The 263855-nt window shown below is 44.5% G+C and overlaps 6 protein-coding genes and 1 long non-coding RNA gene across 10 annotated transcripts; 3 read left to right on the top strand and 4 right to left on the bottom strand.

The window, feature by feature from the left end:
* Positions 1–2000: 2000 nt before the first annotated feature.
* On the bottom strand, positions 2001–13496 carry LOC306823793 (ubiquitin-conjugating enzyme E2 E1-like). 2 transcript variants are annotated; one of them, XM_079343636.1, is made up of 6 exons: positions 13363–13496; positions 10966–11149; positions 9214–9264; positions 5983–6115; positions 3445–3592; positions 2001–2280 (listed from the first exon to the last, which is right to left on the bottom strand). In XM_079343636.1, the coding sequence occupies exons 2-6, from the start codon at positions 11118–11120 to the stop codon at positions 2183–2185; spliced, it is 585 nt and encodes a 194-aa protein (XP_079199762.1). In that variant the 5' UTR covers positions 11121–11149; positions 13363–13496; the 3' UTR covers positions 2001–2182. The 2 variants fall into 2 exon arrangements, with proteins under 2 accessions (XP_079199762.1, XP_079199763.1); XM_079343637.1 differs by lacking the exon at positions 13363–13496 and adding an exon at positions 12855–12936.
* LOC306823797 lies at positions 9210–9918 on the top strand. The gene is made up of 2 exons (XR_013779056.1): positions 9210–9506; positions 9838–9918. It is a non-coding gene; the product is annotated as an uncharacterized lncRNA (long non-coding RNA).
* Positions 13497–16109: 2613 nt separating the features above from the next.
* Positions 16110–39734, bottom strand: ube2e2 (ubiquitin-conjugating enzyme E2E 2). Its single transcript, XM_079343635.1, has 6 exons — positions 39549–39734; positions 37667–37850; positions 35757–35807; positions 21467–21599; positions 18552–18699; positions 16110–17543 (listed from the first exon to the last, which is right to left on the bottom strand). The coding sequence occupies exons 2-6, from the start codon at positions 37840–37842 to the stop codon at positions 17446–17448; spliced, it is 606 nt and encodes a 201-aa protein (XP_079199761.1). The 5' UTR covers positions 37843–37850; positions 39549–39734; the 3' UTR covers positions 16110–17445.
* Positions 39735–124669: 84935 nt separating this feature from the next.
* Positions 124670–200726, top strand: znf385d (zinc finger protein 385D). Of its 2 annotated transcripts, XM_079344206.1 has the most exons (8): positions 124670–124921; positions 134406–134548; positions 162752–162859; positions 171830–171998; positions 187032–187409; positions 189474–189655; positions 193502–193603; positions 199401–200726. In XM_079344206.1, the coding sequence occupies exons 1-8, from the start codon at positions 124900–124902 to the stop codon at positions 199647–199649; spliced, it is 1353 nt and encodes a 450-aa protein (XP_079200332.1). In that variant the 5' UTR covers positions 124670–124899; the 3' UTR covers positions 199650–200726. The 2 variants fall into 2 exon arrangements, with proteins under 2 accessions (XP_079200332.1, XP_079200333.1); XM_079344207.1 differs by lacking the exons at positions 124670–124921; positions 134406–134548 and adding an exon at positions 161965–162027.
* A 19147-nt stretch (positions 200727–219873) lies between these two features.
* Positions 219874–228371, bottom strand: rab5ab (RAB5A, member RAS oncogene family, b). 2 transcript variants are annotated; one of them, XM_079344211.1, is made up of 6 exons: positions 228167–228371; positions 225354–225580; positions 223324–223475; positions 222502–222624; positions 222177–222270; positions 219874–221776 (listed from the first exon to the last, which is right to left on the bottom strand). In XM_079344211.1, the coding sequence occupies exons 2-6, from the start codon at positions 225517–225519 to the stop codon at positions 221661–221663; spliced, it is 651 nt and encodes a 216-aa protein (XP_079200337.1). In that variant the 5' UTR covers positions 225520–225580; positions 228167–228371; the 3' UTR covers positions 219874–221660. The 2 variants fall into 2 exon arrangements, with proteins under 2 accessions (XP_079200337.1, XP_079200338.1); XM_079344212.1 differs by having other exon boundaries at positions 228171–228371.
* A 209-nt stretch (positions 228372–228580) lies between these two features.
* On the top strand, positions 228581–249058 carry efhb (EF-hand domain family, member B; the record flags this gene model as incomplete). The annotated part of the gene is made up of 15 exons (XM_079343995.1): positions 228581–228586; positions 228865–228957; positions 229189–229248; positions 229695–229838; positions 230073–230250; positions 230382–230471; positions 230600–230729; positions 230815–230895; positions 230976–231043; positions 231134–231288; positions 231387–231594; positions 232066–232293; positions 232914–233095; positions 233206–233301; positions 248738–249058. The coding sequence occupies 15 exons, from the start codon at positions 228581–228583 to the stop codon at positions 249041–249043; spliced, it is 2025 nt and encodes a 674-aa protein (XP_079200121.1). The 3' UTR covers positions 249044–249058.
* On the bottom strand, positions 234863–241097 carry LOC306824181 (m-AAA protease-interacting protein 1, mitochondrial). The gene is made up of 5 exons (XM_079344210.1): positions 240582–241097; positions 239990–240061; positions 238989–239115; positions 238372–238516; positions 234863–235183 (listed from the first exon to the last, which is right to left on the bottom strand). The coding sequence occupies exons 1-5, from the start codon at positions 240966–240968 to the stop codon at positions 235099–235101; spliced, it is 816 nt and encodes a 271-aa protein (XP_079200336.1). The 5' UTR covers positions 240969–241097; the 3' UTR covers positions 234863–235098.
* Positions 249059–263855: the final 14797 nt, after the last annotated feature.

Below are 263855 nucleotides of genomic sequence, written 5' to 3'. Positions count from 1 at the left end.
ATAACAATCACTCAAGTTTACGACTGTGCCGAATTATCAAACAGGATCTTAGATTGATTCAGAGTTTATGTTTGCTAAAGTATGCATGAAAAACTCCTCGTTAAAGTTTCAGTCAGTTTGTTCAAAGACAGCAGGAAGATTTACATCAGTTTAGACGGTTAATGTTGTGCGTGTTCAGGACAGGCTCACTGAAGAGATGAGACATTCTGCTTTTCCACAGGGGATGCCAAGATTGTTGCAAAAGGAAAATAAATTCCTCGCAGCTGCTTTGTTATTCTCTCCGAGATGTCAGCAGATGCATTTGGAGCAGCGTGACAAACAGAGGATTCTCTGAGCGACGAGACGTAAAAAACCAAATTTATCTCTTTGTGAGAATGAAGGAGATCCTACGGGTGAAAGAACTGTCAGTGTTTGATTTGTGCTGTACTGTGTGGTAAAACTGAAGCACTGTCTGTAAATTAATGAATAACCTTTTCTAAAATGGAAAAAGCACATCAGACATCATTTTGTTTCCTCTGCAAGAATTGAAAAGCTTGACATCACACGCTTATGGAACCGCCCACTTTGCTGCACGCTAAAGAGAAGTTATCGGGATCAGCTGCCGCCACTTTCCGTGTTTGAAACTTTTATTTAGTTTGAAATGAAGACAGTTGTACAAATTAATGCTCTCTTTGTCCCTAAAATCATGTTATTGTCCTTTTTAACCATTTTAAATAAGTCTTAGATCTCCCTAAAACGTGTGTGAAGTGTGTTGTTGTAAATCCACTCTGATCCTGTATTTGATCATGTCTATAAACCCCTCTATTTCAGCCCTGCTCAGAACAGGCTGTTTCTGTGTCTGTAGCTTTAAATATGTAAATGAGCTGTGTCTGATCACGCCCCCTCTCTGGAAGGGCTCGGGTGTACTCGCTGCTTTCTGGCTCCATGTCCTATTGTTTACGGTGAGAAGGCAGACTCAGAGGGCAGAACAAACACCTAGCTGTGGGAGTGTCACCCACCTGGGGGAGGGGCTACTGCCCTTTGTGATGTCATGAAGGGAACATCTCCAAACGGCCTGTTTGAGCACACATTTTCTGTAAAGTGGAGCAGGCAGAAGACGGAGAGGATGGACGTTTCTCATCAAAAAGAACAGGTGTTAAGATATTCTGATGTCTTCATCAGTGGAAACTAATAAAATGTTTGTTTTTAAGCAATGTCCCGTTTTTATTTCGTGGGGATACAAATAAAGGTGTGGGAACCAAGACGAGGAGAGGAGCCCGGGTTGTACTTCTACACAACTTAAACTGAGTAGGAAGAAAACCCAGAGGAGATTGTGGATTAACTCTTAAACCTGGTCGCTGTCCCTGTGAAGGAACTAAAGGATCAAACTTCACCTCATCCTGACCTCCAACACGTTGACTTGATATTTAGAAATATTTCTTCCCTTACCTCAGATCACTGACCCAGAACCGTGAGAGCTGACAACGATCCTTTATCCTAACGTTAACTAGCTAATTATAGGAGCTAATTAGCCCTCAGCAATGCTCTCTTGCCCTTTTCTTCCCCAACAGCGTCATTATTGACCCAGACGCATCGCAATCACAAAAAGCTGTCTGCACTTTTGTCAACTTTCATCCTGCAGCAGTGTAAGGGGGATTAAATTATCTCAGAAAAGAAGTTGTGGCGAGGACTTGGCAGTTTTTACTGACTGAAGTTGTGTCCTGTGAGCTGAATGGAAAACTCGCAGTTCATCTTCATATCTGAAGTTGTCAGGTGACGTGAACATCCTTCGTTTTGACGTGATATCAATAAAAAAACCGGTGCTGAAGCTCCACTTTTTAAGCTCTTTTTGGCGTCCAATCCACCGCGCCGGTACCCGTCACAGGAGGCGCTTCGTAGTCCTCTCTCAGTGGCTGATCGAAGACATCATTCGGTTACTGCTGCGGATCATTTGTTCAGTCGGGTTTCGTTGCATCCATCATTCATTCAACAACGTGAAAATAAACCAGAGGCGGAGCCGACTCTCTTCCATTGTGTTCCTTTATTACCATATTTGCAGAGATAACTTAATCAGGAAGCAAAAAATATACCAGACAATAAAGTACTAAAAATCTGAGATACAAATAACCCCCTGACACAAACCACCCTGAGCCCCCCCAACCCCCCCCCCCTCCTCCTCCTCCTGTGATCGTCCTCCGTGGATTTATGTGGCGTATCTCTTCGTCCACTGTTTGGCTGTTCGGTCATGTTCCGCTCTGTTAGTCGTGTACTGGGTGGCGATGCTTCCCACCAGAGGATCGGCTGAGGGGGGGGGGAACAGTTTCAGTTTCATTTATTCACAGTACGACCAGCTGATGAGTTTAAAAGCATTCAGAGATTCATGGCACACACAAGTTTTTGCAGGTTTGTAGCGACCCCGAGTCTCTTCACTGAAGCAGTGAGCTGCTTAAATGATTCCTGTGAACTTAAGTTAGTCGAGCTCATTTGACGTCTTCTTTTAGACTCGTCTGAATTTTAATTTCCGTTTAATCGCCTTGAAATGATTGGTTAGGGACATCCCTCGTCTTAAAAATGGGACTTGAGCTTAATCAGAAAGTTGACTCACAAACTTTTAGTCAGCTACAGATCGACGTGTCACCCGAAAAACTCCCCGTCTGCTTTCACTCTTCGAAGCGGAGTACGTTTGCACCGAAGAACGTTTTACCCACATGACGCTGGTTTTCCTGTCAGAGTGGCAGCACCCGCTAAATTTACCAGCAGTTCCATTTAAAGTTTCAGGTTTGTGTTGTTTCGTTAAACCACAGCGGAGCTGCTCAGCCAGGTTTAAAAGTCGCACAAAGGTCGGCTCTGAAAGCGCGCGTCAACCTTTTTAGTCTCGTCTCGTTTGTTTCCTGACTCGTCTCTAAAAAGTGACAAGACAGTAAAAAGTAGGTGAAGCTGCGCGGCGGCGGCGGCGTCCTCCGGCTTCTCTGCATTTATTTATCTTTTATTTACTGTCTCTCATTAAAGTAAGCTTCTTACGCTTTAAACAAATGTCAATACATTTTTGATTTTTATTGATTTATTCGACAGTAACTTCCTGTTAAAACAGCTCACGATGTCGGCATCTAAATCCGTCTGATTCTTTGTTTTCCATCCGAGCGTGCTACCTGCCCCCAAGCGACGCAGCGTAGCACTCGGGCAGTCATTTTTACCCCGACGCCCCGTTTCTGTTTTCCTTCATAATGCACAGTAAAAAAAATAAACGAATAAATCGCATAAAGTGCGTCCGAAACGTCAGACTTTTTGCGGTAGATTTTGAAGTCTCATGGTTTTTCATATTTTGAGATCAGATGTCTCGACTGTTGCGGCTCACGTTAAGTGTAATGAGCTCGTCGGCCTCCGCCTGCTGCTGAGAACGAGTGAAGCACGTTCCACATTTAGGATCAAATGTAGTCCCGGCCCTGACTCGAGTCTAGATCTTACCCGGGTTGCAGTCTGTGAGCAGGGAGCAGATGGACAGCAGCACCTTGGAGATGGTGAGGGCGGGGCTCCAGTTGTCCTTCAGGATGTCCAGACAGATCACGCCCTGACTGTTGATGTTGCAGTGATAGATCCTCGTACGAAACGTGACCTGCAGACACACAAACACAACAGATACCGGTCAACATTGTTTTTACTCGGTCTTGTTCTCAGACTTGTTGGACTCCAGATTATAAATCAAAGACCGGTCAGACCACCACTGAAAGTCTTTGTAGTCATTTTTATGATTGTGCAACCTTCCCGATGTCACAGTCGAAGTGAGTGACACACTGTCACTCATGTGATGTTTATGGTCGTGTCTCGGTCCTGTCCTGTCTTGGTCTTGTCTCGGAGCACTCTGGTCTTGGGTATGTCTGGGTCTCGGTTAATGTGGTTTTGACTACGACACGTCCACAAAGGGACTTTCAATCCTCCCTTCATAACAAAACACTTTAAATAGTTCTGCTGCCGAGACGCAAACAACCGAGCAGTCAGTTCATCTATAGACGCCACGAGGTGAATGTATTTCACTGAGGCTTTAGATAAACTGTGCCTCCCCGTATCACCTGACGTCTCTGCAGCCTCACCACTTTGTGGGACTTTTATCACCTCCATGGAAAAGAAGTTGAACTCCTGCATTTTGGATTTTTACCTTTCCTGTGATGCACTTTTGAATATCGAGATAAATTGTGCAGGAAAAAAAACAAACCTCATGGACATTGAAGATTTTTTTTTTCCAAGAGTGAGAGGCAGCAGGTAGCAGAGTTTCAGACACAGCTGTCTCTGCTTGGCCCCCGGCACCCCGAGAGATACAGAATTATTACATTTAAAAAGGTTAAAAAGGTTTCATTTAATTAAAGAGATAATAAACAAATGTTTTTTAAACTCGTGAAGTTTGGAGCTCGACATCACACAGAAACACTGAACCTCTCTGACATTAAGACCAGCAGTCACGGCTTTACCAAACACTGTAGAGTGATCAGCGTGAGATGGAGGCCCTCTTGTGGTTGAAATGAGGTACTGCTGCACGAAGGGATTTAAAACGGTTCCACTATAACCTTTAAAAGATGAGTCATCGTGAGTGTTTGCGGCTCACCACCTTTTTTTCAGGCTCGTGAAAAAGAACTTTGATTTCACAAACATCAGATTAATTACTTTCCAATCACGTCACAGTTTCTCTACATTGTTGCTCGTAAACATGAATAAACTTCTCACCTGTGCGCCGACGTGAGTGGCCGCACATTCAGTACTTGAATTTCCCTCGGGATCAATAAAGTATCTATCTATCTATCTATCTATCTCTATCTATCATTTCACAACACGTTTAGACTTTTTCCTGTTTCTTATCGTGGACAGAGGACGAGAGGCTGGGAGGACGTCTCTTGTTTTGACCGCGGCCCTCAGCGGCCTGTTAAGACATTCCTCACACTCTGACAGGGACGAGTGTCTTTGGTTGACCTTTGAACTTCCTGCTTTACCCCGTTAACCACATTTCCACTGACGAGAGACGAGAGAGCAAACAAGCTTCTGCTCCTGTTTGAGATGTGTGTTAGTTTAAGAGCGATCCTTCTGCACGGTGCAGCGGACGTTAACCCTTCGAGAGCTCAGGTTTCCCGATCCAGCTCGTTGAAAAGAGAATATCTCGTACACTACTCCGGCTCGGCGTCACAAATTCATTATTGTTCCAGTCTATCTTTGAACAAAGCAAAGTTCAGACGGACTGAAAAGTAGTTTGCAGAATTTTTTTCTCGTCAATGTGACTTGTCGTTTTGTTCTCGGTTGTTGCTCTGGTGAATGTTTCCAGTCTGTGGAGTTTTTATGGTTTCTTATCGGCTGCTGTGGGGTCAAACGTGGAGCCGAGTTCTGGCATTGTGTTATTTCTTAGAGGGGAACTACATGATTCAAAATCTTTAAAAAAAAACAAAAATAAATAATAATAATAATGAAGACACTACTCCTGTTTTGTAGTTCACATAAGTTAAGGAATGTAAATGTAAACAGGCAGAGGGAGAGTTTTCCAGAATATCCTGTTTTACGGAGGTTCAGGTTGGGCAGTACGTCAGTGTGTCAGTACGTACGGTGACTCCATGGGAACTATTTGGGGCACGCTGCGTCGCAGAGCAGGATTCTCACGTGCTGTTGTGAGCTGAGCTGCTTTGCATAGCAGAGGAGGAGACGGAAACACAGAGGGGGGGGGGGGGGGGGGGGGCATCCTGACTGAAACCTTAAAACCTCCAAGACTGCAAGACCTGGTGCTCAGGGACACCGATGGTTTAGACAGAGGACACAAATAGGACTAATCACATTTTAGTCCTTGTTTAGTTTAGTACACACTCGCAGTGATCCCATCGTTCCTTCTTCCTTCAGTGAGGGTGGAGCTAAAGTCGTTTCTCCTTCATTCACTGCTTTAATCAAAAGCAGTTTTCGACAAATGTACACCGAAAACTATCTCCGTCACTTTTCCCTTTTAGAAAACAAACAAACATGACCATACATCAGTACCTTGGGGGGTTTGAAGGGGTAGTCTGGCGTGAAGGCGATGTCCAGGAAGAAGACTCCTCCCTCGTACACGGAGCCCGGGGGTCCCAGGATGGTCGACCTCCACTCATAGATGTTGTCTCCTTTTGGGCCAGCACTGCAGACGGACACACGGAGCTCACATCAGCCAATTCAACACAAACATCATCTTCCCACTTATCCACCGGAGGGTCGTCGTCGTGACGGCACATTTTTAAAAGGTCCAAGTAAAAACGGACTTTGTGGATACCTGGTGTGAAACCACAGAAACACCTGCACACCGTCTCAATCACAGAAAATCATTTCTAATGACTCCGTACTGAAAAGATGCCAATATATTTATGACATGTAGAGGAAGTGCTTTCTCTCTCTCTTGCTGCAGCTCTTTCCAAACGCAGGTCACCATGTGGTGGACACTGTAGCTTCAGTGTTTAGCCAGCTCTGTAGATATCTTAAGCTTCACACGGAATAAACCAATCAACAGCGGCATCGAGGAAGAACGTCAACATGTCAGTGTAGATTATAAACAGCTGGATCGACATCAATGCGGCCTGTTCGACGACGAGGGGGAAACGTCTTCATTGCTGCTCTGCATGTAAAACCTGGCAGTTGATCAGAACGATACTACAAGTCTATAGCTCAGTCTGCAGGGACTGGTGATGGGAACCAGGAAGGTCCCCGGTTCCAGTCCCAGTGCGGACCAAATCTGGAAAATGTTCTTGTAGCTGAAGAGGCCTCCTCTGACATCTATCCATCAGAGTGCGTGTGTGTGTGTGTGTGTGTGTGTGTGTGTGTGTGTGTGTGTGTGTGTGTAGGGTGAATCACTCTTCTAATGTCAGTCTGGTCCTTCTTCTTTAATCCCGTCAAGTTGGACTCCGTCTTTGATTGTCGTTCTTTGTTCTTAATTTGTCTCGAGTTTGTTGTGCTCTTGTTTGTTTAGGAGGACGTGAATATCCTGATAGAATACATTCCTATAAAATATTCCTATTTTCCCTTTTGAGTGTGAAGCCGAGGACGTTTTATTTTCCCTCGTGCATCCTTCGGTTCAGAGCGAATCCCCAGCGACGTGTCCGTGCGTCAGGATCTGTAATCTGTATTGATTTTCCCCTCAGAGCTGAGCAGCCTTCATTCCTCGTACACGCAGAACATGTGGTCTTGAAGCCCTCGGGGTCATGAATACGAGACATAATAGTATTGATCTGAAACTCTTCGGGGGGGGGGGGGGGCAGCAGATGTGCTCTGCTCGGCTTTTTGATCGGCGTTAACTCGGGCGTTTGGCAGAGTTTCAGCTCCGACAGAGAGAAGACGATCGATCCAGAGCGAGCTGTTTGGGATAATTAACGAGCTGTAAAAAACATCTGACGGATTAAATACCTCCCATCGCTTCACAAGATTTGATTTCACAGTTTGATTTTTTTTATGATTTCAACAAATTCCTTCAAAACGTGCAGCCTCAAAACACCAAGAGACACCAGATCAGTCAATTAGGATAAAAATACAGAATTGATTTGTCAGTTCGTTATCTTTAAACGCAGTGATGAGGAAATGTCGTTTTTCAAGGTTTATATTTGATCTCTTTTAAACTCGACGGTGGACTGAGGAACAAATCAGGGAGGAAGAGAGAGAGAGAGGAGCCGGAGGTCATCCACTCTCTTTATCCTCTGCACACTAACCACTAGGCCACTGGCGTCCGCCATTTTAGGAAATTAATTTAAAGATGAAGACTCGAACCCCGTGGTTCCAGATTTATTCGATGAAGAAGACTTGAGCGGTTCGGACCTCAAAACGTGACGGACGCAGGGAAGCGAACAAACGGACCAGCGCGTCACACACACACACTCGACACGATGATAAACCAGAGAGCGTCAAGCTCGAGTGCATCAACATCTGTGGAATAATAAAAAGACACGATGACGCAGTGAGAGGAGGTCCGTTCAGCACGGCTCTAAATCCATCACGCAGCGGGCAGGTGTCACACTTCCCTGTCGCTCCATTAAGAAGAACATGTAAAGAGCCCGTTTCTAAAACCTGCCGCTTGTTCTTCACTGTCATCCATCTCGAACGTTAAAGTTTAAGCTGGTAATATAACCCACACACACACACACACACACACACACCTCCGGCAGCAGCAGAGGCCGACAGCGGGCGGTGAGGGCGGCAGAGCTTAGCGACATACACATCTGCCGACACCGGAGGAAAGCCGGTTTTATTCTTTCTCCCTTTAATAGTTTCTCCTCACGTCGCTGCACTTCTCTTTGTCCCGTAAAAACATGAAATGACTCATTATTATTATTATTATTGGAGACCAGCGACTTCTATTTTTGCTGCTGCGGTTTTCTGGTGAAGTTACGTTATTAAGGACAACAGCGTTGTGCGGTGGAGTAAAACACGTGTGCGTGACACACGCCTGCCTGCAGCCAACAAACAGCTCGCTCTCTGTACACAGATTGACAGACAGGCTGCAGGTAAAGAGAAGCTGATGTTTTATACATGAGGCAGAGACTGGAGAGAAATGTCAGCAGCAACAACACAAACGTGAAGCTGATTTTTTTTTGTTTGGGGGTTTCTTTGAGTAAGCAGCAAACATCCAGACGATGTTGATTTTCGGGCCGGTCTGTGGCCTGAGGTCGCTCCTTTGATCTACACAGTCACTCCACTGTTTTTTTCTTCTCTCGCTGCCGGGGTCAAAGATCAGGCTCAGCTGCAGCACGGCGGCCTGCGGCGGGGGAGAGATTCAGATAGTCGCCTCGGGACACCGCAGGAGGGAGGGAGGGAGGGAGGGAGGACGCCCCGCTAAGACGGGAGCACGGACCCAAACCGTCCAGTTTCTAAAGATAAATCTTGCAAATCCAAACGTTAGAGCGAACAGAGCTGCAGAAGAGCCACCAGACTCGCGTCCTCACGGTGAATACAACACAAAGCATCGACGCAGTTTTTATCTCTCAATGAACATTTCCTTTGAAATTTAAACACACGTCTTGAGATCCTTTAAAGGCCGACTTGGAGCACCGAGCTCGCTGAGAAAAAGACCATGAAGCGATCTTAATGTTGAAATAAAACGTTTTAATGACGTTTCTGTTTCCCTTCGTCTTGATGCTTTTGCCGTCTTTTGTGAATCACTTTGAATCCTCTGAACAGATTCCCCCCGGTTCGATAAGTGTCCGGAGAGACAGCTGTTGGACAGCGGACTGACAGGCAGAAGAGAAAGAAACGTACCTGCAGTTTGGTGGAGGGTCCAGTGTGATATCAGCCAGCTCTTTCTGAATCCTGCAAATAAAAAGGAAAAAAAAAAAAAAAGAGAATCAGGCAACATGTTGACAAAGACGTCTCAGTGAGCGGCAGATTCAAAAACTGACGGGGTGACTGTTTGTATGTGTCAGATCTGAACCAGGACAGCGTTCACTCTTTAGTCCTGATTCATCTCAGGATATTTTGTCCCTTCAGGCTCCCCGTAGATGGTCGTCCTCAGTGTCTCCCTGTAGTCTCAGGAAGGACGATTTACAGTCCGGGTGTGTTTAACACACGAGGAATTTAACTTCAGTAGACTCTGCTCTCTCTGTCAACATTAAATATAAACGGGTAATTAAATACGAACATGTAAAAGACTAAATAAGATAATAGGTCACGATCATGTTATTCAGTCTCTTATATATTAGTCTTTCATTACTTGTTTATATTTTTAGTCGACTTTTACAAACTGTCAGACAGCTCAGCTGACGAGTCAAAAGTCACGTCCACCCGATGACATCACACTTTGACCTTTGACCTCTGTTTCAATCAATCAATCTTTATTTGTATAGGGTGAATTCATAACAGGTGTTATCTCTTTACACTTTACAGAAAGCAGGCAGAGGACCTCACCCTGTCTGTTCACGTTACACACAACTTACTTATTGCAGCTTAATCCGTCAGAGCGAGACACTTCATGATCTACCAGAAGGTCCTTACTTTATTTATACATCTGTGAAATCATCTTTTTCTATTTTAGTAACTTCTTGTGTTGAATAGTTTGTCAAAACGCTTCGAAAAAAGAAGAAAAGCCTTCATGCCACATGTTGCCCACATTCGTGTATTTCTGTGTAACTGCAGCTTCTTCTCTGAATCAGCAGCTGAGCACCGTCTGCGTCAAACCACAAAAAAACAAAAACAAAACACGGGCAGCTCAAAACAGCGAATTAAAAAGCTCTACTGTATCTGCCTCGGGGTCGAAGGCTTTAATGAATGAATGGCTGCACCCGTCTGCTGACTTTGATCAGAAATGTGACTCCTGTTCTTTGACAAACGATTGAAGCTGGGTTTTTTTTTATTCAACTTAATTAAGACTAAGAGAGTGAAACGCTGCGTTTATGTCTTCAGGGGAGAAAGAGGAAGCTCGGGGAGGAGCTCGTGACTGTTTATGAGTTCCTCTTTGAAAACACAGCAGAGTGTCAGAGCGTGGGAGCGCCCTGTTCCCCCCCTGGACTGATGGTTTGTTCTGCTGGGGGGGGGGGGGGGTACAGGAGCTCGGACAGGTAGGAAGGCGGAGCCGTGGAGACGCAGGAGGATAGGGAGCCAGTGGAGGTCATGAAGGACGGAGCGGATGTGTGTCAGCGGCGGCGTGTTGCAGCAGTTACGTACCGTTGAAGGTCTGAACCTCAGGGCACACTCACACTGCGCCCGGTTAATCTGATCGTCTCCGCCCCACACTCTCTTGAACACGAATCATGCAGGTGGCGGTTATACGTCACGTCGTAGAACCGTACCGTGCTGCGCCGACGCCAGCCACGGCCAGGAACGTATACCGCAGCGGTACGAGGCGCTTACACAAGATAAACAAACTGGACTTTAGGGGTCAAACGAGCTGAGGGTCACCTCGGATGAGTCACGGTTTTCCTGATTTCCTGCCCACTGTACGATGTGAATAAAGACCAAGGTTGGTGTGAAATAACTGTCAGATGTATTCTTGAGTATATCAGTTTTTAGTTTCACCTTTTGGCGCTGGTAGAAAGCAGCTTGGAGGTCTTGCTCATGCTGACTTTGCTCTCCCGTTTCTTCTTGAAAAGTGAGTCCCTCTGTCTGGCTTGGCTGGCGGAAGGCGGCGATGAGGAAGAGCTGGTGCTGGCACGCGAATCTTCATCCGACATACCGGTTTGGATTAGAGAAGAGCCGGGACCTGAGGTGCAAAAAAAAAAGAAAAAAGAAAAAAAGAAAAAGTCACACCACAGCTGAGAGGCTGTTTGGGGAATTATTCCTAACAAGACGCAGAGACCTCCAAAGCTTTCATAACACATAAAGAGCTTTTCACTATTCATAAACAATCATTTACATGTTTTCACAAGCAGCCACTGCTGACCTGACACCACAACATGCAAACATGCTGACAAGCGTCTGACTTGGAAATTACACCTGAATTATTCTTCTCACAAACTCATCAGAACATCGTCATTCGAAAACCTATTAAAGAGTAAAAGAAGAAAACTTAGCTTCGATATTAAAAATACATTACAGAGTGTCAGGTTTAAGGTATTTATAAATAAATGATGAGATAAGAGACTTTATTGTAAAATTACAGTCTTACGTATGAGCTATCAGTTCATAATTTTGGGACAACTTGCCTGAACTATGCGGATGCCAGCCGTGTGTATATTGTTATTCTGAAGAGGAATGTGATATGTCGTTTATGTTGACGTCATGATTTTCATTTACACGTCGAGCAGCTGGTAATAAAAGCGTCTGTGTGACATTTGGCTCATGTGGATTTGACTTTACCGACTTAGTTTATTAATTCTATATGGGAAAAAAAACCATTAGGATATAATTTGCGGTCCATATCGCCCAGCCTTATCAATACAACTGTTCTCCCTCATAACCGAGTTTCCCCAATATGCATCAAGCAGCGGAGGTGCACCGCTGCAGAAATACGACCTCCAGCTTATCGCCTTAGAAACTAACGTTATTCATCTGTGCTACGAACTCAAATGTGACCATCGTTTTGAAATAAATTATCAATTTTCTTTCTGTTATATTTCAGATTCCTTCCCATCTTTTGCCATTACCCACGAGACGGGTTATGACATTATTTTTTAACATATATTAGACTTTATTAATCCTCGAGCAGGAAATTGTACTTCACACTCTGTTAATGTAGAGACATGCTTCTCACACACACACACACAGGACATGCATAATGGAGAGATGTCAGAGAGTGGCGGCTGCCCCCTGAGCTGGTGGGGGTTCGGTGCCTTGCTCAAGGGTACCTCGGCAGTGCTCGAGTGGTATTCTGGCAACTCTCCAGCTACCAGACCAACTCCCATATTTTGGTCTGCATCGGGACCCTCCGGTTCCCAACCCAACTCTGTACGGACAAGTCCTTACGGACTGAGCTGTTGCCACCGCTTTGTTGTCCAACAAATTTTAAAATCATTTTAAAGAAAATATTTTGAAGTTTAACACAACATAAACATTATTCGACTTCACCTCCGCTGCAACAACTCCAAACTCAGGGAAACAGTAACCTATTCTTTTTCACAATTGTCAATAAAGTCTTACATTGTGATATTGTTTTAGGTTTTTGCTGTTTTACTTGCGCAACTCATGGTGAAGTATTCACCTGATCTCGCGCGAGCGCAGGAAAACTCGCAATTTCTTGCGCTACGTTTTTTTTTTCTGCGCTAACGTTTACGTGACGGTTGACGCACTGAATTTAGCGCACGAGCTAGCCGTGGTTCACGCTGATACGTCACGATGTTAACCGTTCACCAACTGTCAACTCAAGCTAACACTCTTACATCGCAAATAAATGATAATAAAATGTTGAAAATAATGTTTTTAATCGCGGCGGTGACCTCAGTCCTTTAAGTACGTAATGTTAGAGCTACCTGCGACCACCACCAACGACCACCAACCCGTCTCCTGGCAACGATCACCCAGGCCCAAAGACTTGAGGGATCAGACTAATTCTTGGAGCGGCGTGGGGTGAAGCTGCTTGCTAAGCATCCTTTATAAGTGAACCCCCCAAAAAGCCGGTCACCGTAAATAACAGATCAAACACGCGTCGTCCTGGTCGTTGTGCTCAACCTTACGGCTGTATAGATCAGAAACAGAGCGTTTAAATACGTATTTTTGAAACGCTAAAGGTGACATCGATTCGTTTTAAAAGACAAGCAGTCACTAACCACTCCCATCCAGCACATAGCCGGAGCCCATTTTTTGTGCGACCGAACCGCGACCGTGTTGTTTGTTTGTCTTTTCTGCGCGTGGACCGACAAACCCGACCTTTAACTTCACGAGGACACACACACCGGGAGCTGACCTACACGTACACCCACAGCACTCGGTGAAATACCGGCGTTAAGTCCCCTTATTAAGCTCAGTAATTAAACTCACCCAGTCTATTGTGTCTGGAGCTCCGCCACAGTCTTGGCTGGCTGCTGCCTGTCGCCCTCTGCGGAACGGAAGTAGCCTAACGCGGCTGCAGTGGGCTGTGCGGCACCGGTCCTCCTCTGGAAACACGACAGCCTCCCTCTAATCACTTTAACACAACTAATCGACTAAATGTGCTTTTATTCACTCAACGTCGTACTGTATGACATAATGTTGAACTTTAAGTCATGACATTTTCCTAAAGTGTTTTATCTGATAATTAACTTGACTTGACTCTTGAATTTCCCTCAGGATCAATAAAGTATCTATCTATCTATCTATCTATCTATCTATCTATCTATCTATCTATCTATCTATCTATCTATCTATCTATAAATCTATCTATCTGTCTATCTGTCTGTCTGTCTATCTATAAATCTATATATCTATAAATCTATCTATCTATCTATCTATCTATCTATCTATCTATCTATCTATCTATCTATCTATCTATCTATAAATCTATCTCTGTCTATCTGTCTGTCTGTCTGTCTATCTATAAATCTATCTATCTATCTATCTATCTATCTATCTATCTATCTATCTATCTATCTATCTGACTAAATTCTATTTAAAAATCTATACTTGGTTTAACAACGTAGATGAACAGATAAATAAACATAAAGGCCTACAATTTAAATGACTAATTACACCTGTAAACACCTGTTCACTAGACCTCTGTATAAACCTGTGCACTCACACAACTTTATTTATTGCATCATAACTTGGACTAAAGGCAATGACAAAGAAAAGACAGATTTATGCATTTATTAAAAGTAAAGTTAACGTGAAGAAACTTCAAACTTGCACGTAAGTTAGCGAGTCAATCATTTATTTACCTGTGCTACATGATCCGGACAGTTTTTGAGGTGAAGTTCTACATTTGACAAACAACCATAAAACTACAATAATATACAAAGTGCTGATGAAAATCTTCCCACAAATGCTCTCAAAAGAGGAGAATTTATGGAGTGTGACGTACTGTTTACTTTACACAGGAGGTTATTACTCTAATGCTTACTGCGGCAATGACTAAACCACTGCATCACTCACCACGGAAACCGAAGAAAAAAAACTCAAATGAATCACATCTGTGTTCACATCCACGAATATTATGACTGTTACTATCAAAGGTTGTAGCCAGTGGAAGAAATTAATTGCATGCAGCATATTTTCAGAGTTTAAAAGGGCCGAGTGTGGATGTTGTTGGTGTTATTTAAAGGACATCCGTCGTGTGTAATTATGATCGAGCTGGTGCAGTGACTAATAAATGACACATTTAGAGATTTGTAGGTGGAGAGAGTACCTTGCTGCAAGTCACTGAGCTGTGAAGTACACCCTGTACCTTCACCTGGTGGCGGATGTGTGAGTGTTTGAAAGGTTAATTGGGTAATCTTGTCACATTGTCAACACTGCTGTTTTAATATTTTAACAGTAACATGTATTGACCTTTGACCACTTTCAAATCCTACTTTAAACATGAAAAAATTCAGTGGCTGAGTGAGTCATACATTAAGACCAGGTCTGTCAAATAATTAAGAGCTTTTAATCGAAAGTAATCCAAGCGGCAACCTCAGAAAAATAAAGCCCAATGTGGAAGTGCAAAATCCTGCAGTTCGTCGAGTGTCCACTTGAGGCTGCGTCCATCAACACCAGAAGTCACGCACACGAGAGGCAAAAAAGATGTTATATAATAAATTAACATAATTACCGCCTGGTTCCAAAAAAGGCTGTAAAGTGGTTTAAATCCCGCCTCAGCTCTCAGCCTGTCTTTAAGTCGACTCAAAGTTAGGCTGAGTCAGCATTTCCGGCATAACGGCATCGGGCCGAAGCAGAAGCTTATAAGTGCCCACCCCCGAAATCTCCCCGAATTTTGAAATAAAGTAAGGCCCTTCTGGTAGGTTGAAGGTTAATTCAGGTTTGGAGGGGTCGACTTCTGTTTCTCAGGATGTAACGACCATCTTTTTTTTTTATCTATGCACAACAGCAACCAATTAAAACGTACATTATAACAGCTTTGTGCTATTCTTTTTTTCTACCCGGGTCCAAACTGGAAGGTGAAATCTGTAAAAATAGAAAAGAGAGAGCGAGAGCAGAGGGGTCTGATTGAAGAGCCGACTCGGTGCTCTCCTTAAAAGCTTTTTGCTGTATGACTAATTTATGAAGCCAAACTGGCACACTGCTAAAACATGCTGTGTGCATTGATTTGAGTTGGAATCAGTGTAGCAACCGGAGCTGTTTTTTTTAAAGCAGCTCCATTCTCTCTGTTCTGAAGACTTTTTGACGTCACATCACCAAAGATCACCTGAATTCTCAAACCTGAATTCTTCTTCGAGGATTTATGAAGCGCTGAAAATCCTCGATTCTCTCAAAAGAACGAATGAAAACGCGTTTCCAGAGCGCGGATTCAGACAAAACTGACTGGAAGCTGTTTGAAACAGAACAGTTCTTGAGATATGTGCGAGTACCGTGGTGATGTTAGAAGGTTTCCTGGGACATTTAAGTGCGAGTTTTCACGAAACGTTTGATTTTTAAAATGAAACGTAGAATGAGCAGTGAGAAGAAAATATTCAGACCTTTTTTTAAAGCTCAATCACTCAAACTATTTTTTTTCACAGTTACTTTTCAGGTGTAAATAATCTTCGTATTTATTTGTCTTCAGTGTTTTTTAGTATCTCCTTCTTCCTCTTCTCATCAGAGTGGCAGTAGCTCCGTCTGTGGGGACTTGGGTCCCCTTCAAGTCCCGGCGCAGACCAAGTCTGGGAATTTGTCTTAGCAGCTGAAGAGGTGCCAGTTCACTTCCCGAGCACTGCTGAGGTGCCCTTGTGCAAGGCTGAACTCCACAACAGAAATCTCAAAGTGAGCCGCTGCCTCACTGCGCGCCGTCCTCTTGGATCCCACACTCGTTAAATTTAAATTCTCTACTTTAAACAGTCGGGTCAGCAGGACGCCTCACACGCTCTCTACTCAGCGTTTGAGTGGCGCCCCTCAGGACGCCGACCACGCTGCAGGACTCGGAGCAGAAGAGCAACCTTTGTTCCCAGGGCTGTGCAGCTCCTCGACTCCTCCTGCACGCCTCCTTTAAGAGGCGTTCGTCACAGCAGGAGACTCATGACGTGAACTGGATTTGAATTGAGCTGAAATAAGCGAGTGAGACATCAGAGCTGGAGTGATGACACAGGATCTCTGAATGGGTGTAAATATTTGTGTGCATGTTGGGAATATTTGTGAGAGTGCAGTCAGACACAAAAATCCCAGACAGAGCCAAGCGTCTTTTTTTTTTTTTTTTTTTTTTCTCACAAGCCGACCACAGTGTGTTTTTATTGGGTGCTTCAGTAATACAAGTGCACAACAAACCACTCTGCAATTGCAGAGGTGGCGGGTAGCCAGTAAATATACAAGTCCTGCCTCTTTCACGGGCAGACCTATACTTTTGTGGTCTGCCTCAAAAGCCTTTGAAAAAATACATACAGTACAAACAAAATCAGAGGAGGTGAAAAAAGCATGAAGGATCCATTGACGCAAAACCTTCCCGTTACATGCAGATAACATGTCGATGACAAATACAAAATACAAAATAAAAATAAACAAAAGAGCAAAAATAAAACTAAAGCAAATCATCTGCATGTTTGTTCCAGGTGCTGCTAAGAAAATGAAGAGTACATAGTGTGAAGCCAGAGGACGATGCGGATGATCGTTATAATATTCTGTGTTTCTTTCTCCAATACAATACTTCCAACATTCAGATATTGGAAAATAAAAATCCCAATCTACTCTTTGTATAAAAAAGAAGCTTTCAAGTCAACAAGGAACAAAGGACTTTTTTTTTTTTTTTTTTTAAGTTTAAGTTTTTGTTTTTTTTTACACAGAAAACGTAGATCAAATGTAGGAGAGAGGGAGGAGGAGGAGGAAGAGGAGGAGGGCGGGTTTACCGTTGCACTTAGTGAGTGTGCTTTGACAGACTAATAAGGGTGAGAGCGAGAGGTAGAGAGAGGTGCAGTGAGGGAGGGGGAGGGGGGGCGGGGCGAGGGGGGAGGGGGGAGGAGTCTATGTAGCGTATCTCTTCGTCCATTGTTTGGCTATTCTGTCATGCTCTGTTCTGTTGGTCAGGTACTGTGTGGCGATGCTTCCCACCAGAGGGTCGGCTGAAAGACAAACAAAGACAGGAGGGAAATCACTCAAACTGTGCAAAGCAGAGAGTCGTGGAAAGATGGCGTCTGTCCCGCCGTGATGACGTAAACATTTGTGTACGGGAAGAAGCGTAATTTAGGGAAACCTTCATCACCGCGGGAGCGCCAAAACGTTCCAGACTGTCGGACACTCTCATGATACTTATAAATCATTTCGTGTCCCCGGCTGATTACAGGGAAGCCTGGTTCTCATTGGGCGGGAGGCGAGGTTACACCCTGGACAGTTCGTCAGCCAATCACAGGGCTGACGTGTAGAGACAGACAACCAGCCAGCCGCACTTTTAAGAGTCAGCAGGCAACCTAAGGAGCTTATGTTTGGACTGTGGGAGGAAGAAGTCGGAGAACCCGGGGAGAACTGTCGGACGAGGAACCTCCTCCTCGCCTGTGAGCCTCGAGCAGAGGCTGCAACCACCACAGTGATGGTTACATCATCTTCACACGTTGACCCCTGACCTGAGTCCTCCTGCACTCGTTCCTCTTTGTCTCGCTGAACTGTGCTGTAAAAGAACGAGCAAAGATCCCGTCTTGTTTTTTCTTCCCGTCGCCTCGTACGTGATAAATAGATTTCTCACAGAACAGCCGCGGCTGATCTCGTCTACAAGCAGCTCCGTTGCTCCTCTCCGCTGTGAAAATGTGGTTTTTATTATTTACAGCTTCTGACCTCCGACTGTGCCAAAGATGTGTCAGCGTTAGGCGGCCTTGGGAAACAGTGGAGGTTTGAGTTGTTCATAAATACACCGTAAATAGACGATCATTTGGACTGCGTGTCGGCTTAATATTCGATCTTTAGTAGAAAAAAAACAAAACAATCCCAGAATGTAAAGAAGATCGAGAGCCGGTGAAGAATGACGACATAAAGAGCACTTCCTGCCTCTCCAGCCCCGACGCACCTCACACATGAGCCTCGCACCGCCGACTGTCCAACAAGGGTGAAATAGTGAGACGCTCAGGCGCACGTCTTACCCGGGTTGCAGTCTGTGAGCAGGGAGCAGATGGACAGCAGCACCTTGGAGATGGTGAGGGCGGGGCTCCAGTTGTCCTTCAGGATGTCCAGACAGATCACGCCCTGACTGTTGATGTTGCAGTGATAGATCCTCGTACGAAACGTGACCTGCAGACACACAAACACGGAAAAATCAGAATCGGTTTTCACCCCCTTCTCCAACATTTTAAATCGTTGAGAGAGCGTTTCCGCCCGGAGGAAAAAGCGCAGCATCTTTTGCTCCGAGCGCTCAAGTTGAAAATCTTTCATCTTCTCAGTAAAAACACTGTTAATGTCACCGCCGCTCTTTTCCCAAACGTATAACCTTCCCCGTAGTTTTGACGCCTTCGCATCACGTCTCGTACCCACATCCTCTTCGCTCCGTGTCTGACCGGGGGAATAAACAATCTCAAATATAAAAACATGTAGCGGAGCAGTGACTGTTGTCATAGAGACGGGACGGACGTGCAGCGTCATGCAAACGCAGGTCTGGAAAGGAGACGCCGCACGCTGCGCTTGTTCTCCAGGCGGCCACCTTCTGCTGCGAACGCTCTCGACTTATGGGGACAATTGCAAAAAGAAAAAAGAAAAAAAAGAAGCCGCTAATGCTCAGAAAAAAAACGCTCTGAGGACACGGGTCCAAAACCTCTCCATGGCAGGTTCCAATATGAATCATGATGTAAATAAAAAGTGATTTTGTGATAAGTGATAAGAGGGGAAACATGGAGGACAGTAAAAAGCTGTTTCCTCTTTGATTCACATTAAAGCTCTCCTTCCTGCTCACTGACGATCCACGGCACATCTCAAAGTACCAGGCGCCATTTAATTATGATCCCAGTTTGTTGGTTTGACTCCATCTAGTCACCATGCTCAGTTTATTGATGTGCATCCGTCTGGCCAGCAGGGGGCAGTATAGTGTAGAAACAAACAAACAACAAACAATCCCAGCTTGGTTCACATTGTGACTTTCGGAGTCCAGGAAACAAGCGACCCTCTGGCACAGCATCATTTTTGAAGAATGGTTACCATGGCAACAGAAGATGTTTGTTTTTTTTTAAAGTGGGAGGCAGGCGAACATGAGCTGCCCCCCCCTTACAGAGAGTAACTGAGTCTTTAAATGTGATAATAGGACCCTATGATGGAGGGGGGGGTTCCAGATCGTTTCCTAATAGCGATATAAAATGCCTCGAGTGCTTTGCTCAGACATCGATGTCTCATTTCCAGACCCGCATGTCCGTGTCTCCTGCCTCCTCCTCTGACTGGAGGGCAGCAGGAGTTCTTCTCACTCGTTTGGGACGCTTTTAAAACGTGTTTTTTTTTTTTTTTAAACCCGCTCGCCCGACTGAGACTGTACTGCGTGGACGTGGAACTAACACACAAACGATTCGGTTTGGGCGTGATCGACTCAAGCGTCTCAAACCGGCCTTGGCGTTCTGAGCATGCTCCACAGTTCCTCCGCCGAGCTTTGAACCGGAAGTGGAACAGCCGTTGGCGTCTGCCTTCCGTTGTCATTATCTGTGAAATCGTTCCACGGCGTCCTCGTGTTTCTGGTCTCTATGAGAGTGAAGTTCTTGTTCTGTTGGTGTATCACGGTGTAAACGTGACCCAGAACACGTAACCCTGACGTACACGAAAACCTCTGGGCTCTGAAGCACCTTGAACACGCACACGCCCGGCGTGTCCCTGTCGCTGCGCTCCGTCTCTGCTTGGCAGTGAGCTTGACATCTGTTTGGAGCAGCGGGGCAAAAACACTGGTGTCATTGTCAGGACCAATCAGCAACATCTGGCCCTCCTGACCCCGAGCCCTCAGAGGAAAACTCTAATGAGCCTTGGCATCCCCCCCCCCCCCAAAAAAAAATCAGACAGGGCAGGATGTTATAAATAACCTCCCCTCCCCCGCAGACACACAGATAGAAACACATCCACCTGCTGAACTTGTCCACTCATGTTGCTCCTTCAGAGTCTTGAAAGCCAGTCAGGTTCTGGGTCCAAAAATCCCGAGCCTGAGGTCTGAGCTGCACTGAAGCGTTACGATGGAGGGAGGGGGTTTGTGGCAGCTTCACGCCGAAGGGTTTTGTGTGTGTGTGTGTAGGGGAAGGGGGGGGGGGGGGGGGGGGGCTCCAGCTCCAGAAGGCCGGGGCCTGTGGATTTGTTTGAGTCTGCTGTCAAACACAGAGCCGGTGGTTACGCGGCACAAAGAGTGAGGACGAGAAGGGGAGAAGAGGGCGAGCGAGAGAAAGAGAGAGAGAGAGAGGGAGAAAATGAAGGCCAAGTGAAAGGGTAACGGGGTGCATAGCAAACTGAAGGGGAGAGTGTGTGTGTGTGTGTGTGTTCAATGATTAAATCCAGTCGACGTGCTGCGAGTCGTCTGCAGACGAGGATTCTTCAGACGCGGCGATCTGAGAGGCTCAAAACTCAACGACTGCTCACAAACTAAAAGGAGGAAAAGTGACAAAAACCGAGAAGTCGAAAAAAAGCTGGACTCGTACCGCAAAAAGACGTCTCCACACGACGTGCCCTGCCAGCTCGCCATCAGCTCCCTCGAGCTGGTTGCTGAATTGTTCTGGAGGAAAACTCCTGGAAACATTTCCTCCAGGGCAACAAAAATAACTGAATTCATCACGACGGGCTCTTTTCTCGGGTTACTTGGCGCCGAGAGGAAACGAGTACAGCTTCTCGATTCCACTGGAGAGCCCGGCCGCAGCAGGAGCTCCACAGAGTCAGACATTGTTCATGAGGCTGAGAGCTGAGGGGAACACACTGTTCTGAGAGGTTTTGGTTCTGACGGACCGCAGAGAGCAGAAAAACGGACTCTCCTTTTTGTCTTCCCAACGATCCCTCTGCAGAACAATCACGCAGGTGAATCATCGTGTGCGTTGTGAAGTTAGCTGCTGACCTTGGGGGGTTTGAAGGGGTAGTCTGGCGTGAAGGCGATGTCCAGGAAGAAGACTCCTCCCTCGTACACGGAGCCCGGCGGGCCCAGGATGGTCGACCTCCACTCGTAGATGTTGTCTCCTTTGGGGCCGGCGCTGGAAGAGACAAAAGACGTGTTAATATGTTAGTCGGCGCGGCGCGGCTCGATGGACCGGCTGCTGATCAGAGCACGCGGTCGGACGGCGTCGGACGCTTCAGGAGGATTTAGATTTAAAAGATGCTGGCGCCAAAAAAACGCTCGGTGGAGACGTCTTAAGCTAACGCTGCATCGACACGGATCACTCAACTCGTCTCCATTCTTTTTATTTGATCTTATTGAGAGAGTTTAATTACACTGAGGAGCCTTTAAATAAACACACACACACACACACACACACACGAGGAGAGTCAGCGTCCTCTTCTTCTTCTGGTTTCCACAAAGCTCGCCGCTGCGGGCGCTCCACAGTCGCTCCGGCTGTCAATCAAAGAGGAACCGCAGAGGAAAGGATTTTTAGCGACAGATCAACGTCTGAGTGTTTACGCCGAGTGGAGGTCACATCTGCTGTGTACGCTCTGTAATTAATGCCATTTCCATATTAAGCCCCTCCCCCCTCTCCATCCCCCCCTCTCTGCTGGACCTGAGCCAGGAGGAGGCCGGGACAATGTCCAGATCACAAAGAGCGGGACAATGAACAATCCCTCCGACTTCATGTAATCACTGTCGCCTGATGAGAACTTCAGCGTGTGTGTGTGTGTGTGTGTGTGTGTGTGTGTGTGTTTGTTTTCACTCCGTGCCACGGCTCACTTTTCACACCGACACGCGAGACACGGCGTCCTCCTGACGTCCACCTCGCCTCGACCCGTCCGTTTGGAGCAGCAGGCGGCTCGAAGCTCGCCCTTGAAAACAGATCCCTCTCCAGAAAACGTTCTCCTCCCTCCGTCGGTGACCACGCATGCAAATTTCTTGCTAATCTACTTTCCCCTCTTTTCCCTCCGCCCCCTCGCTTAAGCCGGCTTTAATTAGCTAATTATGATGACTTCTTCTCGGGGGAGTTACTTCAAAATGCTGCGGTCGATAAGGACCCCCCCGCCGATCTGGACTCGTCTTGTTTCAGACACAAAAGAAAATCTTCCGATTCTTTGAGGAAGTGCGGACGTGAAACGAGAATGAAAAGAGAATCATCACAGCACGGGATTATTGAATTTATTTGTCTTTTTTTTTTAAAATCTGATACTTAGCTGGAAGTGATAACCTCCACACACACACACACACACACACACACACACACACACACACACACACGCGCAGAGCGGAGGAGGCTGCAGCTCAAATCCAGATGTGACTCATTTTCTCAGAGGTTTTTTTTTTGTTTGTTTTTTTAACCAAAGATTATCTGTAATGGTTTCGTTGATTGTTGTGGGGACGAGAGGTGAAAATGCTCCGTGATCAAACGTCACCACCTGAAGTCCTCGAAGCAAACGCTGTCCAACAGGAAGCAATCTCAGAACACAGAGCAGGAAGTGACCTGCACACACAAGAGATGTGTTGTCACGTGATCGCCAGCAGTGTCGAGTAAGAAAGGAAACGACGGTCACGTTCAGCTCTACGTCTTCTCCTCTCTCCTCCCACGGCACTTCCTGTTTCTCATCAGCTGTGTTTTCTTACAGCTCTTCTTAAGGATCCGCCACTCATCACGAGCGCTCTTTAACTCTTTCATGACCAAATGAAAAGGGCAGAAAGGAGACACAGGAGCAACACGGGCCTACACGCTAACCACGAGGCCGCTCATTCAACCTAATCGTTTACTCCAGAACACGAGATGTGAAGTGACGCTTCATATTTGTAATATTAACCATTCTGAAGAAGCTACAGTGTGTGGAGTGACTCACGCTGCTGCCTTCGTTGTTGAGAGCGGGGGCGACACGCAGCAAACGGGACGAGGTTCGATTCGATCACGCGGCCTCCGTGACGAGGACGACAGCCTCCACACACGCTTTCATCCATTAACATCTCACACGGGAATGAACGCGCTCGAGTAAATCAACGCGTCTGCACGGCTGTTGCCTGGAGGCTGACAGAACAGCACGACATGCAGACTCTCAATATGAGAGCAAACAGTGCAGGACCTGAGAGAAACACACTGACGAGATAACTCACTCCAAACTGGGTTTCAAATAAAACAAAACAAAACAACCCCACACACACACACACACGGCCCGTTTTGGACGCCCCTGGGTTTGCCAGATATGAGAGCAGTTATCAGGTGAACAGGTGTTGCAGCGATGGAAGTGGGCAGTGGAACTGCTTCAGATAGAAGTGATTGTACCCGAGCTAAAAAGCCTCTGCATGTTTCTAATAAGCTCCAACAGCAGAAAGCTGCTCAAACTAGGATCAATGTTGGAGATGAAACATGGAGAGAGGTTAGAACGCAGAAAGCTTTACAGACCCATGCAGAGCTGGCTAAACACTGAAGCTACAGTGTCCACCACATGCAGAGCTGGCTAAACACTGAAGCTACAGTGTCCACCACATGCAGAGCTGGCTAAACACTGAAGCTACAGTGTCCACCACATGCTGACCTGTGTGAGAGGAGGGGGCGGGGCCAAACAGCTCTCTCCACTGTTTTAACTTGAGACTGCAGTACCCATTGTAAACACTAGGAGTCAGACGTGCGTAGTGCTCCGTTATAAAAATATGAATCTCTTGGAAGAGATGCAAATTTCTTCACAATTCCGGTGAAGCCAGCGGGACGCTCACACTCATCCTGCACACACACACACACACACACACACACACACACACACACACACACACACACACACACACACACACACACACACACACACACACACACACACACACACACACACACACACACACACACACACACACACACACACGTAAGCTGCTTTGTCTGCAAACGCCAAGACATGCTGACACCTAATTGGTCAACACAGCTCGGCCTACAAATGTGCTTACTAATACATCTGTGAGTGTTTTATGTCTGTGTCAGGCAGTGAACCTCCAGGTGTGAAGAGATGACAAAGTGGATTTTTCTCTTTTTTTGCCTTCTTTACTAAATGAAACCTCTCGGAGTGCTTTGAAGGAAGGCGAGGAAAGAAAGTGTTAAACTCCGTTCCTGTATCAGGATGTACGACTCTGTCTCCGAGTAAATGATCTGAAACAGTCAGGCAGACGGCCTGCTTTGATTGGACGTCTGTGGTGTTTTAATCCCAGTCCTGTTTGGTTTCTTAATCAGTCGATGAACACCTCTGATTGGTTCACTGAACGAAGCTTTTAAACACAGCTGATGACTCAACTTGTGTGACCGCTCTTCAAATATGACTTCCCACATTTCCTGCTCTTAAGAAAACCACACAGGCAGCTCACACACACACACACACACACACACTCTTTCATTACGCTCTGCGCTCACGGAGCTTCCCTGACGCCGTGCCCAAACACGCGGCCAGCTCCTCCTTTTTCCCCCAATCACCTTCCAAACAGAAGCAGATCCTCGCTCCGTGTGAGGCTGATGAGTCCGCCGCTGTGACAATAACTCAGACGGAGACGGAGGCGAGCGTGGCGTGGCAGAGGTCCTCGCTCGGCAGAGGGATTGCTGCAGGCGATCCGACACACACACACACACACACACACACACAGGCTGTGGATAAAGGCTATGTCAATAGCTTGAATGAGCGTGCCACCGCTGGCGGTTGCTCGGATACCTCGTCCCCCCCCGTCCCCCCCCGCCGTCACAGCGTTCATGTTGGGGCTTTGTTGCAGCTGCTGGAGCCGACGGCTCTTTCAGCATCTGACAGTCTCTCACATGGTCGTTAGCGTCGGGAGGAGCGAGCGGCGCCTCCGTCACAAGGAGCTCCAGTTTACCTCTGTGATACTTGAAGCTGCTTCAGATGGTTTAATTCAATTTAATGACTAGTAATACTGAAGCCGTTACACGCACTTCCTCACGACCTCAAATCTTTATCGATGCCGCGGGAGACACGTGGACGATACGTCTTCAACAGAACCTCGCAAATCTCAATCAAAGATTTATTTATTTTTAAATCGCTGAGAAAACAAACAAATCAGGTTTGTTTACTCCGAAGTCACGTTTGACCACGAGAGACTCTGCGAGATTTCCAGATGTGAGTCTGATGTGCCGCTTCGGTGGTCACGTGTGTGAGCTCTCGTGGTTACTCTCTGAAGTGGGGGAAGCGAGGCGAACGAGGCGACGCTCAGGACTCACGTGACGATCGGATCCGATCCAGCAGGCTTTAATTAACGCTCCGAGTTTAACGGCTTCTCACAGGATGATGACATCCTCGCTGCACCATCATTATCGGCTAATCAAGGCGTGTATTTTACACCTTTCAATCCTGCCCCCCCCCCCCCCCCCCCCGCACGCTCCGTGCTGGCGTGCACGCCGCGCTGCAGACGGCTGAGAGCGAGCGTGGTTCCATCTCACCCCCGCGCCTCCTGCTCCTCTCGTCTGCTGTGATAATCACATCTGTGTAAGACGCACTACATCTGCAGTGCAGCGTCAGCCAAACGGCCAAACTCACTGACTATTTGGGTCATTTGTTTTTTTAAGGCTCTGGGATGCATTAGGGCGCGGGTGTCCGTGAGAGTCTCGCCGCTGCCCCGTCCTCGGAGATTACGCTCATGTGGGAACTGGGTCTGACAGCTGGGGCCGCTTCCCTCCAACACAACACAGGACTCACACCGTGTTCACGCCGCTCGCCGTCCTCCCACCCTTCCTTACAGCTCACGCTCTGATCTCGTTGAGCACGACGAGCGAGGCGAAATCAGCAGCTCGCATCGTGGCGAGGGAGTCACGTCAGGTGTTTGTTTACTCGATCTGGATCGTCCCGCTTTTCATACAGCAGCAAAAAAAAAAACAAACAAACAAACTGGGAAACAGAAAGTCCAAGAGATTCAAAGGTTTCACTTCTTTCGCTTTTCAGACGTCAGATGTTTTTAAATCACGTCCCAAAAAAATCATTGTGTCAGAAAACTGAACTTCAGGAAACGATGTGAACGTAACATCAAATGTTTGCCGTCATCGTTTTCACACAACCTCACCATCTACAAAGCTTGAACACACACACACACACACACACACACACACACACACACACGGACACGCTCCTCCACACACAGCGACTCCGGGTCTTAATCACACACAGCACTTATCATTTCCATATATATTGAACGACCTTTCCGATGACACACTGTCCATCTAATCATCCACATTGCTTTCTTTCATAAACCGGGCCGATGTGCAGATCTCTGCCAGCGCCGCCCGATAACCTTTATCTCTCAGCGGGAGAGCTCGGCTAATCTCGCCGCACAAATCAGCGACCCGGAGCCGCAGAGACGGCGAGGACTCTCACAGGTGAGGACGACGAGAGCGACGTGGGAATGATGATTCACAGGAGGAGCAGCCGCGTGTTTGGAAACGTCCATCCGTACTTTATCGTCACGAGAACGTTTCAAATGAATCCCTCCGCTAACAGAGAGAGAGAATACTTGTTGGGTTTCCACCAAAACATGATGAAGCTGGTCGGTTTAAGGAAAAGGTCCCTGGAGGAGTCTTCTGTAACCGGCCGGACAAACATCTGGAGAGCTTTGAGGAAAAGGTCAACGTACGCTTGTGACAAGCAGCTCTCCAATCTGAATCAAACTAGCAAGCCTGCGTTCACAGACTCCCACGGAGGGGAAGAGAACAGAGCACGTTCTTAAAAACATAAATCAACCATCACAAACACGCAGATGTGAAACAGTGACAGCATGTGAGAGCAGCCACACGTCTGTTCACAGGTAGATCGCTGTCTGAGCGCAGCGCTGCACCGGGGGGGCTGATAAATAAAACAGGAAAGTAAAACCAGTAATTGAATTTCAATCGGTGTGTTTTGGAGCTCGTGAATACCGCCGTGCACAAATAAAACTATTATCTGCATTATTCTCCATTCCAGCTCATTCCCCTCAGGGCTCGCTCGCTCTCTCTCTCTCTCTCTCTCTAAGATCTTCTTTTCTATCCGTGTGGCTGCTGTGGTTATCAGAAGAGGAACTTTAATGAAGCAATCTTCATTCCCCTCCCTGACCGTGAAAAGAGACCAATTACTGCGCAGCTCGGCGGCCCGGGCGACACCTCCTTCCTCTCTCTCATTGTCTTTATTGTCTCAGATGACATGGTTTGTTTTTTTAATCAAGCCTTTTATTGTTCGTCTGCACAATGACTGCGGCAATTACTGACCGGACGGTTTATCCGGAAAAACAAGGGGAAATGGTTTGAGTAGGTGGCTGTACGCTTTCCAAGTCGAAGGGAAAAACATGATTCTGTTCTCACAGGAGGGTCGAGCTCGCTCGCACGCCGGGCCGAATCAATGCAGGCAGCAGCGGACGGTATTGAACGGAGAGAGAGAGAGAGAGAGAGAGAGAGGATATTTGAACAGAGAGTCTTGAAAAAGTGGCCTTTGATACGGGGAGTTTGTCCTCGCCTGGGTCATGTTAACAAAGCTGTAAATAAAGCAGAAAGCAGGACGTCTCTTTGTCCCCCTCCTTTCATTAAGAGGCCTCCGAGGAGGACACACGGAGCGAGCATATTCCTCCTCCTTCGATCTGAGCAGCTATCCAAACACCCGGCGTCTCATGCACTGCAAATGTTTGCCCCCCCCCTCCCCCTCCCCCCAGGCCAAAATAATGAATAATGCACAGCGTATAGCATTAGCATAATACTCAAGCTTTGAGTAAAAAGGAAGCTGCAGAAACATGATGAGTCATAGAAATAGTGCACGCAGGGTGAAGGATGACACAGCAGCACAATCGTCCAGAAGGTAAAAACACTTGAAGAGCACATGTTGGGATATTAATCTGAGCGGATAATCTCCTCTGACGTCACGCTCGCAGACGGGAGGTCCGGCGCTGTGTTCCCAGGTCGACAGCGAGACGAGCATCAGAGGTTATTTTACAGCTCGCTCCTCCACGAGACAGACGAGACGGCTTAAAGCCCTTAAATTTGGGGATGAAATTAGTGCGCACACCTCATGTACGGACGCCAATGTCTTCCAAGCGGACGGCCCGAGTTCGAATCCGACCTGTGGCTCCTTTCCTGCATGTCTGTCCCCACTCTCTCTCTCTCTCTCTCTCTCTCTCTCTCTCTCTCTCTCTCAATTTCCAACTCTGCCAACTGAACTTTCTGGAAATAAAAGAAAGCTTTAAAAAAACAAACAAAAACAAAAAAAACTTCAAAATAAAAGACTCAGCCTCTAACTGCCAGTTGCTGTTTCAGTGTGTCTTTACATAGTGACCACCGGGTGTGCATGTGTCGCTGTGACCTGTGGTGTGAAACACATTTACCTCGTAGCTCAGGAAGCATTTCACAATAAAAGCACCTAAACTCTCTGCAGTGCAGGAGGCGGTGTAACATTGTTTACTCCAGGCCACCAGGGGTCAGGCTGGGCTGCGGCTCAGGACGAGTCACTGCAGGTGATATGCTAACCGACCGCGTAAGAGCAAGAAGTGGACAATAACAAATTACTCTGATGTTGAAGGTTACGATATTTAATGTCCACATTTAAAATTCACGCCGTTAATGAACGAGTTAAAGACGTGCGCCCAGCTCCGCCTCCTCTTCACTCGAGAGGCTGATAATCACGTGAAGGACTCTCTGCATTATTAATATGAAAACATCAATAAGACACCAGAACAGCGTTTCAGCGCTCCACTGCGAGTGTGACATCACACTGGACCGGCTCCCGTGTGAATAACCACGAATCGATGGAGACGCCACTTTAAATTCAGCGAGAACACAAAAGTTCAGAGTGTGTGTGTGTGTGTGTGTGTGTGTGTGTAGTCGAGGGGTAATTATAAACATTTGCTTTCCTTGAATAAAACAAGTTAAGAGTTTGTGCTGACATGCGATTTGCTCCGCTGGCCGGGGATTCACAGGAACGCCGCTTCAGGAAAAAGAAACTGGATCAAAAACAGATTCGCCTCAAAGACAAAAAAAACAAAAAAAACTGCAGCCTTCTGCAATTTATGAACAGAATTAGTCAAGACTGCTGTGTTGATTTTTTTTTTTTTGTATTTCACAGCCCTGCACTGAAACTCTATTCAGCCGTAATTAGAGGCCGTCTCTTCCGCCTGCCTGCTCCGTCCCTCAAAGCACCGTGGGCAGCCCGTTGGCCCCGTGGCGGAGGGGAATGGACTTATTACTGAAAGGTCAGTGATCAGGATGAGCCGCGCTGCCAGATCGGCTGCGCGGCCTGATACTGCGATGGCCTATTCCTCCTGACACCATATAAGCCCTCCAGGTCGGCAGGTTGGAGGAACGTGACGAGCTTTTAAGCTGCAGGTTGAACAGAGAGAGAGAGAGAGAGAGAGAGAGAGAGAGAGAGCATTCATCCGAGACGTTATTCATTTTACTACTTACAACGGCCGTTAAAGAGCGTTAACATTTGGTCCCACCGAGACGGAGAATATTTCATGGAGACACTTAAAAGTCTTCTTGGCAGGAGGAGGAGTTTTTTGTGTGTGATCCCAGGCGGAGGAGTAATGAGATCTCGGAGCGTTTGTTTACATCAGCGGAACTTTTTATTTGTTCGCTCGCCAAAAAAGATTCCTGTGTTTGCTCCCCCCCCCCCCCCCGTCAGCCTCAGAGTACCGTTCGGTCACTCTCAGTGGGATAAAACGTGCCCGTGACAAAGCTGTTCATAACGCTGGCGGAGACCAACGTTCGCCAGAAGAACTCGCAAACGAGGACGGTGAGAATTCAACGACAGACGTGAATCAAAGCGAAGCCGTGTTTGCTGTCAGACAAGCGCCGCAGTGGAAAACATTACAGATGAATTAAGAGAGAGGGGGGGGGGGGGGGGGGGGGGCATATGCTACCGCCGCTCTATAGGTGCACATTCGTTTCATCTCCACTCTGAAAGGTCGATGAGGGGCGGCGTGGTTTGCGACGGGGGAGACGGTGACTTTCAGCAGATGTTTTCTAAAGTGGCGAACGTGGGTGACCACGTCGGCTTCAGTCCATCCGTGTGACGTCACGTCCTTCGTGTTCAGGTAGCGCCGCTGCTTTCCCAGCCGGCACGTTTCCTCCAGGGGTTGTGGCGCTTTTTTTTTTTTTAATTCACCGGGACTCACAAAGAATCGTTTCCTGTTAAAGTCGGCGTCGATCATCTTCCTCCTGATCCACTTAAAACTTTTTCTGGCAGCTCAAAAGCAAAAAAAACCTAAATGAGCGAACTGTGTTCTTCTGTCTGAAACGTAGAACGAGCAGCGACTGTCAGTTTAGGTTTGCAGCACGCCGCTCCCCCACATCAGTGTGTGTGTGTGTGTGTGTGTGTGTGTGTGTCTCACACTCTGAGTGTGCTGATATTGGCATTGTAGTAACACACACACCGTCAGCGTGCGCTCGCTGGCGTGTTCATCGTCGGCTGAAAAGAAAATAATTAGAGCAAATTTTCCCCGTTAGCTTCCAGCAGCCTCCCATCAAGCTTAAAGGTCGACTTCGCCCCGTCCTCTTCATTAGTCTCTGACCCCGCCTTCGTCTACGCTAACGTCTCTGTTGTAGCACAAACATCTCCAGGAACAACATTTTTTTTTTCATGATTCATTTTTGCGGGATGAAGGCAGCGACGCTTCATTTAGAAGTCAATGGACGAGAGACAGAAAAGGTCACGAGCACGCCTCCGTCAGACCCAGATGGGGGGTCTTTAACTCATCCATATTCATGACGGCGGTGATGATGGAACGAGACTTTGATCAGGGTCAAACGCAGCCGTCGCGTGAACACGCTCGCACGCTGCAGAGACCGTGCGCACCATCGCTCTGTGATGTTGCCGTGCAGAATATGGTGATCAACCGGGGCAGACAGGAGGTCTTCCTGCAGCTCATGAACCCCCCCCCCTCCCCCGCCCCCCCTCTTCCCGTCTCTGCCCCTCCGCCCCCTCATAAATATTGATAACCCTCCCCTGCTGGGCTTAATGGTAACGCTGTGAAAAATGATGCTGGGTGTGCCGCTCGCACATAATCCCCCCGGGGGGGCGCCGCACAAAACTAATATGCAGCTTTCACAGGCTTGAAGATGATCCCGTCAGCGAGAGGACAGAATTAGAGGTCTGAACCTCCAATAAAGAGCGTCCTGGTTTCCCCCCGGAGAGACTCGATGCCGATGGAGATGCACGTCCACGCCGGCGAGCGTGCGATGCAGTGAACAGCTGTGGTTTGAAAACGACCTGTTTCCCTGCAGCTCGCATGATGTCATCGGGGAGGGACGGCTCTGGTTTGGGCTTCGTGGAGGCGTTACATCACAGCGGGAGAATGCAGCGAGTATCTCGGCTTCACTGAAACGGCGAGTGGTGATTCGAGGCGGTCAGACGGCGTTTATAATCGAGAGGTGAAGCACGCGACGAGGGAGGAGTCGAGCGAGGTCGGTTAGCATGCAAGCAGCTCCGATCACTCAGAAAGCACGAGACGCAGAGCGCCATGTCACGGTCGCAGTTCGACCAATGAATGAACGATCGATTTTATTTATTTCAAACTGAAATCAAATCGACACGTTGAGTTTTAAAGGAGGAAACGTTTTTTTTCTGAAACATTAGAAAATAAATAACTTGCATTTCTCGCACAGTTTTTACATTTGCCTTGTTTTTGTTCGGTGTCGTCGTCCTGAAAAAAAAAAAAAAAAAAGCAGCGGCGTAGTGACGGGAAGTTTGGCTCTTTTTTAATTGGCTCTCCCAAACGACTCTTCATTTAGGATCTTTTTTTTTAGCCTCATTTTTTTCGCTTAACTTCACAAAAATGAGCGTCGACTCTTTGCGTGTTGAAATGGTCGCCTTGGCTGGCCAATCAGAACAAAGCTCTGCCAGGAGCAGAGCACGGGGCTAAACCAATCCAGAGCTCTCAGAAGATGACGTCACGTGTTCCTCCAAACGCAGCGTGAGCACGCGACCTCCCCGCCCTGTGATTGATCAACGCTTTAAAAACGGATGAATCTGAATCCTGATTGGTTTGACTCTGGCGTGCTATGACTCCACTGGAGCGGCGAGGAGAGAGGTCACACGAGACAGCGCGGCGGCGTGACGATGCGTCACACAGACGCATCATCACGAGAGAGGAAATCACAGAAGCTGCCTTACGTGCCTTTACACACGACACACGTGGAAGACGCAGCGACAGAGTCCCGACCGGCGCTTCACGCCGTTTCGTCCTCACGCCAGCTCGCCCTGACTTAGTAACGATAAGATACGACTCACGACACCGGGCTCACCGGACGATTCCCTCGCCAGTTATTTCACATAAATTGCGACTGAAGGAATCCTTCTCATGAAAACGCCGACGCACCTTCGTGATCTCTTCGGCTCTTACACTCGTTTGTGATTCATTTTGTCGGAGCGGCGGTTTGAATCCGTCACGTTTCACCTTCACGTCCCCGTCCGGACTTCACGCAGACGCTGCAGGGAGGAGAACGTCCACTCTGTGAAAGGACGACTTCATGCATCAAATGTGAGTCCGAGGTTTCAGCCTGGTGGAAAATGTGACACGAGGAAATACTCGGCATATTTATTGAGTGGTGCAGCCTCGATGTCGGGCTTAAAGAGCGAGGCGTTTCCACCGCACACGTAATCCACAAACTGTCAGCCAACAGGTTTGTTTCCCAACGGCAGAGTGAAATCCCTCCAGTGATACGAAACACTGAAGTCGCTGTATTCCTGTCACTTTGCTCTTCCAGAGAATCTAATCCCACACACGTCTCGCTCGGAGATGATCGCGACTGTTTGTTCAAACTTGAAGCTCCGACACGGCGCTCCTGTACGATCTGCCTCCTCACACACACACACACACACTCCACACAATAATTGCCACGTCAAATCCTCTCTCCGGCTTCAACGTGTTCCTGTTTCGTTTGATGCACGACAACCGCCGAGGTGACGAGCGAGCTGTCACGGCGCCGAGAGTGAGATAAGAGCTCGGAGGGCCGATTTAAATACTCGCGATGGAGCGGTGACACGGCGAGGAAAAGTGTGATAGTTTTTGAGGAAATTGATTTTTTTTTTTCTTTTAAACAACTTAAAGCGTTAATATAACAGGCTGCCTGTCACAGAGAGCGAGCAAACGCTAGGCGACGGCGTTTTGTAACAACAGTCAAGAGACATTAAACGCAGCTGAGCGGCCTCAGATTGAAACGGGAAGAAAAGGAGCGAGCGTTTCATTAGACTGATCAAACGGACACCTCCCGACACCGAGGGCTCAACACGACCCGGGACTTAAAGACGGACTCTGTCTCTTTGCACACAGAGAGAGAGAGAGAGAGAGAGAGAGAGAGAGAGAGAGAGAGACAGAGAGAGGGAGAGAGGGAGAGAGAGAGAGAGACAGAGAGAGAGAGAGAGAGAGAGAGAGAGAGAGAGAGAGGGAGAGAGGGAGAGAGACAGAGAGAGAGAGAGAGAGAGAGAGAGAGAGAGAGAGAGGGAGAGAGGGAGAGAGAGGGAGAGAGGGAGAGAGACAGAGAGAGAGAGAGAGAGAGAGAGAGAGAGAGAGAGAGGGAGAGAGGGAGAGAGGGAGAGAGGGAGAGAGAGGGAGAGAGGGAGAGAGAGAGAGAGACAGAGAGAGAGTAGGTGATACGAAGGAGACTGCAGATTTTAACTACATGATGAGGACAGCAAATTCTCCCTGAGCAGGACAAAGTGGGCGAGGGAGTCCGAGGGGCTCCTCAGCAGAGAAACAGATGAGGAGACGTACATCAAGCACGCACCCCCCCGCGCCGGCCCGCCCGCCCGCCCGCCGCCGGCCCTGCGTTTGTTGAATGTAGAGAAGTGTAACACGACTCTGTCTGCCTCCTGAAGCGTGCCGACAGTCTGTGACTCCATTTGTCGCGGCGGGGGGGGGCTAACCTGGCCGGGGAGCGTGCGGCGTACAAATGACGACAGCAGCGTCATTAGTCGTGTGCCCTTCAGTCGAGGCGGGAACGTTAAAGGCTGCTGTGACGGTTGGCGCGACAGATTCGGCGTCGCACGCGTCCGACCTCTCGCCCCTCGCCTCGCTATCAAACAGGAGGCTAATCTTTGGCCGCATCACAGGAAACACCTTATTAGATAGCGGTATCGTTTCCCGTGTACAGAAAGAGAACACACACACACACACACACACACACACACACACACACACACACACAGAAAAAAAAGGATTATCTTGAAGACGCTTAATTGTTTCCCAGGCAACTATTCCCCGCTAAGACGTCGACTGTGAAATTTCCGCGAGCGATTATTTTACTTTCAAATGACTCGTGTCCTCCAGCTAAATCCTGCATGAGAGCCAACCTAGTTTTTTTTTTGTCGGGGGTGGGGTTAGAGGAGGGGAGGGGGCGAGGGGGGGTTGAGATAGATTAGAGTCCTCGAGGAAAACAACGTCTCTTTCTCGCCTCCAGGACAATAACAGAAAAACGGCGAATGAAAAGGTTAGCTCAATGTTTATGGTTAATGACGCCGGGCGTCTGATGAGGCCCAGCAGGGGGGATTAATTCGAGCAATAAACAAACGCGTCTGGGGCGTAGTAAACCCAAATCACCAGATGACTCACACAAAGTTGTGTTTTTCCTGAATCATTTAAAAGCAGGTTCACGTGAACGCTCACAAACGATGAGCAGCTCCCACAACTGTTCCAACAATCGCCTTTTTTTTCCCTCCGTCTTAATTTGCAGCCGAGAGCCGAATCAGACAGAAGCAATCGAGCTGCGATCAACCACAAACATTACCAGTGTCACTTTATTTCAGTGGCTCCTCCTCAAGGCATCCCGCTCGCTCTTTATGTCAGGAGAGGCGGCGTGCCACACACCAGCGACCGTATCTCTTCCTCAAAGGACCGCGAGCCGCCGCAGCCCCACACAATAACCATTGTCTGCGGCGAATCCCAGCGGAGCGAGGAGGAGGGGGGGAGGAGGAGGGGGGCACATGAGAATTGAAACAGGTTTTAAAGTCACACCGCCGCTCGTTTCCAAACATCTCAGAGCAACAATAAAACTGTGACGTGAGGTGTCGCCGCCTCAGAACACACACACACACACACACACACACACACACACACACAGCAGAGACAAAAAAAAAAGGGAGCGCCTTTCCTTTAACAGGCGTGAGGAGCCTTGAAAGAACACACCGCTCCGCCGTCAGCATCCATTACGGCGTTCTGTGCGGACGGGATGGCGAGTCAGCGAGGGGAGCACTTCCTTTCTTTTTCTTTTTTTTTGTTTGAAAAGATGACGTCTTCTTACCTGCAGTTGGGAGGAGGGTCTAGTGTGATTTCTGCCAGCTCCTTCTGAATCCTGCGAGAGAACAAGAAAGAGAAAGAGAGAGAGAGAGAGAGAGAGAGAGAGAGAGAGAGGATTTAGTTTGATTTGATTGGTCGATGAGAGGGTGAAAAGTTGAAGACCTGCGGAGCGTTGCTGCCTCTGATCCGTCTGTCGAACACGCTTCAACACAGAACTTAACCCCTGACACTTCTGCCCGTGCTCTGACCTTTGACCTCGCCTGGAGTGACACCAGAACATCTGACATCTTACTACAAAAAAAAACCCTGTTTCTTCTTCACCGCTGTGGGGGGAAACTTTTTTTAAAAAAGGCGACCACAAGAAAAGAAGGCGGCGCACATTGAGTCCGAGCTGAAGTGAAACATGTCGAACATTAAAGCACATCTGGAGGAAGTGAGCGTCACGTCGTCCCATTTAAAGCTCCTGCTCTGTTTATTATTCTCTGATGTGGAAGAAGCTGCAGACGCCGACTGAAGCGCTCCGGAGGAAGCGTCTTCGTCGTACATTCAGAGTGACGTCACGACGGCGTCGCTCCACACACACACACACACACACACACACACACACACACACTCACATAAACACACACACTCGCTCTGAATCCTTCCCCTTCATGAACGTCATCAGCCAACTGCACCGACGTGAAACCACGTGGCGTCTCTCCTGAAAACGCCGGCGCTAACTGCGTTACTTTCCGTTACTTGGGGCGAGAAATCGATGTTTGAATTTCTCCCCGGAGACAAAGTTTTTTTTTTTTTTTTTTAATTGAATCGGATAAGAAGAAGACATCTACGACACCATGTCCACGGCCGTGGATCCGTTTATGCCACGTTCAAATAAACTTTAAACGTCTGTGTTTGTGACACGCTCCACCACCTGAGCGCTGCCGAGGAGCCTTCAGCGTGATGTCATGGCGTGTTTGAAACGCCCTCTGGTGGACACGAGAGAGAAGGAGGATAAGAAGTCGGTGTTTTAGTCGTGACACGCGGTCACACTCGAGGATTAAACCACGTTATGACCCTCGGTCTCCGCGTGCGTTAAGATGTAGCAGGCAGCGCGAGCTAGCATCACGTTCACGCTGAGCGGACTTTTATTTAGCGTGATCGATTAGCGCTCAGTGAATCAGTGCCGGGAAAAACAACAGAGCGCCTCGAAAGCTAACACACATTTACTTTAAGAAGGAGTACTCTTCTTACTCTTCAGTCAATCGTCTCCGCTGCCTTGAGAAAACTGAGACGCCACCTGAGGCGTGAGAATAATCACGCGGCGTGAGGATCGTTCAGAAAAAATGTGCAAAAAAACGATGACTCAGTCTGCGAAGGGCGCCCGAGTGCGAACGCTGCTGCTAAACTCGGGTTAATACAAACACACCACTTCAGACAGCAGCGAGTCAATCCACTGTGTGTGTGTGTGTGTGTGTGTGTGTGTGTGTGTGTGTGTGTGTGTGAGACCACTGAAGGCCGTTGTAGTTTAAAGAGAAGAATAGACGCACTAAAGGGAGACGATCACAGCGTTAGTGGCTGTTATAAAAAAGATCCAGTGGCCTGAGCCAACCCTTCGCTCAGGCGGTTGCATAATTCTGTCAGCGCCTGTCTTTTTTTTTTTTTTTTTTAGGGTGTGTGTGTGTGTGTGTGTGTGTGTGTGTGTGTGTCTGGGGTTAGGGCTAAGACTGGTGGAGGAAAGTGGCGGTGGTTTAAGAGAGACAGTGCTGCAGAGTATGAGGCGACACGCTGTGCAGAGTTCCCTCCTCTTCGTGGCGTTAAGAGTCACGGATGTTTGAAATGACGGTGCCGGTGGGACTGTGTGTGTGTGTGTGTGTGTGTGTGTGTGTGTGTGTGTGTGTGTGTGTGTGTGTTGGGTCGGGGTGATCTTACCTCTTGGCACTAGTTGAGAGTTTAGCAGCAGTTTTACTCGAGATCTTGGTCTCCTTCTTTTTGGGCTGTGCTTGCTCGCGCTCCTGCTCGGGCGGTACCGACTCCCTTTGTTCGATATCCGAGCTCCCCCCGCTGGTGCTCGGGCTGTCGTCCGGTCTCTGCACTTCGCTGGACATCGTGGGCCCTGGAGACACGACGAGTAACGTGAGCACGTTTTTTCCCCCACTCTGGAAGGAAATTTGTCCGTCTCTGGAGATTTAACGTCCGATCGCTTTGGACGCACGCGTCGGGGGATGACGGTGACGCCGCAGAGAGACGGTTTCGTTCCTTCGATGTACAGCGAGACATCGATGAGAGTGAAAACAGAGCATGGATGTGCTGCAGATTCTACACGTGTTACAGCGGATACAACGAGCCGTTCACCTGATGATCGATGACGGCTTCACATGACAGCAGATTTGTTTGAAGACTTCATATGGAGACGATTAATACGAGAAGATTAGAAGAGTAATAATCAACCTTTTCTCGTTTGTTTTATTTTGAAATCGTTTTGTGCTGCTTGCTTAAAGTGCTATAAAACTACATTATTGTTGACATAAGTAATTAACCTGTAATGAAACATATTGTTTGTTGAGGTGATAATGATATGTACAGAAGACGACCAGGGCCAGACTTGAAATAAATATTGAAGGAACTTTTTTTTGTGCACTTCGAGAAAAAACTCAAAATGTCGAGAAAAAAAAGTGTAAATACAGTTTTATGAATGAAATCAAAATTTCACAAACTTGTATCTAAATTTGAACTTTTTTTCTCAACATTTTTAGCTTAATTTAGGAAATCGCATTTGAACTTCATTCCCGACATTTGCGTTCACATTTAGCCTGGAAATCAGGATTCCACTTCTTCTTCTTCTTGACATTTTCAACTTAATTCTCGAAATCATTTCACAACTTTTGGCGTCAACATTTCAACTTTATTCTGAAAGTGCACGTTATCGTCCTCCATAAATGAACTTATAGATAATAACTCTTGATAGCCATGCAGGTCGGTTCTGTTGGTGACGGGTCCGAATGAAGAACCGAGTCTTGAAAACGAGCACTGACCCGTTTTTGCTTTATAATAATTTACATTCACAGATGACAAAAACAGTTTCACAGTTATGATTTTGGAACCGTCCCCAACTTTCAAAGATGGAAATGCCAACAAATGGGTACCGCACCAAACCAACCCAGACCACTTGGTGGAAATGGGGCTTTTTGTACCGTGCCATACCGAACCGAACCGTTCGGACGTTTTTGTGTAATCAAAAAATGAACTCATTGATTGGTGAGAGCCTTTAAGGCAACATCTGTGGGGTTAAGCAAAAAAAAAATACACAACACAATAGGGGTCGGATTGGGGGACTGAAAGCGAGTCGTCCTGCGAAAGCGTTCATCAGGAGCTGGATTAGGTTTTTACGGGGAGGGGGGCGGGGGGCGTGAGATTAACGTTTAGGGGTAAAGAAGAAGAAATAAAGACTAAAGTAGGCCTCGCGTCTTTTAAAGTCCATGAAAATACGCAGAGGAGAAGAAGGCGTTTCTGCCCGGACACGTCCAACATGAGGCGCAGTCGGCACAGGGGGGGGGGGGCTGATGGAGGACTGGAGGGGAGGGAGGGAATGTGCGGATCCGGATCCTCGCCGAGTGTCCACATTGTACGATTGAAGAGCAGTGACCCTGCCTCGGCACAAAGGGAGGCTCGTCCCACACATCCACCCCCCCCCCCCTTTTCTCCCTCCTCCTCCTCCTCCTCCTTCTCCTCCACAAAACGACACTTTTCTCGGGACATTTACGCACTTTTCGCTGATCCACGACGCGCAGGTGAATGCGCGTGTCGATCTTACCTGGCGGCTGGCCGTCGATGCTGCAAATTTGGCGTCGTAATCCCAAGGTACCGAAAAAAGTGTATATCCTCCTCACACGGCCGTCAGCTCGCTCCCGTGTCCTCGCTATTTAACTGGAGGCAGCAGCAGCAGAAAAGCGATTACAGAAAAACTGAGGCAGCCCCGGACCGCCTCCACGCGCGCTCCCGGTCAGCGAGCACTGCTCGTGCACGCGAGCTGCAATGGGGTAGAGAAGTGGCCAGTGCACGTTGTGGTCTTCAGCCACCTTAACTACCCCAAATCCTGAAAATGAAAGACAGTAGCCTACTGTGGGTACACCCATGTAAACGGGCCCTGACTATAACCTGGAGTGGACTCATCACTCACAGAGAGAACTACATGTAGATGTGCTCTCAGCATGCAGGTGCCATTCTAGATGTTGGGGCCCCTCAAACCAGCATTCATTATTATTTTTCCACTCACATACATATAATTCCTCTTCATCCTCCTTCAGTAGCCTTCATTGACAAACGCTATGTACACAGCACTAGTGTATGAGACAACGAGTGAGGGCATAGAGAAGGGGTACTCAATTAGCGGACTCCGGTCCGTATCAGGACCCAAACGTAATGAAATACGGACAGAGACAAATATCAATATCCCGATTTTGTTTCCAATCACTTATCTGTCCCGTGCCAAATTCAAATGTCATATCAGCTGTTGTTTAATGTCACTATGGCAACTCATTGTGGTCGTGGCTGGGTTTTTTTTCAGCCTACAGGAAGTTAGTTTTATGTTGGATATTTGATTGACGTCCCGGGTAACCGAGCATCGAACCTCCAACATAAAACTGATGAACCGTGGTCACACAGGTCACACAGGTCACACAGGTCATCATTAGCTACAGCAACGCAGTCACATGTGTGAACGGTACCTGTTCTTTAGAAAAGCAAAAAGCGAGAGGTGGAATCTGAAAATTGTGAATTGAAGACGGAGTGGACTGATAAATCTGCATTTTGCTGCACGATGTGTTTAATCTGTCTAAAGTGGAAACATAAAACGTCATTATGAAACAAAAAAGCAGAATTACACACAAAACTACCACCAAAAACAAAACTGACACCAGTGTCTATGCAATTCTAATTTTGGAATTACGCGTCACTGTTTCGGACCCTGGACAGATTAGAAATTTGGTGAGTGGACCTTTTGAGTTTCTAATTGAGTACCCCAGGCATAGAGAGTAATTACTATCAGCTGGGGCTCCCTGAGGGAGGTTTTCTAATGTCATTACAAAATGTAAACATTATGAGGAACTGCTGTGGTTTAAAGTTTGTCTGCTGGTCCAGGGGGAGTTTGCTGCAGAACCTCCGCCACGCAGCATGATGTCCTCAGAACTTGGCCTCGTTGTTTGTAGTCAAAGAAGTCCTGAAGCATTCAGTGAAATTTAATACAATTGATTATCCTGTGTTTTAAAGCTAACGGGACTTTTATTTTTAATTATACTGTAGGATTAGAGATTGATAAGTTAATTGAGGACTCTAATGAGTTTGGAAATTGGAAGATACAGGAAGGATAGGGACGATTGTTGTTAACATGGTAAAGTAGCTGTCAGTGAGCCACTTCTGTTAGTGCTGCTGTACAGCTAGCAGGCAGCTGCTAGCTTGCTGGAGTTGGTGTATTGTAGTTTCATTAGTGGGCCTAACTAAAGAGGAAGTGGTTATAGTACAGTACTGCAGCCCTTATTGCTCTTTGTTGATGGATACTGTCTGTGGTGACTTTGGTTCTGACCATGATTGAGGCTATTTCTCTGTTTGTTTAATGTAGGGTCCCTCCTGCTGGGCTAAACGCCACCAGAAGCGCCTGCCCGCTGCAGGATTACCGTTATAGTTTAGTATAGTCGAATAGTTTATATATGTTTACATGTTCAGCTTTTGGGGTCTCAGATTCTACTTTGATGAGTTGAGACTTGAGTTTTTGACAATTTGAGAGGCATGTGTGAATGTTAGCTGAGAATGACTAGCGACAAGTTCCTTCATTCCTTCAAACACACATTTTCCATTTTCCATAAAAAATGTATTATTCATTGTTACTAGTGATGTTACGAGACGTGCCGAGGCTTTGAAGCGTGTGTCGAGTAATGGAGGGGGCGGTTCTGCGAAGCGCGTATCGAGGCTTGCTTCATTTAGGGGAGGAGCAGAAAATGATGACGTCTGAAGCCTCGCTGCCCGGCTGTACCACGTGACTGCTTCGGGAAGTGGTTCAGATTTTGCCGCGGAGGCTGGAAAACCCTCTGGAGGACTGGGAGAGGCAAAAATTACTGTACCCAACTTTATACGATCTTGCTCTTGCGTTTTTGTGCACACCGATAATGTGATAATTTATGTAGAGAAATTATTTGGTCATACATTTTTTTGTAATTCATAGTAAATCTCAAGAGCCATTACAGACACAAAAATTCAATGCATCACACATTATGTGGTTAAGATCATAGGTTAAGATACAGCTGCCTGTAATTATAAACCTGGCCAGTAGGTGGTTTCGTGTGCACATGAAGCTTCGTGAGATGAACCCTTTCTCGAACCAATTGGCTGAAGTGGTTCAATGCCTCGTGAGGCTTCATCTCACCATCACTAATTGTTACACATCAAATATATCTTGTTAGTCACCTGTTGCTCCACAGACTTGAGTGCATTCTGCTTTCTCAACAAGGAAGTGTGAAACCGAGCTGAACCAAGCTTTGGGTTTATATGGGGGGGTCAAGTGGAAGGTGCCATGTTTGGTAGAAATGGGTAAAAATGTTATTTAAATGCAGTTAAAGTATTTTATTAACTAGAATATATATTTTGACATGCTTTAGCTTTGTTGCAGATAGTTTGTGTTGTTTGTAGAACAGGTAATACTCACCTGAGAGTTAACTGACCCCCCCCCCCTCTCTTCCCTTTTGGTAGGTTCCAGCTCCTATATAACAGGAAGCTTCAGAGACTCTTCAGGCAGTTGGACTTTGGAGCTGAAGTGGAACAGAGGTGAGTTTAACAACTTGTCAAAGAGTGTACAGAGCTGAAGGGCCCAGACTGGTTGATTGTTCGGAGCTCAGTCTCTTCGTTTGTTTGACACTTTTTGCTTAATTTATTTATTTTTTGCAAATATTATTTTCATTTTTACAAAGGAGGGCCTTCAGACTCGGTGAATACCCAGGAAAGGCCAGCCAACAGAAGTGTAAGAGGACTATAATATAAGTGAAAGTACTGTTACTTTAAAACAAATGTACTTAAACACAAGTAAAAGTACCAGTTTAAAAATATACTCATGTAAAAAAACAAAAGTTGCTCAACTTTAAATATAGATTTTAAACCAGCAGTATGTTTTAATGATGGATAATTTAATAATCAAGGCTTACTGTATAATGTAAAAATAATTGCCTTTTTTATGATGGGAAAAGTTAAACTATTTAAGAAAACACTCGCAGGGTATTTAAGCATAACAATGTAAAGAGTATTTTAAATGTATTTATTTGTATTATTCTGAGGCTGTTTAGTCTCAAAGGCTGTTGAAGCTAGTAACTCGAAAACTCGTGTGTTGGCGTGGGCGTGGTCGGACCGGTGGATCTGACAGTCCTGCTGGGCGTGCCGCAGGTGCCGGCTGTCGAGATCTGCCGGCTCACCGAGCAGATAAAATCACAGAAGGCACAAAGTAAGATTTGTTGTTTTTCATGGGACGTGTTAAAAGCAATTTTAAAACGCAAGTGAGATGTATTTAAATCTTCATTTGTGTAAATATTTTCAAAGCTATTTTTCAACCTTTAAAAACAATCTTTTGAATTCAGCGTTTTGTCGACTGTTTCACTCTCACAACCTTTCAAGAGGTAAGTTTAGACTTACAGACATTTTATTGTGTTTGTTTCTTTTAAAGAGTTTAGATGTTATGCCCAGTTGGAAAAGTGTGTTCACAAGCACAAGTGAATACACACTTTTCCAACTGGGCATGATATCTAAACTCTTAAAAAGAAACGGGTAAAATAAAATTAATATCTGTTTAGGTTTTTTAAATTTAAATAAGCAGAAACTATCTTAAACATTTTTGTTTGAAAGTTACATAAATATTTGCCACAAAATCAAGAACGCGTCTATATTGAATAACTTTTATCTGATATATTAAGTGACAACAGAATCATTTATTACAGTGCAGAGAAAAAAGTCAATGCATGAATTAAACACTTTGTTGAATGATTCTCCTCGTTGAAACAACACCGTGCTGGTAGAAACACTCTGATGGGATATTTAAAGTAAATCTTGCACGCTGTGAAACCCTGTAAACTCTCTTTGTTCATCCGTTCCGGCCGAGCAACCCGCAAAGTAATAAAGTCTCTTAACACCAGTTCTTATTCACCATTTGTCATGCACTCGTGAGGTAGACGCTTTCTCAGCCCACACGTTCATCTCTATCGTCTGCAAATGTTCACCTCATAAAGACAGAACAAAACTGGGAATGGATCCAGTTTTGCACACTTTTTTTTTTGGCTCTCCCTTAATGGCCTCGAAACATCTGAACAGCGACGTGCACATTATTACACTCTTCACAAAATCTGTCCTGCTGCCTAATGGTGATTCAAACGGACCTTGACACGTCACGTTACCTGTGAATTACCACTATTACTATCTTTGTATCCAACACAGTGACCGCTCTGGAGAATTACCTTCAAAGCATTCATGAGCAAATAGTCTGAAGAAGATCTGTGCAGGAATCTGTCTGATTCTTCGAGTAAAATTCAGCCATGGGTTTATTTCATTTCAGAGAGCTTGACTCATTATATCGGACTATATTGGTGTATAAATTGACAATTGGTATCAGTTAATTTGATTGAGATGAGCACCGATGTTTCTACATGTATTCACCAGTCATTTAGCATTTGATTGGATTACATCAGCAGGAATATGGACGACAACAAGCATCGTCACTCTGCAGCTGGCCTGTTCAACTTTATTGTTCAGGGGGGAGTTACATTTTCTGAAACCTAATATAAGGAACCGGGGGGGGCCAGACAAGCAAGCCCACCACAGCAGTACAGTGCAGCACATGAGCAAAGATGTTCTATTAAACGGGAGCGCTCTGCTGTTTTTATACAATCGTTCAAAATATGTTTTGTATGTTTTGTTTTTGGGTTGAAACGCAGGAAAAGATCAGAAAATAAAAGTCATGTTACAGAAAACAGCAGTTATAATGAGAGTTGTGGGCTCTGCTGTATCAACAACTTCACTCGGGGTCAGTTTATACTAAAACAGAGTGTTTTGTTGTCTGTGATGGTCGAGGTCGTTTCACAATTTTGCTGCATCTCAACAAATGTGAATATCGTGGAAAAGTTTCATTACAGCTCATGACATTCAGGATTTGAAATATTAGAACATTACAACAATCCATCCATCCATCCATTTTCTGCCTCTTATCTGGGGCCGGGTCGCGGGGGCAGCAGTCTAAGCAGAGACACCCAGACTTCCCTCACCCCAGACACCTCCTCCAGCTCTTCCGGTGGGACCCCGAGGCGTTCCCAAGCCAGCCGAGAGACATAGTCTCTCCAGTGTGTCCTGTGTCGACTCCGAGGCCTCCTCCCGGAGGGACATGCCCGGAACACCTCCCTAGGGAGGCGTCCAGGGGGCATCCGGACCAGATGCCCGAACCACCTCACCTGACTCCTCTGGATGTGGAGGAGTAACGGCTCTACTCCGAGCTCCTCCCTGGTGACCGAGCTCCTCGCCCTATCTCTAAGGGTGCGCCCAGCCACCCTACGGAGGAAGCCCATTTCGGCCGCTTGTATCCGAGATCCGAGATTGTCATAGGTGACAACAATCAAACAGCAGTTAAATAAAAGTCTCTTTTTGCATGAATCACTGCGTGGATGTGGCGTGGCGTGGCGTGGCGTGGATGCGATCAGCCCGTGGCTCTGTGCTCAGGTGTGTTACAGAAGCCCAGGTTGCTTTGATAGCTTCCTTCAGCTCGTCTCTATTGTTGGGTCGTCCTCTTTACACCGCTCCATGACTTCTCTACAGCGAGTTAGCTGACCAATCAGGCACAGTAATACCACAGCCAGCGAGCCAGTTACTGGTAATTTTGCCTCTGTGGGCTGTTGCCAAGTCCTGCTGGAAAAGGAAAGCAGCATCTTCATTAAGCTCCTCAGCAGACGGCCGACGTGACGTGCTCTGAAACTTCCGAGTGGACGCCGGCTGCATCGACTCTGGACTTGATTTAAAAAAAAAAAAAAAAGATGTAACACAACTTTGACTCTCTCTGTGCTGGGATTTCCCCCCCCCCCCCATGTAGCTGGATTAATAAAATCATTTAACCAATTAAAAACGAGCCTGTCTCTTAGTCACATTTTGTATGCAGTGACTGCAGCCTGGTGCAGCAGATTGCCTGAGGCAGATCCGCCCCCCCCCCCTTCAGGGACATTATCTTGTCTTAATAATCCGCTTTTTCCACTTTGAAATTCATCAGCGTTTGATGAAAATGTTTGCAGTCTTGAAGATTTCCAACTATCTGCTCTCGTCTATGAATATTTGATTATAAGTCTGCGATCGCTCCCTCTGTGTGTAACAGGATCCAGTGATCGCAAACGTTAGCACTGTCACACTTTTTTAAAAATGGGGATCATCAAGGTTCTTTCTTTATTTTGTCAATTTGTCAAATATGCTCCATGTTAAACATACAGCACAGATGAAATTGCAATCCCCCCCAACCCCCAGTGCAAACCTGCAGTGCATAAAAAGAGCACTAAGAAAACTAGCAATAAAAAACGATACTATAAAACAAATAACTTAACTAAAGACATTTTGGACAACAAATAACGAACGACAGACAATCGACAGACAAGGGCACTTGTCATCAGAAAAGGTCGACTTTAATGACCATGTGATCTGTAACTGAGGAAACTAATCAGACTTTATTGGGATGTTTTGGGCGCAGGAGGTCCGGCGTTGATTTATTAACTTGAAACCAAAGCGGCCATCGTTTTTGCATTTATAGAAACTCTGCAGCTTAATTAACACTTTTGAAATGAAGTCTGAACAATCTGAAAATATGCTCCTGTTCTTTATTTATACAAACAGCAAACATGGTGGTGTTGTATATCTGTGGTGTCGGATTCGTCTTTGATCCAATCGTCTGCTGCAGAAATGACCCCGATTCTTCACAGCAGGCGTCATTAAAGTGTCATCCGATTTAATCGAGTGCTTTTATTTCGGCTTCCGCAGCGGTGTGATTTACACGTCTTTGTTTTCGTGTCACATGTGAGGAGTCCTCCGTGGAGGGTCGACAAGCTGTGGCTTCACTTTACCGGGCGTCATTATGTTAAATACAAGCAGCTCAAACAGGATAAGTGCTACCACATGACTGCCGCTTCCGTTTACTCGAGGCCTCGCCTGTGTGCTGAGGCGCCGATATGTAAATGCCTTCAGACTTTTTAAAAGACGAACAGACTAATGAATAAATCACAGCGATTTTTTTATAGAGATCGTGAAATTCCAATCCGATTCAATCCAACTTTATTTGTTCAGCATTTTAAAACAACCACAGCTGACCAAAGTGCTGTAGAGTAAAATAAAACACACAGCCGCTCACATGAGATGGAAAAACTACATTTGAAATGCAATATAGATTAAAAGGCATAAAACATGAAACGCGTTCATCAGAGAGTAGGAACGACACGAGCGCGGATCGAGAGGAGGAAACGGCGTCCGTGCACGTTTATCACTCAGTTTCTGAATTAAACGGCGAACAGTCCGTGTCGCTCCCTCGTGCACGTCTGAGTGCTGAGGCCTTGATCGTCTGGATTTAACAACCACACAGTGAAAAGGGAGCGTTACTCTGAGTCCTGCCTTTTCAAGAGTCAGCCGGCTGAGATCTGAACGCCTGAGGCGACCAGAACTAGGAGAAATAACACGTTCAATAACCGACCCAAATCCATCTTACACTCACTCGTTTCTGCGTGAAATGTGGTTAATGACAGCTTTTCTTTTTTTAGGGGGGGGGAGACGCTAGACGCTTCCTGAGATTATTATGATCCGATATGGCAGTTTGACCTCCCCGTGGGTTTGATTGTTTAAGGATCAATAAAACACATACAGGCTCAGATTGCAGTGTGCTATTCTTGTCTTGTTTACACAGAGATTAACAAGAGCGAGGATGTTTATTTAAACCGGGGAAATCTAACAGCGCGTGATGTTTTACATGCGTGTCATACAGGTTCTTTTTAACACGCCATCTCCAGCTATGAGCTGCATGAAATAAAATACTTCTTCCACTAAAGGGCTGAACGATGTTGTAAGTCTGTTTTCCTCTCTGCATATTTATTACAATCAGGCCCCGTGTGCACCTGACCTGCTCGGGGCCCCCGGGTCAGTCGGTCACATGACGAAGTTTAGCCTGGCGTGTAAAGTTTGCACCTGGCTAAGTCGGCGCTCACTCTCTTGTGCTGCTTAGTTTTGCAGATTCCGCTTGTATTGCGTGATGACCTTTGTTCTTTGACCTTCAGCATCCACTTTTTATATTTATACCGTACAGTTAATATGAACGTTATTCTTTTAACATATGACGGACGCTGGTGGAGGGCTTCCACTTGAAAATCTTTCGACTCATCAGTAGGGCGCTGTTGATGTCATCGGCGATCTCTTCAACCAGCCAATCACAATGTTTAAATGCATTTGAATGTGGTCTGTATCTCCTTTTGGATCTGGTGTGGCAGCAGGGCCGCCATTTTTATTTCGCCCGTCATCCAGACAAAGTAGGAGGGCAAGCATCGTCCCTTTAATGATCTTCAATAAAAACCAAGGAAGCAGTGCCGGTCACACAGACGCTGTTGTCATAGCGACAAGACGAATGTGCGAATCGGAGGGTAGCTGATGGCGAGCTTGTGAAATGTGCATCGCTTTTCATTCGCAGTCATGTTTTCTTGCAAAAGCTCGTGTTGCATTGACGATAAAACCTGATTTCAGTACTTTGTGGAAAATAAGAATTAGAACTATGTGGGTGCTACTCCAAATAAATGTAAAGTCTTGCAGACTCTTAGAGGAGGAGATTAAAGGAGAGCGGAGAAATGATCGAGCGTGGATGATGAGAGAAGTGAAAAAGAAGCAACACAAACCGCCTCTTGAGTTGAGTTTTTAAATCCTTGAATCTCCTCCGCAACTTTGGAGGAGTTTGGATTCGCCGCTCTGTCTCCACTTCAGCTCTCTGAAGGAGTCGCTTGGAAAACGGCTTCACGTCGAGATCTTACAAAGCGTGCAGAGAGTTCGGAAAACTTTAAACTTTAAACTGACTTTTCACCGCAGAGCTCGTCTTCGCTCACCACGAGCTTCACTCCCCCGGCGTGTAGATTTATTTCATCAGGTGAAATGATCAATCTAATAATCTGTTAAACCTGTAATGGACACACGGTGATTGATTGACTTCACAGTGTCCAGCTCTGTTGCTTCCTGTCGACATGTAGAATCAGACATCGGTAAGAGGAGTCTCTCTGATTGGCTGTTCGGAGGTTTCATTTATCTCTAATCTTTTATCCTTCAGCCCGCCGCTGTCGTATCCATGCTTTCAATGTCTTCTTTTCTTTTTCCACTAAAAGACCAAGAGCTGACAACGGCCGAGTCATTTTCAACTTTTTATTAGACATTAATCTCGATTAGAAAAAGTTATAATAAGAGCGGTTTGAAAATGGGCTTCTCGACTACTGCCGCCTGCTGGCTCGGAGAGGTATTTCCTCTCGTGCGTCCTGAGGCAACGCCACAGTGCGCCTTCGTCGCCTCTACTTCTTTGTTGTCTGTTTGTTGTGTCACCTTAAGCACGCCACTATTTACGTATTAGCTTGTTGTGTCAGAAATAAGCAGAGGCTGATGGGTATATTGTTCGCTTTAAGGTATTCTACACTGCACACACACACATACAGTAGTGGACATGTTTGTTTGATGAAAGGTCAGAGGATTAAAGTCATTACACCTCGCCCCCCCTCCGCCCCCCCGTGGTGACCATAAATGTCAGGTCCAAATGCCACAGAAATCCATCCGACGTCGTGTTGACGTATTTCCACAAAAGCCAAAATAAAAGCCTCAAAGGGTTCAGAGGATTAATGAAGCGACGGGTTTATCATCTGACGTTTTGATATATTTAACTGAACAAGTTAAAACTTCATATTGTCACTAAATCGTTCAGATTCATCCTCAGGGGAACATGAACATTTGTTCAACATTTCATAGCGATGCATCTGACAGTCTTTTACATGTTGAAGCTTGTAATGCTCACTTTCAGTAAATGGATTTTCCCTTTGTGCTTGAATACCGAGACAAGGACAGAAGTCTAATTAAATGGCCTGATGCGTCCATAGTCACCTTATTTCTACCGAGCTGCACGCACTGCATGATAAATGTTTTTACGCCGCAGGTCACGCCGCTGCAAATTCCTGCTGTGTGAAGAGACCATGAGGGTTCAGCTAATCCCATTCATATCCGCTGGGAAGCAGGAACGACTCGCGGGTTAAACGTCTTGTCCAGGACGCGTGGACGCGGATCTGGGGATCGAACCCTCGACCCTTCTGTTTGAGAGACGAGAGATCGACTCGACCAAACGATCCACAGCCTTTAAATCAGCGCTACGTGTAGTGGAGACGAAGATGCCGGGAGAACATGGCGAAGTTTGATGACGTGCACAGAGATCACACCGGTCGAGCTCATGAGGTCCACGGGTTGTGCGGCGGTGCAACGAGGATTCAAACCACGCCGACCTCCGTGCATATTTTCCAGAATATTTCCAGCTGCGTTCGCACATCAGCTCGACCCGACTTCACGCAGACGTTTTGACTCTGAGAGGGTGGCAGGAAAAACTCGGGGTAAAGTGTTGCACGTTTTGTGCAGGTGTGAAAACCTCCTCATTCATGATCAGATACTTCAAACCTCATAATTCATTATCAGATACTTCAAACCTCACCTCTGCTCGCACTAAGATGTTTATTGTCTCTGAATCATCACACGACCCGGTTATTCATGTTTTCCTGGATGGATGTCTCGCGCTAAGTGGCCTGTGTGTTATTTCTGAGTGCTGCCTGTTTCCTGTTTGCAAACGCTGCTCTCTGTCTGTGTGGGCCGCGTATTGAGTGTTCTTTGTGTCTGTGGAGGTGTTTCAAGGATTTCTCCTCCGTCAGATCAAAATAAATCAATTGAAATGTTCTTAAAAAAAAAAAAAAAAAAAAAGACGCTTCTGCTGCCTCTCCTGCCGTCTTTGAAGCTCACGCTGGTTGGCAGGTTTGGTGCACAGTGTCGGCTCAGATCGGGGCCGAGTGCGTAACATGCCACCTCCATTCTAATGAAGGTCTTTAGGATTACCCTCCACAGTCATTAGATCAGCATAATAAAGGGACTCTGGCCAGAGTAAGAGGAGGAGGAGGAGGAGGAGGAGGAGGAGTGGGGTTGGGGTACTCGGTGTGATAGACAGCGACCTTAAAGGCCTGCACGTGAATGGGGCGACGCTTCAGTGGATCCACTTCCTCAGTGTGTCGCTGGCAGGCCCCAAGGTCACGTCTGCTCGCTGCTGAGGAGGCTTTTGTGATGGAAATCCTGTGGGTAAAGTTTAACCCCTAGAACAATCTAAAACCTGGCCCTCCATGTTCGCTTCTCGCACCCCCCCTCGAGGGGTCTCCCCCCCCCCCCCCCCCCCCCCTTCGCTCCGATCCAGAAGCAATGTGCTGTGAGTCCTGCAGCAGATCCTTGTTGCCAGAGCTGCCTGCAGATTGGATGGATAAGTGTTAAGCATGCTTGAGTGGGGTGACATTGTGTTAGATTTGACACAGATGTTGCAGGGGGGGTACAACGGAGAGAATGAAATCCATCTGTGATAACGTGTGCACGAGCAGTCGAGGACACGGAGCATAACGCAGGAAATCATCCATAAAACCTGAAGAGAGGTCAGCTGGTGAAAATCACGTGGACTTGATGTTGGAGACATTTTGGGAAGCACCCAGCTCTTAATTCAGCTGGCGCAGGAATATCACCACTCTCTAAATCATCTCTGAGGGGAGCAGGTTTTTTTTTTTATGCCTGTAGGAAGCGAATAAAGCATTTGTATAGGTTTTATACATCATCACTGTTCATATAAAAGTAAATCTGTTCCACGTCACTTTGGCGGACGTTTGTGTTTTTCATGCCAATAGAGTGATTCATGCGCTCTGCTGTTCTGCTGATTCACCCCGAGCTCGTTGCTTCTCCGCACGTTTGTGAGACGAGTGAGTGTTGAAGCGCGGCCTGTGAGAAATGTTTACTGTGTAATGGACCGTTTGAAACGCCACGACGGGATCTGCTCTCGTCGGAGGCGTCCGAGAACAAGACTGATACGCCGTTTTCACACGATGAGCAAACGTGCAGAGTTTCAGTGTGACAGTGAAACAGGATATTCTGTAACAGTGGGAGTATTGGGGGGGGGACTTATAATAGTCCAGTGGGAGGGACTCTAAAATCCACATACACTGAAAGATCCTCAAATCTTCGTTTTGTTGGCGTTCTTGAATTTCCCTCGGGATCAATAAAGAATCCATCGATCTATCTTTGGGACAAAAATTGACAAGGAAAAAGTTTTCAGTTTTCAGTTTTCAGGAAGGCGATGAAGCATTTTTGTGTAATTTTTTTTTGGGAAATATTTAGTTTTATTTGGAGATGATGACGTTAATTTGTCCAACAACCTTCTAAAAATTGTTTTATTTGACCCAGTTTTAAAAAAAACAAACATCAGATTAATCCAGATTTTTTTTTTTTAGATTAACGTAATGACAATAAAAAATAAATTAAAAAAAATTGTAGCATAAACATGCGGGCCCAGGCATTGATCACAAAACTAAAATTACTTCGAGCCTCTGCAGCGTTTCATTTCATGAGATATTTTCACCCTGATCAGTGGACGGATTGGTGTCGAGTAAAGTTAGTTACTTCCCATTAAAGCAGAAACTGCTTTAAATAAAGTTGATCTGCGTACTAAATGTGTTGAAACGTTTTGACCTCTTCATGAACTCCACTTTTGTTCTTAAAGATTCGTTTCTCAGACTGTGTGTGGAACATTTTTCAGTGTTGAGAATGAAGATTTGTTGCTGTTACGTGACGTGTGTGTGTGTGTGTGTGTGTGTGTGTGTGTGTGTGTCACTTCCCTGTTTTGAACACAAGGTGGTGCTGTGAGACCTTTGCTATCGTCACACTTTCCCCTCTCGTGTCTCTGATCTCTCTGTACAGATTTCCACCGTGTTGGAGCTGCTGTCATCTTAATGTCACGCCGAGGCAGGGAAGAAGTGTGTGTGTGTGCGTGTGTGTGTGTGTGTGCATGGTTTCCTGTGGCTCTTGTTTCCCCTCTCCTGCTCGGGGATGGCAGCACTGGGAGACATTGATTTGGACTGCCGGCCTGTGACGAGACAAACCAGCGCACGCCAAGGTCACTCAAAGCCATCATCCTTCTATTCAAGGAACGCCGGGCTCAGCGGCGGCACGGCGAGGGACGAGCTGCGTAAAATCTTCCCTTATAGACCCTTCAGCTTGGAAAAATGAACTCCTACCCCAGAATGGTTTGATGCTCAATGATCCTTTCAGGCTTCAAATTGTTTTACCAGGTGTAATCGCCCTGCTGAAATGTCACAGAGAGGCATTCGCTCTTAAAGGGCTTTTATAGCTTTTCTTTGATGGTATTGAAGCCTTAAAATCGGCTATCAGCTCGTATGAAAGTGGATTTCAGCTCGGCGAGAAGAGAGGTTCCACTTCTCTGATGATGGCCGAAGCAAGAAGCATAAAAGGGTCTAATGGAGAAAAAGAATCTAATTTCCTCTTGCGTTCAAAAATCCACTCTTGTCTTAACTTTCACACCGTCGTCACTGCCTGTTTCACTTAATATCCTCGACTCTGACGCTTCTTGGCCCCCGAGGTGGACTCGAGTGGTGATTATTCCCTTCAGACTGAAACATTCAAATCATCCAAAACTGGAGCCGTTCGTGTTTTTCCAGTGAAACAGACCTCGGCGCACGGGGAGCTCTTTACGTCCGCCTTGTTCTATTTCAGGGTCAATCATGTGAAACTCGCATTTCAAGTGGGAGCTGGACGTGTTCCAGGTTCGCTCTGAGTCAGAGCTGAAGATAATAGCGCAGTTTAAAGAATGAGCAAACGCTGCCTTTATTGGTATTAAGGGGGTTTGTGTTGCCATTAGCCTTATTTAAACATATGTTCTTTAACTTTGCCTCTTTTCCCCGCAGCTCACTTAGCAGAATAAATGATGCGCTTTCTTTCTTTCTTCACCTTAATGCATCCACGCCGAAGGTTTTATGGAGTGTGCATGCTGTTTTTACCAAAAAGGCCAGCTCATTTTTATGCAACGCTGGATTAAAACTGCGAGTCTCCCAGCGCGAGGGGAAGTCAGAGGGGGGGGGACGGCATGGGGTCACAGTGAAAGCAGAGACGTGGTCAAAGCTGTTTAACAAATCTCTCAGGGTCGCCTGAGCCTGCACTGGTCTCGTGCATTCAGTCCGCGGTCTAGGGGAACCAAGTCTCAACATTATGAGAGACCCCCACTCCGAAAAAAGAGCCAGTAGTTTAATCTTCATCTGTGAGTAAAAGGTCACGATAACTACACATGATAATGACAGAAGTGCGATAGCTGTCACGTGATGTAAACGTCGCCGCTCCCTCCAGCGTTTGTCGTGTGCGCTTCCTTCTGCACGTTGATGCAGTGGTTCTTACTTTCTCCTCACAGCACGAAGGCTCGTCCTCGTTGGAGTCCTCCGTCCTCCCCGGACACGAGACGTCCTGAGAGGACTTTGCATGTTCATGTTCTTCCGTTGTTTTTGCGTGCAGGTCGCCCGGTTCACTCCTGTAGCACAAAGACGTCGTCGTCGCTCGCCTGGTTATTTTTGCGACTAGGTGTGCGTGTGAGTGCGACTGGTCCCTGTATGTCAGCCCTGTGAGCATGGCGACTGGTCCAAGTTGTACCTGTATGACCCAATGACAGATGGGGGATCACAGCTCGCTCAATAACGAATGGAACGAGCTGCGTTTAAACATGCAGGCCGTCAAAAATGTTGTCAACTTCCAGGAGTTTAGTTCATCAAAAACACATGAACTCGTGTCACTTTATTATATCCAGACTTACAGATGAGTCAAAGTTGAAAATCTTCCTCCAGAAAGAATGTTTTCATACGAGTGCTTTTTTTACGTATTTGTGCAGATTTCCGGCGCTGTCATCGAAGGATCGGGCTTTAAGTTCCATCTGATTTTATCATCATATAGTCTCGACTCTTTCTGCCTCCAGCTGTCATTAAACTGCTTCCTTGACACACTCCACTTCTCGGCGGCATGTTTTCCTCACAGTCGGTCCCAAAATGTGACTCAACTCAACGTCCTGTCCGCTCAGCTGCGCAGGAATCCCACTTCAGGTCACATCCATTATCCAGAGAGAGAGAGAGAGAGAGAGTGAGGGAGAGAGAGAGAGGTCTCCTCTTTCGCCGCCAAAAAACACACCCGTGTCTCAGCTTGAAATGATGGAAAACTCTCTGCTGCTTTTTATTTTCTACGGTGTGATTAGCTCCCTTTATTAACGATCAAACAACGATGGATGGATGCATATGTTACTCTGACCCCTAGTGTTCAAACAAGGGTACTGCAGTCCAAATTCTGAACATTAGAGAGCTTTTTTTGGGAAAATATTACGGGGGCCGTTTGCGTTCACACGTAAAGCTCAGACTCGAAAACTTGAGGATTCTTTCTCACGAGTTCTTAAGAGACTTTAGACAGTTCAAGGTTTTTTATTGTAAGTTGCCCTGAAGTGCCATTTCTGATACAGCGTGATTCTTTCCCTTACGCTTACACGCTTTTTTAAAAATAAAATTCAGCCTTGAGAGGTTTTTCCAACAGCGACTCTTCAGTGGAGTCACCGCAGCGCTGCGGTCGAGTATTACAAATGAAGAAGTGTAGAACTCTTTATTTTCCTGGAGGCCAACTTTGAGTGAATGTGTGTGTTTTTGTTTTTCTTCTTCCCCCTTCAGGACGCAGGGCGTGCACAGCAGCGCTCCAATCAATCAGCTTCTATTCAAACACAATCAGCCGTGTTGTGCCGGGATCCACAATAAGCTCCTCTCCAATTACCCACACAATCACATCTGATTGCTCGTTATGTGTGCGTTGGTCAGCTTCCAGAAGGTTCCTGAGCTCGATGGCTGCGTGGGAGCCTGATTTCAACTCCGTGACGCATTCAAAAATCTACATTCAGTTCATCTCACTTTTTACAGGTTATTTTTGACCTTTTCTTCATTTACTCGCGTTGTTGTCACTTTAAAAGTTTCGCCCTGTTGGTGTTTTTAAAGGCCAATAATAAAAGCTCAAACTGAGACTGTAATTGAGACTGAGAGCGAAACAGCGTTGTTGCTATTTCCAGATATTTATTGATACTGCACACAAACACGTTGGGTTTGAAACCACTTTACATCCAGACTCAAACTCCAGGCATCCTCCCCGTCTCTCTCTCTCTCTCTCTCTCTCTCTCTCGCTCTCTCTCTTGCTCGCTCAGTAAAATATTAATAAACTGTTTTGTTTGTGGATCCTTTTCAAAGCAAATACACCGCAGCTTTTATCGTTTGCATCATCCTCAGAGTCTAAATAAGCGGGAGAAAGTATTTATGAAATGCTCTCAGTGTAGGTTGTTTTTCTGCTCGGCTGGAGGAGATTAATGGTTTGTTTGCATTCCCCGCATGCTCTTCATCTCCGCGCTGTCCCAAAACTACACACTCCTGTATACATACGGGACGTATAATGGAAGAGAAATGTGGCGGGAGGGTGAGTGATCATCCTCCAGAGGGTGTTGCTGTGCAGATAGGGGAGAGTGAAAGAGGGAAAAGTCAGGTCACAGCGAGGAAGTTTATGTTTCATTTTACCGTTTGTTTTTCTCTCTGTGTGTTTCGCTTCTGACCTCTGGACAGCAGCGTAAAGTTATCGTGGCTGAACCAAACTGTGACGGGGAATTAAGTGGTTTATTGCTGGAGATGCTTGTTGGATGGTTGAGAAGTTTCTGGAATCTCCCTCAGCATCCGGCTGTCCCCACGTTAAAGTTCACGTCACCCTCTTTTTCAGCAAGTTTAAATACATCTCAGAGCTTGTGTGAAGTGTGTTGTTGTAAATCGTGGTCAGACACAGCTCATTTACATATTTAAAGGTACAGACACAAACAGCCTGTTCTATGCAGGGCTGAAATAGAGGGGTTTATAGACATGATCAAATACAGGATCAGAGTGGATTTATGACCTTTGGAGAGAGATGATCAAATGTTAACGACATGTAGATCTGTGGTGCTCGAACAAATGATGGGACTTCACATTTTTGCAGTAACAACTTAATTTTTTTCTGTGTTTAAATCCTGCTCAGGCTCCTCTGTAGATTCTTCCAGCTTCATCGAGCTCTTTAAACATCTTTATTTTATTTCTGTAGCCAGGCAAGATGTTTGAAAGCAGGAAAAGTTTGTTTACTGAGAGCCGCTGGGTTTCTCACATTAATCCCTGAAGGGACAGATCAGCCTTTTGAAGTCCAGACTACAAGATGGTAATCCCCTTCTGATCTCAAACATAGTTGGTATCAGTTGTTAAAAGGAGGCTGTGAAGGAGTGAAAAACAGGTCTCGCTGAAGCCTGTTAATTATTTGACTTATCTGTGTAATAAAACGACTGATCGTCTGAATCGATGTGTTTGAAAGAACGAAAGGTTTCCTTCCTGCGATCTGAAATTCATCAGTCGACATTTCAAAAGGAAAAAATTATTTCATCATCAAAACATAATTTAATCTGAGGCCAACGATGAAAAGATTTCATTTATTATCTGCTTCATATTCAGGCACAAAGATTCTGTTTTGAACGCTGATAAAACAAAACAATTGTGTGATATAACTTGGCCTAAAACAATTTTGTGATAAAATCAGGTGCAATCAAAGCTTCTCAGTGTCGCCGCCGCCGCCACGCAGATTTCCCTCTTACCAAATTAAAACCATGTTATTCGCAGACTGAGCGGCGTTTCTTTGGAGTTCACAGTAAAAACCAAAAAAAAAAAAACAGGTTTGGATCAGGACGTCGGATTTAGTCGAGTTATCGGCATCAGGAGAAGCCGCCTGTTCGGCCATTAATACAAATCAAATGAAGGAAATTTAGAGTTCATTACATTGTAAGTTAAAGAGGAGATGCTGCAAATCACATTATACTGCGTCCAATAAGAGGAGGAAGCCGGAGCGCATGCATGCTCAGGGAGAACAAACTCCACACAGGGAGGCTCCTGACAGATGGGGATTCAAACCAGGAACCTCCTCCCTGTGCTAACCTCTGCACCACCGTATAGAGCCGAGTGAAGGTCACATCTTCACCTCAGGAGACCCCGCTCTGCCCCACTGTGAGGTGCATGTTTCAGGAGGATCCTCCTGACTCTGATGAAGGCCACAAGCCTCGATCTGACTCGTTCCAATCAAGTCAATAAAGTTGATCTTCTTGCTCGAGCTTTTTGGCCTCTTGGGGGGGGGGGGGGAACCCTCCAGAAGTTTTAATGAGAGCAAATGTCTCTGTTTCCCTCCCACGTTTTTATTTTTTTTAATTTTTTAACAAGGCCTACAGCTGGACTTGTTTTGAACTTCGAGCTCTCCAGGAGGGATTTTCTTTGACTTTAAAAATCAAAAACGGTTTAAACAAGAAAAACGCTCTTTTCATATCCTGCATGGACTCTTATTTCCTCCTTCCCCCATCAGATTAACCAATCAGAATCCCCCACATCAACCACTAATTGGATTTATCTTTAATTACATTCTTTATGTTCTTCCTATTCCATCAGAATCTCTCTTTTCCTAAATCTGGCTGACCTCCAGCAGGGATTTGCTGATTATAATCGAAACCCACTTTTTATGCTCTTTTCGTATTCTGCATTTTCTTCTTATATTTACTGATCAGGATCTCTGTTTTTACTCCCCCATGTTTTTAACCAATCCTTCGGCTGCATTTCATCTTTATTAATTTGTTCCCTCGTAAGGGATTTACTGATTTTTAAATCGAAAAAAAACCGACTGGTTGTTCTTTCCTTATTTTACACTGACTCAGTTTTCTTCGTATACATCACTCACACTTTCTCCTCGAGGCCTGCACGTCTTAGAATCGAGATCTAAAGCTGTACTCCTTGTTTTTAAAATGTTCTCCTGCTGCTCGGGGTTTTTTGCTGAGTTGTCATGGACGACACGTTGGATGTTATTTGTGAAGTGAAATCCATTCAAACATGACTCATGACAGGAGCAGAAGATGTTTGCTCTATTTCAGCCACATGTATTTTTAATGATGTTGACTTTTGCCGGGTGGAAGAAAAACAAACAAGGACACTGTGAGGACAGGCTGCAGTGCTGCACTCGTCCTGCAGGTGGCAGCACTCGCATATTAGAAACTCACACTAACGCATGCTGAAATGAGCACACAGATGTGCACAAATAAGAATAATCAAATCCTCATCTTGCAAATGAGATTTTTTTCCAGGTTTGGTTTATTTCCAGAGTTTTATAAACAGACCTTTCAATCAGCTCTTTTCCTTTAAATTTGCTCCCACCAGACTTCTGCTCCGTCACCGCTTCAGCTCATGTCTCTCTGTGCCCTCGTGTCAAAACAAGCGTCACCGCAAGAAAACAAACCATCAGCAGATCTGTGTGGAAATAACACAGCAGAGAGAGAGAGGGAGAGAAAAAAAAAATCCATTTCAATCAAAAAAAAAAAAACCGCTGGACGTTTCTCTCCCTGTTGAGAGCAATTCCAATAATGTCTTTTGAGATTTGAAGTGCTGAGGGGAGCAACTTCAACCCCCCCGACTGCTGCTGTTCTCACCAACTCCAGCTGTGTTTTTCCCTCTCTCTTTGTCTGCTGAAGAAAACAGTACAATTTGCTGACTTCTCCCTTTGGGTTTAAAAAAAACCTGACAAATAAAATTAGCCTCTCCATGAACCTTTTTATCCGCATCTTGGCCTTTTTTCTTTTTTTTAAAAATGACAAATTCATTGGCTGGAATAAATTCCAAAAGAAAAGAAAAAGCAAATCACGTCTAGAAATTTCATCGAGTTAACAAGGATGCCGTTATCATTGCTTTGAGGCATTTTACCGACACGACGGAGGGAAATTTAAGGGCACATAATCTGATATAATTGGTAGAAACCTTACAGCACAGAACACGCTTCTCCTTCATGACTCTGCTCCGGGAAGCCGGCGACGTTTCATCAACCTTAACTCACTCGGCCAGGGCTTCTGCTGAGCGTGCAAGTTGTCCTCCAGCTTCACATTCATGCGATTGCACACGTTCTCAGCTGGAAGCGGCCCAGATCCACCTCTGGAGCAGCTGGCTGTTATCTAGCTCTCTCCACAGCAAGAAACAAAAAAAAAAAAAAGATCAGTTGTCAGCTTAGAGCTGTTGAGGATCCTTTTAGAAAGCCAAAAGGCCACATACAGTACATCCCCTGTTAGAGGGGGGCTTTTATTGGGCTGTCTTGGAAGAAAAAGGCTGTCTCATAAAATGATTTTATATGGCTTGAAAGTTCTCCGGACAAAGAGAAGAGGTTGAAGATTTGGCTAAAAGCTTAAAAGGAAGCCTCCCGCGGAGAGGAGGAAAGCGCCCTCGACTGCCGTGCAAAAAACATGAATCATCACCCAAACACACGACCTGGCATTAAGACTTCATTTCTAATCATCTGTGACCTGCTGCTGCACAGGAACGTGCATTCATAAGCTTTATTAAGGACATGCTTTGCTTCTCATGTAGAGGTAGTTAAAAACTTCTCCCAGTAGGCGTAAGCAGAACGCATGGATTAAGAGAGAGAGAGAGTAAATCTTACTGTGGGGGCTTCTGATTGAGCCGGCTCGGTCTAAGCGAGTCTGGTTATGTTGGATTGACTTTGTAGATCACAGGATTAGGACTCTTTTTTCTTTGTCTTGTTTGAGGCTCTCCTGTGATATTCTGTTAAAGCGGCTCACAGCGAGTTTGTCCTGTAAGAGTGCGATCACAGAGATTTCACACAGCAATGATGCTCCCTGTAAACTCCTGCTTCTGTTTGGGTGTCAGTGTCAGATCGCTGCAGTGAGGCCACACAGACGTCCCCGCGGTGCACGCGGCTCCTTATCGCCAGTCGTGCCACAGTAATGTGTGACTGTTGTCAGTTACGCGTTTATTTGCAAGGCTTTGTAATCCCCAGGGGAAGATAAGTAGCAGAGGCGTTGAGGTGGAGCGTTTTGTCACAGCGATGCAGAGATCTTCAAGCCCACGCTGCAGCTGAAGCAACTCACACAAACACACACACACACACACACACTCAGGGGCATACACATGCTTGCATACATATTTAAAAGCACTCTTACATAATTTACACACGAGTGCTGTCGCAGGGGAAAACTTGTCTCCAAAATATTTTAAAGAACCCTCGCCTTGGTTTTTTCTTTTTTTTTTTTCTTTGACATGATTAGTGCGGCAAACATGTTTGAAGCTAAAGAGGATAAAAATCTGTGAAAGTGTGTGAACAGTTTGAAGTGAAACTCAAGTGAAGCACAAATTAAAGTCTGGCTCACACTTAAAGATTATTAATATCTTCACAGATGTTGAAAATCTGAGAGACCGCACACAGAAGGACAAACAATCCACCCGCCCTTTTATTAAATATGCGCTCCGGATGCTCTCCTGACCTGGCAGTTCACACATGCACCTCATGCATTCACTCTATGCACCGTGCAGCAGTCACAGCATAAATACGTTACTCCCCCTCTTCTTCACTCCAGGTGAATTCTCTGGATAAATATCCTCACATCGGCTCAGTCAGACTTGCTGCGGAAAAAAGACGAGGAGTCTGGGAGGAGAAACTCCGGGTGAAGTCCGAGTAAAAAAAATTCAGCTGTTTGCGTTCACACATGCAGCTCCTATCAGGAGTTTTCTGCAAGTGTGAAAGCCTGATAACAGTTTTGTTTCTATGTTGTTTCTTCAGTCAGCTCGCCTCCCAGTTGGCTATTGCCTCGTCTGTCTTTGGGGTTTCCCCGCCAACAAAGCAGGGGAATGGGTCGTAGATGTTAAACATGTTCAATATAAAATATGAAATATGCAGAGCGTTAAAAGTCCTCCGACATCAGTTTAATGAATTCTGTTTGTTTGTGAGGTTTGTTTCTTTGATAGTCTGAAGCGAATATTAATCAACATTTGCACTCTTTTTATTCGTCCCTCCAGCTGAAATTGCGGCACAAAGCAGGAGTAGAATTGTAAAACACATTAATCTGCCTCAGACGACGCTCTCCACTGTGAATAATTAACGCTCCAGGCTTTACGTGTCTCGCCGCTCCGTCCTTGGAGCCTTGACTCGGGGCATTGACAGTCCAGGTTGCTGGCAGGCGGGGCGTACGCACGCCGCTGTACATCAAATCTGGAGAACAGCTTTACATTCAGAGAGTGTCGAGTGGACCGAGTGGACCCAACGTTTCTTCAGCAACAGGAATAAATAATCTCACAAACAGACCCTGCAGGGACTGTAAATAACTGGTGAAGTGATGCAGAGAGGAAAGTAATGAATGTGTGAACAGGCAGTAAATGAGTAATCATGTTCTGATAACAGTACATTTTATTCTTAACTTGAAAAGATACTGATTCTAAATGATCTTTGATTCCGCTGAACACAGTTTGTATTTTGAGGTTAACTTAAATGTACATGACATCGTCCTCGCAGCATTTTAAAGGTGTCATATTCTCCTCCTTATAAACCAGTTTGCATCCAGCTCAGAGCTCCTCTTCAACATGTGTGTGAAGTGTGTTGTTGTAAATCCACTCTGATCCTGTATTTGATCATGTCTATAAACCTCAGAACAGCCTGTTTCTGTGTCTGTAGCTTTAAATATGTAAATGAGCTGTGTCTGACCACGCCCCCTCTCTGGAAGGGCTCGGGTGTACTCGCTGCTTTCTGGCTCCATGTCCTATTGTTTACGGTGAGAAGGCAGACTCAGAGGGCAGAACAAACACCTAGCTGTGGGAGTGTCACCCACCTAGGGGGAGGGGCTACTGCCCTTTGTGATGTCATGAAGGGAACATCTCCAAACGGCCTGTTTGAGCTCACATTTTCTGAAAAGGGGAGCAGGCAGAAGACGGAGAGGATGGACTTTTCTCATCACTGGGGGGTTTGTAGACAGACTAGAGTACATTAGAGGAACATGTTGAAGGATTTTGCATCATATTTGACTTTTAAGTATTGCACAGACACCGTCATTGACTATATATAAACATTACTCTTCTCATTTAAAATCAATCCATTGTCTAGGCAAACAGTTTGGCCTTCTTTGTACATTTTTCTTCCCTACATTACACCCCAGTGATACTTTTTTTTCTTCAGTGAAATGGAGCTGTATTTTAGAGAGAAGCTGAACATCAGTGTTTGAAGCATTAATGTCTCTGCAGAGACATTTAGCTCCTCGCTGCTTTAATGTCTCCGTCGCACTAATTGAAGTGCTCTTTTCACGAACTTGCACTGCACCCATTGGAGCAACTATTTATGAGAGTACACTAAATGTGCAGCGACAGAGATATGATGTACATGCAGAACTACTTTAATTCCATTCAGATAGTCTTATACAGCCGACAAAGACATTCACTTGAGGTGTCAAGTATCCTCTCCCCTTAGGTCAAGAGTCTGCAGGAACACGAGGAACGCCACATCTTAGAGCCTTACACAGCACAGCCGGCTGATATAATCCTGCAGACGAAGACACGCTGCTCTTCTGCTTCTCATTTCTCACATTTTCCTCTGAGCAGCCAGAGGAATACAATGAATCCTAATCCTTTGCTGTGTCGCCAACAGCTAGAACCGTCACATTTTGACAACTGAAGGGAGATAATCAGCAGCATTGATTGCTTGTAAGAGTGGCTGTGGAGGATTTGAGTGGAATTAAAACATGCTGTTGCACATCACAGATTCAACAGGCCCCCCCCCCCCCCCCCCCCCGTCACTCACACGTCTAATTTTGTTTATCCGATGTTTTTCCTGCTGTGAGGTCAGCTAATCGTCTTTAGACATGGACTTAACTTCGTCTGGATTGTATTGAAGGAAAGAGATGCTTAAGCTGTGTGGATGTTTGAGGAAAAAAAAACTCATTCAAGCATAAATGGTCCATCCCTTTCAAGATGGTATGACCTCAAAACTGTTTTCACTAGAGACTGAAAAATGAAAATGATTTTGCAGGGTATTAAAAAACCACACTTCAACAATGGTTTTTGTACCTTCTGTCTTTACCACCATTGTCGCTTTCAAAACCTCTACGCCATGAGTTGCACCTCTTCAACAACCATTGGCTGGCAGGATGTTTGTGTAGATATAAAATCGATAAAAGACGACAGACATTGAGGTTTGGAGGTGAAAAACTCTGCTCAAGACCACAGGGAGTCAACGATGGGAAATTCTTAATGTAGACATTGTGGAACCTCTTCCTCCGGGATTTGCTGCCAATATTTATCAACTTGTCTTTGTAGATTATAGTTCAAGCTGGTCTGGAGCTGTTTCATCTACATCGGACCACCGATGAATCAGTTTCACTGGTGAGGAATGTTTACCAGATGGGATGTGCCGGATGTATTTCCTTCTGATCAAAGACCTCGGTTTGTTTCATATCTATGTTTGGAGACACCAACAAAAAGTGGAATCTGAAATAAAGACAAACAATCCCTTACCAAGTACAGATGACAACAAGTCAATCTGAATCTCAAGGCCATGATTTCCACTTTGGAGAATCTTCATAAAACATAGGACAAATAGTTAACAGAGACGTTGACACTTCACCCCCAACGTAGCTTTGCACTAATCAAATGGGCGGGAACCAATGTGAGCTGGAAACTCGAGCGCTGAGTTGAGCTCAAAGCTTATCACACCGGATGATACTGAATGGACGTAAAACAGTAGACGCATGCCAACATTGCCCCACGCTGGAAAGGCCCACACGTATGTTGAAATGAGTCAGTTGAACTATGAAGTTTGTTCGGAGTTAGTTGCATGTTACTGTCGCCCGACTCGAGCAGTCCGACCGACGACTGTCACCAACAAGTCCTTCATATCTTTGAAACAGAATCTTACGATCAGGAATTTTCCAGATTTTAAACCCGGATTGTGTTTTGGTTTTATACGAATACAATCAACCCTTCATGACTGATGCTTCAATCCCATTGGGTTTCTAGACAATAACACAAATCCACCATCCTAGATAGATAGATAGATAGATAGATAGATAGATAGATAGATAGATACTTTATTGATCCCGAGGGAAATTCAAGTATCCTACAGTAAGTCTGTTAGTTTTGAACCCATAATTGGAGAGATTCATAATGGTTCTGGTTGTAGTTGGCTGGAGTTCTGACAAAGCTGTGACTCTGGGAAAGTCGGATCACTTCACAAACATTCCTGTTTGAGAGACATTAATTATATCAAAAATAAAAGAGTTGGTGATCACACTAACTCTTTGGATTGCCATGAATTTGAATAGTTTTGTTTTTTTTACAATGTAAGCATCATTACGTGGCAGCTGAGTGGTTAGCTGGGGTAACGTTGAGTCCGTGTGGTTTAAAAACAATTCATTTCCTAAATCAAAGCAAAGAAAACATCGAGTTCAGGAAATACCAGAGCTGCCTCTGATTATTGTTGCACCAACACAAGGCCATGCAAGATGAGGAATTAGTATTAAAAAAAGACAAAAACAGAAAATACAACTGGAACGGACAGTGACTATTTTACCTAAACAGATGTTCATTTGCACTAACACCAGTTTTAGGCCTCGTTTCATTGAGCCCAGTATGGATCATAACGTCCATCTCCTTCAGCGTCGAAAACAAACTGGCAGCGTGTTTGAAAAGAGCGTAGTCGTGCTAGTGTGGCACGCTAACTGTGAAAACTCGATGATTGACTGGACTGCTTGGCGCTGACAGATTGCGGCAAAGTCTCAGCCCCGATCCGAACAGAGCCGCACATCTGCACTTCCTGTCAGCAGGAGATATCTGCTGGAATTCTGGGTAAGAGACAGACAGCCCGGTTGTCATGCCATTAATCTGTCACCTCACTATTGTTCCACCTCCATTTAAATAGCAGCACACCTGCAGGTCGATTATCGCCTGCAAGCCTCTGACAAAAGGATTATTTCACAGACGAGTAGCAACGATGATCATCAAGGCTCCGAGCTGTTAGCAGGAGCTTCTTCCAATTATTAAAACAACAACATTTACTGCTCGGGGGGTTTGTTTGGAAAAGGAAACGTTTGTCATTTCTTGCTTTGTTCAAATGATGTTTGTTAGTCTGCAACATCAAATTATTCCCCCGCTCTGCATACACAAGTCTTCCACTCTTCCAGGAAGGCTTTGAGGGAGCAGCGCTCTATCAATATTCATCTGAGCTGGAGATCTGGCCTTTGTTTCTCCCTTCTGGAGGACAAGGTCGTGTGTTGCTTTTGTAAGGAGACGTATTCACAACCAATGTAAAGGTAAGATACACGACAACACAAGGTACTTAATTGACTCCCACTGGGGGAAAATGGGTCATGTTAGAAGCAAAATAAAAGCGAGCAAAAGAAAAAATGAATGAAAAGGCAGTTGAGGGTATAAATATTTATTAGGCTCTGAGATGCATTATGAAAGTTTCCCTTATAAAAGAAGCCTCATGATGATGGAGTCTGACGGACTGCAGTGCAAACATTTGCATAAAATTAAACAGCAAAGACGACGTTGTGAGGAAGAGAAATTCACTCTGACTATTTTCATTACAAATCTGAGCTTTTTTTCTCTTTCATAAACTTGTTTACTGTCTGATCTCTGAAGTCGTCCTGTTACAGACTGAAGACGATCAAAGAAACCTCTTCGTATTAAAACAGACTCAGACGCCTGCTGCAGTATCTATCTATCTATCTATCTATCTATCTATCTATCCATCCATCTATCCATCTATCCATCCATCCATCCATCCCATGCTTAAGATTTCTTTACGTATTAATGTTCAAATCCAGTTAATCCAATTAAAATCCAATGTCAACATTGTCTAATTTATTGCTTTCCACATAATCTGGAGCCCAAAATAAAATCTCTCTTCACATTCAGATTATGCACAGTGCGTTTGACCATTTGCCAATCCTGCAATATTAAAGGCGCGATTGGTAATTTTGTGAAAACTAGCATGATTTTGACCTTAGCAGTCAAGGTCAAAACAGGCGTAATCATCCCCAGAAAGACAAAGCAACATGTTGTTTGAACATTTTTTGTCTTTATTCCCGCGTGATCTTGTGATCCCACGTGATCTTAGACTTCAGCGTCAACTTTTTTTTTTTTTTCAAATTTCCTTCAGAGATCATGAAAAATACTGCTGGAGAGAGCGAGGCAGGATTCATTTTACATGAGAATGAGAGATGGACGCTTGACTTTGTGCATCTCGAAGAAGGATTACCTGCCAGTTTATTATTACCTCATCGAATTCCCATTTAAGACAAAGTTTGCTTTCGCCGTCACGTGCAGAAGAAAGAAAATCTGATCCAGCCAGGAATTAGCAGGTCAGACTTTGAGAAACCGCAGAAATCTTATCAGCCAAAGAAACTGTAATCGTTTAATATTTAAGGACTCGTATGGCCTCCAGTTTAACGCTGTTATATCACACCAGGAACCATATCCTATTTCCTTAAAGAAGAATGTGAAAATGTAAAAGACAGATGTTGGGGCCATAAACGGATGATCTGTTCACCTTAATGAATCAGGACTCGATCCAGTCCAACACTTTGGCAGCTGTCAGCGCTGAAGAATGTTTAATCAAACGATATATCAAGACCTTCCAATCGAAAAGCAAATCTTGGAAACGGAGAGAGGCTGGACAAGCCCGTCTGTGAAAACGCGCTGATATCATCGGGGATCGCTGGCTGAACTGATACGGAAACATCTCTCTGTCTGTTTCTGTTTCTACTCAACCTGTCTAATCCACCTTTACATCAGCAGCTTCCAAGAAAATGAACCTTTTCTCTTCCATCTTTTGATGTCAGGTACAAATTTTATTTAAGCTTCTGTCTCTGTTTCTTCTCTGGTGGATTTCTGCCGCCATGATTGTCGGATGTTTGGTGCAGAGTTGAGAAAACAAAAGATCGATTACTCATAAAATATTTAAAAATGGGATAGGAGTAGATGGGATAATATGCAGTAAAGTGTTCCTCACGTTCCTGTTGTCCACACTTCCCCGCCGCCGAGGTCGGAGCAGGCCGTGCATTGTGGAGACGACAGTGCGATGGCGGCGGCTGTGCGTCAGGTGGGAGCATAGTGCCGGATCACTTCACTGAAGGTTGGGGGAGCTCCGTCTACTCAAGAGCCCCGGCTTCTGCTGTCGGTAACAACACCTGGACTTCTAATCAGTGACACAGAAGAAGAAAGGGAGGGATTCATAGCAGCAGGCCGTCGACACCAACCGTCCAAAAGAAACCGACAAGATGTGCGAGATCCTGACAGATAATGATCAGTCTTAAAGTTGACTTTTAGCAGCTAACATCATCAGCACATCCTGCTGTTTTCCTGTTTTTAATTTAGCTTTGTTCATCTATTTATGTTCCATTTCTGACTGTTTTTGAAGCACCTTGTAACCAAGTGTTTTAAAGGGATACTTCACCCATTTACATGAAGCTGTGTATCATTAGAAACATGGTAGTAGTGTTGAATGGTTGTGAGTCCAGCCCTCATTTTGCCCTGAGACGAGAAAAATGTGTTTTTCTTTGCCTGGAAGTTTTCTTCATGTGATGCAATATGACGCTTTTTGCATCACATGAAGAAAACTTCATGTGAGCGACTTGCTTACATACGGGGTCTCGAGGGTCTGGAGTCGATCCCAGCAGAGCACGTCAATCACAGGGTTTACATATGGAGACATCCAGCCGCACTGTGCAGCTAGCAACAAACCTAATGTCTACATGGATTTATTTAATGCATACATCCTGCACTGCTGCTTTACTCCAGTTGAACAACTGGAAATAGCAACATGACTTCACACAACACCTCGAATGCCAAATCCAGTGTCGAGCGAGCAGCTGGTTGGCGGCGTGAACCTCCGGGTGTGAGGTGGCGAACTGAACAGCGTGACGATTGCCTGTTCCATCCCATGTGTGGTGTGAGATAGCGTGTCAGGATGTTCTTCTTCTCTCTTTGATTGTCGAAACTTTTCTAACTTCCTTTGAACGCTGATTCATCGGAGAGCTTTGTGCACAACTGTAAACACGGCGACGTGACGGAGGGATTATTTTTAATTTTATTTAACTCAGGCGGTAAACAGGAAGATTACACCAAATCAATCTCACCTGTGGGTACGGCTTCACCATCTGCACACAAACACATGAAACATCAGATGGTTAAAAGTTGGCAAGATTGAATCCAAATAGGAAGAGTGCAGAGTGAGTGCATTGTGTGAGTGTTTTTAACAAGCATGTGAATCTTCATTATAATAATCATAAGTAGCCTAATCTATGTTTAAAGCACCTTTAAAAAACACGGGTCATAAAGTGCTCTGACAGACGGATCGGAGTTATCAAAGTCAGAGAAATATGTAATTTAATAGTTGTAGCGGGACGTGTCTTGTAGGCGGCCGCCATGATAGACGTGATGTTATAAGCATAAGCTAATGATCGTTGCATGTGCTGCTAAATTATACTCGGATACATCGTCTCCTGTTCGTATTGATTCGACACAGAGTTTGTTCGTTTTTACTCCCATGATGCACGGCGAGCCTCCACGTCATCTTTTGTTATTGTTTTGAGTGAGAGTGCCCCCCCCCCCCCCCACCGTGGGATTTTACACACTGTGCATTTGAAATAAATATTTAATGGGTGTGAGATTGTGGCGCTTTTACACCGCAGGTCACATCTGAGACATTTCCACGTCCATACTGTGATTATTCTTTGAGTTATATCGAGGAATTTGGCGTTGCGTATCTCTGTGTGCGTTCATGAATATTCATATTACTGGCTGAACACTGAGGGGCTTTTTACCCACTGTTGTTATGTTTCAGCATGGTTGGGTCTCTGGATCAAAACATTTCTCCTGTGCAGTGGTTTCCCATGTTAGAATTAAAACCATAACACTGACTCATGACTCAAAAATTCCCCATCGGTGCGGGTGAGGAAAGTTAACCCAGCGTTGCATCAGTGTTGAATGTTTACGACTTTCTGCAACACTCGAGGTTTTTATTGGCTCGACCTAAAAATTAAAACAAAGGTGATTAACAGTCGGTTTAAGTGTTACTAATAAAGTCTGAATTCACTGGCGAACATGTCTTCAGCTGGGACCACGTGGTGAAAAGTCCCACTGTTCAGGCTCATGTTTATGTCGGAGCCCAGAAACAGACTGAGATGTAATTGGAAGGTTTGAAAGGAGATTTATTGCAGGTCAAAGTTGAGTCAAATCTGACGAACACGACAACTGAGGAGATGTAATCATCTGGCCGTGTGTTGAGCAGAAACCAGGGTTCTTATACTGGATCAGAACCCTCCATAAAGACAGGAAGCTCATGGTGCATCTATGTTGTAGCCTGATCAAGAACTCGGGAAAGGACGACGTCTTTAGGTCATATTCGTTTTGTTAATTCACGTCTTGCACATCAACTTTTTGCTGCAATAAAACTCATAACAGAGACTTTAGACTTTGGCTTTATTTACCATCTTAACTGTTTTTGCACCAAGACAAATTCCTTGTTTGTGTAAATGTACTTTAGCAATAATAAAAAAAAAAGATTCTGATTCTGACGTCATGCACGATTTTCCGAACGATCAGCTGAGCTAACTGAAGCCGGAAGAACAACTTCCCAACTTGTAAACTGGGACCGTCTGAGGAGCACCTGAATGCATCATTATACACGGAAAACAGGGAAGGGTGAGGAAACAAGGAAGCACAGAAGTTAGAAGGAGATCGCTGACGGCAGAAAAAAAAAAGAAATCTTAATTTATAATTTTTCTTTAAAGTTTGATCCCCCCGTACTGTATATAAAACTATTTCTCCCCATTACAGTAAAAGTGGGCTTCACTGTGGTCTGTTATATGTTTTCTCTGCTGACTGCAGAGTGACCACAACCCACATCCACCGCAGGGAGTGAGGCGGACGAATGCTGAAGGCTTGCAGGTTTATTTTCATTCATAAAAACTCTGAATACAGACGGAAACATTTTGTTTCTGAAGCTGTCAGACGCTAAAGTGAAGTTAGCCACAGCGCGATAGATTTCACCCGCACGACATGCACGACCTGAAACACGACTCGTGAGGATTTGAACCACACAGAAACAGGTTCACCTGTCAGGTCTGCAGAAGTCCAACCCTTGACGTTATACTTTATTGAACTCTGTCCCCAAAGGGACATTTGTCTGCAGCCTGAAACAAATACACATTTTCATGACGTGACTTTGACGTAATCCCCGTTAATTACAAGTCGATGACAAGAAGAAGCTCTGAGACTTATATTCTACCGCTGAACTGAGACTTAATGAGCGGGCGCCACTCCGAGATGTTAAAAGTGCCGAGAGCTGAAGGCGTTTACGTCTCCATCATACACCTACAATTTTAATAAGTTTGTTTTCAGCCAGACTCAGAATCCAAACGTGTGCTAACTGACGCTATGAATGCTGCTACGCTCATTGCTACAACTACAATAACAAACCCGCTTCATCACGAGGTGGCTCCGCCCACAACCGCAAAATGCAACGCATACAGTGAACAATAGGAAGGACGGTCGGCGTCTCACTCCCCTCCCTTCTGGAAATTTACAATTTTAACCCCTCGACCCTCCGCTCCAAATGCAGCCAAAACAGCGTCCGTATTCCTCCACTGCCGGTTGATGCACTTTCACTACAAAACCGAGGAACCTTTTGCAAGCATGAGTTTGTCATCGGACCAGTCAGAGACAGAATCTGTTTGATGTGCTGTGTATGTGTTGTTCTCAAAGAAACGTTCTCAACTTAATTTCGCATCGACTTGAAAGCAGAAACATGTAAAAAAAAAAAAAAGTTTTAATACTTGGAAACAGATTCAGGCGTCAAGGGGTTAACACCCGCCACGCCCCCCACGAAGCACCCCAGCATTGTGTGCGTCACTCAGACTCTTCAGCCTCCTGCCAGCTGGGAGACATTACCGGAGCCTTCGGTCAGAAAGCTCGACTCTCTCAACCTCTGCTCCCTGTAAGTCTGGACTTTAAACCTCCAGCACCCGTCATGGATCAGCGTTCACTTCCTCCCTCTCTCTCTCTCTCTCTCTCTCTCTCTCTCTCTCTCTCTCTCTCTCTCTCATCAGTACGTTTAAAGCAGTAAAGTTGACTTCGATGAAAATCCAAGGTCAAGCAGGTGAAGCTGAACCTGAACTCTGATTGTATTTAAAAGGTGCTGCCTGTAAGGAGCCCCATGTGAAGAGGTCGTGGTCCCCGGCGGCGGCGGCGGCGGCGGCGGCGGCGGCTGAGGGCGTCAGCGTTTCCAGTCGCTCTTTAGCTGTCCTGTCTATTGAAGGCAAACGTTTCAGACTGCGGTGCTTTTATGCAAAGTTCGTCTTGCAGACATGATTTTCAACACTTGGACGTTTTCCTTCCTGATAAGTGGACATTAGATTTCCAATCTGTTCTCCATTTGTCCGATCATTACTCGGGTGTTTTGCAGATTATTAAAATGCTGCTGCAGTGTTGTGTAGCTCGACTTTCACCTCTGTGACACGTCAGCAGGCCTTTTCTCCCTCCTTTGACCGCTCGCCGAGTGTTTACCGAGGCAATAGCGTTTAAGTGCTTTACTCAAGGACAGCTGCATCGTGCTCTTCAGGCGAACGCATTAATGCAACAACGATCTAACTGCCAAAATAACCAGCCCGCTCCCTCACTACAGAGCTCAGCTAATGCACTGTGTCTCTTCCTTCTGCACGCTGATTGAAGCCGTAATGGGGCTTTTGTTACAGGTCCAAACTTTTATCTGGATGTACCTTCAGTCTTCAGCTGTTTTATTGACGTAATGTACACGGAGCTTTATTTCTGGCGCATTACGTCCCCTATAAATATTCCTTTTGATAATAAGTACCTGGAGTCAGTCTTTACTGCATCTTCTTAGACTGCACGGCGCCGTTTTGAGAGAGGCAGCTTCCGTCTTCTCCAAATGATTTTTAAACAGAACGAGTTGGCTGCACAATCTTAGGAGTCAAAAGTTGTGACAGAAACGGATCAATAGGAAATGAACGAGCTTGACTGATAGAAGACCATCTCCTGCAGCATCACTTTTTCTTCCCGTTTTGTGGTTTAACCTTTTCACCAAGGTCACGTCCGTCTTAACAGAGCAGTATGTAACTCGGACCCCCTAGTGTTCAAAATGAGTACTGCAGTCTAAACTCTAATCATCACAGAGAGTTGTCTCCCCCCTCCTCTCATACAGGTCAGCATGTGGTGGGCACTGTAGCTTCAGTGTTTAGCCAGCTCTGCATGTGGTGGACACTGTAGCTTCAGTGTTTAGCCAGCTCTGCATGTGGTGGACACTGTAGCTTCAGTGTTTAGCCAGCTCTGCATGTGGTGACACTGTAGCTTCAGTGTTTAGCCAGCTCTGCATGTGGTGGACACTGTAGCTTCAGTGTTTAGCCAGCTCTGCATGTGGTGACACTGTAGCTTCAGTGTTTAGCCAGCTCTGCATGGGTCTGTAAAGCTTTCTGCGTTCTAACCTCTCTCCATGTTTCAAAAGCATCTCCAACATTGATCCTAGTTTGAGCAGCTTTCTGCTGCTGGAGCTTATTAGAAACATGCAGAGGCTTTTTAGCTCGGGTACAATCACTTCTATCTGAAGCAGTTCCACTGCCCGCTTCCATCGCTGCAACACCTGTTCACCTGATAACTGCTCTCATATCTGGCAAACCCAGGGGCGTCCAAAACGGCCTTCAAAGCCCCGCCTACCTTCTCTGGTCCAATCAAATCCAGAGCATTCCAGGAGCAGAATCTAAAGTTAGAAGGAGGACATACTGGCTGCTGCATTGTTGTCAGAGAAGCTTCAACACAGCAGGTTTCCTTCATGATCACAGAGGAAGAGAGCGTCATCATCACACAGACTGCACCTTTAATATTTCTGCAAATCTGGAAAGGACAATAGTTTTTAATATTAAGGGCTGTGGCTGATCTGACTGACAGGCGGGCGCGGTGTCGTTGTTGGTCAGGAATCTTAGCCTGATGTGCTGTTTGACTGAGAGTAAACTTGAGCCAGCATTTTAATCATAGGCGGGCTTCTGAAGCCCCCTTTCAGTAACCAATGTTTTTATTTACAGTCTGGTGACAGATCACATTTCTTTGACTCTCTCTGGAAAGTAGGACATCCTGTCGACAACCCAACGTGCTGCTTATTCAGCAGCTTTTAAGCCCAGATTTTGTTTTCTGCAAACTATGGTCAGCGTCTTTTTGGACCACGATTCAAACACACACACACACACACACACACACACACACTCTAATATGCTTATTTCTGTATTTTTCTGATAAATCTGTAAAACTGTGACAGATGTGAAAGCACCCACAGTTTCTCATTGTGATCCTCTTGGAAAATTGACGAAAGAAAACATCTCCAACCGTAGCTGACTTCATACGGAGCCGACGCCAACAAGGTGTGAATGAGCGGCTTTGTTATCGGCGGTGGTTCACACTCTCACACCGCTGCTGGTTTATCTCCCCTGCCAGGTGGTTAATGGAAATTAATTGCGTTCACTTTGCATCCCCGGAGTAAAATAGCCTCTGATTAAAGAGCTCAGATGAAACCTGGCAGAGCTGTGGGCAGCGACGACCCGGCAGGGGAACGTCTGCTTTAAGAGCGTCGGCTTGGTGGCTGTATTGCCAATATAAAGACTTCCAGTAAGAGGTCCATCTTCCTCCTCGCTCAGCTAGACAGCCGGTATAATTAGATATTGATAGAAGGGCAGTAATTAATGATGAGACTGCCAGCAACATTATCTGCAGCGCAATTTCATCCCCGCTTCCCTGCGCTGATTGGACCCGGTGGGTCACGGAGACGCAGCGCCCATCATCCGTCAAGTCGTCTGACCTGAATGTGTTGCAGCCGGACGACGACGAGGCCGTGATGGAAAGCAACAAAATGTCCTTCCACATTCTCCGGGATCAATAGTTTGAAGATAGCGGCGAGCTGGCAGGCCTTCGCAGGATGCGTCATCAGAAACGTAACGACTCGCCGAAACCTGTAAGGGGGTTACAGGTGAAGGTGAGCGTCTCTTTCATGGAGGTTCGAACACGCAAAAATGTTTTTATGCAGAGATTATTCGTCGGCCGTGCAGAGACAAGCTGATGCACTTTCATCGACTCCTCTGGTTTTCTCGTGTTTTTGTTTTTACAACTACTCGATCCCTCTCTATAAAATCGTGCAGTCACGGAGACGTTTTAGAGGCTTTCGTGAGTTTTTTTTTTTTTTTTTTTACAAGCTGCTAAAAGCAACCGAGAGACGTAATTGCACTCCAAAAGACTCTTTCATTTGGGTTGGAACAGGAGCGATGAATTATTCGGTGTGTCTGGACTGTGTTTATCTATTTATCTGCTGCAGGAGTCATAGAAGAAGAAGAAGAAGAAGAAGAAGGGAGGATGATGAAACAGAGACAGGGAAGAAGAAGAAGGTGCATGTGTTCATGTTGGTCTGAATGAGTCGTGTGAAACGCAGGAAGGTGAATCAGTGTGTCCTCTGCTTGCAGGGGTGTGTGTGTGTGTGTGTGTGTGTGGCAGGTGTGTGTGTGAGAGAGAGAGTGACTGATGGCTGTGAGTCTGAGCAGGGTTATGTGTGTGCAGCGGTGCGTGTAATGAACGCCATCGACTCCCCCCCCCCCCCCCCCCCCCCCCCCCCCCCGTTCCCCCAGCCTGCCACACTGCTTCCTGTACATGACCACTCCCATCAGCACCAACCAGCTCCCATTAACTCCTCACACACACACACACACACACACACACACACAGAGGGCCACTGCGTACAGTAATCCCGCTCACATTTTGAAACAATCACGTTTAAGCTTGGTTTCCCCGCTCGCCGAGTTTGAACCCACAGTCGCCTGGAGGCCGCTCACAGAGACGTATAATAATGATAAAGTGCATTTTAAGCACCGATCAGACGATCCAAGGACAGAAGGAGGGAAGGTAATGCGGGGAGGGGGGGGGGGACATTTCTGGAAGAGAAGTCTTTCCCAAAATGTTGGATTCATATCACGCGTCGAAATCTGAGATGCTTTTAGCTGCAGATAAAAGAGCGCAGAGAGGAGAGGGCTGCCCTGATCTGCTGCTTTTTTCAGTGACAGGAGAAGAAGTGAAATCAGTGGATGACATAGAAGAAAGCTCTCTCTCTCTCTCTCTCTCTCTCTGTCTTTTTTTTCATAGTCTTTTCCTTCTAGCTGCCTTCATGTCTTATTATTCTGATGGAACAGTAAATACAAGCAGCCTCTCGTCAGCCTCCTTTGAGACATCAGGAGTCTCTGACAGCCACAATCAAGAGTGTAATTTCCAGTGGGGACGGGGGAGGAGGCAGGTCTAATAAGAGGCTTCAGTTCAGTCTGACTTATTCTAACAAATTGGTTCTTCTTTTCTGTGCTCTTGTTGCAAAATGTCTCATTTCTTAAAACACTTTCCACTGCCTCAGAGTCGATGAAAGATGTATTTATAATATTATTGCAGGAGTAAAAAACTCTGTTCCCTCCCACTTCAGCTTTTGAGTGACATATTAGGACAACGTTGAGAAAATTGACCTTTGACCTGCGCAGGGAGCTGCAGATGATTTCATTAAACAATGCAGACAGATGTAACAGATGTTCTTATAAATATTTTATATGTATATATATATTTTTTTGTCTACCTGGATCATCTGAATAATTAAGTCAGTGCCTCTCATGCGACTCCTCGACAGACGTGTTGGTGAAATGTCAACACGTTTCCACCCCATTAGCTCATTCTGCTGCGCGTGAGCTCTTCTGAAGAGCAGCAGCAGCGCCGCGAGGCTACGAGGTGGAGCGCAGGCGGCGTTCTCCGTGCCAAACCGACGGTCGCAGCATGACATCAGAATAAATCAGACTTTTTAAAGCACCATGAGTTTGAAAAAGAAGGTCGAAAAATGCAAAACTTGTAAGTGTGGAAACTTTGCGTAAAAGTTCAGGACTGAACAGAAGCATGATACACTCTCCGACACCTGGAGGTTAAAATGGGTACTGCAGGCTAAATTCAAAACATCACAGAGAGCGGTCTCCGCCCCCCTTCCTCTGCAGAGTGGATGCTCACGCATGTTCTCCCTGTGCATGCGTGGGTTCTCCAGCTTCCTACCACAGTCCAAAGACATTAGGTTAATTGGTGACTCTTAATAAATTGCCCGTAGGTGTGAATGTGAGTGTGGCTGCTTGCCTGTCTCTACATGTCAGCCCTTTTGATTGACTGGCGCCCGAGGACAGCTGGGATTGACTCAAACCCTCGCCTGACCCGGCACGAGAAAAAGCAGCGTAGATGATTTTATAGATAATTTGAATTGCCCCCCCCCCCCCCCCCCCCCCCCCCCCCCCCGGGGGACAAATTACGTTTTTTTGACTTAAATTGAATGGATCAGAATCGGAAAAAACGAAAGGCCAAACACAGAGTAACATGGAATTTAATGACATTATGTGGAGATAGAAAAAAAAAACACAACGAAAGCAGAGCGGTAAAAATCCTTCATGCTTCGTCGTTCTCAGGAAATCTTTATTTTTGTGTAAATGAGACGATGAACTGTGAACGTTTTTTTGGCGGATAACTTGTCAAAACGAGCTCTTCATCTTAAAGAGATCAGTTTGTTTACGTGTTTGAAAAATAGATTTGAGCTGCTGTGAGACTTTCTCACAGAAGTGATCAGTGTCAGAGAGAAACGTGAAATGCTCTCTACAGAGGAAGGACGTATTCGGGATAATGTAGATTAAACTATTTTATTGGAAAGGTCAGATGCGGAAAGAGTCGACCGCCATTTATATTTCCTTTCACCTTTATTGCTTTGACATTAAACAGTTATTTTAATGTGAGAAGAAAATCTTTGTTATTAGATTCAGTTTGACTTACCTTAAAACGCTGCGTGATTAATCTTCGATCCGATCTTGTTCATACAAACCTGTGATTTCATTTCTTAATGTTGTTGAATTATTGCTGACGCACTCGATAAATAAAAACACATCCACATGTAAACATGTACATTTTTTGGTAATTTCCAGAAACATTACATACGGCCGCCCGTCTGCACCTCAGTAAGGTTGAGAAGCATGTGATCCTCACTCAGCCAATCAGAAGAGATCACCCTACATCACTGATCCTGCTATTGTGGCATTTGAACCAAATATGGTAACTTTGTGCATGTTTATTTTTCTAAATGAAATGAAATGATATATATTTATTTTTTTACAGAAATAAAGTTCTGTTATGTGATTTTTTAAATTTCAAAGTATTTCAATGAGTTCCCAATAAAGGGTTAAAGTTCGTCAGCCCTCAGGGACCCCTTTCTGGTCTGGGCCCCCTTCTGGTCTGGGCCCCCTTTCTGGTCTGGGGCCCCAAGCAGTTGCTCGTCTGCCAGGCAAATAAAAGCTTACGGTTTCAGGGTTCAAACAAATAAAATGCCTCCCCAAAAAACAAGCGAGGAAAAGGAAAAAACCTGTTTCAAGGGCAACAAAGCAAAACACATAATCGTTTATTTATTTGTTTATTCATTTTGAACATGTAACATGAGACAAAGATGAGAATTAAGAAAAAGAAAGAAAGAAAATCAGTTTTAATTACAAACAGTGGAAAGTATCATTCAGAAAAAATATAATAAAATAAATAATAAGCTATTATGAGTTACATGTTTGCAAAGGAGTGGGAACTTATTGAATACCAACAACTCTCCATCTATTCAGCTAGCTTGTGTTACATTTCTAAACTATGACTATGTCATATAATATGAAAATCTATTTTTTATAGTTTATATATTTATTTTTTAACAAGTTATAATAAATAAATTAATATATAAATGACCTACAGAATCAGAATTACACGTCTATAATGTGTTATTGTGAAATCAAATCCATAAAGAAAACAAAGAAAAGAATTTAAAAATGTGATTCACAATATTCTTCCTCTTCTGGTTTTTTGTTTTAATGACTAAATAAAGGGACATATGGAGGAAGTTTAAGCAACTGATTGGGCACATGGACAGCCAATTAAAAACTCCTGCTTTGCTAACTTTCTGTTAGCCTTTTTTTTTGCAGAAGAATTTTCTCCCCACAGACTCCACAGTCTCTCTCCTCCTCCTCTAACTAAGTCCCTCGGCCTCTTTGCTCCTTTCGTTCTGCCAGTGTTGGCAGCGTTAAGAGACTGAAATCTACCATAAAAAAAAAAAAAGAAAAAGGGGGGACATTAATATTTTATCGTTGTGGAACTGTAGCAAAAATAAGTCGTAATGCCTTTAATTCTGGCGTCTAACAGTGAAAACACAGCTCACTCTGCATTCTTCAGACGTTCCAGGAAAACCTCTCGCCTGATTCCCGGCGGTTCTGGACGTGGTCTACCAAAGTCTCGTGTCTCGTGAAGACCTGTCCGTGACCAACATTAACCAGTCCAGTTCAACACGACCAGGCATATGGATCCCATATGGGTCATTTTGCTGTAACGAGAGGCCGCGTGTGATGGAAATCCTCCCTCCTCTCTGTCTCGTTGACCCGCCGTAACAAAACATGAGGCCAAACCGCCAGTAATGCTCTGACTATGGGTCAGCTCTAATTGTTCAGGTTGAGCAAATCTGGCTTTGTGTTTCAAGCTTTGGACCAAAATGAAGAGAAAAAGGTCCAAGATTGATTTATATCCACCATGAGAGTAAAACCTTGAGCTGAATGGCGGCTGGATTTTCTGTTCTCCCTTTTGGGATGTTTTGTTCTCTGAATTTAAAGAGGTCGATTTTTTTTTTTTTTTTTAAAGACGTAAAACATGTGCAAACAAGGTCGACACAGTTAACCAGAAATTAAACCCTGTTAACAGTTTAGAGGTTAACGATCTCAATCACTGGATGCACTGGTGGCCTGGTGTCAGGAGGCTGTGTTCCTCCCTCGGGTTGGAATCTGACTCAGATACTTTCCTGCACGTCATTCCCCCCCCCCCCCTCTCTCTCTCTCTCTCTCTCTCTCTCTCTCTCTCTCTCTCTCTCTATGATTGCTGACTCTATCCATCCATCTCTTAATTAAGGCACAAAATCTCTCAAAATAAACCTGACCGCCCCCCCTGTCTCCCCCAAATTAGCAATTACCACTACCATTTGAAGGTCTACTGTGATCTCCCCTTCATCGTGTTTTAACTAAAATAGTGCCGCTGCAAATCCAAACAAATCACATCCCACAGTTGGTGCACACACTGTGCTAATTCATGCACCCCTCATTTGAACTATCTGGACTTTCCTTTCACTGTTCCCAGGCTTCGACGGCCAATGAGAGTCCGTCTCCCCTTTACACGACGGCCATCACACGTGATGCAGATTTCGGAGCAAATGAGGTCAGATAGCTGGAGTTGGTGAATTCAAGTAATGAAAATGATGGTAATGTATATGACAGATTTTAAGTATATGTTCCCATCTTTTCCTCAGCTCTGAACATGTGTGGCTGTTGAGATTTCATTTTCCCCCGTCAGTGGTGAGTTATTGCGTGCCAGCTTCAGCCTGCAGCTCGACTCGACTTTCATAGCCTCCACTTGTTTTCAAAACGCTGCCAGGAGGGCCAAAGGTCTCTCCCATTCATCAGGAGATGCATGCCATCTAACAAAGTGCTGCATGTGGAGGAAAAATGTGCAAGCTAGGCAAATCAGGAGCGGAGAAAGAAGGAGGGAGGCGCTCGAGCTGCAAACATGCCATGTGATCTACAATCAGTGGTGCTGTCAGAAATCTGATGATCAAAACAGATAGGATGCTGGGTGCTTTCCAAGCAGCAGCCTCGGAGACATTCATCTGTGCATATGTGAGGGTGAGGGAGGGGGGAAGGGGGGGGGGGGGCACGTTCCCCCATAGGAGGGCACATCTGCCTCCATTAGTTTTTACCTCCATCATTCAGATTTTCTTTCTCACTTTCATGTTTCACGTTCAGATCCGGAGTCTACAAACGAGCTCCAGAACAACGTCGTTGTGTATTTTCCTATGAGGAGGAGGAGCAGGGGGGGGGGGGGAAGACGACGCATCTTTGTTTTGATGTTTGATTCTGATCATGAAATCCCCGAGCACGGCTTCCCAGGAAACATTCAGCGCTGACAAATGAAAGCGCCTCGTCTCTTTTACATCACTCTGAGAGTTGTGTGTGTTTAACTGAAGGACACTTTTAAACAAACACAAACGTGGCACTGCAGGTGGTAAATCGGAGACGAGCTATTCTGGGCGCCAACGCTCCCAAAAGTCCAGGGTCCGATTCATCTTTTTAAATGATGTAATGGGAGGCAGTGCTGGAACACTCTGACTGCTCGGATCCTCCGAACATCTGGTTACTGCAGACGGTTACACGGGGAGAGACGGGCGCTCAAACTGCCAGTGTGTGCTTTGGCAAGAAACAACCGACCACAAAGCTTAAAAGTTGCCTTACATTAAACTCTTAACAGCGAAGAGAATACCAAATGAGCTTTACTCCTCGACTCACGGTCAGTTCGGGATGAGTTTAAAATCGTGTCACAGTGTTTTGTTGCAGACTGGCAACCAAGGTCGAGGCTCCCGGCTCGTTGTTAATCTCGACTCGTCCAAAACAGCAGCGTGGTGTGTCGCCAAAAAGCTTCAAGCTGCGACGCTTTTGGATGTTTACCTCGAGGGTGATAAAGTGTCAGATCTCAAGGGGGAGGGGCCACGTTTGACTCTCCGACCACCTGACATGTTTTTTCTGTCTGATCGGGTAAAAATGATCTCAAAGAAAAAAACCTGCAGCAGCCGCTCCGTTTGTTACTGATCACATGGTTAGATAGATAGATACTTTATTGATCCCGAGGCAAATTCAAGGTTGGTAAGAATTCTAATCAGCATTAAAAAAAAACCCTCCTAAATATCATCATAATTAATGTGGTTAAAATGTATAGACGTGGGAGAAACAGGCTCTCAAAGTGAGCCGACTGATTTGTTCAAAAAAAAAAAAAAAAAGGGACTTTGTGTTCATCATGTTTATTCAAAATAATGTCTCATCACTGTTTACCGCCCGTGTCCCTTCAGTGGAGCGGTTTGTACTCAGACGCAGGAAATTAAATCAGAGAGGATGGTACACAGCTAATCAAGTATAAAGCTTTCTTCCATTTGGACCGTAAGGCTCTCCGCTCCCGCAAAAGGTCACCTCCGATGTGTCCTTCTGTGAGCAGAGGGGGAAAAAACACACAAATACCTTTTCCTTAAAATGCTCATCTCATCGGATTTCTTTTTTTTAATGTTCCACGGTTTGGAGATATCTTCCCATAATGGAGAGAGACATCAACGTCTCCTCATCGAGGGGAAGAACTCAAACACAACGCCACCTACTGGTAAGAGACTGTAAGCGTTGATGCTGATAAACGATGTGCTCTAATTTCTCCTTGTGTCCAAAAACACACGGCCACCATTTTTGTTTTTTTACCGGCTCTGTTGGGCGTCTCTTTCCTCGCCTGACTTTCTGTCCAGCTTGAAGCGCGTCCCGTGATGTTCCCCCGTCGCACATAGACCCCGCAGTGTGTTTGAAACAGAGCAGAACGTAGCGGTGCTTGCTGGCACGCTCCGCGGCGCTCACAGTGGAAACACGATCATCGAGCAGAGAGTGGCAGAGAACAGCGGCACAGTGTGTGGCACTGACGCACACGAGCACGCCGCGGCGAGCAGTTTACGCCAGCTTTGACTTTTCTTTTTTAGTTCATGACGCAAAGTCTGGATAGATTTATTTAATCTGTGAAAACGACATCATCAAACAAGCGTGCGGTCAGTCACATGGCGGTGCAGCGGTTAGTGTCGAGGCTGAGTGTGCAGTGAGGGTTCAAATCCAGCATGTGGCTCCTTCCTGCCTCTCTCTCTCTCTCTCTCTCTCTCTCTCTCTCTCTCTCTCTCGCTCGCCACTGATTTCTGACTCTAACCTCAACAGTAATGTTTCTCCGTGTGTTTAATAATCAGTGCGTCTTAACAGGATAATTTAGACAGTTTCAACTCGAGTTGTATCTTCAGTGGAGATTTTTTCCGCCTGATGGAAACTAGAAGGAAACCCCCGGACGAGCCTGAGGCGCCACATCAGTTCGCCTTAAGTAAGAAAAAAAAGCGTCCAGTAACCGTCAAGGTAATATTTTGTTTTCACAGGAGGGAAAGAGATACTAAGAGTCGAGCTAAAATAAAACCATGTGCTCTTCTTTCGGTGTTTTACTTTCCACAGCTTTTCCACTTCACCCGGATTGTTGCCATTATTGTCAATTAGCTCAACATATGTCTCAGGGACGATGACGAACCGTGGCGCGTTATGTAATCTGTAAGAAGAACAGATCATTGTCGGAGGTTAGTCATGATGCTGGAGATGGAATCGCCTGCCTCTGTCTGACTCGAGGCATCGCCGGTATCAGAGAGCTGAATCTTCTGCGTCTGATGGAGACTTGCTTCAGCTTCTGGGAAAAAATCTGCAAGTCTTTGTTTTTTTTTTTTTTTTTGTGTGCTCATAAATGCTCTGAATTAAATTATCATGCCATGAGTCATGTCACCCATCGGGGCGAGTTACTGCTGCCTTGATTGCTATTCTTCCTTTGCGCAAGAGAGTCAGGATTTATTTACCAACGCTGAAGTTTAATTATATGTGTTTATGTTTGAATGTATCTGTTATTTAATCTGCTCAGACGGAGAAATGAAGACAAGTTTCCATGGCAGATTAGCTGGAAAAATATGTTTGCAGACAATGAAAGTTTTTGTCTGGATAATTTATATTTTTTTACTCTTGATTGTGCGTACGCGTACATCTGTCCCTGCAGCGTAATGATTTGTTTACGTGTGTCGGTGCTCGTGGTGGGCTGACAGCCGGTGGAGTACGCTCGTCTGTCGTGACACGCAGGCGCCGCTCTTTTCTTGTCAACAGTCGTTCAGAGAGGGGAAAAAAAACAGGAGTGAGCGCTCTCTCGGCTCATCACCTCGAGGAATGGTTCTGATTTATTTTTTTTCGGTTAAAAATCTTAATTTCACCTTTCAGAGGTGCCGAGGAAGTCTGATTCATCTGAAGCTGAAGAGGCCACCTCCGTCCACATCTGACCTCTGCAGGCCTGATAAACACAAGCGAATCACACGGTGCAAATGTTCATTACATAACATACCAACAGTGAAAACAATTCACAGCTGGAGCGAGGTGTTTATCAGTCAGTCAGCGTGTCGGCTGTTGCGTGAGTTTGTGTGTTTCATGTTTTACGGTGTGAAACTTTACTAACAAAGTAAACTACTGAACAAAAGTAGCGAGGAAAATGTTTACTCCCCGGTCCTCAAAGCAAACGCTGGACTAAATGTTTAGAATTGAACAAAGATTTATTACAAACAACAGAAGTGAAATAATGAACACGTCCGCTTTATCAAACTGAACAAACTCCTACTGCTTCAGAAATCAGAAAACTCAGAAATATCGAGGCTACAGTTCCCACGCAGGCAGCCCCGGGTTCACGTCTGGCCTGTGGCTCCTTCCCCGCATGTCGTTCCTCACTCTCTCTCCATGATTTTCCCGCTCCTGTCCACTGTCCTTCCTCTCTAATAACGGCACAAAATGCCAAAAATAAATCTTAAAAATAAAAGAAATCAGAAAACTCACAAAATCTAAAAACAGGGTTTCAGCAACAGTTTACAAAATCCAACGTTTGGAGACGAAGGACAATAAAGAATCTCTGCTGCTGTCAGTTTGGAAAAAGGCCAATCTGATTTAGAAAGCCAGGATGTGGACTGTGGACCAATTACGAAAGAGTCTTCCCTCCAGCCAATCACAGAGCTCAATCTGTGGATCTGTATCGAAGGTCAACACAGAAGTCTCAAGCACAGACCCCCCCCCCCCCCCCCCCCCCCCCCCAACCAAAATGAAATAGCAACCAAATGAAAAGACAGTTTTTGTAAATGCTGCAGTAGTAATTATGGAACCCAAAGAAAAGTAACTGCAGGATTTTTTGCTCCAATATTATATTTTTAATTATAATGACTGTCATATGTCACATTTATTTTAAGATATGCATCTTGGGAAGAAAACAGCGTCTTCAAATCACTGGTTAATTATCTCATTACTCCACCAGTGACTGTGTAATGTCTATTTTGAGCTTCGTTGCCAGGAGAAGTTCGGTCCAAGTTCTGTCCACGTTTTTAGCTTGTGCCTACTTTTTAATGTGTCTGTATAATACTGGAAAATGTTCTGCTGAAGGCTGACGGCAGTAGAGAAAAACAAGTGATCATGTGACGTGATAATTATTGTTTTCAGCGAGTTCTTTGAACAGCTCGCGTGTATCCGTAGCTGTCATGTAGTCGTGTATTTGTACAGTAATTGATGGATGCGACATTGAAGTGAAGAGTCCAAATCGGTCTTATCACATCTGCGTGAACATTCATTGAGCAGTGACGGTTGCCAAGTAACACACCTCCATCCGGTCTTACGCTGAGAATGTAATACAGAATATATGTTAAGTAGAGAAACGTTTTATATACAGCAATAGAGTTGTTTGCTCCATGTCCTATTGTTTATGGTGAGAAGGCAGAACAAACCAGGGGGAGGGGCTACTGCCCTTTGTGATGTCATAAAGGGAAACTGGCCTGTTTGAGGACACTTTTTCTTTTAAAAAGTGGAGCAGACAGAAGACGGAGAGGACGGCCTTTTCTCATCATGGGGGGGTTTGTAGACAGACTGGGGACACATGTTAGAGTTAGAGGAACATGTTGAAGTGTGTTTTGCAATATGTGACCTTTCAAACGTACAATCATCTGGTGCACTCGACTCGAATGTGCTTTTCATGTCACACACTGAAGGTTTTCAAGAGATCTTCTATTCCTTCATCTTGAAATATGAAAGCTGTGAGTACATCAAAACAATAATCTAAATAAGACTCCAAAGCTTCTGTTCTCCTGAGTTTTATCCCTGTGATTGATTGCTGTTTTGTAATACGTCATTGTTTAGGTGGATTTGACCGTTCTTGTCCTGCAAGTCCATTTGTAAGACATCTTGGACCTACAGCTCATCACATGGGTAAAACGTTGTCAATTCATGCTTTCAATTGCGAGGTTGGTCAAGTTGCACAATGTCGATGCCCGTATGTTGAAGCCCTGCCATCTCCCATTGACTCAGCCATTGCTCAAGCTTCAGATAAGGATCAGCGGGCAGGATTAAGTGCAGATAAAGATGGAGAACGACATTATTCAACCGTGTGAATAATTGAAGAGCCAGCAGTCAATTTCCGTAAAAAAAAAAAAAAAAAGACTGTAGCGGTGACTATCCTTTTCGGTGTCGACGGTGTGGGTCTCCACCCCAGACACAGACATCTGCCTGGTTCAGTGTTCGTGCTGGGTGAAAGAGGACAGGAGGGGCGTCCATCATCCATGCAGAAAGGACAGGGGAACCTTTAAGTCAGCAGGATCCATTGTTCAATGAAGGTCAGCGGGAAGGTGAAAATGAAATAGGGCGACACCAGGGAGAGTGATAATAGCAAATCACTGTGGAGGTTTCTGATTCGCTGCCATATACTTCATCATACTCTCCCAATGAGCACTCCACTTCTGCTTCAGACAAGGTGACACTGTTCAAACCTGGCAGGGAATAGACTCTGAAAGCTCATGTAAAGGTTACAGAAGTGGAAACCGAACAACTTAACCTGCAGCAGGATGAACATGATTTGTAGCAGTTGGTGGCGTTGATGGAAAATGCACCAATCCATCCATCCACATTATTATCCAATTATCCATCCATCCATCCTAATGTCAATCCATCTATCCATCCATTAATCATCCATCCATCCTAATATCAATCAGTCTTAATATCTGCCCATCCATCCACATTATTATCAATTTATCAATCCATCTATCTTAATGTCATCCATCCATCCAACCAACCTAATATCAATCCATCTATCCATCCATCCAAATATAAAATCCATCTATTAATCCATCCATTAATCATCCAACCAACCTAATATCAATCAGTCTTAATATCTGCCCATCCATATCAATCCATCCATCTATCCATCCCTACAAATGTCCTTTTGTCCACCCATCCCTCCTTCTCAATATCATCCATCCATCCTAATATAAAATCCCTCTATTAATCATCCATCCATCCTAGTTTCAATCAGTCTTAATATCTACCCATCCATCCATCCACATTAATATCCATTTATCCATCCATCTATCTTAATGTCATCCATCCATCCATCCAAATATCTATCCATCCCTACAAATGTCCTTTTGTCCACCCATCCCTCCTTCTCAATATCATCCATCCATCCTAATATAAAATCCCTCTATTAATCATCCATCCATCCTAGTATCAATCAGTCTTAATATCTACCCATCCATCCATCCACATTAATATCCATTTATCCATCCATCTATCTTAATGTCATCCATCCATCCATCCAAATATCTATCCATCCCTACAAATGTCCTTTTGTCCACCCATCCCTCATTCTCAATATCATCCATCCATCCTAATATAAAATCCATCTATTAATCATCCATCCACCCAAATATCCAAAAGTCTTAATATCCATCCAAATGTCCATTGATCCAATTTACACAAGGAAAACCTCATGGTGACTTTCCAACAAGCTAAAACCAAGGTTGTCAACATCGTTGCTACTTTTTGATATCACGTGTATTAAAATACGACAATATTCATTATTTTTACCTTCTATAGACCCAAAGTTATGAAGTAACCCCCCCCCCCCCCAAAAAAAAAGTATTTTTTACACACAGCTGACAAAGAGAGCGAGGGAAAGAGAGCAGCGGTGGTCAATTGACATTGAGATTAAGTCAAGCGAGCCAGCGCCACTAATGATAACAAAGTGGTGTAATGGACGAAGCTGTGAAGAAGTTCAAACACAGACGGGCAGAAGTTGTGCTCTGATCAGCCCTCCGTCACAGCCGCTACACCGCGTACTGTTTTATCCACAGGTCGGCAAATACAGACGCTTCGTGAAGTCCTTTGAGCATCTCATGACGGTTCTCGTGTTGGGTTGGTGTCTGTTGCTAACAGATAGAGAGCTGGGGAGAGAGACAGCAGTGTCACCCGGTGACTGGTCCCTACAGTATGTTTTCTTTAAGTCCCAAGCTGTGGACTGCTGACAGCGTCGCAACACTGCACAAACGCTGACGCCCATAAAATGTCCCAGTTGAGAGAAGAAGGAAAACACAGAGAGAGAGAGAGCAGAATCACTGCGTCGACGTCTTCTGGATTTTAAAGGATAATTCAGTTTATATTACTTTGATAAAAATCACATTTATTTTTCTTTCACTGCTGCCAATAGTTTGTGTAATTCTGGTATTTTTTCAGTCACGGTTTCTTTTGTGCAAGCTGTAAAATCTTTGGTTGCCATAGTGTCCAAATGGATCATCATATCGCAGGTCTCAACTCTAAGATCATGACATCCCTAAAGCCTGACTACAGGACAATCGGTCTGATTCCATCTTCACTGTCCAATGCTATCTTTCTTAGCTCGATGTTCCACCTGCAGAGAAAGATGAACACAGATTTACACAATTATTAAAAGATAAATCACGAAGAAAACACGGTGACGATGCTTGTTGTAATCCCTGTAGAGCACTTTGCTAGTGACGGAAAAGAGACCTGTAAATGCAATACAATAAAACTTAAATGAAATGCTGTTGGACTGGTAAAAACATCTTGTGATAAAATTAGCCGATACTGTTGTCACTGGATGTCATCATTAAGAACAGATGAGAATTAGCTTGTCAGCTAAATCTGGTCCGAAGCTTCTCTAATGTCCCTGATTCAAACAAACGTTTGAATTAAAATAATGACTTCTTGAATTTATAATAATAATAATAATAATAATAATAATAATAATAATACATTTTATTTGTAAGCGCTTTTACAGGAGCTCAAATTCACTTTACATGTAAAAATCAAAGTGTACAGTTAAAAACAGCAAAAAAACAGTAAAAGACAGAAAAACAGAAAGAAAAGAAGGGAAATAAGAAGTTATGTATTAAAAGCTAGTTTAAAAAGGTGAGTTTTGGGGTCGCCGGTGGCGCAGCGGCAGTGCGCGCGACCCCATGTATTGAGGCTCAGTCCTCACGCGCGGGCGGCCCGGGTTCGCGTCCGGCCTGTGGCCCATTTCCCGCATGTCTCTCCCCACTCTCTCTCCCTGATTTCCGACTCTATCCACTGTCCTCCCTCTATCATTAAAGGCAAAAAGGCCCAAAAACAAATCTTTAAAAAAAGGTGAGTTTTGAGGATGGTCTTAAAAGTTGGGAGGTGTGTGCAGGAACGAATGGGTTTGGGGAGTGAGTTCCAGAGGGAGGGGGCAGCGATGGAGAAGGCTCTGTCTCCCCAGGTTCGGTGCTTGGTCCGTGTAGGGAGAGGATGTTTCCTTCAGATGAGCGGAGGTCACGGGAGGGGGTGTGATGGTGAAGCAGGTCAGGTGAGGTAAGGTGGGGCCAGGTTATTTAGTGCTTTGTGTGTGAGGAGGATGATTTTGAACTGTATGCGGTGAGTGATGGGGAGCCAGTGCAGGTCACGGAGGACGGTGGTGATGTGGTCTCTGGAGCGGGTGTGGGTGAGCAGTTCTGGATGTATTGCAGTTTATTGAGGTAAACCATGGAGGATGCTGTTGCAGTAATCTAGTCTGGATGTGATGAATGCATGGATGATTATATCATTAGTCAAAGCCTATTTCTGGACCTGCTTGTGACACACTGTATGTGCAGTCATATATTGCATACAAACACAGTAATGACTCAGGGACAGCTAGTTGCGATAAGGGTTGAAGTGCTAAGAAGTTTAAGGGTTGGATTTCTTGCAGTCGGACTCTTTGGACACTTTTCAAATCCTGCTTACTCTCGCTGCTTTTTCTCCCAAGTTGCTTAGCACAGCTCTAAAGTGAAGTATCATTAGAAGTATAGAGCAGAAGAGAGAATCTGAGGTGAATACAGACTGGATGACAGCCGAGCTGATGTCAGCGGAGTCAGCCCAACAAAATGATGTGAACAATGCTGCTAAGTAATGTTGGAGACATGTTTTGCACATCTAAGCGCCCGTAATTAAATGTGTTGCACAAGTTTGGCACAAATTGCTTCATTCTGAGGGCAAACATGTTTTCCTGGCGAAAGTGTTAAGCACATTAACAGCAGATGGGCGGAGTGGGGATGACTTATAGAGGGCTACGAAAAGCTCGTAAAGTTATTGTGCTGGCAAGGGGCACGTTGAGTTTTAGCAAATAAAATATGGTTAGAGTTTGGTTTGGCTGAGGGGAATTTAAAAGATGTGTGAATAATTGTTGGACTGATTGTGGTCTCCTGTCTGCAGTCAGCTCTTCACTGTTATTTTACAGGAAAATTATTGATAATGTTTGTGTAAGCTGGAGTAAATATTTGGCACTTCACATCCCCTCCCTCCGCTCGGCTAATCATCACGGCTTTGTGCATCTTTTATAATGATTTGGAAGAAGCCCCTCAGAGGGTTTTTTTTTATTATTGGATTTGAGAAGTGTTCTGCGGGCTGCTCGGGAATTGTGTGGCGGCTGACATTTGTTTTTGTGCTGTGGTGCGTTCAGTTCTGTGGGAAACCCTGACCCTGACGATCAGCAGCCTTTCACTGGCAGAGCAGCCTCGATTCATGTGATCACAACGTTACTGCGAGACTTCGGCCAACACTTACACTGATACTCCACTAAGGGTCCAGTCTTTGAGTCTTAGACATAAATCCCCTGTAGGCTGGAGAAGAGGCTGTAATAATGTGGAGCACAGTGCTTGTGTTCAGCTTCACTCATATTAAATCCAAACTCTTTTAAAAAGTAGAAAACAGCAATTAAAGCTTCTGAGAGCCCGCCTTCAACATGACCTACACATCTTACTGTCTGTGTGCTCAGCAGCCGGAGGCCGCATGTGTTGTTGTTTGCTCAGGACAGAAATAGGACTTATGTTTACTTGATTTATTACTTCAGTATTCCCCAAACCTAAAGCCATAATCTCAAGAAGTTGAGTTGGTGGAGTGGATAGTGCATGCGTCCCAAAGTGTGGAGGCTGCAGTCCTCAACGCCGGCGGCCCCGGGTACGAATCCGGCCTGTGGGTCCCTTCCTGCATGTCGATCCCCACTCTGATTTCCACCTCTGTCCACGTTCCTAACCCTCCGATAAAGAAAGAAAAATAAATCTTTAAAACAAACAAAAACGACACACATGCATTGAAGAGGGGAAGACGGTCCAATATTGAAAACTCCTGATCTTTCCAGGACAAGCTTTAATATAATATAAGTAAAATATGTATGTAATTTAATAAAACACACATTTTTCTGGAGTTCTTCCTGCCAGACCCCTCAAGTATTTTTTTCCGCAGCGAGTCCAAATGAGCTGATGTGAAACCCACACGAATTTCATTTTCTGCGCGTCAGTTTGCTCTTCTCCGCTCTTCTGTTGACATAATTGTGATTGTGTACACGTTGCATTAACATACAGAAAGATGTGACTTCCTGTGTTCCTGCAGCCGGCCTCAAGCGGACACTAAACGAACTGCAGCATTTTGCACTTCTGCATCTGCTTTGTTTTTTGAGACTGTCGGTTGCTGCTTTAGGCTCCGCCTCCTCCCTCTGATAGCGACTTCCCATAGTGAGGATGACTCGGCACCGTCCCGGCTTTTTTGCTCTTTTTGGTCCCTCGTGTTTCATTCGCTTCATTATTTTACCTTTGGTTATTTCTGCAGCAGATATTCAAAGACAAATAAAGCTTGGCGTTAAAACCGTCTATCTGTTTGACGTCGTCTATGTTGCAGGCCGTAACACCGCCATCTTGTCTCGTGTCTCCTGTGATCTGCACCACAGCCTGTTAACCACAGTCCATGAATCACTGTCACGTCATAGTTTCTGTCAGAACTCAAAAATACTTCCTCGTCTCCGATGCAACTTTTGAAAGTGTCACCAAATACACACAATGCACAAAGCGTCTGGATGCACCACGGATTCGTCTGCATATGTGCCAATCAATCAGTGTGCCGTTGTCAATACTGTTCACTAGCCCATCAGTCACAGATGAGAGTCTTAGGCGTTAGCGCTTGCGGCTCTTTGTGACACAACCTGTCAGCGTGATGACAGCGAGCCGTCAGTCTGAAGAGAGCAGCGCGAGGAAACTTTCCTCTCTCTGTAATCAGGAAGTGAAAGTGCAACATTCAGGTCGTCCATTAGGACAAGGTGAGCTCTCGAGGTGAAGTCAGTTTTATAATCATTGTTCCGATTCTGATGAAAACGCAGTTAGTGGTCACATAAGAGCGTTAATGAGTGCACGGAGAGCACACAGGCGTTCCAGACCAACATCTTTTAAACGTTTTATTTTTTCTACATTTTTTCATAGTTAAAAATCACTACCGGCACACCTTTAAATCTTTCCTTTTTCCGCTCCGGAAAGCAAAGATGACAGAGTGAAAGTGATAGTCTGTCAGTGTGATGGCAGTTTTTCGTCTTAATATCAACGCTGTTTGTCATCGGGGCGTAATCACAGGATCGATACTCGACTGGAAAAATAACAGTGTGGCGAGCTGAAAAGAGTAGGAAGCAGCTTTGTTACGTGCAGGACAATCGCACCTGTCGATCATCAGTCGTGATCAACGCCATCGTCACGCTCACATTCAGTCTGACTGTCAGGAAGACGGGGTGACAGATTCAGCGGTTTTTGTTGCAGCTCACATCTTGGAAAATTCCCCTTAAATTTCCAGGAGTCAAAGTGTTTGTCAACATTGAAGGAGCGCCTGTAGCGGTTATGTCTTGCGCCCCATGTACAGATTCTATAAACTCATCACAGCGGTTGTGGGTTTGAATCTCACCTCGGACCTTTGCTGCATTTCCTCCTCCGCTCTCTCCTCTCCGCATTTTCAGTCTCTCTTCAGCTGTCTAATAAAGGCAAACAAATCCTCACTGCATCTCTGTTGATAACGATCTATATTCACCCGGGTCATATGAACCCGTATTATAACTTAATATCCGTGTTTGCTTGCTGTTCTGTGACAGTCGGCTGTGCTTGCCATTTTTCTAATAAGCTCCAGCAGCAGAAAGCTGCTCAGACTAGGATCAATGTTGGAGATGCTTTTGAAACATGGAGAGAGGTTAGAACGCAGAAAGCTTTACAGACCCATGCAGAGCTGGCTAAACACTGAAGCTACAGTGTCCACCACATGCAAAGCTGGCTAAACACTGAAGCTACAGTGTCTCTACATGCAGAGCTGGCTAAACACTGAAGCTACAGTGTCTCTACATGCAGAGCTGGCTAAACACTGAAGCTACAGTGTCTCTACATGCAGAGCTGGCTAAACACTGAAGCTACAGTGTCCACCACATGCAGAGCTGGCTAAACACTGAAGCTACAGTGTCTCTACATGCAGAGCTGGCTAAACACTGAAGCTACAGTGTCCACCACATGCTGACCTGTGTGAGAGGAGGGGCGGAGCCAGCTCTCTGTGATGATTAGAGTTTAGACTGCAGTACTCATTTTAAACACTGGGGTTACATATTGCTCCTGTAATATTCCACATCTGCGTGTTGTTTTGCAACAGTCAGTCGGCTCTGCTTGGTCAAACAAATATCTGATCCTAATCTGATAACATTATTTTCACAACCTGTATTTTAGCGTTTAACCCGTTCACAGGTTAAGATCATCTGGACAAAGTTCAGTTCAGCTGAAAATTGCTTCATAAACTATTTATTGTGACCTCATCTTCATCAACCGACAGCCCGAAGCAATGAAATTAAGTATGCTGCAATGCTTGTCGTACGTCTCCTGCCTCTCTTTTCTTCTGCTCTGAAACAAAACCTTGTAAGAGACTTGGACACGACGAGACGCCGCGTGCCGTGCAGAGACCTAAAGTCCTCGTTTGCACACACACACACAGGCTCTCTTCCCAGGCAAAACACACCATTTGTGCTAATGCTTTGTTGCTCCTGGAGTACTTTGAGCTCTGTTTGTTTCTTGATTAATACCTCCTTCCTGATTAAAAACCTTGTTTGTTCTTCGTAAGAAGACGAGATAAGTGAGCAGAGAATTCATGCAACAATCTATCGGATTTTCCAACATCCCATCAGCTCAATCCAAAATAATAATTAGCTTCATATTTTTGGATGAAGGGGGTTTAAGAGCCCTTGTGTTTTCAATCAAGACCAATTATTTTAATAGGAAATGACATCACTGGAGGTCCAAGGTGGGCCTGTAAAGCTCCCCTGCCCACTGGCACGCACACACAGCCGCCACTCCACCTCCCTCAAACTGAAACGAAGTGTGTTTCCTTACGAGCCTGTACCAACAAAGGCCAAAAAAAAATATTATTCTGGGACTTGTGCGCGCGCACACGCAGCTGGATGGCAACGAGGGAGAAAAAAAAAGAAAACAAAAGAGCAGAATTCCCCAGAAAGAAGTCTGTTATTAATTACAAAGGAGGGAGGGGGGGGGGGGGACGCGGATGGCTTGAATCGCCTGAGCTTTGGAAAGCAGAGGGATCAAAGAAGAAATGAAGGATGACAAATAACCTGCGGGGCGATTCTGCTGGAATTCAAGTAGTGAGATGATACGAGTCCAGGGAGAAAAAGGAGGAAAACACACACATCTATATAACGTGCACTGGAAGGATAAATACACAGATAGATCTGTAAAGCAAGACTGCCTCGAGAGATGTGGCTTAAAGAAACGCATCTGATTTTAAAGTGGAGTTTCAATAAGCATCCACAAACAACCCAGTCCATTGTAAAGTCAGGGATCTACCCACTGACTTACTTCCTCGTCGATTAAATGGACATTTAAATTCTGGCTGCAGTCGACTTAAGGGGAGAAAAACCTTCAGGGCCTGGATTGCTCCCATAGCTCCACCACCGGAGTCAGTCAGTCAGTCAGTCAGTAATGTTGTTTAAAGGTACAGAGGGTGTCGTGTCACACATGAGCTGAACTCTTCAGAGTCACAGCCTGAGGAAATACACGAGTGGAGGAGTTTGAATCGTTGGGTGCGAGGAGTCAGCAGCAAGCAGAAACCACCGCCGATGCAGTTCCTCAAGTGTCCACTAAGGCCTTGTCCTTTAATATTTACAGTCTGTGGTCTGCAGTGGTTGTGTTTCCTGACCCTGGGCTTGTTTAAGTTCTGATTGACCCACATTATTTTTCTTCTTTAGGCTTGTTTGTTGCAGTCTGTGTCTCTCCTGACAGTAATATGTGGAGGTGCAGAGAAAACAAACTCCTGCACTCCTGAAAACGTCTGGACAGTTTCAGTGTAGGACTGCTTCTGAAAACCTCCTGATCCAGTTCCCTTATGCACCTCACAGGTGGAGACTATCCCGACAGGAAAGGTCACCTGAGGTCAGACATGACGTAAAAAAAAAGCGATGCAGCAGTTAAATGACGTGCTCCGACACACAGATAGTCCACACACCTTCTCCCACTGGCTGCAGGTGAATTCTCCTGATTGCATCCTGCTGTGTTCTCACATCAGCTGCTCTCTGCAGAAGAAACACAAAAAATACGGCTGTTTGCGTACTCACATTCAGCTTCACCTGCAAATATCAGGAGTTTTCTGCGGTGTAGAAATCTCCAATCCTGAAGTTCATCCCCTGCTGTTCCTTTGTCCTTCGTGTTTACATGGGAGAAGGTGGGAGGTCCACCTGCAGGTGAAGGTGTCGACAGTCGACGAGCTGTTGAGAGCGGTGAGCGGAAAACAAACCTGAGTTTCCAGCAGATTTAAGACTCATTTATCTCCAGTTTATTTCTTCTGAGTCTTATTATCTCAATAGTTTTATCTGCACCATGACATTTAAAATCATTTCATTGAAAGTGACAATAAATGGATGTTAGTGTTACAGCATCCATTGTAAGTAATAGCTCACAAGTCTCTCACAGCTATTTGCCTCTGAATTTTAATGGCGTCGCTGACAAAGGACAAGCGGGGCAGTCTATTTTTCAGTTTGAGTCTCTGTTATTATTCGCCCCGGTTCAATGTGTCACTAGTGTGCTGTCAATGGAGCTGTCAGTTTGACAGGCGCGGGGCTTTGCTGAATGGAGAGCTGGTTACAGACACAGGAAGCTGTCAACCACAGTCACAGCCTTCAGTTCTGAGCATGTGAGCTCCTCACGCTGGCTTCGGGGGGAAGAATCCCGGCTCTGGACTCAGCATGATGCTCAACCACCATTTATACTCTTTCAACCACAAGGACAAGTGTCTTTTATTATTCGTCTTTTAAGAGGTTTTTACTTCAAAAATTCTCATTCAAAGGGGAAAAATAAAAAAATCAAACCACACATTTAGAAGTCCAAAGGAAAAACTGACATGAATGTAAGAAGAAACAGTCCCCCTCCTCGCTGCTCTGGCTTTTTATGTAACATTTCGTTTCACTGATACATCAGATATCTTTAAGTTTGAACAAAGCTCTTCATTTACAGACGGTTGTTCAGAAACGAAAAAGAATAGATCTGGGTTTAATCAAAGAGAACTGCCAGCGCTTTGACAAGCAGTGGAAATCTCTCCTCTCTGCTTCCCTTCACTCATCACGGCATCATTTAGACTACAAACGTCTCAGATTTGATTTGATTTCTCGCTGCTTTTAAAGCCGTTTTGGAAGAGATTCTGAAATGACTGACTTATGAAGATCAGACAGTTCATTTGTCTCGCTGAGCTGCCTCAGTGGGGCCCGAAGCGGAGGCCCCCCCCCCAAACCCCGTCCGCCCCGGCTCACTAGACACGCACGATGTCATTTTAACTTTACATCCTTTACTTGTGAAAAAATGAATTCTGATTCAGCTCGTTCAAGGCAGGACGAGTGTTGGCGAAAAACATGTCGCTGGGGAATCAATGTTTTTATATTTTTCTTTATATTTTAAATTTTTATTCTTATACATTGGTAATTGTTTCTCATATTAAGCACTTAATATTTTAGCCTTGTCTTTTTTTCTTTCGCACCAACACACCAAGACTTAAAAAAAACGATTCTGATTCTGACTGACAGGCGAAACGGTATCAATGCAAAATGTCAGAACGGGCAGGAAGGAACGGCGCAGTGTGTGTGTGTGTGTGTGTGTGTGTGTGTGTGTGATGTGCTATCATCATCACCACCTTTCCATATTTCTCTTCATGCGACATAATGCAGACTTCAGTCTCCGCAACAAAAAAATTAAACATCCACACGATTCAAATTCCAACGTTTCAAACTCTAAAACTGTCGTGATTTTAAGACGGGTCGGCCTTTCTGCTTTGAAGAGGCCGACATGGTGTAAACATTTTGTCACACCATGTCAGATATCATGCATTTGGATCAAAGCGTCCTCGTGTGCAGACGATTCAGAAACAGAACAAACGTAGATCTGGGCTGAATCGAAGAGAACCGCCAGCGCCTTGACAAGAAGTGGAAATCTCTCCTCCTGTTTCTCTTCAATCATCAAATTGTCTTTTTTAAAAAGTTGAAACGTCACACATCAGATTTCAGCCTCCTCTCTACCTGCTCACGTTGCCTAAAACACTCCATGTAAGAGATCGGAGATGATTGAGTTATGAGGATCAAACGGTGTGTTTGTCTTGCTGAGTGACTTCTCGTGTCTGCCGAGGTTAAGAGGTTGGAATCTCTAATTTTACAGGAATGTTAAACTGGAGTTATGCTGCTTTCACGAGGGCTGACAGGAAATTAAATTCAGCTGTCACTTTTTTCCCCCCCCCTCCGTCTTGGATGTCACAGGGTTTGTAGTGGAGACACAAGTGTCTAATAATAATGTTAGAACAACAAGCGTGTGCAGCTCCAACCATGGCTCTGTTGTATACAAACCTTCAGCATCCTCCTGAGATGAATTTGGAATTAATTTGAAGTCTCAACACAGATGGAATAATATAAACACTGAATTCTTCATGAGCTTGTCTGGGTGTGATAATCGCACGAATTGGACTTTCACTTTCCCTGTTTATTGTGTGTTTAGCAGCTGACGGCTAATTCAAGGAAATGAAAACAAAATAATCAAGCTACTTAAACAATCTGGCAAGAAGTAAAGGTCCATGTAATAAAAGTTGTGTTGACAACGAGGACTGCCCCGTAAATGGACGAGCCCGGATGTCTGCAGGCTCATCTGCAGCAGCCATCATGCTGGAAATCCTGTCTCAGCCTAACTTTTTTCTTTTTTTTTTTTAAGATTAATTTCGGGCATTTTCTGTGTCAGGTACGCGTCTAATTATGGATAATATGTTGAGAGTCCATAAAATCAATACAGACGTGTTCCTCACCATGCAGTGTAAACATGTAAACATGGCTTTTTTTAATGCGTTCTGTACGTGACTTCTGGTGTTCCTGGAGTCAGCCTGAAGCGGACACTCGACAAACTGCACGATTTTGCATTGGCTTCTTTTTTTCTTTTTTTCAACCCCGACAGTCAATCATGACTCAACACTTTTTTTCTTGGTCAAACATCTGCACATTTGTAACTTAGCTGTGTCAATGTAATTTGTAGGTGTTTATATTACATTAAAAATATTTTTGCTGGGATGCTTTTGACACAAACAGCTGAAACAGGATGTTAAAGAGGGGGCGGCCATTTGATTCTTTTTAGCAGCTGTTTATTTTTTCTGCAAGAAAAATTATGCTTGATTATTCACAAGGGCCAAGATTATCCACAGAGCTCGACCAGACTCAACAACAGAAAAAAAGAAGGCGAGTAATTAAGTGAGTGGACCGCAGCTTTGCTTACAGCTGCTAATGGAAAGCTCTGAAATAACGTAAATGTTTACATAAAAAACTGTTAGGACTGCCGTTTGTTCATGAGCTTAGAGCTACTTTTGAAACTGACAAATCACATACCAAAAAATGCCGCTTCTCTATACGCAGCCATACTATGATCAGCTAAGTACAGGTCAACTTAAAAGCAATTCTAAGAGGGTAAACCACAGAAACAACCCCTGTAATGTGAAAAGGCAGCTGTTATCATTTCTAAAGCATTCATCCCTTTGGTTGAGTGCTCTCCTGTTCTTTCTGTAAAATCACAGATGTCTCTGTCAGCCTACAATGAAAGTGGTGAAAACCCCCATTCCAGTAATGTTTCTCTGAAGTCGGTGGACTGAGCCCCAGTTACATAAACACCAGTGAACATTGGGCTAACATTCAACAGGTGGAAGGTAACAGGAGTCCAAAGGGAGGTGGGGGGGGGGGGGGGGGGGGGTCATGTTCCCTCGTTTTGTTCTCCCAGCCAGCGTTTGGAAACACAAACTCAACAGGTTAGTTTTGGAAGCCACTTTCTGTCCTCTGGTTGGTTAAAAAACCAACATGGACTCTAAAACTTGAAGAATGGGACTCCTCAATCACGCTCACTCTGCCACATACAGTAATCCTGCAGAAGTGAAAACCATCTGTTTGTTTGTGCATGGAGTACATTTATGATCTTTTGCTGCTGCTTTCACTATGTCAGCTTTAAACCCTCCATAACTGCGGGCCACCTGCGGTTGTGTTACTATAACCATTCAGCAAACCAGAAACATCGGCGACCAATTAAAAGACATAAACAACATCAACAAACCACGGCTGGGATGATGCATGACGAGAGAATTAATGAGTGGATTAAGAGACTTTGCATGGTGATAAATGTGCTGAAGTCCTATAACAAGCTCAGTAAGCCATTTAATGCGTCTAATTGGGGAAAAATAGATGTTAGCATGCAAATACATAGCAGTGGTAAAGGAGACGAAACCTCAAGGGATGGCCCGGTCTGTTTTTTATTCAAATGGAAAATCTCAACAACTACTTGTTTATTTAGCTTCCTGTTTGGGAAAGACGTTTGTAGGGCCCACAGGATGAGTCTCTTTACCTTTGTTTATCCCCTGATCTGTTGATTATCAGACTAACCCAATAAAACATCAGGAACTATTGACAGAAATTCACTGTCCCCAGAATATGAACCCGAGCTCTGATGATTCCCTTTATGTGTCTTCTAGCACCAGAAGGACATGTGGTATAAAAGCTGGTTACATTCTTCTTTATGATACCCATCAGCTGCAGATCAGTCTTCTCAAACAATGGCACCAGTTTATATCAGTCTTTGGTACAGACTGAAATATATCGGATACATTTCTGTTTAATTTGGTGCAAGCTCTTCTCTGTGCTCCGAAGATGCTTATATGGACTTAAATGAGCTTGTATAGCTCTTTTACAGGTCACACCTCCACATTCACACACTGATGGTAGAGGCTGCAGCGTAGTGAAACCATCAGAAGTAACTCATCCCATTGGTGCACATTCAGCCGCTGCCAATGAAGAAGAGGGAGCAATTTGAGGTCAAGAGTCTTGCCCAAGGACACATCAGACATGTTGCTGCAGGAGCTGGGGATCGAACCCTCGACCTTCCGGTTAAGACACGACGACTCTACCAAATGGCTCACCAATGTTAAACGAATACAGTTAATATTGGTGAGCCACATTAAATTTATATAACAAAACCAGCAGGTCAAAGTCTTTATAAACAGGCGTCTATGACTTGGTGGAGGGAGCAGCAAAGAGTAGGCAGACTGGAGCAGCCTGAATAGGCGATGTGATTAGCCAATAGGATGCTTTGAAGCAAATCAGCTGGTCATCAGCTGATGAGGACTTCGTCGTTGCAGGTTTTCAGGTACGTCCATTATATATACAGTCTGTGCAGTTCATCTGGCCCTATCAATAGACTATTAATGAATAATCATTCACGGTTCCCAGAGGATAGATCATATAGATCACAGCATGAGGTTGACCTTTTTGGTTTTGGGTCAAATTTGACTAGAAATATTTGCGTTGTTGCTCTGATATTTGGTGAACACATTCATGCTTCAACTTCAACGAGCCCTTAGTGTTTATCTGGCACCATTATCCTTCTTTAAATTGGTGCAATGTTGTAGCACGAATAGCTAGCATGCCAAGTTTTAAAAGTACTAGGGCCGTCATTAGCCTTTAGCTCAGACAGCGTGTACGGCTTTGCTCTCTTGAGTCACTTATGTCCTGTTACCTGACAACACAATGAGCTGTTTGTTTTTCAGTTTGATAAAAGGAGGCAGTTGTTTAAATAGATTTTTATAAGGTGTTCCCGGGGGATTTTAACGCATAACATCAAATCGTGCAACAGGAAAGGAATGAGTAAATTGCACAAGATTGTGCCCATAAATACAGTATAATGTCTCCCTGCAGACCATTGATTTGAAATCGCAGCTTTCTTGCTCAATGCCTTTTGTGTTGTTGTAGAACAGAAAAGTGAAGTGCATGAAGGAGTGGGCCTTCATGCACTTGGATCATCGTGGCTGCAGAGGTTTAGAGCAGTTGTTCGGAGAGTGTTTGGATTTATGGTCACATCGCGGCTCAGGACCAAAGAAACGTCGTCATACTGATGTCATCAAAACAAAACAGCTACCGTGACGGCCCCAGCGTGCACTGTGTCATGGGTTCAAGTGCTGAGGGGAAAACCAGCCCCTGCTCCCCCCCATCCCAAATCCCAAATCCCACAGCATAAATAATAAAAAAAAAAAAACATGTGCACTAACTGCTCTTCATTTCACAACACATTTTCCTTTCACTTCAATCCCTTGGGAATAGTCGCGAGGGCACAACTCAATAAAAAAAAAAAAAAAAGATGCCCGATATAATTCATTTGTTTTAATTCGATTCACACCCTTCAGTCATTCTTAAGGGGAGCCATCTGGTCCCAAAGTCATTCTTCTTCACTTCCCCTCTCTCCTGTTCCTTCTGTGTAACTGAAGCGATGAACAAAAGGCGTACCATCTCTCCCCGCCTTCTACTCGCTCAATCCTCTGACACAAAATATTGCAGGGAAAAAAGAGAGAGAAAAAAGCTCGGGGTTAAAGCGCGCTCATCAGTCGTGCTGGAGGTTAACAGACCAGATGTTTCAAGACAGCGCTGTTATGAAGCACTTGACTTATGTCCAATAAATTCAGGCCGCCAAAAACCTGCAGTGAGACTCTTTTTTTATTTTTTTTTAGTGTTTTGTTGTCAGTGAGTACACGGTCTGAGAGAATTAGCCAACCTGAGCCAAATTGTTTCCATCTCCAGAAACACAGGGTCTCTCAGGGCTCCACTGTATCTCAGGAAAATGTAATTCTAGAGGTCTTGTAATGGATTGGGCTGTCTGTTTTTTCTCCTCTGGTCTCTTCTATAACTATCCACCATAGTGGGTGAAACTGTGCCGTTGCGCTGCAAAGATGCAGACAAATGAGCCAGTTGTTGCCTCCTTTTGTCCCTCTTAAAAATCTGGGCCAGACGGGCAGCACACTCTGGTGCTCTGACGCGCCTTTGTTAATGGAAACTTCGTCCCTGCAGTGCTTCTTCCATCAACACAGCAGTTCTAAATTCATAATTAAAGCATCATCATGTGATATTAATAACCATGAATTCATCAGTTTAATGTTTATTTTCTAACTGCTTAATTTATTGTATCGGTAAAAGAGGTCAAGTGCTTTTCAAATTTTACAGCAGCTATAAAAAATGTCATTACAAACTGCCTGAATAGGTAAATAGCCACCGACTGGAGCCAACCCTCGAGGGGTCACTTTGCACAAATGCATTCTGAGCCAAAAATATTTATGAGCCATTTTATGCCAAATGCAATTCGGCGCACGTATGAAACGTCTGCAGAGGTTAGAGATCAGATTTGTGATTTGAGAGTCGCCGTTCCCGGACTGACGGGGAGAAAATGTGGTTAGAGGAAAATAAATTAACAATGCTTCCCGCTCCCTCGACAAACATTGTCCTCATAAGAGCCCCATCAGCGAGCAGCAGACGGCAGGCTGTGATGTGCTGGGAAACAGTGGAAGTGGGTAAATGAGTGAAGAGAGAGAGAGAGAGAGAGAGAGAGGGGGGACGCTGCACTCGGCTGACGCTCCCCGGATAAATAAAACCCTCCAAACAAACTCGGAGAGATGTTCTACGAGATTACGTTACACCTATCAGGAAAATTTGACACAGCTCCCGGAATGCAATGTGTCTGCGGAGCTGCGTTTTACCGAAAATAGAGCTGATATCAAACAGGCCAGATCTTCTCTACCTTTTTTTTTTTTTTTTTTTCTCTCCTCTGAGTCCAAGCCAGACATCAGTTAGTGAAAAAGTCTTTTACAGAGCCTGGGAATTAAAGCGCACTTCAGCCTTTTGACGATCCAATATGGGATGATGTTATGAGTATAAAGGCAGGCATCTAAAAATTTTTAAAAATGAGTTTCAATCCGATGAAGAATATTGTCATTTTAAGCTCCTGAGTGGAGTTTTTATCTGGTTATGAAAGAGACTGAAGCCTCTTTATGACCAACAAAAGCAAACAAGTCGATTCGCAAGAAGATTATTTCTTTATCGCTCCTTGAAATGAAGTTTTTACACTGAAGTGTGAAAAGAGTGTTCAAGGAGATCTATTAGACTCCCGTTCACCATTAATTCAGTCAGTCAGTCTGGAAAACCCATCGACTAGACAAACGGCAGTAAACTCCCTTATTCAAGCCGCCGTCACTTTAAGGGCCCCCGTCCAGGTGGGCGTGTCCTTGAAAGAGCTGCCGGGTCGAGTGCGTCCTATAACTTCGCTGCAGACCCTGAAGTTCTGCGTCCTGCTTTTCCAGGCCAAAAAAAAAAACACATGCATCATGTGCATGCTGTTATCACGTACACGTCTCCAGATTTTTTTGCACTTCAGTTCAGTCGAGATAGCGACTAAGCTCGTGATACGACTGCCTTTAATTGCCAACTTGTTTTTGAAATTATCTGTGGAGTTATGTAACATCAGTAACGTCAGATTTAAAGTTCAGCTCGCTCGGCAACAAGCAACCAAACAGTAACACCGGGAACAGTGTGCGACGCAGACAGGAAATCGTCCGTAGAACAAACCGTCTCGTATCAATGAGCCGTCGACTCAGGCGAGGTGTTCTTTGAAGGATGCTAACTCTGAACCCCTGAATTTGGAGACAGTGATGGATAGCGAAGCTTTTGGTGAACTTTAGGGAATGAATCATTTGCCTCCTCTGACCGGCGCGTATAGACTACCCAATCATAGTTAGGGATGCACCATTCGCCAGGGAGACGTCGATCAAACTGTGATTGGCCACGCCCACACAGTCTTACAAAACAGGCCAAACTGCAAAATGACTTTTTTTTTTTTTTTTTTAAACCTCGGTTCACTATCAGTTCAAAAGGTTTATTTTGCTCTTTGATTTCTGCCTCTGATGAGACTCAACGTTTACATCAAAGATGCATTTTGCCTTTTTTCAAGCCACATTTCCCGAGGCCTTAACAACACCCAAGATTTAAACATTTGTTGAGAGTTTCGACTTTACTTTCCACATTCACTGTGCTTGATGTGATGTAAAAATAAACCAAGCTTGAAACTTGTTGACTACACTGCTGAGATTTGATTTAGATTAGCACAGATGCGCCTCTTTGGAGAGTGACTTCCCCATAAGGCTTTGCAATCTGTATGCAAAACCATCTTTTTTTTTTTTTTTTTCCATTTTCCCCTCAGATGATAAATGAACGAGCCTCTCCGTTGTCAGCTCCTATTTGTCAGGTGAGGGGTTAGCAGGCCGCCTGTATGTAAAAGTGGAACACATTCGTGCCTTCGCGTGACTCAAACGAGGGTTTAACTCATCTATTAGGTTTTGGATGACACGTTCATCAGATGAAGCAGGGAGGATTCAACGCCAAAGCAGCGGCGGTGTTTAAACACATTACCCCCTGTTTGTGTGATAACGACTCAGACACAGTCGGCTCTACAAACGCCGTCACATTTCTCCGGTCGTGCGTTCGCAGATATGGGAGAGGAGCGGGCGCTCTGCGTGTTGCCGCGTTGCTGCAGATAAGGCTTCGGGGAGATGCTGTGTTCATCACTTTACAGGAGGGGGAAATAAGATGGTGTCTCGCTGTCTCCCTGACGGCAAGAGCAGATCTCATCAGAGGGGAAAAAGGAGCCGTCTGGAAAAGGGATCTTAAAGGAGCAAAAAAAAAAAAGAAGTGCGAGCGCTGTGCCAGTCTCGCTTCTGTCTCACCTCATTCAGGCTCCACATCTCGGTAAATTCACCCTCGCATCTTGTCCCTGAGTTTTTCTTTGCTTGCGATGACGTGAGAGCACGAAGCAGCTCCTCTTTTCAGCCCAACGTTTTACACCAACAATACCCCCATAGTCTTACGGCTATGCTGATAAGTGAGACGCCGCAGCTCCTCCAAGGACCACAACACAAAGTCTTTATACATACATACAGTGCTTCTATACCGTCCTCGTCCCCAGGCTGGAGAGTTTGCCTTATATTTGGTTCTAATTAATTTGATTGCATTCCTGCCTCTCTCTTGGCTCTGCTGGATTGTCGCCTGCAGCTTCAACCACAGGAAAATGGATTTGATGTTTTTGCAGGTGAGAAGACGTCTAAGATTCGAGGGCGAACCCAGGAACATGAATGGTTACAATGTGAAGGTTTTTCTTTTTCAGATTTTTTTTTTTTTTTTTGGACATCTCTTCACCTGAAAATCATTAGAACAGTGTTCAGGGAGAAACACTGGGAAGAGACTCCTCTTCTGAAATAACCTGACGCATCAAACAGCTGTCGAACACGATGTGCTCTCCATCTCTGGCTCTTGTCTCAGTAGTTTTCCTTGTTCTCGTGGATTAATTGGGGAAAGCAGTTTTGAGTTTTCACAAATGTTGAAGACATAAGTGGAACAAAATCTAACCAAGCTGAATTCTGCTTGATAGTCTCTGAAATGTAATCGCAACCATGTTAATGATAAACTGGACTTTTAATTTTGTCCACGCTGAACGGCATCACGATTTTTAAGTTCAGCCGTCTTTAAGATGGTATGTGACGCACATGTGAATTTAAAGCTTGTGTCACCTAAGAGGAAAAAATCAATAACACATAATAATATTAAAGGTACAATCAGTAGAAGTGTTCTTTCAGCTTGTAATCACAACATTCAAATTAGGCCCCTCCCCCTTGGTTCATCGCCAACAGAAGCACACGCCCACTGCAGGTCTCTGTGTACGTTTACAGCTTGTGCTGAGTATAAAACAGGAAGAGCCAATCACAAACGTCAAACATCTTTGATATTTACGATTTGAGATTGCGGAGGCTCCGACTCGACCAGGAGCAGTAAAATAATTGGATTACCAACACACACTTGAGTATTATTTTAGAATCGTCCTCACGACCTCCGGCGTCCTCATTAATGCACGGCTCCCGCTCCGACCTCCGCCTCATCGGCGAGGAAGTGCGGACAACAGGAACGCGAGGAATACAAATCCTTCCTGCATTAACTCCGCCCCCTTCGTTAGCGTGTGGTGGCGTTGGGAACTTGGAAACCGGCTGATTTAAAAAATGTTGCAGCCATGATGGCGTCATCTCAGCAACCCAAGAATCCTATCGTTCACATGATGGAGGTTGAGTAATGTTTAGTATTGATTAGATATTATTGTTCTTGGTGCCTTTGTGCTGCTTCTGTCAATATTGAACCTTCGCTCGCTGTGTGATGTTTTCATTGTGTTTCTCACGAGCCGTCTGCTTCAGGTAAGTTCCTGCTGTTGAATCAGCAGCCTGGACCGGAGCTCACTTGGCAGATGTGTTGGCAGGACCGGCGCTTATACCGCAAACTAAAGAGTCTATTGAACAACTGAACATTTTAATGAACTTGCTGCTAATTTGTTTTCACCTTCATTATGTTGTTGGGCTCGTGGTAATTTGCCTGCTGAGGCCGCTGTGGTTTCTGGATTGTGCTGAATCGGGGCTTGGCAGGTTGATGCGTCGACGGAGCCAGCGGAGAGATAAACGTTTCCTCACTGAGGCTCGGTGCGGAGAGAGAATACTGTTGTTAGTCTTACTTCGCAGCAAAGTGTAACTTCAACTGGCAAAAATGATCTAATTATTGTGTTAATCAAATCCTCGAGCTTCGAGGCACCCTCCTGTGTTTCACCTATCATAACTTTCAGAGCTTCAAATACCTGCAGAATGCACAAGACGACGTTGTTCCCTTAATGCCATCCACACGGTGCCAATTTATTTAATGTCTTTCTGAAGCCCTTTTGTTCTTTTTACTCAGCGTTTTATTACACGGAGCAAATGATGAACCCGTTTACTGACGTGGCAGCCAGGTGAATCTCTCCTTCAGTGCTTTCAATTAAAAAACAAAAAACCTCTCCAAAAGAAAGAAAAAATGTAACATAGGTGTTCACATGTTCCCATGACGATCTCATTCACGATGATACAAACATGTTTTGACGTGTAGCGGGAGATGAAAGCTCTGCGGTGAAACATCACGAGCGTGACGCTGAAGGCCTCCAGAGAGAGAGCGAGATGATGAAGGTACCTGCAAGTCCAGGTTCATCACGGAGAAAAAAAAAAAACTACAACGAGGACTACAGAAGCAGACTTTGTGGAGTTAAACTGTTTGACTTTGATGCGTGGCTGCATTGATTCCTGATCCATGTCGAGGATGCTGTACATAAACACAAGCTGCCTACAAGATGCATGCAGAAGACATCATCCATCCATTTTCTTCCGCTTCTCCGAGGTCGGGTCGCGGATGCAGCAGACGCCGTGAATCAACTCAAACTTCCCTCTTCCCACGTTTTTCAGCTCGTCCTGCGTTCCCAGGCTAGAATGGGTTATATAATCCCTCCAGTGGTCTCCTCCCAGTTAGAAGAGTGTGGAAAACCTCCAACACACATTACACCCCTTTATATTGAAAGTTTAAGCGTCTACTTTTTTGTTGCTTTATTTTGTGCTTCCTCCTTTCTTTTAAATAAGCTGCAATTATTGTTAACGTTTGGACGTCTTCAGATTCCCAGAAGGGAGACGATATGAGAGGAAACACGGACCACATGTCCGATTTAGTTCGCAAGCTCGAACTAAATAACGAACTGCACAGTTATCGCCGCAGGAAGAAGTTAAAGTTTGACAGGATAACAAACACTTAACGAGCACGGTGGAATGACTGTGGATAATATGCTGCTTCCTATAGCTTTGGTAATAGGTAATAGTTTTTGTCTTTGGAGGCTGTGGCTCAGTGGGAGAGTCGGCCTTCTCTCAACAGGAAGGTCGGGGGTTTAATCCCCAGCTCCTGCAGTCACACGTCCAACGTGTTCCTGCTCCACCTCGACATCATCCACGATGATCCAAAAGCCCAAACTAAACTTTTCAGCATCCCACAAGACTGTGCATCCGAGTCTCAGAGGGCCAAGCGGTTAATTCCTGCCCCAATTAGGAGGCTGTAGTCCTCCAAGCGGACGGCCCCGGGTTCAAGTCTGGCCCGCGTCTCCTTTCCTGCATGTCATCTGTCACCATCTCCTGAGTCCTACTTTAAAAAGACAATGCATAGACCTCCGTGAGTGATGAAGTACAGGAACAAAGTCACTGAACCAGCACTCTCTCAAGCTGACACCTCGGCCAAGCCCTTTAACATTCATGTATTGATTTTAAATGTAATAAATGTTCCTACTCCATCAGTTGAAGGTTCAGCTTTCTTGCACTCAAAAAAGAAAAAAAAGCTTTGTTGACTCTGTCTGTTGAGATTTAACCAACCAATATGATTATTTGTGCTCCCAGTGCAGCTGTGTTTGCACAACCAAAACACCAATCTGTGTGTGAGATATTGTGCGTGACGAGGGAATGAAAAACAAATGAATGAGAAGAGGAAGTCTGATTTATTGTAAACCTCCGCTGTATTTTAAATATTTAGTTTTTCTGCAGGAAAGGAAACAGAGAGAAGCGCAGAGATTAAGTGACCCAGGAACGTTTTGGTCACAAACATCGATTTGTCCGTCGACAACGGAGGGTGACAAGCCAAGAAAGACCACATTTCAGCCTCTGATGTGATAGTGATGGCGAAGTAATTTCCGATCCATCATATTGTGATCCCTGCGAGGTGTTAATGTTGATTTTCTCAGCTGACATATAGAACTCCAGCATTTATTCCCCCCCCCACTCCTTCAGACTGGACATCTTCCACTCCAGCTGTATGGATTTCAGGGCCGAGATGATGGAAAATAAAGAGTGCTGATCCCTCCCAAAGTGCATCGCTCGCCGTAACCTTGACAGTGACTGCTGGTGGACGGGAGGGGCCGGGGGGTTGCAGGTACTTCCACTGGAGAAGGTTTCCATTTATCTTATGGTGCAGTGGAGGCAGCGGGATTTATTGGGCTTTGGGTGTCATCCTGTGACAAGGTGCACATTCTTTCCGAGCATTATGGTCGGGGATGATAGTAGTTGTGAGCTCCCTGTAAATAACCCTCGAGGTTATGTCTTTTATTGAGTTATACATTCTGTTAAATTTATGATCGAAGCCCTATGGAGGAGAATATAAAGGAGTATACGAGGAGAATTCCCAGCGAAGCGTGAAAGGAGGTGGAGGAACGTCACGCCTACTGGAAAAGTGATAATCTGAAAAGGATGCTAGAACACAAAGTCTGCCTGGTATCAGGTGTCAGGTGTATTTATAATTCTGTCTCATATAATTAACTTTAACATGTTCTGTATTTGTGGTAAATTAGCAGAGTGGTGCCGAATCTGCTTTTGGGATTCAGAGAGAAGACTTTGATCAAAATGGGATTTTTTATGGGTGTAAATGGGACTTAAAGGGTTTTTTTTTGAGTCAGCCTCAAGTGGACACTCAAAGAACTTCATTTCACTTTTCATTATTGTAGGTTGCTACTTGCTCTGAAGTCATGTAAAGATCATTATATAATGATCAACGCTTTGATAAAACACCTTAAAAAAAAAAGGTATTGAGAGGCAAGCTAGACATTTCAGTCAACACTGGAAAGTCCAGGCGAAGCAATGCGGCTAGCAAACATTTGCAAAGAAATGCAAACTTAATCACGGCTTGCTAATATAAGCTAGCAAACTGTCACCTAAGCAAAAGTGAAAAAAATAGTTAGCATCAGCGCTCGTTGATAAACACTTGTTAAAATCTATTACAGCCTGTAAATGATAGAAAACGGTTTGTATTACAAGTACAGTGTGTAGATTTCGCCACCAGGGGGCGTCTCAATCTAAACAAAACTTAATGTTGAGGCTGGCGGGGAATCATGGGAGTGATTCTGCTACTCCACCAACAACTCCTGATAATAAAACCGTAGTCAAGACAAGCGGGCGAAACCGACCTGAGGAAGAGAATATCTGAGTATAATTGTTTTTTTTTTTTGTTCCCCAATCAAAGCAGCGCAAACAGAACGACAGTTTTCAGTAGCATCTCACGCTCCCTTCTTCAGCGATCTTTGACATGACAGCCAGCGTTTCCATGGAAACAACAAACATGTCATGTCCATCCGTGGCGGCTCCATCATGGCAGGTTACAACGATGAGTGTTGAAAATATTTAAGGTAACGTACGCCACAACAAAATATTCACAACATATGGTTAGTCCATTTTTAACTAATTTAAATTCTACATATCAAACCTTTAAATCTGCTGGATGGCCCTCTTTCTTCTTCCTGTCATTCTTAAATTACAACCATTCCTCCTCTACTACTTCAAAATAATTTGGCGCCGTTATCTGCACTTCACAGTTTTGTTTTCACACCATCTCTTTGTATGTTAATTAGCCTCCACAGTCAACAAGATGTAACACGGATTGCTGCTGCGTGTAAACAAAACAACACACCTGACAATGAGCTCTGCAGCCACTCAGCTCAACGCGCTGATGAGATCAGTTACTCGCGTCCTTTTGTAGTGAAATAAGTGGCTCATTAAGCAGAGGTCTGTTTGATTCGTCAAGTCGAGCACGCTGCAGCGCCGACTCGCCGCCTTCATTTTTCTGCTGCTCCTCTCGGCTCACTAATCCAGTGATGCTGGAAAATACAGCAAACATTTTCTCAGATGGTTTACAAAGGCAGCCTTTGTTGCCCCAGCCAAGACAAATTTGGATCGCATCACAAATGCATTTTAAGCACGGCAAGTGGATGTATGACATGCTTGTATAGGCTGTGAAGTGCTTACTCAGGGCCGTGCATTCCTGATGTCAAGGAAATTCTCGGTTTGTTGAAAAACTAATGAAGACGGATTTGATAGGAAAATTGATCTTTTTAAGCCCTGGATCTGCACCGCTAGTGAGGAAAATGTCCACTGGGTTTTGTTCTGCAATGAGATTTCCATAGTTTGAAAAATGAGACACTTACTCTGAGAAAACAAGTCTGAGTCCAACATTCATTTATAGGCCACCTTTACTCTTTTATAATTAATGAGGCAGAGGATGTTCTCAATGTGTTACTAATGCTACCTCTAATTAGTTTCAAATACTACTCCCGCTAATGAAAATAAACAGCCGTGTTTCCACCTTCGGCGTGTGAAATTAGTGTCGAAGGAGATTCTTTTTATTGCTTTACCTGGAAAAAAAGAGGCAGCACTGACTCACAGACACAAAGCTTAAACACCATGTCGGAAGCCGAGGACTTTTTTTGTTGCTGTTGTATTTTAAACATGTTTAAACGTCGTTTATTTTTGGCAAATTAAAAGCTGCCAAAAATACAATTTAAAGGTCCAATCATGATGTGTAGTGACTGAAATAATAAAGCTCTCTTCCTCTGTGATCAGACAGGAAGGAAACATGCTGTGTTGAAGCTTCTCTGACAACAATGCAGCAGCCAGTATGTCCTCCTTCTAACTTTAGATTCTGCTCCTGAATGCTCTGGATATGATTGGACCAGAGAAGGTAGGACCTCCCCCACATGGCCGTTTAAAACGCCCCTCGGCGACTGAAGAAGGCGTTAAAGTGGTTCAGATAGAATTGACTAAAAAGCCGATGCAGAGCTGGCTAAACACTGAAGCTACAGCGTGAGCGGCATGCCTCAAGAGAGGAGTGAGACAGCTCTCCACAGTGTTTTGAATGTCGGTTGCAGTACTCATTTTAACCACTAGGTGTGAGAGTTTCATATTCCTCCTTTAAGAACTCTCGGTTCAAAATAAAATCTCCGTTTGGCAGAAATGAATGAAAACGAGTGGGAAATAAAAAATGACAAAAACAAGCACAAATTGAACTGAAATGATGATGTTTATGGAGTGTAAAAGATTTAAAGCTGCTGACTTCACTGTGCGTTTCATTATGAAAAATGTATCCCCATAAAACATAAAAAGGGATAAACCCTTTTGGCGAGAGTTTACGAAAACTACAAAACAAGCCACAAACCAAGCAACCAAATAAACAGGATGAATTTCTGATATCTTCCTGCTGCTTCAGAAAACACAATCAAACTTCAAGTGGAGTAAACAAGTTTTGGTTTGTGTCGGCTGTCGTTTCCTCTGGACGCCGTATTGACCTTAAAACCCTCTCAGCAGTCACACCAGGAGTGCATGTGGAGGTTTCAAGGGGGGGAAACTTCCAACTCAGTTTTCGGAGACGCTGATGCAAATCAGATCCAGCATTGACCCGGTATTCTGAAGGCTTGGCCGGGGCGCTCGGGTTTGCAATCGATACGACCGCACGTAGATCGGCTTTGGTGCCACGGGTCCGTGTCTTACTCAGTGAGCTCTCTGATTTATTCCCACAGAAACATCCCCGTTCCTGGCAGGTTTAATTAAACTCTGAGATGTCCAACAACAACAACAAGAGGGGGAAGGAGTCACAGCCAGAGATCAGGCGGGATAAAGCGCAGCCTTCTGGACGGGGACTTTGATGTTTGAGTCATCGAGGCTGGTTTTAACAGTGTCACGCCAACAACACAGAGCGCTCGTAAAGCCGTCTCCGGTACGCAGCTAATGACATTCCACTGTTAATACCTCCTCAGTTTTCATATGACAAGAGTCAGATGATCAGCCACGTAGTCAGCAGTCATATTTCATCTTGCAGCAGAGATCTCCTCCAAATCCAGAACCCTTTAAGTTTTCAACGTCATCACTTTCTGTTTGCATCTCCAGCGGTTACAAACAGCAGACCAGGCTGCAGAAACCACAGTTTACTCTCCATGTTCCTCATAAAGACAGATGTTTAGATATCTGCCATCACTTGCACATGTTGCTCTCTTCCTGATTAAGTACTGGCGGTGGCTTTTGAAAGGGGAGTGCACGAGAGAGAGGAGCTGGTCAGGAACACATTAAGCCTCCAATTAGACGCTGTTAAAACTGGGAACTTTGCGTGTAGCGTTTGGCAGCGGAGGCGGGTTTTCGACCACACACTTCTCGTGTCAAACTGGGAGTGGAGAGTTAATAATCACCGCTGTGGTTCGGGACGTGACGTGCGCTGGCCGACGAAAATTTAGGCGAACAAATTTAATTTTGGACGCCTGTTGCCTCGGATCACATCATTGCTGAGTCCGGCAGACTTCCCTTGTTTTTATAGCAGAACTTGTTTTGATTCTCCTCTCCTTACACAGAGTGACTTCATAGCCAAAGGCCTCTCTGAGTTCTCTATTAAAACCTTTGATGTTCATATTAACCCCTAGCTCAGAGAAGGAAGGAGTATAGCCTGAATCAGTCCAGGATTAGCTCAAAACACCAGCTCTGTTGACTTCAGACAGCACTTCCCTTTTTAATAATCCTTAAACTTCAATGCCTTTTTTTTGTCTAAGCACTTTGCTTAATCTCGTCTATTCCTCCCGTCTGATCTTCTCCGAGCGCTGGTAAACATTTATCTGAGGCAAACTCGTCTTTTAGTCGAGTGATGAGCTTTTGACATCAATTTGTGTTTGTTAGACTGCAGCGATCCCCCCCCCCTCCCTCCTGAGATCAATACCTCGACTCGTCTCTTTTCTGGCTGCTCAGCTTTACAAGCTGTAAAGAAAGATAAAGTGGAAAGAAAGAAGTAGAGGGAGATTGAAAAAAGAGGGAGAGAGGGGGGGGGGGGGCGGGGGGGGGGGAAGAGAGGTGGTGGGAATCACAACAGCCAACCTGCTGGGTAAATCTGGAATTGGTTTTTTTGTCGGAGCGTGACTTCCCTGATGTTTCCTGCTCGGCCACTGTGATGTTTCAGATCAAGGTTATTGGGCTTTTTGAACTATTGTAAAATTCATGGACTAACTTTTCTGCCAACAAGGATTGGGAAATAATGACGTGTAGTTACCTATCATGCACTGTCAACCAGTGTTTTTCTGACAGTATTTTATTTTGACCTCTGTTTACACCCTCACCATAAGGCCGCCCGCCGGGGCTAACGGCGTACCCGCTAATTGAACCAATGAAACACCTCATACAAAAACCGAGGGTTTTATTAATAACAAATAAAATCGTGAATCAGAGATCAAGTCAAAAGCTTGTCCCAACACCAAAAGCCTCAGCACTTGGAGTTTAAGCTCTGAGTCCTGGTGCACCTTGTCAGGTGATCAGTAGCTTTACCTGGGCAGAGCTGGAGGCTACAAGAGGGGAGAAGGGACAAACAGCACAGTGAAAAACATGTAGCTGTAACAACCTCCAACATTTGTTTTTTTCCCATTTTGCACGCCTTCCCAAACTTCCTTGCAAAAACATTTCCTGAATTTGTTGGGTTGAGCTGCATGTGTGAATGCACACGAGATTATGTAATCAAACAAACTGAAAGTAAATAAATCCAAAGACACTTTACAAAGGAGGCGGTCCACTCTTTGTCATCCATAAAGCCACTTCAACAATCAACCATCAACACCCAGCAAAGCCTCATTTTACTCCGTTCTTCCACTTCTCCCGATCCATGTGCTTCCTCTTGAGTAAAGGATGTGTCGACATCTTGCAACCAGTCCTGCTAAAATATATTTCTACCTCTAACAGGGATCGCTGAAGTCTAACGTTAACTTTATGTTTGAATAAAAAAAACTCTTCAAGAAGTCAGAGTTTCTACTGAAATAGAAAGCTCAGTATCGCTGATGCTCATGGGACTCGACAGCTCTCCTTTGAAAGTCAGACTAATCTAATTCTTTTTCTTCTTTTTTTTTTTAAAGAGATTAGCAGCTTGTCAGGGAAGGGCAACCCGCGGAGTGTATGCAAGGAGTCTCTGGAAAAGATTAGGCCGCTAAATGAAGAATTCACTTACAAAACATTCAGTGTAATTAAAGTCTGATAAATGCGTTCAGATTAAACGACGGGCCGCTCCTCCTTCATTTTTTGAATTCAGAGCATCTTCTCAATAATCTGACTCCATTAAAAGCTTTGCTTCCAGGCTGCGGACACTTCCTCTCTCATCCTCGTGTGATTGAACAATTAAATGAACAAATTAAACATGTGCAGAAAAAAAGGAGATTTCATGACAGAGTCAGAGAGCGTGGAGCTCCGACAGGCTGTTAGTGACGTAAACTGTGCCAACAGGAAAAACAGCTTCCAGCAAGGGGTTAATATCTGAGTGTCTGACGTCGCTTTGGCCATGCGGAGACGGGCTGTGTTCATTACGCCAAAGCGGTGCATCAAAGGCTCTGATGGCGCACGGCACAGACTTAGCACGAGTTTATTTCAGAAATAAAACACAGAACGGAATGAAAACAAAAAAAATCAATAGGTAGCTTTGAAAACCCCAGCGGGTATATTGTGCACCCCTTGTACAGACCTCGAAGCGGGGACTCTGACCTTCATCACTTTGTCATTTCTCTCTCCGTCTCTTTGAGCTTGTGTTGTTCTTTTCCAGTCTTCTGACAACTCAAAGCACTTCTCACACTCTCGCATTCACACACTGATGGTCGAGGCTGCTGTGTATTGGAGACTGCAAAGGAGAGGTCATCTCATTCATGGCCCACCGATGACACGTTGCTTCAGGAGCTTGGGGATCGAACCCACAACTCTAGCAACCGAGCTATTGGGATGACTTTTGAAATCGACTTTTATCTCCTTTTCCCCACATGTCACTCCACACACTGGTTTCCTTACATATCAAATCCCCCCCCCCCCCCCCCTAAAAAAAAAAAAGTATGTCTTTGAACAAAAGGTTCACAAGTGTCACAGACAAACTGCTCCATCTTCTAATTCCTTCAAACCACTTTTCAATCATCGTGCACTCACTCTCTTGTTCTTGCTCTGAAAGCAGCAATCACAGTGCCCGAGCCTGGTGCTGCAACTTCCATCCATGCCGGTCACTATCTGTTTTCAATTACCTCATTGGGTAAGAATGGGAGGGGGGAGGGGGAGGGGGGGTTAGGCTGTTGGATATTGAAGAGTGCTGCGAGGACGCTTTGATCCTCCATGCTGAGAAACTCCAAGGCATAAAAAAGAAGCAGGGAGGCGAAAAAAAAAGCCAGGAAGAGAGACGGATCAACAGTTTGGCGAGCGGTCGAGCGTTACCGGGGATGCAGGCGCAGCATTTTCAGCCTGATTACCTGAGACCCCATTTCCATTCCATTTTCAATCTTAACAGCGACTGGAAGTGTAAACTGCCGTGGTTTTACGTGACATATTATTCTTTTAACTGCCACATAACCCGACCTGGAACTCTTGCACGGGAAAAGAAAGAAAAAAAAGGTTCATAACGTCGGCCTGTATCTCATCGCACCGCTGATATCCCATGAAAAATAAAACTGTTTGAAAACACAGGTCTGCGGATGACTCATGGCTGTAACTGGAAACAGCTTTGAGCTTCGCTGACGTGCCAGATCCGTTTCGAAACACTGCCACTTGTTTCAGCCGGCGCGGATCAGATTTCTGAGCGAGCTCTTCTCAGCTTCTCTGTTTTAGTAAAGTGTTGTGTAGCCTACAGGTACGAGCGGTTATCTGTTTCGCTATGCGCCGGGTGATGTAAAACACATGGACAGGAAATGGTGGGAAACCAGATTAAATCCCAGAAGAGCCTAAGTGGGAGGGGACGCAGGCCGCAGCACGGCCGGCGCACATTTGGGTCGGTTACACACAAGCCACATTAGACTTAGTGCCGTTTTATGTAGCAGTGCAGTTCATAAACCCTCCATCACAGTCATCCGTCATCAGCGTTATACTCCACTCTAAGAAGAGTGTGCGGTTCAGTCGAGGTGGGCCTCATGCTTTCTCTTCGAGTGTCGACTTTCCACTTATGCAGTTATGACATTTCTCTCTGTGAATGACTCATAATCTCTCCTGAACCCAGGCACATAAAAAATAAATAAATAAATGAAATGCTCAGTTTTATTAACTTAAGGTTTGTGTGTGTGTGTCCCCCCTCCCCTCCTCCTCCCCCCCTGCCTCAGTGTTGTCATGACATTTCGGTGCGCTGCTGTCGAGAGGTGTGGCGGGTGTGTTACAGGGGTATTACAACATCTTGCATTACAGCAATGAAAGATGTGTGGTCAAGCTCAATCCTGTAACGGCTGCGTGAACTGGACCTGGATACAAATGTGCTCTCAGATGCTGACGACTCTTCCCTTTGCTCTTCGTTCACTCCTGTGTTTCCTTATTTTAGGAGATAAGATCAAAAATTAACCGAACAGCCAAACAGGAAAATCGTCCGTCTTTGGATGAGCTATTTACTGCGATGGACTTTGCATCATCTCCTCCTCCTCCTCCTCCTCCCCTTTTGTACAAAAGTACAAAAGTGAAGCCAAAATACCATCATGACAGGCGCTGACATATTGCAATTTGGAGTCACAGTCTGTGCAGCAGGGATGGCCTGGGGATGTCCCGCCAGTTCACAGCAGAACAGATTTTTTCTGTCTGTTATGGAAAGTTCAATGAGTCTTCGTTACGTTTCCTCTCGCTGTTCCTCCATTACAGCTCGTTCTGTTTGGGACATTTAGCCTTACGTAACGTCGCAGCACTGTTTCTGACAAAGACAATGAGGGAATGACTCAGCTTCTAGAAGCTTTCTTTCTACATGTTTCAGTGCGGTGGGAAAATGCGTCTTAAATGCTGTTTTAGTTCGAACTCGCTGCTCGCTGCTTCTCCGTTTACAACACGCTCCGGTGGCTGTAAACACAACCCGCCAACCAATCGTTTATAAGTCTGGGGTTAATCATGGTATCAACCCCGAGGAAGAAATGTGGTGTGTGCACAGGCAGTCACGTCACACAGGTCGGATGTGACTGTGAGAGAGTCAACGTTAAAAAGTGAGTTTGATGAGCGGGAGCTACAAGAGTTAAAGCTACACAACCTGGATTTTTCTTTTTCCCGTGTTTTTTTTTTTTTTTTAAGATTAATTTCTGGTATTTTTTGCCTTTATCAGAGAGGAAGGACAGTGGACAGGAGCGACGTGCGGGAAAGGAGAGTGAACCCGAGCCACCCGCGTGAGGACTGTAGCCTCGATACATGGAAGAGCACACGCACAGCCACTACGCCACCAACGCCCCCAATTTTCCTGTGTTTTATATATTATACATCAATTTCACCTGATATAGCCGACTGAGCTCCTGGATGTAAAACTTAAGCGGTCAGGTTTGGTTCAGTAAAGAAGAAGAACGTGACACAATAAACAGAAAACAATGATTCAGAGAAAAGCGTGCTTCACCTGTTCACGCCGAAGTTGAAATTACTCTACAAATCCACAGGATGTCTGAACATCGGCACACCTGGCACCCCAACAGAAGGGAAAAAAGTCGGATCATACAGAGCAGTTGTTTTGGTACCATTCCCACCTTTAGACAGTGGAAACGTGAATAAATCTGGACCGTGATGAACTGAAACTGAAACTGACCGCTTTAATTACACCCAGATCTCTCCTTCACACCTTCTCACCCACGATCCTCCATCCTGAAGAATCTCCACTGCTTTCCTGTCCTGAACCTTGTCTGATTCAAAACTCTGCTGCACCTCGCACTCCACGCTTTCTGCGCATGCCTAAGAGGAGGTGATCCTCCAGGCCAGCAGGTGGCGGTAGTCGGTAATCGTTGTTGCAAAAAAGGGGAAACCGGAAGACGACGAGGACGGAGAAGAATGCAGATTTATAAATCGTTGTTATGATACGAGAAGATGATTTTTACACCGCTGACGCTACAGATTCATTATATGGTTCTTCTGGTTGCCGCTTAACGGTAGTCGTTTACTTGCTTTCGTCACTTTTGTTTTTCCTCTCGTGCACTGATTCGCTTAGCTGTGTAGCCAATCAGAGTGATTCCTCTCAGCAACCGTGCTGCGGGGATTCAACGTGTCGACTCGGCTGAGAAAAGGGAAAAGGAGCCTGACAACGTTAAAAACGAGGCCGCTGGTCGCTCATCGAAGGTCCGACAACAAGAAAACTACAAAGATGGACGAGCTCCCGGATGAGAAGTTTATCTGTGCTTACGTCTTGGCGAGGTTTAAGCCAACCGTCTGTCAGACAGTTTTATCTTGCTTTAATAAAAGAGTCTGGATCCGGGATTTATCAAATAGAGACGCAATGTTCCAAACAAATTACCACAAATAACAAACACATGGACTAAAGTCCGCATGATGAGATTATCCCCGTCCTGAAACTGTGCATCACATTGTGTTTCTGTTACGGGGTCAGCTGGTTGCTTCGATGGCGCCACATGGCTCGACCTCACACAAGATTCTGATTCGCTTCAGGCCAAGACAATCAGAAGCCTCCCTTTGATTTTCTCACAGCCTCATTTCTCTCTTTTTCTGCGACTCTTCACAATCCTCCAGCTCCTCTCCTCGTCTTCCCCCGGCTGCTGCTGGTGCACGGCTTTGAGAAGTGGAGAGTCTGCCTGTTGATCAGATAGCCATATGACTAATGAAAAGCGTCATGGAAGTGACAGCAAGATTAATGAAGTATCCAGGGCTGCACTCGCATGCGGCGCACTGGGGCTTTTCCTGCAGCGCTGCCGCCGCCGCTGCTTAACCGCTCTTTATGGTGACAAATAATGCCCCTTTCTGCCACGGACACCTGCGAGTCAAGGTTAAAAAACATATTTGCCACAGCCGGTGCAGGGCGGAGGACGCCTGAATGGGGGAAGAGGGGATAAAGAATGAGAGAAGGTGAGGAGGAGAGGGGACAAAGAGGAAGGAGAAGAGAAAGGGAGAGCTGCCATTTCACACAGAGAATGAACTTATTTATTGGAGGTGGACTCTGCAGGGGGTGGGGGGGTCGGGGGGGTTGGTGGGAGGGTGGACAGGGAGAATGGGAATTCAGGATTAATTGAAAACATCTGTGCGGAGCAAAATGGCCGCAGCAGAGGAGCCTGAAGGAGGAGATAGCGGAGAGGAATCTCACTGGAGAACACTTGATATATTTTAGTCCGAATTTATTTTCTTTACTCTTGAGGACACGGCTGATGATGTCACCAAAGGGCTGTCTGTCTGGATGGATATCTTAGTGTGTGTGTGTGTGTGTGTGTGTGTGTGTGTGTGCTTTAGAGAGGGGGTTTTGTGTGCACAGGCAGACATCGCTTTGATCAAGAAAGCGTCTCATTCACAGTCGATACCAGCGGGCCGGAGCTCAGGAGCGGTCAATTCTGTCTGACCTTCACCGTCTGCATTACAGTGGGCCAATCAGACAGAGTGAGTGTGTGTGTGTGTGTGTGTGTGTGTGTGTGTGTGTGTGTGTGCGTGCTTGAGATCAAGCCAAAACCCCCGGTGGATGTAAAGCACATGCAGGAATACAATCCAAACATTACATTTACACAAAGACAGAGATTAACACACTGATACACGCCTGGACGATAATGCTTAAAGCCATGGGACGTGTTTGTATAAACACAACACATCTGGACATAAATACAGATGCCGACATGCTTCTAATGTACACACACGTGCAGAAAATATGCATGCATACGTCCTTCTGTAAGCAGAAACTGCAGAAGGAAAATATCCCCAGCAATGACTTTGTGGATTCTCTTTTTACTCGACTGCTCAGTCTGGGTGGGTTTTTTTTCTCCCAGCATCACACTCACCGGCGGTGTGACATTCATGCGAAGTGAACTTCAAAAATAACAGCCTGACACCTTTTAAATCCACAGTGTTGCAAATGCCCTCGAACGTGCAACACTGACGAGCAGATAACTTGATTTCCTCTGGAACAAAAGCACGGTTGTTTTCTCGACTCCGACTCGACTTAACCAAACAAACCTTCTTCTAACTAAGTCGAGTTCAGGTGAGTCGCTGGTTATCACACACATCCTGTACTTTAAATCCAGAGCTGAAGGTTTTTAATGAATCCCTCCAAGACAGACGCTTCTATGCCTGGGGAAGATTCTGGCTTTGTGCTTGTGATTGGATCCAGTTCATTAAAACACTTTCAGTAGTGATCCAGCCCTGCAGGTCGTCCTCCTCATGCTCATACTAAAATCATCTTTTGTGGTTTTTCTTTGTGAATCTGTGTGTTGTAATTCAGCAGCTGAATTACCCCGAAGTGAAGATGAACGTGCGAAACATTCCCGAGGAAGAGGAATATGTTTACCGACAACGTCACATATGCAAGATTTTAATTAATTTTCTGATCTTTAATGTAAATATTGTCATGAAGTTTGACGTATTGTATTTTTTAAAGCCGCTTTTTGGCATCCTAAAATAAACGTCTCGAAGCATCTGCATCTGTGGGACTACAGCAGATGCATATTGTGCATGTTTTGGAAGGTTATGGTGTGTGTGTGTGTGTGTGTGTGTGTGTGTGTGTGTGTGTGTGTGTGTGTGTGTGCGTGCATGAAGGCTACAGATAGAGAGCAGCAGCTGCCCTGTCTCATGGCTGCAGGAGCAAAGCAGCAGCCTGATATCAGCTCCTGTTGAGTCTGATTACAACCAGCCAGAGAGCCGAGAAAATACAATTCATGACAAGAGACAGAGTGAGTAAGTGAGAGAAAAACAAGGCAGAAGGGAGCGCAGTGTAACAAAAAGCCTGCCTGGGAATGTCTGTGTGTGTGTGTGTGTGTGTGTGTGTGTGTGTGTGTGTGTGTGAACATCGGTGAGAAAACAAAAGAGTGAGTGTCATCAACAAAGAGTGAAACGAGAGTGTTAAAGAGGCAGAGAGAGAGAGAGAGAGAATACAACCGAAAGAATCAATCATTGCACTTACATGCACTTAAATAACTACGTTACTGTCGCCTGTCTGCACTGATCTGATTTCTGTAACCTCGTCTAAACAAGAAACCCTGTGTTCGTAATTGGCTGTATGTGATTGGAGAAGCATGATGGCGTCTTTCTGTTTTTTTTAGCTCGAGACAACAAGACAGGAAAGCCGAACTGAAAACGTCTAAAAGCACATTTCTGCTTCCTTTACATCCGTTACGATGTTCTTTACGATGGCATGGAGGTTAAAAAAATGCATCCACTAGAGGGCGCTGTCTTCTCCTTCCCTGCGATATATAAATATGTGGATATAGCCTGAGTGACGTCACACGTCTGATCCTGCGGGGTTGCTTTGCGCCATCCTGGAAACACTCTCTGTCAACCTAACGACAGGCGGAGAGCAGCTACATATCCTTTAAAAATAAAAACAGAGTTATCAATAAAGTCAACCCCGTACAGTGTGTATCGATCGAGACATGAGCTGATCAATAAATTTAGTTGTTTTTTTTGAAGCAGGCTGTAAACATGTTCATGTCTGCTGTAAAAACAGCTTTTTTTTTCGAATGGGTGTGTATGTGACTTCCTGTGCTTTTGCAGCCAGCCTCTAGTGGATACTCCAGGAACTGCAGGATTTTGCACGTCTGCATCGGCTACATTTTTCTCGACACCAGACGTTGCTGCTTGAATCCAACTGCCATATAGTCCCAGTGTGATCCAACATCATTTGTATCTTTATATTTAGCACCCCACTCACACAATCTTTCCAATACAAGTTACATTTTCCAAAGTATTCCTCTTCATTGATTCATGCTGGTCTGGCTTGAGCTGTTGGCTTCACTGCTCAGCACTGCCTCCATGATTTCTGGTGTTGCTGCAGAACTCCAGACAAAACGAGCGCAGACAGAAGGCTCCGTCTGTATCTGTCTTCGATCGGGCGTAAAGCACATTTGAGCCTTCACAACGAAAGCTCCTGTTAGGAGTTTTAAACAGGTTATGAAACAGACTGAAATGAATACTGATTTTTTTTTTATTTTTTATTTCATGTCAAAGTCTCACATTCTTTCCTGAAAGGGGAAGTTCTATAAAAACTCTTTTTACAGGACAACTTCAGAAAAGAGATAAGAGGTCCCACTTTGTCCGCAGGTGAGACATAAATCAACACGAACAGAAAGTTCCCCTCAGGAGCTTTAATGTGCGGCTTTATGGCACTCGCCAGTTAGCCCGTGTTAGAGAGAACATCCCTGCAGATCCCAATTTATAACAAAAGATTTCTCAAGACTCCTTAAACAAGAGCATGTAAAGGACTTTAAGCTTTTTTAGATCTCTACAAAGACCCTACATTAAAGGTCCAACATGTACAGTAAGATATCGACATGTCGCTCTCCTCCTCTGTGATCATGACAACAATGCAGCAGCCAGTATGTCCTCCTTCTAACTTTAGATTCTGCTCCTGAATGCTCTGGATTTGATTGGACCAGAGAAGGTAGGCGGGGCTTTGAAGGCCGTTTTGGACGCCCCTGGGTTTGCCAGATATGAGAGCAGTTATCAGGTGAACAGGTGTTGCAGCGATGGAAGCGGGCAGTGGAACTGCTTCAGATAGAAGTGATTGTACCCGAGCTAAAAAGCCTCTGCATGTTTCTAATAAGCTCCAGCAGCAGAAAGCTGCTCAAACTAGGATCAATGTTGGAGATGATTTTGAAACATGGAGAGAGGTTAGAACGCAGAAAGCTTTACAGACCCATGCAGAGCTGGCTAAACACTGAAGCTACAGTGTCCACCACATGCAGAGCTGGCTAAACACTGAAGCTACAGTGTCCACCACATGCAGAGCTGGCTAAACACTGAAGCTACAGTGTCCACCACATGCAGAGCTGGCTAAACACTGAAGCTACAGTGTCCACCACATGCAGAGCTGGCTAAACACTGAAGCTACAGTGTCCACCACATGCAGAGCTGGCTAAACACTGAAGCTACAGTGTTCACCACATGCAGAGCTGGCTAAACACTGAAGCTACAGTGTCCACCACATGCAGAGCTGGCTAAACACTGAAGCTACAGTGTCTCTACATGCAGAGCTGGCTAAACACTGAAGCTACAGTGTCAACCACATGGTGACCTGTGTGAGAGGAGGGGGCGGAGCCAGCTCTCTGTGATGATTAGAGTTTAGACTGCAGTACTCATTTTAAACACTAGGGGGGTTACATCCTGCTCCTTTAATCTATCATGAGTTCCCAACATTTAAACCTTGCATTTCTGTCTTTAGCCCCATTTTTAATGTGTCTTTTTAACACTCCTCATGAGTCAGATGTGATATTCTATCACTTGCATAAAATCACCTTTCTGAGTGTCAGTGACGTTTTAGGACGCAACTGCGGAACAACACTTTGAACAGATGCGAAGCGTCATTAGCATTCCAACCAGGCAGAAATAAGAAAGCTGTGAACTCTCCCTTTAGCTCTGCTGGATACAGATGTCTGTCTCTGCTGAAACTGAGGTTGACAAGAACAACACCTTATGCAGCGTACAGTTAGGCACTGATTAGGGATGAATACCGATTTCCTCGGCTAAGGACTTTAATACAAAGGTTTGATGCTTTTATTTCCTGTGAGTCTAATTTCTAACATGACCTGATTTCTACCTGCATCGGGAAAAAAAATAAAAAATATATATATGCATGTGAATGTGCTGATTGAAAGGAAGTGACTGATAAGAGAAAAAGAAAACAACCTAAACAGAGAAAGAGAGAAATAAGGAACAGGAGAAGTCGGTAACAGCGAGGGAACAGTCAGAAAAAAGGAGCGGAGCAGAGAGAGAGAGAGAGAGAGAGAGAGAGAGAGAGGGGAGAATAAGATCAAATAGAAGAGAGACAACGGGAGAAAGCAAGGAGTGAGGGGAGTGAGTGAGTGAGAGGGGCTTGGTTTACACATAAAACAAAGATGAGACACCTACTGGGAGGGTGAAGAGAGAGAGAGGGAGAGATTTGTGGAGAAGAGGCTGCTGCTGGAAAATGTAGATAGACACAGAGAGAGAGAGAGAGAAGAGACGGGATCCAGCGTGTGCAGGGGGGCAAGAGAAGAAGAGGAGGAGGAGGAAGAAGAGGAGGGAGACAGAGGGAGGGGAAGAGCTAAAGAGGAGGGGAGGGGACGAGACGGGCGAGGGAGGGAGGACCAGCGTGAGTAGAGAGAGAGAGAGAGAGAGAGAGAGAGAGCAGATACGGAGGTCCACAGACAGACAGCAGCAGCTTGCAGAGTGCAGCATGCAGACTGGCCACTAACGCTGGGATTGAACACACACACACACACACACACACACACTACTGAGGAGTGTACGAGACATGCTCAGGCTGCTGTCCATGGACACACACACACTGGCAGGGCACCAGAGAGGAAATACAGCAGACCCCCGAGCCTGAGGAGCGATGGAGAGCAGCATGTTCTTTGGTGAGTTTGTGTTTACATCTCTCTCTCTCTCTCTCTCTCTCTCTCTCTCTCTCTTTTTTTAATTCTGTTGAAGCATCTCTCCCTTCAGATTCCTTTTTTTTTTTTTTTTTTGTACTGTAAATGTACGTCTACTCTCTTGTTCTGGATACATACAAAGCAGCTCTGGCTTCCATTAAAAAAAGAAAGCGTGAAGTTGCACACCCAAGAGACCGGTTTCTGGTGTGTGTGTGTGTGTGTGTGTGTGTGTGTGTGTTCACTGCATGTGCTCTATCACAGTCAAACGCAGTGAGTAGAAGTGCACGCTCCCCCGTCTTCTAAATGTAAATGTGCTCAAGCCTGGGTGTCCGGGAAACTAAAGAAAAGATAGGACAGGAGGGGGGAAAAAACGAACCCCCCCCCCAAAAAAAAACGTGTGAAGTTGTTCCGAAAAATGTTGAATCAACCTGCTCCTCAGGTAACCCTCTTCCTCTTCCTCGCGCTCATCCTCGCTTCACAGGAACGAACCCCATTCACTGTGGCTGTGTGACCTCCTGACTGTCCGTGGGAATCCGAATCTGCAGCCTTTGAAAGCCACTTGAAATTCTACGTTAGGATATTTGGATGAATTTAGAGAAAGCCCCCCCCCCCCGCTCTAATAGTTTCTCTGGAGGAGGCTGGTAGGAAGACTTAACGTGCGAGCGGCTTCCCCGTCAAGTGCTCCTCTCACGGCTGGCTTACTGTCACACAGGAGGAATAATTACACAGGGATCCTGAGTTCTGAGGGGGTGATTTGTTAAATGAAAGACCTTTTTTTTTTTTTTCATCCCGGGGATTAAAGCGATCTGAAGTTACAGAGCGTGGCTTGTAGGAGCGAGAAGGATTTTCTCTTGTTATGCCATACACAGAGGAGGAGGAAGAGGAGGAGGAGGAGGAGGGGGCATTGAGTGCTAGGAGCTTATAAATGAATAAGCTGTCAGGTGCAGAGACAGCTTCAGTTGTGTGAAACGTTAACGCCAATGACGGTCAGGTGTGCGGCTTCTGAAAAAGTACAGAGAAAATAGGAGGAGGTGATGCAAGGCGAGCTGGGTGGAGGAGTTCGCTTCACCCGAAATCATCAAAAGTTTGCGTTAGCTTGTCAGCCTCGATCAGGGAGCGGTGCAGGCAGGTTTCTTATGCAGAGATTGCAGAGTTGTTTCAATAGCGATCCCAGAGTCTGTATCTGCTTACCGTCAGTGGTGGCGGGTCAATAAAGGGCGTAAGGCGCCGCCCGACCACTCCCTTAAAATGAGTTTTGTAATGCATACATCTCTGATTGAGCGAGGTCAATATGTCGTTGGTGAGCGAAATGCAGAATCTGTCATTAAAACGCAGATTAGAAACGTTCTACGTGTCTGAAGTCACATCTTTTTAAGGAACCTTTTTAGGGTTAGGAAGTTTAAGGAACCCTTTTTAAGGAACGTCTGCCTCTCGGACCACCAGAAACGTCGGCTACAGAGAAACACGTTCCCTCGAAACGGGACATAAAGAGCGAGCCGTGCGGCGTCACTGGATCAGAGCACCTGACCAGCAAGTCAGCAGTTTAAGTTCTGTTTCCACAGAGCACTGTGGTGCATGTTGTTCTGTTTTTTGAGTAAGTTCAGTAACATAAATCAATACCTACGTTTTAGGTTCTTTCCCCTCTGATGGCCTGCAGGGGGCGACTGCACGAGTAAAGAAAAATGTTTAATCATCAATCAAACTATGAATTTATTTATTTATTTTCATTTTTCCTTCTGATTTGATCTTTTTTTAAATCTTCTCTAACAAAGCGTGTTTTGTGTGTATATAAGCCAATCACAGCCATCACTGCGACTAAGTTCAATCCTAATTATCAAAAGGCTCTTTGAGATGATTCAATATGTATTTGTACAATTAATTTATAAAGTACTCCTCTCATACGTGAACCACAGAGTGTGTTACAGAGGCATCAAACATCATCTGACACAGTAGCCGGACTTTGTACTTGAATGAGTAAATAAATCCACAAACAGGAGGCCGACACGCTCGTTAAAACCGACATCAGTGATCGGAGGTGAAAGGGAACTTTTCCATCAACAGGATCCTCCGGAGAGTTTGATGGATTTCAGAGACGCTTTTAAAAATGTGTTTTGCTGACCTTGGGTTGTGTCGATGTGATTGACAGGATCACCTGGATAGATAGAAATGTCCCCGATGCCTTTTAAACCTTTCGATAACGTATTGTCACATTGATGGGAAACGTTAAAGGGAAAAAACCGGCAGAATTTACTTAAAGCAACGATGAGCGATCGGTGATGTCACAGGAGGTGAGTGAGCTCCTTTTCACAGAGTCGATATGGATGATTATGAAGCATCGTATCTCCTGCGCTCGCTGTGTAAAACAAGCCGAAGTGAAGGAGCAAAGGTCAGTGTTTGCGTACAGGAAGTGCATCGCTTTTAACATTTATGAATTCACTCCTGAGTGCACGAGTCCGCCGCGGCTCGGAGGGGAAATAGAAAGCCCGTCCTAAAAGATTAATAACACTGTTTGTTCAGCGGCTCTGCATTTTGCTGCTCTTTAACTGGAACCTGTTTTCTATTAAAGTGATTAATATCAGGCAGGCATATCATGGAGAGGACCGCCTGAGTTTTGACCTCGCTTTGAAACGAGACTCCGAGATGGAGAAACCTCAGAAAATAAACGGATCAAAAGGGAGGGCATTAAAAGCTGTCCGCGCGCATCAAAGACAGGCTGTGAAGCAAGCGCTACCCAGCAGGCTAATAGGTCCTGAGTGTGCGCTGCAATCATACAAGCGATTAGTGTTGTTGAGTCGAAAGACCCGGAGGAAAACTCCATCCTGTGTGTCTGACTTTGCGGTCAGCGCTGAGCGGCACGTAAACGTCTTTTTGGTTAACCTCAGATTACAGAGCGCATGGGAAGTGATTGTTGGAGCCGATTCAGAGACAGCTGTGTTTATTAGCGAGCTTCGCTCACGACAGGAGAGAGAGAGAGAGAGAGAGAGAGAGAGAGAGAGCTACAGTATGCTAATCTGAGGAGGACAGGGGGCAAAGTGTGGTGTTGTGTCGCTCGCAGCCAAAATGCACGCCGTAATGTGCCCACATGCTGCACGAGATTTATGGGCTTTCGTGAGAATACGGAGCTTATCCTGGAAAAGGTTAATTGGAAAATCAGTGAAAAGTGTAGCGTTGGAGAAAATAAGAATGTTCCAAATCTACCCTTTTGTAGTCACTTTGTTCAGTGTAATGGGGGTGAAATGATTTTATCCTCCTCGCTTGAAGGGAAGTGCTGATTTCGGAGCACGCCAAGGGTCGCCGAATACAATCAGAAAAAAAAAAAAAAAAGTCTTAATCACATCCGGGGCGTCATCGGCGTATGAATGACTTTCAGTGGATTCAGATTTATCTAATAATTGGATTTATGTTTGCTCAGGGAAAAGAAGGGTTTTATTTTGAACCTCTCAGCCTCTCTGGACAGATCTTATCGTCGGAGCAGCCAGGTTCAGGACGCTAAGAGGAGGCGGGCGGTGGAGTGGAGGACAGATGATTAATTATTAATGCCAGTCTGCGTCCTCCAGACATCGCTTTTACTCTCTCCCTCTCCCGTCACGCCGCCGCCGCCGCCGCAGGAGGAGTAAAAACGCCTGGACCCAGATCAGTGAATCTTTCAGGAAGGGCAGAGCAGAGGACAGCCGTGAGTGAGAAAGTACATCATGATACAGTAGAGATACACACATCCTGCCCAATGAGCTGATCAGAACGTCTCTTACTGTATGGGCTGCATCATTAAACGCAGCCTCAAAGGGAATGAGTAAACAAAGGCCAGTGGGTAAAAAAAACAACGTAAATCCATTCTGAGCCCGTTCAAAATAGTTTCTAGAAGTCAGATCACGTCTCTGTTCTGCATCGTTACACTTCTGGGCAGAGCTGGCAGAAGAGCATCTCCACAAGCCCCGGGTTCAATGTGTCAACTGGTTTGTGATAATTTGATTAATTGGAATTAAGATTTAGAATATGCACGCCTGCAGGTCGATATCAACTGGCATGATGAAGTCCTCGTAGCTTCACTTGTTTTTTTTTTTTGTCTGCAGGATTTGCACAGCTGCACATGGAGTGAAATTCAAACACATTGTTTTGTTTTGAAACGTGGATGAGTCTCGTGAGATCACACCTGGAGAAAACGTTAGCTTTAAAGTCCATGTAACCCATGCAAACTCTTTCATTCATTCTCCTTCTGTCTCCAAATTTGTTTTCAGCTGCTAAATGTTAACAAGCTAGTTGCCAACTTCTGGCTCTGATTTTTGATTTGTAGTTTTGAGAGCAGCTGCACAATGCGAGAGGCGTGAGGGTTCACCAAACAGCGGAGAGAAAGATGATGCTACAAAGCTTTGTCGTATATGAAAGAGCGTCAGAGATAAATGTAATCTGCTCTTAAGGTTTAAATAAGAACCGAGCCCATCGTAGAAAAGTCATGACATCACGCTACGTTTCTGCAACAGTGTCGTAACTAAGCTAACCTGTCATCACCTCTTTGTTCATATCGAATCCACAACAACATCATGTTATTTCCCCAGTTGCCTTAAACGTACAATATGTTGAATTTCCATCAGTTATCAAAGCCATAGAAATCCCTCACGTGCCTTGTTGAGGCGGCCGCTGCGACAGACGGAATGTTCATCGTTGCCGTGGAAACCTCAGATTTTACATCAAAGGGATCGGAGCTGCGACTGAAAGCTGTCGGACTGTCGCTGTATGTTAAAAAAAGTCACGTAGATAACACTCGGACACATCGTCGGTAAACATATTCTCTTCCTCAGGTCGGTTTCGCTCGCTCTCCATTAACACAGACTTCTTTTTCACCGAGGGAGGGGGGGGCGGGGGGGCGGCAGAGAGATCTCCCATGATTCCCCGCCAGCCTCAACGTCATCTTTTGTTAGTATTGCTCGAGATCCCCCTGGTGACGGTGTCATATTATCACATTGTATCTGTAAGGCGTTGCAGAATCGCAAAAAGAGCATCCACACACACACACACACACACACACACACAGAGCGCCATGCTCCGTCTCACAGTGCAGAGGGGGATCACTTCGTCCCCCTATTACACCTTCGAGATAACAAATGACCTCAGGTGACCTTTAGCTGAGCTGTGACGCTCCACGAAGACGCCACTTTTAAATCACTCAAACTTCATTTTCTGGATGGAATATTCTGGAATTTAAAAATGATCATGCAGCAGATATTTCTGCAGAGGGATTTATTGTAATTTTTTTTTTGACTTTTTTATGATTGATACTTTTTTCGAGTGTCTGCTCTAAATTGGTTCCTGGTTTGCTGCTGGGAGAGCTGATGACAGAATGAAACCACTGTGTGCAGCATTCTTGTGTGGCCTGAAATCCAAATCTGTGGCTCAATTTTTGCATAGACAAACAGTTTACAACCTTATAAATCTCACGTTTAACAGCCGCATATTTGCTGCCAGTGGCCGCATGAGAAAACTCGGAGTGAGACGTTTCACTCAGCAACAAGACGCCATTCATAACGTAAACAAACCAGTGCTGGGAAAAATGTGAGGAGAGGGGGATACTGACTTATAAACAAGCTTCTTCTTCAAGTTACACTTTGAATATTCGCTTGTTTCGCTTCGACATTTTTAAAAATATTTTTATTTTCAGGATCTTAAAATAATCGCTGACAAAAATACAGAACGTAATTAAAGACGACGGCTGTAAAAAAAAAAAAATCCTCATTTTTCTTAGGATTTGAGCTTCTTCACTTTCAGCTCACTCAGTTAGCGTTCTTCTCACTCTGTATTTTAATGACTATCACCTGCTGACCTTTCAGTTTGGAGCGACTCTCCATGCAAAATACATGACAGGGTCTTGCTGGAGAGACTCGGCTGCACCCCCGCCCTGCACCTCGGCCTGAGGGGTCAAGTTTTGGAGGCCATCAGCAGAACTCAAACGTTAAACTTTTTTCCTCCAATCTGAAGTCACATATTGACACTCCCAACAAAGCGATGGTTAGAGAAGCCATGTGTGGCTCTCCTGTCAGATGTCTGATAGCATCTTTAAGTCAGTGTGACGCTCGCAGGGTTGGAGTTCAGATGAGCCTCTTCCCCTCTCTCTGCTCCGTCTTACGTTTTGCTCCTTTACTGGTGTTGACAGACGATCGTCCCTCAGAGAGTTGAAACACTAACCTTTGCTGCAGGCAGGAATGCGCTTTGTGTTCGGGCATGTCGGCTGGATTGAGATTGTTTTGTTCCCTTTCACAACACGAGAACAAAAGAAAATCAATTTGAGTCGATAAAAGCCTGAATAGTGTGAGCTTAAAGCGCAGGAATGTGAGCGGGAAGAGGTTAAATCCAGTGGAGATTAGAACACTCTAGGAGTACGCGTTGGTTTAAATGTGGGCCTACACGTGGTGTTCGTCGTCCAGGCGGTGTGTGTGTGTGTGTGTGTGTGTGTGTCTAAGTAGACGCAGACAGGCACAGTGGCGATTCTGGATCCAATTTCTCCAGTTATTTTTTTTCCTGTCCGTCGGTTCAGACTTCAATACCAAACAACCCGACAAGTGATCAGTGGCGCTGCTTGTCATCAGTCAAGGCAGCGACTGCTTGAGGACCCAGAGTTAACCCATAGTTAACACTGATGGACACTTCACTTTGCATCTCTTGTGTTTCATCATCAGTGTGTGAATGTGACCTGCGACGTAGAAGACACTTTGCGTAGTCAGAAAAGTTTTTAATGTTTCACTTAAACTTCGACTTGTGTGTTTCACTATTTAGTCCCCCCTCCCCCCCGTAACTTCTGGGAGTGATTGTGTCAGTAGAAAAAAAAACTTTCAGACTTTATTGTGTTTGCTCCGCTCCGTGCTGGAACTCTTCTCTGTGTGATGCCACAGAGAAGAAAACTCAGCCACAGTGACACGTCAGATTTCATCTCCCATCACTCCAAACTAAAAAAAACAAACACCACCCTATCAAAGAAAATCACATTTCAAGTCTTCACCCCTCGTCTCGCTGCAGAATAAAGCGAACACATCAGCCCTTCTGTGTGTGTGCATGCGCGTGTGTGTGTGTGTGTGTGAGAGAGAGCAAGGCTGTTTGGACTTTTGCACGTCGGGCTGTGTGAGTGGTGGATTTGAGTTGGCGCGAGGTGCGGCGCGCCTGCAGGCTGACGTCAGGCCTGCATGTCGAGAGATGGCACGGTCGGATGCTCTCTGCAGGAGGACATGCTTTGCTAAAGTTGGGACTGGGACGTGTCTCCACATGAGAGAGACGGCATGTGTTCTTTTTCCAACAGATGGCAGCGCCGGCTCCGGCGACTGCAGGGAGAAGACAGAGGAGGACGACGGCGGCGGCAGTCTGTGGTTTCCCCTCTTTTCGTCCTGTATTTATGACTTTTGCCTTTTATTTACCTCTTACCACGGCCCGGGGACAGAAACGTGGCAAGCCTTGTTTTTATTTGTCCCACGACGCCGGTTTGATCCTGGATGTGCCAAAGCTTTACAGCCACGTTGGCCTGCAGTTCCGCCGTTGTAAAATATGCAGCAATAAAAGAAATCATCCCTCTGGTTCTCATTATAGCTTTGCAAAATGGCTTCTTTAATTCCTAATGTTTTGGAAGGCTGTGACAGATTTTTTTTCTTCCTTTTTTTGTACGTGTGATCCCTCCGTGTTGAAATCGTCCCTGCGCTGGTTCCAATTGGTGGTTTCTGAAGCTGCACTGCTGGCGTGGCACACTCGCATGACAATATAAGTGAAGTATTTACTTTCTGTTTTTCCTGGAGATGTGTGGGCCAGACCTCTGCTGCCTCATAAGGCGCTCCGTGCCGGCTGCAGTCATTCCACATCGGCTGTTTGCGGGGGGGGAGGGGGGGACAGTTTCAGAAGGAAAACATCTGTTTGCAGAGATAAACATCATCGCAGCATCGCGGTCTTATGCATGACTCTGACTCTGGGTGCATTGTTTGGGTTTGTGCGTGATTAAGAGAAATTAAAGTCAGGATTTTAGGAAACTGCACCCAGCGTGTCACGCACAAGATGGATGATTCAGGTCGCACAAATGACTGATGCAGTGTGCCGCTATGATACAAGTAAGAATATAATCATACCAATATTTAGTTTGATAGAACAACAACAAAATTAAAATATTTCTTGGTTCTTGCTTTTTTTTTAAGTATCATTTGCCCAAAAAACCGCTTGACAACATTTCTGTACTGAAATCAAACATCCACTAAACAGACCTCTCCACACACGGAGGAGAGACGGAGGTGGATCAGTGAGGGGTAGAAGGGCTCGCCTCTGGAAGAACCTGATCCCCGCTGTTACAAACGGCCTCGCTGAGCCGGCCAGAGTGGAAAGTGTTTGTAGGATCCTCCGAGTTTTGTTCTTTGATAGGAATCGTCTGTCGGACAGAGACGATGCTGTGAAACAAGAATTCCTCATGGGGACGATAAAGTCTAAAGTTTATGTTAAGAATCGGGTTCAACTATCGCCACGGACATCCGATCAGGAAACACAAATCCAGACACGAAGCTTCATTTGTGGAGATTTCTTCGATTCAGTTGAAAAAGGTTGGAATAAAGAGGGAAACACGTAAACACACGAGGGATGTTTGAAGGTCAGAAGAGCGAGCGCAGTCTTTAAAGAAGATGTGATCAGAGGGGACGATGGAGCACGGAGGTCGTGTGCAGCGTGTGACCACTCCCTCCCTCTCACTGGCGGTCAGCTCTGATGATTATTTCCTGCTGTGTTCTTAGATCACTCAACCAGGGAGAGAAACCACAGGTCAGACTTGATCCTGGGCCGCCCACTCCAGTGACACATGTTTCTGTTTTGCATTCACACATGCAGCTCATCCTGAAAACTTCACGACTTTTTTTTTTTTTTTTTTTTTCACTAAGCAGTTTCGTTGTGTTCTTGGATTGCAGGATTTTAAACGTAATCATCCCTCCCTCTCCTTTCGCTGGTGGGGAATCTTCCTGAATATTTACCTGATGTGTTCACATAACAGCTTAACCCCGAATTGTCCCGGGCTACAGCGGAGGATTTCTGGACTGTTTATTCAGGAGTTTTGTGCATGTGAGAAAGCGCCCACGACTCTTATTTTCCTGTTCGGTGATTTTACAGCAATCACCTGTCAGAGCAGAGAAATACGATGGCAGAAGGTTTGAAGGTCTTTTAATGGGACAAACAGTTTAGTGTACATGTTAAAGCACTCACAGTAATCTTCTGTACACGCAGCCTTCGAACACGCTGACACCGAGCTTTCAACAAACACTCGTCAGCCTTGGAGCTTTTTTAAATCTCACAAAGAGCTTGTCAATAAATGTTGGATCAGTCGCACTCGACGCTCTGGACCTGAAGTGAAGGATGTCTGCTCTGCTGTTTTTGCCTCTCAGGTGCTAAATATTTTAAATGGATGAACTGAAGAGAGATGCAAACTAAACAAACACCTTTTCTCCTTTTCGTTGCCGCCCTCTCACAGGTAACGCATGTCAGAATGGCCTCCTGCCCGCTCTGATGCGTCCCGCCCTGCCCGCCGTCCAGACCTCACTGGGCGTGAAGCAGTTCCTCCCGTTTCCGTTGGATGCAGCGACGGCCGTCCGCCTCTTCCCGGGATTCAACGCGGTGAGTGTGCGGCTGTTTCAACAAACCCCGCTGTGTTCATTTGAATCTGTTTTCACGAGAAATGTACCGAAAGAGAAAATCACGGCAGATTGTCGGTCACCCTCGTCTCTGAATCAGCTGTTCGGTGGACGCTACAGTCCCCCATTTCATTTTTTATCTAACATTTATTTAACCAGGAAAAGTCTCATTGAGGTTAAGAATCTCTCTTACAGCAGAAATTAATGAGCTTCAGACACTTAAATGAAAGAATCACAAAAAATAAGAAACATTCAAGACACGGGATCAAACAGGGACCAAATCAAGTCCTTTAAAAAAACATCCAAAGAAACCAGCTTTGGAAGATTTAGAGTGTCTTAAAACCCATTCCGAGAAAAGGGAGCTGCTCCTATTTTTTTTTTCATTCAGTCCGAGCTCTAGTGATAGCTAAAAGGTAGAAATCCTGGCAGCAGAGATTGTAACTTTTGGAAGTTTGTAGCTCTGTAGATAAAATGGAAGCAGACCTCCAGGGCCGATGTCCGCTGATGACGATGTTCGCCTGTTGCGTCTTTGCGTCCCCTTCGTTTTCACCGTGAGCTGCACACGATTACAAGCTAAAAGCTGCCGTCTTCCTCCGCCTTAAGACTCAGTCATCTTCCTTTTTTTTTTTTCCTCTTTCATAAATGTATTCCTCTTTTCATCAAAGGCTTTCTCTGATACATCTCATTAAAACGATGCTTTCAGAGCAGGAACAGAAGACTCATGAAGGAGGAAAATGGTGTTGACACTTAAGAAGAGTGCAGCTCTCTTCGGGAGAAAAGTTAGCTTTACTTAACACATATTTATTCAATTTGTAAATTACACAAACAGTTCAAGTGGATATTCTGCCATTGAGTTCTATTTCTATTATTGAAAGCATATAATTTAATCATGCAGAAATGCAGAGGAGCATCCATGGAAAACATTAGGTTATTGTGATGGTGCACTTACTCTCTGGATCGTTTGCATATTCCGGCTCCGTCGTGGTGATTTAATGGCAGCTCTGCCTTCAGGCTCTAAGACCACACCTCATAAAGAGAGAGAGAGAGAGAGAGAGAGCATGTTGTTGCTCTGAGAGGAATCTGGCTGCGGAGTTCGACTCATCTCCTTGTTAGCATTCACATCTGTTTTTATTTTCTGCACAAAACACAGACACGTAGCTTACCATCGAGAAATGTTGGAAACTGGTCGGCGTCCTTGTTTTCTGGCTGCAGCGATCAGCAGCTCAGCCCGACGTCTCCTCGACAGACTTCATCACTGACATGCGCCGCAGGCGGGCGCGTGTTTTGAGCCGCAGACGTTTTTGCGAAACACACTCAACATTGCACCGGCAGCATTTCGACACTCCAGCACTGGGACTCTATGCAGAGTGGCTGTTTGCTACTGTACATATCCAGCACAGTTTGCCTTATGTCATGTGTCCCCGCTGCGGCTGCAGCAGGAAACTGCTCGGGGCCCCTGGCCAGAAGAGGGGGGCCCCCAACGGCTAACAAACTTTAAACCACAGCATTGCCTCAAAATGTGCAATTTTTGCAATGACAGTAGGAAACCCCCCTAATGGGGCCCCATCTGACTGCACTCACCTGCTAAGTGTTGCATGCATTAATGCTGTGAAAATAATATTGGACGCTGGTTGGAGGGGCCCCCACCAGACCCTAGAAGCGCCCCCTGTTGGAAGGTCGAGGGTTCGATGTCCAGCTCCTGCAGCCTGCATGTCTGATGCGTCCTTGGGCGAGGGACATAGAGACCAGACAGATTGTGATCCCTTTAGAGAGAGAGTCGTTCCTCATGTTGATACCTGCTTGTATTAACGTTTAGCATGTTCTACCTTTTAGAGCTCGCTGTTGGTTAAACAGGGCTGATGCATTTCAGAGACGCACCCTTGAATTGATCTCTCCTCCGGTACTGGCGAGAGGTATAAACAGCTCTCTGAAATGCAACGTTAGCATGTGGCTACAAAGACCTTATTGGATTTGCAATCTGCGAGGGCGCTAGCCTGCAAATGGAGCACTCAGCCGCTGCTCACTCACTGTAGCGGGACTCGCGTGCACGCTGCTATTCATCTATTGATTTCTCTCTTTGAAGGTAGAAAGTACTTACCAGGAAATATGTGGCCTCGCGCCGATCAAATCAGTGCGATCATCAAAAATATATGATGAGCCAAGGAAACTAAGAACACTCAGACAGATAGGAAGGCCTTTACTCCTTATTTTAGACTTGGGAGAGCTTGATTTAAATAAGCTGGATAGAGTTGAAATATGGATCACAGCTGGATAAGGGGGGGGGGGGGGTGTCAGAGAGAAAAGATGAGATAACCCCGGGGAGGAACGTTTCTGTGAAGACAGTTTCATGAGAAAGTTCAGGAATCTGCCTCCCCCCTTTTTTTCTCGCCTCGTCTAATCTGTATTTAACAGACTCGTCTGCAGATAATGAGTAATACACTGGGAGGCCTCCAAGTGGTGGAAAGCTGATACTAGATTAACACAAAGTAATCACCTCTCTCGCTCTCTGCTGCACACACACACACACACACTTCCTGCTCTCTCTAACCTCTGCTCTTCTCTCTCAGAATCTTTTTGTCTCTCAAACTTTCCTCCGAGCTGCTGATCAGACGATCAGCGGCAGAATGTGGAGCAGTCGGGGTTTATCTCAGAAACCTTTAGAAACAAATGTTCTCGTTCTGTTTTGCTACCTTGAGAAAAAAAAAATACCCAAAAAAACAAAAGGCACTTTGAACACCGGTGCAGGTTGGGTATTAAGGGTGCGGCAGAGGAGCCTGTTTGCCAGCGCGGAGGTCTGATCGGGTTTCTTTGTGACACATAAGAAATGTTTGACAAATGTTAGAAACAGAGCCGGGGGGGGGGGGGGGGGGGGGGGAGACCTCCGAGAGTCGTGGGAAGTTAAAACTAGAGTGAAATAAAGGAACACTTGTAGAAATGTGTGCTTTAGAATCTGTAGTGTTTGTCTCTTAAGTAAGGAAGTGAAAACCTTGAATACCCAGAGGAGGTTTTTTTTATTTGATTTAGCTGAAGAAGGAGAGAGATGAAAGGAAAAGACGAGGAGGATGAGAGTGTCAGGTGAGACGAGTAAAGTGAAGGAGAGAGACCTTTGATTGAAAGTTGGCTTCAGGTGAGTTTGATCAGCAGCTGCAGCACCAAACTGCAGAGCAACAGGAGAGAGAGAACCACACACACACACACACACACACACACACGTATGCGCGTAACGCTTAACTTTGATTTTGTATGGCTCACTTTTCACTCATCACTTTAGTTTAATAACTAATAACGAAAAAAACTGCTTTAAAAATTGAACAGATGTTTTTTTCTACATCTCTCAAACAACTCCCCCCCCCACACACACACACACAAAACTACCAAGCAATCTTTTTCTTTTCTTTTTTTAACCCTTGAAATGCCAGTTTTATAACTTTATGTTACTGTTGATTTCATGAAAAAAAAAAAAACTAAAACTTTTTTTGTTTTTTTTAAAATCAGTCTTGGATATGTCAAAGGTTATCCCAAAATATTGACTTTGATGAATTTAAAAAAAAATTTTTAGTGTCAATTTTAAAACGTGTTACGCTCTTGTGTCATTGAAGCTGCAGGTCTGCGATAATAACCGTTCACAGAAACAGCAAACAGCTGTTGGAATGGGCTGCAGCACATTTCACGAGTTACACATCAGGCTGTGGAGAGCTTCCCACTGAGAGCGCACACTTTGGATCTGCTGGGTGAGGTCAGACTTGTTTACGTGCCTCCGGGGCTCAATAAACACTTAGACATCGTCAATGAGAGAGGGGAAAAAAACAAAACAAAGGCAAAAACCCCCGAAAAGAGATGAGAACGTTTGTTCCATTGATGTGCTGCAGAAATGAGGACGCACTTCATCCAAGGAAAGTCACATTATTGGAAGTGTTTGAGCTAAAAAAGCGTGTCCACACCTGCATGAAATGGGACTAATACCAAAGTTTCATGTCGTGTCTTTTGCACAATCTTGTTCTGGGCTAACAGACACGATCAGGAAGTCCTTCACCGCAGGGCAGGAAAAATATTTGTTATCAGATTTTCTCTCCTCGGCCTTCTTCACCCCCCCCCCCCTCGGTGGTTCCTTTAAAAACAATGAAATGTTACAGAAAAATGTGGCTTCAGGACAAAAAAAAGGCCTCGTGCATGTTCCCACACGTGCTCTCTGACACACACAGAGCAGTGCAGAGGGCTTCGAGGAGGCTCCAGTGTGAGGGAAGCTTCTAGAAAGAACATGTTGTAGTTGAGAGCAGGGTGCAGGAGGCGATCAGCCGAACACGTCGCCGTTTAGCCGGCGTGTTTTATTAGCAGGTGTCGAGCAATTTATGAGCAACTTTTATGTCCGTTCACTCACAACAACACAAGTCGCTGCTGATTGATTTAACACAGACCGTTTTTTATTGACGTGTAATTTACGTTGGTCATGTGTCTGTACAGGTGTCGCTCTTTTAGGATCCATCCATCATTTACATATCGGTGTCTGCAGACGCTCAGTTTTTTGGGTCTCTTTTAGGAATGTTGCACAACTAAAAAAACAAAAAAAAAACTATCTATGCGACTTTTTGCTTCCTTATTCAAATCATCGACAGGATTTAAAAGCATTTAATTCAGCTTTCGGGGGGGAAAAAACAAATACAGAAAAACAGACAAATATGCAGGACAATATCCCGAATTTACGACTTTTATTTTTGTTGCTGCGGTGTAAAAAGAGGCATCGATATATATTTTTTTAACTAAAACTAAACCTTATAAATCTGGTGACCAAGCAGCAATCTCTGGTGTTGAAAAATGTAGAAGTGAAAAACGCTGCAGTTCCTCGATTGTCCACGAGGCTGGATCCAAACGCCCCACACATCTGTACCCACCCTGTGGTAACTTCTACTCATGAAAGAAACCAGTCGACAACTTCATGTCCACGCACAGTATTCACTCTCTATCTAGAAACTGGCACGAGTTTGATTACAGAAACATGGAGAATGTGGCGCCATGCTGCAATCGTGAGTATCGTCGAGTAACGTTCAAGTACAATAGCAGCAAATGGGAAAACCTAACGAAAACTAATAACATAAACAACAGCGCCCCCTTGTGGGCACAGGCAACCCTGTAATTAACCTCGTTAGGTTTAGCATCAATTTAAAATACTCACATTACAACATGTTAATACGTCCGTTTGGACCAGTACAAAAAACAACAGCAAAGAGAATCACTCCCATGATTCCCCGCCAGCCTCGACGCCATTCTCTACTTGCCTGCACATTAAACACGTTTTACAATTACACAATTGAATCTATTTTATATTCTCACTCCTTTATAGCGCCGAGATCATTAAAGCACTCTTAGCAGCAGCTCAGCTAGTCCTGTAAATAAATACATCAGACAGACCCTCCTTCATCGAAGTCATGGAAAAGTATCTGTTGCAATCAGCATTTTTTGGCTTCGTCCAACCTGACATTCATCATCATCAAGGAAAAGCTCCAGTGTTTTGCTTTGTTCCACTCCAGAACCAGAACTTGGATTCGGAGTAGCTAAAATGACCTCATGTTTCACTGCAAACGCTTATCTATGTTTTGCGAAAGAATTTTCTCGACCATTTAAGGAGAAATTGAATCTTTTCGCCCATGTGAAAATCGTCCAACATCGCTGCACACTTTGATTAAAACAGACCATTCCAGCTAAGCTTTCAACGCCGTCTGTGACTGGATGTTAATCGACGTGCAGAAAACCTGAGGAGGACATGTGGTTTGTTTGCTGCAAAGAACCCGAGCTGGATCTTTGGAGAAGTTTCAGGATTGCTCTGCAACTTTGCCGTTGATTAAATCAGGCAGGAGTTATTGAAATTGCCACCTGGAAAGAAATGGAGCAAACCTGAGAAGAAGAAAAGGAGAAGAAAATGGCAGTGAGAGCTCAAGGGGAACGAGGGAGTTTTGGAGTGTAATGGAAGAGAAAAGTGAAATTGGGGGAGGGGTGGATTAGTTAAGAGAGAGGGAGAGAGCGAGCGAGCGAGCGAGAGAAGGTGTGTGTTTGTGGGTATTTCAGTCGTTTCTCTCTCTGGCCCTGGAAATAAGATCTATCTCACCCGTAGCCTGCATTTGTCTTGGAGAAACAATACAAACTCCATTTCCCCCTGCAGAGTCATCAGGAATGTGATTTATCGATTCTGTGCGCTGATCTGCACGCTGGGAAAATTGCTTTGTAGTCCTGCAGCAAGAGCAGCGGCAGCAGCAGCCGCCGCGGCGACACACGGGCCTCGATCAGTCTGCACGCACGACGGCATCTCAGTCCATCGCAGTGTGTACCCAGCCGCGCTAAGTCAATGTTAGCATCGATGGCTGAAATGGAAATGTGCTCTGTGACAAAGCAGATAACACGGTGAAGCCAGAGGAGTTCTTTTTGTTGGGGAAGTATAAATCCTGGTTAGTTTTCACAGAGGAAACGATCAAGAAAGAGACAGATGAGGCGAAGCACGCCGCCGCCTGGTTTTTGTGTGTGGTCCGATTCACTCGTGTTTTCTGCCCACTGACTCGATGCTTGCTGGTCTGATTCCCTCTCCTCTTTGTTTTTTCATTTTTATTTTTTACTTTTTTTGTCGTGTTATCAGCAGGTAGAAAAACTCAAACATAAATGCACACCCAAGAAATATTAGCTTCATTATGTGTGTGCGTGATGGTATGAGAACTCAAAAGGCGACGTCAGCAAAGCAACAGGTCGACTAAAGGACCACGTGAAAGAAAAACTAGTTTTATCACTTTTAAAGGCATTAAATAAAAAAAAAAGAAAGTTTCTTCTTCTATAAAAAAAATTAAACAAGTCTCAGGCTGACTCTTCTTATAATCAGGGTCATCTTAAATGTGTAGGTCTTAAAATATAGGTATGTGGCTCAATCTCTAGGGACATGGGTTGGGAACTGGAAGGTTGCTGGTTCAAGTCCCAAATCTGGAAATGGGTCTGTTAGCTGGAGAGACGCTATGGCGCCCATTATCAAGGTACTAAAATCCCCCACCAGCTCAGGAGTGCCCCTCCCCCGTGTGTGTGTGTGTGTGTGTGTGTGTGTGTGTGTGTGTGTGTGTGTGTGTAGCATGTTCAACAGCAGAGAGTAAACTTGCATTTCCTTTAATAAAGAAAATCTTCTATCTTAGTTTTTAAAAACAACATGAAAGAAAACCTTGAAGGGTTCATGATGCTGAAATATCTGTGCGGCTCCTCCCTGTCCTCCTCTTGATGCTTTAGTTTTTTTATTGTTGACTTTCGAATGACAAACGAAGCGTGGCGTGTGTGTGTGTGTGTGTGTGTGTGTGTGTGTGTGTCGGTGTAATGAAGAGAACAAAGGGCGAGTAAGGCCTGCTCGGCAGACTCTCGTTTGATTTACACATGTCCCATAAACATCTAATGGACTCTGTAAATCGTATTCTCGGGGGGGGGAAGCATGCACGCACAAAAAAAAAGAGAACGGCAGAGGAATGATCAAAGGTGGAGAGCGAGCGGGACCACCACGGTGCCACGCAGCCGCCTTCCCTCCAGCGACTCGCACCTGCTGCAGAGCACAGGAGTGAATATCTGAGTCATGTGCGGCGCGGCGGCTCTTATCATTTCTCGCTGGAGCTCCGGGGCTTTTTAACCCCTGAACTGAGTGGAAGCTTTATGTTGGCCGAGCTCGTCTTGATGTGTTCTCCCACGATAATAATTCACTCTCGCTGGAAATCTGCCAGCTAGCTCTCGCTCTCTCTCTCTCTCTCTCTCTCGTGGAATGCAGAGATAATAGAGGCGAGCTCAAGATGATTTTTTATGGAGGTGCTTAGTGCCAGCTTCCCAGGCGAAAATCAGAGCCGATACTGTAGTCTGAAATAACCTGCTACTACTGTTCACTGAAGTCAGGTTAACAGCTCTCACACTCCTCTGTGTGTCTGTGTGTGTTTAAATCCTGTGAAATGTCAACCACTGTGATAATTAATGATCACAGTAGTTTGAACTGAATGAGAGCGATACGTATTTGTTTCAGAGCTCTCTCTCTCTCTCTGCACATCAGAGGCTTGGATGGAGGACAGAAGTGGGAGACAGAAGCAATCTGTTTTTGCTTATTCGACGGCGTTGCCATGTGTTGCGAGGTTCTTTTGAGGGGATAACAAAAATATGTCAGCTTTAACCGCCCATCTGGTCATCTTAAAACAGAATACTTCTCAATTTGAGAATTCGAGAAGGTATGTAGCGGTTGAACACGGAAGAGGGTGTTTTAGATTTCAGGTTTAAGGGGTCTCACTCGATTCCTGCAAAACACAAACTTTGAGATTCATCGAAGCCGCCGCCTCGTCGTTGGACTCCGGGTTTTAAAACTGATCAACGAGCAAACAAGCCGAAAAAGTTAGTTTTCGGTTCGTAGTTAGTTAATGATCACAATGTGAAACACATTATTATGATGTTGACAAAGTTTGAGTGAGGTCCGACTGGTAATCTGTTGTGTTACATTCTGTTAAAGATTATAACTGTTAACCAGGAGAAAGACGAGATGTTGAAGAGATAGAAATAAATATTAAAAAAAATTTAATTAGCTGACGACTTTAAGACAAGACATTAAAATCCAAGATATGTTCCCTTCCTGTGAGTGAAATCAACCTGTCAGTTTACAAGCAAGAGCAGTGTGTGTGTGTGTGTGTGTGTGTGTGTGTGTGTGTGTGTGTGTGTATGTGAAGCAGCAGCAGAAAGAGCATGAGCTGACGTGATAATGAGCAATGAGCTAAAACTAGCCTAGCAAAGCAGTGAGTGTGGTATCTCAACATTAGTAGTTTTTATAAAGCGAAGACTTCTTCTTGTAATTGAACTTTAAAGGGTTAAAGAAGACAAATGAACACTGGTGATCTGGTAAGAGGATCGCCACCGGCGATGTTGGGAAATCTTGGTGGAAAAGTACAAAACTTGCTCTTATGATGAGTCTATGGAGTACTGGAACCTGGTCTTGGTCTACAGGTCTTGATCCCTAAATGTCTCTCTCTGGTCTCCGGTATGTCTTGGTCTCAGTTTGCGTGGTCTTGTCTTCAACTCGAGTACAGACGAGTCAGATTAGCGTCTCCTTCACCATTGTTGCTGCCAAAGCTGATATCAGAAGTCCCGCCCCTTCTTGATTTTGATTGGTCGTTAAGGAAGACATCGATGAGCGTCAAGCTGTTTTAACTGAGAGCGCTGTGAGGACAATGACAAAATAAACAGCGGACACTCCGGACCCTTTTAAACGCTGAGCTACGATTGGTTCTGTCTTGAAAACGCTTCCTTTGGCCACGCCCCCTCATGCCTTCATGCGTCACAAGTCGACTCGGTTGACACAGTTAGCGGTAACGCCATAAAGAAGCTCTGGGTTCATTTTCACTCTGACCCTAAAAACACTCTCACAGTGCTGCTATGTGTGTGTGTGTGTGTGTGTGTGTGTGTGTGTGTTTACACAGTATGAGGTCATTATTGTAGTCAGAGAGGGGTGACGTGTAATCGTCCAGCCAGCGGCCCACATTTACACGGAAACCAACCCGCCTCTGTGACTAACTCCACTCTGTCTTTGTACCTTTGAAACAAAATGGCGAGCGTAGAAAGTGGAACAGTCCCACTTGAGACGGCGAGTATGAAAGGGGCTGTACATGATTATAGGACGGTGGGGCTGGGTTTCACTTGGCGGCGTTTTAAGGTCACATTATGATCTTAAGATGTCAGTAATGACATTCGATAAGCTTGTAAGAAGTTTTCTGGCTTCACAGATTAATCTTCCTTCTCTCACACATTTACAGCCGGTGCCACTGGAGGCCTGAGTCTGTTGTTGCTTAGCCAGAAAAGATGTGGTTCATTTTTTTTCTCCTCCCGTTGAGGCGGCAGAGATTGATTCTGCCTCCAAGCAATGTTTACATCAAGAAACTATAACAAGCTGCACGCTGCCAACATGTGAAAAATGGTAAAAGCAGGACGAGTATCCTTAAAGACAGCTGTTGAGTCGACTTTCCCAGAGTCGAGTCTGACAGCCGTCCCTCAGTACTCGTGCTCTGTGTGTGCGTGCGGCGGGGTTGGCCCGGTGCTTTACCATGTTTCATCATCAAAGCAGAACCATCTGGATCGGAGTTCAGGCAGTTTGCACCTGCAACACCATTGTTCCCATAATGAAAAGCACACCAGTCCCAAAGGGAGACTTCAACGGTGTCTTTTAGCGCGGAGACAAGGTTGACCTGGGAGTTTACGAGAACCAAGGACTCCGCGGAACGAGTCCAACTTTTGACGAGCGTTGGATCCGCGACGTGCCAGGGCTTCCAGGTCCATGCACACACACACACCCATGCTCTCTCACGAGGGAGAGCGAGTTCACATAAATGTGTCCTCTGCGTGCTCCAAGAACTCAAACTAGGGTTGACCCGCAAAATCCTTTGGATCCGGAGCCCCCCAAAGAAGAAGATGGAGAGTTTTTAGTTTATTTTAAACATGTAAAAATTAAAGAGAGAAGAAAGCAAAACGTAAAAAACACTGAATGACATGAAACAAACAAGCTCTCAAATACTTTCTAAATAAATGTGATGTACACGGGAAGTAGAACATGAACTGATTTAATCCCAACTCTTCTCCATCAATTCATGCATTAATCAAAGTTTTTAACGAGTGTATGTTTTTATATGAAACATACATTTTTACAACGTATTCCAATGTTAAACAGTATAAACAAGAAACACCCACATACCCTTAAAGATCTATATATAAATATTTACATGTGATCACATTGTTATAGAGAAAATAAGTTCCTCGTGAAAATCGTATTTTTATAACCCTTCTGTAACCGTTTCCCGACATGGAGCGGGAGAAACTGGGTTGTGATCGGCTCTGATCGGGGAAATACAATCATGCAATAAAATGCAAGAACTGTGATTGTGCTGCAGTTTTTAACCAGCAGGAAAAAGAAGCCCCACAAATGCAGCACTGGTCTTTAACATGAAGCAATAAGAGGCTGATAATGTGTAAATATATGTGTAAGTAAATAAATGAGGAGCAGTGAGGCAGGGAGAGTTGATGCACAGCATGCTCGCTCAGCAAACTTCCTGCATTAAGTGAAGCTGAAGAACGGCGTCAGTGAGAGCAGGATTAGAAACTTGATTCCCTTCAGGGCCTGTAATTTACGGGGGATTCATCGCACACGTTGCATTGTTAAGACTCAGTGTCTGCAGGTGGCTCATGCATTTTTCTATCCCAGGACATTGATTTTGGAAATCCAATAGATGGCCACACTCCTCGAGCTCCTCTCTCATTACCACGGTACCAGCGTGGGCCTGATATTCATGGTGGAATATTACGAGAAGATAAATCGTTTAATCTTAGTTTTTATTGAACCCTGTCATGAGTGAGACACTCCCCCCTTCACCCCCTGGGTGAGGCTTAAGCAGCCTGATAGAATGATGGATTAGAAATTAGCCTGTGAGGGAATTTAGCAACAAAAAAAAAAAAACACGATCGAACTGCATCGGCTTGACTTTCTCCGCACGGATGGTGATTTATATGCAAAAACAACTCACAAAGTCCCGACGTTGCACTTTTTCAGCTTATTAGGTACATGCTTAAAGCCAAATACATTTTAGTAAAGCACATCAGCTTCATCAAAAACGAAATATTACACCACCAAAATGACTCTTTTCTGTCTCCATAAAGCTTCCCACATTGTTTGTCTTCTGATACCTCATGTTATTGTTTCATGACTGACAGATTTTCCAGTCCAAAAGATCGTGGATGTCATGTGACCTGTGCATGTGAGTCAAATGAACAGAACACACATGAAGGCGGTTAAACTGGGCTGCAGAGCAAACGGCGTCATAGTTCACCAAATGAGCCAATGTGCAGTCATTTCTATGGACGTAAGCCTCGTTAGCAAAAAAGCGTCTAACGCGCCGTGGACACTGAGCTTCACTGCGGAGTCAGCGTGCAGACAATCTGTCTCCACGTTCAGAGCGATGCAGGAAACTTTTCAGTGTGTCTGTGCCTCGATATCATCAGCTCTATATGCTTTGTGAGTTCCACCTGGAGACGGAGCAGATGAGCAAATGGGAGCGAATGATGAGCGCAGTGTTTGGATGTGTTAGTGGCCGCAGTCCAGTCTGAGTGAACCGGGCCCTCGGCTGGCAGGACGGGCACAGATTCTCAAAGAAACTACTCCAAAATCTTGCAGAAAGTGTTTCCAGGATGTAAGCCATGAGTGTAGACACAAAAAGCCTCCACTCCATGAAAATCCCCAAAGATGAGGAATGAGAGCGTCCAACCAGCTTAAATATCTGATTAGTGCTCTCTGACTCATTTCCACCATTTTATTAACAATGAACAATGATGAGGCCGACAGCAGGGTAGCCAAGCTACCCCCTTGTGAAGTCTGGACCCTGGTGGAGGGGGCGATGTGATGAGGAGGCTGGATCTGAACTCTGCAGAGCTGGACTGGAGGTGACGGGCAGGACGGAGGAACAGAATGACAAAGTGACCGAGGAAGAGACGGATAAGGTTTTAAAAAGTGACCGCAGCAGGATGATTGGTTGAGCCAGGTTGAATTGTAATTTAAAGTTGTCATTTGTTGTGCAGAGGTTGGCGTCCTCGTGTACGGAGGCTACAGTCCTCAACGAACGCGGGCGACACTGGTTCGAATCCGGCCCTAACCCTAACCCTTACCCATCCCTCTAATAAAGGCAAAAAAAAGACGGTCACCAGAGCAGGAGGACGGAGGAAGTGTTGGAGAAGTTTTGTGCTACGTTGAAGGAAGAAATCGAATAAACGTGAGAGAGGAAAAACAAGTCATGCTGCTTGAACTTACGCTGAGCTCCTTTTTCCTTTTAGTGTTAAATAAGGTCGTTTGGAAAAGACGGGTTACTTAGCTTCAAAAGGCCACAGCGAGACGCCCATTAGATCGTGTGAGGAATAATTACTACTTAAAAAAAAGACTGGGAGGTAGCGTTGCTGTCAGCTTTAGCTCCGTACGAGCTCGACTCTTGGAACAGTGTGATGCTGCTATATGGAGTGAGACGCTGGAAGGTTGTGGGAGGGGGAGTTACGCCGTTACATTTTTATCTTTCATCACAGCTGGACGAGGGACAGACTGAGAGGCTGCCAAAAGCCTTTAGGGAGCTCTCCCCCGGTTCAATATTTCATCCTGATGGGGCCCGTCGGTGTAAGAGGGGTCAGCGGGGTGAAGAGCGATGGGAGAAATCCGGAGGAGACATTCATACCTGGTAAAAAACATTGTGTCTAAGAGAGAGAGAGGGAGAGAAGTGCAAAGAGAGCAGAGAGAGAGGTAAGAAGGGCGCAACTGAAATGTCAGGGTTACAGAGATATGGAGAAAGCAAAGTAGGGGAGAAGAAGAAGTGGTGTCTGGAGCAGGAAAAAAAAAAGTGCGAGTTGTCGGGTGAAGAGTATTTTCATGTCGACAAAGACAGACAGTGGAGGAAAATGGAGTGCTATGTTTGACCTGCCTTACAATAAAACAGCCAATTTCTCTTCCTCATTTCTGTCCCTTTCCCCTCATTCTGCGATTGTATTCCTTCATCGCCAAAGCAACCTTTTAAAAAATATAATGAGGCGAGTTCATACAAATAAGTGAAAGAGACATGATTAAACATTGTTCTCGCTCCCAATTAGTCTGCGTTGGCTAAACGGAGAGAGAAAGAAGTGAAACGTTGGTACCTGAAGCGGGTTTGATGTTCCTCACAGATCCGTCGATCTCAAAGAAACGACAGAGCCTTCACTCGAGAGTGAAAGCAGACAAACGGATGGAAACCGACTTTTTTTCTCCCAAAAACTTTGAGACGTTCAATCAGATCTTTAGTAACTCATTTAAAAACTAATAAGACATGAGAGAAGCCTTTGAAGACAGAAAGCAGATTTTATGAATTTCATTCAAAGCACAGACTGAATTTTCCGACCCAGTGAAGCGCTCCACAATGAAATCTCTCGGTTTTGTCTTCTTCCTATCCATCCATCAGTCGGGTCGTCCTGTGTGTGTGTGTGTGTGTGTGTGTGTGTGTGTGTGTGTGTGTGTGTGTTAAAGTCATTATACCCGTCTCATTGCGCACAAAGCATCCTTATATTTTCTGCAGATATATTTAGCATCTAGTATTGTCTGAGCTATCTTTCATAACGGTGGTAAAAAATGACGGCCACTTTAAAAAATAAAGAAGCAGCAGTTCGGCCCTGTGCACATCCTGTCGCTATGACAACAGTCTGTTGACCTCAACCGCTGTATGACCGACACTGTTTCTTCTTCCTGCATGTTTTTTTTTTTTTTTACTCCAGCAGACGCGAAGCAAAGAGGACGATGGTACAACGCAGTGTGTAGGCGGGAAATCTACAGGGAATATCCTGCGTTTGTAAAAGAGCGCCCGGTAGACGCCGACAGCGTCTTCACTTGACAAAGTTGAAGTTCATCTTGAGCACTTCAAATGTTTGCACTCAGAAAAAGAAAAAAAAAAAGATAGCCACTATACTTATTCTGCTCTCTACTTATTGAACATTTAAAAAAGTTTGGCGAGGGGCCTTGACGGGAAAGTCCGAGTAGACCTTCAGAGTTGTTGGTCTTGGCACAGCTTTAATCTTTACTTCCATTCCTCGTTGTCTTTTCTACACCACATTTCCCTGTTTGCTTTGCACACGTGTAACATGATGACCTGCAAGACGATGTGCAACGCTTTATATCCGTAGTGTCTCAAAAGATGAAGAACACAGAAGTTTCAAATCTCATTCAGTGAGGTTTACATCCAGGCCCTTCATTAGATCAATTATTGAGTACTATGGTTTTGGGCCCAAACACATGCAGGACCATGCATTGGAGATATGGCTAAAATAAAGGTTTATTATCAGCGGAGAGTGCGGAGGAGAAGTGGCATGGCGGGTTGGAAATGTCACGTTTACGGAGGATGAGTAATGGACCAGGGGAGAGAACTGTTCCAGCACAATCCAGGAGCTGAAACTCAAGTAACAAAAGAGGCAAACTGAAGAAGCCTCTCTCTCTCTCTTCCAATTATCTGGCAGTGAATGGGAGAAGAGTCGGGGTAGAAACGCTCTTCGTCGATGAGTAGATAGGACAAGAGGTGAGGGATATACAGTATGTTTTCAAATTTGACACACGTGACTCGAAGTTTGAACTGATCAGTGTTTTGGGGCTCAAAGGTCAAGGTCAAGGTCACGATGCTTGGGAAGGGGGAATCGAACCTGGATTATCCCACAGTCTGCGGGCTTTATAGGGCTGTGGTTCTTTAAGCTGTAATCGTGCATTTGCTCTCATGAGAAATAAAAGTTCAGTCAACACTTTTCTTAAAAACAGAATGATGATAAGTCTGATTGTGTCACACAGTGTCTCTGGCTATATCATGCTGAGGGTTGACTTTTCAAACCCTACAGCTGGACCCATCCCTGCATTTTGTTTTTAGTCTTCCTGAAATATTCCTCCCTGAACACTTTGGTCCGCCCCTCCTCACTCTCCCTCCTCCTAACTCACGATGCTCTGTATTTTTCTATGAACACCTGGAAGCCTGCGCTGCCTCATTATAATCCAATGAAAAGCCCTCTTTGGATTTGACTTGCTAATTCTTGAAGTCCCCCCCCGCCCGCCCCCCTTTTTACCCCCCGGGTGGCAACGATCTACGACGTCGGGCTGATGATGAACTAACGGACTGGGTCAGGCGGCGGAGGTAATTGGGAGACACATAGGTGGGAGGATTATATTTGACAGGTCATTCATCCCACTTTAGTTAATAGTAAGCGAGGCTGGTCGACGTGAACGCAGCATTTAGACCTCAGTGGTGGAGTCTCATAGCCCGGACAGTCTGCACGGCTTTAATAGATAGGAATGTATATTTTTACATCCCTCTTCCTCCATCACAGGATAGATTCCCGAGCAGCTTTGAAGCATGTGAAGAGAACAGCCAGTATAAACACCACATGCCTCGCTCATTCAAATACGACACTCGTTGTATATAGAGGGTAATAACACAGGCGTCTGTTGCACAGGTACGCATGTGTCACCCAGCAGCCCCACACACAGAGTATAGTTTGACATATACCTTTGCAAAGACCTCATTATAAAGTCTCCAGAAAGGAGGTCAAATTAAAACATGTTCCAACCCTTTCACAGTGCAGGCGCAAAATTGATTTAAGCCCTCTTCCATTTTTCTCTTTTTTTTTTTCTCGCAGCACTTTACATCAACTCTGGGGAAGGTATTGCAGCAGACATCGGTGTAATGTATTCTGGATGCCTGTGACCCCCATGGTTGCTTTTAGTTTTTGTCCGTACCGTTTTGAGAATTAATCGTATGTAGTTTCAACATGACGGGATTTCTTTCTCTTTAAAATCGCTTCCAGCTTAAAAACCTGCTTTCAGGTGAAAACACATTAGCAACCACCGTGGTGTGTAATTTGTTTGACCACATTAATTATGAATAAACATAATGCATGCATAATGGAGAGAGGGTTGAGATATTATGTGGACGAAAAAGCTGCCATATTGTTTTTGTCTTATCAACCTAATGCACACCTGTTTTAATGCTTTATTAATGAAACGCTGGTTGGCAGCGTCAGAGCGGAGAAATGTGTGTACTCAAGGTTCTCTGCAACAACTCTGCAGACGTTTCGTCTTTAACAGCAGGATAATGTGTTTCTACTTCTTAGTGGATGATTGCAGTCGCAGTTGTGAGAAAATGAGCTATTCTGTCTTTGTCCTTTAGACCAAATCTGCAACCTTTGAAAAATGAAGGCGATAAAAGGAGGGTAAAAAGGTGCAGTTCCTCAAGTGTCCACTTGAGGCTGATTCATGTAAAATGTAAAATTTTTAGAAGAAATAAACAATAATTTAGAGCCTTTTTCTGATTTATTAGTTCATGTGTTTAGTGGGGCGGTTGTGGATCAGGAGTCGGTCTGTGACGCAGAAGCTTAAGGCGAATAATGGGAGTGATTCTCGTTCACAAAAAAGGGGTTTCACCTTTGTCCCACTGGAGCGCAGCCATGATCAGCCGTGCACGACAAGATCACGCTGGAATAGAGAGGAAAAAAACATGAGGATGTCTTGTTGTTCGTTTGGTTTCTGTTTTGACGTAACGTTGATAAAGTGATGATAAATACGATCCTGAATCCGGAATATTGTGTTTTATTTTGAAATTTAAGGGACGCTCTGTGTGTTTCCTTGTCTGACTTCCTGTCCTGGTTTTTCCATTGGAAAATAAAAACCATGATTGAAACACCATGATTGAACTACGGCGTAGTGTGCGGCGCCGTCGGACCGTTGCTAACTGGGAGATAATAACTTTACGTTTATCCCGTGTTTGAGCGTTCAGTTATCTGCAAGGTAATGATTGATTTATAAGTGTTTTGCTCCCTGAAAGGAATAGACATCCCCAAAAAGGTTTGAGAAGCCAGAAATGACTGCACTGAGGCAAGACATGGTTTATTGGTATTGAGGTATTGATCTGTCAGCTCTCTGCAGTTTTGGGTCTTTTTTTTGTTTTTTTCTGCATACGGCAGTAAAAAGTGACTTTTTGCTCCTTCAAAGCGAGCAAGTTTAGACAGTTGAATTGAACAAAAATGTCACTGAATTGATTATCTGATACTTTTATATTTTATTTCAAGGCCAGCCTGATTGTTTGACTCTAACTCTCTCTGTCACTCACAATCCCTTATCGGAGGCGGCTGGCGTTCGAATCGTTGTGAAACTTAATCAGACAGCATGAACTGCGGGTTTTCTGTCCCTCTTTATCAGTCGTCTGCTGCAAAAGTCAGCCCGTCTCCGCCGCCATTGCTGCTCGTCACTGTCTCGACCTGTCACATTATCCGGCAGCTCTGAGTGGGGGAGCGTCAGCGGCGGCCGCTGTGCTGAACTTTGAGACGGACAGGCCTTCTGTGGGCTGTCAGATAGCATCCAGAAAATGACCTGCTTATTCTGCCTCGCTGTCGACACGGCGACGGCGTCTCCCCAGACAGAGAGACATCAGCGCACGTCGCCCGACAGAAGAGCCAATGAAAGGAGACACCCACAGGCAAGCGACGGAGACAAATACATGTTTTTACGTCGCTGCAATAACTTTACCTTGATTCGGTTTTTAGAGGACAGCGGAGACAATAAATGGACTATCTCACTCAGCCGCCATCTTTGAAACCTGCCTGTAGATCAGACTTTAAGGTCACATCCTCATAAGATATAAAGACATTAAAGAAGGAAAGAGAAAACATAAAAAGATCAGACAAAAGAAATGTGAGGAAAGCCTGATTCCTCATGAGGTGAAGAAAGTTGCTCAGACTTGTTTGTATCAGCTTAAATTAATATCCAAAATTTAATCCTTTTATGTTTTACCGACTGAAGAAATCCATGCATTCACTCGGGGATATCTCAACACCGTCGGTAAGTTCAAACGCTGCTGATTCAAGACAACACAATCCTGGCCTCTTTGCATTAACTTCCTGTGAACTCCATTAGAGATTGTAAAATTGTGTTACTAAGACGTGAAATCCTCTTCACCTTGTTCCTGTAGCTCTAACGTGCGTCTCTAGTCTGTCTACAAATGATGAGAAAAGTCCATCCTCTCTGACTTCTGCCTGCTCCACTTCTCAGAAAATGGAGATTTTCCCCTTATGACATCACAAAGGGCAGTAGCCCCTCCCCCCAGCTAGGTGCTTGTTCTGCCCTCTGAGTAAACAATAGGACATGGAGCGAGAAAGGCCCGAGCCCTTTCAGAGAGGGGGGCGAGGTCAGACACAGCTCATTCTCTTTGATTTTTTGTGATTGATTTTTCTCAAGAAAACTGTCGTCATAGTCGTAATGTGCTTTTAAACGTCAGAGTTGTTGTGAGCAGCTGTTTTCTTGAAGTGTCGAAAGCTTCTGTTGCTCCTTTAAACCCTGAAGAGAGCCACGTTTCAGTGCTACGTAGTGACATGTGACATTGTTTTTATGAAATATTTCTCAAAGCAGATAAAAGCAAAAAGACAGGTGAAACTGTTGCTGAGCAACCCAAACATTCTCCTGCTCTCTGCTACCTTGTTTGTCTCCATGGTTACCAAGGACCAGCCACTTCCGTGTATTTACATTTATTTGAATGTCATCCGTCATGATCATGAAATTACCGGCGACACTGGTCAGGTTTCAGAAGCTGAGGTGGAGTGATTCATGTCGGGAAAAGTCCAGTCGATGTTGTTCTTTAAATCAGTACACTGAAATATCTCCTGTCCAATCAGATTGCTTGGTGGAAACTATGATGTATGAGCGTCTAACCGCAGAGTAGTAAATAAGCCTATCCACACATTAGCTGCTGCTCTTTGACTGCGTTTAACTTCTTCAACCCTCTGATGTTAACCAGGTTTTTCTTTTTGATGATGTTTAAGCCGTTAATAAGAAAAGAAAAAAACCCTGTTCAGAAGCAACAGCAAACCTTTCTTCTTCTTCGTCTTCTTTAATTGCAGTTTGGCATCAAAATTGTGTTTGCCATCTGCTCCCTGATCGTCTGCCGCGGCTTCAGGTTTACCTCAGCCTCAGGCGAGGGGTTGTTTTCACGGCAGACAGCTCATCAGGATGATTGACAAGTGTTGGTGCTGGAAGTCAACCAAGTGAGGAAAAATGGCATATTAGCGCTTCAGGAAGTGATTTGAAAGATCACACTGGATTCGCTGCACTGTACACTGCTGCAGGCTGAATATGGGCATATGTGATACGGTGTGTGATTGGTGTGTGTGTGTGTGTGTGTGTGTTTGTACTCTGGGCTTGGATGATGTGGGCTGCGGTCCATTTGCTCCAGGAACATCTCTGTCCCTGGCGGGCGTGGCCCATGTGGGGAGTGTGTCTCAGTGGGTGGCTGATGGGAGCGGGGCTCGGGGAATAACATGTCTCAGGCGCTGCAGCTGCTCTCTGCAGATGAGGCCTGAACACAGAGTGTGTGTGTGTGTGTGTGTGTGTGAGTGCAGAGAGGAAATAAATTGCTAGATGACAGTGACAGGGGAATTTTTTTTTTTTTTAAGTTTCCATGAAATTAAAATAGATGTTTATTGTATTTTATTTAATCAGATTTGTCACTTTTATGCGGGTATGTTGTCCAACATACAAAATCCATTTTGTTTCCGGGAAGCAAAACAGATTTCTCACCCATGCATGAAACGTCACAAAACTTCCAAACATGTTTAGTTTTAGTTTTTTTTTATTTAAGTAAACTTACACAATTTTCCCTCAGACTGTACCCAGAATGTTTCCTTCCAGTCCCACAGTCGATGAGCTTCATGACCTTTGACCCGTGCATGTCTGTAAATTGCGTCGTGCGCAATCTGTGCAAAGTCTGTGCACGTGAAGAAACTGCTTTGTCACGTTTTCTGTTCCTCTCCGCTTAAAATATGTCGACCAACACGTAGCATCGATATGAACACAGAGAAAATGTCATCGCAGCTTTAGACTTTGTTTCATTGTATAAGAGTCTTCTGACGACTCCGCCGCAGGTCACACACTGATGGTAGGAAGGCTGCCATGTGAAGAGTCCATCAGTAGTCACTAATCCAGTCAAACACATTCACACCCTGCCAACGAAGCAGCACGAGCAGTTTTTGGGGTTAAATGTCTCACCAAAGGTCCCGTTGAACATGCGGCTGCGGGAGCTGGAGACTGAACCCTCCGACCTTCCTGTTGAGAGACGACCAACTCGACCAGCTGATCCACATGGTTCATAACGTGTGAAAAACCACCTCACAAAGATTGCCTGAAATGTTCTAAAATCTGGAGTGCAACGGTGAGAAGAGCTACGGGGAGGCATTCGAGAAGTTTTAAAATATCAGTGCTTAGTATGGATGCGTTAGCTTCACACCACCAAGAATAGCACAGTGGAACAAATGAAGACAGAGCTTTCAATCCTCTTCTCATTACTTTACTCTCGGTGATAAATTATTCTGCCACGAAGCCACACTTAATCTGTCCTGATCCTTTTGTGGGATTGTGTCATTTCTTGTGGCCTCATCACTTCAGATTCATTTCACAGCATCTGCACCAGTGTGAGAGAGCAATAACATGCTTGAAGCCCAGTGCGTGTTTCCAGTACGAGGTCATCCGTTTTTTTTTTCTTTTTTCCTCGTGGCCCAGATGTTTTTAACCGGCGTTCGCTTTCCAGAGCTCAGGCCCCCCTTTTTTTTCCCAGCAGGCTGCAGTGCGTCTGGATCTCGGCAGTAGTGTTTCGGACCTCGCCAACTCCATGTGTCATGCTCCTCTCTCCTCCCAAATCTTGGGTGAGATTTACTGTACAAAGGTAGGCCGTTGCGTAACGCTTTCTTTCCGTCAGCTTTAAAGTGGGTCAGGGCGACGGCAGGGGAGAGTCCCCGCTCTGCTAGCGTAATGCTGAGTCTCTCTGCCAGGCTTCACTGTAAATCATCAAATGCATTTCAATAGACGAGGTGGGCGTTATTTGCATCTGCCTCTTTGACATTGCCCACACATTCAGTGCAGCGTGTTGCATAATGCAGTTTGTGTTTAGCGTAGCGATCACTTTGCAACAAGAACACAAGAACAGATGTAGTTCATTTGACAGTGATGTGAACTCTGGTAACCAACAGCAGCCACTTCCTTCCTGACATTATGTGCTCAAAAATGGCCTCCTATATATTTTGACCGTTCCATTTTTTTGCTTTCAAACACTTTAGGTAAATGCGTTCTTCATTAAAAGACAATTATGCATCCCGATGTTGGTCCAACTGTGGAGTGGGTGTGCTGGGTCGTTCTTCCTCTGAATGCTGCGAAAGCTGTAAAAGCTTTTTATAGTCCGGACTTTCCATGTTTAAGTGCAAAAACATTCAACATAAGAGAAGAACAATTTGTTCTTTTAATTCATTTCTCAGCTACGTCTGCATCAACCTCAGGAGAGAACTCAGGTAACAAGAGAATTGTGGCTCAGTTATGCTTCCGTTAGGGATGAAAATAAACAACATGTCCGCCACTTCCAATGTCCTCCCATGCGTCCTTTACATTGGGATTGGACATTAAAGATTGCATCCACTACAGTGCACTAACGTTCAGTTCCCATCTGATCTGTGCCCATCTGTTCGGCTATCTGTCCCTTTGCTTTGATGAGCTAACATCATGTTTAAGGTCGGAGCGAAGACCCTATAGGAAACCTTAGGCTGAAAAATTCTGATGTCATATAAAATTCCTTTTAGGGGACTTTAACATGCCCCAAAAAAAACTCACCAAACATGCAAGCAGAAGTGTAATTTAGGCTTCATTGTAGTTTTGTGCGCGAGTGTTGTAAAATGGCAACACTGCGACCCCCCCATCTCAGCTCTGCCTCTACGTTTAACCTACATGTGTGGAAATTGGTGGGCGTATGTATCACGTGGAGGCAATCAATAAAGTCTATTATGGCCTTGTTTAAAAACGTACAGGAAGTCAACCATATTAGTATTTTGATTAACTTTTCTTCAGGCTTCCATCCGATCATCGCCATCTTTGGTTAGTGTATTGTTGACACCCTGAAGTTGAGGTCAGCATGACTTTTCATTAAAGGGTGAAATTTCTCTTTCCCCTGCTCAGAGAAAACCATTGAAACTCTGATGGACAATATTTTAAATTCTTCATCTTTCACATGCATGATTGCAACCCTGGCCCGACCAAACTTTTACCTTCCTCAAGGATTTGGGGGAACAAACAAAACACTGCAATTGTTCGTACAAAATGAGTGGCAGAAGAACAACGCTGATTCTGATAAGTAGTGGTAGTGAACAGACAAAGGGGGGAATGAGATGGAGTAGAAAGTGGACAAAAGTAAAATTCCTCTTTAAATGCACACTTAACCCACGGCTGGTGCCGACCCGCTGTAGACACAGCAACAACTGAGCAAGGAAGCTCCAAGCTCCCTATAAAGCCTCCCAGCACAGCTGACTGTCATTAGCCGTCAGCTAAACGAGAACATCACAGGTGAGGTCAATAGCTCCTGATGAGCAAGGAAACCTGTGAATGAGATCCTTGGGAATCTGCCAAAGACAAAACCTCCAGGAAAATAATTACACATGGTCATAGTATGCCCAGTGTGGATTTTGCATCTTCTGCTTCTCTCACTCAGTTGAACCTATCGAGCTCAGATGTGGTCAGAAAGCGTTCATTGAAGGGTGTGCACATTTTAACGTCCTGCCGTCAAACAGGAAGTGGGCGTTCAAACAATCTTCATTCGTCACTTACTGAGAAGCATGGCGAGTGTTTGTGCAGGAGATGAATCGGGTCCACCTCCACACAAAATCAAAGTTCCTGGCAGCTGCTTTCATACCGTCTTTTGGCCACATCATAGAAGACGCTCATATATATTTACAAAGGTAAACACCTCATAAGTCGATGTGATGATTGTGCTGGCAAACAGGAGCGATGATTCCACCCTCAGCAGATGGTTATACGCCATCAACCTGCCAGGAGCTGCAGATGGAAATTAGCTTGTTTGGATGATTCTGGCACATTTACATGATGGACCTGCAGGTGCGTCTGTTATTTAACGTGCATTGAAATAAAATAAGTGTAACCCTGAACACAGCGCTACATAAGCATTTGTCCGGATTTGTCACTGGATGATCTCTGTCCAATTGGCTCTCTCCTTTTTTACTCTTTGTTGGTCTCCTTAACTCAGAGTGAAGTTTTAGACTCCTTGGGTAACCCTTAACATGATCCAACAAAAGTTGAACCTCATGGTTTCTGAACATGTAAATACCTGGAAGCGATCAGGACAACTCTTCAGCTCCTTTTTTTTTTTTTTTTTTTTTTTTTTTAATTCAGTGAAAGAACAATTGAGTCATATTTCCCCTACTTGATCACTCTGCACGGTGACTTCCAGACGTTTCGTCTCTGTCTGCAAATTTTCGCAATTAATGGACAAAGAAACGCAGCAGACTCGGCGTGCAATGTGTCTGTTTAAACCTTTTTTATCAGCTCGCAGATCTAAAATCAAAACATCAGAAAAGGAGTGAAACTAAATCAAACAGTGAAGCTACAGGCAGGAGGACGAGTTGACACTAAAACTGATTAGGCAGGTGATTATTCTGTTTGTTCTTGATTTTGTATTAATATTCATTTTCAATTAATGGAGCCTCAAGTTTAGGACATTTATATTTCATATCTGCTGTAATGTCCCTTAATTCTCCTCTGACATGCAGTGACTCCGGCACTCTGGGAGTTTGATCCTAGACCATACACGTGTGCTGACAACAACACATAATCCCCCTCAAACCGACACTTTCCTTTGGGTTCCTCGCTGTGCGGAGACGTTCCCTGTCAGAAACATTTCACTAAATCTGCTTCAGCGCTGTAACACAATGCCAGGGCTCCAAACCTTTTCAAACGGAGTGCCACGGCGGATCAAAAGTGTCTGCAAACGCCCACCAAGGACGACGCCGTGATACCGAGCATTGTCTGCGAACATAACTACAGAGTGATTCATGTGAGGCTCTCTCAATGTACTGACAGCAAAATTGGCCCCATTGTTTGCCCGTGTGAGGAGCGTGTTATTGTGGAACCATTTTGATTTTAACACTGACTGTAATAATTTGCCTACATGCACACACTTCCTTGACAATCTCAGAAAACGGAACCATTTAAAGTCAATGTCTTCACGATATATTAAACAGTGGAGCACGATGGGTTAATACAGATTTTGGCAAAAGATGAATGACAACTACCAGGATGTTTGTTATCATGTTTTGATGCTCAATCCAGCCCAAACTGGATAAACGCACACACTGTAAATATGAATGGACAACGCTTGAGTGATGTCAGCCATCTGTTCCAGCAGGGGGCGCTGGAGTCTCACGGCTGGCGGTCTCCACTCTGGAAATGTTGTCAAGCTAACGACCTGGAGCTGAGGCGGGTTTTAAGACAAACCGTTACACGGCGCCCACCCGTCTGTAGAGCAGGTCGGCTACACGCTTGATTGTGAATAACTCTTGACCTTCATCCAATCAAAACTGATGAGTCATGAAAACATTCACCCCCGCCGGTACAGTGTGTGCCAATCAGGATGTGAGCTGATCCGACTAGTTTTTTTAACCAAGCTGTAAACATGTTTATGTCAGCTATCCTGTGCTTCTGCAGCCAGCCTCTAGTGGACACTCCAGGAACTGCAGTTTTTTTAGCACTTTGCAGCATTGGCGTCATTTTTAAGGTTGCAGCTTGGTTTGCTTCAAACATATCAGAAGGCTTGGGATTACTTTGATTTTTCCTTTCGTGTCAGAATCCACGCCCGTCTTCCCTTCAGACCCAAATCCAGTTTCATAACTGGAAAACTGTTTCAGTCTCTGAATCAGATTGTGATTGGTCGGTTAGGGAACTGTTTTCAACTGAGCGCTGTGGGTGAGGGCGTTTTTGCAATCTGGCAGTGTAGCGTCCATATTTTCTCAGATTGTCTTTTCTGTCCTTCAGTTCTCGTTTGTCTTTCTCTCTAAATCACTTTTAGTTTTTCCCTCCTCTGTAACCACTCGGTCCCTCTGTGGCTGATTGTGTCCGAGTTCGTGGTGGTGCCCCGACTTGCCGGGAGCCCTCAGAGCACAGTTTCTTCCTCTTCCCTCTTTGCAGCCTTTTTTTTTTTTTTTTTTTTTTTAATCCTTCTGCACATTTGGCCTTTTAAGGAATTTTCCATTCGCTGCTTGATCCTCTCGAGATCACCTGACCCTGTCACCTGCCTGCCCAGCTGCTCCTCATTCAGTCAGTCACAGTGTAAATACAGAGAAACGGCTTTCAGCTCAGACTCTGCCAGCCGGGCTGATGTAGCGTTCCAGCTCTTGCTATCACCTGCACCCAATTACTTTGCTTCCTGCACCAGTCCTGGTGAGATTGTTTGCCTGATTGTACTGCCTGCCAGTTGCAGTCTTAGTATCAGAAATACCTTTAGAAACAAGACTGACTTCCACACTACATACAAACAATGCAGTCCTTAGGATTCAGAGAGAGAAAGCTGGCTCACAGTTGTCCGTCAGCACAAGTCTTCACTTTTTACTCCTTATTAAAGTATCCGACAGTTTGTTAAACTGCAACAAAGCTCAAATCAAATACATGAGTCCTATAGTGTGAACCACCGGCTAAAAACAACTAAAACCTGAAGTAACGTTTTCTCCTTTTGTCTCTAAAAGTAAAAAAGAAAAAAGACATTATACAAACGGATATAAATATAAAGTTGAAAGTATTTTGTTGCAGGAGGAGAATCAGCGTCTGTCTGACTCTAAAACACTTAATTAACTCCTCACATGCTCACGATGGTCTAAAATAACCAGGAGGGGGCAGTATGAAACAAATAAAATATAAAACTGGATTCGTTTTCGGCCTATTGTCAAAGAAAAAAACAAATAAACTTATTAATTCTTTATAAATGTTAAGATTGAGTTTATCTTAAAATCATGGGGTTGGTTTATTTCACCAAGCACACCTTTAACACCAGTGCTAAGCTAAGCTTACGGTAGCTGGGCTAATTAGCAATTCTTGTTGGTGCCAAAAGAGGTTAAAGAATCCTCCACAATTTAAAATAAAACTGTTTTTGTTAAGGTTACTTATCTGTCGCCGACTACGAGTGTGACGGGAGGCTTCCAGATGGCCTGGCGGTTTCTTGCAGAAGCTGTGGCTTCAGATCTGACCTCAGCCCTTCGCTGCATGTCATCCCTCCCTCTCTCCTGCCAACACTGACTGTCTCTCTCCAGCTGAAAAGGCCCAAAAATAACTTTATTAAAAGCGTGACGGGAAAACACTTATTAGAGACATTTTGCCTGCTCTGCCTTGTGCGATGCTTTGTGTGATTGTCTATTAATGATGAATTTTGAAGTTGGAATCCGGATTTGGAAACTGAGTGCGTCTGACTCTGTCGTCAGAGTTAAAATCTAACATTGCTGCTTCGTGCATTAACAGTAAGGTTTAAGCTGCAGCTTTTGTTTATTAGCAGCGTAGTCGTCTTTTTGTGTCATTAAAGTGTCACGCACGTGCTACTCCTCGAAGCGTCCTCGTTGCATGTCCGACTTGCACCACACAGAAAGGTTTGGCCCTCTGTTCCAGCTGATCGCCGTCATGACGTTTGAAACTTTTGTCACGAAGGAGAATATGGCTGTAAACTTTTCCCATCTCTGCACGCTAACTTCTGAAAAACAACCTGATTCCAGCCAAAAAAGGGTCCAGAGAAAGTGACAGTCCAGCATTATTGTGCCTACCTTCTGCAGCACTATTGTCAAAGTGGATTAATCCTCCCACACAGTGCCGACACCTTTTCTCCTTCCGAAGCCAAGTGGCTCCTATTGAGACACTTTGTGAGCCAGGCAGATGTGTTGGTGCGCTCCCCCAAAGCCCTGACAGCACACAAAGGAGACACACACACACACACACACACACACACACGAAAACACCCGAGCAGGGTGCAGCCGAGCACAGGCAGGAGCACTCTGGAAAATGTATTGTGAGGGGTCGCCATGTGGAAGAGGAGTTTAACGGGCACGTTGCGTGTGAGTCAGATGTTGGGTATTTTGGGTTTAAAATAACTATAGCAAAGGTTTCATCTCTTCTCAAAGACAAACTATTGTGTTTTTAGTGATGTATGACTGCACGTGCAAAGACAAGCATTTGCAGAATCAAATATTTGTACTCTGTTTTCTTATCGAATTTTGGGCAAAATTGTTCATTCCACTCTGGAGAGGAAGGGGGCGGGGCCAGAAAGCTCCAGGTATCAGAGCTACAGATTACATCTTTAATTTTTAAAATTTTGGACTGTTCTCTTCTGTGATTCAGTTTATACTTAAAAAATAAAGTTTTTTTTTTCATGAAGTAAAAGCTGTCGGTAGTTTGACAGACATTATTTCTCCAATCACTGATTTTAGTCTAATCTAAAGACCTTCTGATAAGAATAATAATAATGTCAGCGTCGCCTGAAAACGTTCACTTCATGGATTATGGGTGTCTCTACATTAAGATCCTTTTCTTCTTACACTGACGGCGTGTGCATTGAAGAAGAGAACGGGGACTTAATTCTTGATGTGTCTTTGTTAACGTCGCAGTCGGACAGCAGTGGTTGAAGCAGAAGACGGATGGCTGCTTTCCTAAAAAGCTGCAGGCACTGTTGTCTCTCTGCAGCCCAGTGAGCGGTGAAAGAGGGGGAAGCTGAATTACACGTCGGCTTCGGCTCGGTTTTAATTAGCCTCTTTCTGTGTCCTCTCTCTCTCCGTCCTGCAGATGGACCCAGTGCAGAAAGCGGTCCTCAATCACACCCTCGGCCTCCCGCCCACAGCGAAGAGGAAGCACGTCTCCTGTAGCGTCTGCCAGCTGAGGTTCAACTCACAGGTGAGCGAGTTTTTCTTCTGCAGAGAGGGAAAGTTCACCACGTACTTCTGCAAGAGATGCAGGCAGAAAATAAAGAGTTGACCTCAAAGAACAGGGTCTGCTCCGTGAATATTTAATCAAGAGTAGAACCACGAGAACAAACTTGCCTCACCTCGGTGAGGACCAGAGTATCTTCAGAACTCCTGAAGGATTCACGACCCTGATGGGTCAAATATTCTCATTAAAGCATCACATAGCAGACTCGGTTTCTTCCGTGTCTTTGTTTACATCACGTCCTACCTCAGGAGACGCACCTCGAGCAAATGTGAACCAGGTCAGGAGAATATCCTCAAATCATCTCCATACTTTTCAGGCTTGCGTCAGGCTTTTTAAAAACATTTGAATTGTTGCATTGACAAAAACCCGCTGCAGTACAAAATGCAGGAATGATCGGGCAAAGTATGCAATTAAACACAACACGGCATACGGCTTTAATGAGAGGAAGAGGGATAGAAATGAAAAAGAAAGTTGATTTTTTAAGGTTTTTGAGGAGAGCTGAAGAGACTGTGGAGAACTTAATTTGATGTAATCTGCTCGGTAGCTAAGAGAGGGATAGCAACGCAAACACAAAACATATTGATTCGCATGTCGGAAAGGATTTTGAATAAGAATCAGACGACAGGCTGATCGAACGTGAAGGTTTGATTCAGCAGACGGACAAACAGAGACGATCTGAAGAACTTTATGTCGGCTTGTCTGACACTTTCCACAGTTTCTAGTTTGTCCTCTCACCCACTCGCTATCTTTGCTCAAAGTTCGGCTTTATATGTTTTTATTTAGTGTCAGTTTGGGAAAGCTCCCACTTTTTGTTTTGGTGTCGTTTGACTTCACATTCTGAGTTTTTTCTTTACAGTCAGAGTCAGCAGCTTTTACCTTAATGCCTCCATGCATACATACTGCACGCAGTGTGGGAGTGCTGGTGTCTGCAGAGCCTCGGCCCCTCTGATTGGATATTTTATCTTTTGGTTTGTGTCGGTCACTCTGGACCTTTCTGTGCCGATGACTGCGATGTGATAAGACGCACTTCAAACTAGAATATTGCAAAAGCTGCAAAGCCTAGAAAACAGTGATTCATAGTGATCACAGTGAGCTGAGACGACGCACAGATAAAGCCTGTTCTGAAACGAGCGTGAGCTTTGTGTTATTGTGTTGTCGGTCTGCTGGAGGAGCCAAACATCGGCGCTTAGCTTACTGAATCTACTGCAACAAAGCTAATACTGTCAGGTAGCTTCTGACTTTTGACCTTGAGGTTGGCGTCTCTTTCGTTTTGTCTTTTACAGAAGACGCTTGTTTTGTTTCTTCCTTTCCCCTGGGTTTTTATTTATCGATACTTCCTCTCCTCGTCCCGTATCGCTGTCTTAGGGAAAGTAACAATTTGGCTTCTCGTCCGGGATCCAAAAGATTTAGGAATTTTTTGTAGGTTTAGTTTGTTTGTGTACGAGCAGTAAAGGCTAACCCTGCAGGTATGATAGAGAACGACAGCCGTTCATTTATATCCTCTCATGCAGGTGAAGACGCTGCACATTTGCACCATTGCTATTCTATCAATGTTATTCCTAGAATATAAACATTTGTTTTGAGTATGTTTTCTTCAGTGTTTTCACAGCGTATTAATCTCCTGCATCAGTTCACTCTGCATGTCTCACTTGTGACCTTTGGACTTAATGTGTTGCATTAAATGGGGATGTTGGATGACAATGCGGAGCTCATGTAACAAACACCACAGGCATTAGTTCATGTGTGCGCTGTACAATACAGTCTAATGAAATGCATTACATTAATGCTGTCTTTGTAAATCTCCATGATGGATAGCAGATGGGTTTCATATTGCCTAATCTCTAAACCGCTTTAAAACCAATCAAAACATTTAAAAGGAGAATCACTGCTGCTGCATGTTGTTAAATCAGCAGCATCCCCAAATAACGATGTCATCGCTCTTTCATGAAGAGAGCAATCAATCGTTCGCTGACACCCAGTGTGTCGCTGATTACTCCGGATGAGCTTATTATGTCTTGCGTTGGGAAATCTATCTCAGTGTATATTACTGTTCATCATCCTTTAATTTAAACGCTTAGGACAGACTTAAGGCACTGTGTTTACCTGTCAATCATCCCGTACTGTGCTGGGCTTTTTCTTTTTTAAAAGCTGAACTTTACGGGCACGCTGGTGGAGCAGAGGTCCATGCACGGAGGCTGTGATCCTTTGAAGCATGCGGCCCCAGGTTCGATTCTGACCCGTAGCTGCTTTCCCGCTCTCACATTCCTGCATGTAAATCTAAGTGTATCAGGAGCTGCCTGCAGGAGAGAAGAGACTTTTTAATGTCCTGCAAGAAAAAAAGAAAAAAAGAGATGTTGCTGCTGTTACAGGATGCGTTCGTGTTTACGAGACGAGATCACAAAGTGGACTCAGGTCTGTAATTTTGCAGAATCGAGTGAGTGAGTGAGTCATCGGCTGCTCTCGTGTGCTCGGTGAACAGGAACATTTAAATACCTGTTTACATCTGATGCTGCTGCAGGTTTATCTCCTTTACTCTGCACCGTAAGCTTTTTACAACACCAGATAAGAGAGAGCTTAATTAATCCTGAGGGGATTTTATACCAAAAAAAAAAAAAGTGTTGCACATCAGAGCTTAAAATATGAAGTGTTTACAGGTGACATGCAAAGTGTCGATGTGTTTTAAATATTTCTAAGCTAAGCAGAAAAGTTGCTATGTGGCTGTGCTGATGAGTGGGGATGAAAACACATTGTGTTTGCTTCTACCTGTGAGCTCTCCCTTTTTATGGGTCGTAGATTAGAAATTAGATTTTCATTCAACTGTACTTTTACTTTTTTTTAGTTATGAATCCCTTTTTGAAATGTAGATGAATGTATTTGTCCTCGTGTCACACGTCCACCCTGACTAAAAAGCGCAGATGAGCTCACATACATTTATTCATGTTTCTTTTTTTTCTTTTTTTTTTTACTGTGATGAATTTTTTATGCCATTTTGCAACTCAAATAATAAAATAACATTTAACTTCACACAAATACAAGATTGCAATCAGGTTTTAAACGAGACATTTATATGCAAAGTCAAATTCCCGCTGTCATTTCAAAGGAAACATTAAACGTCACTTCTCTCGTCTGGCGTCTGTAGAAATAAGTTTCCTCCGAGTTAAATCCCCAACACGTGACGAGTAAGGCGAGAAAAACACACCTCTGACAGGAATCTTAAAGTAGGGTGTTTAATTGCGTGGAAGGAGACTAACCTGCTCTTTGTTATGAATTGGCACTATTCAAATAACGAGTGATTGACAGTCTAAGGCCGTCTGCTGATGGAAGGACAAAAACATGAAAAACTCAAGAGGTCAAATATTTGTATTTTTATTCCATCTATCACATCTCAATTAGCCATCATGACTGAGTCATTAAGACACCTGATTACACACACACACACACACGTACACACTTCTTTGTTGAGCAGGGTCTCCTCAGATCCGTCTGCAGCACCACAGACCGGTGTTTATTCAAAACCACTCGGCGCATAATCGTCATGAGCAGAGTCATTACAAGTTCTCCCCGTCTGCTGGCTTTACAACAGATTGACTCGGTGTGATTCCAAGTCTGTGGTCAATGTCTTAAAACACAGGCTGCATGTGGTCAGGCTAACGCTGAACATGAAGAAAAGTTTACAGCCGTGTGTGTTTGAAGGTGCCTCGATTAGACGTCCAAAAACATGTTTTATTTTCATAGTCAAACACAGAATGGTTGAAAATGTCTCGATGAACAGTCCAGATTTGTTGGGGGTTTCTTATCTACGGCATTGAAGAGGTTTTTTATTTCTGCTTATGATTTAATGCTCCATTTTTAGACAGTCATAAATCTTTATGACCTACATACACAGAGTATGTACCGAGCAGTGAAGTAAATATCTCCGTGTTCAGAGAGCTCATTACCCAAACTGAAAAGGTGAATCAAAGCCCGTCGGGATGCAGATTTCACCTCAGCAGTTAAAAAGGGTCGTTCGTCCTTGTCGTTAATTTAACCTTCAAGACTGACGTGCCCGACCTCGCCCGTCCACTCACAGAGAGGTAAAGACCCCGGGATTCGAATCCCAGCTCACAACAAAGAATCTCTCGTCTCGTCTGCGTCTGAATATAAAATCCTCCAACTCACACAGCAGTTTTTAAATCCTGCCACGGAGGGTTAACAGCAGGGCGGCGAGCTAACGGAGGACACGAGACATTTCATCGAGTCAACACAGACGCTCTGCATCACTTTCACTTCAGCGCTTGTTTGGCTAACGACACGTGATTTTAATCTGAATGCTTCTCAGGATGTGAGTTAATTATAGGCTCCATTGACATGATAGCTTTAGCTTTAATATGTAAATAGACCAATTAGGTTATCTAACTCAACCCTACGACTGCAGATGGTTGAGGCCAAGAAAACTCTTTATTGTCTGTCCCAACAGTGAGAGAAATTATCCTTTGACATGCCTCAAACCAGGGGGGTCCAAAGTGCGGCCCGGGGGCCATTTGTGGCCCTTGAGTGGATTGTTTGTGGCCCTTGACTTCAAATCGAAGAATCAGAAGATTTTGGCCCCAGGCCTCATCAGATGGCATATTTCGTTCTTTTTTTTCTTTTTCATGTTAGCGAGGGAGACCTATAAAAGCCTGACTATTCTTTCCAAAAAAATTAGAACACAACAGTTTCCCACTGCAATTAATTATTGTGTATTTACATTATTTTTTGAAGAGGTCAAAATACAAAAAGTTCCCTCCAATATTTAAAAAAAACAAACAAAAAAACCACTGCCTCAAACCATCAACACAACTTTTTTATTAAAAAGCATTTTAAAACAGAGAGACTCAGAGAGATTTGACAAACCCTCAAATCTTCAGTATGTTCGAAGGGAAACTTCCCATCATGGTAGCCATTTCTGTAAACGTGAACTTTTTGCAGAATGAGTTACAGCAAGCGTCTTCATTTTAAACATCACAGAGAGTTTGTACATTTTGAAGTTATCGGTTTGTGTGAAGCTACACAGGCTAGCCGTCAGCGGACCTTTGATTATTTTTAACGCAGGACCGCAAGATAGTAACGCTCGGCTCAATGTCTGCATTATTATATACAGTAAACGGTTGCAAGTTCAGGAAGGAGCGTCGGCCGCTGGAGAAGTTTTAAGAAACGCCATTCCAAGCACTTTCTCAATTTTTCCTCCAAACTTCAGTCGAGTCTGTTGTTCAGTTCAGAGACACACAGACTAAGAAGCCGACTGATCAGATAGGCCGAAGACAACGAGAGCGTTGGCCGACTTTCTCAGCTCGCGCTCACACATCACAACGTGTCTGTCCGTTGATGCATAGAGTGAGATTCAAACTGTGACCTTTTGGTTTCCAGACAGCCTCTCTAAATCCCCCAAACACCTCCTGTCTCTGCTTAGTTTGATGTCTTTTCCCCTTCACAGATCACCTGGAGGGAAAGCAAATGATTTCCTCCCCACTTTTAATCATGCATGTGTCAAACTTGGGAGTTCAGGTCATTCTTCCACTTCATTGATGAAAGATGAGTTATTGGCGGAGTCGCATTAAACAGCCATCCGTATCACCTGGACCCCGTGACAGAAGGATATAAGTTATGTCTGGGGAACCTGGAGAGTGATGAATGTGGGGTCAGAATAAATAGTTTCATGCAAAAACAAGATGTGCAGTCTTTGAAAAAAAGGGACGCCTCATCCAAAGAAAGGAAACACATTAAGGGCACGATGCAGAAAAAGCAAATAAATCAGGACTTTTGGTAACTTTATTCCCCTCTTTTAATGAAACAGCTTTACTTGTCTTGTTTTATTAACTTGTCTATTTGACTCTGAGGTGCAAAATCAATGCTGCAAGAGAATCATGGCAATTTAGGAGGCAAGCCTTCAAGCCTCATCGTCGAACATCTAAAACAATCCGATCTCTGCCAAGAAGTACGAGAACATGTTTAAAATAAGACCCAGATAAGCAAGAGAATATTCATGCAGGAAATAGTCATCTTCTAATACGTGAGATAATGGGGCTTCTCTAACACATGCAGCTCCGTGCCCTCTTTGGTTTCCGCTCTGCACACTGTCCCAAATCTCTCCAATAAAGGCACAAAAATACATTTCAAGGGAGGAAAAAAAAACAACAACCCAATAATCAAGTGGACAGATTCAAAAACTGGATTGGCTGTTTAAGATAATTGTGTCTCAAAAGTTTGGAAAAAAGAAGACAAGATAATCTTATACTTCTGTTTTCGTTTTCTGTCCCACGACGGTGAAGAGACGTGCTGCTCTCTGGTCCTGGAACGTTTCAAGTCACTGTGTCATGTTTGCCCATGTGGGCTGAGCATATAAATGCATGTATGACACAATAATAATCAGAAACCTCAAACGTAATCTCCTGAGATAAACACTTGATTAGCGTCGATTTTGGCGCCCCCCCCGTGGACAAAGATCTACGCCTTATCTCGTTGCTAATTTAACCGTGATCAGGTGCAAGTGGCGCTTTTTTTTTTCCCTACCGCAATTTCCTTCCTGCTTTCTCTAAATCGTCGAACTCATCACTCAGCGAGAAACTCTTCCTCTGAACAAAATAAAACCTTCCTGAAAGCAGCATGCAGTTAATCGCTTCATCTGCCACCTACCCCGCGGCCGCAGTTACAGGCGTCAAAAATCACAATAAAGAAATAATCCATCTTCTCGCTAATAGTCTTGTTTGCTTTTGCAGCTCGCACATATGCGTCATTATTGATTTCTGTTGGTTTCAAGTTAAAAAAAAACAAAAACTCCCCGCAGCAGCTTTAAATGTGCTCAGTGTACGAGTGAAAAAGAAGCCAACATGACGAGTCTTCTTCTGTGCAGAGTTTACAGAACCTCCTGAGATATTTGGGCTTAATCAATCAAGTGAAATAAGACGTCGCCATAGCAACAGATTACGGACAGAAACTTTTGCATCAGTGTTGAAATATGCTGGATATGGAAAGTCTCTGCGCTGGAAAGTTGTTGTGATGCCATGAGAAATATTAGCTGCAAGCCGCTTCAATCCATATGGCTGCAAGCTCCCCCGTGTCTGTCACCAAAGGGAAGGACGTTTATATTTATAGAGCATATTTCAGCAACAAGGTGATTCAAAGAGCTTTACAAGAGACATCCAAATACAGTGACACAGGGGAAAAGCTCTGCAGCAGATGACAGTAAAAGAAGTGATTAAATCAGCCAATAAAACCCCAAAAAGAAAATCGAATGACAGAGTGAAACATCTGGAGGGAAACTGGTGGGTCGGGACCTGAAAGCGGGTTTTCAGTGGGCCGCAAACGTGCAAAACAACGTGTGAAAAAGTCTATGAAGTGCTCTTTAAAAGGTTTTAATTGTTACATTTTTCATTCAATAAATCTGATTGGTTGAAAAATGTCAAAACTTTGGGTCAGAATTTGTACCAAGGAGTTGGTGGCGTCTCCTGAAGCTGGACCCGTTGAGTACCAGTGACAGTGAGCCAGCCAGAGGAACTGGAGTGAATTATACTGAGAGGTTTTCCAAATACTTTGATCCCTCAGATATTCCTAAAACTCTTTTTTGCTTGTTTGGTTTTATCCAACTTATTGAACATGGTGAATGTTATTCTTTTTCGTTTTCGAGAGGCGCTTGACGCCTGAAGTCCCGTTCGTCAGCGTGAACACAAATGGATGCACAAACCAGGAAGTGTCTCCCTGTGATGTCATTTTAAACGCTGAAAAGCGTCCGTCTCCTCCTCTGAGCTGCAGGGTCGCTGTGGAAATATCAGGAGGGTCGTTGTTGGCGTCTCAGAAATAACAGAAACACCCACTGTGCTTCCTCTTCTTTCTGCTTCTTGGTGGATGTGCAAACTCAAACCTAATGTTTGTAGGTTAGGTACGTAATGGGGGGGGGGGGGGGGGGGAGTAATCAGGCCTAATTAAGTGTCTTGAGATAACATTTTGTTATCCAACTATCCTAAAATACAATCATACATTATTTGTAGTTTTTACCTCTCCTAAGAAAGAGAACGGAGCAGGATCTATTTTTGCTCTGGTTAATGCACAGAAGGGTCTCTTTGTCCCCGCAGTGTTTGGTGAATACCCCCACTGCGACCCATAAATAAAGAGGCTTACAAATGTCTTCCGGGGAATGCGCGTTTGCTGCACTTATTTATTCCGAGAGGCAATCGCATCTCTCCTGATACCTCCCCCCTCCCCGCCACAGGCGAGGCGTGCACGGAAGTCTGCAGAGGTAAACAAGGACAGCTCAAAGTCTTTGCATATGTCCCGCTCCTGTGTGCCGGGCTGAATCTGCTGTGAAGGTGAATCCTGGTGGCACTACGTGTTCAGACTTTTAAGCAAACAGTTCACGGGTGTTTCTGCATCACTGTCATCCTGGTTTTTCGATTTGTTAATAAGGAAAGCTTCATATTGGCCGTTTCATAATCATCCTTTTTCGGTTTGAATAGCCGGGGAAAGTCGAAATCTACACGGCTTCTCAGGGGCTGGAAACAAGAGGAAAAGATTGATAAGTGGGCAAATTTGCAAACCTCTTTGGAAGAAGGAATAATTCTGAACTCCAAAATGCCGAGTTCACTCAATTCAAACCATTTGGGTGAAATGGAAAAGCTGATTTGGGGGGTTATTCTCTCCACATATCCAGAAAATAGAGAACTCAAAGTACTCTGAAAACCAATCATTTGAGTGTTTTTTTCATTTCTAAGGGTCTCCAAAGTGGCAAAACCACAAGCAAAGGTTGGCGCTTTCTGCTGGGCTGCGACGTGTATCAACCGTCCCCCTTTGCTAATTGTGTTTCGTCTGCTTCATTGACTCTGACCGTGTTCCCTCAGTTTTCATATTTTCTTTCATCCTGGCTCGGCGTGTTTAGCTGCTTTTCCAGCGTTAAATCGAGCCTGTTATTTGTTCTGCTTTCAGAGCCAGGCCTTGGCCCACTACAAGGGGACCAAACATGCCAAGAAGCTAAAAGCCCTGGACGCTCCGAAGAGTAAGCTCAAAGGCTCAGCGGTCACCAAGGACACCGCCAACCAGGAGATCGCCAAGGGCATCAACACCTTGCAGATCCCCAACGGCACGGACAGGAAAGGTTTGTGTTTTCCTTCGTGCTGCACATTCCCAAACACACACACACACACACTCCTCCTCGCTCTGAGTGAACGTCAGCCTCGACAAATGCACCCTTTTTTTTCTCTTTTTTTTCAGCATTTTAGATTTGCTGAACACAACATGCAATCACGTCAGGAGTTGGATGGGCTCACGGTTGATTCTATCAAACCCTCCGCTGGCAGCTCGCTGAATGTCGCTCCGCCAACTTAGAGCTCGTTTATTAAATTAGTCGAGTTGGGAGATCGCTGCGAGACAAAACAGGACAGTCAGACATCAGAGGGATGAGCTACTCGGGTTTCGTCCATTTTTTACTAATTTAGATATTTGAGTGTAAAACTCGACATGTTATACTCTTAAGCTTGCTTTGCCAACTTTCAGTAGTAGCTGACTTTTTTACAAGTTGATTTTCTCTGAAGTGTCTGAGTGACCCAAAACAGAATCAGGCAGTTATAGTTTATTTATTAACATGGGCTTGAGGTGAAGGCGGACATGAAGATGATCTTAACCTGTAATTTTCTCTTTGCCTGTCGCAGTACGTCACCGTTTTGCTCTGTGTGACGGCGCACGCCCTGAACCTGTTCTTGTATTCTGTCCTGTACCTGCAGCGTTCTCCGTCCAAAATAGACTCGCAGCGTATCTTTAAAACAGAGAGTAGTGACGCTGTGGAAACACGGCGGCACGCACAGATTTTGTGGAAATTGTGCAGCGAGACGGAGAGATCCAAAAAAAACCTGAGACTAAAAGCCGACAGGAGGTGAAGTGAACAGTCAGAGGCAGGTGTGTATACTGCAGGCGCTCGGTGAGGTCACGGGTCCCAGGTGTGCAGCAGCAGTGTGATTGACGCCCAGACACAGACAGACAGAAACCAGCAGGGAAACAACACGACGCACGAGGGAGGGAACACGCTGGAAAAACACAGAAAACACCAGAAACGCCAAAACATGACGCTTTCATTACAATCAATTTCTGCCAAGGCATCAAAACTGCAACAAAACTTTATTAGGAATGACTTTCTTGTGAGACCAACATTCATCGATCCGTGGCCTTACACTGAATCACAACATAATGAATTATGATCACCAAGGCCACAAAACTGAAACTTTATGCTGAAGATAAAGTTTTTCTTTCCATTTTCGAGTGTTGCTTTCGACCTCCTCAAAACTTCCCCGGACTCCGAGAGAAAGTCAAAGCTCTCGTTTTTTTTTTCTCTCTCCTTTAACAACTACTACTTTTGTCAGTTTTTTTTTTTGTTTGCAAAAGTGTGTTGCAGCTTTGTGAATGCTTTTAGTGAGAGACTCTCTGAATGTGTTTGTGCAAGCCACTTTCACTGACATGACAAAGAGCTCGAGGACGGTGTCTTTTTCTTCACACAGCGTCTTTTTTGAACTGGTTTGTTTGAAGCAAAAAAATGTCGCAGCCTTCCTTGTTTTTGGAGTATGTACTTTGCGTTTGCCTCTCATCCCATTTTTAATTACACCTTTGCTGTGTTAATATCCGCCTCGTCGCTAACAGGTGGCTCTTTAAATCCGGTTCTTGTGCAGGTGTCTGCTGCTAAAGAGCCGTATCCTCGGAGGACCTTCTGCTTAAAAACATGTTGAGAAAAGTAAACACAAACTTATTGCAACTTCCAGCTGAGACAGGAAGCAGCTGTGGATAATATTTTAATGATTCTATCTGGAGGGATTCATATTCTGGTGCTGCAGAGGATCATGCCTCGCTCCCCGTCTCCCCTCCGCTGCTAAACTCTCTAAGCCGCCTGTTATTATGTCATGCATTGGCCCAATGAAAGTCTTCCCCTTTAACGATAACAATGGAGTTTTTTTTTTTTTCTTCAAGGAATTGGAAACACATTGAGAACACGTCGCGTTCTGGGATTAATTTCAAGTCAGCATAATGTTCCACGAGTATTCAAATGAAGAGCACATTTCTGGAGCTCGTCATGCACTGTGACCCATTTGTGCAGCCTGACCTCTTCGCGGTCTTTGTTTAAAGGTCGCGTCAGGTGAAAACGTCTATTTTACGGCTCGGAAACCCGGCTGAGTGTTCCTGTCACGTTTTATAAAAGTCAATTGTCAGTTTTAGTGATTTCGGCTCATAAATGTTAACTGTATTCTTCAGATGAGTTTAACAGCTTTAACAAGCACTTAATGATATATATTTAACCTCACGTGGGCCACATGCTTCTCTTTATGTTATTTCAGGAGCTTCGCACCTGGCAGAGTTGTCGGTCTCACATCCCACAGGGGAACTAAAGTGCTACGCAAAAAAGTCAAACCGTTAAGTGGAGCAATTTGCAGTCGAGCTAATCGGCGCTGCAGTGTGTCCTTCTCAAAAACACTCGGGGTGAGCTGCGTGTGTGAACAAACAAAAGCTCCCTGACTTTACCCAGAATTCTCTCTGCTCGCTCTCTAGTAAATTTCAGGGTGAGAATGGTGACAGCTGACTGCTGCAGCAAATAATCAGGAACATTTACTGCGAGCGATTTGGGGTATTAAAAGGCTTCTACTTCAACTTATTGAATGTGTCCCACATGCTGCTGAGCTCGTCATTCGTTTTTTTAAATCATCTTTGTTGACGCTAACTGTGGGCCATTCATGGACCGTGGGAACCTTGAGCATCCTGAACTCAATAATCATTCGGTTAATTGCTCTTTGAAAGATAGACACTTCACAATATCCTTTTGATGTTTGCTGAAACATTCATAGAAAGCGAATACAGCGCTGTTTTAGAAACGTGTGAAAGGAATTATTCTTCACTTTTATTTGAATTTTCCAAACATCTTTTCCCATCCTTAACGAGCGTTCGACTGGAAGCTACTATCTAATGGTTATGTCCCATTCAGGGTCATGTATTCATTAATCCTCAAACTGAGAGCCACAGAGTTCAGCATGAGATGATTAAATAAATACAGAAAGTATATTTCATGTTTGAGAATTAATTGAATTTAAGCTGAAAACTTGATTCATTGACATTATTTCATCCTGCTTATTAAAACATGACTACAGGCCTTGTGTGCCTGTCTATTTTTATTCAACAAGAGACATTTCAGATTGACCTTTAATTTCATAATTCAACTTGTCATCCATTATCTGATTGGCTGCCTACAAATTTTAACTAAAGGAACCAGAAAGCCACACAGCCTCTGATGAAATAAAATGATGAAACAAGCCCGACTGTGGGAACCAAAAATAGTTGTAATATAAAAACAAAATGGTTACTGCAGTCCAAATTCTAATCATTGCCATGTGGTGGACACTGTAGCTTCAGTGTTTAGCCAGCTCTGCATGTAGAGACACTGTAGCTTCAGTGTTTAGCCAGCTCTGCATGTGGTGGACACTGTAGCTTCAGTGTTTAGCCAGCTCTGCATGTAGAGACACTGTAGCTTCAGTGTTTAGCCAGCTCTGCATGTGGTGGACACTGTAGCTTCAGTGTTTAGCCAGCTCTGCATGTGGTGGACACTGTAGCTTCAGTGTTTAGCCAGCTCTGCATGTGGTGGACACTGTAGCTTCAGTGTTTAGCCAGCTCTGCATGGGTCTGTAAAGCTTTCTGCGTTCTAACCTCTCTCCATGTTTCATCTCCAACATTGATCCTAGTTTGAGCAGCTTTCTGCTGCTGGAGCTTATTAGAAACATGCAGAGGCTTTTTAGCTCGGGTACAATCACTTCTATCTGAAGCAGTTCCACTGCCCGCTTCCATCGCTGCAACACCTGTTGACCTGATAACTGCTCTCATATCTGGCAAACCCAGGGGCGTCCAAAACGGCCTTCAAAGCCCCGCCTACCTTCTCTGGTCCAATCAGATCCAGAGCATTCAGGAGCAGAATCTAAAGTTCGAAGGAGGACATACTGGCTGCTGCATTGTTGTCAGAGAAGCTTCAACACAGCGCCGACATTAAACACAAGCAGAACTCGTAAACACATTTCACACAGGCAAGGAGCCCAAAGACCTTAAACAGCACACCATCAAAACCAAACAGACAAATGACGATTAATCATTTCAGTGCCCTTAAAAAAAAACACACACGCGCGCCATAATTCTACACCATCTCGCTATCGTATCTTCAGCGTGAGGGGGCGGCGGTCCGTCACGAGAGGCGCCGGGTAATGAATATTAATGTTCTCCGATGTCAGAAGAATTAATTGCCGAGGCGGATAAACGCTGCATTATCTGGTATAGGCTGAAGTATGTGATGGTATATCAGCGGCACCGAACCTGCTGTAATGAAAAGTTCAGGGAAGAGTGATGGATGCAGGAGAGAAAAACATCAAGAAGGAAGAAGAAGAGCGCGGCTGTCAGTGAGTTTGTTGTGCTCGAATGTTACCAGAGGGGGGAAAAACAGCACATATTTGCTCTGTGATCATTATAGTCTGGTTTTGACTGGAGGAGCGGATCCTGCAACAATAGGCCTGATTGCTTCATTCGTAGACTGAGTGTTCACGCAGGCGATACGGCGCACGGAGCACAAAACAAATCAGAGCAGAGAAACCATCAACAGAGTAATTAGATTTGCCGGACATTCATCAGACGTTCTGAAATAAATCAGAGGACTCAAGGTCAACTTGAATTGAAACGCCATCGGGAAGCGGGACAGTCAAGTTTTTCGACATGTATCTGCTTGAACATGGCGTCCATGGCTCAGAGGCACAGTCTCAATCAGAGGGTTGGGTGTTCGATCACACGTACAGTATGAACCATCCAATCCTCTTCCTCCTGTTTTTAATCTTCAGTTTATCGATGTGTCGTTTGTTGTTTTTAATGTCGTCTTTGTAAGGTGACCTTGAGAGTTTTGAAAGGCCCCTAATAAATAAAATGTTTTATTTGTCTTATTAAACGGGAAATTAACTTGAGCTTGTAAAGCGCTTTTCTCCTCTTCTGACGAATCAGAGCGCAGATTTTACACCGCAGGTCAGAGGTCACTATGTGAAGCAACTAATCCCATTCAAACTCAGTCAAGTGCAAGTTGACCTTGAGCTGCATTGTTGCGTTAGCCGGCTAATGTTAGCACACGTCAGTTAGCTCATAGCTTCACACGTAGCTTTCTTTAGTTTTTGACTAAAACAGCTTCTATACACAAGGTCATCCCGTCCATGTAAACACGGCTCTGACAACAGTACAGCTGGCTCCTCACTCATTTACAGATGATACAGTATACTGCTGATTTGATGTGTATTTCATTTCACACATTCCTCCTTTAAAGGTGCAGGCGCAGTGCTGAAATGTTTCTTTGTTTTAGCGTTGCTCTCTTGTGATCGTTGGCAGTTTAACAAAGAGAGATAAAAATTGATGCTGCAGAAAAAAAAGACATGTGGTTCCTTTTATTCCACACATTATTCTTCCTTGTCATAACCTGCCTCTTACACTACAGCAACTCGAGCGACCGCCGACGGGTCAGTGTGAGACGCGGACATGTTACGCTTACGCGGCTCGTCTGAAGGTTTGCGCGGAATATCTTCATGTGTAACACAATGAAAGAGAAATGTAACCGTTCATCCACTCAGGGAGACGTAATTTGATATGCAAAGAATATAAGAAGCGTTGTGAATGAGCGTGGAAGCGCGTAATAGCAGGGTAGGTTTCATTTAAAGCATCCGTTCTTTTCTTTACTGTTGAGCTTTTCTGCCTTCTGTGATGGATGGACAGCTGGACGCAGCGGATACTATAGATTAGCCAGATGACTCAGCGGCTGCCTGTCAGATCCGTGCATGTGTGCTTGTGTTTTTGTGTGTGTGTCAGGGCCAGAGAGAGTAGCGCTAGAGCGAGGCAAGGCTAAGAGAGGGAGGGAGAGAGAGAGAGCGAGAAATGCCCACAGCACAGCCCGCCATCTTTCAGTTCCAGTCCAGTGCCTGAGGAAATGTACCCTGATATTAGCTATTAAAGAGCAGATTGTCAGGGGAGCCATGCCAGCACTGACAGCAGCTGTACATTGGAAGGCGGCTGCAGGGAGGCAGGAGGCTAGCTCAGGATTACTCCCTCAACAGCCCTCATCCTCGGGTCCCCATCGGCTGCAGACGCCCTCCTATCCTGCCATCATCCACCCTATGTGCCTAATTCTCCGTACACACTCGCTGGGCTGGAAAAAGCCCTTACACTCGGAGCGAGCAGCAGACCTGATGAGGGTGTGATTAAAACTGTCTCCAAAGCTGCACCACTTCTGCAAAATGCTCTCATTTGCTTGGATTTTGGACGCCGATGTGTAACCCGCAGAAACTTCCCAACTGAAATTAGGTGCGGATCATTTGCTCCCAGATAAAATTGGAAGGCGATAAATCAGCGTGAATTCATATCAATGCCCCCTGCTTCTGTTAAATATCTAAGACCGCGTCCCTTTCCCCCCCCCCCCCTCTGTAATGAAAAAAAGATGATTGCAGGCGTCGATGCACATTTATTTGTGAATGCAAATTTCCCACCTTATCAGTCTTTTATTCTAAGGATATTCAAGCGTGACTCTTTTCTCATTTACTCACTCTGAATACTGACAAGCTTCCCAGAGTGCACAGGGTCCAAAAAAAATAAAATAAATATCACACACGTCCAATAAAATTTGACAGAACTCAAGAGCCACGAGGGATTTCTGTCCTTTAAGTTGTGACAGCGTATAATAAGGCCCAATCATTTTAATTAAAGAGCTTAATCCAGCTTCATTGAGAAAGGTAATCAGATCTCTGGGGGGCGGGGGGGGGGGTGGGGGTGTGTGATTGCCTGAAAGCCTAAGCAGAGTGGAAGGATTTCAGAGCGGCGTTTCTCCGCTATCGCCGAAGCAAATCTCCAGGGAGAGGCTGGAGACGCTCAGGGGAAGAAAAAAAAAATGGGGGAAAGAAAAGAGGCGGTGTCCTGTCTGGACGGGTCGCAGCACCTGTCCTGGTCTCCTTTTCACTGGATTTTCTCCGTCTTTGTTGCCTTCGCCACTCCCACCTTCTCGATTTCTCTCCCTTTAATAACGTCCCATACTCAATTACTCTCTTTTAAACGTATCTGTCTTCTCACCTTCTCACGTCCCTGACCTTTCTTTCCTTTTTTTCCCCAAACGTTATTCTTTCTCTTTCCGTCTGTTCGTTTGGATCAAACTTTTCACTTTTCTGCCTCCATTTTTCTCCGTTGTCTTAATTTCTCCTCTTTTGTTCTTGTCCGTCTCTTTCTCTTACCTGGCCTTAATCCAGCTCTCTTCCTTTTTCTTTTCCTTCCTCCGACTTTGCTGTCGGTCCTGCCTTGCCCGTACCAACTTTAGATTGATCACAGTCATTACCTCCATTAATGAGAGGGGATTGAGTTCTTAACTGGGCCTCGCAGAGCCCCGTTAGGTCACACTGGCTGGGGATATGGATTACGAAAGGCTTCCCAGAGTGCACGGCGTCCTAGCCCGGGCAAAGTACACTTTAATCACCTGCCCTTCCAACAGCAAATGGCTCTTTAATGACACCATGGTGGATGGGTTCACCTCGACACAAGGACAAAAACATGCATGACTTAAAACGGGACGACCTCAGCAGACGGCTTTGTAAGAGGCACGCCGCTCTACGGAAAACACAAAATACATACAAATGTTAGTTTTTTATCATTCAGAGTGACATCAAAAGATCACAATCTTTATATATCTTTCATCTCTGAAGGAAAATCATGGTTGCTGTTAGCCTAGCTTAGCATTAGGCGGGAAGCAGGAGGACACAGATCTCATCTCATCCTGTTAACAAGATTAGCACAGACTAACATTACTCTGTAGTAAATCCTTTAGTCCGTGTCAAAACAGCTTCTCCCACCAAAATGCCACCAAATGCCACTAACAATGTTCAAATGCATTACTTTTACCTACAGTGTGTGGGGTTTTACAGCTCATAAAAAGAGACCTTTGGAAATGCTGCAGACTCTGTTTTTGTGTGAAAAGAGTACAAGAGACAAGCTGTTATTCGGCTTTTCCCAAGCCCAGTGTATTTATGTGAATCTGTTAAATTGAACACAAAATATTTGTAGAAAATTAGCTCTGAAAATGTGTGCTTAAACAGTCCGGTTTGGTGATTTTCCCTTCATGACATCACAAAGGGCAGTAGCCCCTCCCCCAGGTGGGTGACACTCCCACAGTTAGGTGTTTGTTCTGCCCTCTGAGTCTGCCTTCTCACCGTAAACAATAGGACATGGAGCCAGAAAGCAGCGAGTACACCCGAGCCCTTCCAGAGAGGGGGCGTGGTCAGACACATCTCATTTACATATTTAAAGCTACAGACACAGAAACAGCCTGTTCTGAGCAGGGCTGAAATAGAGGGGTTTATAGACATGATGAAATACAGGATCAGAGTGGATTTACAACAACACATTTCACACACATGTTGAAGAGGAGCTCTGAGACTTAATTAAACTGGTTTATAAAGAGAATAATATGTGAACTTTAAAGGCAAGCCAACAAACGTCAAGATCTGAATACAAATCGGGTCTTTAGAGTAAGAATTGTTTTTTTATTGCCAAGTACTTTTACATATACAAGGAATTTATCTTGTTTTGTTGGTGCGAGAGAAAAAAAACAAGGCTAAAATAACAAGTACTTAAATAAAATAAAATATGAGAAGCAATTACTAATATATAAAATAGAAAAAAGAAAGACAGGTTAGGAAAGATTGTAAAGATTTTAAACAGCCGTTTCTTGGATTAATCATAAATCATATTCTTTATTAAAAAAGTGATGGGAGGTGTATTTTTTTTTATCTCTTTTTCAAGTCAACTTGTCTTTGTTATAAGTTTAGGAGAAAAATCCCGGGGCTGTCTCTTTGCCGGAGTCATACAAATGAAATTGGTATTGATTTTCACACTCGAGGTCCATCAGAGCAAACAAGCAAACTGCCAAAAAATGTTGAAATATTTCTTAATAATGGTACGCAAAGCAAATTACTCTCCCAAACTGCAGGTTCAGATTCAATGGAGAACAGTTCATAACGGCTGATGTTTGCTGTTCAGTCAATGTAAACCTCGTTTTTTGGAGCATTTTGCATCACAGCTCTCGATGAGAAAAAATAAAGCAATCGATGACATTTAGCAGCAAAAACATTGTGGGTAATCCCTCACACTGAGTCAGGCAGAAAATCTCTTATAACAACTTCACGCTCATTCTGATTCAGTTCGACTCATTCACGGTGAGAAAATCTTTCCAAAGCTGCTAAATGACGGCTCACAGACCGACCCGCTAGCTTACACTGACACCAAAACCTTCTCGTGCTCTCTTTACTGGAAACAGTCCTGATGACCGTCGGCTGAGAAGCTGCCCAGAGAAGCAGGTGTGGTGGCAGGTTGTTGGTCGCCACGGTGATCACGGAGAGTTAATCTGCGTGATTGCAGCTTGTTTTGACGGCTGGCACACAGAGACGAGCGGGAGTAGGTGGTCGTTAATTGCAGGGAGCAGCGAGGTCGCTGCAGCTCTGCTTGTGGCATAAACATTATTCAGCAGGAATGACAAGGTCAGACACGTCAGGCATATATCACACGTTAATTATTGTTCTTGTGCTAATGTGTTGGGCTTGATGGGACGTGGAAATGTAAAGTTACGCTTAGGAGCGACAGCTATTAAAACATTAGGCTTTTTTATTATAACTGATGGCTGTCAAAATAAATGATAATACGGTTTTACTCAAAGGAGAGCACTTCTGGAAAGCTCAGTGAGATGATTTAAAGGCGTTCTTGTGCCCTTCACAATGTTGTGTTTTCGAACAAACTCTACTAAAAAATGTATATTTAATATTTATCCATGTAACGCAATGAGTTCCAAATTCAACATCTATCAGACGCAAATCAGAGAGGAAGTACGACACAAGCCTCTCGTTGGCGGGAGCGAGTTTTGTAATCAGGGTTTTAAATTTGATTTGAGCAGTAACTGGGAGGCCCGACCCCAACCTGCCGAGTCGATGCCATCCATCCATTATCAATACCGCTTTTCCTATTTGGAGGTGGCGGCAGGCTGGAACCGCTCCACGATATCACGGGCCGAGAGGCGGGGTTACACCCCCTACACACTGTTCGTTAGTCAATAACAGGGTCGACATATAGAGACAGACAACCATCCACACGCTCAGATTCTGTGGGAGGAAGTACCCGCACATGCACAGGGAGAACATACAAACTCCACACAGAGAGGCTCCTGTCAGACGGGGATTCAAACCAGGGACCGTGCTGTGAGGCAACAGCGCTAAACCTCTTGTCCCCTGGTTGATGCCCATATTTAAAAAAGGTTATAATAACCCCGGTATGGTTTGTTCCCGCCGCAGAAGAACTTCCCGTCCTAGCATGTTCTCTGGCACGCGGTGGAGCGCGGCGCTCTTGGCACCGCTCCTTGAATTCAACATTTATTTAATGAGCTGCTTTTACCGAGAAACAATACAGACATCGGGTCATGTAAGTCTGCCCGCACAAGCTCGGAGGATTTATCACCCAACAGTACAGCATCTACAGCTGTTAAAACGTCATCATCTCTCTTTTTTTTTTTTTCTAAGAACACGATATGAAGTTATTAAAAAAAAAAAAATATTTGGCAAACAGCTTGGCCCATCAACATTGAAAAATATAGAATATAATAAAACTGCCATGAAAGACTGGAGTGGAGCTTTAAATCTCAGCCGAGCAGTTTAGAGTCTGGAATTTGAAAGAACTGGACAGATTTTCTGGCTCTTGCCTGCAGCGAATCCAACTTCAACTCGAATTAAACAGAACATAAATTAGGAACAACTAATATCTGAAGTCACTGGTTCCTTTTCAAGGTCGAGTCCACAGACTTTGAATAAACGTTCCAGTCATGGGATCGAGTGTAACAGCCTGGAATAACGGCCTTTTCATGCCAGATGTTCTTCTTTACATCAGTTCACAGGCATCTGCAGCGTGGACTCAAACACACACACACACACACACACACAGGTAGAGGTCAATCAGATAAATCTGCAGCACGCTAAACACTCAATCCTCTGCAACAGTGATCAATACAAGCCTTGGGTTAAGGTCACCTGAAGCTCAGATCCTGCAGAGAAGTGAAGAGCTGCAGGAGCAACACGTAACGCCCGATCACACAGAGACGCATCGCTGGAAGAGGCATCACAGGCAAAACCAGCATGCTCTTCTCTAGCTGTTTTTTTGGGGGGGGGGTGCGTGCATTAACGTTTAAATATAAATGTTTCAGTTCAAGATGCAAGGTCGAAAAAACACTCATCAATTTCACTTTTGTCCGAAGTCGTACGACTGACCTCCACTTCTTCTAACATTTTCCCCCCCTCTTCGTCGAGGAGCAAACCAACAGGGAGAGCGCTACGCTAGCTCGTTAGCTCGCCCTAAGTCAGCCACGCTCCACAGGCGCTCCCAGTTGTTTTTTTTCCCCCAGATGTTTCCCGCAGGTTTAGGAGCGGCCGTGTCTTCGTGCGATGGAGCTCTTCGAGAGTAAAAACGAAGAATCCTACAGCACATGAAAAACAACTTGTGTTTTAAAGTCGTCTTGGTGTTTTGGAGCAGTGAGTCATCGCCCCCCGAGAGAGGAAGTTCAAGCAGTGAGGGTAAAGATGCAGCCAGAGATGGACAGGACGATTTCAGCTGTGTCTGCACATATTCAGAATCTGTACCCGACTGTCACGCTGACGAGTGAGCAGAGTTTAAAGAGAAACTTTTTTTTTTTTTTTTTGATATATAACCGATCTGTGGTCTAAACCTTTTTCGTACTGCAGCGAGCTTCAGGCGATGACTCAAAGAAAGGACGAAGATTTATTCAGAGTTTCCTTTCAGCAGAACACGAAAGAACAAACAGTTTGCCTGAGGTCGTGTGGACTTCAGGGCAGCCAGGAACAGATAAATGGAGACTGCAGATGTCATAAAAGAAGAAGTCAGGATTAGCCTACTTTGATTAACTTGTATAAAAACCCTCTCTTCACATTTGTCGACCATGTGGAGAATTTGTCGGATCACTGATCGTACAGAATTCAAACTTTAACTTTCAAATTTCCACTTTTTCTCACCGTGACAGTTCCTCATCCTGCGAATGTCACAATCCTGTCACCGCCCGTTCCTAACAGCACTATAGGCGACAAAATCCCCCGTGGTTCCCTTGTTTCTTATCGAAGTGTCCTAACTGCCCGCGAGGCCCTGTTTCTATTTTCCTCTCCGTCGCTCAAGTTCCTCAGTAATTCCCCCTTTTCAAAAATGAAGTCATGCAGCTTCTGCAGCGTGCTCCAACGACGCATGTTAACCAACTCATCACCAACAATCGAACCTTTGCCAAACAGAAAGTCTGCCTCGTGAAATTAAGAGATTTACTGTCATTAAACGCCGAGAGAACGGAGCACATCGTCCCGCTCTGTGTGTTCTTTAGAAACATCACCCACAGATGTGCGAGCGCCATACGTCGGATTTTTTTTCCCATCTACCAGCACATATTTATCAGTCTGGCTGTAATGCAAGCTGCTATGGCTCACAAAGCTCCCCCAGGAGACCACAGCCTCTCTCTCTCTCTCTCTCTCTCTCTGTAAAGAGAAGGACGCTGCTGCTGCTGCTGCTCTCTGGTGTTGAAAGGGGTCGGTTGATGCGTATGGCCAGGATGTTCCCCCTGCGGAGGTGGGTTCAGGACCCCCAGGGAGAACCTCTAGAAGGAACATAAAAACCAATATAGCCTTAAGGATCTCCCTGGAGGAGGTGACGGATGTGTGGCGTGCTCTGCCTCGCTGGCCGCCACCTGAACCGATAAAACAGAAGTAAAGAGTTGGATGGTGCGGAAGCGTATCGTGAACATTTTAAAATCTGTTTTTCTGCAATAACAACAAATGAACCTCAATATCATGAGTAACAAGGTGCCTCCGTTTCAGGATTTACCTTCTCGTGTCCGTCTTGAGTTTTCAGAAGCGTCACGTTGTATCAGTGAAGCTCAGCTGACACATCAGTGTGAGGTTTATGTGTTTTTTCAGTTTTGATGGATGAATAATAGAGGAGTCTCGTGAACTTCAACCCCCTTTCGCACCTGAAGACGCGGAGCGTTAGTCCGTTGAACCTCGATAAAGTGCGGTGATTCGTGCGCTCCGGTGTTGTCTTTGGATCCTGCCGTGCGTGAAGGAGTCCGTTGAGTCATCTTTTAGAAGATGAAGAAGAAGGCTGGATGTCTGCACAGCTGTCAAACATAAATCACAGATCGCTGTTTTTATGCTCATCTACCTGGAAAAGAAACGGTGATAAATTCCATGATTTTTTTTCTCCCCCCTCCTCCTTATTGCATACAAAAAGTCCTCGCATAGCTTCCCCTCACTTCATCGTGATCTTCCTGTTTTAAAGATCTGCAGTCTGAGCATGCGGCAGGTTTCATAAAAGTGCAACACAGATAGTTTGGAGTCAGTCAGCCGTGGGAAGAGAGTCTAACAAGTAAAGTAAAAAATTGTGCCTCAGAACTATTTTCCAAAGGTTAATGGAGTGTTTGCCCAGCAACACAGGAGAATGAAGCCCTAAATGAATACATTAACATACATTCCAGGTGTTTAAGCTGAAGCGTTCATGCAGAGCGAAGCTTCGACTCCTCCGATTGATCGCGGACGAATCATAAAAAAGGACGTGTGACACCTTCAGCACAGCTGAACGCCAAAACACACCTGCTGCTCGCACCTTTCATGTCCTAACCTTTCACAGGAGTGAACACGTTGCTGCTGTTTTCTCTCGCTCTCTCTCGCTCTCTCTCTCTTTTGCGGCACCCACCTCCGACACCTCCGCTGGGATAAATAAGAAGCGTATATAATGGCTGACAAAAATAGCATGACATAATTCAGTATTGATTTGCTTTCCTGGCTGGCTGGTCTTCATTTCGTGACACCGGAGTGCAGAGAACTCAGAGAGACATTGGCATCGATCAGCCGCCGCTGCCGCTGCTGAAGCTAAATTTCATTTCAGTGAAATGAGGAGTCAGTCCTCTGTATTCCTGTAACTCTGAAATGTTTGATTATGAGTCACATCTATCGATCAGCACCTGTTGGGCTAAAAATACCCAACGTTTCTTTTTTTTTCAAATCTAACGCGTTACCGTAACTTTTTAACGAGTTCTGACGACTCCTGCAGTTTTGTCTTTTACAGTAGTAAATATCGATCCGCCATGACATCATGATCAGCAGCTTCACGGAGTTCAGACTCGTCGGGTCAGTAAACCAATAAACCAGCTCTGACCTGACGAGTCCGAACACGCCATTTTGCATCATATCCCACAATGCATTTTGAAAAGTAGCGGACAAGTGCTGGTCACTAATCAAGCGATGTATACCATCATGCATTGCGGTTTCACAAGCGGAGAGCGGCGTTGGACTCGGTGGCTCTCAGACGGATGAAATCTCTGATCAGTGTAAATAAAGAGTGAATATCGTTAGTGACGGCAGCTTGTTCTGGTGACGATGAGAGTCTGTGAGCAGAAAGACATGAAAACATGTAAAAGTCAATATGTCAGCGTGGGAACCCAAACCTGTCCTGACACCGCACGTCAGAACCTGAGGGGACTTGTTTGTAGCACTTTGAGCTCCAGGAGGACGCCTGTTATGACCACAGCACACAGGCAGGCCGTCATTATCTCCGCCCATCAATCAGGCTCCGCCCACCCTGTCGCTGCTTCACAGACTCTGACTGCAGAGCTGGAGACGCTCCGTCACTGTCCAAGCTCCTCACGTCACGTCCTCGAGCCAAAGATAAACTGTCTGCACAATGTCCCTCGCCTGTCCTCGTCTACTCCGCAAGGAATCGCATTTATCGACGAAGTTGTTGATCTTGATCGTGAACTCTTTTTTCTCTTATTTAAACACGTGGATATAAATCTGCATTTTCACAACGAGCATGACAAACTTTGGGTTTGTCATAGTTCATAGTTTGACCAATGTCCTGTCTGTAAACATGTTGGAGGCGGGGTTTATGACCTATACTGGACCCAGTCAGCAGGGGGCGCTCTACATATGTTGGCGATTGTTGAAAATGGAATAAATCAAACATTTTTTAGCGTCTTGTGTTTCATCGTTTATTCAATTCTAAACAAATCATTTTCTCTGTGCAGATGGACTTTCTGGACCAGCACCCGTCCCACTCTCTCCTGTGCTCAGACTGGCGCCCCCCCTGGCGCCCCCCCTGGCACCCCCGACGCCGTTGGCTCCACTGACCACCATCACTACGCCAACGCCGGCCCCTGTGGCCCCGTCACCTGCAGTCCTGAGCAGCCCGGCGGCGTCGGCCCCAGAGACTACCTCAGCCGCCGGAGGGGACGAGGGCCCGGATAAAACTAACCCCCCCTCAGAACTGGAGCTGGAAGCCGAGGCCGAAGCAGAGGCCGAGACGGACGGGGAAACGGAGGAGGAGAAAGCCAGACGCCTCCTGTACTGCTCGCTGTGCAAAGTGGCCGTCAACTCTGCGTCTCAGCTGGAGGCTCACAACAGCGGTGCGTAAACATTTACTGCTGAGATTTTCTTACATAGGAGACAAAAGAGGGTGCACGCACTGTAAAAAAAAAAAAAGCCTTCTTCCCCTGCAGTGTTTCTACGTGTGAAATGACTTAATCGTCTTTCCCCGTTCAATACAGCATCCCGAGTGTGCAGACTGTTTTGTTGTCATTGTGTGAAGGTTGTTATCTGCTGAGCTTCACAATCGCACAACAGCAGCGTTGGAGCCTTCTTTGTCCTCCTCGTGGAGTTTTATGTTCTGTCTTCAACAACAACTGTCATTTCTGAAAAGAAAAAAGGGTTTTCAGCGATTGAGAGAGAGAGAGAGACTTTGATTGTGAGCGAGGACGGAGTTGCTCAGGTGACTTCAGTACAGGTGACGTGGCTCCCAGGTGACACCCTTAAAAATATTTTAGCAGACGTGCCTTTCGATTAGACGGTGACGCCGTTTTCGGGGTTTAAAAAAAAAAGTAGAAAAAAATGAAACCACCCTCCAGAGATAAAATCTTAAAAACACTCCACCGTCGCGTTCCCGCATTGAAGGGTTGAAACCGCAAAAGTGTTCCCTGAAAGTGATGCTTACATGAGCATTTTCTGCGGACATCTCAAATCATCACACGGACATTTTGTCTGGAAGAATCCAGAGTGAAGTCCGAGCTGCTGATTTCTGTGCAAAAAGTGTGAAAGCAGCGTTGGAATGAGCGAGGTCACACTAAGAGGAGAGATACAGCCGGAGCAGTCAAAGAAAGCCAGCGGGTGAAGCTATAAAAGAGGAATAATGAATCTCACACAAGGTAAAGATCATTTCATGAAAAGATCAATGTGCGTCCGGAAATGTGTTTCTGCTCTCCCTTTGAGCGGCGATGACACATAAAATGTTTCTTTACAGTGACGTCTGTCTTTGGGTTCGCTCTCTGATAGACGTGCAGAGACTTTCAAAGCACACTTTACCTGCTGGATATAAGACATCAACATCGAGGAAGAGTTATTTTGTCTGCAGCTCATCAGACTTTTGCTCGCTCATATTCTCATTTTTGTGTTTAAAGAACATTTCGACTGATTATACCGACACAAATCTGCTTCCATTATCACCTCTTTCCATTTACTGTGTTTTGTTTTGGGTTTTTTTTAGCACTGGCAGCCAGTGTAGTTCAACGTTTTTATCCCCTAACATCCTCAATTACCCTGCACGCTCACTTTTAGAACCACGCTGTGCTAGCAATATCACTTCTCCCTTACCGGCCAATCAGAATCAAGTAGGGGCGGGATTTCACTGGTGGAGCGAGAAACTTATGCGTCTCGTCTTTTACATTTTCAGTCCTGATTTCTTGTGGATTTCTGTGTTTGTGGACTTTAAGCGTTCGAAAATTTCACCATAAAATTGTAAAAATTACTAAAAGCTTTCTGTTCTATTCTATTTTGTGTAATAAAATCAAATATGAAGCACACAGAGCGACTAAAGCTGGAGACAGAAGTTAGCTTCTGTGACTTAGCGACAGTGAGCTCTGAAGCCGAGGTCAATGGACACACGCCCTGAGGTAGTCTGTGTTGTGGTTTTAAGAGCATGACTTTGCGTAGCTCTCAAAGGTCAAAGGTCATCTTTATTGTCAATTTTATGTCAAACATGCCTCCTCATAAAGTCAGAACTTCTGACTTCTACTAGTTCAAACATTTGCAGTCTTTTTTAGCAGATCTAAGTTTGAACCTTTTCTGTGTCTGCACATGTGACAGGCTTTTAGGCTTTCAAACTGAAAACAGAGTGAGATCATAAATCGTCTCTGTTTGGACGGTTCTCTTTGGAGGCCTGAGTTAAGAGTCCAGCAACAGTGCAATTTCAAGTCCTCCCCTTCACTTCACACTGAGGTTAAACTCATAAATTCAGCAAGAATGAGCGTCTCTGCTCCCTAAACTCCATCAGTGACGATTTAGAATAATTTACAAGTTGACCCTTCACACTGACCCTCGTATCACCCAGATGAGAGGAGCGATAACAGACCTCTGATCTCACCTTTCCTTCGGGCAGAATCTGTCCTGATGGTTGAGCTTTCTGTTTGAACCTGCAGGAACGAAGCACAAGACGATGCTGGAGGCCAGGACGGGCGTGGGCTCCATCAAGTCTTTCCCCCGTCCGGGAGTCAAGAGCAAACTGGCGACACCCACAAAGTCGGCGACGGGCCTGCAGAACAAAACGTTTTACTGTGAGACGTGTGACGTGCACGTCAACTCAGAGACGCAACTAAAACAGGTGAGAAGACAGACTGAGAAAAAATCCTCACTGTGCTGCACACAGAGACGTTTTAGTCCTTTACTTTTGTTGCATCTCAACTTTAAAGGTCACATATTGCACTCATTTCCAACCGGTTGGAATTAGTAAAGTAAGTCAGAACATGTGTGTGAAGTGTGTTGTTGTAAATCCACTCTGATCCTGTATTTGATCATGTCTATAAACCCCTCTATTTCAGCCCTGCTCAGAACAGGCTGTTTCTGTGTCTGTAGCTTTAAATATGTAAATGAGCGGTGTCTGACCACGCCCCCTCTCTGGAAGGGCTCGGGTGTACTCGCTGCTTTCTGGCTCCATGTCCTATTGTTTACGGTGAGAAGGCAGACTCAGAGGGCAGAACAAACACCTAGCTGTGGGAGTGTCACCCACCTGGGGGAGGGGCTACTGCCCTTTGTGATGTCATGAAGGGAAAATCTCCAAAACGGCCTGTTTGAGCACACATTTTCTGAAAAGTGGAGCAGACAGAAGACAGAGAAGATGGACTTTTCTCATCATTGGGGGGTTTGTAGACAGACTAGAGACACGTTAGTCTTAGAGGAAGACGGAGAAGAGGATTTTGCGTCATATTTGCACCAACATGCACAGAAACAACCTGCGTGTACCTGCAGCTGCTTGGCAACCAGATTCCTCTATTCCTCCTCTTTGACACAAAGCGTGGTTTGTTCAGATTTCATCATAACGCGTGAAGCCGTGGCAGGAATACGTTATCTTCCAGGAGTTTGACACACTTGTGTGTCTGAATGTCAGAGCTGCTTATTCAGACTCATTTACGTCAGTGTCACATTTGACTTTTTCTTGCCGTTCAGATGATCGTTTCTTGATTCAACGATGCACCGCTGGTCGTAATGATCTTTTCTTTCATGTGTCGCCGCCGCTGCTGTCAGACAGAAGCTTTGAAAGGTCTTTGTCATGCAGATGCACCCCTGCAAAAACTCATAAGAAACGTGTTTTGGCACGGCATGTACACAGCCAAGAAATTAGGTTTCTCCTGCAGAAATAAATCCCAATGAGCTTCTCCTAATCCCTTCTCTCGAATAAGAAAAGGGGTTTCTAGTTGATGCAGTGGGATGGAAATCAGGTTACTAAGAATATCTGACGATAATCTGATCTCTGTGATATTTTCCTCACTGGCTCTAAACTCTGCCTGTCTGAGAACGTGTGTTTTGGTTTGTAGCTTCAGGGCCGCTTCCACAAATCTGCTTCCTCTTCTTCTCTTGTTGTTGCTGATCGTTCTGTCCGGGGGAGAATTTCATCTACAACCCCTCCGAAAGCCATTCAGTTTTTGTCTGAGCTAACCTTGAGCTCTCTTACTGGAAACAGACCGACTTTGTATGAATTTTTCATGCGGGGACTTTTACTGAGCACTTCTGATTCTCTGCGAAAGGAATCCAGCATGACAAATAAAAGTTACAGCTTTGAAATGTGCTGCAAGGAGTTTAGACACAGCTAGAAATCCTCTGAATTATTTATGTGCTTTAGGTTAAAGACTGTTTGCGCTCGCGTCAGTCCAGATTTTCAACGACTAACTTGTTTGTTTGGATCCACTTGTTGTTTCATCGCTTGGAACCTCCAAAGCTCTCCTCTTCACATCACAGTCTGGATTTAACTTGAAGTATACGGCAGCGTCGTTCGGTTTTCTATCCTGTATCCCTCCGTGCTGTAAGTGCTGTCATTTTCACCCTGGGTGCTTTAGGTCACAATCAAACCTCTGTAGCAGCAGCACTCTCCTCCTTGACAAGGGAGGTGGATTTTTTGAGTACTGCCATCTTCCTGAGTCAGGTTCCAGCCTCCGTATATGTTGACCTCTCTCCCCTTAAAAGCAGCTTAGCCTGAGTTTAAGGTAGTTTTACAAAGCGTCACTTAACCCAAAGCGACGAGACAATTTGTGCTCGGATCTGAAGCAGGTCGCTCTGAGAATTAGGATCGTCTGTCTGCAGAGGCAGCACGGCTCATGTTCTGGGGGTGAAATGTACAATGATAGGGAAGCAAAAAAACACACAGTGCAAAATTAAATTAGATAAAGATGATACAAAATCTGCATCAAAAATAGTTTAAAAAAAAAAAAACAGGTTGCATGCAGTTGTTATAGTTTGAACACTATCCTGCATGTAAGGTCGTGTTATTGCACAAGTGGCCCCATTATTACTGCAATGCAAAATTAAATAAAATCAGGTGCTGATGACATTTTATAACATTATTTTTGCACGAGAGGTCGGACTGAAGTGTCTGGTTTGTAGGCTCGGTTAAACAGTCTCGGTTACAGTTTCTGTCTCATCCAAATTATCATGAAAGGATTCTTTTTTACTGCACCCATCTGACTCCTGTCGATGTTTGTGGACTGTGCAACAAACCAGATTCTAACATCTGTTAGTATGTTGGATCAAATTCTGCCTGAGACCCCTGACAGCCTTATATTCTATGTACTCTGTTATATATATACCCAGAAGATGTGTGGTATAAATACTGCAGCCCCTTTTCTCCTTTAGTCCCACATTTACTCTGTTCTGCCACACATGAAAAAATCTTAAAACCGGCAGGAACATTTGTACTTTCTTTGAAGGGAACCTGCTTTGATTTCATCGAAACCCAAAAGTGTTTTTTTTTTTTGTTTTTTTTGCAGATTGATGTGTTTGTTCGCTGCTGGTGAGGAGGTAGAAAACAGCCGTGTGTTGTACGCATCTGCATCTTCCTCTGTGTGTTTGCAGTGGTTGCCATGTTTACACAGCATGCTCTGGCTATTTAAAAAGATTTCAGCCATCATCATCAACACGGCGAGTAGCTGCGCACATAAATAAGAGCAGCAGTCGACCTCTTTCTCATTGACGCTTTGATGATGAAGTCGTGTAGAAAAGCAGTGGGAAACACTTCCTCACAGAAAAAAGACCTGGAGTTAACTTTCTCGCTCTTTTCTTTCATCGCATGTCTTGGTAGCCAAAGTTCACCCAAGGACACATCAACAGCGGGGGCGTGTCCAGACTTTTTTGGACAGGGGTGGCCTACCTGGGACTCGGACTTATGCAGGGATGGCATGAAGTTTGTGATCATGCCTAAGGGCTAAAAAATGTGTATATGCAAAGTCATGATTTAAAGTACTTAAAACAAGTATTTTGAGTTGTCTTACTTGCAAAAATGCATTTATTGGCAAGTAAGTCCATTGCAAGTTGGACAAGTGTGCACAAGTTTTCCTGAGTTTTTTTTTTTTTATGTAAAAAGCAAATAATTAAAAGTCTTTATTTAAAACTGAAAGAAATACAAAAAAAAAAATACATTAACACGTAAAGAAAAATACCAGCAGCCGGTGAAAAACAGCCGCAATAGAGTTTTAACTTAAGTCCCGCCTCTGATTAGGAAAACAGCCAATCATCAATGTTGGATGCTCCAGCGCCTGCTTCTTTAAGTGTCTCACTTTAACAGACTCTCAGACAGCTCAGCTGACGAGTCCAAAGTCCGATCCACCTGATGACATCACACACTGACCTTTGTTACCGTCCCTTTAAAGCAGTTTGACGTCACTTTAGGATCCTTAACCACTTCCTGTTTCTGTGCTAAACTACATTTACTGACCTTCCATCTACCTGAATTTCCTCACTTTTTTTCTCTCAAATAAAAGCAACCGTATAAACATTTCAAAATAAAAGCCTAACAGTATTCGCTTATAAATGTGAAGTTGCTTTAATTTGTTCTGTTTTAATTAATCGACTAAAAAAGTCCCACTCTCATTGTTTGGACCAGTAAATATTTACAGTGGATGTGCATATACCTGCAGTGGGATTCTCCCTATCTGATGCCTGTTCTTTATCTCTCTTTCAGCACATCAGCAGCCGGCGTCATAAAGACCGAGCAGCAGGTAAACCAGCTAAACCCAAATACAGCCCCTACAGCAAACCACAGAAAGGCCAGAGCAAGCAGCCGGTGAGTCAGCGCACGCCTCAGTCACCTTATCAGCAGCTCCAGTCTGCTGTCGACTCAACAATCACACTGACTCACATCTATTAGCCTGTCAGGAGACGCACGCACGCACCCACCAGACACAGACATTGTTTGATATCTGAGACTCTATTTATCGTCATTATCATATTCCAGGCACTTCCTGTTTGTGCAGCTTGTGACGCCTTACACGTCCTCTCACTTTAACGTGCGGAGAGACCGCTGCACAAAAGCTCGTGCAGGAATTTGGCGATGTTAATGTTTCTTTTGTTAGGAGTAAAGTGTTCCTGTTTGTTCTTCGGTGAAGCACATCGAGCCCACCTGAGGGCAGCGAGTTCAGTAAAATGTCACCTTTTATAACTGGCTCACCTGTTTCCTGGCTTTTAGTAAAAGTCTGTTGAAGGGTGCAGTGTGATTTAATTGAAAAGAGCTCTGTATTAAAAAGAGAAAAATACACATTAATGCTGTACTGATGCAGCAAGCTGGAGGCAAACGACTTACTTTAATCTTCGAGGTAATTCTGAACATCAGTGTTTAGAAAGCCTCCGTGTCGTTTTCTTCATCAAGTCAGTTCAGACAAGATGACAGAACATGTTCTTTGCTTTTCGTTCAGAGTTCCTCGCCTTGAAATCATTGAACCCTGAAGAACTCATCTCAGTTTGTCTTGTTTTGTTTGTGAGAAATATCCTTAAAAGAGTTACTCTATGGACTCTGTTCTGACAGTGTAAAGCGCTCTGTCTCAGGCAAAAACCATTCAGGGTCTGGCCGCTGCTTTGGGGGGCCCCCTAATGGTCGTGGGCCCCCCCTTTCCTGACGACATGCAGCACGCCTCTGGCTCCCGGTGAGTCAGGGCGAGCTGTGACTGACCTGATGACTGTTAGGTGTTTTTAGATCAGTGGTTCTCAGCTGGTCTAGGTTTAGGGTCAGGACCAACCACCAACTCCTTGATAAATTTAAAAAAAAAAAAAAAAAAATGTAAACGAAAAAATGAAAAATGGTGCAGTTTGGACCTCTGACGGAACAAAACAAAAGAGATGTAAGAAAATATATGTTCCATTAAAAAAAAGACCCAGCGTCCCACTTTTGGATCCCGACCCACCAGCTGGAAACCACAAGCTTAACAGATACTTCAATTTCAGTAAACATCAAAGAGAGCACAACATGTTTACGACACGCCGCCTGGCATTACCGGGTGCTCCACACAAAGACGAGTCAGACACTCGTCTCCTCCGCCATATTGGTTCGCTTTGTAAGTCTGCACCCTGTTCCATAAGTTCAACTGTTCTGAACTCCAGCACGCCGACTCTACAAGCCATATTATTATTATTATTATTATATTATTATTAGTGACTGATACTTGCAGAGAGCAGAAGTGTTCTGCCCTGACTGCATTATTTTTCCTCCTGATGGATCTTGAAAATCGCCACGTGGTCAACTGAAAAGGCGTTAAAAATCTCTCTAAATGGAGGGCGTCTTTAATGCTCCACTTCTCGCTGTCGTGCGTGGTGGAACCCCCCCCCCCCCCCCCCCCCCCCCCTCCCTCCCCCCAAGGTGTTGAAGTGATCTTTTTTTTTATTCGCGTGCCTCACGGCGCCGGATCGGTAGGAAGCATGAAGGAGCCGTGCTGCTTCAATGTTGGAAAGATAAGCCCGACTTCCCGTCTTCCCGAAGCTCTCAGAAGACGTCGTTCATCACACCCGGTGTTCGGCGAGACGCAGCGTGGGGGTTCACCAGTGTGGGGGAAATGGTTTTTTGTGAAACCCATCATTGACTGAGTTAACGGAGAGGAGCTTCTTTGATGAGCGCAGAGTAAAGAATGCTTCCCATAGGGTTGCGATGCCTGACTCAGTGATTGATAACCCGTGACAGCGGCTGCCATCCCGCCGCTGTGAGAGCGTAGCTTTTCCATTACTGATACAGAAGATTAATCCGGATAACTGCGGTGACCTTTTCACCCCATTAGACCGCTCTTTGTGGAGTACGACTGCTTTTTCCTCCATTTTGTCTGTCCATGGTTTCTTCCTTTCCTTTTCCTTCATTCGGTTTGTTTCATCAAAAACTCCCTTTGAAGACCGTTCTTCATTTTTCAGGAGACAAACAAAACTCACCACTGCAAACACAAACAGACGAAGTGGACTGAAGGAGGTCCGGATTTAAGGATGTGATTTTGGAGACAGATGTTTGTTCTCTGTCGGTTCTTCTTCTTCGTGTCTTTCATTCAATGTCTTCTCTCACCTCGCAGTCTCTTTACATTTTTACAAACAAGAAAATAATCTCCTCTTTGCACATCCTGAAAAACAAATAAATGTATTGAACAGATTGATTTGAAAAAGGGGATGATTCTGCTCTGACTTTCTTTGTTTGCCTTTTCTTCTCCTTCCTGGTAAAAAGTCACCTCCTCAGGCACATCTGTCCTGTCGCCATGACAACCGTCTGTTAAAAAACGAGTATCAACGACACCGCTCTGTTAATTTTTAGTTTATTTCCTGATCAGACACGGAGCAAAGAGGATCCCGATCTGCAGATGTGTAAAAAAACCACGCCAAAGACACATTCAGGAAAGAGCGCCGGCGACGTCAACAACGCCTTTTTCAACTTGAGTGGTCGGAGAGGCCGCGCAAAAAAAAAAAGGTGCAGCGCACGTTAAAAAGACACTTTTTCACTGCAGGCGGCGAGCGCTACATCGCCTCATTTCTAAGAACACTTAGTCACTCTGAAAAGCTTTTTCTACCAACACAAAGAGACGTGAAAAGGAAGTCTGAATCCGATTTTCCATGGGAACGTTTTACTGCCGGCGATTATGATTTCCTTTTCTTTTTCACAAAAATGACTCCACAGATAATCACACACTTCGGCATTGTTCATGTGCAGAGCGGGAACATATAAAACAGCAGCTTTAGTCAGAGAGGAGGTCGTGATTACGATGTTACGGGGAAATGGGGGATCAAGATCACGAAACAGATCCGCCCGACGACGGCGGCGATGAGGAGGAACAAAAAGCATCAGAGGCCTGATTCACATGCATGACTTTATGAGTGAAGCGTATCATGCACAGTGTATTTCACTCAGGTCAGAGCGTGCTCGCCGTCTGAACGACCTTAAAGCCTTCAGATGCCTGCGCTAAACGGACAGACGCTGATTTCTCCCCCTCGCCTTAAAGCGAGCTGGAAATAAAACACAATCAAACCAATAACGCCGTGTCATCGTTGCGTCTTGATTTTCCTCAAACATCCGCCTGCAACAATGCAGAATTCATGAACCCCTCGAGCGTCGTGTAATCTTTATGATGTGATCTCGTAATCTCAAGAAAGCAGGCAGAACGTGTGTTTGCTCAACACGCCTCCGTAGATGAAAGGTTTCAGAGGAGCGCTCGGCCGTGCTTTCTTTGCTTCTCTTTCTGACCAATAAAAAGCCTGAAAGTCGGTTTCTCTGATTACACTTAAATAAAGAACTCGCCCTTGTTTACACGCCGACAGGTGGAGTTCTGACGGATGAAAAAGAGGTCGACATTCAGGGACTCCATGTTGGATTTTGGACTGGCTGCACTGCGTTTTTGTCCGTCCGTCTTTTTCTTTTTCCTGTCGTTCTCTAAATTTCACAGCCTAAAAAAAAAACCTTGACTTTTTCATGTGCAAAGAAAAGAAAACTGCTGGAGCACAGCAACAGAAAATGGCAGCTTTTTGACAGATATAAGAGAGGTCGAGGTTCAAGGATTCTTTCTTTCACCAAAAAAAAAAAAAAAAAACACAACTCCACCACTTTCAAAAGCTTTAATCCAACAGTGTCTTCAAATAGAGCTCGCTCCTGCTTTCATAGCAACAGATGCAGGAGTGACGGTTTAAAAAAAAAAAAAAAAAGTATTAATGTTTGGATGTGCAAGTTCAAGTAAGATATCTACAGACTGAGATGATGGCGCTCTCCTCCTGTGTGATCATGAAGGAAACCTGCAGTATGTCCTCCTTCTAACTTTAGATTCTGCTCCTGAATGCTCTGGATCTGATTGGACCAGAGAAGGTAGGCGGGGCTTTGAAGGCCGTTTTGGACGCCCCTGGGTTTGCCAGATATGAGAGCAGTTATCAGGTGAACAGGTGTTGCAGCGATGGAAGCGGGCAGTGGAACTGCTTCAGATAGAAGTGATTGTACCCGAGCTAAAAAGCCTCTGCATGTTTCTAATAAGCTCCAGCAGCAGAAAGCTGCTCAAACTAGGATCAATGTTGGAGATGCTTTTGAAACATGGAGAGAGGATGCGACACAAAGTTTATCAAGCAAACCTTATTTATCATGCAGAACAGGTTGACGTGTCTTCTGCAGTTTCACATCGACGCTCTGGGTTTTTTTTTTTTTGCAGACCATCTGGAACACTTTCAGTAATTAGCGTCTGATTTCTGGCACCTGTTTGATCTCCTGTAAGGCTCTCTGACTCTCTGCGTGTGTGTGCGTGTGTGTGTTCCTGCAGACTGCAGCAGAAAACGTCCTCAGCCTGTGTGTTCTCTTGTTTATTCTTCGTTGTAATTATTCTGATTTACAAGTTAAGTCCTGTTTGTGACACCGCCATGTTGCCTCCGTTGGATCGGGATTCCCAAAGGAACAGTCTGGTAAAACATGACAGGCAAACAAATGAACCTTAACGACGAAGAGAAGGCAGTAAAGTGTCAGAAAAGAGTCGAAGACACACGAAGTATTTCTGATGACTCGTTTGCTTCCACAAAGACCGAGGACACTTCTTCATTCATCCATTTCACCATTATCTTTCATCTCCAGATCACCTTACAAATAACACAGCACAGTGAGAACACAGGCGCCAACGCAAAATCTTATGTCCAATTAAACAACAGTTAGATCTGATTGGACGAGAGGCTTTCCGGTAAAGAAGTCTCTCTCCTCCTCAGCCAGGAGCTGCGAACGCTTTTTTTTTTTTTTTTTTTTTCATCCGTCCTCAGAATCAAACACAAAAACTAATTTCACAGATTTTATGATTAAATTAATTTTCTTTTAAACAATTAACAAAAAGTAGCAGCTCTGTGGTTACCATGGACACCAACAGAGAAAACACAGCGCAGTGGAATGGAATGTCTGGGTTGCCTAGCAACAGTCTAGTTTCAGTTTAACGGTGAAACGAGTTGAGTTAAAACAATCAGTTGTTAGTTTTTAACTGTTCTGCTCGCTGCGTAAGGCCGCCTGTTTATTTCTGACTTTATTTCAGGCTAGCCGCGGAGTAAAGTGCAGAGTAAAAAAAAGGGGAAATAGCTCTAGAAAGTAGCTTCTGCCGCATTTCAATGTAGGCCACATTTTTTCTGCTGCGAAAAGGGAGACAAGCAGCACAGAAGAAAGGGGAGTGTGTGTTCGTAAAATCCTCACGGTGCGTCAGGATGTGGGAGAGTTTGGGCTCATCCAGGAGCTGCAGCGATTTACGACACAAATCACTGCTCTGTTTTAAACAGAAAGATCCTTCCAGTGTCCTGATAGGTCTCTAAACTCGAAGCCAGCAACGTCAGACACTGTTTTGTTGTGACCTGAGCTTCCTTCTTATTGGACGTCAGGGAGCGCTGCGCTCCAGTACAGAAAGTTTTAACTGTTTTAACAGCATGCAAGAGCGACAAGGAGATACCCACTGCGTCCTTTCTGACAGTCCCTTTGTACAGCGGCTGTTGTCAACGTGTTGTCATAGAGACCGGACGGACACGCAGAGCTTTTCTTCGCTTAATGCTTTTTGCAAACTGAAAAGAGGTTTTGAGAGGAACTCGATAAGAACATCTTCTTGTTTTGTGCTCTCCTTTCACAGATAAAGTTAACCCTGGGGAAGGACCGTCAGGTTCAGCCTCCACAGATCATCCCCGCTCACCTGGCAGCTGTCGCCGCGGCGGCCGCCGCAGCCATCGGCAACTCATTCACCCTCCGCACCAACCACGCCACTAACCACGCCCCCAGCAACGCCCTCTTCCAGACTCAGACCCTCTCTGCTGCTTTGCTCCGTCCGGCCCCTGGGCCTGTCAGGACCTCCCACCCACAGGTCCTCTTTGCCCCTTATTGACCTGAGTGATTGCCTCCTGTCCAGGATCAGGACCCCGAACTTTAACCCCGACCAGGACGAGGAGTCATGTTCCAATACCGATCTTGACTTCTGATGTCAACAATCTGATCATATGATTTACAATCCCTTCCACAAAATCCACAATCATATAGATAGTGTAACCCGTGTCCCATCTGGTAACATGGAGGAGGCAAAGGGTATCAGACGGGTACCCGTACTTTTAGCTTACACTGAAGTCTGGGTACCTGGGTTGGTATCAGGTCAGCTCTATTTTATGCATCCACCCGGGATCCTGAACATAATGTGATCGGACCTTCATCGCTCCGAACTCTGGATTTATTTCTCTTCTTCCACTGAAAACCTGCGTCTTCATTCTGCAGCTCACACCTGGACCCTGAACCTGGACCTGGACCTACATTGTACCGCAATAATATAAAAGACTAACCCCGTGAACTATGCAGTGTCACAACGTCATGACGCAAGGCACCGTTCGAGCAAAAGAACAGTACGGATGTGCTCTCCAGCGAGGCGACAACATCGTGTAGCTGTGGCTCCTGATTCAAAGCGAGAAAAGGCCCTCCTCTGTTTCCTGTTTGCACTTTAAGCCCCGCCTCTGTTGATGTCTCCATTAGACGGCTAGATTGTGTTAGATTGTTCGTGTCGTAATGTGTGTTTTTTGTATTCGTCCTCGCATATCAACGTGTACGTGTGCAGGTGTGTTCTTCTGCATGTGTGCGTGTGTGTGTGTGTGTGTGTGTGTGTGTGTGTGTGTGTGTGTGAAAGAGAGAGAGAGAGATTCACATCCATTCTAGTCGATATCCAGCACACACATTGATGTCTGAGGGCCGGAGTGTATATTATCTGTCAGTGTGTAAAAGATGAACAATTTCAAATAAAAAAGAGTCCTAATTTGTTAACGATGGAGGTCTTTGTACTTCAGTGGGTAATATCACTCGTCGCCATGGCGACATGTCCTGTGTGAAGCATCAAAGAGTGCATTAGGACCACCAGCAGGACGTGAAAATGAATGTCAGAATAAAGTCTTCCTCTTTTTTACTTTCTCAGGTAAAAAAACCCACAAAATTTAAATTCAAAAGAGTTTTCAGTTTTATTAAACCTCAAAGCAGAGACTGACACATGTGTGCAATGTAAAAAAAACAAAACGGTTTAATGTTCAAAAAGGAGCAGGCAGTGAAGCCAGGAAGCTGGAAAAGTGATCGTGGAAGCTCAGGTGACCTGAGCACAAGAAAACACAGGTAAGAACAAAAGTCATCCCAGAAGGATATCCCAAAAAAAATCCCAAGCCATAGATTGAAGAGGGGAATCACAGAGAAATAGTATAAAGAGTAAAACCACATCGCGAAGCAGCTGACTCAAACGAAACTGTCCAGGAAACAAAGTGAAGCAGAAACACTGTGAGAACATCTCACGACCTCTGAAGACGATCAGAGGTCGGACACAGCCAGCTGATTCTGTCACCGATCACTCTGAGCAGGAGGGTTGGAGGTGTGTCGTCGCTGGAGGAGGCGTGGCCAAACAGCAGTTTGTTTTGGTTTCACGCTGTAATCGAAGGGCGACATCGACCGGATTAAAAAGTCGTTCATTCGTCCTTAAAAAATGGCAGAAAAAACTCCCAAAAACAAGAGACTCTCGTGTCACTTTAAGAGGATTATTTGTGATAATACTGAAGTAAATGGTGTTGTTGTGTTAAAATAATAATAACTCTGTGATGTTTCGTGTTTAACTGGAGTGAAGAAGCAGAATGATCGACAGGTGATCTATTAGAGCAGGGGTGGCCAACCCTGGTCCTCAAGAGCCACAATCCTGCATGTTTTAGACGTCTCCCTCTTCCAACACACCTGATTCAAATGATCAGGATCGTTATCAGGCTTCTGCAGAGCTTGATGACGAGATAATCATTTGAATCAGGTGTGTTGAAGAGGGAGACATCTAAAACATGCAGGATTGTGGCTCTTGAGGACCAGGGTTGGCCACCCCTGTACTAGAGAAATGATCAGACGGTCGTCGTTGGTTTGATCTGAGGAAGAACACATCACACACAGCATCTTCACTTCACTTTATCCTCGTTTTTAACAGACAATCAGTTCAGTCAGACGACTCACGTTTGTATTTGTTTGCATATCCTGCAGAGGTGAGCGAGGGTTAGCGAGACACTTCACCTCAGAGAGTTATGATCAGAAAAAGCCGGTTAGGGTTAGGGTTAGGGTCCTAACTCCGGTTCGATTACAGCTCTCCACAAACAGTTCAAGATATTCAAGGTGTGAAAACAGCCCTTTCCTTCATAAGGTTAATGTTTCCCACTCTGTTTATATAAAACCATTAGAACACTTTGTTCAATATCAATATTTAGGTCATACCTAGTTTTAAGTCTTAAAAAATAAAAGAAGCAACTGGATCCACCTGGAACAAAAGAAAGAAAAACACATGTTGAGCTGATTGATGCCTCCGTGAGATATTAGTTTCTGAGCAGCCATTAATCAGTTTCTGCTGTAATAAACTGGACAGTGGATCCAGTTTATCTCTGTAAACGCGAGCGGAGGTTTAATAAAAGTCGTACACGTGGTCGACCGACGTCAGCAACGACTTTCGGAGAAAAACAAGAATAAATCACAGACGCTGATGAGAGCATGCACACGCACACGCCATAAATACATCCACGACGTCTGACATCTTAAAGCCTCGATGGCTTCCCTCCATCCAGGAAATAACGCCACTGACAGAAAGCTGCCCTGAGCGCCTTAACGCTGACATTCTGGAGGGACCCCAATCCACCACAACGCCGTAACTCATACGGTAAATATTAAACTCAGTTATTCAGCCTGTGAACTTTTCCATGAACCCTGGAGCTTATTCAGCCGGCCCCTCTTTTTTCACACATCTACCCCCTCCCCCCGAAACTCCCCGAGACGCATGAAAGATGGACGTCCAAGCAGATGAGGGCGCTTCTTTCCAGCAAGAGAGACCCCAATGGACCTCCAAACACAACACAGCCGCTCGGTGAGGTGAATCTCTGGTCGTCATCTCTCTTCCACTCGATGTCACCGGAGCAGTGATCACAAACATCTGTTAAGTGAGATGCGGAGTCGATCTATCTGCTGCCGAGGGGGGAGATATCAGCAGGAAAACACGGCCTGACTCCTTCACCGTGTGAGAGGAGACGCTGGAAAACAGCTGGACGTCCAACCAGGCGAGAAGTGGAATGTAGAGCAGTCTGAGAGCGTGAGACAGGGAGGAGAAAATCGACTTATTCGTTCTCAGATTGATGACCAGAGGAACACTGAGAACGTGAAGCTCAACGTGTTTGAAGTCAGTCGTGACGAAAAAAATGACTTCCAGTTTTTATGTCCCGCACTTTTAGAGATTCATCAGTCAACAATTAGTCAGTAGACAAAAAGGATTCTCAGGTGGGCTGCACAGGAAGGGAGATGAACAGCCGCCCAAGTACATTTTTTTTAGTTATTGTCACTCATACATAATCGCCATTGCATGTGGACAAGAGAGAGATAAAGACTCCACTGGTACGTCCTTCTCCTTAATGCACCCATAGAAGTGTGAAATGACCTTCTTTAGTGCCCTTAAAGGTCACTTATTGCGTAAACACACTTCACCATCTTCCTCTAACATGTTTCTCAAGTCTACAAACCCCCCAATGATGAGAAAAGTCCATCCTCTCCGTCTTCTGCCTGCTCCACTTTACAGTAAATGTGCGCTCAAACAGGCCGTTTGGAGATGTCCTCTTCATGACATCACAAAGGGCAGTAGCCCCTCCCCCAGGTGGGTGACACTCCCACAGCTAGGTGTTTGTTCTGCCCTCTGAGTCTGCCTTCTCACCGTAAACAATAGGACATGGAGCCAGAAAGCAGCGAGTACACCCGAGCCCTTCCAGAGAGGGGGCGTGGTCAGACACAGCTCATTTACATATTTAAAGCTACAGACACAGAAACAGCCTGTTCTGAGCAGGGCTGAAATAGAGGGGTTTATAGACATGATCAAATACAGGATCAGAGTGGATTTACAACAACACACTTCACACACAGTCTGTAAAATGAGAATACTTTATTCTTCACTTAACTTTTGCTAATGTTCATTATAATCAGCTGACAGAAAAAAAATTCACTAATACATTACAAACACATATCGAGCCAGTCAGCAGTTTTTTTACACATCTGTTTTTTAAATGTCCTCAGTGTCGTAAATAAAAACGTTTTTTAAAGAGCAACGAGGAAAAACAAAAAGACAGATGATTAAAGAGAAGAAAGTTATTGGCTTTAAGGGGAGCGGTGCATGAAACCGTTTAGCCCTCTGTCTCTGTTTTTTTACAGAGAAATATAAATCTTTGTTGTTTCTGTTTGAGCTCTTCATTTAAAAACAGCTGAAGTCTGACAGAAGGACTTAAGTCCAGCTGAGAGCTGAGAGAAAACATAACGGCCTAAAAGTCTTTATTTTCATGTTATGATCAAAGTGCATTTACTGTCGATTTAATTTTTTCAATATTCATCAAAATGGAAAAATTGAATCGTTTGTATTTGATGTGGTTTGGTCAATTAAGGTTAAAGGTCCCATAATGTCAAAAAATCCTCTTCACCATGTTTCTCTAACTCTAACATGTGTCTCTAGTCCCGTCTTAAAAACCCCAATGATGAGAAAAGTCCCTCCTCTCCGTCTTTTACCAGCTCCATTTAAAAATGTGTGCTCAAACACTCCTCGCCACCGTCACAAGGGTCTAGACTCCATCGCCTGTCCTGCTGTCTGCCTCACTACCCCTCCGAGTGCATGAAGACAACATGACAGAGTCTAATTGCCAAAGACAGAGTGTGCTTCCGAATCGCAAAGTGCCGACACATCCTGACAGCAGACAGTTCCTTCTCTCTGTGCTGTTTCCTGTGAGGACCGACTGTTCTGTAGCTGTGCACAGTACGCACATATCTGTTCCTACTTTGACTGATTCCTTCAATGTGGAAGTGGCATCAAAAGCCCGCCTCAGGCTGAGAAAATAAAACAAAAACTTTACATTTACAAAAAATTTAACAACTTGATATTTTAAAGAGGACAAATTCTCCCCCTTTTTTCCACCTTTTCAAACAGCGCCCCCCTGTGCTCTAAATGAAACATCTGTGTTTCTGAGCTTTGATCCAAATATAACATGAATCAAGCAGCAGAGGAGGTTTGTGACCCTGTAGAAACCAGCTCTCTCAGAACGCTCCGTTTTGGTGTGTGTGTCTCTTTAAATACAATAAGCCCCACCCCCTGAGTTTTCCCAGTAGACATCCCTCCTCTATAGAGAAAATTAAAATGGCGGACCTGTGCAAAAGTTTAACTCTAGTCTGGAGGTGGAGTCCATGGGTGGAGATACCAGGAGAGGGGAGGGGATTTTATTTCCCAGAATTCAACTTGTGATGTCACAAACTGGGAACATTTGAAACGGAGCATTTTTCTCTATATTGTAAGACTTATGCAGACCACAAACAAACCACTGGATGGATTTATTTCTATTGTGGGTCAATAGACACTCAGGTTACTCAAATAAATATTTAAAAACACTGTAAAAGTGGATTTTGTCCCCTTTAATTAAACATTACCTGAAATACTGCACACAACCAGGAAGTTAGCATCCATCCTGAAATGTTCAATTTACTGAGGCGGACTTAAAAGATATCCACTAAATGACCAGGAGGGTTCAGTCTATAGAAACTCCCGACTGAAAGGTCATGTCCAGGTTTCTGTTTCTAAAGTATACATTTAATGAAGAAATCACAGAACAGACTGTGGACTATCTTTAGTGTTTATTTCAGCCGAGGTCAGATATCAGCACAAGAGAACACAATCATTGACAACTGCTCGCTGATAAAGCTTCTCCTTTGAACAAACTTTCTTCGTTACTATTCTAAATAAATCTTTACAAGGCTCGAAGAAGACATCGCCTTGACTCGTAAATGTCAAACCTACTCAGACGGTTGGCGCCCGTCCCGATATAGTCTGACTCTGCTGCTGTGAGATATTTCCACCAGATATGGTTCCCTGTTGCTCAAACCTAGAATCTGTTACTCTTAGATACAGTTTTAAGAGCTACATTCACAAAGGTACAACATTGAACAAATTCATAGAAATTCATCCAAACACAGCCGTACTCCGTAACGAGCTGTGGCTTTCCAGAAGGCATTTATCTTTTACTTTTACTGCTAATTGAATAATTGTAAACCTTTACTGATTGAAATGACTGAACGAGCACGACAGCATCAATAGAAACATGTACAACCTTTCTAAACGTGAGCACAAAAAGAGCCTCAGATGCTGCGGAGGTTCAAGTTAACGGAGATAACGACTTTTAAATCGTCTTGTTTATTTAATCAACTAAAAAAAAACCTTAACTGTTCCAAGCAAGTGAAGGGAAAAGGATATCTGATTGGTCAGAGCAAAACAACATTAACCCTCCCAAAGACAACATTACAAAGTGTCTTCATCCGACATGACGGGCAGAAAGCAGAGATGAAGACAATCCTCCCGTTTTAATTGGCAGATGTGACCATGCAGGTATTAAGTGAACGAGCGTGCGGGTCCAGACGTGCCGCTGAACTTTAGAAGAAGAAGAAGAAAAAAAAAAAGCCTCATTATTATCACATTCATAGCTTAAGAAGCCGGGAACACTGCACCCCTGCAAAACAATCTTTTTCATTTCATTAGTTTTTAATGGGCAAAACCTGTGTGTCATTACGCGCAGGCCTGATGAAGCCGTAAGCAAAAACACACAGCTCATTACGAGCCGAGATGTAGAAAGGATTCTTTTCCAGCCGGCCTGTTGTCACGGATCTGGACTCATAATTATGTGGCATGTTCAGCGCCTGTGATAAAGAAAGCCTTGTCTTAGATACATTAATATACACTGACGTACAAAAAGAACGACGTTAACCTTTAGAAACGAAAAAACACCAAAAGGTCTGACACGGTTATTTATGGCTGTCAGCGGCCTCGTGAGCCCTGAAGTGAACTCACAAGCAGGCGGTAACATCGAGAGAGCGTGTAGACATCTGTTTTCGAAATACTTGGCCAGAGATTTTTGACTCCACCAAAGGGATACACGGCATTCCCAACACTCTGTGAAAAAGTGAGCTAATTGTTCAACAGGTTTACAGCAGGATTTTTTATAATGGCACTGACCCCTTAAAGCCTCGTGAATATCTGGCTCTGAATAGTTAAAAAAAAAAAAAAAGCTTTTATGGTATGAACGGTCAGGGTCTCCACTAAGAGCTGAGTGAAAACAAACCATTCATAACTCGCTCGATTTCATTTTTGGGTCTCATAAGATTCCTTCTAAAGACTCAAATGTTGATTGACAGCGCAGCGTCGTCCTGAACATTAGGTTTAGGTCAACTTAAAGTGCTCTCACACTTGCAGAAAATGTGATATTTGCCAGAAGAGCTTTATGTGCATGTGAACTCAGTTTCTCCTGGAAGTATTTTTTTTTCTCCACAGCAAGTCCGACTGAGCTGATGTAAGAACGCAGCAGGATAACATACCTGGAGCGAGTGGGGAGGGAGGAGTGACTGTATGAACGAGGCACCTACGATCCACGCGTGCGAGCGAGGCCCCCGACCGATATGGGATTTTTTGGGGAACAATTCAAACGTATTTCGTATGCTTGCTGTTTTGTTTACAGGACTCTACATCACATATTTAAAAGGCTGGTGGATGGAAGTTTCCAGATGCTGTAGATTCACCTCCATGTGGTCTTCATTTCTGCACCCCACCGTTGATCTCTTCTCTACAGTGCAGTGATTTATGTGAAGGCTACCTGCTTGGCTCTGTTTGATTCTGTGTGAGCCAAGTTCCTGTCAGATTCATCATCTCGTGCCTCTCTGTCACTGTAACAAGAGAGAAGTTCTTCCCTTTTCATTAGTCATATTGAGTTGTTTTTCATTTTTTCATTTGCAGCGGGAGTGGAGAGGAGAAACCCCCTGAAGGCTGCGGCACTCAGGCAGGATGTTGAAACAGATACTCGACATGAGCTGCACTGACGATGCCCTCAGGAGTCTTGGCGGGGGCCGGGGCAGGTCCAGGCCGGTCCAGGCAGCCCCTCTTACCATGTCCGTGTAAAAGCTTTTGATTCGACATGGTGATAAATGCCTCAATTAACATTCCAGTCCATTAAGGCTCTGACGTTTTTACTTCATCCGGACGTTCACGGTTAACAAAAAGCCTCGCTCGCGGGCAGCCATCTATTTGAAACATGGTGTCGCTTGTGAGTTTGGCAGAACACCTGCATTAAAAGTGCCCTGGATTTAGTGTCCTGTGGGTTTTTACAGAGGGCTTTTAGACTGCCGTAATGAAAGATAAAGGTTTAACGAGAGGGGAGGCATGCAGAAGAAGAGTCACTGAAAGGTTTCCTCACCGGTTGCTTTAAACTTGGCAATTTTTTCAAGTGACTCACAGAAAGCCTTAAAATAGTTTTGGAGCAAAAGGTTGAAGACTTATATGAGACACTTTAAGCACCTACAGTGTACTCAGAGAGGAATGTATAAAACATGCACACCTACAAATCTACTTATCCACACTCACCCACACGTCCAATCATTTTAGAAAAATGTATGAAGCAGCATTAGGGTGCAGATTTATGGAGAGAAAAGAGATCATTTTTGTGCAGTTTGCAGGAATAATCTTAATGTTTTGAACACTTTAGATAATCAAAATGATCTAGACGAACAGTTGCTTATGAGGTTTAAGAGTGAAAAACTTTGTCGGACAAGGGTTCACTTAAAGGTCACACATCCTCCTCCTCCTGTAAATAAGTCTAAGAGCTTTTCAAAACATGTGTGTGAAGTGTGTTGTTGTAAATCCACTCTGATCCTGTATTTGATCATGTCTATAAACCCCTCTATTTCAGCCCTGCTCAGAACAGCCTGTTTCTGTGTCTGTAGCTTTAAATATGTAAATGAGCTGTGTCTGACCACGCCCCCTCTCTGGAAGGGCTCGGGTGTACTCGGTGCTTTCTCGCTCCATGTCCTATTGTTTACGGTGAGAAGGCAGACTCAGAGGGCAGAACAAACACCTAGCTGTGGGAGTGTCACCCACCTGGGGGAGGGGCTACTGCCCTTTGTGATGTCATGAAGGGAAAATCTCCAAACCGGCCTGTTTGAGCACACATTTTCTGAAAAGTGGAGCAGGCAGAAGACGGAGATGATGGACTTTTCTCATCCTTTGGGGGGTTTGTAGACAGACTATGGGAGAAACACAGTGAAGTGTATTTTGTAGAATATGTGACCTTTAGCGTGTGCAGCTTCGACATTTTTTCGAAGGGCAGTGCATGTGTGTGACCGGCTCATGTGCACTCTAGTTCAACTCCACGTCACTGCTAGCTTAGCCATCCTTAAATTTCCAGAACGGCAGCTGAGGTGAACCTTTATTTTCCCTGAAGCTTTTCTGAGGGCTTCAGCTGGAAGGAAATAACTTAATCTTCTCTGGGGGAAAGTTAAATAATATAATCACTTTAATTTTTTTATACTATGTACTGCATGCTGGCCTCTAAACAGATATGTCTGTGGATTTAAATAGGATTTGAAGCGTCATGACTCCCTTTACCCAAACTGTTTTTGAAAAGGAACAAGGCTGAAACCCAGCAGGGACTGATCTCTGCCTCGGTGTGATGGAGTTTAATAACAGAGCACAGTGAAGTGTCTCACTGTCAGACACACGTCTGTGTTTAGCTCTTGAAAATCTCTGGATTCTGCTAAGAACACGGCTGCACGAACAGTAGGAGTGCAACCCACAAAAAGATCTCGAGGACTTGTCTGACAGCTGTGTTACCGCAGCACTCATGAATATAGACAGCCTTCTCCCCGTTGTTGTGACTCACAGTTAGCAGCCGACGCGGAAAATAATCTCTCAATTTAATTACTGATCTCACTAAAACAGATTTTCTTTTCGGTCCATTAAATATTTCTCAGTTAAACAAGAGAAGATAATCACCACAATCATGGCCGTCTATTCAAAGTCTGCAGCTGGTTAGCTTAGCTTAGCACATAGCCTGGAAACATAATGAAACAGTTAGCCTCTAAATCTGCCTGTGACACAACCTCTGGAGCTTTTAAATTCATCTCGTCTGTTGAACTTTGAAGAAAAAAAATTGCATGAAAGTAGTTGCTAGCTTTAGCCTGAGGCCAAAATGAAACAGACTGAATCTAAAGGGGTGTCATATTTCTTCTGAAAAGCAAATAAATGTATTTTTTAAACAAGTCAGTAAGTGTTTCCCCACACATACTCCCCCCCTCAGTATATTTATGGACGCCCAAGTAGTATATTTCCAACCTGTTTTTTATTCAGTCCTAATATTGCAGCGTGCAGGAGAGAGTTGGGGAGCGAGAGCGAAGATTGCGGGCGTGCGAGGACCTCACCGAGCGCACCTCGGCGGCTCCGTGCAACATAACAGAAACTCCCGTTTAAATTACAATCACTCCAGACTCCTGCGGAGAGATAAGACGCTGCAAAAACAAGAGAGCAGAATCCAATCAGGCTTCAGAGAGAGAGAGAGAGAGAGACGGTGTGTGTGTGTTTATTTCAGAGGTGTGGACAAATTTGATGACTTTGGACTCGACTTGATCAAATACAGGATCAGAGTAGATTTCGAACAAGACAGTTCACACGCTTGTTTTGTGGAGCTCTGAGACGTATTTACACGGGTTGAAGAGGAGGATGATACGCGTTTCTTTCATATCCATCACTTCCTCCTCGCCTGGCAGCGTGAAGAATTTCTCTCCTGCAGACGTTGTTCGGTGACCTCCCGTTAGCATTAGCATGCATTACGGACTGACCTGACCTCTCCGAAATGTCCTCACCAACATGAAAAACGCATCAATTACCGAGCCATTAATTATCGGCTCAAACAGATGTCAGTCAAGTGAGACGGACACTTTGACCCTGACGAACGACGCGGTGCCATAAACACACACGGCGAACGTGTCCCAGCGTCCGGCCATGAGCGCTGGAGTGTGAACAGATTTGAGAGGAGCTATAAATTTCAAGGACAGGGAGCCAGTAAAAGGAGAGCTTCTCTTACAATGACCGACTCGAACATCAGCCTGTATGAGGGCGTTAAAAAAACTCACACTGCTCCATTTCACCTCAAGTAACCAAATAAGCAGTCCAGGAGATGATATTGGTGCATTTAATTTGAGCCATATGGACGGAAAGTACCTGGATGGACTGGATGAAAGATGCACTGCTGCTGTGCAAGGTGATGGCGGCTGGAAGATCACAATCTGTTAATATAACCGTCCTGGAGCTCTGCAGAGGGAGAGAAAAAAAAAGCTCAGCTTAGAGGGTGATTTTATCTTCTGCTCAGGCTTATTGAGGTTATTTTAGTCAGTTTTTAGACGGTGGAGAGCTGCTTTAAAGCTCTCAAGAGTTCATCTTTTATTCCCTCTAAGGCCACGGACGCTGACAATCTATGTTCATTTATCGTACTTGTGCCACTTTGGATGAAATGTGCTTTGAAAAGGCGCATGTTGCGTTAGACAGATAGGCTGAATAAATGGATCTTACATTCACAATGAGATCATTTCAAGTGAAGAAGTGCCAGAGGATGAAAAGCCAAATCTGACAAATGTTCATGATCTGTGTGTAAATTTTATTTAAAGAGCACTTTTAGGTTACAAAGTGCTTCACAAACTAAAACAGCACTTACGTCTTTGTGCCACATCAGTGATCCAAACGATTAAGCTTCAGTACCCGGTTTGTTGTTCCAGCTAAGTTCAAACATGAGGTTGAGCGTAACAGCTTGTCCTAACGGCACACGAAGCAAGCGAGCGCCAGTCACAAAAGCCGCCTGATTGTTTCCTATTGGAGTGTCCAAACTGCACTTAAACGATGAACGCCCCAACACACACACACACACAATTTTTAGCATGTCTATAAACCCCTCTATTTCAGCCCTGCTCAGAACAGGCTGTTTCCGTGTCTGTAGCTTTAAATATGTAAATGAGCTGTGTCTGACCACGCCCCCTCTCTGGAAGGGCTCGGGTGTACTCGCTGCTTTCTGGCTCCATGTCCTATTGTTTACGGTGAGAAGGCAGACTCAGAGGGCAGAACAAACACCTAGCTGTGGGAGTGTCACCCACCTGGGGGGAGGGGCTACTGCCCTTTGTGATGTCATGAAGGGGAAATCTCCAAACGGCCTGTTTGAGCGACACATTTTCTGAAAAGTGGAGCAGGGAGAAGAAATGAATGTTGACAAGACGGGATTTTAAAAATGTTTTCCCCTGATGGGAGAACGTGTGCAGGTCTGAGCAAAGTTTCAGATTAGTTAGATAATTTTTAATGACTTATAAGAAAAACAGCGGAGCTCAAACTTATAACTTTGGGTTCAGTGTGGATTTAACACAAGACTGAAGTTACACAGCTTTGGTGCAATAAAACAGGGCAAAGGTCACGTCTATGTATGACCATGACAATGCAGTTAACTTAAAGACCATCCAGGTTGCAAACACACTCACAAATTATGTGAGTGTATTCATCCACAACTGAAAATAGTCCCTAACTGTTAGGGACTATTTTCAGACTATTTGTTAGGGCCTAACAAATGCAGAATTCATCTTTGAATAACAAATTTCAAAAGTTAATAATAAAGCAGGATTTGTGTTTATCTATATTAAATAAAATGTAATATTCAGTCGGTCCCTTACAAAGAGCTTCAGCTCATCAGATTCTCAGTCATTCAGGTCATGGTGTTTCCGGAGGGCTAATATTGTCACCAGGGCTGAGACGACTCAGAAATATAATTAAAAAGCTGAAATATGGAACCGATTTAATGACACAGTCAAATGAAATTTCTGCGCTCTTCTTCATATTCAGTGAAATGAGAATGCTCGCTGTCACACTCGTCATTAGATCCTGTTTGTATCTGCAATAACAGGTGGACACATTCAATCCAGCCAAACGCAAATAGATCCATTTAGCAGGCGGTGGCAGCGACCTGTAAAAACATGTAACGATGACCTAAACGCACCACAGAACACAAAATGAAAATCTTTCGTTCTAAAGACAAGAAGTTTGTGACTATGTTCGAGACAGTCAGAAGCGCTGCAGGATCTGTGCACATGTAGCGCCTGTTCGTGTGCTCGTGCTTGGAAGGTCTTGAGACAGCACTCGTTATAAATCGACCCTAAACAAATCAAAGATTGATTGATTGATAGTGTTGTGTGAAAGGATCACAAAGGTATCTTTAAGTTCAATATCTATCTCTATTTTCAAACTTTCCTGTGAGCATGCATACATCACGCTGTAAGACTGTGGCGGCGTGAGACGCTGGCGAGCCGGCTGTCTTAGATAAACATCAGCCACATGGTGACAAACCACAGGAGCTTATGAGCTGAAGCCGCCGTCGTTTCCTCTCGCCGTCTTTTGGCCCGCAGGTCGTATAGCTCCACGTGGATAAAAGATCTTGCAGCCTGCAGGAGTTAAAAGTTTGAAAAAGTAACCCCCCCCCCCCCTGCAGCCCCCGGTCATCACTGGAACAGCGCACACCATAACATCACGAGGACCATAACGGAAATGTTTGGAGCCTGCAGAGTTATCACTATAATGAGGCTGTCACCGTGGAGACGTCCCAGGGTTACCGGTGACAGGCAGGACAGGTGACGCATGCCGCCGGCTGTGGAGATCACAGCGGGCTGCCGGCGTGACTTTCAGGAGGTCTGACCTTGTGTTCACCCTGACGGATCAAACGGCGGCAGACAAACAGCGCGGTGATGTCACCTGTCTGCCGGCATTTCTGCTAACTGACAGAAGAAGATGGAAAAAAGAGGGGGGGGTCGTTATCTATTTAAAATATCGACTTATTTTCACAGAAAGAATCTCTCACATCCGATCAGGTATTCTTTGTACAATGTGAAAGTTTGACAAGGTAAATATACAGACTTCTAATCAGACTGTTCAACAGAACGACTTGTTCTTGTGAGTGTGAATAAATCTGTTTGGAGCGATGAGGTCGGAGCCGAGCCGTCGAACACAAACAATGTTCAAGGAACACTTCGGACCTTGACAAACACGAGTCATGTGACAGACAAAGAGCACCTCGAGCCCCGTTATATGAAGACCAATTTCAACGAAGAAGAAAAAGAAGAAGAAGAAGAAGAAGAAGAAGTCACTTTGATTGAAATACGATGAGGTTGCACCATTTTGTTACGTGCGTCAGAATCTTTTTTGAAGCATGATGGCGTTTTATCGAAAGACACATTCAGTGATAAAACAACCAACACACACGTGCACATTCGTACTGCAGTAATATTTTAAGGGTCGCTGGAGGGTCGCCGGTTCAAGCACTGGTGCGGACCAAAATCTGGAGGTTGGTCTGGTAGCTGGGGAGGAGCTCGGTCTCAGACTGGGCGGACTCCGGATTTTAAACGAAGACCACCACTGAGGGGCGACTTCTCCACGTTTTTACTGTGGAATGAAAACCTTCCCGCTGTGTTTACGGTTTAAGTAAGTGACACGCCCTCGATCCCTAAATGTCGCCGTCTCGGTTTGTGCGGTCTTGACGACAACAATGTGTGCCAGCTAATTTCCTGAGTACTGCCGAGGTGCCCTTGAGTGAGGCACTGGCTCGCTTCCTGTTTAGCAGCACCACCTTGACTTTGTACATTCATCTTGAAACTGTATTTTTTTATTGACACTTTATCTTTGGTTAAATGTGTTAGTATAGCTGCACTGTCATTCCCCCCCCCCGGGGACAAATAAAGTTTTTTGAATTGAACTGAATTGACATCTCGCATGTTCACAGCTCCAGTTGTGAGAAACATGTCGCTCAGTATGAGACAGGAAACCACATTTCCCTCAGGGACGAATAAAGTATGTAAAAGAAAATAAAAAGTGTTTTATGACGTAGCGGTTCTGTGGTCGTTGTTGCAGCAGCAGTGGGTTCAAATCTGACCTCCGCCCTTTGTTGCACCCCCCCCCCCCCCCACACACACACACACACGCACACACACACACACACACACACACACACACACTCTCTCTCCTCCCAACATGTCCTGTCTCTCTTCAGCTGTCCTCCCCAATAAAAGCAAAGAAAGATAAGCACACCCCACATGTTCACAAAGAATTCAAACACAACTTCATGAATGTCTTAAAAAACAACCGATTTCACTTTATTTCCATTTCTGTTTTTTCGACGGGGATATTAAAGAAGTCGTCTCAGTCACTTATGGTTTTATGTTTCTGACGGCACAAACAAACTCACACAGTGTTTAGTTTAAGTGATATGTGATAAGTGCAGTGTAAAGCAACCACTAATGATCACTTACAAAACCAAAGTTTCTGCAAAACTAGCAGAGAGAACAATCACATTATTGCCCGTGTAAACACAGTCAGTGACTCATTGGATGGTTTTGCTTCGGGCGTCGCACCAACTGGACTTGTTCTGCATATTTTCTCTCTTTCCACTCTGTGCACGCCATGCTTGATCAGGGCTGCAACGACTCGCAAATACTAAAACCTGACAGTGTTGGGATCAATTAGCAAATGATGGTGTTTGTTTCGATTGTTAAGAGCAACAACACATGCTGCAAACACATTTTCTTATGCAGCCCTGCACATGTTGCTGATGAAGCTGATTAGTTCTGAAAAGTAGAGATAGATTTTATGTGCAAATACGTCCGTTTTTTCTGGCACATTTTTCAAACAGAGCCTTTTTTTTTGTTTTACCCCCAAAGATGTTTGGACTGCTGGGACTATTCAACACAAAGATATGGTGCACTGCTGCCCCCACATGGACACCAGGGGAAGTGCAGTTTTGAACCTTTTTTTCTGATCAGAGTTTATAAGGGTACTCGTCATCGTTCAAAGAAGTCAAAGACAACACACTTTGCAGTGAAGTTTCTGGTTTAGCCTGGTGTGTGAATGGGTGGTTTAGCAGTCTGAATGCATGCAATAAAAACAAATAAGTGTATTTTGAATGACAACAAATTATCAATAGAAATCCACTTAAATGCAAAACTCACTGGCCTGGGAGTATTTTTCAGAGACTTGTTATGCCTTTATTTAGAGAGAGAAAAGGAGATAGAGTCAGAAATCGAGGCGAGAGAGAGAGAGAGAGAGAGAGAGAGAGAGAGAAAGAGAGAGAGTGGGGAAGGAAGGAGTACCAAGTTGGAATCGAGCCTGTGTCACCTGTTTGGAGGACTTGAACCTCTATACATGAGGTGCATGCACCATTAGGCTTCTGGCACCTCAATGACTGGAGGTAGGCGATTTGAATACCCCCCCACATGGCCCGTTTTGGACGCCCCTGGGTTTGCCAGATATGAGAGCAGTTATCAGGTGAACAGGTGTTACAGCGATGGAAGCGGGCAGTGGAACTGCTTCAGATAGAAGTGATTGTACCCGAGCTAAAAAGCCTCTGCATGTTTCTAATAAGCTCCAGCAGCAGAAAGCTGCTCAAACTAGGATCAATGTTGGAGATGCTTTTGAAACATGGAGAGAGGTTAGAACGCAGAAAGCTTTACAGACCCATGCAGAGCTGGCTAAACACTGAAGCTACAGTGTCCACCACATGCAGAGCTGGCTAAACACTGAAGCTACAGTGTCCACCACATGCAGAGCTGGCTAAACACTGAAGCTACAGTGTCCACCACATGCAGAGCTGGCTAAACACTGAAGCTACAGTGTCCACCACATGGTGACCTGTGTGGGCGTCCAGTCAGAGTTACATATTTCTCCTTTTGTATGTCAAACTTTGGTGCAGTTTTCAACGTGCAAACTTTCAAACACTTCATGTTCAAAGCTTTGTGTTAAAAATGTGAAGAGAAACTTTTCAGCTCTGACTAAACTCTGCTCGCTGTCAGGCTGCAGACAGTCACATCCTGCACTGTTCAAAATGTGATGTCGTTGCCAGGGAAACTGTGCAAAGGTCGTCAAAGAGCTAAAGTCGCTTTAACAGACTTTAATATCTTCAAACAAGCAGTTGACAACAACGAAATTCTTTTTTACAAAAAAAGGCCATCCTGAGGGTTTTTTTTTCTTCTTATCGATGTTTCCCTTTGATCGAAATAACTTGGATACGCTTCAATCTGGAGCTCGTTGGATGTTTGACAAGCATCTGAAACGTCTCAAATTGAAAATCTGACAAGCACGCCGGCGTCATGCAGCAAACAAAAGAGTGCAGAGGTGGAAACGTAACTCCTCTCTAAAGCTCTCTCTCTCTCTCTCCGTCTCACAAAGATGCTTTTAAAGTAAGACCGTCTGAAAGCGTGCGAGTTGAAACAATGACGGAGTCTCATTCCTGCTGCTCTCTGACACCTTTCCACTCACTTCTCTTTGTGACTCTTTGAAGGAGCCGTAAACAGATTTGACACCAGACGCAAAATTATAATAATAAAAATAGACTCAGCACTTAAAGCTGAAGGTTCTTGTTTCTCGCTGTTTGTGAAATTAAACTTCCATTTCCAGGTTTTTTGAGACACTTTCGAGCAGCAGAAAAAACAGGCTGCTTAATCAATACCAACAAACATCTGTCAGGAACAGCTGTCGATATGGTCGTTGACGATGTGTTGAATAAATGACTTCCTGTCAGCACCTGTGTGTCTTTCTTTTGAGTACAGTTTCTTATAAATATTTGATTATAATTTATTATTTATTTCTGTGAAGTCTTTGTAAAATTGATCTTAATGAGTTTTGTGTATGTTCTGTTATTAACAACTTTATGTTTCCTTTGGGAATAACTTTTTTTTAATTTTTTTTTGCATTTTGTGGCTTCTGTACCTCCTGAGTTTCCGTAGCTCCAGAAGGTACATTTTTTTTGTGTTTTGTTTTCTGCAGAGAAATCAAATCTGAAGAAGAAGAGCTGAACCTCCATCTTCCATCTGATCAGACTGAAAGCTGTTTGTTTGCTCTTCCTGGCGTCGTCTCGTCCTCTCTAGATACTTCCTTGTTTTTTTTTATGTACTCTCTGATTTTCGTCTCTTTGGATCAAAGCGTCTGATAAATGTTTGCAGAATCACCTTGGTTACTGTACTGTGTTCAGTAAACTTGTTTGCAAAGATTTTCCCTATAAGAGAAGTCATTTTTGGTTTGGGAAGCTGGAAGAACATGTGCAGCATTCACACTCTTTTATTCTCCACCGCCTCCTGAGGGTCACCTGTCTTTACCAGTCAAGGTCAAAGGTCACATGTTTGTGCTTCTTAAATCAGTCTCAGGAGGAGAAGAAGTCCTGCTTTCAAATTCACGTTAGAAGAGAGATTTTCTGTCTTACGTTAAAGGATGAATTAAAAAAAAAAAAAGTATGTTTGAATCCTCAAGTTTGTTATTTTGTCCGAGGCAATTTTATGCTTGTTTTATTTGTTAATGGGAAAAATGAAGTTTTTTTCCAAGTCATAACATAAATAAAGAACACTTTAAAAAACCTATTTATACCATTCACATCTTCAGAAAATGTTCTCTGTGTTAATCATTCAGAGGAGAAATATACACATAATCTTCTCACAGTTGCAGTTCCTTTTACATCCATCAATGTCGCCCCCTGCTGGCTGTTAGAAAGAAGACAGGCTAAAATGGCTCTTCCTCTTTTTACTTCCCTTTAAACCCCGCTGAGGCTGCGTCTTCTTCTTTCATGCTGTCTGTGGTTACGGGACATCATCAAGGCTTCTGGAGGTCTGCTCCACTTTATAGATCTGAGCTTAATCACTTATCGATCAGCGCTGCCGCCTCTCCACTGCTCTTTCTCTCTCTCTTTGTCCTCTCGTGATGTGTGGGTGGTGCTGGATGAACAGGCCGGGTAATGAGGTTGTAAGGGCCCATTAATGTCAAGAGTGGATGTTCTTTACTGCAGGGGGGATTTGAGCCTCAGCCAAATGTGATCAGGCCAGAGGAGAGGACTCGTCTGGTCAGGACTTTGAGGACGAGCTGTGTGTTTTTTATTTATTTTATTTTTTTCTTAAATGTGGGGAGAAGAACACAGCGAAGAAGTTGGAGAAAAGGCGGAAAGAGGACATGAATCATAAATATTCGACCTCGACAGAGACGACATTGAATCAAAACGCTTTTTATTTAGTCGACAGTTGGATCCTAAATACAAATATAATATAAACCCTCGTGGCTGTAGCTCCAGATGAAGCTGAAGAGGAGTTCTCTTCTGTGACTGAAAAGTGACTTTTCTCTGTGTTGTAAGACTCATGCAGTCCACAAACTAAGGACTGGATGAGTTTATTTCACATTTTATGGGTCGGTAGACACTTAATAAATGTCCCTGTAAAAGAAGATTTTTCATCTGTTCCCTTTAAAAATCAGAATAGATTCATCTCTGCTTTATTATCACTGACCAAGTAAATAAAAGTGACTATCGAATGTCCCGATGTTCTAATTGAAACTTTTGGTTGCTTGTATATGGACAGAGGCGCTGCTTGTCAACAGGAAACCGCTTGGAGGCCCTGGTCTCTATGAGGCCCCCCCCTTGAGGGCTGACACACTCTAAGTGCACACGATGACAGCTAATATTTTTAATTTCGTTGTCCTTCTGAAAGAGGATCGATGACGATGAAAGAATTGTGATTCTGATACAGTATGTGTGAGGGGAGTTTCGAAGCAGAGCCCCGCCTCCTTCGCTTTGAGAGGAGCCAGATGAGGTAGTTCGGACATCTGATTAGGACGCTTCCCTTTGAAGATTTTCCCAGCACGGCCACCTGGGAGGAGACCCAGAGTTCTCTGGTGGGATTATACATCCGGTCTGGCCTGGGAACGCCTCAGATTCCTTCAGGAGGAGCTGGAAGAGGGAAGTCTGAGCTGACCTACTGCGGCTGCTACCTTCATTTATTCAACCTCGGGTAAATGAAAGCAAATCAATAGATATGTATTTCTGAGTTGTGTTAATTTTATAACACTTACTACAGCTGGCCAGTAGGTGGCAGCCAATGAGATCCACTGAAGCAGCTGATGTGAAACCAGTCAGAAGTCATGCATCTAGTCACTGCAGTGTGTGAAGGGTTAATCTTCTTAATGAAACTCTTGCTATGAGTTTTTTCTTTTGAGTACTGTGAGAACATCGACTCTCAGATCTGCTCAGATTTTATAGATGTGCCTGATGAGTCTGTCCCAAATAAAAAAAAAAACCTCAAACAGGACATTTGGTCTCAATAAAGAAACGGATTCTTGGAATATGATGAGCAGATAAAAAAAAAAAAAAACCCTCGCATGTGAAGCCACTGACACCGAGCACAAAAAGAGATACAAGAGAGCTCTTTATTGAATTTATTAAGTTGTATTCAGACACTCAAAACTGATCAGCCCATCACTAGTAATGCTGTTTTTACATCATTAAAATTCATTGAGCTGTAAGAGAGACCGCCGGGGAAGGTTAATGATGCTACCTGCTTATAGGCCGAGGTTAGCAGAGTCCAATACAGTCCGTCCGTATAAAATCGAAGGGCAGTCATTAATTCAAACATGATCAACACTGTGCAATGCAATAAAAGTTGCTTTCAAACATGACCATGGACCATTTCTGAGCAAAGTAACAAGACACCAGAGAGGGATTCTGTTAATAACACTACATAGACCTAAAAAAAAAAAAAAAAAATAACAAAAAGGAAAAGAAGAAAAACAAAGAGACCACCACTGCTTAACACCTGACCAGTTTGTGACGAGGATGGAGATCAAAATAAAACAAGCAGACCTATGTTGAACTGTACAATTGTTCAGAATCTCTAAATCATTTTCCAGCTGAGCTCTGCAAGCTGTACCAAAAGAGGAAGAAGACGACATTGCACCCCTATAACAACATTAGAGTTTGTTTTTTTTTGTTTGTTTTTTTGTGACGATGGGAACTAGTCCAATTTTCTGTTTTGTGTCGTGTGCCGTTCTAAAAACAAGCCCCGCCCCCTCCCCGTGCTCGCCCACATTGATGCAGTCCGACTACTGGCCTGAACAGAAACAAATCTTACAAGGACGAGCTCAACGCGAGGACTCGAATGTTTACAGTTTTCAGGTTCGCCTTTTTTTCTTTTCTTTTTTTCCTCGCGATTTTTGACCTCTGGAGGCTTCTGTGACGGACTTTATGATACCACGACGTAACAGGAACACTTTGACCTTTACATGTAAAGAAAATCAGCCGACACCCTGTTCACGTCCTCTCTCAGCGTCTCTGATGATTCTGCTGCGTGCTTTCCAGCCCTCTGCTGTGTAACATAACGTACAGATGTTTGCACATAACGGGAAGCCAGATGTGTATTGAGATTTTTCGTCTTCAACAAAGATTTATTTTTTCAGTCCTTGTTTGTTTTCACACAGTTCCATTTTTTTTTCTTCTCTCTCTCCAGCGCTTTCCATCAGACGCCTCGGGCGACGCCGTCTTCTCTTCTCGTGTAACAGATGTGTCGAAGAAGCGACTCTCGGCTCGCACAACAGTCAGAAAAATCTGACGTCTCAAGACGGTGACAATTTGGTTTTCTTGTGATTGTGAGCGCGACTCAACCTGCACACACGTTCGGTGTCACAGGACAGTCGACCCTGTGAAGCAACTAATGAGGACCACACCTTCTCATCCGCAGATCATTCTTTGAAAAAGTCACACACACACACACACACACACTGCACTCACACGTTCTCACAGGTGTATCTCTCACTCGTCTTTCCTTAGGGGGGGGGGGAGAGATTAGTTTTTAAACTGAAGAAGAAATAAAAATGTGTTGTTTTTTTTAGGCGCTGTAGTGATACATGCATCCATTATACTGATTTACACTTCTTAAAAAAAGTTAAAAAAAACAAAAAAAAAAACAGAAAAAACAGAACACACCAAAAAAAAAAAAAAAAAAAAAAAAAAAAAAAGGTATTAGAAATGCAGCTATACAAAGTCTTTATGCTATTCCAGGGGAGTGAGGTCTGACGTCAGGAAGCCAGGGAGCCCGAAGTCCAGATGTTCAGATAGGGGGGAGGAGGGTGTGTATGTGTATGTATATGTGTGTGTGTGTGTGTGTGTGTGTGTGTGTGTGTTGAGGAGGAGCAGGAAGAGCCGGGTTAGTTACTGCAGCAGGAACGGCTGCTGGGCTGAGCCGTCTCTGTCAGGTCCACTCCTCGGTTCCGCCCGCTGCCGGCTCCGGCTGCCTGAGGCTCGTTCTTGGGAAGCTTCTTTGCTGCAATGACAAAAAAAGCACAAAAAAAAAAACAGACAACATCAGAGATGACATAAAAGGTGCGTTTACTCCTGCTGGCTGCAAAAAATCCACACCGTTAAACATTTTTACTGCTCAGAATCCTGATGGGCAGATGCCACAGGATGTGTGTGATCTGGTCAATTTTCAAAATAAAACACATTTCAGAAAAGTCGTGCAGCCCACATCCAGAGGTTATAGTCCTCGTTGCAGCGAGCGTGCGTTCAAATCTGACCTTTGCCCATTATTGCATATCATCCCCCCCATTCTACCCTCACAACATTTCCATTTCCCGACGCTCTTCAGAAAATATAACTTTAAAAGAAGAGATGTGCATAATAAATACATAAAAGAAAGTGAAAACGGTTTAAGAGACACGTACCGATGGCCATGAAGATCTCGTTCACGTTCATAGAGGTCTTTGCTGACGTTTCCATAAAAAGCAAGCTGTTGTCGTCTGCGTATGACTGTGCATCCTGTGAAAGTGAAAGCAACGTCAGGCGGTCATAAACAGATGACCTCATACTTTAACAAACAACAAGCCACACGCAGAGGACGCAGAGCGGGCGTGCACAAAGAACAAGACGGGATGGAGGCTGCAGGATCGTCTCCCTCTCCCAGCGTATACGACTTCACTTCTTTGGTCTATTTCTAAAAGAGTCTGCGACTGTTCCCGGTTCATTAGAGAGGACTTAAAGAAGACAAACCTGGAAGTCCAGCGCTCTCTTGTTTGCCAGATCAGCCTTGTTCCCAGCCAGAGCTATTACAATGTTTGGACTGGCTTGTCTCTGCAGCTCTTTAACCCAGTTCTTCGCCCGCACAAATGACTCCTGGCAAACACAAGAGGGAGGAGGAGGAGGAGGAGGAGGAGGAGGAGGGGGGACTCAGTTAGTGCAAATAAAAACAAGATTCATGTGATGGACAAACAGGAGTCTTCTCATCATGTCTGCCTAGACTCGCTCTAAAGACAGGCTGATGACGTAGCAGCAGATGACACGATGACTTCACTTTTAGTCAGTTAAGAATCTATAAAAAGGTTCCTGTCATGAAAACATAATGATGCATTTGGATGTTTCAAGAGAGGCCTCGAGCATTCAAAGACAACGTTAATCCACGTGGGCTCGGCTTGTAGCTTCCGCGGACATCCGTTCATTCAGAATCTGCTTCACAGTCTGTGAGACGTAAAGCGCCTCCGGCCTGTGGAGGTCAGCTCGACTTGTCCTACGATGAACTGAAGAACATTTAGCACGAGTAAGACCCGGCTCACACTGTACGACTTCTCCCTGATTGTATACAAGTCAGACGACCCCTGCGATTGTCGGGAAGGAGGAATGGTGAGCCGGGCTTCAAGTACACAGGTCTCTGACATGTTAAAGAGAGATCATGCAAACTCAGTAACTGTTACAACACTTATATTGCCTTTTCTGCAAACTTCATGCAAACCTGTTCAGTGCTGTTCCAGCTCTGGTTAAGCGACAGCAGTGCTGATAAGAGAAATTGCATGACGGAGAACTTGGCACCTGGCTCACCTCATTTGTTATATCGTACACCACGATGGCTGCCTGGGCGCCTCTGTAGTACATGGGAGCCAGACTGTGGTAGCGCTCCTGACCAGCTGTGTCCCAGATTTCAAACTTGACTGTTGTGTCGTCCAAACATACCGTCTGAGTCAGGAAGGCAGCTGCAGGGGCACAAAGCAGAGAAGCCAATGACAAACGAGCACGCCGCTCCTGAACGGCACCAAACGTTGGACTGTGGAGGTAAAGAGTCGGAAACACAATCGCAGAGAGGCGGATTACGTGGTTCACTTATTACACATTTGGAAACGCTCGTATGATCCAACCTGTTCCAGACAGAAGATCCAGACTCTGGTTGAGTGCTGAAGCGTTGCGTATGACGGGATTAACACTCTAACATGTTTTCTATTTACTGCGGTAAGCCTCGCTGGCAGCGATGAGTCACACACATCCACACCTGGAAACCACCCAGTGCAACTTTAGTTTGCTCTTTTAGGGAACGACGGTGTTTCAAGTCACTGTTCACCTGGTTCAGCTGTGAGTGAAACAATACTCCTGTGATGTGTCCTGACTGACAGGAATCACCTGGTCAACACTGCAGCAGCTCACCTTTCACTGCAGGATTTTATTAACAGCCAGAAAAAAGACGGTCAGAGTCTGGAGAGATATCCTGACTGAGGTTGAAGGTTTGCTCCCTGACTCAGAGCGGAGGGACATAAAGGTTTATATTTGTTACATGGAGAGGTGCTAACTGAGCTTCTGTGTGTTACCATCAGAATAGAGATCTAGGATGGGACTGACTGATTGATAGGTCTGTGTGTTGTCCTTTTCAGGTCCCGACTGATATGGGATTTTTTTGTCCGATACAGATATCGATATTGGGGAGAAGAACAATTAATTTGATGCCGATATAACGGTCGGTATCGTCACAGATGGAGAGATACAGATTCTGAGCATGTACGTGCTCGACACTCTGCAGAGTGAGGATGCTTGCACAGCGCCCTCTGCTGGTGACACAGAACTGCTAGTTTATTACCATGAAAGTCGAATTAACTGTTATTTTACTGGTGAATAAATGGAGTAATACACATGAGGGCGATTCATGTAAAAATTTAGATTCTTATCCTCTGAGATTTGAAATAGATTCATAGACTCAAAAAACTGCTAAAGTCGCTCCCTGCTAAATGCTAAGGCTAGCTCTATGACTCAGTAAACACCAAATGGAGCAGCGAGAAAATTCAGCCCGTCTCGCAGACGACTGGAGGAGATCCTGATGTTCGTACTAACTCAAAGACAGACTTTGAATCCTGAATCAAAAATAGATTCTCAATCGAATCGTGGGACACCCAAAGATTCCCACCTCTAATGTCAACACCTTTTAATCTCCCTTTGTACCACTTAGTGACGAATCCTCCAATGAGAACATGTTTTCCTTTGTGTGGAAAGTGCTGTCTGGGACTTTTAAAGTCTGCTGGTGTTTTTATTTTGGCCTGAGTTGAGTCTGAAAATAGCAACGCAAAAGAATGAAAGGAATTAGATTCTAATATGACAAATCCAGTGAGAAGAGTTTGTTGCCAAAGCAACATGAGTATAAGATCCTGTGGATGGGAACGGACTGCTCTGACCTCAGGTTAGCTCATGGACATACCTGGAATTAAAAGAAAGATGTTCAGGAACTTCCCGAATTATTCCCACAGCTCTGTGTATTGTTCTAAGTCTTATCTGAGCGTGTATTGTTTGGCAGCCTTGAAGAATTTTGTTACTCATGTCCTCCGCTGTTAGTAACACTTCTTTTCATTTTGACATAACAAATGCTGATTGCATCGCCATGTCTTGTGTTCTCTTCACTCTCCAGGAGTCATGACTCATGCCACAGGTATTTGTTGTACATCTTTGATCATGAGCTGCATATTAAACGTTTATTTTAAGTATGTGATCCATTAGCCTTCTCTCTGTGACAAGCAGGTAAATACAGGTACATCAGTAATAATAATAATAATAATAATAATAATAATAATAATAATGCCTTTACAAATCCATACCTCCAATTGTGCTCTCTTGGAATTCATGAAACTGCCCCTTGACGAAACGAAGAACGAGACTCGACTTCCCCACGGCCGACTCTCCTAAAAGCACAAGTTTGAACTGGCAGATCTTGTTGCCTGCGTTCGGCCCATTGGGTCGTGTAGCTCCGCCTCTACTTGCCATGTCACGCTGTCTGGTCTCTTACTGTGCGCACTGACGTACTTTGGAAAACTGCAGAAAATACCTGAGCAGGAGGGGGAAAAGAGCAGCACAAGGTCAGAGGTTGTCGCAGGACACACACACACACACACACACACACACACACACACACACACACACACACACACACACACACACACACACACACACACACACACACACACACACACACACACACACACACACACACACACACACACACACACACACACACACACACACACAAAAGACAAATCGTGCTGTACAGACTTTAATATTAAGTAATCTGCAAAATAAATCAGGAAAGTTTCAACTGAGGTTTCATAATCTATTCACCTTAAGATCATGATAGCAGACTAAGTGTATGCTTAATATTTAAGGCAGCAGAAGTATTTCCTTTTGAGGATCCGGAGCCTAAAACATTTTTCATACAGATCAATTAAACTTTCTTTCATTTATTTATTTTTATTAGCTTTACATAAGTGTTTATATAAAAAGAAGAAAAGCCCTGTTGAGATGTGCAGGTGATTGTTGACCTATTATTTATGCATCAACATCAAGAAGCTTACTGACTGAAGAGTCTGAAGGGAAATCTGTATATTCCTCCGTTAACTAAAAACTAAAGGGGATAGGGCTCCAACCCTGTGGAACGACCCGCCCGAGGAGATCAGATCAGCCGAATCAGTCCTTTTAAGTCCTTTCTTAAAAAAACAACAACACTGAAACACTGATTTGAGTTGATTTGAAATTGTGACCCGTTTAAATGTCCTTCAAAAGACTTGTTTGTCTTTTTAACATTCTTCTTCTAGATTTTATAGTGGCTGTTTATGTTTATTCTTACCTTGTTTACCTATGGCCAGCCTGTTTTTACATTTGTGTTGCTGTCATTGTAAAGCAACTTGTTTTTAGAAAGAGCTCTAGAAATGAAGGTTAATTATTCTCTTTGTGGTTCTTTGTCTAGCAGCAGGTATAACGACATCTTCAAACTCAAGTATTTTATGTATTTGTCACAATAATTGCATGAATTCTAGCTTATGGGGGGATATTCAGGATTTTAATGCTGTTGTTGTGGTGATATTTATTAATAATCAAAGCGTTATTATCAAAAGATAATGAAATAACAATAGAGAACAGGTTACTGACGTTTAATGTCAAACTGAGTCAACAGAGTTTCAAATTAGCAGCCCCACTGTGTCCAGGACTTATACTGGTCCAGGGTCAGGAAACAAGGGGGCAGGTAGCATCACTGCAGACCCCTCACACCCTTGACACTAACTGTTCAAGCTCCTCCCCTCCGGCAGGCGTTACAGATCACTGTATGCCAAAACAAGCCGTCATAAGAACAATTTCTTCCCCCACACTGACACTGTGATGAACGCTGAACAGACACAGAGTGTCAGACCTGCTGCTGTGAACTGTCAGTGTGAATTTAATTCAAATGATCCTCGACACACTCTATTATGTAAATACTGTAAAGATAACTCCCTCATGTTTACTTCTTCGTCCTTTTGCAATACTCACTCACTGCACTATTATCTCATTTAGTCTTGTACATATCAGTCTTCAATTACTTGTTTATAATTTAAGTTAATTGTTAATATTTAATATGTACAAAGAGAGCACAGTCTACTGAATTTAACTTCCTTGTGTGTTAAACATACCTGGACTATAAAACTGATTGTGATAAGGGGGAGATGTATGACTAAAACATACAGAGAGAGAGAGAGAGAGAGAGAGAGAGAGAGAGAGAGAGAGAGAGAGAGACCTTAAAGTTGAACTCTTTTAACTTTCTGACCTGAGAAAAGAGAAAAAGTAGACCGACTGGTGTGGAGGTGTAAATCTCTGCTCTGACATAAAGAAGATCAAAGAGTCAACTATGTGAATTCATCTTTAAAAGATTAAATGAATAATTTTATTTTGTTTTAATCTTACCTCCATGTGACTCTACGAGGTGAATAACAACAACAACAGCTTCTTCTGTAACCTTCACATTCACAGCTAAAACAAGAACAGGAGCATTCAGGCCCGAGAGTAATGTCGCTTAACTTGACTAAAATCACGTTACGACACACAGTCAACCACAAATAACCTGTTATATGTTTGTTGTTGATGTTGACTAGCAAGAATTAGCAGAGTAATGGCAGCTAGTGTTAGCAACGTAGCTGTTCAAAACGTCTACACCAAAACAAATCATCCTGTCTTATATACGATTAAAAACACATTGTTTGTTACTTCAGTGTTTAACTGGGTGGTATCATATATGTCAAAACTCCTAAACACTAAATTTGACTTTTATTGTATGACGTTTAGAGAATACCAAAAACACAAATGATGCAGTTTTGGGTGTGTACAGCTAATGACAGCTAGCTCGCTAGCCTTAGCAACATTAACGTTAATTTGTTCAACGTTATTATTACAGTTGACTAAATAGAGTCGCAAATGTTCGCTGTGATTAATGTGGCGTGTTACTGTACGCGTATTAATGGTTGATACGTGACCTCTGATGCGAGATTCACCAGCTGTTCAACGTCAATTTACTGCGCTAACTAGCTCGGCCCCTTCCAGTATCGGCTAGCTGTCGTTAGCATCGGGAGGAGCCCTCTAAAGGTAGCCGCTAATGTTAGCCACTCACCTACTAAAAAAGGAGGAAGCTGTGGTGTTGTGGGTGCGAGTGTCTCGCCAGGCAAACAGCAGCAGCACTTCACAATGTGTCGGATATCCAGTCAGCTAGGTTTCATAAGGCTCCGTGATGTCCCTCTCCCACTTCTTTCAACTTCCCTTTTCGCATTGTACGAACGATGATGATGACAGATCGTATGACTGGAACTGACAATCCGCTACGTCACGGCGCAACGGACCAATCAAATGCGAGGACTAGCTCCCTTTCCAGGGAAATTACTAATGTAACCCATAAACTGTAAAAATAATTTATAAATATGAAAATAAAAAAATATAACCCATAGACAGTTATTTAAATACAACAATATAACATATAGACTGTAAAAATATTTTATAAATATTAAAATAAAACATTACCCATTGAAGAATGAATGTAAACAATACATATCTTCTATAAAACTCATGTCTGAGAAAGGTGACTTGCTGATTTTACAGTGCCATACTTGAGAAGAAAGAAGAGATTCACTGTGACATATTTGCGTGGAAAAAATAAATAAAAATAAAACACAGTCCGACCAGTTCTTTATTGTTTATTTCTGCAAAGAACTTATAATTTTAGTCACACATATAGAAAATATCCCATACATATCAGCTTGCAAAATATTGACACGCAAACATTTTAAAATAGCTTTAACCGCATTTTGAATTGAGCTGACGGATGTTGCTAGGCAACCAAACCCCAAACAGGTGCCCCAGTTTGGGACAGAGAGCGAGCAGGACAGCGGATTTAAAAGTTTCTCACAGGTACGAAAGACGGCTATTTAAAGCAGGAGACGACGACTTAATCTTACCTTAGTTGCTTTTCCTTGTGGATTTACGATGAATATGACAGAAAAAAATACTTGTTACCAACGGAAAAATACTACTGCGGTTATCAGTCCAATCAAACCGCCGGTAAGTTTAACTCTGAGTTAACTAGCTTAGCTTATATACTGTACTACACACATGATATCTCATTATTTCTTTTCACACCAGGCTGGGAAACTAAAACCTTTAGAAGACAGTGCCAAAGTCTGCTTACAAGAAATTTCGAGGGTAAGACCATTTTATCGAGATTTTTGGATGTGTCTTTAGCTGTTTAATTCATACTATTAGTGGTGGACAAAGTACTCAACATAGTACTCCTCCAAACTGGCAGCTGGTTTGAATTCTTTAGCTCCTTTCCTGCATGTTGTTGCCCGCTCTCTTTCTCCACAATGTCTGATTTTTGCCTTCTTCTATTTCTTTAATGAAGGCATAAAAAGCCCCCAAACAAATACAAGTATTAAGGTACCCCAAAACATGAATAGTTAAGGGTGTACAGATAGTAAAGTCATGTCCCTAATAGCTGTCCACCACTGCCTTCTATTCATACATTATTAATTTATTATTAGTTTTTAAGCACAGCTGGAGGGAAGGTCATCATGTGCAGCAGCAGACGGCTTTAAAAGTTGAAGTGTGTGTTTATTCTCAATGATTTATCAACATGTTTTACTTTCCAGCCCCCTACTCCACCGGTGGTAAGCAAATTTCGAAACAGCAACCAACCAAAGCCAGGAGCTATCCGAGTGCACCAAGGGAAGGCAAATGATGCAGATGTTGCGAGCAGCCTTGTCCACGGTATCAGCACCAAATCTTCCCACAGTGTGAGTACCGCATGAATGGTACGCTCCCCGTCTTTGGGTAAAAGAGGCGTAAAGGAAGTTATTAAGACCACACATATGGTGGGTTACAGATCAATGACTAACTTTTCTGTTTGGTGATGACATTTTGGCACTCTCAGAACCTTTGTCTCTGCTCACCTGAAGGATGAATTATTGCCTGTGGGTATTTAAAGTTGATCTCCTGTATTATGTATTATTTCTGCGTTCCCTTCACAGGCTGGAAGCTTGATTAATCCTCCCCCAAAGACCTTGTTCCAGCAGAAATTACAAGAGCTCACTGAGAAAGGTTACACCTCGAATAAAAGAGCACCATTGGGGAAGTCAGGCGTTTCTCATGATGGACTTCCGAGCTGGCACAACAACGAAACTACATTTGGTGTGAAAATGTTAAAAGGTACATTTTGTGTCGGGACTGACACAATTAAAGTTTAAAAAAAGATAATGGACCCAAGTTTGGTGAATATGAACATAAAGTATTAATCAAAGCAGAATAAGTACTCTTTGTAATCTAGCCTTTTCGTCCAGGGCCAGATGTGCGTGACATTATTTACCATTCAAAAACCACGGAGGAGGTGGAGAAGAACGCTCAGGCGGGACACAACGCCTATTTTGTCGGTAGGAAAATCAGATCATTTTATAATGCACGCTGCACTTCCTGTAACTACCATCTGCCTTTTGGGGTTTTTCTTTGGTCATTATGAATCTGCTGCTCACTCCCATCACAATCAAATGATCATGTTCAGGTGAGAGGATTGACAGGAACTACGACTGGAGTCGCGACAGCAAAGACAGACGGTTCGGCATCCTCACGCCTCATTTCAGCGACGGAAGGGAAGCTTGTAAAGCTCTCCGTTGGTTGGGGGAGTCCCAGAAGTACGTTCTTTGTTTTTAATCTCCACAACACGATGTAGTCATTCATTGAATATCGCACTTTAAAAAAACATTTATTTCTGTACAGGTTTCCCAATCCCAACACTGTTTGGATGAGATCTGGAAACAAGGAGAAGATGATGGCAGAACTTGGTTTAACAAACAAAATGTGAGCATGTGTCACACTTCTTTGACCCCTGATAGAATCGAATAGCTTCAGTTTAACTTCATTTATTATTTTGTTTTCAGGGTACCAAAGAGCTTGAGTGCACCGCCAGATCATCGCCATGGAAACCTAATACCAGTGGATGGAATAGGTTGATGAGAATTGTGTCGTGTGCTCAAAAACAGAAAAGGTAAAGAAAGTTTGTTCTGAAAACAACATTTTGCGTGTTTTTTCTTCAAAGGAGTCGGAGAGTTGATCCACTCCGCGGAGCCCGGTCAGTACACGAGGGGCCGAGATCGACAGCGCAGTTTGGTCCACACTGTGCAAAACCACCTCAAGACGGTTAACTTCCAGAACTTCCGCTTCCTGCTGGAGGCGTTTCGTTTTTATGACAAGGTAGGGCTGGAGGATTATCTTCTCTCTATATATCAGAAAAAGCACCTTGGTGTTAAAACAAACATTTTCTTTGGTCTGTCTTCATGCTAAACCAATAGAAGGGCAAAGGGTTGATTGACAAAGAGGACCTGCAGGCAGTGTGCAGTCACTTCCAGTTGGATGTGAGTGAGCCGGTTCTCGATGACCTGATGGACTACTGCGACCTCGACGGAGACGGACAAATGAACTTCCTGGAGTTTGCAAATTTCCTCAACTGGAAGGACACGATGCCAATCAAAAGTCGTGAACAACTTGATAAGACACGTGGTCAGTGAACGCTGTACAGTGAATCCCTTTATTTACTCAGCTTCCTGGTAACCCTCAAGAGTAGAGGTGGGAATCCCAGGGTCACCCACATTCACATTTGTTATGACACTTGGCTTATGATAATAATTATACTGGGATCTTTGGATAACTGTGACTGTATGTTGCTTTTTATTGCACTTAATCTTGATACTTCTTTTCCTTCTTCCTCTTCTAACCTGCTGGCTTCTTCTTCTTCTTCTTTGGCCAATGAACTTTTGTTTACACTACCGTAAGTGCCAAGGTGAAGAATCACATAATGCAAGAGTAATCAGTTCACATTAAAATATTAATAGGACAACATCACTAACATTCGGCTTGGGCATGAAGTTTTCATGTCACGACAGCTCAAGAGAATCAGTAAAGATTTCAAATAGTTGTAGGTGGATGAATTGTCTGAATGTCTTTTTATATTTTCCTTTTTTTCACCTGCAGAGCGTCAGAGCCGTTTGGAACCAGCCAACATAGAGGGGATGACTTCATCAGAATCAGCACAGCCTCTGTCCTCTGAGGTCTTGGTTAAGCCCGAGGACCTGGAGACTGTCGAGACAGGAACTTCACCGAAAACCCTCAAGACTCTGAGGCGACCCAGGGCAGTCACAGACAACTTCATGACGTCCTCGTCCCTCATCGGGGCTTCCAGTGATCGTTGTGTTGAATCAAGTGAGTCAGAGATGCGTGGCCATTAGCAGGTTGTACACAGCAGATACTCATACAGATTAGTATACCCTCCTGCATGTTTGTGTTGTAGAAAAAAAAAACCTCTCAAATGATTTTAAGTTTCTTCTGAAATGTAAAAGACATTATCCGTGGGTGACGAGCACACAGAATATCGCTGTCACTGTTGGTATACAGCAGGATAAAAGAGCTTCATGAAGCCAATAAGTTAAAGTGTATATTCTGCCCTGCTCAGTGTTTCAAACTCAGGGTCCCAGGACTCACAATTTGATGTCAAAATGGAAATTGCCTTTTTTTTTTCTCCCTTTGTATCAATGCTATGTGTAAATGTAGTGATCAGGGAAGAGAAGAGAACATTTCTGGTGAATAGGAAAGACTGAAACAAAAAGTGCACAGGTCACCAACCCCAGAAGTTGTACTGGAAGGAAAAATTGTGGATTGTGTCAGGGTTAAAAAATGTGGCCGTTTTCATTCACACACAGTTTTTACACACTGTAAATGAGGAGTTTAGGAGTTTTGTGCATGTGTGAAAACAGCCTCGGTTAAATAAACCAAAACAAACTTACATTTCTTCCTTCCTCATCACATGGTCTGTCTTTACAAAGGCAGCCGCACCTGTGGGCTCCCGTCCGTGCGCTCTGACCTTCCTGCTCCTCGCATCAGGAGAGTTAGTGATACGGCCAGCTACACTGACAAACCCACCGCCAGCGATCTCATTAAACCATCAGTTCATGCCCGTCAGGGAGTTTATGAGGAACACCTCCTCTGTCCTCGCACGAAAACAGAGGTACGTGCTAGTGAGGGATGAGCTGCAGAGTTTACCTGAACGCCAGAGTGAGACTCACTCTGAGTAACATCTGTTTTATTGAAATCATTAAAGGATTCTCATCTTCACAGATCGCAGAGATTTTCAAGAACGTGGCCGTGACTTTGTCTGAGGAGGCGTTTGAAGAGGCCTGGAAGCTGGCGTCCATGAAGCATCCTGCAGGGGAGGTTTGTGTCGAGGAGTTCCATAAAGTACTCAAAGAAATAAAAGCGATGTAATGCTGAGGCTGTGACCAGCGGCGTTTCCTCAACACAGTCAATATTTCAGTCCAAACAATATTCACTTCGTCCAAACAAAAAAAATACAACAAAAAAAAGCTCCACAATATGTCATGAAAAAAAAAAAAAGAAGTATGGGATCCTGCTGGTATTACATTAACGACCATGTTCCCCAGTTATGTAAGAGTGAACATGTATCTAGTACGATGTAATCATGTAAAATCTGTCTCTCTGCACCACAATCCCAGCAAAGACTGGTAAAGCTCATTTCTCCGTCTACAGCTCAACTTTTCTTTTTTTGTGTGACACTGATTTATTTGAAACGCACAGTACGGTGACTTGACCCTTTAATTTCACACACTTACCGAATCGTGACTCAATCTGCTGAATCAAAACAAACACAATGAATCAACATTTAAACTTCAACAGATATGAATCCATTTCTTCAGTCTTTCATTTTATGAGCTCATCAGTTTTGTCAACATGTCTAACACTGACTCTCTGAATGCTGATAAAACGCACAAATACAAAGAGAGAATTTGTTCCGTCAGAGTATTTGACCTTCAAGCACGTTTATCGTGTTCTGTTAAATCGAGCACGAGTCTCAGAGCTCACAGACGCACGCTGTCAGAGCGGCAGGAGGAATTGTTTGCATCGACCTCGCTAACAGGATTAATGGAACAGGTTGGCACTCGGCGTCGAATCATCCACACGTCGGAAAATCGTAAATAAAAATTCATTAGCTTTTTTATTTTCACATTTAACACTTTTTTTCTTCTTCTTGTTTTCATTAAACCTAATGATCGTCAAGCGCGTTAAATGAATGCGCTCCCATCATACCCATGTGCATATCGACATGTGCTAAGCTAACCACACTCATTTAATCTCATTATGACTCAGTATGACGCTCCGCTGGAACCAAAATGAACAAATAGAAAAAACCCACTCAAACTTCCACAGAGCGAATCATCAAAATGCAGCAAAAATAAGGATAATCCTTATTAATCATCATGCATGAATAAGGAACCACTAATGAGCGAATCCTGTTTGTCAGATATTCATATTAATATTTCTAACAGAACAGGCTGATGCACAGACGTCTGCCGTGACGTGATGTTTTTGACAAACTACGAGGGTATTACTGTGATGAGATTTTTCATTCTTGTTTCAGCAAAGCAATTCAATCTATATCTTTTAATGTGATCTCTTGTCAAGCTGTGAAGCACCGACACACCCGGGATTCTGTTTCCTGTTATTGTCAGAAGTTTTTTTTTTTTTTTTTCCTGGAACAAACTTCATAGAGTTGAGTTTAGTTGTTGACTTCTGAGCTCAACTCTATGAAGCTCGCTCTCTGGACTGTGTGTGTGCATGTCCTGGTCTTCTTTGTCCAGTGATTAGATATCTAATGTATGGATCTGCTTTATTTTCTCACAAATTCAACAGATACTTTCAAAAAGACAGTTTGTCGACTCCGGATTTATGTTCTACAGTTTATTTAAATACAATATCGCCATGGAAACCTAATACCGGGGTCATACAATAAATTAGCAGTGTTACTAAAATCCCTGGAGTGGGACTTTAAAGGCAGCTTCTGGTCTGAGGACGACGTTCAAGTAGGAATGAGAGTTCAATAAAGAAGTTCGGACATCTTCAGGTGTCTGCAGCGATCAGCGTCTTCGTCTGTGGTCCAGTTTCAGTAAAACACTTCTCCCATGTTCTGATGATGATGATGATGGTTCATATCAGTCACTCAGCCATTTTCCAGTGCCAGTGCCAAACAGTTGTGACCGTCCAGTCAGGAGAGGCTCCTCTCGTCAGCTCTCGGTGGAACCTGGAGGAGGAAGAGGCAGACATTTTTAAATGCCTCCAGTCGACAGTCCTTCAAGCTGAACAAATGTATCACAAAGAGTTCATAAAAAAACAATAAACATTCAACAAATCACAACTGTCACAGAAAAAACGTGAACAGGAAGTGACGTATAAATGTCGTGTCCTCGGCTCTTTTTAGTAAGGGAAATAGAGATAGGACTGATCAGATTCAATATCGTTATCAAAGTTATTTAATTGATTGGATATCGGACTGCGTTTCCATGACGACGTTAAGTTAAATTCTTACACTTCAGTTTAAAACATATAATTTGAAAATCTCTCAGCTGTTGCCGATTCCTGTTTGCATGTGAAGGCAGCACAATGCAATGAGCAGCCTAACACATAACAACAACAACAACATTATGAGTAATCATATAAAAATATCAGTACATATGTATCGAAAAAAGGGAATCAGTGCATCTCGAAAGTTTTTGCACATAAACTAATATTTCATAAATATATATATTTTTTTTTTATTCTTTTGCATTTCATGAAATGTGTTTGTAGTTTCTTTTGCGGTTGACCTTCAGGGCCACCGTACTCCAAACGGTTGTAAATCACGCAGCCTGCGTTTGTAACACACACTCATGTTATTGAACGTTTCAGAAAAGCATCCTGAATTACATTTCGTGGTTGAAGTGGACTCAAAGTCCAACACTCGGACTAAAGTTCTTCTGCGTTCTTCATCTTCACAACAACGAGATGAGGACTCTTTATCCTGTCAAACGATTTGCTAGCTGTGGGGGTAACGCTCAGAAGTTTAAATAGGCTTTTCTCCCAGGTGTTCTCAGACCAGAAACAATAGGAACAAGAATCTGGCTAACTAGATAACTGGGCTTAAACAGCCGCAGCATTCGGTCCTGCAGCCAACCAGATTACAGACTGAAACAGGAAAGAGGCTTTGAATGGGACGTGCACTGGAAGGGACATTATTCCTCCTGTCTGTGTGACCGCAGCAATTTCCCCCCCCGAACAGAGCAGGCTTCTCTTTGAAGAGCGAGTCAAAGGACTAATTCATATGTCGAAGAAGACTATCAATGCTGTCTTCATGTGGAGCTTGATGGCCGTGAAACGGGTGACCGTGGCGTTCTTTTTCCCTCACGACTTCATTTCGACTTGAAAGCAGCCGTCACAATGCTTGAAAGATATTTGGCATGATACCGAGGACGAAGGGTTCTACGTCTGACAGTCATGAAGAACAGAAAGACGCCGTGTTATGATGGCACTTTTGTTCCCACGTTTGCTTCATGTAAAGCAGTTTCATAAGTACCGGGAAATTCATTCATCCAGTTGGCAAAAAGGACGATTTAAAAAATAAATAAATACAAGGCAACAGCTTGTCTGATTGTTATAGTCAATGTACAAGATTTCAATATTTGGACATCTTTTGCCAAGTAGGAACTTAAGTCTCACACTATTCAGTTCCATGATTGTCCATTCGCCAACATTTTTACGAGTGCTGATTAAAGCTCCAGAGCAGAGACAGATGGGCGCTGGCCCCTGCGAGCAACAATTCGCTAAGTGTGAATGTTTAGAGATGCGATCTGAGAGTCGAGCGGAGGCACTGCAACACATAAGTATCTGGACCGGTGTGCAATCCTCCACCTGTACTCCAAAATGTGTTGGTAACTGCGATGGAAGCAGCCGGGACCTCTGAGCTGAAGACAGCCCGACGTTTTGAACAGCACTCAGAGTACATCCTGGTCTTTTCTCCGTCTTCCTCGGCACTACATGCACGTCTTGGACAGACTTGTTTAGGATTACTCAGAGTGCAGTATCTTGTAATGTTTGTTAAGAGAAGAGACCCCGTGATAAGACGGTGACACATCCTGTGACCGGTTCTAGAATATTCTCACTTTATGCTTTTAAGCCTTTTGTTGTTGGTGGATGAACGTTTTTATCTCTTTATCAAGTTTAAATGTTTTTTCTGCTTTGACATGAATCTCCTGTTACAGATGAAAAATGAACATGTAGAATATGTACACAGGACCGTCTGAAATGTTCTCGTTTCCATTCGTAGTCCGAGCTGACCAATAAGACATCAGCAACGTTCTCCACATCCCAGCGCTGATCGAACAATGATTTATTGACCTCTCTGAACAGACGTCTGGATAAAAGGGCAGCTGACAATGTGAGCCACAGCACCGCTCCAAGATGCTGCGTCATGACAGCCAATCAGCATTTAGATTTCCCTACTACCTGAAATGCATCAGAAATAACTGATCTGACCTACGTTCAACAAAACACTTAAAAAGTTGTTTTTCTCCTCTTGAGGACAGAGCTGACAAATCTGCATCATGATGTCCTCATGTTAGCTAACTTAGTTCCCCCGTTCATTCATGAAAAGTCGACTCACGCCGCTGAAGCTAGCGTGCATCTTGAACTGAACTGAGCCGCTTGGAAGAGGAAGTCTTGCCTGGAAGCCGTTCAACGCTAACCGCTGCTATCGACGGAATTACGACAAAAACCTCCGTTAGCCGAGGCGTACACGGTCCGTCAGAGAGAGGACGAAGGGTTCGGAGAAGAGGAGTTAATCCCACATCATCACCGTTGGTTGAATTGTTCATATGACCTTTGGAGGAGTGTTGGCTCAGGATGTCTCACTTTAAACGGCATGAGTGGAATAAATGTCACCTTCCCCATTCTGCAAAATCAGACATTAAATATTAGCTGTAATCTGTAATCAACCCACAGAGGACACTTGGGAATATTCTCCAACATGATCCTTCCCACACACACACACACACACACACACACGCACACAGATATATATTATATATTGGAATAACATTTAAATCACCACCGTCAGCTGTGGCTCCGTTTCCTGCCAAACAAAAACAGAGGAGCCATATGCTGGGAAGCCAGCAGGTAACTGAGCTTTTGCCAACATATAATCATCTCTGTGAGTAAATATTTGTACCTTTTTGATTGTGATTCAGCCCGCTCTATAAGGGGAGAGAAACCGGAGATTTTGGCACAGAACAGCTGAGCAAATGAATGATCAGAAAGAAGCTATAGGAAAAGAAAGACGAGGCCTGAGAACACATTTGAATATGCAAAATGGGAGCGAGGGCAGATTTGATTGTAATCCATACTTTAGGGATGCGCGGCGTGATTGCAGTGCGTGCAGATGCTGAGGCGAGTGCTTACTCATAGACTGCCGTGGTGATTTTCTTCTGCGAGCTGCCGTCCTCACTCTGGGCCACTCTGAAGATCTTCGTCCCCTCGGGGTCTTCAGGACCTTCGTGTGTGGACAGAAACCAGAACCTCATGGTGACGTGGCAGAACTTTCTACCTGCAGGATGAAGACAGAGAACACAGAGCATCCACATCAAGTGTCAGAGCTTTTAAATGTCCCTGCACTACTTGAAGTAGCGTCCCCTCCTTCAGCAAGCACATGAGCCTTATTACTGCGGGAGTACGGACACACCTAAGAGAAGGTGTTCACACATGTCAGGACAGCACGCTCCGGAAAGTTCCTGGCTGGTTGATTCACACTTGGCTTTTTTGCAGCTTGAAGTTTTCCCCATCTGACGGGAGGGGGCGGAGTCTCAGGACATCCCTGCTCTAAAATTGAGGAGTAAACTCTGACTTTTACAGAGAGAGAGCATGAACAGCTTTTGACTGGTTGCACAGTCCAACACGGCTGCAGAGCGGTTCAACCCGTCGACCCTGAAGGAACGCTTCCTGTCGCTCACGTCTTTACACTCGTTCTGTATTTTCAGTGAGTAGATGTGACACGGTCAGAGCCGCGGAGTGAAACTCACCGTTACTATCGAAGGTGACGGACACGTCCTCCGGCAGCACGAACACGATGTCTTCCATTGCGATGGCGAGCTGCTGCCTCTTAGCGTCTGTGAGAGAAGTGCACTTCTTCTCCACGTACTCGACCATCTGAAAGGAGAAAAAGATATTTACAGTGTTACAGCACAAGAAGAATGAACAAGAATGTTCCCCATGAATGAATCACTTTTGGTCTTCAGACCTTTGTGTTGACTGAAAAGCGCCTGATGAATCAACATGTTAAGCTTTTCATGCAGCGGCTGATGAATGATATTAAAGTATTAACTCTAAATCATCAGTCACATCCAAAGTTTGTGCGAGCAGGAGAGAGAGCAGCGGTGATCCGTTCAAAGGTCAGGAAGGGGTCAAATACTGACGTTTCTCAAGTCCTTTTTTGTGTCTCATAAAGATGTAAAAGTTCAGCCTCGATTACACGGTACGATCGACGATGACGCACGACCAAAGCTCACCGTGGATGTGCCAACCCGACTGTCAGGAGGACGAGCTGAGAGCTCACACTGTAACCAGAGCGAGGTTAATGTGCACGGCTCACACACACACAGCTGTTGAATCAGGACAAACGCTCCCCGTCAGCTGGAGGTCTGCAGATAATTCCTCCCACGTTTCTTTCATGACAGGAAGCGGCAGACAGATCCAAATCATCCAGCAGCTGATCGGGCCGAGAGCATCAGACGTGCATGAGTCCCGACGTGTGAGCAGGCTGAATTTTGGTCTGATTTCAACGTTTTGTTGAGTCTAAATCGGGCTGTGTGTTGATGTCTCTTACAAACAGAGCTAAGGAGTTTACACACTTTAACAAGAGTTCAATTTAACGCGACTAAAAGCTCGTATAAGTGTTTGATTTGTTTTCTAGAGCTGCATCAAAGTTGGAAATTCTGGCTTTTATGAAGTGCCTATGAAGTTCCCTGTGTGTGTGTGTGTGTGTGTGTGTGTGTGTGTGTGTGTGTGTGTGTGTGTCATTGACCTCTTTGGATACGATCCCCACCAGCCTGTGGTAGCTGCCAGCAGACATCATGTTGGAGACATGGACCAAAGCCTGGAGAGGAACAAACAGGAGATCATGTTAGTCCTCTTTGTGGATGCATGTTGTCAAACAGACGTGTGTTTGAGCACGTGAAGGCAGCATTAAACCCTTCAACATTATCTGTCACCGCCAGCTCGAGGTGAGAGCGTCCAAACAATCAAACTTTTTTTTTTGTTTTTTACCAGAAGATGGAGTCTGAATTTGAAAACGTAAAATGCTGGTGGAGATGAGCTGAGAACAGAACTTTACTTTGGATTAGTTCAACAGAATGACTTTAAATTCTGTAGCCTGGTAGATTCTGTTAGATCTCAACTTTGAGGGATTTTCATCCTTTCATCAGATTTAGTAAAAAAGAAAGAAAGTGCACATCTTGTAATTTTTAATCTGTCCTTCAGCTTGTGATCTCTGTGATTGTCTTCGGGACGTGAGACAGATACTTCCAGCACTGTTCAGGAGACAGGAGGCTTTTTCAATCTGTTATGACACCTACATCTGCAGAAGTGGATTCAGTTGACACCTGCGCAGTGCTTACCTGCTTTACTCCTCTGTCAAACTCCTCCGAGCTGATGTCTAACTGAAAGTACAGGTCGATCAGATGAATGATGACTCTGCACCGGATCCATGTGATGGGGTCCGGGATGCCGACCACACCGATGGCGGGTTGTGTCCTCGGGGGTTCCTCGGCTCCAGGCTGAGAGCTGAACAGTCTGTGTCTCTGACCGGCGAACACGACCCTCTTCCGGCCCAGAGCTGCTCCGCTCTTACACGTTAAAGGACGCGCACACCCCCCCGTCCGCTTTCGGTTCATGGCCGGCTGCAGGCTGCAGATCGGGCCCGTCTTCAAGGCGTTCAATCCGGCTGAGCACGCCGCGAGGCCGCCGAGCTCCCGGCATGCAGCGAGGCAGGTGATCCGCTGCATCGGAGCGGACCGGGGCTCAAACAGCCGCCGGTGTTAGAGGTCTTTGGTAACCTTACGAAACTCAGCCCATGCTGTACCCACAATCCTTCTCGCGCTCACAACGTAAACACACATGACTGCTGCGTTCAGGTACAGTAGGAAATGCAACACGGCATGACTTTTCTTCATTTGCATCAGTCTTCCACTTCTTTAAATGGAAATATATCTTTAGTCTGTTCTGCTGTTATTTTATAAACAGATTAGTATTCATGTTCTCTATAGATTTATTTAATATTCATTGCTTTGCTGCCATTTCTAATGAACAGCAGCTCCTCTTTAAAGAAGCTGTTCCAGTTATAATTGTAAACCTGACATTGAGTTAATATGAGATGGGTCAAAGTTCCAGTGTGGAGGTCATATGTTCTCATATATTTGGATATGCAGGTACGTAAGTAAAACTTGATTCATATAGCATTTTAAAAACCTCAGTTACAGAGTGCTTTACACATAGAAACAAACGTAATGCATAAATAAAATCACTGTGTCAAACATAATGATCGAGCAGCAGCATTTTGAACAAACTGTAAACAGTTAAGTGACGATTGACAGAGACGTGTATTGAGAGAATTACAATCATGTGACCTGGAGAGAATCATTGAGTTCAGTTTCAGATCTGAAGGGGAGAGTCGTTCCTTCACTCCACGATGTTAAAAAGGCTTGTTGGATTTGTTGTTCTGGATGTTATAGATTGTGATCTTATTTATTTTGCTTGCCGTTTGTTTAGTAAATTGAGTTTTGTGTTGTTTGGTACCACTGAGGGCCCCTGAGGTATTGTAGGTAAGAAGGCAGGTGGAGGATCAGCATGCTGGTTTTCTTTTTCTCTTCTCAAGATTCACAGATGCACCGTGTCCACATGGCGCATCAGTGGCCTCTTTTTTTATCTATTAAATAAGCTCATGAATCAATCTAAATACTATCAAACTGCCACTGCAGACAGTATTTGTACTGATCGGCTTGCGCTTTGTTTTAAAATAGAGAGTACCAGAAGTTCCAAGGGGCACTTGAAGGCAGCACAGTGGCTTCACTGACAGACTCCAGTAGAGGGCGCTAAATATCTATTTATGAGCCTGAGGAGTATGAGAAAACTACACAACTTTAAGTGAGTCTTTCCTCGCATGTAAGCCTGTTATTAGGACTAAATATATTCTACAAAGTTAAGAGTGTGTGCACGCGCGCACTCACGCGCCCAACACTTGTTCCTACGGGCCAGCGGTTTCCGCCCAGGCTTTGTTTTCTGCGCAGGTGCCCAAAATGATTGTTCGGAAATGCGAAATTTGATCAGCAGACCAAAACATCATTAAGTCCCCGCTGTTGTCGGTGATTACAGGTCAGCGCCGTTTCCCCGCCGCTCGAGGACGCTGCACACACCTGCGCGCGCGCCCCGCCCACCTGAAGTTCTCTCCCAACTAATTTTATTTATCAATAATTAGCAGCGCAGCACTTGGTTATTTGAAATTGCGCTCAGACACGGAAACCTTTCCGGGATGTATCATAGTAATTATGTGTGTCAGTTGAGAATGCTTTTTACATCTGCGAGTCGGATGGAGCAGAATATTAACGAGGCCACGCTGCATGCAGCTCATTTAATGTCTGAAGAATGTGCACATAAACACAGAAGCAAACAAGAGTCAGAGTCCAGGGCAACAGGAATCAAGACTGAACAAAGATAGAGGAATGACAGAATTTAGGAAGAAGGAAGCAGAGTAATAAGACGTCAAATAATTTAATTTAAACGGGTAAATAACCCTGCATGAATACACTTCATAATAAATATTAAATGATTAACAAACAATTCACAAACAAGTAGTTATGAGCAGAATAAAATGGGGTAAAAGTCTGTCAAATCAAATATTATAAGCCCACGATACAAACAGTCAGAAAATACAAATTTCCCTTCCTAAAAAAGAGAAATGAGCAAACATGAGAAAAACAATTCATTCATAGAGATGTTTTATCACACGTGCAGAAATGACTAACACCTAATATTTAAATCTTTTTATATATATATCCTCTAAATCTCTGTTACAGTCAAAAGAGTCTTGACCTTTTCTGACCTGAGAGCACAAAGGTCACATAGTTGTTGTTTTTTTTGTTTCTATTAATTTGGGCTTTTAAACAATACAGAGGGGAGTTCAAGTCTGTACATTTGATCAAATATTTTTACTGCATTCAGGTTAACATTCAAATTAAAATGAGATTAAGCCATGCTTTATTCAGAATTCCTTTAAATCGTTGTTGGAACATTTAAGGGAACAAATAAAAATGATTTATAATTAATAACTGGATTGAAAAATATCCAAAAAAATATGAAATAATTGAATATTAAAACACAGATTTTGAAGAGTGGCATAAAGGGGAAAATTGGGTACTCTGTGAGTGTGTGTGTGTGTGTGTGTGTGTGTGTGTGAGAGAGAGAGAACCGTCTGCGTCCTCCCTCTTTCCTCTGTCAGGCCACTAAAAGGCAGTGTTGTCCACAGCTCTCACGTTACCGCGTCCTCTGAAAGTGATGAAGACGTGGCGTTGAGCAAACCTGCAGAGAGGGTTCGAGGCAGGTTCACCTCTGCACTCGGATTTATCGATCATGATCAAACTTGTAGCACCAGAATGTCTCGAATGCTGGTTTCCTGCAGCATCACATTAGATGAAACTTTTCAGAGGGTAAAATGAATCACAAACAGTTTTCAGCTCTTTAACATTATTATTACATAAACCCTCCAGTTTAATAAAAAGTCCATAATAGTCGCCTTCTAATTTTAAGTGTTCAAAATCAAACTGAATAATATCCCATGATGCAAAGCTCTGAGATATTCCACCAGATGGATGTAAACGTCTTCGTGGCATGCCCACCTTATCGTTATTAAATCCATTGTGGGATTGTTTGACTGATCGCACGCCGAGTGTCCTCGTGCACGGGTTCACCAACGTCACCAAGCTAACGACCCCCGTGTAGCATCAACCTGTGGTGAGGACCTCCTGGAGCCCATTCTCCCAAATTCCTTTTAGGTTACGATATAATACCGCAAATGAAATGACCAGCTCTGAATATGTTTCCTTTTTTAGTTAACAATTAAAAAAAAATTCTTTTTTTTTTTAAACTCTGTCTCAGGAATCAGCAGTCATCCTCACAGTCCCATCTTTAGTTCCTCCCTGGTTCATTCAATAAGTCCTTTTTAGAGAGATTTCTTTAAATGGGGTAGGACAGCTGAAGAGAGACAGGACGTGTTGAGAGGAGAGAGGTCGGATTCGAACCGACAGCCGCTGCCAAGAGGACTGTAGCCTCGGTACATGGGGGGGTGGGCGACACAACCGCGAGTCTTTGTTGGGCGTCACTTTAAAAATGTTGAAAGACTGTTGGAGATCACGAAATGAAATGACTTGTGTTTGTAGAAGTTGATTTTTATTCCCCCCCCGCCCCAGGACCTCCTGGTGACCCCCCAGGGGATCAGGACCCCCGCTTTAAAAAAAACCTGTCCTTGTGGTAAGAGAAGACTGAAGAGTGTGTTTGTATAAGTGACGTGATTTTATGAAGGTTTCTCTGTTTGTTTGGTCACCTGTCTTTGTTAGGATCACACACATCAGCTGCTCCTCCTGGGCTCACATCCAGTCAAACACGCTGACACACAGGATAACACACACACACACACACACACACACACACACACACACACATTCATACATTTTCTCTGAATGACCTTTATGACCTCGTCTCTGACCGTCCTGATTGCAGACATGAATTACAAGAAAAGGGAAGCTCAATACATTTCACTCTTTGCTCATCTCAAGTACACGTCAGTGGATCACCGCAGGGGCCGAGCGGGCAAGGGTCCTGGGCCCAGCAAATACCCCAGACCCAACAAGTACCCCGGACCCCTAAGATTGATCATTATACAAACGTTTTTTTATGTAAAGGATTTTTGCTATTAAAATATTGGACTAACTATGTTTAGCTTTTTTTTTTTTTTTTTTGCTTTTCTTTGTTTTTTTGTAAATGGAAGGAACCGTTAATAAGACAGAGAGAGCTGCAACCAGCTAATGCTACAAGCTAACTGGAAATACAAACTATTTAATCTCTCCAAAAGGAAGGAAGGAAGGAAGAATAATTCATACAATAAGCAGGTTCCACATTTTGTTCTACATGTTAAGATTGTGAAAGGAGCAGTTAGTTAATGCTCCATCCTTTAGTTTAAGCAGGCAGACAAGCTGCTTGTTGTATTAGTAAAGATGAAATAACAATAATAGTAAGTTTCTGAGACGCGTGCGGACGGAGGGGAGCTGCCATGTGCTGTTGTGCAGCTCCGCTTGGTGAGTTAAATGTTTGCGATCTGTAGGTCGGGGTCTGAGTCAAGTTCATGTCCATGATAATCCGTCAAAACTAAACTGGTCACTACCATGAAAACACACACGTGTCACCTGCGTCATGTGGAGTCCTGAGTGAAACACACAAAACATGGCATCAGAGGGTCAGATCATCGCTCCTGATTCAAACTTCACAGCTTGTTTAAATGTCACAAAGTGACGCGAGCGCCGTCTCAAACCGGCACATTATATACTTTTTATGTTTTCATTAGCAGGTTTGTAAAACACCACGGTCCACTCTCCGCTGGAGGAAGGATGGCATGTTCAACCTGGGAAAATGTTGTTTTTGTAAATATGAATTTAATCTGGGCTACAGGTATTGGATTGTGTGTCTGCTGGCGGGGAGCCACACACAATAGCAGGCACAGGTGTTGACCAGAAAAAAAAAGAGAGAGAGAGAGAGAGAGAGGAAGTGCAGAAGTGATTTGAATTATTGTGGAATTCATTTGGCATCCCTGCAGCAGAGAGACAGAGGCAGCAAAGTTTTATGTAAAATTTGTGCATGAATATTTTCTAAAAAATTTCTATTTTTCTTTGTTCAAGTTTTTTTTTTGTTGTTTTCCGAGTTAAAGGATTTACCAACTCTCCATTTCAAATGGCAGAGCTCGTCGATGCCGAGTGAAGATATCTTTGACTTGAAGCGCAGCGTAATGAGAGAAATTAGCACAAATGCTCTTAGTAATAGTTCCTGATTTTTCACCCCCCCCCTCCTCCCTCAAATGATTTTTTTTCAACTTGTTTTTGTATCTGCGCATAAATTAAAAAATCTGCTTAAATTTATTATTCATCTGAGATGTGATTAATATGCAAAATTATGCAAATTAAGATGCAATTAGGCTCCAATTCTCTAGTGGAATTTTCCATTATAATTTAATACAAAGTAACAGAGTAATTGGTGTCACGTGTAATTACGGTTACTCAAGTGCACTTTCAGGCATGCAAATGATTCGCTATATGTTGGTTATCCTATGCAAATGCACCATGTGGTGTTTTAACAAGTTGAGGAAAACACAATGGGTGCGTGGTTCCCCAGTGGGGCTGGAACAAGGTGTGTGTGTGTGTGTGTGTGTGTGTGTTTAAATGAGAGGAGTTTGAAAACTTTCAGAGCTCACAGTATCACCAGTTAAGACTTCCTGTTACGACTTTGAATTTTTAATGACTCGAGACGAGACGCGGACTGTCATCAATCGCCAATCGATGAGTGGAAGAGAGGAAGCAGTGTTTGGACGCCACTCGGGACTCGTTTAAGCGGGTTTTTTTCATCCAACTTGACCCTGTTGCTTCCGTTGAGGAGAACACCTCCACCTTCAGCCTCCTCCTCCTCCTCCTCCTCCTGCAGGCGAGTCAGAGGAGCTTTTCATTACCACTGTTTCCCCCACTTTGATCAATGTCACTGCAAATGTCACAGGCAATCACAAAACATTACGCGCCGGGGACAATTACGCCGCAGCTCTGTGTGACAAACTTTGCAGTCGGCGTCCGCGCGGAGAGAAGAAAAGCGATTATGTAATTGATATCTATTTGGATAGAATGAAAGTCCTGTAAACGCTCGGAGGGAGAAAACGTCTCGCAGAGCAATTCCTTCTTGGGAGGCAAATTGATTTTAAATTGTTACATGGCTGGTTACATGTCCTGACATCTTGCTTTGCCTGCTCTCGCTCTCTCCGACACACACACTCGTGCAGACACACACACCCCTCTGCTATCTGTCTTGTTCATGATCAACGCTCTGAACAAAGACATCCTCCTGCCCTCCCCCCCTCCTCCTCCTCTCCTCACCCATCTTCTCTCTCTCTCTCTCTCTCTCTCTCTCTCTCTCCGCCTCCACTCTGTGTGCCTGCCTGCTCGCACAACTCTCTCAAAGAACATAATCCCTCAACAAAATGGAAACACAAAGGAAACTTGAGCTCAATCCTATAAACGCGCGGACACAGCAGACAATGCCTCCTCCCACCCGTTTCCCCCTATCCCCGTCCCCCTGCCTCCCCAACAGCCATAAATGCCCTGTGGCACAGATCAGGCTTTATCAAAACCTCCCTCCCTCCCTTCCTCCTCCTCCTCCTACATCCATCCATCCCTCACGATTAGTACCCCGCCGCCTCTTCCCCGCCCGTCCCGCTCCCAGCATCTTCCATACCTCCACACGGGCCGTCCTTCATCCTGCTGCAGGAGGCTAAAAAAGGCCTTTTGATGGTTTTTGGGCTTCAGCTCTTCCGCCGTCTTTGATTCCAGAGGCGTGTTTGAGCCGCTGCACCTGCCGCCGTCGACACAAGCGAGAGGTGACGCCCGGGCAGAAAAGTTCGACTGGAGCAGCCGTCAGTCTCCACGACCCTGTAATCTTAAAAAACAGCGCGGATGTCTTCATTTCCTGAGACGCTCATTTTCTCCTCGCTTGTTCCGTGGAGTTAAACGAATCATTGATGCGCGAGCGACTTGTCAGTCAAAGCGTCGTGCGAAACTACTTTACACCCTTTTCTTCACAAAATCTTTTCCTTTGATGAAGTTCTCGTGTTTTAAGGTGTCGCTTAGCGCGCACGCTAACCAACAAGTCTCTGTAATTAAAAGTGCATTGTTCACAACCACATGGACACGAGGACTTCAGTTGTTGCATCGACAATAATCCAGCTGAGAAATAAATGTACAATAAATACACTGTGCTGAGAGACAAAGATTCTGCTTTAGCTTTCACTGTTTTCTCTTTTGAAGATTTCGGACTTTCTGCACCGTGTTTCCCTTCATGCTTAACAAACCTACGAACTGACTGAGACTGAAAGCAAACCGTGCTCTCCGCCCGTCCTTCATCTCCTCCTGTAGATGATCGTGTTTCCTCTTCAGGTCACTTTTCAGGTCGCTGATTCTTCTAATGGGAGCGTCCCAGGATGACCTGACTCCTCGATGAGTCTTCACGTACCATTTCATGCATCTCCCCCCCGGGCGACCTGAGCTCTGTTGTCTCATTGGTTCCTGTGGATCGCTGCTGTGGACCCGCCCGACTCCAACTACGACTATTAAATAAAATCTGTTAGAAACATGAACGAGCTGCTCGATGGCGCACTTTATACCATGACTGCTCGAGTTGTCCTGTCAGCAGATGGCAGATTTCTCATCCTGGTCTTGGTCTTGACTCTGGTCTTGAGTCTCTCTTGGTCACATTGTGTAACACTTATCCTGCATGCTATTTTGATTTTTGTTGAAAATCGCATCAAAACAAACACTTTAATCATCAGACATCCCTGCACTGAACTCTACAGTCATCCCGAGCCCATCGGATGAAACACAGGAGAAATGTGAACATGTTGAAACTCGTGGTTTAGTAACGAGGTCAGTTTGAGTTTCCACGTCTGATGAAGTGTTTTGCTGTTTTTTTGTTTTAGAGCTCTTCCAGACCGGCGCCTGAACACGGGTTTTCTTCCCCTCTGAAAGCGACTCCTGCTCGGAGGCGCAGCACGCAGGGAGCCCCCTGGAGGTGGAAGCAGAGGTGGGTGAGCTTTGCTCTACTGTTAATCTTGTTCTCAGTGGGAGGAGGCGACTGTGTCGGGGAACTGTTTGGCATCAGCGCCGGGACTCTCTGCGACTGTGTGGTCTTCGGAGAACCACTCGCCGCCCCCGTGCTCTCCTCCAGTTCCCTCGCTCGGGAAGGTGAGGCAGTCTCCCTCCCTCCCACCAACAACGCTGATTAAATCAACCTTATGCAGGGCAAAGCGCGATAACAGATGCAAAGTAGGGCGCCTTCACTCGCTGTCACAGGAAGAGGAAGTGCCTCGGCGCACCTCCACCTGTGCCTGGCGCCTCGCTCGGTGCTGCGCCACTACAATCGCTGCACAGCTGGAGACGAGGCAGCGAGCGCGTTAGATCAGAGAGCAGCGGGGCTCACGTGTCGCGTTTCCTGCTACTGCGAACGTGTCGAGTGACCATCTGAGGCCTCGGAACAAAAGAGACAGAAGACGGCTCGTCTCTGCTTAACTGTAATTACTAACCGCTCTTTGAAATCCCTTCATGAACAAACTGAAAATGACATTCTGCTTTCTTTTTTTTTTTCCCTCTCTATACATTTAAATCTAAATCATCTCCTCAAAAAAAAAAAAAAAAGAACAATTCAAACACGCTGAATTTGTACATTTATTCATTTTTGATCAAGAAGAGAAAAAAAAAGAAAAGTCAGGCAACAACGTCTCTTCCATGTGGCTCAATAATTAACCCGAATCAATTTAGCAGCCAAAGTACTGCAAAGAAAAACAGGTTAAGTTTATTTTATATATTTCCTGTCGTCTTACATGCCAGTGAGCAAATCCCACAAACATCAGAGATCTGGATGGCGAGTCCTTCTCTATAAATTCTATAAATGTCTGGTCTCTTTTCATGGATTACTGTCATTTGCCATCCGCTATTGTGAGCGCCTGCCAGACCGGCTTGCCATTTCTGGGCCTGTGTTTCCAACCTTGATATATTTGCCAAATGAATATTTGAAGCTGTAATTAAATTTATCCCACCTCTACACCTTCTGTAAGACGGCCACCTTGCACATTTCTCACACGCCATATTTCAGCTATTTTTTGTGTGAAAAAAAAAAAAAAAACCCTGCACAGCTTGTTGCCATTTTTTTTTAATGAATTGGAATGAGGGTATTTTTAGCGGATAAATCTGATTTCAGGACATTCATAATGGCCCTGCTTACATATTCAGATGTAAATAGACGTCGTGTGGAAGAGGAAGAGCCTTCAGAGCTGTCACCGGCTTCTTAAACAAACTTCATAACATGTCTGTAAATACGATTAAAAAAAAAAAAAAAAAAAAAATTAGAGGGTGACATTAAAGCAGTATTTAGGGCATTAAACAGAAGAAGAAGGCAAAGCTCCACGTCTTAGAAACAGCGTTACTCATGAACATATTAACATGTCCACTGTGGAGACATTTCCATCACTCACACACACACACACACACACACACACACACACACACACACACAGTCCAATCTAAAAGGTGTATTTTTTGTGTAACAGAGGCTGCGAGGGCGCTTGAGACGACAGGAGAAGTAATCATTTATTAAAAAGACCAAACAAGAGGATGCTTATTGTTCGTCCTCAGACACGAGGCCTTGATGCATGCAGCAAACAAAACATGTGATTAATTCATGGCCTCACTCATTACTTCTTCTTGGCTGTTTTTGTTTTTTTTTCACCTCCGAAAAAAATAAAGAAAACAGATTCATGAACAATCACTTCTTTAAAAAAAAAAAAAAAAAACGATGTGAAAAGAAGGCGACACGACCGAGTGTAAAAAGTTGTGAGGCATTTGTGAAGTCACGAGCGACACGTGTCCGTGGCTAAATCACGACGTTCGGACGGACGTTTATCTCAGTCAGGAGTCTGGGCCGTCTTCTTTCTCTCCGTCGGATGATCTCACGACTGACCCGCCTCTCGCCCTCCGCCTGCCTCCGAATCCTCTTAGTTACACTTTAAAGGAGCCCACTCCTCATAATTAAAACCTCCAAGCCTCCCAATAATTACCACTGGTTCCCCCCCTGCACTTTGAATTGCACTTGTGGTGACATAATTCATTAGTGTTTGTCCAAAGAAATGATTCAGAGTCTTTAAAGTGCTCCTCCATGCAGAATAGCTATTAAAGCGGCCGTATGCACATATGCTCGGAGCGTTAAACGGTTTGTTGAAGTCAGCCGGGGTACACGCCATGATAAACATAAATTATGACTAATACACTGCACCAGTGGCTTTTTCGGAAATAAAAAATTACTGACACAGGGAAACCACTTTGGATTCTCCGGTGCGGCCCCCCCCCCCCCCCCCTCCTCGCCGCCTGCCCGCCCGCCCTCCTCCCTCATCAGTGTGTGCTGAAGCGAGGATGTAGGAAGCACAACACAAATGGCTCGGGCATCACCTTGAATATTCAGATGGGTAAGCTAATCGTTTCTGCCTGGATGGATCCACCATTGTGATTACCTGGCTTCTTTTGGCGTCTCCTCGGAGCCCTCCAAAGGCGACGCCGGGTGCATATTGTTTTTTCTTTTTTTTTTCTGTTGCTGCTATTAAAAAAAAAAGTTCCGAGCAAACAATGAGACCGTCGCTGAAGTTCACGCCGTACATCGACACCAAAACATGCCGCCTTCTCTTCTTTTACGTTTTTTTAAATTAAAAGCTGTGATTCGTTGCACAAAGAACGACGAACGAGTCATCTTTTTTTGTTTTTCGTGACAAACACCCTCACGGAGGAGTGCGTCTGATATGACAAAAAGAGGAAGTGGATTTTAACACCTGACATCTGGTGTGAACAAACAACGTCTCGGCGACTTTTACACCGATGTCGTCACCTCTTGCACGAGCGTGACGGTTACTACTCGGCATTGAAACGTCTTAATCCTGTAAATGCGGCTGCTTTAAAATCCTGTTTGTTTTTTTTAATAGCCGCATTGTTTCTCTTTTAGCTTCTTCCTTCTGGGAATTTTGGAAAAAAGTAACTAAAAATGTAACATGAACCGCCTCTTCGTGTGTCGCTCGAACAACGAGCAACAAATAAACACTAATAATTCTGTTGATTGACCTTAAATTCATCAGCGATTAGTTAAAAAATGTATTTTTGAGTCCCTTTCCAAATTAAATTAAAACATTTTTTTTTATCTTAAGCATCTTTAAAGTTATAATGTAATCATAAAAATATTTGCAGATTATAATGAAGGTTTTTATTCTTTCTGCAATTTTTTATGTTTTTTTGTTTTTTTTAAATCAAACTTCTGCTAAACGTGTTTTTCATTATTGCCCCCTCTGACCCGTCTCGCTGCCCGGCGCTCACACCTCCCGCCTCCCGCCTGATGTATAACCATCCACCCTGCATTCATCACTTTGTTTCCTCTTTTGTGTTGCTCCTTTTTTTTTTTTTTAAAGGGAACTGCAGGAATTATTAGCGGCTTAGCACCGAGAGGCCCCCTAAGTAGCTCTCAGGGTGTAAGCCCCTCTCCCAAGTCAAGGCCAACAGCACTCTGAGCCCCCCAGCCCCATTCAGTGATAATGTACGTGTCAGCAGGGACTCGCAGTGATCCCTCACTTCTCCATGCTAAATGATCATTTTCTTTTCTCACACTCGTTGTTCAAGTAAATCCACTCCCCTTAAAGGAAAAACTAACACGAAATATTAACACGCTGTTGAACAATAGCGCTCAGAAATCATGAATCAGCAGATGATTTCCAAGTCTATTCACACAACAGGGGGATTGTATTCAGTGTGTGTGTGTGTGTGTGTGTGTGTAAAGGTGGGTGCAGGGGAGCCTCTGTTAGCACCAAACGCTCCCATCCAACAAAAATTCCAAACCCCCGGCATCAGTACGGAGCTTAGGATCTGTGGGAAAGCTGAGGCGAGTAGCGGAGCCGTGGAGCACCTCGCCCGAGTCTCCAGACGGCCTGATTTGGGAACGCCGTGAAATCCGTGGCACCTCTCCTGGCTTCCTGGCTGAACGGCTGCCATATCTTGTGATGGACTGAGGCAGGAGAGAGCGAAGCAGCCAGGGATGAATACGGCTTAATCTTTTACCCAGGCCACATGTGTGTGCATGATAACATGGTTGCTTTCTTCCTGTGCGGGGTTATTCTCCGCCAGCTGCCAGGTTAGCTGCCTCGCTCAGCCGTGTTTCGCTGCGATATTTGCCCGCTGTAAAAAGAACTATTGCACCCAAGGTGGGGGCTAATGCATGTTTTTGGAATTGGCGGTAATTCCTGACACATTTCAAGAGACAGATAGGGTGTCTTATAGCAAATGACAATATATGTAAAGACACCTAGCTCTTCCCCCCCTTTTAGTTCCTAATATTTGATTTGTCCTCACGCCGGGGATGGAGGTTATTTTTATAATTAAACGGCGGCGTTGTGATTAAAAGCAGCAAAATAACCAAACGCACATTTAAAGTCAGGCTGCTGGTCTGCAAACGTCAGGTGCAAAAAGGAGAATAATGAAGGTCTAAATGTAGCTTTAAAGAAATAGTTTCTAATTTTTCCTTCTTCTGAGCACGCCACATTAACAGGCGACACAGATTAAAACGGCTTTATTTCACATTCTTCACCAATCCGAATGTCTTCATTTATCAACGCGTGTGTGTGTGTGTGTGTGTGTGTGTGCTGCATGCAGGTGCTCTTCCCTCCATACATTCTCCCCTCAGCTACATCAACTTTGCTGCAATCACTGCAGCGTTTTTGTTTTTTTGTTGTTGTAAATTTTCCTCTTTCTCTTTAATTCCTGCAGAAACTTTCTCCCCCTCCGCTCATCTGCCCGGCGACACGCGGCCCATTTATTATGATTGCATTACCATAAATGATTTTATAACATCTGCTTGTCAATAATTATCCTACAAATTCCCGTGCACTCTGACCCCTGCTCTGAATGAACCCCAGGTGTAAGGCACTGTCGGGCTAATGAGTAGCGCCACGCTAGCACATTGTCCCCACGTCAGTGCACACAGAACACCCACCCACTTCAATTAGAGCCTGGCACACGCCTAAATATTAGCTGGAAAATCACACGCTAATTGAAAACATTGCATTCAAGAAGGGAGAGTTTGTGAGCAAATGGCGAGGATATATTTGATCTAATATCCTCAATGATGCAGAAATGGTTGTTTCTCCTCCACAGAGAGAGAGAGAGAGGGCGAGAGAGAGAGAGAGAGAGAGAGAGAGAGAGAGGAGTCTGAGTCTCCCCTCTTGAGGTCCAAAAGAAAATCAACAAATAGACTCAAACACACATTAGATTTTTTTTTGTAAGGACACACAAAGACATTGTTCAGCGTTTATTTGTCAACAGCTCTAATTCAATGAATGATTGATGAGATATAACATAGTTGTAATCATTTAAAATTCCATGAATTATTTGTGGTATTCATTAATTGAGTAGTTTTTACTTATTAATGCTTCCTAACTCTTGACGACAACAAAGAAATCTCCGTTCACTGATGAAGAGGAATCTCCTCTGACCAGACCTGTCTGAATTCGTTTTGAGGTCCTGGGTCTGCAGGGGCGGATCCGGACTTTTCAACACTGGGGTGTCCTGACGTTTGTGGCACGTACACCCAAACGAGGTTAAATCTGCATCAATGACGTGTGAGAAAAACACTTTGGCAACATTTAGTTCTTTTAAACTTTATTCTTTTGGGACTTAAAAACAAAGATGACGTCACAATTTTGAATAAATTGCAAATGCTCGTCGGTGCAGAACTTGCTAAAATAATTTTTTAAAGCTAATAGGTGCATTGCAGGTTTGACGGCGTGCAGCAGTTTTTGCCCGGACATTTTAACGGAAAGAGCAAAGTGTTTATTTACAGCTGAAAGTTCGACCGTTAGCCTGTTAAAAACAGCCACAATAAATGATCTGTACTGAAGTCCCGCCTCTGTTTAGGCAAAAACGCAATCCTCGCTTTAAATCTTGGGGTGGGAAATCAGATTTCAGGGCGGGGTCCATGCCACCCCTGGTCCCTCTGGCCCCGCCCCTGTCTCAGTGAACCCTCGTCATGGTTGTGTCTGAAGTTCCTCACTTCCTAGGGGGTTCACTTTAAAGTGTAGTGGACTTTATCAAGCACTTCATCAATTTCCTTCTGATTTGGTTGCTGACAAGCGACCCCTTGTTTCGGTTCCTTCGTCTTTCTGCTCCATCCATCACGTGCAAAATACACTTTTCGGGCTTGACAGCTGTCAGGTTCACCGTACATGTGCAAGCGTATTTAAAAGTCTGTCAGGAGAGAAGCTGCTTTACATGAAGACGAGTCAAAATGAGCAAATAAAATACTTTTATTTTTTCTCCAACAAGCTGAATATTTCATATTAATACGTGATATTTCCAGGAGGAGCTGAATGTGAGTTTCTCCTGCCAGACTCGGTGTATTTTTTCCAGAGGATTTTTTTTTTTTTTTTTTTGAGGAGTGCATCTGTGAAAGCTGCTCAAGCTCAAATCCTCCTCAACCATGACGTCAGCAGCTATCTACCTGCAGAATTGAACATGTCTACACCGCTCTCTTTAATTCCACGCGCTCACATTACAAACCATTATTCAAGTGCTCAAAGACGCTGAAGTGCATCAATCTATTACGCAAGTCTTTGCCTCCCTGAGCGGCAGTCCCGTCGCTCTAAACAGACTCAACTGCAGCGTCAGATGAAGTCCTAATTGAAAAGTTAATTAACTTTCAGAAGTCATCAGCTGTCATTCCTGACAATCAGACTCCACGCCGCCCCCCCGAGACCAACTGTATATCAGCCTTAATGGCTGGGGAGCTGCTGCGAGGCTACGTGGGAACGTTTGGTCATTGAAAGCACCATTTATAGAGTATTGTTTAATTAAAGTCAAATTAAGAGAACTGTATGCAGAATTTAATTTCTGGTTTGAATTGTTGTCCAAAACAAAGTGCAACTCAGATAATCAAACTTTTCATTATCCTCTCGTCCCTCCCGAGTTGCCTTTTGTCGACGGCTCCCAGAGCTTAAATGAGAGGAAGCTACCCACAATGCATTGCGTGCCTACAACTTTTCTCTCATTCATCAGCTTCCCCCCTCGGTGGAACAAAAGCGCTCGCTCACAGCCCGGTCTGCAGCAGATGTCTGTCTCAAGTGTTGCTATGGGTTACACACATGTTCACCTGTGAGCTCTCTGTGACAGTACAGGCAGACTTCAGGTGTTTCATCTCGCTCACTTCCCGGTTAAAGCCTTCGAACGGTGACACTTCCTGTTTGATTCTTTTGACGTTACAGTCAGCGCCTAATGAACGTCGAAAACCAGAAATGAAGCCAATGCAGAAGAAAAGTCCTGCAGTTCATCGAGTGTCCGCCTGAGGCTGGCTGCAGGAGGTCACACACACACACACACACACACACACACACACACACACACCACAGCCTGAAAAAGCTGTTTTCACAGCAGAAAGTCAGGTGACTTTATTTTGTTTAGAGATATTTTGGGAGGTGACGACATTCATGCAGATAAATAACATTTGTCTTTAATTTGTTTTGCATGTTGTAATCTTCGGCCTCCTTCAGGGCCAGTGGAATAATTCGACATTACAAAGTGACTGAACCATGGTGGTTGGTTGGTTGGTTGGATTGTGTTTTTCTATGCAAAGTGATTGTTGGGAAATGTTGAAAACTGTAAATTAATTTACATTTGCCTCTCTCACTGTCCACTGGATTATTTTATTTCATGACTTTCTTACACAGTCGGGTCTTTCTCCTTCGATTTCAAAGTTTTTCACACAGTTAAAGATATTCTGTCAGATTCATCCAAAGGGACGTCTCTGTGGAGACAGATCGTCCCGTGTTGTTTTTCCGGTGGGTCAGCTCAGGTTTAATTGATTCTCCTTCTCCCTCCGTCTCTTATTAGGGCCACACCGCCTCTCCATGGGAACTGCTAATTGGCCCTCCCCAGAGGCCACTTGGAGAGGCAGGCAGACGTGGCCCGGTAGACACTTCTGCCGGTCCGCAGGGACGTCAGCGAATAAGAGATTCACACCGTGGTTCTGTTTCTTTAGGGACGACGGTCTGACGTCTCTCCCTCCTTCACCATCTGGACACCAGATTTACAAACGGAGACCAGAGAGACTTGACTTGATTTTAAGAAGAGAACACCTCTGTGAGCGCGCGTGTCTTCTTCTTCTTTTGTTCTTGTGAGGACTAAAGTTTCATTTCTGATTTTTATCAACAAATTCATCATTTGATTTGAATCCCTCGCTTACGGCTACAACTCTCCAAGTGAGTGACGCGCCTGCTGCACACAAGTCTCGGTCTTGATCCCTACGTGTCTCGGTCTTGATCCCTAAATGTCTCGGTCTTGATCCCTACGTGTCTCGGTCTTGATCCCTAAATGTCTCGGCCTTGTCTCGGTCTTGATCCCTACGTGTCTCGGTCTTGTCTCGGTCTTGATCCCTACGTGTCTCGGTCTTGTCTCGGTCTTGATCCCTACGTGTCTCGGTCTTGTCTCGGTCTGGATCCCTAAATGTCTCGGTCTTGATCCCTACATGTCTCGGTCTTGTCTCGGTCTTGATCCCTACATGTCTCTGTCTTGTCTCGGTCTTGATCCCTACGTGTCTCGGTCTTGATCCCTAAATGTCTCGGCCTTGTCTCGGTCTTGATCCCTACTTGTCTCGGTCTGGATCCCTACATGTCTCGGTCTTGATCCCTACATGTCTCGGTCTTGATCCCTACATGTCTCGGTCTTGTCTCGGTCTTGATCCCTACATGTCTCTGTCTTGTCTCGGTCTTGATCCCTACATGTCTCGGTCTTGATCCCTACAGATCTTGGTCTTGTCTCGGTCTTGATCCCTACATGTCTCGGTCTTGATCCCTACAGGTCTTGGTCTTGTCTCGGTCTTGATCCCTACAGGTCTTGGTCTTGTCTCGGTCTTGATCCCTGCATGTCTCGGCCTTGTCTTGGTCTTGATCCCTACATGTCTCGGTCTTGATCCCTACATGTCTCGGTCTTGTCTCGGTCTTGATCCCTACATGTCTCTGTCTTGTCTTGGTCTTGATCCCTACATGTCTTGGTCTTGTCTCGGTCTAAATCCCTACATGTCTCGGTCTTGTCTCGGTCTTGATCCCTACATGTCTTGGTCTTGTCTCGGTCTGGATCCCTACATGTCTTGGTCTTGTCTCGGTCTTGATCCCTACATGTCTTGGTCTTTTCTCGGTCTGGATCCCTACATGTCTCGGTCTTGTCTCGGTCTTGATCCCGACATGTCTTGGTCTTGTCTCGGTCTTGATCCCTACATGTCTCGGTCTTGTCTCGGTCTTGATCCCGACATGTCTTGGTCTTGTCTCGGTCTTGATCCCTACATGTCTCGGTCTTGATCCCTACATATCTCGGTCTTGTCTCGGTCTGGATCCCTACATGTCTCGGTCTTGATCCCTACATGTCTCGGTCTTGTCTCGGTCTTGATCCCTACATGTCTCGGCCTTGATCCCTACATGTCTCGGTCTTGTCTCGGTCTTGATCCCTACAGGTCTTGGTCTTGTCTCGGTCTGGATCCCTACATGTCTCGGTCTTGTCCAGTGTTGCCAGATCTCGTGAGAGAAACAAGCAAGCCGGTCCAAAAACAAGCGACTTAGCTCCTCTCATAGATGATACATATCCAGCCATGTGTCGGCGATGTAACAATCATTTTGTCCTTTTTTTGTTGCTGTTTTGCACTGAAGCATAAATCAAGTCATCTGTGCTCTCAAACTGCAGTCAGAAGGTTTCTTCCCCTTCACTGACTCGGGGAATTATCACAGGACAGCTCGCTATAGGCTGTTGTGCTAACCCGAAGGTTTAATAAAGCAGATAGCGAGGGCGTTGTCTCAGCTGGGGGTCGACCTCGCTGACTCGCAGGTCAGAAGCCAAAACCAGCGAGTCGACCACGAGTGTCCAAAGTCACAGGATTATATCGTGGCATTAAGGAGCCTCCTTTAAAATGTTGGTGTGCTGTGTCAGCAGAAGTTTTATCAGAGGTGGGTGATGTTTGTGTGTTAGTGTCTGATAAAGAAAGTGTCCTTGAAGTGTTGAACACAATACAGAGTCTGTGCTGCAAGTCTTAGAGCACAAGAGGAGCGGTTCATTGGCCTGAGAAAACAGCTTTAACAGAACAGTCATTTGGTTGTAGTCTATATTTGTTGATCAAATTACATTTGTTTGTTAATAGAACACAAAGTTATTGACTTTAAATTTTGCTTTATGAGCTTTCTGCTTCGTCTCTTCCTCCCACTCTTCATTGTATTTTCTTCCATATTTTCCCGGGTCATTGTCTGTCAGGTGAAGCTGTGCATGTGTGCCGGATCGGTCGGACGTGGTAACCAAGGAAACGGGGTTGTAGAGACACGAGACAGATCCTGGAAAAGGACAAACTAAATATCGGGTTTGTGTTTCGCTTCATTGTATGAGAGCCCAAATAAGAAGCAAAAAACACAACCTGCAACTTGACAGAAAAACAAGCCCAAAGTCTCAGATACAAGCGGACTTGGTCTTGCCTCGGTCTCGGTCCGTCCGGTCTCTATCTTGACACTCTCTGGTCTTGGACTTTGTCGACGTGTACCTGCTGGGTTGGTGCTTCCTTTAGTGACAGTGTCTGCAAGTGTATTCTGTCAAACGCGTGCCGTGTGTGTGATAGGACATCTGTGTGTTTTGTGTAACTGACCTTGATCTCGCTGCGAGTGAAGATGAGCAGATAGGCAGCAGAACAGTTGTTCTTTTCACGCCTCCTTTTAACCACAAAGACGAAGAAGAAAATGTTGCATTTATTCCCTGTCAAAGATTAAGTCAGGCTGTGCATCCTGTCTTTGCTTGATAAAAAAAAAAAACCCAGTGCATTTCCCCGAATATGACATTGAAATGTTTTCAGGTAAAAGAGAGCTTGAAGGCAGTGTAGGATCATTTTATTCACACTTTCAAACACGACCCGGGTAACAACGCTGTCCTGAGAGAAACTAAAACTTTCATGTTCAGATATTCTCACGGTGCCTCTAACGGTGGATGTATATTTTTTTTACAGTAACCTGAATAATATCAAAACATGTCACACTATTATGACTCCAAAAAAGTGCCCCAGATTAGAGCTTCTACTTTCACTCTCTTTGTTGTGGCGCGTGTTTCTTAATAAAAAGGCCCAAATTTACCTGAAGCGCCTGTCACCGCTTTTTTTTTTCAGTTTCGTTTTTTGTAAACCATCAAACGGAAATTAACTGACGATTTTCTGCTGCTTTTTTTTTTTTTACAACCAGTTTTGACTTCTGTCACAGTCCTGCAGTTTATCGTGGTTAAAACAAAAAACCGACGTGAACACTATTAGAGCAACAGCTTGCAAAGAAGCATCCTGTACAAGAAAAAAAAAAAAAAAGTCATAATGGTCGCAAAAAAAAAAAAAACACAGTGAAGTCAGAAGCGTTGCAGGAAAAGTGGAATTGGAAATGAATCAGGCGTGAAGTTTCTCAGCGTGAGTACAGAGAAATCACAGTGGATTCCAGAGCGAGCCCGCGAGTCAGGATTAGTGTTTGAAGGCTAAATGGAGTTATCGGTTCTGATTAAGGAGCATGTACGTGGTGCTCACTCCACCTCTGAGACAGCCATGGATGTCAATAGGGCTAATTGGCTCATTAGAACAGGTATTTAACGCTGCTATAATCATTCTGTGTCATCACTTAAGCCCTGGTGGAGCACGAGGGGCCGTGGCGATTGAAAACCCCCTCGAACCTCTGAAATCATTTGAGATGCGAGAAGAGTGCCGGCTGGCTCGTCATATCTCTTCTGCTGGGTGGATTTTTAAGTCTTCCTTTCTAGACGTGGACGGAGAATATTAAGAAGAACAAAAGCATGCATTTCTATATTCAATAGATTGTCATATCACGGTTGGTGCTGCGCTAACCACAGGACAGGAAGTGTCTTCGGATAATAAACTGCTGCAACCACGTGACTTTTTCAATGAGCTGTAAAGTGATTTCCCCCGTGCAAAAACCTACCAGGACAACACGACCCACACACAACGATGGATTTCCCCCAAAATACACCAAGGCCTTTATCAGACATTCATAATGAAGGACATTTTGAATAACTCAGACATTGCAGTAGTGACCACACTAACCGAGACCAGACACGGCTGAAAGCAGAGCGCTCCGACACCGAGACCAAGATTATAAATGTCACTGACCAATCATCTTGTCTCAGGAAGGCCGTAACCGGGGGATACCAATTAAACTACCAATTATTTCAAATGTAATTTCAAAAAGAGTTTTCCCATTAATCCCAGTGATGAAGTGGAAAAGTAACCTGTCAGTGGTGTCAGTTCAAAAAGTGGTCTGAAGATCAAAACAGGTCGAGCTGGATGTGAAAATGCAAATAGCCACATATTTTATCTCAACGTAACTGAGACATATTCAAACTAGTTTGTCCTTTTCCTGTTGTTTATCGATCATGTAAATTCAAACACATTCAAATGAAGTCTTGCAAAACATTCATCACAGCCGGGCCCTGACGCTTTGCTCCTAATCTTGGGTTTCTGCAGCTTGTACTTTACGTCACGTCGAACCTCCTGAAGTCGTTTCATTACAGTCAGTCAGACTTCATAACCACGTAGAAGACGTAAAGTCAGTCGCTCTCGTAACCTGAGGAGAAGACGTCCTCTGGTAAATCCCTGAACCCAAAGTAACCCAAACGTTTATGGTACGTCCTGTCCGGATCCTCTTCCATCGTGTCCATGTGGTGTGAATGTGACAGAAAGATGCTTCACATGTCCAGGTCTTTTTTATAATTAACCATGAAGATTGGTCACCTTCATGCATCAAAACATCAGTCAACAAAAGAGCAGTATGTTGCTGCTTCAACTTAAACCTTTACTTCACCTCATTTCTTGAAAGATGGACTCCCTTTATTATCCTATAATAGATGAGCTACTGAGACAGCGAGGTCCTGCATGCTATTGTACCCAACATCATGGTTTGCATCCATCCTTTACTTAAGAAGAAGCTACTGTATATGAGGCAGGAGAAATTAACATTACAAAAGATTTGACCACCAAATTCTAACTTGGAGTTCCCTGAACAACAACAACAAAAACCTAAATCTGTGGAGCTGTCAAACGTTCAGAAAGTCTTCAAATATAACAGAGATCTGTCTCTGTCTACATGAGCAATTATTGGTTTCATCAAAGTTCAAAAAAAAAAAAAACTTCAGCACAATTTGAATGACAAAGGAAAAAAAAAATCTGAAAAGTTGTGACCAAACACATCTTCCCTGATTGTTTTGTTTTTCCCGTCTGACCCGTTGCACACATCGGTTGGAAGCTCGTGCCACCACTGCTGTTTTCTTTGCTTAATGTGTGTGTGTGTGTGTGTGTGTGTGTGTGTGTGTGTGTTTGGGCAAGGGGGGGGGGGGGGTGTTGGTGTCCTTGGGGCCTGTGGAAGCTGGCATGGTGCTGACCACGCTGCCGTTTCCACTGAAAGGAATGTCTGGTGTGGCATCAGTCACTGCTGGCATCCTGGAGACGGTCTGCCAGTCCCTCATCATCGTGCCACTGTCGCACACACACACACACACACACACACACACGCAGAAACATAAACGCGTCACACTCTGTTCCCACCCTGTGCACGGCAGTGATAGGCAGAGGACGAAGAGCGCACATCCTTATCGACGCCAATCCAGATGAACCTACAGACACGCTTCCCCAACACCCCAGACCCACTCGCTGCACAGTTGGCCATCATTAGCCTTCTTTTAGCGTTGACAGTCCTAAGGCTAAGAGGAGACGGGGGAGGAGGGGGAGGGGCCCCACTGCCAAGGTGCTCCCCTGATTTGCTACATTTCCCTGGGCTACGGGGCCTCTAGGCTTACTGGCCCATGGAGACATAAGCCCCGGCCTCCCTGGAGGCTCTCGGCCAACCCAGACGCTTGGCATGGACCGAACCGCCCAATGGGAGCAGTCCAAGAGCCATGGATGGCTATGATATGTTTCCACCGAGGGCAATTTCAATCATGTGGAATTTCGATGGATGAAAGGAATGTGTTTTTTTCGATGGGGGTGGACTGAATGGTAGCGAGTCAAGCTGCTGCTTTCACACATTAACAAGTAACACGGCAGAGAAAAGAAGGGACCGTCTTCAAAATGAGAGCGACGTCTCGGCGCTAAAACACTTCAAATTCAGATAAGACAAACCGTTCTTCATGCACTAAAAGGCCATTCACTTGAATTACAAGAACACATTAATACTCTTTTATAAGGAGGGGGATTTATGCATGCAAAAAGCTTTGGTTCGGTTCGCCTTCACTTTGAGATATGACGAATTTAGTTTAGAGCTCAAAGCACTGAAATTCTACTGAAACGTCCTTTTCCTCAAACACTGTTCTTTTCATTCTGACAACACAAAGGTCAAATTTTTTTACTGAATAGGATGAAAGAAGTTCCAGAGAAAAGTTTACATTTTGTATCTAATGGCAACGTGAAATATTTAAAACTTATTTAAAAAAAAAAAATAATAATACAGCTTTTAACACCTCGAGATTCTTCTCTTCTAAGATTTCTGATTTTTTTAATAATTACTTTTTAAATAATGTTTTTGTAGCTCATCGTTAAAATGCTGCCTTACATTTCTGTTCTCTCGAACGTTCTTCTCTGCTTTTTTTCTGATATTGTCCTTCTGTTGAATACTCGTCACATTGATGTGAATACAAATGTTTTCATAGCGGACTCTGCTGCCTGTTGCCTGCTTTGATTTGTTAGCACGCTAATGTTAGCACATGTTAGCTTTATATTGCACATAAACTGACCCAAAGACCTTTACAGAACATATTGATCTCTCCTTTATCAATGTGTGAACTATCACATATTCTTCTTGCCTCTACGGAGGTTTATTCTCTGATGGGCCAATTATCACTTCATATGTAAATTATGTAATCTGAAACTTGAAGGTAACCATTTTAAATTATCCATCGTAACAAAATAATCTAATAAAAAAAACAAGTAAAACCTCAAATATGTTTCTCCTGTGAGAGCTC

This window comes from Symphodus melops (genome assembly GCF_947650265.1).
Source record: "Symphodus melops genome assembly, chromosome: 5".
NCBI lineage: Eukaryota > Metazoa > Chordata > Actinopteri > Labriformes > Labridae > Symphodus > Symphodus melops.
This window is presented reverse-complemented; position numbering and strand designations above follow the sequence as displayed.

Bases quoted from the DNA above. Each gene is read 5' to 3' on its own strand.
- LOC306823793 (XM_079343636.1), bottom strand. From the start codon at position 11,120: ATGTCGGATGAAGATTCGCGTGCCAGCACCAGCTCTTCCTCATCGCCG. The intron at 9,265-10,965 runs GTGAAACTAAAA...TTTTATTTGCAG, and splicing joins CTTTCTACCAGCGCCAAAAG to GATTCAGAAAGAGCTGGCTG. The intron at 2,281-3,444 runs GTAAGATCTAGA...CCCCCCCCTCAG, and splicing joins GCTCACAGACTGCAACCCGG to CCGATCCTCTGGTGGGAAGC.
- ube2e2 (XM_079343635.1), bottom strand. From the start codon at position 37,842: ATGTCCAGCGAAGTGCAGAGACCGGACGACAGCCCGAGCACCAGCGGG. The intron at 35,808-37,666 runs GTAAGATCACCC...GTTCTCTCGCAG, and splicing joins CTCTCAACTAGTGCCAAGAG to GATTCAGAAGGAGCTGGCAG. The intron at 18,700-21,466 runs GTCAGCAGCTAA...GTGTGTCTGCAG, and splicing joins ACCCCTTCAAACCCCCCAAG to GTCACGTTTCGTACGAGGAT.
- znf385d (XM_079344206.1), top strand. From the start codon at position 124,900: ATGGAGAGCAGCATGTTCTTTG. The intron at 134,549-162,751 runs GTGAGTGTGCGG...TCCGTCCTGCAG, and splicing joins TCTTCCCGGGATTCAACGCG to ATGGACCCAGTGCAGAAAGC. The intron at 162,860-171,829 runs GTGAGCGAGTTT...TTCTGCTTTCAG, and splicing joins AGCTGAGGTTCAACTCACAG to AGCCAGGCCTTGGCCCACTA.
- rab5ab (XM_079344211.1), bottom strand. From the start codon at position 225,519: ATGGCAAGTAGAGGCGGAGCTACACGACCCAATGGGCCGAACGCAGGC. The intron at 223,476-225,353 runs GTATGGATTTGT...GTGCCCCTGCAG, and splicing joins CCAAGAGAGCACAATTGGAG to CTGCCTTCCTGACTCAGACG. The intron at 221,777-222,176 runs GTACGTGTCTCT...TTGTCATTGCAG, and splicing joins CGAGATCTTCATGGCCATCG to CAAAGAAGCTTCCCAAGAAC.
- LOC306824181 (XM_079344210.1), bottom strand. From the start codon at position 240,968: ATGCAGCGGATCACCTGCCTCGCTGCATGCCGGGAGCTCGGCGGCCTC. The intron at 239,116-239,989 runs GTCAATGACACA...TTCTCCTTTCAG, and splicing joins TGGGGATCGTATCCAAAGAG to ATGGTCGAGTACGTGGAGAA. The intron at 238,517-238,988 runs GTGAGTTTCACT...TTCATCCTGCAG, and splicing joins CGTCACCTTCGATAGTAACG to GTAGAAAGTTCTGCCACGTC.